We start from the raw sequence: 284,189 nt of genomic DNA on the forward strand, positions 1-284,189 counted from the left end.
CTCCCAGAGCAGCTGGTCCCCATTTCCACGGTGCCCTGGCCTGTGTTTACAAGGCAGCTTTCTTTCCTGCAGTACCAACTGTGTGCAGAGCAGCCGGAAACTCCCCTAACACTGCTGGGCAGGCGGGGGCTGGCACTTGGGGAGGTTGAGCCAGGAAAGGATTAGTAACCAGGCAGCGGGTGGCTCAGAGCTGTGTGCCTGGGCGAGCGGGTGGTGTTAAGTGGAAGGCGCTTGGCAGCATGGCCTGCCACTCCCCACTGAGCAGCAAGCAAGAGGTTGGGGCGGGGCGACTGCCCCAGTAGCGGGTGGAGTGGGTGGGTGGGGGTGGAAGGATGTGAGCAGCGTCTGTACCCCTGGGACAGTCACAGTGACATCTGTTTGTTACCCTGAAGTGGAGACACAGAGGTCTGGTAGCACCTGTGCTCTGGGAAGCAGGCATGCAGGGGGCCATGGCCACTGAGGACCTCGGCCCTGGAGGGTGGAGGTGCAGACATGCTGGCTAGTGGTCACCAGCCCAGCGGCTTAGGACAGGAAGCCATCTGACGGGAAGCACCGACTGCCAGCCCCATGTGGAGCCCCAGAGCCGTTGGGGGGTGGGCTGGGGAGACAGAACTAATCTAAAGAGCATCAGGACAGCTCCCGCCAGAAGGTGACCTTGTGTGCTGAGACAGCTGCCACCCGCGCGGGGCACCTTTGGGGCACAAAGTGAAGGCCAGTGGGCCACTGCCGGCCAGTTTGTGGGAAACCTGCCAATGCTATCCCTGTGGCTCGCCCTGCTGTCCCCACGGGGGGCCCACTCTTCTCTCTAATCCCTTCCTTCCCTTTGCAGCTCAGGCTCCCAGAACAGGTGAGTGACAGACGACGGGCTGGGTTGTGCTGGATGTTCACTCTGACCGTGGCGCTTCTAGCTGGCCGCCTGTGGCCCAAATCTTTCTCACTGGCCATCTCCTCGGATCTGGGAAAGGTCCTGAGAGGTAGTCCCCCTGGCTCCCCTTTCTCAGCCAGACCTGATATCCATGGCACCTCATCTCCCTGCCTCCTCCTGCCACGTGGAGAATTCTGATTTTAATGTGAGCAGGAGCTCATCTGCACAGAGAAAACCAGAGTTGGCCTGGATAAGGTGATCATACCCGTGGCTCTGCCTGGGGGTCCATGAGCACTCTAAGACCCTCACATTCCCACTGTCACAGTTCACCTGACACCCGGACCCTCTTCCAAGTGCACCCTCGTCAATTCTTTGCTCCTTATGTACCTGCAGGGGCTCACCCTGATACCCAGGGCAGCGAAGAGTTCTGAGCCACTTCCAACTCACTTCCTTTGTTGCCTGTGCTTTTGACGAGCCAGGGCCAGAGAGGCCACGTGGAGCTGTCGTTCTCCATATGTTTTCTCTGCTCTGGGCTTTCTGGAAGCCTGAGGGAGGAAGGGCTTAGAAGAGCAACCTGGGCCACACATTTCCCAAGGGTGCCAGGGTCTCCCTCAGAACTTACAGAGAACAGGGGTCATGTTATAACTAAAGTGTTTATTTCCATTCAATGCACTAACTGATTGCTCTGCTCGGGTGTCTGCGTTGGCTCACAGGAGGGAGTCTGTGGCCAGATCCCTGGCTGAGGGCTTCCCCATGGCCAAGACCTTTAGGCCCAGCAAAGGTCTGGTGGGGGGAAGGAGGTGGGAGAGAAATCACACACTTTCTCTCCAGGGAAGGGAAGGAGCATGCTTGCCCGCGTCTCTGAGCGCACCCTCTGGAGGGCAGGGTATCACAGTGAATGATCCGGGTCCTGGCCTCCGATGCAGCCTGGTTTAGGCTCCCAGAGGCAAAACTGGGTTTTGGCCGTCTGAGGGCACTCAGGAGCCTCAAAGGGGCCTGTTTGCCTGGGAAGTACTAGATCAATTGGGGCAGGAGAGTGGGAAGTGGGCAAGGACTTCCAGTCCTGTAGCCTCAGAGCCCACTTCCTCCTCAATCTGTCACTTCCGTCAACAGTCCTGGAGTGGAAGGCTCCTCCACCTTGGCGCCTCCCCCTCCACACCCAAATCTCACTCCAGTCTCTGAATGGCCCAGATGGCCCTGTGGCAGTTGGCTTTGGTGAGGCCTGGTGGCAGGTAGGAGGAGGGAAGAGTGTCAATGAAAACAGTATAAAAAATCCAGAAATGTGCATATAAAATCTTGCCCTTGGTGTATTGCCTAAGTCAGTAAGCAGAAAGCACCTTCTTCCTGGAGAAGGATCAAGTCCTCAAAAGGTAGGAAATGTCAAAGTGTCACTTCATTGTCATTAAAAAAAAAAAAAACAAAACAACCCAACAAACAAATCCCCTAAACCAAAACCACCCTGACCAAAATACCCCCGAGTCCACAAATTGCTGTAAACAAACCCAGATGCAGGATCAACCCTTCTCAGCGGCAGTTGGAGCTGACGGCAGTCACTGCAGTATCAGTCCTTGAGGCGGGGGCTGGCGGGAGCGGGCACCAGGCCGGTCGGGCCGCCGGGCTGTGCGCGTGATAGTACCTGGAGCTGCAGACCCGGGGGCGGCATCCTCAGGAAGGCTGACCTTTCTGACGTCCCCGCGTTCTCCCTGACCCAGAAGGACAAAAGCCCCTTTCAGCCCCATGAGCCGACAGGAGAAACGGTGTCTTTCATTGGAGTTTCTAAAATATTCGCCAAAGACAGAAAAATTCTTCTGTTTGCTCAGTGGTGGCGGGAATAGATTTTCCCAGAGGGGTTCCTGGGGTGGCTGCCTGTCCATCTGTCCTGTCCTCCAGGCACTTGGTTGTTGACTGAGGCCTAGAGGAGCATCAGGGACAGGAGCCAAGGGTGGCCCCTGTCTCTCCCCTTCACATTTGTTTTTCTGAAAGTGTTTCTTGGCTCTGGCCAGGTCACCTTCCCAGAGGGAGTTGGAGAGAAACTGCTTTTGGTGTCCGATTGGACACATCGCATGAATCTCCCAAGCCCTTTTTTATCCCCCCGCAAGAACAGTCATTGCTTTCCTTATGAGAATCCTCTTTAAAAAATATTCCTTGTATTTCCCGCCCCCTCCCAGGATCTGTTTTCTTTTTTCCCATTCCCTTTTTATTTCCGTCGCTTGAGTTGCATGTTTTCATGGTGATGTCTCGTGGCTGGTGCCGCTTGGTTCTTCCCGTGGCCCGTGGCCCGTGGCCTTCTGGCGGGTGGCTGGCCCTGCAGTGGATGAAGCACCAGGAGGGCCGGCGCACGTGGGGCAGAGGGGGCGGGGCTTGGAGGAAGAGGTGAGCCGAGGCAGGTGAATGTCAAACCTCCACAGACTGAATCTGGTTCATCTGCGCCCGCATCACCTGGATACTGTTCAGGATTTTTTTCTGGTGGCCAGCCAAAGTGACCCCAACCCGGAGAATGTCCCTTTGGGAGAGAAGCACGTGTGTTAGGGAAATGTGCAGGTGAAGGAGCCCTGTGCCTGGTAGAGAGCTGCCTGGGCTTCCCCGGGAGGAAGACGGCAAAGCAAGGAGTACTGGGGAGTGTGGAGTGCAGAGTGGGCAGGCAGCCACAGCTGGAGGGAGTGACTATGGTGTGAGGTGGAAGAGCACGTGAGTAGGAATCAGGGTCCCTAGGGGGCCTTCTCTCCCCTGCTATGGTGAAGGGGAAGCCAGCTTACATTTTCTTTTGTTTTCTTTTTTGAAACAGAGTCTCGCTCTGTCGCCTAGGCTGCAGTGCAGTGGCATGATCTCAGCTCACTGCAACCTCCACCTCCCCGGTTCAAGCAATTTCCCTGCTTCAGCCTCCTGAGTAGCTGGCATTACAGGCACATGCCACCACGCCCGGCTAATTTTTTGCATTTTAGTAGAGATGGGGTTTCACCATGTTGGTCAGGCTGGTCTTGAACTCCTGACCTTGTGATCTGCCCGCCTTGGACTCCCAAAGTGCTAGGATTACAGGTGTGAGCAACTGTGCCCGGCTGCCAGCTTGCATTTTATAAGCACCCACTTCCTTTATATCTCCCTCAACCTTCCTACCAACCCCCAGTTCGTAGGTGAGAAAACGGAGGCTAAGGGAGGTGCTATGATTTGACCAAGGTCACAGAGCTTGTAGGTGGCAGGTAGACCTGGGTATCAGTCCACAGGTGACTCCGAAGTTGGCTATCTTGCCCCTTGGTCCCTGCTTCCCTATTGGGACATGATCTATTCCTCACCCTCCAGATCACCCCACTTGGCTGGTGGGGCCGGTGGAGAGGGGGTGCTAAGGTGATGAGCAGAGGTGGCTGGGCACTTACTCCATCATCATCTGAGACACGACGTCAAAGGAGGTGAAGCCAGCATTGGCGAAGCTCTCCTTGTACTGCCCCATCTTGATGGCCTCCAGCCACTCGTCCACCGTGTTAAAGCTGGTGTAGTCGGGGATCGTGCGGTCCAGCAGCGGCAGGTTGATGCTGGGGTTGGGGGTGGGTGACAGAGATGGTCAGGGCACCTGTTTGCAGGGAGCGTGCAGGGACATGCCTGTAGGCTGCGTATGCATGAATGTGCACGTGTGCATCCATTTACGTGAACATGAACACAGGCGAAGGGGTATGTACGTGAGTATTTCTGCATGAGTGCGGGCATGGGTTTGAACCTGTGGAAACATGCATGCATATATATGTGAGCATGTGAGAGCGAGTGTGCAGAACTCAAAGCTGGGGCCAACTGGGAAGTCTAGGGAAGGCACTGCAGGGATGGCCGAGAGGCTGGACCTCGGGAGTGAGGAGGGGAAGATGCAGCTCCATGCTTATTTTCAGGAGGAGGGATTTCAGCTAGACTAACTATGCTGGTTATTCAGTTTCCTCTCCCAGTGCCATTCTCCATCCTTCCCCACTCTGGTTTGTGCTATAGGAAGCTCACCTTCTGGACTGTCCAGAGACTGTATTTCCAAAGCCCAGCTAAGGCTGGTGGCGCTAATGGGAATGACTTCTTGGCTGGCAAGGAGTGAAATGGCTCTCATGAGGTTTAAAGCTCAGAGGGATTTGATCTGGAGAGTTAGGGGTGGCTGACATAGGGTCATGGTGAGGAGAGACAGGCAGAGGGAAGCACGATGGTCTCCCGCTCATAAGAACGTGCTCTCTGGCTACAGCCAGCCCTAGATCCTAAGGATACCTGACCAGACGCCCCTCTGAAACCCTGTGGGGTTGTGGGTCCTGAGGAGTAAGTGTGTGCAGGGGCAGCAGTGTGACCTGTGACAGCCACCCAAGGAAGGCAGAGGAGAGCTGCTGCCCCACAGAGCCTGCCCTGGGAGGCTTGAGCCTTGAGGAGAAGTGAGGTACCAGGTCCCTGGGCGAACACCCCTCAGGCTGAGCCTGTCTCTCAGGCATGGGGATGCTGACTCAGTGTACAGGCACAGATGGGTGTATGGTGAGTACAAACTTCTGAATGGGTGTGTGTGCAGGTGCCTATGGATGTGTGTAGATGTGAGAGCCTGAGACTGTGTGTGAACAGTCATGAGTGTTTGTGCCTAATTGTGTGTTCATCTGCACATGTAGGACTGGACCTGTGTGAGCATGTGTGTGATGAGGATATAAATGGAAGTTAGAGGGTCCAGGTTTGAGTATGAGGGTAGCTAGGAAGGAAACTTAGTGACAGGCATATCTATTCACCAACTAAGATTCTGGATCCTTTGGTAATTTTTTTTTTTTTTTTTTTAAGATGGAGTTTCGCTCTTGCTGCTCAGGCTGGAGTGCAATGGCATGATCTCAGCTCACGGCAACCTCTGCCTCCTGGGTTCAAGCGATTCTCCTGCCTTAGCCTCCTGAGTAGCTGGGATTACAGATGCACACCACTAGGGGCCGGCTAATTTTTTTTTTTTTTTTTGAGATGGAGTCTTGCTCTGTCACCCAGGTTGAAGTGCAGTGGTGCAATCTCGGCTCACTGCAAGCTCGGCCTCCTGGGTTCACGCCATTCTCCTGCCTCAGCCTCCCGAGTAGCCGGGACTACAGGTGCGTGCCACCACGACTGGCTAATTTTTTTGTATTTTTAGTAGAGATGAGGTTTCACAGTGTTAGCCGGGATGGTCTTGATCTCCTGACCTCGTGATCCACCCGCCTCGGCCTCCCAAAGTGCTGGGATTACAGGCGTGAGCCACTGCGCCCGGCCAATTTTTGTATTTTTTAGTAGAGAAGGGGTTTCACCATGTTGGCCAGGCTGGTCTCGAACTTCTGTCCTCAGGTGATCCACCCACTTCAGCCTCCCAAAGTGCTGGGATTGCAGGCGTGAGCCACCTCGCCCGGCCTTCCTTTGGTAATTTTTCTTCCTGGTCTCTCTGACCACACTTTAAAAGATGCCTCCTCTGCCACCCACAGGGTATGTGTCCTTTTCTTCCTCTGGGCAGTCTGTGTCCTCTGCTCTCCTGCACCCCTAAGGCAGGGCAGGTACCCAACAAACACTAGTCCTGTTCTTTCCCATCCCAAGCTGCAGTAAGGAAGAGCATCGCCTGAAGCGGGGGGGGGGGGGGGCCGAAGCGATGGGAGAGGGGAAGAAGGGCAGGGCCTGGCTGGGGCGGGGCCAGGGCAGGGTCTTACCCAGAGGAGAGGGGCGCCATGGCTTTGAGGCTGTTGGGATTGCGGATCATCTTGTCTAGCGTGTTGACAATTTGGCCGAATTTGGGCCGGTGGTTGCGGTCCTTCTGCCAACAATCCAGCATGAGTTGGTGCAGGGCGCTTGGGCAGTCCATGGGCGGCGGCAGCCGATAGTCCTGCTCAATGGCATTGATTACCTGGGACAATGCAGGAGTGGAGAGGGGTTGGGTGGATGGGCTGAGGGCATCTACCCTCTGCCAGGCCCATCTTGCCCCCAGTACATTGCATGTCTGACCTACTCAGTTGCTGTGGCAACCAACCAGTTTCACCTCCTGGAGGCAGCCCCAGGGATGGGATGACCTGGGTTTCTACCATCTAGACCTTTAATCTGACATGGCAGCTGGGTTCTTGCCCCACCCTCTGCCAATCTTGGGAAATCCAGAGCCCCGAGATAGCTTCTCCCCAGGGTCCACCAAGATGACCCTCCTATGCCTGGTTCCACCAGCTCCTCCCTCTTTCCCGTCTGTGAGCCCCTCTTGGCTTGGATGGCCCCAAGGCCTCCCCTCTCTGCCTCCTTGCTTGACCCCATGTGGCCACATGCTTGATTTTAGTGCCATTTACAGCTCTAGGTATGAGATACCTCCCCCTCATCAGGCCCACACCATGGCCTCAAGCCTGGCTGGGGCCCCCTCCCACCATCTCCACCTGCTTCTCTGTCAAGGAAATGCTCCTAAACACCCCTCTCAGCCTGTCCTGCCGCCACAGCCAGATTCACCTTCCACAGCTCGACTGTGGGTCACCCTTCTCGTGTAAGAAGTTTCTTCGAGTCCTTCCTGTCTGCATTTTTGCTAATGGAAACCCTCTGGTTTGGGTTCAACCCCGCACTGGCCCACCTCAGCCTTTGCACATGCTATTCTTTCCCACTGGAAGCTCTCAAGTCTCCACGTCCTGCGACTGTTCGAACCCCACTTATCCTGCGATCACCTCCTGTCTGATCTTGCCCATGCTGCCGGTGCCTCAGTGCCTCCAGGGCTACTCCGATTTAGCACCTGATCTTAAAAGCTCCTGATCACAACATCCGGTTCCCTGAATAATCGTCTTGTCCCCCAGTTAGGTGGTAAACACCTGAAGGGCAGATGTGGTCTCATTTGGGGCTGGCCACAGGTGCATGCGTTCTGAAGACACACTGATGTGTGGATGAGTGGCCTTTCCTACTCCCTACCGCCTGGAGAGTCCAGGGTCCTGTGCGGACATTCGAATCAGCCACCATCGGGCTGGCAGCTACCCTGGGAGCCAGGCCCATGATCTCAGAAGCCTATGTCACACACTCTGGGAGACTGGCACAAGGCCAGGAGCCCCGATCTTCCCTCTCCCATCTGGTGGGCCGGAGAGGTCTTGCCCATCCCCTTGGAGACTTACATCCTGGTTGGTCATGTCCCAGTAGGGCCGCTCCCCGTAGGACATCACCTCCCACATGACGATGCCATAGCTCCACACATCACTGGCCGAGGTGAACTTCCGGTACTGGATGGCTTCCGGGGCTGTCCAGCGAATGGGGATCTTTCCGCCCTGGGAGACAGAATGAGGAGGGTTCGTGGGTGGGAGGCTGGCCTGTCTGACCTCTTCTCTTAATCCTCCCACTCTGTGCCCTGTGATACCCCAATCTCATGAGGCACCTCATTGTGCCCCAAACTCACCATGCAGCTTCAGACCACTGGGCATTTGCACCAGCTGCACCCTCTGCATGAAGTGCCTTTTACCATTCTGCCATCTGGAAACCTCCTTCTCATCCTCAAGTCCCTCCAAAAGCTTTTCTGAGCTCCCAAAGGATTGTCAGCTGCCCTCAATCCCACAGCTGTGACTTACGCCTCCCCATCAAGGAGGCACGTCTCACACAGCACAGTACTGAAGTGACTTGCCTACTTGCACCCGTCTCTGGGCTCTTTGTCCTTCCAGTTTAAAACCTTCAACAACCCCTGCTGCTTTCAGGAGAGAGGCCTGAACCTGGGCATTCCAGGAGCTCCAAGGTCCAACCCTGCCTACCTCTCCAGCACTACTGCTCACTACCACTGCCCCTACAGCCTGTATTCCAGTCGCAGGACTTTGCCATGAGAACATGGCATTTGACAAACATTTCTGGGCCCTTCCGCTCTCAGCTCAGATATCAACCTCTCCAGCAAGCCTTCCTTTGCCTCCAAGGCTGCCTGTCCTGGCTTACAGCCCTGTCACTCCACATGGCTCTGCACATGTGTTCCCCATCAGTGTAGGAGTTGCAAGAGGGCAGGAGCTGTGGTTCCTGTCTCCCTGTCTCCAGGGCCCAGGACAGTGCTTGGCCCAGTTGGGCGTTAGTGAAATTGTCTTGCAGGGAGAGAGATGGCCACTCAGGCCTCTCTTCTCTGGCTCTGGGACTCCGGTGTTCCCTGCCTCCATCTTACCAGGGCGCTGGTGTAGGTGGGGTCTGAGGTATCGTCCTCTAGAAAGCGTGAGAGCCCAAAGTCCGACACCTTGCAGACCAGGTTGCTGTTGACGAGGATGTTGCGGGCAGCCAGGTCACGGTGCACATAGTTCATGTCTGCCAGGTACTTCATGCCGGCTGCGATGCCCCGAAGCATGCCCACCAGCTGGATGACTGTGAACTGCCCATCATTTTGCTGTGGGAGAAGTGGAGAAAACATAGAGTGAACAGAACAGGCATCAGGGCTCTGCATCATCCTCACAATGGGAAACCAGAGCAGGGCCCTGCCAGCCTGGCTCTAGGTTCCTTGGGGAATGACTCAGATGCTTCGGGACCCCGGAGAGGCCCATCAGAGGCCAACTTCAGGGTGGTGGTGAGAACACAGGCTTTGAAGCAGATACACTTGGTTTGACTCTGGCTTTGTTCCTTCTTGGCTGTGTGACCTTGGGCATGTAACCTAACATCTTTGAGTCTCAGTTTCCTCTTCTGTGTGTTAAATGGGCCTAAATCACACCCATCTCCCAGGGCTATTCTGGCTTAAACAAGAAGGTACATGGAAGGTGCCTGGCACATGTTAGGTGCTTCACAAATATTTACTGAATAGCAGCTGATCCAATGGCCTGCTTCTGATGCCCAGTCTGGTGCTATGTCTGGTTGGTTGACTGTGGTCTCCTGGGAGACCTTGACATTTTCCTCTGTTGGCCTTGAACTCCTCCCACCAGCCTATAGAGCTTTGGAGAACTCCAAAATCTGGTGAAAACCCTGGATGAGAGGTCAAGACACTTGATTCCAGTCCAGGCCTCATCTTGACCCTCTGGGTGACTCTGGGCAAATCCAACCTCTCTTTGAGCCCGTTTTCTTCGGTGCACAATGAGAAGGCTGGCTAAGAGCAGGAATGGAAACAGATTTAAGATGTGTGCCAACTCTGATCAACTGATTGTGGCTTCCTGGGGAACCATACTGAGAAGAATTCTGGGACTGCTTCTGGGCTTAGTGGATGAGAGTGCTGGGATTGATTAGCAGTGCCTGCCACGGGTAAGGGAATGGAAAGTGACAGCCTACAAGCCATTCCTGACCTAGAGCTTTTCCAAGACCGCTTCAGGCTCTGAGAGTCTGAAGCTGTGTCCATCATTCCTTTCCTGCCCCATTCATGGGCCCCTGGCCCTCTTGGCTTCCCCTACCCGGAGAAAGGAATCCAGGGAGCCATTCTCCATGAACTCAGTGATGATCATCACAGGCGTGCTCTTGGTCACGACACCCTCCAGGTGGATGACGTTGGGATGGTCGAACTGGCCCATGATGGAGGCTTCGCTCAGGAAGTCCCGGCGCTGCTTCTCCGTGTAGCCTGACTTGAGCGTCTTGATGGCCACAAAGATCTCTCTCTTGCCTGGCAGCTTCAGGTGGCCACTGCAGACCTCTCCAAACTCCCCTGAGACAGAAACACCAAGACAGGCAGGATGTCACTTGCCAGGTGGAAGGGCCACCTCCCTGTTCCCTGTCACATCCACTCACAGGGCCTGCATGTACATTTTCTTCTCAATGGCCCACTCATCCTTGCAGACACCAAACCCCTTCAAGAATTCAGGGGTCCAGAAAAATCCCAGCCACCTCCCAGCCCTGTGCCTCAGTTTCCTCTTTTGTCAGTGAGGTGATTTTACTGGATGACCTTTGAGGGCCCTTCTTTCATGGTCATTCTGAACCTTCAGGCCTTGGGCGGGGGGGTCCTTTGAGGCCCCTGTCTCACATCCTACCTTCTGCCCCAAGGGTACACATTGGGGTGGTCTCGCTGCCCATGGCTAAGGCCATAGTACATGTGAAGGTACCAGCCACCTACCTGCTCCGATCACCTGCTCAATTTTGACACAGGAGATGTCAATTTCCTTGGCAAATTCCCGGACTGCCTCGTTGGGGTCCTCATAGGTGAAAGGGTCGATGTAGATCTTCATGCCTGGGGTCACTGGGGGACAAGACCAGGCTCTGTCATATGGACTGACTCAAGATGCACACAAAAGGAAAAGCAGGAGCCAGTCCCTCTGTGGAGGGAAATCCACTCCCATGTGGCCCCCATAAGAACTGGGCAACTCCCTGCAGGTCATTTGACCCCTCTGGGTCTTACTGAGCAGATAGGCGTGAACTGAGTAGGAGGTGAGGAGAACAGAGACCAGCAGGGGTGGCAGATAGGTCTTAGCTCTTGTTCCAACTCTCATTGATCAGCAGTGGTTTTCTGGAGCAGCTGAGGCTGGCAGAACTGATAAGCAATGTCTGTTACGGGCATGGGCACACAAGGATAAATGGAAAGATAGGTGATAGAGAATCAAGGGGTGCAAAGTAAAGGAAGAGGGGGGCAAAAAGGAAGGGAGCAAATTGGAACTAAAATACAGAAAGATCAGGCAATAGACCATGTTGTCCTTGGAGTTCTGCTACGGAGAGCTCCTCCTTGTCTCTCCAGGCCTAACTCCAGGCCTAATTCAAGCCTCCTCTTCCCCTAGGGTCCCTTCTAGCTGCCCCAACTTCCCAAACGGGCCCCCAGAGCCTGGGGCTGCCCCACTCACCAGGGACTGAGTATCCACAGCTGCTGGGCCACCTCCCCGGTCCCCCACTAGCCAAGTCTTAACCCCTTCTGGATCCCTGATTTTCTGGTAATCAACATGAGGCTAGACATCGGGCATTTGATTCCTGATCTGATGCATATTTTAATTTTATTATTATTGTTATTATTTGCTCTCCCTCTCTTCTGTCCCACACTTATTTTTTTATGCACTAAGAGAAGAAGGTAACCTGGATGTCAAAGACCCAATTCTGAATAGCCAGCACTGAGTCAGCAAAATGCTTGGAAAGAAGGGAAAGATGACCCATCCATCTTCCCCCTCCCAGACAGACAGCTGGTCTTCCAACACCCAGACCTCCCGGTCCAGAGCCCAAACTTTCCTCTGGCTTCTCCAGAATCCTGCTCACATTCTCCTGCCACTCCAGGAGCTGCAACTTTGGAGGTAGGAGCTCTAGGAGTTGGGAGTTGAAATCCTTGGGTCACCATAAGGCTTGGCTGGTTGGTGCGTGAGGCCATCAACCCTGCTCAGCTGTGTGACCTTGGACATATGAGTTGATACTCTCAGCCTCTATTTTAGGCATTCCAGGAATCTAGGCGTTAAGAGTGTGTAACACAGGCGTTGGCGAATTGGCTTACAGCCTATTTTGTAAATAAAGTTTTATTGGAACACAATCATGCTCATTCCTTTGCCTATGGCTGTTATTAAGCTATGACAGCAGAGTTGGGTAGTTACAAGGGAGACCCATAAGGTCTAAAATATTTACTATCTGTCTCCTTACGAAAAATTTGCCAACCGCTGCTATAACACGTGAGCTTTATTTGGGATTATTTGTGTGGGTATTTGTTTAGCTCTTGAGGTCAGGGTTTCTTAATTTGGGTCTGTGAGCTACTTAGCAGTCCTAACTATGGGCAGTAGGAGGTCTGATAACCTCCTGAGATGGGATTCATTTATTATGATTGTCCTTTTCTATTCAAAAAGTAATTCATGCTGCTTCGAAAGTCCAAAAGTTATGGAAATAAATATTGTCAAAAACAAAAGTTCTCAAAAAATCCATCCTCAAGTATAGACCTCTGAATTTTTTTTAATTAAAAATTTTTTTTCTCTGTCACCCAGGCTGGAGTGCAGTGGCATGATCTCAGCTCACTGCAACCTCCGCCTCCCGGATTCAAGTGATCCTCATCCTCCCACCTTAACCTCCCAAGTAGTTGGGATTACAGCCATGTGCCACAACACCTAGCTTATTTTTTGTATTTTTAATAGAGTTTTAATAGGTTTTGCCATGTTGGCCAGGCTGGTCTCCAACTCCTGACCTCAAGTGATCCACCAGCCTTGGCCTCCCAAAGTGCTGGGATTATAGGCGTGAGCCACTGTGCCTGGCCTGACCTCTGGACTTTTAATAATTTTATACGTGTATCTGTTTTTCTGGCCATAGGCTCCAAAACTTTCAGCAGAGTCTCCCAGGAGTCTGAGGCCCCCAAAGAGGTTAAGAACCACCATCCAAGACTGTTGAGTGCTTGGGAGGAGGAAATGGACACTTTTTTTTTTTCCCCTGATTTCTCCCTCCCCTGGCAAACTGCATAAAGCTCTGCACACAGCAGACACTCAGTGTCTGTAGGGCCGAGCAGAATCCAAATGACACAGATAGAATCATAATAGCAGCTGTCACGTACTGAGCCCTTTGTGCTCAACACCATGCCAGGCTCTTTATATGCCTTATCTCCTCCACTCAAAAACTCTTAGAAGAAAGGACAATTATTCCCATTTCACACATAAGGAAACTGTGGCTCAGAGAGGCTAAGTCATCTGGCCAAGGCCACACAGCTAGCAAATGGCACAGCCAGGATTTGAACCCAGGTCTGTCAGACTTGAGCCTGGGGCCAGTACTCTTAATCACCATGTTCACTGCCTCCTGGATGACATACAACCAGAATCTGGTCCATGCCTCCTTCTGGAGTATTCTGCCATGACCACCTCCTTCCCCATCAGCCTTCTCAGAGCCAGGGCGTCGGCTCCCTGGGGATGCTCTCTTGCTTGCTCAGACTCAATGCACGCCCTGTGGTTCTTGACAACTGGTTTTCAGCCTCCCTCCCAATAGGACTGGGGGAGGCCCTTTCTGATGGGGATGGAGGACAGGAATGGGTTGACTCTGGGAGGTAAGGGGAAGCACAGTAGCTCAAATCCTCCTTGGTCGCCTCCACTGCCAAGCAACTGGATACCATCGCCATGCTGTGGCCAGCAGCACTGGTCAGGAGGGCCTCTGCTGCTTGCAGGACAAAGGTGCATGCCCCTGCCTGGCATTCCCAGCTCTCCATGGATTGGCCTCACTTCCAGCTCCCTGCTCCCTAGATGCCAGCTCACAGGACTTACTGACCCAGGGGTTTCAGACTCACTTCATTATTTCCTGCCTCCATGCTTTTGTTCGTGGTGTGCTCTCTACCTGGAGTACCCTCTCCTCTTTCTTTTTGTGACCAGATCAAATGCCATTGCCTCTGTGAAGACCGCCTGGATCGCTCCAGGGGAGACCTGTACCCTCTCCTCAGGCTCCCACAGTCCTGAGTCCACACCCACTCTTATGACCTTGATGTCTGTTCTGGCTTTTCTACCTTGTACCAGGGTTCCCAGATACGCATGCCCACAGCCCCCTGCCTGTGGAACACTCTGCTGCCTGTGAGGGCTTAGTTTACCCTCTTCCCCAGGAAGACCGAGTCTGTGTCTGTCTTGTTCATGCTGAATCCCAGGGCCTGGCACACAGTGGGTGCCCAATAAGTGCTTACTGAACACATAATGGCATTACTACGTGTCTTGAATGTCTTTGAGAATTTGATGAAAATAATGAATCTGCTCCTTGGAAAAGTATCCCTGTGTGTGCATACTCCCATATTTCACGCATAATTTTGGCGTATTCACAGGCCCTTGGAAGCTCTAGGGGTCTTTAGACCCCAAGCTACAAGCCCTTGCTTTAGAATGTTGCCTCTGGAGTACTTATGCGAAGGTGATATACAGTAGATGCTTAATAAACACTTATTGAATATACATTCAGTGTAGATTTACTGGGTGCCAGGCCTTGTTCTGGGCACTTTATAGTTTTTGATCCCATGAATCCTCCTAACAACCCTACCAGGTAAGTGCCATTATTAGGCTGATACCTTATGAAACTGTCAATATTTAACTGTTTCTGACCTACAGAAATAGCAATTTCATTTGGTACAATCCCATATGATGCCTGTTTTTCAGATGAGGAAACTGGCATAAGAAAGGTTAAATGAGTGGGACACGGTGGCTCAAGCTCATAATCCCAGTCCTTTGGGAGGCTGAGGCAAGAGGATTGCCTGAGCCCAGAAGTTCGAGACTGGCCTGGGTAACATGGCAGGAACCCATGTCTATGAAAAATAAATAAGTTAGCCAGGCATGGTGGTGTAGGCTTGTGATCCCAGCTACTTAGGAGGCTGAGGCATGAGGATTGATTGAGCCCAGGAGGTAGAGGCTGCAGTGAGCCGTGTTTGTGCCACTGCATTCCAGTCTGGGTGACAAAGCGAGACCCTGTTATATACACACACACACAGAGGAGGTTAAATGACATCAACACAGCTAATAAATGGCAGAAGTGGGGTTTGAACCCGGGCCGGCTACAGAGTCTCCACTTGTAACCCTCAGGCTGCGTTTCTTCCAGGTACTTCCCCAGTCTGCCTCTTGGAATAGAAGGTGAGTGAGTGTCTGGTGGCCAGAGCCTCCAACAAGCTTGACTCTCAGGAGGGGCACTTGCTGAACCGAGGTCGGGTGAGGACCTCTGTAGGCAAAGGCTACAGAAAATCCTGGGCTGTTGTTTGGATGATTTACGGCTGTCAGCCACTGCCTGTTGCCCTGCCCTCAAATGCGAAATTCACGATGAGGGAAGAGGAACCAGTGTGCCGAGTTCTGGGTCTGAATTCTGGCACTGCTGCTAATTCTGGTCACAAATGAGCTGCTTTGTGAGTCTGAAGCCAGGATCAACCACTGTGTTGATCCAGCTGTGTGTCCTTGAACAAGTTACTTAATCTCTGCGTCTTACTTTTTTCACCTACCCAGTGGGTATAACAAACAATACCTACCTCCTAATGGGGTTGCAAGGATTAAACGAGAGCATCAAGGAAAGTGCTGAATAATTGTAAACTGTTGCAAAGAAGAGCTGGCTATTATTAAATATTACTCCAAAGCACTTTAACGTCCCTTAATTCATTGAATCCTCACAATTCCATGACAAAAGTATCGTTCTTGCTACTTCCCATATAAAGATGTCAAGGCTCAGAGAGGTTTGATGGCTTTCCCGAGGTCACCCAGCTGGCTAGTGGCAGAGTAGGGATGAGAAGCCAGATCAGTCCCTCCGGCTCCACATCCAGGCATCACAGACCTTGGTACTCACTCAGCACCTGCTGGATGATGGAAACCGTGTGGCCATGTGGGTGATTACAGGCCAGTCACATGGATCTCTGGGCCTCAGCTTCCTCCTCTGTCCTGACCACGCAGGGTGGCTGGATGTATATGGGATCACAGGGCTGGCAGTGCTTTGAACAGAACAAAGTTCTGCTCAGATCTAACGTTAGAGCTTAGGATGGAGGGAGGGGCATCTTAGGCCTTAAATGTGCTGATCTAGCAACAAACCCTGGGGTCTATTTTAAAAATAGACCTCACCTGTTTCCCTATTACTGACTCACACACCACATAGCAATGCTCCCCAGTGGCTCCAGGAGACAGAGCATGGGAGCCTATCCCATTCCAGCTCAGTAGAATGGAGCCAGCACAGGATGCCAGCTCTGCAGCCAGACAGCTGGAGTTCATACCCCTGCTCCTTCCCTGGCAGCTATACAACCTCTGTGCCTCAGTTTCCCCATATTCAAAGTGAGACACTATAAGGATCAAATGAATAAGTACATGTAAAGCCTTGAAACAATTCTTGGCACACAGAATGCACGCAGTACGTCTAGCCACATCTATGATCATGGTTTCATTACTTGGGGCAATAAGAGGTGATGACATAATTTATAATCTTTTTCTTTTTTTTTTTTTGTTTGAGAAGGAGTCTTGCTCTGTTCCCCAGGCTCACTGCAATCTTCACCTCCCAGGTTCAAGTAATTGTCCTGCTTCAGCCTCCTGAGTAGCTGGGACTATAGGCACCCGCCACCATGCCCCACTAATTTTTGTATTTTTATTTTTTTTGAGACGGAGTCTTGCTCTGTTGCCCAGGCTGGAGTGCAGTGGCCGGATCTCAGCTCACTGCAAGCTCCACCTCCCGGGTTTACGCCATTCTCCTGCCTCAGCCTCCCGCGTAGCTGGGACTACAGGCGCCTGCTACCTCGCCTGGCTAGTTTTTTGTATTTTTTTAGTAGAGACGGGGTTTCACCAGGTTAGCCAGGATGGTCTCGATCTCCTGACCTCGTGATCCGCCTGTCTCGGCCTCCCAAAGTGCTGGGATTACAGGCTTGAGCCACTGCGCCCGGCCTAATTTTTGTATTTTTAATAGAGATGGGTTTCAGCATGTTGGCCAGGCTGGTCTTGAACTTTTGACTTCAGGTGATTCACCCAGCTTGGCCTCCCAAAGTGCTGGGATTACAGGCGTGAGCCACTGCACCCAGCCAAAGATACCTTAGAGTCCTAGCCCCGGTACTTCTGTGTAATCTTATTTGGAAATCGAATCTTTTTTTTTTTTTTGAAACAGGGTCTTGTTCTGTCACCCAGGCTGGGGTGCAGTGGTGCGATCTCGGCTCACTGCAACTTCCGCCTCCTGTGTTCAAACGATTCTCCTGCCTCAGCCTCCTGAGTAGTTGGGATTATAGGTGTGCACCACCACACCCAGCTAATTTTTGTATTTTTAGTAGAGACGGGGTTTCACCATGTTGGCCAGGCTGGTCTTGAATTCCTGACCTCAGGTGATCCACCCGCCTTGGCCTCCCAAAGTGCTGGGATTATAGGCGTGAGCTACTGCACCCAGCCTTATTTTTCATTTTTAAATTTTTTCTTGAGACAGGGTCTCACTCTGTCACCCAGGCTGGAGTGCAGTGGTAAGATCACGGTTCACTGCAGCCTTGACCTCCTTGTACAATCCTCTCACCTCAGCCTCCTGAGTAGCTTGGGACTACAAGCGTGAGCCACCATGCCTGGCCAGCCCCAAACTATTTTTAAGCCCGGGAACTTTTACTTCAAATTATGTCTTACCCAGAGGCTTTGTACCTGGAACTCCTAGACTCTGCTCATGCTTACATACCCACATCCAATCCTGCAGCAAATCTAGTGGCTCTGCTTTTGAAATATGTCGGAATCCAACCACTTCCCACTACCTTCTCCCTGCCACTTGGTCTGGCCACCATCATATCTTCCCTGGATTCTTCCAACAGCCACCACACTGGTCTCCCTGCATCAGCGCCTTCGGTCCATTCTCCAGAGAGCAGCCAGAGAAGTCCCACCAAGGCCGTAACTTGGAGAATGTCAGCCCTCTGCTCAGAACCTTCCAGCAGCTCCCCATTTCACTCAAGGAAAAGCCAAGGCTTTGCTGAGCCTGATGAGAATCTGCATGTTGGACTCCCTCAAAGCTTCCATTCCTCTCTTTGCTCTGCTCCAGTCACACCGGCCTCTGCTGTTTCTGAAACCTGCCAGGAAGCTCCAGCCTCAGGACCTCTGCATTGGCTGTTCTCTCTTCCTGGAATGCTTTTCCCTCAGATACCTCTGAGTAGCTCACTCCCCCAGCTCCTTTGTATCTTTGTGCAAATAAAACCCTGTCAGTGAGGCCAACCCAAGCTGTCCTATTTAAAAATGCCACCCTGATCCCCACAACTTTTGGTCCATTACCTGTTCCACTTTGTCTTTTTCCTATAGCACCTGCATCTTCAAATATACCATACGCTTTGCATTCATGACATGTATTTTTCTTTTCTTCTTTCTTTCTTTCTTTTCTTTTTTTTTTTTGAGACAGTGTCTCATTCTGTCACCCAGGCTGGACTGTAGTGGTCAGACCTCAGCTCACTGCAACCTCGGCTCACTGCAACCTCCGCCTCCTGGGCTTATGCTATTCTCCCACCTCAACCTCCCAAGTAGCTGGGACTACAGGCACACACAACCACACCCAACTAATTTTTGTACATTTTTGGTAGAGACAGGCTTTCATCATGTTTCCCAGGCTGGTCTTGAACTCCTGTGTTCAAGCGATCCACCTGCCTTGGCATCCCAAAGTGGTGGGATTACAGGTGTGAGCCACTGTGCCTAGCCTTATAACATGTTTTTATTTATTTATTTATTTTGAGACAGAGTTTTGCTTTGTCACTCAGGCTGGAGTGCAGTGGCACAATCTCTGCTCACTGCAGTCTCTGCCTCCCGGGTTCAATCAATTTACCTGCCTCAGCCTCCTGAGTAGCTGGGATTACAGGCACACACCACCATGCCTGGCTAAATTTAGCATTTTTAGTAGAGACAGGGTTTCTCCATGTTGGCCAGGCTGGTCTCAAACTCCCGGCCTCAAGTCATCTGCCTGCCTCAGCCCCCCAAAGTGCTGGGATTACAGGAGTGAGCTACTGTGCCTGACCTTATGACATGTATTTTTTTATTCCCCATCCTTCCCACTAGAATATAAGTTTTTCAAAGGCCAGGATATTCGGTTTGGTTACTCGGGGATCCCCAGCACCTAGAACAGTGCCTGGCATATGTAGTAGGCCCACGACAGATGTGTGACAAGGGCAGGGATATGATGATGGGCCTCTGTACCCAGAGGCAGCCACCTGAGGAACCCCAGGGCATCCCACTGAGTACAGTTTGAGAATGAATGTTGGACCCATTTAGAACTCCTTTTTGCTGAATGATCTGAAGTAAGGACTAAGCTTCTCACACCCCCCAACTCTCTGATAACTGGTTTTGCCCAGGTCAAGCGGAGAGAGGAATCTTTGATCTACTTTTCTCTCTGGCCCTTCAGAAGGGGACACCTGTGTGTGTGTGGCACATACATCCCCAGCCCTGGCCCAATGGAGGATGGGATGGTGGGAGAAATGAGGGCACTGGGTAAGGGGAAGAGGCCACCGGAGGAGCCACTGGGGAAGAACAGGGGTCTAGAGCCACAGAGTGAGAGGAAGAGAAGAAGGAAGGGGCTCCTGCTGCTTTTCTCACCTCCTGGGTCAGAGCCCGGAGTCCTCATCAACTCATTCATTCAATTTGATTCATTTATTTATTCTGCAAATATGTCTAGTGTCTACTATGTGCTGGGCACCGCACTGGTGCTGGGGAGACATGGTAAATGTCAGACACAATTCCAGGTCTCCAGCGGCCCCCACTATCATGGTCGTGAGATAAGAAACAGCCAGCTCAATGCAGCCTGCAAGCACAGATGCGGCTCCTGAACCCAGGATGGAGTGGGGTCAGGGAAGGCTGCTCGGAGGAGTCTGTGTATGGTGAGGCCTGAGGGATGAGTAAGAGCTACATGGGTAAAGGGAGATGGGGAGAGCGCTTGAGGCAGAGGGAACAGCGTTTGAGGCAGAGGGAACCGCACTTGCAAAGGCCTAGAGGTGAGAGTGAGCTTAGTGCAACCATGCAGCATGGCAGTAGGAGGTCCAAGATGGCTTAAGAGGTCACTGGGGAACCGACAGTAAAGGGCCCAAGGGTTCCAGCCTGCTGGGGTGTGTACATACTGTGGCCACTGGTGTAGTGCTGCAGCTTGTCCGTGTACTCCGAGTCGGCACGCTCAAACCCCCGTCTTCTGGAACAAGAGCAAAGGGCTGGAGCCACCTGGAGGCGCCCAGGGAGCTGGGAGCCACAGTAGGTGATAGGGAGAGGGTGGGCAGACCCTAGAAGCCACACCCCTGCCAGAGGGCTCCCTGCCTGTCCCTTCTGGCCCCACTTGTCCCTTCCCACTCCTCCCACCTCAAGTCCAGGTTCACGTTTTCCCCAGCTCCCCCTCCAGCCAAGCCCCCTTCAGAAAGAAGTCATCTTCCAGCCACGGCATCTGGCCCCAGAAACCCCAGGGGCTTCTGTCCACCTGAACTTATGGTCCAGTCTATTCTGAAATGGGGAACTCTTTAAAGAGACTCTTTCTTTGCATTATACCCAGCAGAAGTCAAGGAACTGGCCCCACCCTCTTGCCTTTGCTTGTGCCGTCCTAGCCACTTGGGAGGTCCCTCCCCGCTCCTCCTCCTAAGTCCTCCCCATCTTTCCAGCACCTCAGCCAGAGGGCCTGAACTCATGCAGAAAGCAGGACAATCTGTACACCCCTTCCACCAACCACTAAACTCCTAGCAGCCTGCAGTCTTTCTTGCCCATTGCATTAGTGTCTCAATGTGCCACCCCCTTCAATAGTGGGCTTGTCAGGGACGATGCCTATCCCAAAGGGATGGATTGCACATGGTGGCTGCTTAGGTAGCAGGAGGCCACTTGAAGACTTCCACTTCCTACCCACGTCTCTCCCTGCAATTGTAAGAAGGCCTCCTCAGTTCACCAGCACTGTAGAGGAATGACTGAATAGAGGGAGAGAAGCCATCTGGGACAGCCAGGCCCAGCCAAGCCTGGAGACCCCACCCACCTGTTACACACGATGGCGATGACAACCACAGCGATGAGGAAGACCAGGCCAGCGGCTGAGGAGCCGATGATGAGGGGTAACTTCTCCTGGATGCTTGTCTGGTACTCGGCTGGGGAGAAAGCATGGTAGGGCATTCTCAGCCTGGCTGTGGGAGTCTTAATACCCCTGTCCCCTAACCCCTGCCATGCTGTTGGGTCTCCTGGGATCCCTAGGCTCTGTTCCTGCCCCTGACAGAGCACCTGTCACATGCCCATGCAGAAAAGGGGCTGTCACTGACTCACAGGTAACCCTGGACAAGTCCATGAACTGCTCCAATCCTCAACTTCTCATCCATAAAATGGGCATAATTCCTACATCTCAATGTTGATGTGAAAATCAACAATAATAACAGCTGACACACACACACACAGAGGCAGTTAAAAGCACAGACTCTGGAGCCAGACTCCCTGGGTTTGAATCCCAATGGTGCCACTTACTAACTATGTGATAGTAAGGCAAAGTGACTGTGTGATAAGGCAAAGTGACTGTGTGATAAGGCAAAGTGACTTACCTCTTTGTGCCTCAGTTGCCTTATCTGTAAAATGGGGAGAATAATAGTTCCCATCTCAGGATTGTTGGGTAAAGCACTTAGAACAACACTTGGCACACAAGCAAGCATTCAATCAATATTAACTATTCTTATCCCTGAGTGTTTTATGTGTCACTCACTGTGCTAAGTATGTTACGTATCTCGGAACAGTCTTATGATTACCCCATTTTACAGAGGAGGAAACTGGGCTTAGTGAGGTCATGATGTGCCTGAGGTCACAAAGAAAGTAGCACTCCGGCCAGGCATTTGAACCCAGGTCTGCTTGACCCAAGGCTGGGAGTTGAAATGGGAGAACGCAGAAGATACACTTGGCATTAGCCTGGCTCTTGGAAACCATTCAATGCCATTAACACTATCATTGATTTACATTTTATTATTTTTACTTCTCTTTTTTTTTTTGGAGTGTGAGTTTCACTCTTGTCACTAGGCTGGAGTGTAATGGCACGATCTCGGCTCACTGCAACCTCTGCTTCCCAGGTTCAAGCCATTCTCCTGTCTCAGTCTCCCGAGTAGCTGGGACTACAGGTGCCTGCCATCACTCATGGCTGATTTTGTAGTTGTAGTAGAGATAACGTTTCACCATATTGGCCAGGCTGGTCTCGAACCTCCTGACCTCAGGTGATCCGCCTGCCTCGGCCTCCCATAATGCTGAGATTACAGATGTGAGCCATCACACCTAGCTATTTTTACTTCTCATCTGTCTCACTGACCAGAACAGGAACTTGTTGAGATCAGGGACACGCTCTGGGACCTTAGTGCCCACACTTGGCCTGGTAAGTGGCAGGGCCCCAGCCACATTTGTTGAATTAATAAAAGAATCTTGGGACAGTCTCTCAGTTCCCAGTCAGTGACACTTACCCAACATGGAAAAGGGCTTAAAGAAGTGAAAAAAGCTGCCACGAGGAACAGAAAGATTACAGAGGAGGTGAGTGCTGGAAGAGATGGTAGAGCCATAGGGAGGATTTTTGTGATAAGGCAAGAATTTAAGAGTCCAGGAGCCTCTGAAATGTTCAACCAGGCAAAGGCCAAGGCACGCCTAGTGGTTAGAGCAGATACTAAGAAAGGATGGTGGAATCTGGTCAGATAGAGCCACCCTGGAGTTTAGCTGACTGGTGAAACGGATCCCAGACTCACAGCAATGACAAACTATGACTTACCTACCATCTGGTGAGTGATGATATGCCTGGGACCTAGTGCCAATCCTGTGCTAGGTCTCTCATTCTTACACTAGTTTGATAATGATGGTGATAATGAGATCATTGTTATCACCCCCACTTATGAATGAGAAAGCTGAGGGTTGGAGAGGTAAGGTGACTTGTTTAGGCACATACAGTTAGGGCTAAATCAGAAATGGAATCCTCATTTCTTTGGTTTCAGAGGCGACAGTCTTTAAACTGTGCTGCTTCTAAAGATTATTAGAGCAGGAATGGTGCTTAGAAACCATGTAGTTCCAGAGTGGGAAACGTAGCACACAGGCTAGATCTCTCACTCCCTTGCCTGGGGCAGACAGTACTAATCTATCCCAGAACTTCTTCCTGCTGAACTCAGATGCAGCTTCCGAATCCTTCTCAGTCCAATTGCAAGTCACTGGAGTTGTGTATGGATAAAATATGCTTACTCTCTCAGATCGAATGTGATGCTTTCATTTTATAGATGAGAAAAAATTGGACCAAGGAATGCGTGACTTGCTCAGAGTGGCTCTGGAAGTTAGGGCTGAGCTCCTCAGAGTCCTGGGAAAGAAAGTGGCCTGGCTGACACAATGGGAACACAAACAGGGCTTTTATATATGGTTGTGCACAAAGGTTTGAAATCAGGAAGGAGGGAGGAGGGCTGACATCTGGAAGGGAGTGCCTTTTCTAATTTGCACAAAGGTGCTTCATGGGAATGGTGACCCTTGAGTTTGTTCTGTTTGTGGAGTCTGTGCCCTCCTCTTGCCCACTGGACTCTGCTCACCTTCTGTCATGGTCTGGAAGTACATCTTGCCGCTGTAGCGCCCGTAGCCTGCCACGGTGCGTGCCCGCACCTGGAAGACATAGATGGCGCCGGCTTTGAGGCCCTGCACGGTGACCGTGTTGGTGGGGCTTTTTATGGCTGTGGCGTTGTACTCACTGAGCTCCTGCCGAGGAACAGAGAAGAAAATTAGTGAGGTTGTGGCTCACAGTGGGCCCAGAGCCCACTGCCTGCTCCTGCCACACTGGGGGCAGTTCTGGCCATTGGATAAACATCTATGGTTTCCAATTCTTCATCCCCTCCCTGTAATAGAATTATGCCTTTTGCCATGTTACTTTTCAACACTGCTCACAAAAGTAGGCAGAGTACATGTCTCTGTCTTATGGATGTCGAATTTGTCCACATGACTTGTGTTGGCCACTGGAACATTCTAGTGCACATGATACAAACAGAGGCTTTACAGATCCCTGCTGATTTGTCTTGGTCTCTTGTGTTTCTGCCATGAGAGGAGCTTGCACTGGGCAACCACTGGCTGCAGAATGAGAAACAGGAGAAGACCATGACCCAGCTCTTAGGATGAAACAGGGTCACCCCTATTGACCCACAGACATAAACCCATGGCCAAGAAAAATAGCCACTTGGTGTAAGGTGTTAGATTTTTGGGATTGTTTGTTTTGCAGTGTTATCTCAGGAAAAGCTGACTAATACACACGTATTGAGTGGTTCCTATGTGCAGACCCTGAGGACTATACTGTGAGTTATTGGAGATCGAAGGGAGAGGGCCCACCTCATTCACTTCTGCATCCCCTTCCCTGTCCTATGCCTTGATGAGTTAAGTGTAAGGGCCCTTGTTCAGCCTCAGCACACTTGGGTGAGTCAAGAACTAAGGTCCAGAAGGGAAAATGATGTTCAGGGTCACTATCAGTTCATAGTTGCTTTGAGATTCAAAACCAGGCTGGATCGGTGGCTCACACCTGTAATCCAGAACTCTGGAGACCGTTGTGGGAGGATCACTTGAGCCCAGTGGTTTGAGACCAGTCTGGGCAATATACCAAGACCCTTTCTCTAAAAAAAAAAATTAAGCTGGGCGTGGAGATACATGCTTGTGGACCCAGCTACTTGGGAGGCTGAGGTTAAAGGATCACTTGAGCTTGGGAGGTCAAGGCCACAGTGAGCCATGATTGTGCCACTGCACTCCAGCCTGGGCAACAGAGCAAAATCCTATCTAAAAAAAAAATACAACAACAACAACAACAACAACAACAAATGAAACCAGAGTCTTGCATGGAGCCACCTCTAATGTCCATGCCTTTGGATACCCCAAACCTAGTGTCTTCTCCTTTGAGAGATGAAAAACATCAATTCTGGCTTCCTGAGTGCTACCCAGGGTGATCCAAGGAGTCTAGCACAGGACAAAGATCCAGCTACTGCAGTGGGAGTGGAGATGTGGTTGGGTCGGATACAGATGATGCTCGTTTAGGCATCTGCCAGCCACCTGGCAAAACTTCCCCAAATATCCCCTTTGCACTAGGCTGGTACTGGGTTTCTAAAGGGGGCTAAGGCACAGGTCCTGGCCTTGGAGAGCTCAGTCTGGAAAAGCGAGCAGTGTGAGAATCCCAACCCTTTGAAGATCATGAAGCTCTCTGAGAAATTTTTTTTGCGATGAAAATCTGTGAACCCTTATCCAGAAGAAGGCACACCTAGTTGTACATGCCAGTCACATACACATCATGGAGTGCATGGAGCCCTTGAAAACCTTCCCAAAACAATGGAGATTCAGTGTGTGCAACGTTATTACAGGCTTTATAGCATGGAGGTTAAGATCACAAGCTGGAGCCAGACTTCTTGGGTTCAAATCCTGGCTCCACTCTATATTACCTCTGTGACCTTGGGCAAGTTCCTTAACTTCTCTGTATCTTCATCTGTAAAAGGGGGATAGTAACAGTAGCTACCTCAGAGTTTGTTCAGAGGACAAAATGAATCAATAGGGCATAACAGGCTCACACTGATAGGGTAAGCACATGCTGTGGGGCATGTGACCTGGTCTAGGATGGGGGCTGCGTTAGTCCCTTCTCATGCTGCTATAAGGACATACCCAAAACTAGGTAATTTATAAAGGAAAGAGGTTTAATTGACCCACAGTTCCTTATGTCTGGGGAGGCCTCAGGAAACTTACAACCATGGCAGAAGAAGAAGCAAACATGTACTTCTTCACATGGTGGCAGGAGAGAGGAGTGCCAAGCAAAGGGGGAAACCCCCCTTATAAAACCATCCAATTTTGTGAGAACTCACTCACTATCATGAGAACAGCATGGGGGTAACTGCCCCCATGATTCAATTACCTCCTACCAGGTCCCTCCCACAACAGGTGGGGATTATGGGAACTACAATTCAAGATGAGATGTGGGTGGGGATACAGCCAAACCATATCAGGGGCTACCAGGTGAAGTCAGGAAAGCTCCTTCATGAGTGGGGGGCACTGGAATGGGATCTCAAAGAACAAACAGGAACCACCCAGGCGAAGATGTGCATGCCTGGCAGAAGGGGCAGCAGGTTCAGAGGAAAGGAGGTGAGAAAAAGCTTGGGATATAGGGGATATGAAGGGGGCGGACCTGAAGATGTGTCTCTACCACCCCCATAACAGGGGATGGCAGGGATAGCTTGGTGGGGCAGAAGCAGAGAGGGTTTCTTTTGCTGAGCCAGATCATCTGCCTCCTCCTCCAGGAAGCCTCCTTGACGTCGCAGCCACATGTACCTCTTCCTTCTCTGAGTCCCAGAGCACTTTCTGTGGGTGCCACAGGAGGGGGTTTCTGCTACGCCCCCTCAACTTTGGGCTGAGGCTCCTCTCGCCCCCTTGACTATGAGCCCACGAGGGAGGGCTTGTTTTTGTTCCCCTGTACCAAGCCCAGGGTCCCTCACACAAAGTCCTTCTCCAGTGCCCACAGGGTGAAGGCTGACTCCTTAGCCTGGCATTCCAGACCCTTCATGACCCGCCATTTTCCAGTCCCTCCTGTGACATCCCTAATGTTTCCTAGGTTCCTGCTACCCCTAACTCTTTCCCCCTTCCTTGGTAGAGCTGCCAGATTTAGCAAACACAAATATAGGATGCTGCTCAGTCAAATTTAAATTTCAGATGAACAACAAATACGTTTTCGTGTAAGTATGCCCCATGCAATATTTGGGACACATTTGTACTAAAACATTTATTTTTAAAAAATTCAAATGTAATCATGTGTCTTGTATTTTATCTAGCAAGTCTATCTTCCACGGACACGCTGAGTTTTTGCAAGCACTGTTGCTCCTGTCTGAAATACCCTTTCCTCACTTGTCTTGCAGTGCCCTACTCATTGGTCTAGACTCAACGCAAGTGCCACCTCTGCTGGGGAGACTTCCCAGATGTCCCAGCCAGGGGTTGCAGGTCTCAATTGTCTCCTCTCCCACCTATTGTCCTAATATACTTCTCCATCTTCTTTAAGGATGTGGATTTCCTGAGGCCAGGGACCATGTCTTGCTCATCTCTGGACTCCCCAGGCTTGCCACACAGCAAGTGTTCACTAATTATTGACATAATGAATGAACATTAAATTGGTATTCAAAAATCTACAAAACCTGGGATGCAGTACCAGACATGAACACTAAGTGCCACTGTATGACATGGGCGTTGCTCAGACTTGAAAACGGGTTAGATTCTGTAAACTGGGTGGGTGCCCACTTAGAGACGCTGGAGGTTTTAAGTCCTGATTATGTGAGGGAGATGGGAGATGGCTGTGGGTTCCATAGGTGCCTCAGGAGAGCGAGGAACCATCCTGAGCAGCTCCCTTCTTTAAAGCTGGGCAAGGGATTAGAAGCTGTTCCTTTTTAAATTTCTCTCTCTCTCTCTCTCTCTCTATATATATATATATATATATATATATTTTTTTTTTTTTTTTTGAGACAGGGTCTTGCTCTGTGACTCAGGCTGGAGTGCAGTGGCGCGATTATGGCTCATTGCAGCCTGGACTTCCCATACACAAGCGATCCTCCCACCTCAGCCTCCCTAGTAGCTAGGACTACAGGCACACACCATCATATCCGGCTAAGTTTTGTAATTTTGGTAGAGACAGGGTTTCATCATGTTACCCAGGCTGGTCTGGAGCTCCTGGACTCAAGTGACCCACCCGTCTCAGCCTCCCAAAGTGCTGGGATTACAGGCATCAGTCACTGTACCCAGCTGGAAGCTGCTTCATATCCTTGTTTTTTCACTTAATTGCACCGTGACCTTAGGAAAGACCCTTCACTTCCCTGAGTCCCTGTTTTCTATTCCAAATAAAAGGAACAATAAATGCCAACCTTTCAGGGCTGTTGTGAAGATAAAATTTGATCAGGTAGTGCCTGGCACATTGGAGATGCCCTAGAGATGCTAATTCCCTTCAGTCTCTCCTCTCCCTGGGGTACCTTTATCTGAACAGTGATTAAGCACCAAGGGGTGATGGGAAGAAATTCAGTATGAAATCCGCTACTCCTTAGTCTGAGCACTTACCTGGAAGCTTAGGGCCACTGAGGCATTGAGTGCATGTCTTAAGCCTTCCAGGCCTCGATTTTCTAATTTCTAAAGTGGGTTAATGCCAGTAGTTACCACAAGAGGTGGTTGTGGAGATTTAAAAGGAAAATATAGGTAAAGCTTCTTAGCACAGTCTCTAGCACATAAAAAGACTTAATAAATGTTGGCTCCCATCATCACTGTTATCATCAAAACCATTACAGAGGCCGGGCGCAGTGGTTCACACCTGTAATCCCAGCACTTTGGGAGGCTGAGGCGGCTGGATCACCTGAGGTCAAGAGTTTGAGACCAGCCTGACCAACATGGTGAAACACCGTCTCTACTAAAAATACAAAAAATTAGCTGAGCGTGGTGACACATGCCTGTAACCCCAGCTACTTGGGAGACTGAGGCAGGAGTATCACTTGAACCCAGGAGGCGGAGGTTGCAGTGAGCTGAGATCGCGTCATGGCATTCCAGCCTGGGCAACAAGAATGAAACTCTGTTGTCTCAAAAAAACAAAAACAAACAAGCAAAACAAACAAACAAACACAAACCAAAAAACAAGCAAACAAAAAAAACCCATTATAGAGTAAGCCCTTACCCATGTTTGTTAAATGGATGGATGAAGGCAAAAGTGAATGAATGAGTGGACGAACCTCTCCAGGTAGATCCTACTCCAGGTACTGGGCAACAACCTGAATATGGCCTGAACTTTCATAGTTCGCCCCCCATCCCCCAACCTTTGCTCCTTCTGCCTGGAATGTCCTTCCTCTTCACTTTCTGTTAAATAAATCCTAAAATCGATGTGGGCTACAAGGTCCATTGACCACAGGTGGCCTCATGAACGGCTCTTCTCCTTGAGTTCTTGAGGGACTAGGGGGATCCTGAACCTGTGTGTTTTGGCGTAGCTGCCAAATGAGGCCACCTCCCCTGGGGCGCTGGAACTGATGGAAGCAGCCAGGCCTGGGTCTGCAGAAGGCCACCGCCATTCATCAGTGGCCTCCACAAGCCATCTAGCAACGCAGTTGTCAGCTCTGGGCTCCGGGCAGGCTGGGAAATTCCAGTGGGGCTGGGGAAAGGCCAAATGGAGAATCCGCTCTAAGAAAGCCATTTCTGAAGAAGGAAAAGAGTGGGGAAGAGGTGGAGGTGGGGGCGGCACGGGCCTGCAGGGCTTAGTATCTGACTTCCCTTCCTAGGAAGATTGGAGTATTCAGGAAAGAATCTAATAGCAGACACAAGGAGGATTCCCGTGTTAGGTAAGCCGGCTGCGGACTTGCTGGAATAAATCTCACCACCTGCAGCCTAGCTGTCCCTCCCTGGTGGTGATGGCTGGCATATCACAGCCTTGTCTGAGAGGTCAGGGATAGATATGGCTCCTGGTTCTGCTCCTACCCCTCTGCCAGCACCTCCTCTAATATTTTCATCAACTCTGCTTTCTTCCCCTCCCTAAACCCTGGCATTCTCCCAGATCCTATCTTCTGGTTCTTCCTCTGCACACTCTACTGGCTGCTGTTCTCTACCCTCCCTAAACTCCAACCCCTTTGCCCCAGTAAGCACCACACCTACAAATCACAAACCCGCATCTGCCCCAGGAAAAGGCACCTCCATCTCTTAGGAGCCACCCTTCACATTTCCCGGGTCCTCCAGGCTTTAAAATACAGACTTTGCTGGTTGGGTGCAGTGGCTCACGCCTGTAATCTGAGCACTTTGGGTGGCCAAGGCGGGCGGATCACTTGAGGTTGGGAGTTTGAGACCAGCCTGACCAACATGGAGAAACCTCGTCTCTACTTAAAATACAAAATAAGCCGGGCATGGTGGCTTATGCCTATAATCGCAGCTACTTGGGAAGCTGAGGCAGGAGAATCGCTTGAACCTGGGAGGCGGAGGTTGTGGTGAGCTGAGATCGCACCATTGCACTCCAGCCTGGGTGACAAGTATAAAACTCCATCTAAAAAACAAAACAAAACAAAACAAAAAATATATATATATGTATATATATGTGTGTGTGTGTATATATGTGTGTGTGTGTGTGTGTGTGTGTGTGTGTATAGACTTTGCTGGCATTTGCCATCTCTGCTGCCAACTCCCCCAGCTACCTACCATCATTTCTCACTTGGCGTCCCCTGGGAGCCCTGTACAGGTGCTCCCTGGGTCTCTCTGTCTCCCTGGAATCCATTCTCCACACAGTAAGCTACAGGGATCTTTAAAGGAATCTGAGTCAGACTGCATCATTCCAGAGCCATCCCATCATACTTTAAATTGAATCCAGACTCCCAAGGCTGGAAGGCCCATGACATTTAGCCTAGCCTCCCTCCCAACCTCCTCGCCTGATGCTCCCGCTTCTGCCACACTTGCCTTGTCTGTTTCCTGAACACAGCCCTCACATCCCTGCCCCAGGGCCTTTGCACCTGCGATTCCCAATGCCTAGAATGACTGTGTTCCCACCTGCGAGTTTGTCTGGTGAACTCCTAGCATCTTTCAAGACTCAGCCCAAGTGTCACTGAATGAAGGCTTTCCCTCACTCATGCCAGGACTGTGGGCCCCTATTGGTGCCCCCCTGGGACCTTTGCTGACCCTTCTGTGGCTAGTGTCACACCTTGTCTCATGGCTCTCAGTGTCTGACTCTTTTTCCCTGGACTGTGAAGTCCCTGAGGCCTCCGAGTCACCTGGTCACCCTCAGAATTCCTGGTACCCAGCTTAGTGCCTGACCCAAAACTGGTGAGACTGAAAGTTGAGTGAACCAGTGTCCATCTCCTCACTGGCAGATGCCAAGCTGTCCCTCTCTGTACCCCAGGCCCTGGGGGAGGGACTGAAAGAAGTAGGGCCACGTCTCATCACAGGTGTACTTCAGGCTGTTGTGCCTTCAGCCTCTCACTGCTTGGCCCGCCTCACCATTTATGCCTAACAGTCTCCGTGGCAGGGGCTGGTCCTGTCTACCTCTTAAAGGTCATCCCAGAAGCATCCCTGGGGAAAAAAATCTGGGAGGCAGGACAGCCAAGTAAAGAGTGAGACCATAAGTCAAAATCCTTGCTGGATCCTCTTGGGTAAGTTATGGAACTCCATGCCTCAGTTTCCCCTTCCATCCAATGGGGTGAAGAGCCCTGTGGTGAGGATAAATGAGACGCTAGAGGTGACGCGCTTAGCACATAGCAAGTGCTCATGAAATGTGAGCAGGTGGTAACCTTGGCTGCTGCAGAGCCTGCAGGTCCTGCCACCCTCAGCAGGGACCTGGGGATGCTCGGGCAGCGGCAGAAAGTAGGGCAGAGCTGCCTCCCGGTTCACACCTCCAGCAGCCTCCCCAGGCCTGCCCGCTGTGGTAGGAAATGGGTCGTAGGCAGGACCCGCGCTGGGATTCCTCATTTCCGTTGCTGTCTTTGGGGGCAAACACTTTCAGTTTCATTTAATCACAAAGCTTCTTAATTAGGTTTTTTTTTTTTTGGCCTTTTTGGGTTCTGAGTTGCTAAGCTATTCCTGCTGCGGGGAGCAGAGACGCTGGCTCCTGCCTAGAGGCCCTCCAGGGCCCAGCGAGGGGTGGGGCTGCTTCCTCACACCACCCACAGCTCAGGCCCTCGTGTGGCCACTTCCTGAATCATCCAAAAAACAGCTCTTGAGTACCTACTGTGTGCCAGGCGCTGGGGACACAGCAGAGATCATGGCAAGATCTCCACCCTCAAGGAACTTACTATCTAACTCAATGTAGAAGTAGTAAATACCTAATTACTCAATAACACTTAAAAATGGTAATTGTGATAAACGCTATGCAGAAGGGCAAGGTACAAGGAGAAGATGAAATGGGGCATTGGATGGCATCTGGGCAGTGATGGAGGGCTTCTCTGTGGAGGTGATGTTAGGCTAAGATCTAGAAGGTTGAGTCAGAGCTGGCCAGGTGGAAAATGTAGGGATAGGAGCAGTTTAGACAAAAAAAATTCATCCATATATCTACTCATCCATATCCAGCCACCCACTGGGTCCCTCTTTTTTTTTTTTTTTTTTTTTTTTGAGACAGTATCTCACTGTGTCACCCAGGCTGGAGTGCAGTGGCATGATCTCAGCTCACTGCAACCTCCATCTCCTGGGTTCAAGTGATTCTCCTGCCTCAGCCTCCTGAGTAGCTGGGATTACAGGCATGCGCCACCATGCCCAGCTAATTTTTGTATTTTCAGTAGAGACGGGGTTTCACCATGTTGGTCAGGCTGGTCTCGAACTCCTGACCCCGTGATCCAGCCACCTCAGCCTCCCAAAGTGCTGGGATTACAGGCGTGCGACACCACGCCCAGATAATTTTTGTATTTTTAGTAGAGATGGGCTTTTACTATGTTGGCCAGGCTGGTCTCGAACTCCTGACCTCAGGTGATCCGTCCGCCTCGGCCTCCCAAAGTGCTGGGATTACAGGCATGAGCCACGGTGCCCAGCCAGTTCCCTCTTTGATTCACAGGCTCCATCACTCACGTCTCTCATTCATTCACACGATTCATTCCTTCAGTGTCCACAGCCCCCTGCGGGAGACAGGAGCACCCTCCACCCACATGCGGTGCTGTAAGAGAGGGGCAGAGTCCATGTTCGCTTGTGGCAGAGGTGACATTTGGGAGGGACCCTGAAGATTCCAACAGGCAGAGATGAAGGGAGGATGAGGGAAAAGGGTGGGCAGCGAGGTAGGTGGGTGAGGGGATGGCAGGCATGAAGTCCCAGGAGGTGTTTGGGGGCCAGGGCACAAGGGAAGGGATTCATTCACTTGTTCATTCAACTGATATTGATCAAGTGTCTCCCTGGTGCCAGGCCTGGGGCCTGGGTGCTGGGGAGAAGGTGGTGAATGGAGATGTAACCCCTGACCTCTTGGAATGCACTGCCTAGGGGACAGGATGAACACACGCTCAAGCAATGGTAAGGCGGCCGGTGAAGGCAGGGTAAGTGTTTGAAAGGCCCCGGAGACCACCCTGGTTAGCTGATCCAGCAGTTAAGACAGTGCAAAGGCCAGGCTGGGCCCTAGAAAGCCGGGCTCCAGCAGAACTGGCTGCAACTGTCTGTACTCTTCCTCTCAGCCTTCAGGGAGAGCCCTTCTATCCATTTGCAGTTACCCTTGGACTTGCCCTCAATGAGAGGCCTCCCTATCAGTCATTGATGTCTTAGTCTGAATGGAAGCCCTGCGATGCCTTTCCCAGGGGCCCTTGCAGCCTCTGTGGCTGTTTGTTGCCTCCTGGAGCAGGTAAGAGAAATCATCATTCATAGGAGAGGCTTCTGGGGGCCTCTGATATCCAGCCATGTGGGCGGGCAATTGTGCTGTCTACTTCCCGGCCCCCATACTGTGCAGGCCCCACATCCGCCTGGCCTCCTATCCTGTCACCATCATCCACTGTGCAGCAGGCAGGGCAGAGGAGGAAGGCCAGGGACATGCGTGGCCTGTGCTGAGGGCCAGGTACCATGCTGCCCTTTCTCCATAACCTGCATAGCTCCCCACAAGGGGTCTCACCCACACTCGACACAGGTGGAAACTGAGGTTCAGAGGGAGAAAGACGCCTGCCCAAGGTCACACAGCTGGTGAAGGATGGAGCTGGGATTTGAACCTATGGCTTCTCACTCCTAGTCCAGTGCTCCTTCTACCATCCCAGGAGCTTCCACCTTGGGTCCCCGAAGGGAGTAATTAAGGTCTGATTGAAAAGCTCGAAGTGAAATCATCTCTCCCCATGCAAAGGGCATACAGGCGAGTGAAAGTGGGTGTTTTAGCAGGAATCAGAGCAGGGCAGGCCGAAGCGCCCTCGAGCAGTTTCAAATCTCTGTCGAAGAAGAGGTGAGTGACTAATTGTCACTTCATAAGTGCAGCTTTTTGGAAACCCAGTTTTTCACAACATCAAGCCACTGAGGTCAAGATGAAAGGGTCGTGGTGGGGAAAGGGATATGACTGTGGCATTTTATTGAGATTGCTGGGCGGATCCTCCAGACTAGAAAAGTGAGACCCAGAGAGGTCAAGGCACCTGCCCGAGGTCTCAGTGGGGAGGAGTGCAGCCGGGTTGGGAGCCAGGCAGCCTGTCTCCAAGGCCAGTGCTCTTTCTCCTGCACCAACGCATCTCATCTTGCGGAGGGGCAGAACCCCCAGGCCTCAGCCTGGGACAGGGGCCCTCAGGGAGGTGGGTGATGGGGAGAGCACCAAGCCCGCCCATAGGTACCTTCTCATAGTACTGCAGCTCATAGTCCAGAATCACGCCATTGGGCTGGTCTGGCTGGGACCACGACAGGGTAATGCTGTCCACGGTGCGGCTCACCTGATGCATGATGGACACGGCCGACGGAGCTGGAAGAGAGGCCAGAGGTCAGGGGTCAGGGAGGCATGAGAAGGTGCAGCTTCTGGCCCACCCTCAGAGGTGCTCAGACATGGGGGGAACTGTGGGATCAGAGAGGGAAGGGCATCTGGCTGAGGCCACACAGCCAGTCTGGGGGAGCCGACAGGGTGCAGAGCGGCTCATGCAGGGCTATGGGTGCCGCTGCTGAGCTCTCATCGGGCACCTTCAGGTCATAGACACTGAAGACTTCACCAGCCCTGGGGAAGCTCCGGCCACATCAAGTCGAGAGACAGTAGAGATAGAAACAGTTAATTGTATGTCATGTGAATTTCATCTCAACAAATCTATCAGTCACTTCCCCCCCTCCCCATTCCTCCCATCAGTGCTGCAAGTGCACTCACAGAGGTGGTTAGATGAAGAGACAAGTAGTCAGGGAGGCTGTGTGCAGTGCTAGAAGGATGCTTAGAAATACATGTACTTAGAAATGCTTAGTACACGGCCGGGTGCAGTGGCTCACGCCTGTAATCCCAGCACTTTGGGAGGCTGAGGCAGGCAGATCACCTGAGGTCAGGAGTTCAAGACCAGCCTTGCCAACATGGTGAAACCCTGTTTCTACTAAAAATACAAAATTAGGCAGGCATGGTGGTGCATGCTTGTAATCCCAGCTACTTCGGAGGCTGAGGCAGGAGAATCGCTTGAGCCTCAGAGGTTGCTGAGCTGAGATTGCACCATTGCACTCTAGCCTGGGCGACAAGAGCGAAACTCTGTCTCAAAGAGTGGCAAGAAGAAATACCTTAGTACAATTCCCTCATTTGATTTTATGATCGTTATTTTTTGAGACTCTGTTACCCAGGCTGGAGTGCAGTGGCATGAACACAGCTCATTGTAGCCTCAACTTCCTGGGCTCAAGTGATCCTCCTACCTCAGCTTCCCAGGTAGCTGGGACCACAGGTGTGTGCCACCATACCCGGCTAATTTTTTTTTTTTTGAGATGGAGTCTTGCTCTGTCACCCTGGCTAGAGTGCAGTTTCGTGATCTTGGCTCACTGCAACCTCTGCCTCCTGGGTTCAAGCGATTCTCCTACCTCAGCCTCCTGAGTAGCTGGAATTACAGGTGTGCACCACCACACCTGGTTAATTTTTGTATTTTTAGTAGAGACATAGTTTCACCATGTTGGCCTGGCTGGTCTCAAACTCCTGACCTCAGGTGATCTGCCTGTCTTGGTCTCCCAGAGTGCTGGGGTTGCAGGCGTGAGACACAGAGCCTGGCGTAATTTTTGTATTTTTTGTAGAGACAGGGTTTTGCCACGTTGCCCAGGTTGGTCTCGAACTCCTGGGCTCAAGTGATCCCCTCCTGCATCAGCCTCTCAAAGTGCTGGGATTATAGGCGTGAGCCATCATGCCTGGCCCAATTCCCTTATTTTGCAGTTGTGGAAACTGAGGTCAAGAGAGGAGGTGTGAGCTGCCGAGGTAGGTCTATGGCACACAGCCCATACTTGAGTCCTTATTTCATAATGCATCCGGCCTGCTGTCTTTTGCCTCCTTCTCACACGAAGCAAACCTCCAGGAAGCATCAACTCTGTGTAGACATGGCCCTGGGCCCTTTACACTCGCTTCCTGAGTTGACTGTTGATAAGAGAGTGTATCACTCCTGCTGACAGGTGAAGACATTGAAGTTCCGAGCTGCATGTGGCTTCCTGAGATCGCACAGTCAGTGGGGAAGCCGGGATTTGGACCCAGGTCTGCATCTTGCCAGAACAGTGTTTGTTCCAGAGTGGGACTGGCCAGAGAGGGACTCTCAACGTGGTCCCCACACCCGTGGTGTGACTCTGGCAAGCCTCCTTGCTTCTCTGGGCCCGAGATGTTTGTGGTCCCAGGAGGGGCTGAGGACTCACCAGGGTGAAGGGAGCACCTCCTGCATTCTTTCCTCGTTCCTGGGCAGGTCTTTCACAAGTAGATGTCCTGAATCAGCTGATAAAAGGACACTGGAAAGTGGAGGCTGACGCTTCTCCCAGCCCCAAGTCCTGCTCTGTAGGGGCTCTGACCATATGGGATGTGAGTGTGGAGCAGGCCTGGTAGGAGCTCAGGGGGACCTGAACATCGGCTGTGGGGTTTGAAGGCTGGAGCTGATGCACCCATTTCCTGCTCTGTGTCTGCCCCTAGACTGCCTCTCTGCCTTGCTGCTAACTGGCTGTGTGACCTAGGCGAGCTGCCTCTCCTCTGGACCTGGCTTCCTCCTGGGCACCCTAGGCCAGGCTAGAAGATCTCTGAGGCCTTGAGGCTCCGATGTTCCCTGCCAGTCCTCCCCCTGCAGCCCTTGACGCCGAGGATGAGCCTGGGGGCCAGCGTGGGTCTGGGCAGGTCCAGACTCCCCCCAGCACCCCAAGGAGCCGTGGAAAATTGTCCCGAGACACTCCAGATGAGGTGGCAGCACACGCACGAAGGACTTAGACCCTGGTCCACATGGCCCTGATGAGCCTCTGTTCGTTTTACACCCAGGGGAGGCTGCCTGACTCTCAGCTTGGCTCCTTGCCCTGCCAGGGGCATTGGCCTCTCCCAAGAGGGATCAGGGGTCTGGTTGTGTGCTCAGTGTAGTGCCTGGCATGTGGTCAGCGCCGCCGGTGTTCGTGGGTGTCACCTGTCACAGTGCACTGAGCATGGACCTGTGGCATCTCATTTAACCCCCTCAACAATCATGTAGGATGGGGGTCAATATCTGCACTTTGCAGAAGAGGAATCAGCGGCTCAGAGAGGCACAGTGACTTCCCCAAGATCACACAGCTGGCGAGGAGCTGAGGTGGGCTTGGAGCTGAGTCATCCTGCCCTAGCTATTACCCCCTCTGGGTCTCAAAGCAGTTCCTACTTCCCACCTGCCTCCAGCCCCAGCGCCACCCCTCCCCGCGGAGCTGCCTTTGTGAGGAGTTGAGTGTTCTGCTGTCCGGAGTGCCGAGGGTCCAGCTTCTTTATGAAGTCCAGCTGTCTGCCCCTGTCACGGGCTTGTCAGCGGTCGGTGTCCCAGTGAAACAACAAAATCAGGCCCTTCTGGAGTGTCACAGAGCAGGGCCAATCTGAGGGCTCATCCCCTGTGCTGGCCCGGGAAGCACCCCAATCCCCATGCTTCCCCCCAGCTTCTCAGCCCCTCTCATCCAACCCACAGGGGCTGACCACTGGGTCTGTGTGTGGTGGAGGTGGGGGTGTGACAGGGGGTGCCCTGAGAAGCTAAGGAGGATGCTTGAAACTCAGCTGCCAGAGATTCTGGGAGTGATGCCCCCACCCCTGCCTCCAGGGGCCTGAGGACAGTTCTGGGGTGAGGGGCTGGGTGAGGCAGCCTCCAGGGCTCCTTGAAATACTGGGTCTGTCTCCCAGAGGGCCGGCCAAGCAGGTGGGGAGGGATGTGTGAAGGGTGGAGTCGGAGGTGTGCTGCTGTCTCACAGCACGTCGATGTGTGTTGCATCAACAGAGCATCAGACTCAGAGCCGCAAGGGCAAGGATGGGTGAGGAGTATTTGGATTGCGCTGCTTCCAGGTGTGCTCACTCACCTACTGCTTCATGCCTAGACCCGCACAGTGCCCAGGTCAGGACGCTCCCATCTAGTCCCTGGCAAGGCCATCTAGCCTAGCGGTGGGGAGCCCTGAGGGTGGAGTCCGACAGACCTGTATGCAGCTCCCTGCTCCTCCACTCACTCACTTGTGGCCTTGAGCAGGTACTTTTAGTCTTCCTGAGCCTCAGTTTTCATACCTATCAAGTAGGAACCCTCACCTGGCCAGGACGCTGTGAGAAGGCAGTGGAAATGCATGTGAAGGTCTGAGTGGGGTGCTGGGCACCCCTCAGGAGGGAGATATTGTGAAGAATTTTTCAGTTCATGGAGTTGCTATGATGCTAACATGATGCTGGGTGCCGGGACTCTGGAGAGGAACCTCACAGCATCCCAGCCTTCCAGGGACTCACGGCTTAATGGGAGGAAGCACACTGTGTTTCAACTAAATGAGTGCCTGTCCCAGGATGGGCACCATGCTAGGCACTGGGGAAGCTGTAAGACTCAGAAGCGGCATGGAGCTGTGGGATCCAAGCTCCCATTTCAGGACTTGATCAAAGTGATTCAGCCTTGAACAAGAGCAGGGGCTGCTCCATTCACACTTCTCCTTGGGAGTTCAGCAGAGGCTGCTCCATTCACATCACCTTCAGGAATTTCAGCAGAGGCTGCTCCATTCACACCACCTTCAGGAATTTCAGCAGAGGCTGCTCCATTCACACCACCTTCAGGGATTTCAGCAGAGGCTGCTCCATTCACACCACCTTCGGGATTTCAGCAGGGGATGCTCTGTTCACACCACCTTCAGGGATTTCAGCAGGGGATGCTCTGTTCACACCACCTTCAGGGATTTCAGCAGGGGATGCTCTGTTCACACCACCTTCAGGGATTTCAGCAGGAACTGATCTGTTCACACCTGTCCCTGGGATTTCAGCAGAGGCTGCTCCATTCACATCTCTCCCTGGGATTTCAGCAGGAGCTGCTCTGTTCACAAAACCTTCAGGGATTTCAGCAGAGGCTGCTCCATTCACACCACCTTCAGGGATTTCAGCAGGGGCTGCTTCAATCACACCACTGTCTGGGATTTCAGCAGAGGCTGCTCCGTTCACACTACTGTCTGGGATTTTAGCAGGAGCTGCTCTGTTCACACCTCTCCCTGGGATTTCAGCAGGAGCTGCTCTGTTCACACTTCTCCCTGGGATTTCAGCAGGAGCTGCTCTGTTCACACCTCTCCCTGGGAATTCAGCAGGGGCTGCTCTGTTCACACCACCTTCAGGAATTTCAGCAGAGGCTGCTCCGTTCACACCACCTTCAGGGATTTCATCAGGGGCTGCTCCATTCACACCACCTTTGGGGATTTCAGCAGGGGCTGCTCTGTTCACACCACCTTCAGGGATTTCAGCAGGGGCTGCTCCATTCACACCACCTTTGGGGATTTCAGCAGGGGCTGCTCTGTTCACACCACTGTCAGGGATTTCAGCAGAGGGTGCTCTGTTCACACCACCTTCAGAGATTTCAGCAGGGGCTGCTCCGTTCACACCACCTTTGGGGATTTCAGCAGGGGCTGCTCCATTCACACCACTGTGTGGGATTTCAGCAGAAGCTGCTCCATTCACACCTCTTCCTGGGAATTCATCAGGATCTGCTCCACTCACACCACCTTCAGGGAATTCAGCAGAGCTGCTCTGTTCACATCACCTTCTGGGATTTCAGCAGGGGCTGCTCTGTTCGCACCTCTCTCTGGAGTTTCACCTCCCAACAAAGGACAATTGTAGAATGTATCCTAGATTACAGCACTTTTAAAACTTGAATGGGCATAATGATAACCAGGAGACTTTATTAAAATTCGCACTGCTGGCCTCCCCACAACACCCCCCACCGAGATGCTACTTCAGCAGGTCTGGGGTGGGGCCTGATAATGTGCATTTCTAGCAAACTCCCAGGTGATGTTGATACTGCTGGTCTGTGGACCACACTTTGAGGACTAGTGGATTCAGGGCCAGAGAAAGAAAGTGACTTTTCCAAGGATACGCAGCTGGTAGTGGTAGACCTGGACTAGAGCCAGGAGCAGCTGAGTCCTGGTCTAGTATATGATCCACCTGCCACGTGGCTGCTTGTAGCTTGGCTTCTGCTGAGCCTGCCCCCCTCACCTGCCTGGGCTACACTCTTCATATAGGGCCCTGGAGCTCAGAGGGTCTTGGGGCAGCCAAACAAAGAGCTCCATGAGAGGGGAAGAGGCGAGGCTGCTGAGGAAAGTGTGGGTCAAACTTTCAGTCCTGAGGCACTGGGGAGCCACAGAAGGACTAGTAGGGGTGGTAACCTGCTCCTCAACTAAAAAAAGCTTGTCATTCAGCTTGCCATTCTGACAGCCCCTGTATGCCCCATGGTGCCCAGAAAAAGGGAAAGGCCGTGCAGCTAACAGCAAACCACATGGTTCACATCCGTTAACTTACTTCATGCTCCTGTCAACCCTACAAGGCTGGCATTACTGTTATACCCATTTTACAGATGAGGACATGGAGGCATGGAAGTGTGAAGTAACTTGCCCAAGGCCACACAGCAAGCAGTGGAGCTGGGATTTGAACCCAGGCTCACCCAGGTCCCACACATCCTTTCCCCTCCACTGGCTGTGGCTGATGCCGGCTGACCAGGGAGATCTGGAAACCAGTGGACCTCCGAGGGCCCCTGAGGACACCCTGGTCCAGCCCCCTTCCGACTGCTGCAGAGCTAACCCTGCCTGCTTCCCGCTGACTCACCTCCCACCCACCCAGCCCGCCCCAGGTCTGGGAGCTCAGCTGCTGGTGGAGGCCGGTCCCACACGGCCTTGGGGGTCTGGGCCTGGCGGGTGTAGCTGGCAGGCTTGGGTTACAGGCAGCTCACCCGGGCTCTGATCCCATAAGCCTGTAACCCCGGGCGTGGCAAGGAGGCGGCATTTGCCGGGAAGATGATCAAGGCAGGCCATGGGGGCCAGCAGGGCTGGCCTTTCTCCTGGAATCCAGGGGGATTAACAGTGGAGAAAAGGGAACAGCTGGATGCTCTCCCACCCCTCCTGCTGCCCACCGCCCACCCTGGGGTGTCAGGTTTCCCTGTAAGTTGGTCATCAGGGAATTCTGGTATTTTCAATTACCAGCCGGGCACGCCGACAGGGGAATGGGGTCAGCGGTGCCCTGTGACCCCTGCAAGGAGATGGAGCCCCAGGGAGTAAGCACAAAAGAGGCTTGTGGCGGAGAGGGGCAGGGGGAGGCCGGCCAGGCGGGGCCTGCTTGTCTGGAGCAGGTGGTCAGGGGCCCTGTTGCCCTCAGCGAACCCCAGTGGGGAGTTTAGCCCCTTCCTTGGCTGAGACTTGGGGAAGGAGCCTTCCCTCTGTGTGCCTCCGTTTCCTTCTCAGGGCATGAAGGGGTTGTATGGGGTGGTCTCTCAGGGTCTTCTGGGACTAGGATCCCAGGACAGGACAGGAAGCCAGCAGCCTGTGCCCCTGGTTGCTGCAAGAGGTGGGGGGGCTTGGGGATTGGCTCAGCTTCCCCTCACAGCCTGACCTACGACCCTTTCACTGGTCCGAAGATCCCTGAGCTCCAAGGGAGTGGGGGAGAGGTCGCTGGGCACAGGACAGAGACCCCATCCCAAGCCCCAGACTTGCAGATCCCAGTGTCTCCCTGATGTCTTCACTCCCCATTGACGACCCTTAGCGGCTTCCCACTGCACCCAGAATAAGACACAGATACACTATGGTGGCCCACAAGGCCCAGCTGCCTGGCGTCTGTCACCTCCCTCTGCCTGCTCCCTCTCTCCCAAGCCGTCCATACTGGCTGCCTTTCTGTTCTGCCTCAGGGCCTTGGCCCCATGGTGTTTCTGCTTGGAAACCTCTTCCCCCATATCTTCCATGGCCAAATCCTCCACTTCACTGAAGTCTGAGCTCAAATGTCACTTCCTCCAAGATGCCCTCCTGGACTACCTCTCCCCTCCAGTAGCCTTCTCATACCCATTTTATTTTTGTCATAGCACCAACACTATCTGAGATAAGGGACTTTGTCTCTCATTCAATCCTTTATCCCCAGAGCCTGAAACAGTGTGTGGCTTAGAGTGGGTGCATGACCAATATTTACTGGAGAAAGAAAGGAAGACAGGAAGGAGGAAGGAAGGGAGAAGGTGAGGAAGGAAGGAGGAAGGAAGGGAGGGAGAAAGGGAAAAGCGAGGACTAGGCAGATTCTCCCCTTTTCTGGCCCCCTCAGGAACCTGAGTCTACCGACCTTGTGGGCTGGACACTAAAACAAAGGCCCCAGGCAATATTTCCCAAGCAGCCAGTGGAAGGCAGGTTCCCTCTCCCCCAGGCCCTGTGCCCACCCACAGTTGGGAACTGCTGCAGTGACGTGGGGCCTCTTGCCACCAGCCAGCCAACAGTTCCATGACAATTGCTTGTCACTGTGCTCGTCCTCTCCAGGGTCTGTAGCAGGGACAGTTTACTTGGGACAGGACTCTTAGAATTCCCAGCTAATCATGGGACAGCTGCTTTTCGAGTGTTTGTCCCTTAAACCCGTAGCAACGCAGTTAACCCCCGGTGATCTGTCTGTAGTTCTGGATGACCTGACGATAATTCTCACAACCGAATTTCTGCGAATAAAACTTCCAGAAAGTGGGCCTCTGATTCTTTCCGATGGGCCTCTTAGAGAGTGGTGTGGGACAGAAAAAAGGAGAGCTGACAGCTGGTACTAGAGTGGCATATTGGTTGGTGCTCTGCGTATTCTGTGGCTGAGGAAGTTTGAGGAACACAGAGTCGTAGCCCCTCTGCTTGTGGAGATTCACACTGCACATGTGTTTAATTCAAGGCTCTGAGAAGTCCCGCAGGGGAGAAACCCAGTTAACTCGGTTTAATCCTGTGGTCCCAGGTTCATTTGGCCTCAGAAACCTTTTCTCACGTAATAGTTATTAATGTTCTTTGGAACTAGCAATCTGTGGAACACATGAAAAAAATAAAACAAAAAACTGGGTCCAGGAGACATTATTAGTACTTTTTCCTTGAATTTGAGAAGAGCCCCTCTCTAGGGTGGCAGCTGGCTGTTCATGTACTCATTCGCTCTCCCCTGGATCTAGCATATATGCAGCAGAGCCCGCCCGGCGCCAGCCCCCTTCCTCACAATCAGATGGAGTAGGGGTTAATCCCTCCCTTTTCACCAATGAGGAAAGGAAGAGACCGACAGGATGGCCCCACACTCCAGGCAGCAGGGCTGGGCTGGGGACCCAGGTCTGTCTGACTCTAAAGCCCAGGTTGGTTTCTTCTACTCATGGTTACCTGGCCCTGCCCATAAGTAGCCTATGAGTGGGCTGAGGCGAGGTCCTGGGCTTTGTGCTGGAGAAACATCAAATCACCCACCTCCTAGTGTGTTGTGGAATCGTCTTGACCTCACGTTTGGACTCCTGGTGGGACAGTCCTACCCCAGCACCTGGACTAGCAAGATGCTAAGAGCCTGGGCTCTTAGCCCAGGTGGTCTGGGCAGCCTACCTCCACCTCCTGTGCCTCAGTTTCTCCTCTGTAGAATGGGCAAGGAAGGTTAAATGAAGACCTGTTTGCAAAGTGATTAGCACAGGACTTGGCCCAGATTACGGGGTCAGGGGATGATGTGAGCCACACGCAGCTGTCTGGGTTGCTCAGATTCTCAAGCAGCACCATGAGTAGCCGAGTGCTCTGGAATAGCGGTGGCGGTGAAGGTGAGAAAAGGTGGCGTTCAGGGTTCAGATGCCCGCTGTTCTACTCCTAGGCCAATGTGTGACCACAGGCAAGTTACCGCTCTCTGAACCTAGGTTCCTTACCTGTAAAATGGGATGTGGCAGACGCTACTCATTGCCTATCAACTATCCATTCTCTCTTTCTCAACTTAACAAAATCCTGGTTCTTAGCTAGGTACATTGTGCCCAAATAGAAGACAACATTTTCTGAACCTCTCTGGCAGCTAGAAGTGGCCATGAGATGTGGCCATGAGATATAAACTGAAGCATGTGTGGGACTTCCAGGAAGTTTCCTTAAAAGGGAGGGCCCTACCCTTCTCGCTCTCCTTCCACTGCAACCTGAGACATGGATGTGATAGCCAGAGATCTTGCAGCCATTTTGGTCCACGAGGACATGAAGCTGTGTGCTGAGGAGTGTGGATCTCTGATGGCTCCATGGAGATGCTGTACTCCTATCTTCTAACATGCTTCACACATGAGAAAAAGAAGCTTCCCTTTGGTCTAAGCCACTCTGTTAGACTGGCTGTATTAATCACCCCCCTGTATCTATGCCCTTTGCCCTGTAACTTATGTAGTCCTCTCTCTCTGACTCTCGCTTGGCCATGTGACTTGTGGTGGCCAATGGGATATAAGCCAACACAATATAAGCAGAGGCTTGCAAAAGCCCTTGCAAGTGTCTGCCTGCTGCCTTGGTTCCCCGTGATTGCCATGAGAAAACACGCACAGGCGGACTTGCTGGAGGCTGAGACATGTCGGAGCAGAGTCGTTGCTCCAGTTGTCCCCTCCAGGGCCACTCCAGACCAGTGGACAGCAGTCAACCCCCAAACATGCAATAAAGCCATGACAAAACCCAAAGAGCTGCCGAGTAACCCGGAGCAGATGAACGACAAACCTGAGAATGCACCAAGCCAAGACCAGCGTCACTGTCCAGTCAGCCCCGAGACTCCCGAGCTAGCTAAGTGCTTCTTGTTCCATGCGGTCGGCTTTGTGGTTAATGGTTGATTTTTAACCAGCACTACTGTGGCAGTGGCTGTCTGTTATTTTTCTTCTTGGAATATGCAGCCAAAACCAATCTTAAATGATACTCTAGGTCAGCAATGCCTTCCCTGCAGAATGCTTGGGAGGATCAGAGAGAGAGATGCGCGCAGAGGGCTCAGTCCAGGGAGGGAAGTGCCCTCTCCCTCTATCTCCCTCTTGAACCTCGTGGTCCCAGGCATGAGTGCACAGGGGGCTCTCTTGGCCCATTTCTCTCTGATCCCCTTGGTCCCCCAGGGAGAGAAGTAGGTGAGTACATGTTCATGCCAGTTCCAGAGGCTGAGCCATTGTGTGCCCGCCCCACAGCAGGACGGGAGGATCAGAGAACACAAGTGGCAGAAAAGGCTTTGGAGAGTTGAAAGTCTTTCCACAAGAAAGCCATGTGGAATGATGTCACGGAGACCCAGTCAGGGTGTTGGGGACCTGCTGTGGGATCTGGGGTAGCCACTAAGGAACCTCTGTGGGCCTCAGTTTTCTTCTAAAAGGAGGTGTTTGCCCTAGGTGAACTCCAAGGCCTCTGCCAATGCTGCTGAGTTTTAATTTGATGTAGGTTTAACTTCTGTGATAGGCAGAATAATGACCCCCCAAAGATGTTCACGTCTTAATCCCCTGGATCTGTGAGTATGTTACCTTACATGACAAAAGGGACTTTGCAGGTGTGATGAAGGTTATGACCCTGGAGATGGAGAGATTTTCCTAGATTATCCAGGTAGCTTGAACTGCATCTCTTGAGTGCTTACATGAAGAGAACCTTTCCCAGCAGAGAGTTAAAGAACCAATGAGTTGGAGAGTGAGAAGAGCTCAACGTCCTGCTGCTGCCTCTGAGATGTCGGCGTTCTGTGGAAGGACCCAAGAGAGGCCTTGAGGAGCTCAGGCAGCCCCCGGCTGATGGTCAGCAAGGGGAGAGAGGCCTCACTCCTACAGCCACATGGAACTGAATTCTGTTAACAACCCCTCTAAGTAAGAAAACAGATTGTCCCTTAGCACCATCAGAAAGGACACATCCCTGCCAACACTGCTTTTAGCCTGATGAGATCCATGCTAGAGCTAGACTTCTTTTTTTTTTTTTTTTTGAGATGGAGTCTTGCTCTGTCACCCAGGCTGGAGTGCAATGGCACGATCTCTGTTCACTGCAACCTCCGCCTCCTGGGTTCAAGCAACTCTCCTGCCCCAGCCTCCTGAGTAGCTGGGATTACAGGCATGCGCCATCATGCCCGGCTAATTTTTGCAATTTTAGTAGAGACAGGTTTTCACCATGTTGGTCAGGCTGGTCTCAAACTCCTGACCTTGTGACCCACCCACCTCGGCCTCCCAAAGTGCTGGGATTACAGGCGTGAGCCACTGCGCCCGGCCCACGCTAGGCTTCTGAACCTGCAGAACGATAAGATAATAAATGTGTGTTGTGTTAAGTTGCTAGGTTTGAGGTATTTTGTTCTGGCAGCAATAGAGAACTAAGCCAAGCTGCCATGTACTGTCCCTCTATGTGCCAGGCGCTGTCCACATTCTTGTTAATGTCCACAACCATCTAGCAAAGCTGCAGTGATAGATAAATGACCATTTTGTAGGTGATGGAACTGAGGCTCAGAGAAATGAGGTCTTCTTACATCCTGGCTACACAGCTTGGAATGGGCCATGTGGGATGGGGGCTGAGTTTGTCAGGCCCAGCTCCGATGTCCTTTCTCCAACACGAGCTCCTAGGATATGCGGATGGTAGAGCTTCCTAAGTGGTTGACCGTGTTCATTACAGGGGGCCTCAAAGGCTGGGGATACCCAGCCAGGCTGTGGTATGGATGGGGCATATGGACTGCCTGCCCCATCTCTGTAGAAGGCATGGGTCTGCTCAACATTGGGCCCTGAGGATGCAGAGACACAATTATTCAGGCTCTGTTACTTCCTGGCCTGGGAGAGCGGAGTAAGTTACTTACCTCTCAATGCCTTGCTTTCCTTTCATCTATAAAACAGGATGACAACGGGACCTACCTCGTATCGTTGTGAGGATTCAGTGTGAAGGGCTTAGCACTGTGCCTGGCACACAGTTAGCACTTGACAAATGTGAGCTGTTTGGGGGATTAGAGTGAATAGAGAATGATCTCTGTGTTTTAGGTGCCTACCTGTGCCAGCAACCTGGGAGGCACCTGGCATAGCTTAGCTGAAATCCTCACAGCTAAATCCTCCTGTAAGGAGGGGGCGAAGGTGTCCATGAGGAAGATGCAATCAGACATAAGCTGAGTGACTTGTCCAAGGTTGCATGCTGGTGAGCAGCCAGGCTTGACTCAAAGCCAGGTTCGGCTGCCTGATTCCAAAGCACAGACCCTTCCCACTACCTCCGGAACCTGGCAGAGGTGGGGTGTTCTGGGCTTGCTCAGGGTGAGATCCTTAAAGGGCGAAGGCTGTGTCCAGGGCAGCCCTGGAGAACGGCCAAGGGTACGGGATAGAAGCCCTGTATCAGTGAAATGCTACATCTCCCAGCCCCCAGGTCTGCAGGGCTGTCTGCTTGTCATTCGGACCTCAGCTTAAATGCCACCTCCTGAGAGAAGCTCTCCTCTGACTGCCCACTCTAAGGCTCAGCCTCCGTCCCTCCCTCCTGCCCCTCTCTGCCGTGGTCTTGTTTGTGGGTGTGGACAGGCAGGAGGGTAGTGTGGCTCACTCTGAATAGCTGGACTGACTCTTGGGTCTGCCACTGTCCAGCAGAGTGCACCTGGGTACATGGCATGACCTCTCCCAACCCCTGTTTCCTTACCCCTCAAGACCAGCCCAGCCTCTTTCCTTGGCGGCCATGAGCACGACTCATGAATATGAGGCAGAAAGGTGTTCTGGAAAGGCAGAGCGTGGTTTGAAGGCGGCATGATGCCTATACGAAGTCAGAAGACAGTTCTGGCCCCGGTGAATGCCAAGGGATTGTGAGCAAGGCCCAGTCACCTGCCCAAAAGAAACACTTTTTTGGCCGGGCGCAGTGGCTCACATCTGTAATCCCAGCATTTTGGGAGGCCAAGGCGGGCGGATCACAAGGTCAGGAGATGGAGACCACGGTGAAACCCTGTCTCTACTAAAAATGCAAAAAATTAGCCGGGCGTGGTGGCAGGTGCCTATAGTCCCAGCTACTCAGGAGGCTGAGGCAGGAGAATGGCTTGAACCCGGGAGGCGGAGCTTGCAGTGAGCCGAAATACCACCCCTGCACTCCAGCCTGGGCGACAGAGCGAGACTTCATCTCAAAAAAAAAAAAAAAAAGAAATACTTTTCCCTTTTAAGGCAATGAGCTAGATATTTATATATTGAATTTTAGGGTCTGTTTAAAACCAACCACTGAATGCATTTGTCTGGAAATCGAGTCCCCAGCCTCATTTCCCAGCCCGACTGCACTTCTCCACACCCCACCTCACCCCACGCTTCTGCGAACCCTTCTGAAAATGTTCGCTGAATGTTCACTGTGGTGCAGCCCCCTCTAGGTGCTGGCAAAACCATGGTGAGGAAAAGCAGACCCATCGTGTGCGCCGAGTGCTGATGATGGGGGAGACGAACAAGAACTCAATGATCAATGACACAAGGTAATATTTCTACCACGGGAACTAGAAGGCCCTGGCGCTGGGGCTGGGGAGGGAGGTGTCCCACCAAGTCAGGAAGGTCAGCGAAATGAGCTGAGGCCTGAAGGAAGAATGGGATAAGAAAGCCTTTCCAGGCAGAGGGAACAGCATGTGCCAAGACTCTGTGTCAGGGAAACCTGATACTTAGGAGGAACAGAAAGAAGAATCCTCCCTCCAGTTGCCTCCTGCACTTCCCTCCCCCAGGCCATCTTCCTTCCTGTATGATTCCATCTCTGCTTGCTAGAAGCCTCTCCATTCTTCAAAGTCAAGTTCAAATGCCTCCTCTTCCAGGAAGCCTTCCAGGACATACCCTGTGCTCATTCCCTAGGAGGATGATTTTCCTGCCTGTGATCTCCCTCATCTCCCCCAGCACCTCTTGGGCCCTCATCCATGCCATCTTGTATGTAGGCTCTGTGTCTGTGTCTTATTTTTCCAACTAGGACATACATCCTCAAGGGCAGATACTGTGTCTACACTACACTGGAGAACAGTGTAGACATGAAGTCACGTGGTCCTGGGTTTAAATGTTAGTAGAGGTCACTTAAGTAGTAGGACCTTGCATAAATGACTCTATACCTCTTTGGACCTCAGTTTCCTCATCTGGCAAAGGGGGATAATGGGGTGGGGGTGTGGTGTGGTTATACAGCCCCCAGCTGGGTTCTGAGCAGCTGTAAGAGAAGGGGCTTGCCAAGGGGCTTGGAATAAAGAAGAGGGGGAAAGACTTGTTATAATTCCCAAAGCCTCAGGGCTTTGAGGGCTTCAAGGGGGTTAGACCTGAGTTTCCCAAATTTGTCCGATGGTAAGAAACACGTGAGTCACTTGTTAACAATGTGTATTCCCAGGGTCTACGCCTGGGGTTCTGATTCAGCAGGACTGGGGTAGACTGATATCTGTGTTCTGGAACTTGTGCTCATATATAGTTCTTATGTAAAATTTGGTGGGGAAACTGAGGCCTCAGAGGAAGGAAGTGATTTTCATGTGCATGGTAGATTAGATCAATGACCCCAGTCATTGATCTTTTCTGTGATAGGATTAGGTACCCACATCCTTTGCCAAGTAACTCTGCAGGGCTCACTCACTGCGCATAGAGTATACTTCCCCATCCCACTGATGCTGGGCTTGGCCGTGGGACTTGTTTTGGCCAATGAGGTATGGTTGGCTCCCTCCATGCTCCTACCCTTTACCTTGAGAGAAACAAGTCTGGGGTGGCTGCCAGTCCAAGGAGAATGAGGAGAAACATGAAACAGGCTGAACCCAACTCACATTCTGGACTCCTGCCCAGCACAGAGAGCACGGCCAAGATTAGTCAAACCCCAGCTGACCCACACACTGGTGAGTGAGGAAATAAATGTTTATTGTTTAAACTACTGAGTTGTGGGGTGATTTTGTTATGCAGCATTATTGCAGGAGTAACTGACTCATACACTGACTAAATGAATGCTGTTCATTTGCTAATGTCATGCAGCAAATGAATGGCAAAGCCAAGCCTAGGTCTCTGCTCCTAATCTACTGCTTGTTTCTCATTGCTTCTCTGTCTTCAAATCCTGAGGGCTCTCCCTGTATGTCTATTCCCTGGAAACCCCTCACTTCCATAGTCTGCCCCATCTCTACTCCTGGGTACATCCAGCTCCAGACAGCAGGGTCCTTCCCAGCAGCCCAGAACCACTTCTAGCTGCTAATAAGCTGAGGCGTCTTGAGTAGGCAGTTCCACCTGCAGAGCTCCCAAATGGATGTAGGAGAGTTCCCTGCAACCAGGGAAAGGGCTCCAGGAGCTTCCTTCTGGCTTCTACCAGTTAGAAAGAGTTCTCTCTCCACCACCCCCATGGGGTCCTGGGTTTCTCCAGTTCAGAGCTTTGTCAAGCCAGAGAGACGCACAGCTGAGGCTTTCTAAACTGTTAGAGGTCTTTTCTATCACTTGCTGGCTTTTTTTCTTCTTTGAGATGGAATCTCGCTTTGTTGCTCAGGCTGGAGTGCAGTAGCACAATCTTGGCTCATTGAAAGCCCTGCCTCCCGGGTTCAAGTGATTCTCTGGCCTTAGCCTCCCGAATAGCTGGGATTACAGGCACTCACCACCACGCCTGTCTAAATTTTGTATTTTTAGTAGAGACAGGATTTCACCATGTTGGCCAGACTGGTCTCGAACTCCTGACCTCATGTGATCCATTCACCTTGGCCTCTCAAAGTGCTGGGATTACAGGCAAGCACCACTATGCCCCGCTGGTTTTTGAGGGTCTTCTCAGATTGCCTCCTTTGAGTCAGCTCCCTCTGGACCCCAATCTGAGTGCGGCTTAAAGGCACCCAGGACCTCAAAAGAACTACAGTTCAGTCAGTCACAAACATGCCCTCTCAGCCACAGCAACACCACCAACATTCCCAAATAAAACCACACTCCTCAGACCCAAACACACAGACAGGCAGAGGCACAGTTAGATGTACAAACTCATGCTCAGATACACAATACCCCCTACGCCTGTCCCCAAGGCCCCACAGGTTGACACATCCATGCTCACAAATGCATGTATACAGAACCCACATGGCCACAGTCATATGCGTTGTAAACACATGGTCACCAAACACATATGACAGTACACTCACACATACACAGACTCAAATGCACAATCAGACCCACAAGCTCAAGGTGCTGTGGATACATCAAGGACTTCGCCCAAGGACTGGAGTCTGTCAGAGCTAGTCAATTCTTGCCTCTCACTCTTCCTGGCTTTGCGACTCAACTTGTCTGAGCATCATCTGTGAAATGGGGACACGGATGCCTCCTTCTCAGAGAGGCCACAACAATGCAGTGAGGTCATGCACGGAAAACACCCCTCAACCAGGTGGAGTCAGTTGCCCTCTCTCTCTCTTTTTTTCTTAGAGTTTCGCTCTTGTCGCCCAGGCTGGAGTGCAATGGCGTGATCTCGGCCCACTGCAACCTTCGCCTCCTGGGTTCAAGTGATTCTCCTGCCTCAGCCTCCTGAGTAGCCGGGATTACAGGCATGTGCCACCATACCTGGCTAATTTTTGTATTTTTAGTAGAGATGGGGCTTCACCATGTTGGCCAGGTTGGTCTCGAACTCCTGACCTCAGGTGATCCTCCTGCCTTGGCCTCCCAAAGTTCTGGGATTACAGACGTGAGCCACTGTGCCCAGCCAGTTGCCCTCTTTCTTTCTATGTCCTTGGCATGCCCTTCCTCCCTTCAATGCCATTTTTTTCTATTGTTCCTTTCAACATTCTACTGGCTGGGTGCAATGGCTCTTGTTTGTAATCCCAGCACTTTGGGAGGCTGAGGCAAGAGGATCATTTGAGGTCAGGAGTTCAAGAGGAGCCTGGGCAACATATAAGACTCCATCTCTAAAAAAAAAATTTTTGACTGGTCCTTCAAACTGCAAGTCAAATTCCACCTCCTCCAGGAAGACTTCCTGGGTCTGGACTTCCACATCTGGATCCCTGCATGCTTACCGTGTGGGCCCTACCCTACATCAGAAAGATCAGCTTGGAGGCCCACTCACTTTCCCTCCTGCGGCCTGGCCTCCCTCAGCTCTTCCATGGACACGGCCCTGACCATGCTCACTGCAGGGGTTTGGCAAAGGTTGCTGAGTGAATAACTGAGGGGCACGCTCACAGTGCCAACCGTGAGATCTTCTACCCACAGGTAGCATAATGTCCTCGATAATCACATGTGGCCCTCAGGTGGGGATGAGGCTGGGAAGCATCTCTGGGACTCAGCCTCACGTGACACTGAGGACAGCGGTCCTGGTGGAGAGGGGAGGCTAGGAGCCCAAGTGAGTGGGGACTAGAGAGAGAACAGGGTGGAGGGGAGACTGCGGTGTTCGGCAACTTCCTTTTTCGCTGTGAGGGAAAGAAGGGTGGTGGGTGGAGGATGACGCGAGGCCACAGAAAGGGTTAGTAAAGGTGAGCTTCAGGAGAGTTTCGCTGGAGTTAGACTGGAGTGGGCTGAGCTTCACAGAAAGCACTTGTGATCGAGGTTCAAGTTAGGCTGCAAGAGATGACACCTCCGGGCTCTCCTGGGTCTCAGTGAGGCCATGTGACTGAGGCCCCTCCCGTGGAATGCATGCAGAAGAGAAAGATGCTGCCTCTACCTACCTTGCTTCAAACATCATGCTGCCCTGTCTTCCCTCTCTTCCCACAGACATGCCTGAGACTCAGTTTGGATCATACAGATAAGGAGCAGGGGGCATGGGGAAACGAGGAAATCACCTGGGTCCCTGAGTCTCTGAGTGGATCAGAGCCACCCCGCTAACGTGGACTGCTCACCTCTGGATTCTCCCATGAAATACGTCCACGTTCTTTAAGGCACCTAATGTTGGATCTTTTCGTTACAGCAGCTTAACTTTTACCTTCAATAATATGCACTCAACAAGTGGGAGCAATTATTACCAATACCACCACAATGAAGAGGTAGCGCTTACTCTCCCAGGTGGACGGATCACATGAAAAACCTTTGAAAAGAAGAAATCACTCCACAGATGTGAAGGAGTCTTTTGTGAGTCTTGTGTGTGCCCTCCCTGGCACAGCACGATGGGGCACTACCCTGGCCCACGTCGGAAGCGCTTACCTGCCTGGTTGGTGGTGATGTTCACAGAGGCGAACTGAGGCGAGAAGGGGCTCTGGTCAGTAACGCCATTCACGGCCTGGATCTCGAAGGTGTACTGGGTGTGGGCCAGCAGGTCACTGATGTAAATGCGTGGCTCGGTCAGGCCCAGCTGGCGCGGTGCGTACTGCACGTTGTCCCCGCAGCGGGTGCAGGCGCCCCGGCCCGAGCCACAGCTCTTGCAGATGATGTTGTAGACGAGGTCCTCTCGGCCTCCAGAGTCGCGGGGAGGGGTCCACTCCAGCATGAGGGAGGTCTCATTGACACTGGAAATCACAGCCTGGGGTGCAGAGGGGATGGCTGGGGCAGGGGAGAGGTGTTGGTCAGTGGGGGGCTCAGGGGGTACTATCCCCCACTGATCACTCTGTACCCACTGCTCTGGCTCCAGCCCAGGCCTCCGAAAGGACCTCCTTAAATTCTTTCTCCTGTCTCCCCACCAGAGAGGTGTTTCTGGAGTATAACTTAGCCTGCCGTACACCTGCTCAAACCTTTCCCTCCAGGTTCCAACCTGCTCAGTGTTTGTGACTGAGGATAGTATTTTCACATTTGGAATTATACCTGCCCAGTATGTATTTTCGCCTTCTTCCTTAGAACAGCTCAGCTTTATTCACGGTGGCAACATGTCCAGCTAAAAGATGGCATTTCCCAGCCTCCTGTGTTTAAGTGCTTGCCACTGATATAGAGCAGAAGCTGTTGACTAGGACTGTTTCTTTAAAAAGAGACAGACAACTATGGCATGTCCCTTTGTCCTTCCCCCCTTCTGCCGCCTAAAATGTGTGTGATGGCTGGGACTTCAGCAGCTATGTTGGACTATGAAGTGACCTTAAGAACAGAAACAACAGTGGCTCACACTGTAATCCCAGCACTTTGGGAGGCCGAGGCAGGCGGATCACCTGAGGTCAGGAGTTCAAGACCAGCCTGGCCAACACAGGAAACCCTGTCTCTACTAAAAGTACAAAAAATTAGCCGGGTATGATAGCGGGTGCCTGTAATCCCAGCTACTCGGGAGGCTGAGGTGGGAGAATTACTTGAACCCGGGAGGTGGAGGTTGTCATGAGCTGAGATCACGCCATTGCATTCCAGAGCCTGGGTGACAAAGCGAGACTCCATCTCAAAAAAAAAAAGAAAAAAAAAAAAGAACCAAAACTAGGTTGGGTGTGGTGGCTCATGCCTGTAATCCAGCACCAGCACTTTGGGAGGATGTGGGAAGATTCCTTGAGCCCAGGAGTTCAAATCTAGCCTTGGCTAGATAGAACATAGTGATACCCTGTCTGTATGAAAAATTAGCTGGGTGTGGTGGTGCACGCCTGTAATCCCAGGTATTCAGGAGGCTGAGGGCAGAAGGCTGAGGGCACTTGAGCCCAGGAGGTTGAGGCTACAGTGAGCTAAGATTATGCCACCCTGAATGGCAGAAAGTCAGGCCCCAAAGGCCATCGTGGATTGACCATACTGTTCCAGGACTGTCTGCCTTGGGCTCCTTTTGGGTGAGAGAATAAATCTGTACAGTTTCAGCCACCAGGGTCAGCTCTGTTACTTACAGCTGAATGTCATCCCTGACAGATACAGGGGTTGTGATGCCGTGCTCTTAGTCAGCCCCTTCCTAGAGGACCTTGGGCTGTGATTCAGGCAGCCGCTGCCAGGTTAGAACACTGGGCAGCCTCTTCTGCCACAGACACTACCTGTGTTGCTTCATCTCCTGCCAAGCCTCCCTTCCCTTGTCCCTTTGTGAATCCAGACCTTGACTTGATCTTTCATGTGACTCAGCAGCAGGGGGTAAGGAGCCAGACGCCAGCACCATGGTGTCTGCATGGTGGGAGCACGGCCACCCCAGGATGCCCCTTTCTTGATGCCCCTTACTTTTCCATTTCTCTTCCCACCAGGGAAAGACTGGCTGTAACCGGATGGCACCCAGCCCTCGCTCTGAGCCTTTCTGCAGGTAGACCTGGGACTCGGTCAGGCATCGCCCTTGAGGGGCCCCGGGACTTACTTGTGCAGGGCATGTCCAGGGGATCCAGGTCTGCTCTGTAGTAGCCATTGCGGCAGACACAGTTGGTGGCCCCTTCAGAAGTGGTCCGGCTGTTGATGGGACAGTGGGTACAGGCCTTGTCTCCTTGGTTGGCCTTGAAAGTTCCAGATGGACAACCTGAGAGAGAAGACAAGGAGAGTCACCAGGAAACCAGATGAAGACTCAGGGAGGTCACGAGCCACGCAGTCTCACGCAGGGGCCACGGAGCCTCGTAGAGGGGCCCTGCAGCACCATTGCTGGAAAATCTCATCTCTTGAAGCGTTTGAAGTCTCCAGACCCCAACATGGGCGTTCTTATTCTGCCAGGGCTCCCTAGTTTCTTGTCCCTGAGCTGTCTAGGGCTCCCAGCAATCTTCCCTCACCTATCCCAGCCTGGCTGTGTCACGGTCTCTAGAATCAATCCTGACCTAGTTATGAGGCACATCTGAAGACATCTGGGGCAGTGTGCATGGGTTCCGGTCTTGCTTACTAATGTCTGGCTGGGCGCTGATTCTTAGAACTAGATTCCTGGGTTGCAGACAATTGAGATGACTACACGGCAGAAGAAAAGTCCTAGGGCAGCATAGAGAGGCGATGTGGCAGAACAGAAGAGAACACTACTTTTGGAATCAGACCGACCTGGCTTTGAGTACTGGCTAGGCCTTTTACTAGCTGTGCAGCCCCAGACAATCTGCTTAACTACTCAGACTCAGTTTTCTTATTTGTAAAATTAGGATTCTAAGGCCCATCCCTGTAGGGTCATTGTGAGTATTCTGCTTAAGCGTAAGGCACATGGCACAAGGCCTTGCACAGTATAGGTGCCCAATGAATAGTAGCTGTTATAGTTGGTATGTGATCAATTTATTAAAATATTAATAAAAGGGGCCTGCAGTACCAGGGCCAGCCTAAGGAGGGCACTGCTTGCACTCGGCCCACATTTGCACTCGGCCTGCATTTGGCTTCTCCCATGGGCTGTGGCCATCATCCTTGATACGGAGTCCACCCCCCATGCAGCTCTGAGTATGAGGTTAGGGCCTATAAGAGGCAGCAGCCTTGTGTGCACACATATTCAGATCCACCTTCCTCTTCTTGCTGGCCCTGGGCTGAGAATTAGGAGGCTGAGGGTCTAGACCCTGCCCCTCTCCCAGCTTCAGCCTGCTGGGTTCATGAACCCAGCTCTGCTATCATACCTTGAAGGGATTGTGCAATGGGTAAGTGGGTGGACACGAAAGAGCTTTGCAACAAACATTTCGTCTCCTTGGGATGAAATGCAGCTAAACCATCCACAGGCCCCCAGGCCCTCACCGGGAGTACATTTCATGCCTGGGTGCTGTGGGTTCTTCAGCAAGTGACTCAGCCTCTCTGAACATTAGTTTCTGTGTATATAAACAATTAACATAAATTTCCCTAGTTCATTTTTTTCCACCTCTAGTCTTCAAGGCTTATCTTCCCAGTCCAAGTATTAGCAAACCACTCTCCCTCAACCCTCAACCAGCTCTGGCCTCAGAGACTCTGCCTTTCTTGGTGCCCAGAACATTGCTTGGGTTCAGAGTGCTCTACTTACCCACCATAATTATTTTTCTGGGGGTCTCCTGGCCATGCTCTCAACTCCCCCAGGATCAGAGCCATGTCTGACTCACAGCTGCTTGTCCTGTGCCTAGCTTGGAATCTGCACTCAGCAAGTGCTCTATAAATACTTCTTTTGTTGTTGTTATTAAATTTTTTTGGTTTTGTTTTGTAGAGATGGGGGTGTCACTATGTTGCTCAGGTTAGTCTTGAACTCCTGGGCTCAAGCAGTCCTTCTGCCTCGGCCTCCCAGAGTGCTGGGATTACAAGCATAAGCCACCACACCTGGCCCATAAATACTTCTTGGAGTTGCCTGCTTAAGTGGAATGAGCATGGGCTTTGGAGGCCATGCAAGCCGGAGGGCAGTGAACACAGTGGTTAGTGTGCAGGCTGCTGGCAAACCCAGAGCCCCCCGTGTGAGCAGTGTGGCCTCGGGGAAGTCACTTAAACTGTTTCCTTATCTGTAAAATGGGACAATGGTATCTATCTCCTAGGGTTGTTGTCAGTTTATATTGCTTAACTTATGTAAAAACACTTGTAACAATTCCTGGCAGTATTAAGCCATCTGGTTCAAAAGCAATTTGCTGAGTGACCTTTGACAAGCTGTTTGACCTCCCTGAGCTACACTATTCTCACTGGTAAGAGCATCTACCACACAAAGGGGCCATGAGGTTTACTGCACTGGCTCTGGGTCCCCTGAGTCCTCCTGCCCTCCTTCTCTTCTTCCTCTTGGGCACCGACCTTTCCCTGATGGCTGGATGAAGGGGCAGTCTCACCATCTTGGCACTGCCCAGAGCTTCTGGGCAGTCAGGACACGCAGGCTGCAGCCCCAGCTCTGGTCAAGCAGTCGGCCTCTCTGAACGGCTTTCCTCCTCCACAGAATGGGGGCACAAGGTTCCCAGGAAGGTCTAGAACCATCCTTAGAGATGCCAAAGGGTTTTGGCCCCAAGATCAGGCTGCTCCTGCTCCCTCTCTGCAGACAGCCTACCCGATTCAGCATCCCTCGTCCATCTGTGGGGCATTCCCGGGGGGCTGCCAGTGGGTAGCTGCTCCCTCTCCCCTCTGTGTGGTGCCAGCCCTTCCATCTGGACTGCCTTCCTGGCTACCCTCTCCCCCTGGCAGTGTCCTGGCTCCCTCTCAGATTCCCAGACCACCCCTGCCCTAAGCTGCCCTTCATTTGCTGTGTTGCCTGGCCAGGTTCGACCCCCACCACCAGGCACTGTATCATTTCTGTACCTATGGCACTGTGCTTCATGAAACTCACTCTTCTCTGTCCTGGGAAGTGGCGTCACTCTCTACCCTGTCCCCCTGTAGCCGATCAATTACTAGGTCTTCCCTCCTCAGCAGTCTCTGGTCTTGTCTTGGCCGCTCCCCCCGCTGCCAGCATCTAGAAAGCTCTTTCCACCCATGCCTCAGCCTCTCATGCCATCTGGCCTCCTCCCGCCCACCCACTCTCCAAACTAGCTCTCTGGAGTGCAGACCTTTCCAAGTCACTTAAAAATCCACAAAGGCACATACACTGGAATACTATTCGGCCATAAAAAGGAACAAAGCATTGACACATGCTACGGCCCAGGCGACCCCCGGACACATCGTGCTCAGTGAAAGAAGCCAGCCATGAAAGCAGGATTCCATTTATATGAAACAGGCCCAGCACAGGCACATCGAAAGAGACAGAAAGTCGATGCATGGCTGCCAACGGCTGGGCATAGAGGAGCAGGGGGAGGAGCTGCTAATGGGGAACAGGGCTTCTTTTTGGGGTGATGAATATGTTCTAAAATTGATGGTGGTGATGGTTGCACAATTCTTTGAATACACTAAAAACCATTGATTTGTACAATTTATTTTATTTTTTTTGAGATGGAGTCTCACTCTGTCACCCAGGCTGGAGTGCAGTGGCGCAATCTCGGCTCACTGCAGCCTCTGCCTCCTGGGTTCAAGCGATTCTCCTGCCTCAGCTTCCCGAGTAGCTGGGACTACAGGCGCCCACCACCACGCCTGGCTAATTTTGTATTTTTAGTAGAGACAGGGTTTCACCATGTTGGCCAGGCTGGTCACGAACTCCTGACCTCAAGTGATCCACCCACCTCGGCTCCCAAAGTGCTGGGATTACAGGCGTGAGCCACCACACCTGGCCTGATTTGTACAATTTAAATAGGCAAATTGTATGGTATGTGAATTTTATTTCAATGAAGCCACTATTTGAAAACGTCCACACCAACTCCCCAGCAGACATGGGAAGCCCAAACTCTGCAGGGCCCCTGGGCCCCAGGGGGCTGGTACTTGCCCACCACTCCTACCTCAGTGTCTGGTGCTCTCCCACACTCAACTAGGTACAATGTCCACCCCAGGCCCACCTCACGCCCCTGGCTTTTGTCCATCTGCTGTTGTTGCTTAGAATGCCTCCCCTTCGCCATCAGGCAAACTCCTAGACTCTTTTAAGACATCATTTCTTCTAGGAAGTCTTCTCTGAGCCCCCTGGCAGCGTCTATTTTATTTATTTATTGAGATGGAGTCTCACTCTGTCGACCAGGCTGGAGTGCATCGGCATGATCTTGGCTCATTGCAACCTTTGCCTTCCAGGTTCAAGTGATTCTCCTGCCTCAACCTCCCAAGTAGCTGGGATTACAGGCATGCACTACCACGCCGGGCTAATTTTTTTGTATACGGTATCTATTTTAATTACTTATGAATGTGTCTACCTGGCTGGACTGTAAACTCCCAGTATAATGTTGGGTTCCTAGCGGGTGATGGGTGGATGAATGAGGAGCTGGAAGGCGATCGAGCCCTACCCCCTTAGTTGACATTTGAGAAAACTGAGGCCCAGAGAGGAACAGACAGGCATAGCTCTTCAGTAGCACAGGCCAATTCTGATCCCAAGTCTACTGTGTGACCGTGGGGTGCGCTGGGGCCTCAGCTCCCATCAGCTACCTCTGAGAGGTCTGGGTGGCCACTGTCCACAGCACCCAGGGGGCCACACTGCTCCCAACTTCTGGGTGGGAAGGGAACCTGTCCTGCTGGCATCTGCATGTCATGTGCAGTAGTGGAAAGAAGATAATGAGACCTGAAACACAGGAAGGCAGCTGTACCTCTGACAGGTGTGTGGGCTTGGGAAGGCCTTCTCCCCTCTGAAACTCAGTCTCCTCATCTGGAAAGGGGGCTAATGATGCCTGCATGGAATAATGACAGAGACAGCCACTGAATGGGTCTCTGCTCCACTGTGGCCTCTCTGCCAATCCTCCACAGTCTCTGGAGTGATCTGTTTAAAATGAATCAGACCTGCGGCACCTTGTCTAAAAACTCCCTCATGTGCAATTTATCCCCACTGCACTCAGAATAGATCCACACGCCTAGCCTGGCTACAAGGCCTGTGACGTTGGTCCTGATGGTCTCCTGGCTGCTTCCCCCTCCTCCCCTCACTCACTGTGCTCCCGCCTGTGGTCATCAAACCCGTTCTCACCTCCAGGCCTTTGGCCAAGCTGTTCCCTCTGCCTGGAATGCTTTCCCTGCTCTTCCCATGGCTAGCTCTTTTTCTCCTTCAGGCCCCAGCTTAAATGTCACCTCCTCTGAGAGGCCCACCCTGACCACCCTGGCTAAAGCAACTGTCTCTTGCTATGTTCCGTCTCAATCTCAGTTTCCTTACTGACCCTCATCACAATTCGTAATTATATTAGAAAATGGTTTGTCAACTTATGTGTTGTCTTTTTCCCTGCACTGAAAGTACCTGGAGAAAGGGAGGAGGAGCCGGGGTTGTCTGGCTCTTGTGGTTACCCCAGGCCCTAGCAGAGCAGCGGGCCCGTAGTAGGCACTTGATGTATACAGGTTGATGGAATCAATGTGCCTCTTACAGGCTGCCATCAGAATCAGAGGAGAAAGTGGGTGAGAAAATGCTTAGCTGAGTCCGTGCCTGTCTGGGTACCACCAGAGTCATCTCGATCTTACCAGCCCATCATCAGGCTCACGGTCCTCTCTGCCTCCCATTTGTTCTCCCCATGGTCTTCCCAGGGATCTGTTGACCAGGGCGTTGACCAAAGCATCTCAGTTTTCAAACTGCAAGTCCTGTATCCCAGAAACTCCCTGGGATTGACCGGGAGGATTGACCATTTTACTGTAACCTCTCTGGCCCCATCTGTCACCTCTCTCATCTGCTTGCAGTTCCCTGGACGTCGGGCCACATATGCTGGTCCCTTTGCCCGAATGCCCTTCTCCCCCATCTCCCTGGCCCCTTGGATTGGTGAGTCTGATGTGTATGCCCACTTCTAGGCGGCCTGCCCTCCATTTTCCTACAGTGCCAGCTCACACCTCCACTGTAGCACACAAGACATGCTCCGTGTGCAGTGGTGTGCTGTTAAACTGGCAGGGGAGGGGAAAAGAAGCCCTGATTGGTTGGGTTTGCCAATTTGTGTGGTATAAATACTCCCACCAGAGCAAATGCCGAGCTACCAACTTGAGATCACTGAACGCTGACTTGGGAAAACATGTGCACAGTCGGCTCTTGCAAGTCAAGCTCCAGACCACCACTGGACTTACATGGCACATGACTTTGTTCTGCCCACTGGTTGGTGAACCTTGGTTGGGGCAGGGGCTGGGTCTTTCACTTCTGCATCCCCAGTGCCTATCCCAGGATCTGGCACATGGTAGGTGTTCAGCCAATTTAGTTTTGCTGAATGAAGGCAGGTCTGTCTCCCTGGTTGGACAGTGAGGAGGAGGGGCTGTGGATTTGAATGGATTGATATACACAAGGCACTCAGAACACACAGTAAGTGCCATGTAAATGGCTATTATTACTCATCCAGCATGGAATGACAAAAATAATTCCCATTTATTATGTACTTTCCAGGTGGCAGGCCCAGTGCTGTGTCTTACATGGATTCTCTAACTTATTCCATAAACCGCCCACCCAACTAGGTACCATTATCATTCCCATTTTACAGATAAGGAAACTGAGGCTCAGGGAGAATGAAGTGACCGCCCTAAGGTCACATAACAAGTCAATGGCACAGCTGGGGTTGACCTTAGATCTTCGTGATCCAGAACAGCTTGTGTCTAAATGCTACTGGTCCCAGAAATTAGTGAGTGGTGAGTGTCACGGCTGAACACCATCTTGTCAGGTCTGCCGAGGGGACGGGATTTGCTGGAGCCTCTCAGAACGGCAGAAGTAGCGCCTGGACCTCAAACCCAGGACTCAGGGCTCAAAGCAGCCAGCCAGCGCCAGCCTTCTGCAATCACCCAGAGCCCTTGGCCAGGCAACCCAGGGCAGGATGGCAGCGGGCCGGGGAAAGGAGGGAGGGTTACAGGGAAACAGATTTTCTCCCCGCCTGCCCCCTGGGCTCTGGGGATAGGTGATAATTGACCGAGTGAGCCCTGAGTCAGGCCGAGGCAGGACTCCATCTGGGCCTGGCACGGTGGGGCTGTTAATTGGCATCGGGTGATCCTCAAAGCCTCAATGGCTGGCCTGCTGCCTCTGCTCCCCCCTCTCCTCCCAGGGACTCCGGCTGAATCCCAAAGACAACTGATGCCACCTCGGAGTCAATCGCTGGGTCAGGCCCAGTGTGTCAGGCTGCCAAGGCTTGGAAGGAGCATCTCTGTCTTCCTTGGGGTCCTGTAGACCAGAGGGCGCTGTCTGTGGTTCTGGGTAGAGGTGGCATCTGAAAAGGTCTGCACCCTGGGGTCAAGTTCCTATTCCCCAGACCTGAGCAGGATGTCTGATGAAACTGAACCTGGGCATGGACTGTGGAGCTACGGCCAGGGCTTAATCCCAGTTCTACCTCTCATTAACTCTGTGACCACAAACAAGTTACCTAACCTCTCTGTGCCTAAGTTTCTTGTCTGTACAATGGGAATAATAATATTGATTATATTTGCTGGGAAGATCAAACAAGTTAACGAAAGTAAAGCACCCTAGCAGTGTCTGCCTGGCTCATGTTAAGTGCTACGTAAGTATTGGCTATTATTATATTCATTCATTCTTGGCCTCCATTTGCTATGTGCTAAGCACTGGAGATAATAGAGATAAAGAAGACATAGTCCCTGTCCTCAGAAGTTCAGGCCCAGTTGGGGAGATAGTGAGTTGTAAATTTATTCTACAGGCATTTACTGAGTCCCCTAGTAGGTGCCAGGTACTGGGACTTTGAGACAAAAGGCCTCGGCCCTGGAACATAAGAGACCATGACTAAGCAGGGGGCTGAGATGCCTTCCTTGAACCAGGCTTGCCTGCTGGCTGCTGTGGGCAGAGGGGCCAGGGAGCGGGTTCTGGGGTCAGCGGTGGCAGGTTTGAAGTGCAGCCAGCTCGCTTTCCCACCTTGGACTCTCTAGGAAGTCAGTTCTGGGTTTCAGTTGGGGAGAGGAGTTTGACTGGATGGAGAAAAGAGTCTTGGCCCCAGGGTAGGGGGGCTGGCGGCCCCAGCAAACTGCCGTTTGCTCCGTGAGCCTAGGTGACTTCCTGCCCACTCTGGGCCTCAGCTCTACTAGATTTGAATGGATTGATATACACAATTCAATCCAATCATTCAATCCACAGTCCAAGGGAGGTGCTGCCTGGCACCCCCTCCAGGGCTTCTTCCAGCTTGGGACTCCAGCTGTGGGTGGCTCAGACACCCAGTGCTGGGCCTTGCATTCTCTTTGAACTGTGGAAAGACTGATTTGCATATTTTCAGGGGTTTGTGCTGTGTGTAGGGCAGGGCTGGGCTTGCTGGGTTGAGTGGGTGGGGTTTTGGGGTCTGCCTCATGCAAAGTTGGCTTTTACATTTTGCACGCTTCCTGCTTTGGCTGCAAGGTTAAGCCAGCAGAGTCAGTCCCTCTGGGCTGGGCTGGGCTGGGCATGATGCCTGATCCTCCTCCGTACTGTGGGCAAAGCTGCGCTGAAAGCAGGCAGCTACCTCCTGAGATGGAGAGGAGGTGCTTCTAAGCACTGCGTGCCTAGGATGTGCCCAGTGCTGGGCCAGGAGCCTCCCTGGTCCATGCCCTCCTTGGACCACCCTGTGCAATGGGAGGTGTTATTCCCATTTTAGAGATGAGGAAACTGAGGCTAACAGAAAGGAAGCGCCCTGTCCAAATCACATAGAGACTTAGGCTCAGAGCATGTGCCTCCACAGTCCAGGTTCTTAATTTTTTTTCTTTCTTTTGAGACAGGGTCTCACTCTATCACCCAGGCTGCAGTGTAGTGGCACAATCACAGCTCACTGCAGCCTTGACTTCCTGGGCTCATGTGATCCTCTCACTTCAGCCTTCTGAGTAGCTGGAGCTACAGGTGCACACCACCATGCCTGGCTAATTTTTGTTATATTTTGTAGAGATGGGGTTTCATCATGTCATCCAGGCTGGTCTTGAACTCTTGGGCTCAAGTGATCCTCCTACCCTGACCTCCCTAAGTGCTGGGATTACAGGTGTGAGCCACTGTGCCCAGCTTTAGTCCATGTTCTTTCTAAAACCCCCGTCCTCAAGGTCCCTGGAGCTCCTTCCCACTTGATGAAGGGTTTCCCTTCTTGCCTGTTTACTCCTTCCTTTCCTCCCTCTTCCCCCTTCCTAGACAAGACAGCTTAAGTCCAGCGAGTGCCTCAGGGCCATGCCCTTGCTGGGGTGGTTCCCACGAGGACCACCCAGGGGCTGTCAGTCATCCTGCCCCAATGCCCAGGTTCCCCCTGTCTGCCCCTGCTGGGACCTGGCTTCGTGGAACCCAGCCAGCAGCTGACAGGACAAAGTTGAGGCAGGGAGCTGCACGAACATGCCTCCCCTTTGCCTGAGGGGGCACCCGGGCCTTGCCAGCCAGGCCGCCACCCCTGCCATCTGTCGAGTCACTCCTCTGCTCAAGACCCTTTGGTGGCTCCCTCATGCCCAGGGATAGTCCAGCCTGCTTTGGCCTCCCGTTCCACAGTCCACCTGGCCAGCTTCAGCTCCCTCATGCTCCCAATCACACCTTGGGCTCCAGCCACTGCAGGCACTGCCAGTTCCCAGAACAAGCTGTGCTTGGTCTCACCTCTGGGCCTTTGCTCAGGCAGCTCTCTCTGCCTCACATGCTATCCCAGCTCCCACTCAGCTCTTTCTTGTCCTTCATCCAATCTCACTCCAGCCCAAATCAGCTGTTGGTCCTTTTCTAAGATGTCCCCTGCCAGGGCTGGGTCTGGGGGCACTCTCCTGTGCTCCAGGAGTGCCTGGCACTGCACCTCTGCCACTGCATGAGTATATAGGATGGTGACTGTCTACCTCTCCTACCAGTCTGTGAGCACAGTGATAGTGATGGTGGGTAACCCCAAGGTCTGGCACCAGCCCCAGTGTCTGCCTGAGAGGTGATCGATAGAGGCTTTAGGAATTGTTTGTCGCCCAGGCTGGAGTGCAGTGGCACGATCTTGGCTCACTGCAAGCTCCACCTCCCAAGTTCAGGCCATTCTCCTGGCTCAGCCTCCTAAATAGCTGGGACTACAGGCGCCCGCCACCATGCCTGGCTAATTTTTTTGTATTTTTAGTAGAGACGGGGTTTCACCATGTTAGCCAAGATGGTTTCAATCTCCTGACTTCATGATCCGCCTGCCTCAGCCTCCCAAAGTGCTGGGATAACATGCGTGAGCCACCAGGCCCGGTCAAAAGATGGAATCTTGTGCTTAAGCTCACTCAACTTGTGTGTGGACTGCAGATTTTGCTCGAGGCCTCTGGAGTCCTCTGAGCTCCTCCTGGAGCCCCTGGTGACAGGCTCTCAAGGCCTCCTACCTTTGTCCTTGGCATTTGATTAACATCTGTCTCTCCACCTCCATCTCCCCTCCTCCCGCCAGCTGTGAGCTCCATGAGGGCAACCACCGCACCTGCCCTGCTGACTGCCTGGCACAGAGCTGGCACAGAGCAGACGCTCCGTAACAGCTCTCTGAGTGACAGGCTGCAAGGCCTGTAGGTCCCCTGGCCCCAAGGCCGGAGCAACCAGGACTTTTATGACTGCTGTGTGTTCCCCAGTAGTAGGGGGAGCTCACAGTCTCCCAGGGGAGCCAGACACTGAACCCCACAGTCTGTAAAGGCTGGTGAGCCAGTGAGGGTGTTTCATGGCCTGGTCTTCCCAGCCTCTGGACCCCCGCGTTGCCCCCAGCCCCAGGTCTGGCCTGCCTCCCTTCGCGATATCCCAGCTCCCCCACAGTGGGGGCTGAGAGCTCCCGCCCTCCCAGCAGGCAGCCCCATTCCTCCAATTTCCTCCCAATTAATCAAGCTCTGAACTTTTTAATTATCTGCCTGCAGGGTGACTCCCCACTCTGGTGAAGCAATTAAGGAAGGACATTTCCAAGTGTTGTGTGGCTGCCAGCAGGCAGCGTTGACCAAGCCCTGATGGAGGAGCTGGTGACAGGAGGGGTGGGCAGGAACCCCCTCCCCAAAATGGGCTGCTGGGAGGTTGTCCTGGGGTCCGCGCTGGAACCCTTCTGGGAATCTGGGGCCACACTGTACAGGGTAACCCCCTCCCATTCATTCAATGGCTCTTTCTCTGCAGCTAGAATCTGACTTCAAAAATCCTAGCTACCACGTGCTAGGCACTGGGTAGGTGCTTAACAATGTTGCTGCATCTTCACCTTGACTCTGGGAGTAAGAATATGATGATCTCTGTTTTACAGATGAGGACACAGAGGCTCAAAAACATGAACGACTCCAGATATGTAGCTGGAATCTGAGGCCAGCTCTGACTCCACGGCTTCCTCATTCTATTGTCTTCTGAAAATCAGTGTGTGGTCTGTCAAAGTGCTCAGGGCACTGAGAAAGGGGAGTGGGTCAGCCTCTGGAGGAGATGCCCCCAAGCTGGAGACCTGCTGAAGAACACAGGCCGTCTGTGTGCAGGGCTGCTGCTGGGAGAGGGTATTGCAGGGAGAGGCAGTGTGCAAAGGCACAGAGGCGTGAAACGGCGTGGTGTGTGTGCGGAGAGCTACAAATAGTTCAGGGTTGCTAGCACGTGAGGTTCAAGGCCAGGAGAGGAAGGAGATGAGGGTGGAGAGTAAGGCAGGGTCTCAGGCCTTGGAAGTCAGCAGAACCTTCACGATCTTCTGGGTTAAGCTCCTTACTTTATGACTACAAAATACATGACCCAGACAGGGACAGGGACAGGGACAGGGACTTGCCTAGGGTCACACAGCAAGTGAGTGGCCGGCAGAGCTGGGGTTGCAGCCCAGCTGTGCTGATGCCCACATTGGAGGGAAGAGAGGGGGGCAGTGGAGTGGAAGCATCATCACATCAGGCAGAAGCCTAACTGGCTGCCTGGCTTTCTCCCTTGCTCCCATGTCCTTGCTCTCCTCCAGCTGCATTCAGCCTTCCACAGCAGCCAGGATTCTGCAGAACAGCGATCAGCTCATGTTGCCCAAAGGCCTCCAACAGTTTCCCTCTCACTTGGAGTAAAGGCCAATAGCCTGGGCACAGTGGCTCACACCTGTAATCCTAGTCCTTTGGGAGGCCAAGGGGGAGGATCGCTTGAGCTGAGGAGTTTGAGACCAGTCTGAGCAACATAGTGAGACCATGACTCTACAAAAAATTTTTTTAAAAATGAGCCGGGCATGGTGGCGTGACCCTGTGGTCCCAGTTACTTGGGAGGCTGAAGTGGGAGGATCTCTTGAGCCTGGGAGGTTGAAGTTGCAGTGAGCTGAGAGCCCACCACTGCACTCCAACCTGGGCAACAGAGCAAGACCCTATATCTAAACAAAGCCGAATTTCCAAAAAGAAACAAAAACCCCCAAAACAAGAGCCTACAAAGCTTCCTTTTCCTCTCTGAACTCCCCTCCACCCGCCTGGCCTCTTGCCCACTCCACCTGAGCCACACTGACCTCCTGGCTGCCCGCAGAACACCAGGCTTCTGCTAGCCTCAGGGCCTGTGCTCCTGCCTGGTTCAAGTCCTGGTTCGGTCACTTCTTCCCTGAGCCCCTCTCTGGGCCTCACCTCCTCATCTATATTTGGGGTTCATGCCACATCCCTCCCCGTCCTGAGAAAATGGGGACCGATCGAGTATCCCCTTCCTCCCAGCTGGAGACTATCACTGCCACAGGGCTCATAAGGCTGCAGCCTCCCAGCCTGTAATCCCTGGGACTCACAGATGCAGGAATAGCAAGTGTTAAACAATAATCACGATGTGCCCGAGGGGAAGCCGGATGTGTTTGCAAAGCTTGACACATCTGGCAGGGCCAGGCCCAGGCCCCTCCCACACATCTGGCTGCTGTATTGACAGGTGGTGTAGTGGGCCACTGAGGTAAGGCTTGGTAGGCCCAGTCCTGGTACCGTGAGGGTGAGATGGACCTGGCGAAGCTGGGGAGCATCTCCCAAGCTGCCCTACATGCGGGGCCCCTGTTCAGGCCATCCACTGTACCTTGCTGGCTGTGTTCTGAGAGAAGAACTTAGGACCCAGAACCCTGCCCTCAGATTCCTAAATCCCTGCATCATTCTGTCGGTGTCTGGTACTGGCCACCCCTGCTGGGATTTGGGGAGCCTGGGAAAGCCCCCTCCCCCTCCAGAAGAGGGGGGCGCTTTTTCAGGGTCACCTCACGTAGCACTTCCCCTTCTGCGGGATCCAGAAATGTGGTCATCAGCTGCACCTGGGGGAGCCGCTCCGGGCTGAGACTGGCCTCCTCCCTCCTCCCACCTGCCCCAAGAAAGCCATGGTCATTAATAAAGGACACAATTAGCTGTCAGCAGAGAACATGTCTGGAATTTTTTACCTGCTTGGTGAGCTCGGTTAAGGCAACAAACCCCCGGAGCCCCCGGGGACACAGCTGCCACACACCTTTCAGGGCCCCTTTACCCGGACCCAGGGCAGCAGGGCACCTGTGAGCTTTTTCAGTGTGGGTTCTGCAGGCCTGGGCCTGCGCAGGGCAGTTTTTTTCCAGGCCAGTGGAGAAAGTGACAGAGCAAGAGAGATTCCTAGCAGAAGTTTTTTTTTTTTTTTTTTTTTTCAATCCAAGAGGCGATACCATTCAATACAATTTTCTCCCGCTTCCTGGGCCGACTTAGAGTCTTTTAGGGCTCAAAGGACTTTAGAGAAAAAGTTAGTCTCTTTATCATTTCATTTTACAGCTAAGGAAACTGAGGCCTTGCTCAGGGCAGAGAGGACTAAGTATGCTTCTGTCTTTGGTTCTATAGATCCCCTGGTCCCCTGGATCCCACAGTTAGAATTTGTTGCCAAAGTCTGAGAGAACATTCTGAAATCTGCAATGGTTGTTCCACATATGCTGCTGGGTTCTGGTTATGTGCTGGGGCTGGGGAACAGCGGGGACTGAGGAGACACAGTTCCTGACCTCATGGAGCTGACAGTCTAGTGGGTGAGAGAAGGAGGGAAAGAAGCAATAGACAGACGGAAATGACGTGCACACCTCGTGATGGGCCACGAAGGAGACAGACAAGAGCTGAGATCAGACCTCAGAGGGATCGCTTCATGGACCATGGGCAGAAAAGGCCTTTCTGAAAAGGTGACCTGGAAGAGGCGACACCTGAGGAGAAGAGCATTCAGCTCAGCAGGAGTGATATTTACAAAGGTGGGAAAATCTCAGCGCCGCAGATCCTCATCAGTGCAGTAGCAATGGGAGCGGGGTATTCACAGAGACTTAATACCCATTTGCTCTTAGCCCCAGCTGCCCATGATCCCAGACAGAAAGAGGTACCAAGCCCTGGGAGGGACTTCCTGCCTGGGTAGCTTTGTCCTAACAGTGCCATGATGTTGGAGACTTGTCACCCCCATTGTACAGATGAGAAACGGAGGCTCCAAGCAATGAAGTACCATCCCCAGCGCACATGGACATCAAGCTCAGAAGACTGGGCCTCCACCACCTGTCTCTCTCTCCCTGCCTCGTCTAGGTGCCTTCCAGGATCACTGCATGCCCCGGAAACCCAGAAGGTTGGTCTGCTTGAGCCCCGCTGGCCTGTGACTTGAATGCTAATGAAAATCCCACTCAAGAGGTCCCAGCGTTTGGCACCTCTGGGAGAAGGGATTAGGAAATACAAACAACAAGGATCTTGATTGGGAGGCCTGGAATCGCTCTCCCTCCTAGGGGTACAGAACCCGTCGCCTTCCTCCTGTTGGCTTCTGGGGAGCAGGAGAAGGCCTCAGCTAACCCAAGTCATAAATCAAATGCACAAGATGTGGCTTGGCAGCCATCCCAGTGAAAAAGATCTGGGGGTTTGAGTTGACCACAAGCCAAAAGCTGCTGAAAAAGCCAATGTGATTGTAGACTGTAAGAGTAGAAGTAGAGTGACAGCCAGCATCCTCCTGGTAGCTCAGGCAGGGCTAGTTTTGGGCTCCACATTTTAAGGAGTTCCACTGAGTGATAGTGGACAGGCTATCTCAGGCCTCTAGCTCATTTTCCGCTATCTCTGAGTGGTGCTGGAGTGGATCGGGGTTGAGGTCCCAGGTATGAATTCTCTCCGCAGCAGTTGCGGGCACACAGCAGAGTTCTGGAGCCCTCCTTGTGCGGGAACATTCCCTAGTCTGGATCCCTGAGAAGTATGAGTTCTCTTCTTAATCTCACTTGGTTCTACCTCCAAATCTAAGCCCTCCTGGACACCGGGGATTTGAGATCGTGTGTGTGGTTCCATGAGGGCCTGCCCTTGATTTGAGGATAGATTTACTCCATAAAAAACTCAACAAGCTGTTTCTCAACGATCACTTTGTGCCCAGCTCTGTGTCAGACACTGGGCACAGAGTTGAGTAAGACACAGTCCCTGGCCTTGAGACTCACTGTCTAGCAGGGGAGAGAGAGTATGATTAGCTAGGGGTACCAAGGAAGGCTCTCTAGAGGAGAAGACATTTGAATAGGGTATTAAAGGATGAGTAGGAGTCTGTCAGGGTCAGAAGAGATCAAGGACATTTCAGACAGGCAGAACAGCGTGTGCTGGAGGCATGGAGGGACGAAGCACAGGGTGTATGGGGGCAGGGTTCAGACACGAGGTGAGACAGTTGATCTGGGATTATGTCACAAAGGGTTTTGTGTGCTTGGCAATGGAGTTTGGAGTTTTATTTCCCAAGAGCAGGGAAGCCAGGGGTGATCCTATTCCAGTGCCAAATGGCCACATAGCCCTGGTGCCCTCAGCCCTTTCCTCCAGTAGCCTGCCTGGGCCCCGGCCCCCTCACACTCCAGCCCACCTGCTCTGGCCCTGGAGGGCCCTCTCCCCAGTTTCAAAGCTTTCCTGTTTCCTTTTTGTTTCCTCCTGTTCTCTCCCTCCCATAGGTCTTGAGCCTTCCTCCCCTGTTGTGCCCAGTCCCACCTCTTTATCATTAAAAATGAACCGAGCACCTATTAACAGCAGCAGCCACCATTTATTGAGCACTTGCTCTGTTCCAGGCTTTATATAAGTTATCAGGGGGCTGTGCTTCCCAGTGGTTAGGGGCACAGGCTCTGCAGCAGGGTCCTTCTGGCCTTGAACTCTGACTCTGCCACTGACTTTGGGCGAGCTCCTCAAACTCTCTTTGCATCTCAGTTTCCTCATCTGGAAAATCGATTCATGCATAGGACTTACCCCGCAGTGAAGACTTGGAGTTAATAAGCATAGAGTGTGTGCTTGCATCATCAATTCCTACAGCAACCCCATGAGTACTATTGATATTCCCACATCTAGAGGAGGTGATGGAGGTTCTTTGGGGCTGAGGAACCCACCCCCAGCTAGTGTTGGAACTGGGAGGGGAGTGCGGGAGCATTACCTCTGAGGCCAAAGGCAGGGTCTTAACTACTGTATCACATGGCCTCACCTCCTCAAGGCTGGGGCCTGGGCTAGGCTTAGGGATCCACAGCTCAAGGGGCTCCCAGCCTGGTGGGGAAGATGCCCAGGTCAGTAAGCAATTTCCAAACAATGTCTGCGGAAGCGGGTGGGGAGGAGGCGATGGGCCTGGGAGCCCAGAGGAGGGGTCTTTACCACTGTGGCTCCCTGGAGGTGCAAACACTTGAGCTGTGTTGAAAGACTAAGAATGACAAGACAAAAGCAAAAACGGAGAAGCATGCGAGGCCGAGGGAGCAGCCTGGGCGGAGGGGTGGAGATGGGAAACTGCATGGCAAGGCTGAGGACCTGCTGCTTGTTTGTGGCAGTTGGAACCCAGGGTCTGTGAGTGCAGGGATGCAGGACAGGAGGCTGGGCAGGCCTACCCAGCAACAGGTGTGTGCCGACCCGTCTGTGCCCCGTGCCTGCAGATCGGGCAGTTCTGTCTTTGGCAGGGCGGTCTGTGAGCCTCTGGAGAAATCAGGAGGAAGTCTGCCCAGTCCCTGACCTGGGACTTTCTTTTTTTTTTTTTGAGACAGAGAAGTTGCCCAGGCTGGAGTGCAGTGGCATGATCTTGGCTCACCGCAACCTCCTCCTCCTGGGTTCAAGTGATTCTCCTGCCTCACTCTCCTGAGTAGCTGGGATTACAGGCACGTGTCACCACGCCCGGCTATTTTGTATTTTTAGTAGAGATGGGGTTTCACCATGTTGGCCAGGCTGGTCTCGAACTCCTGACCCAAGAGACCTGCCTGCCTCAGCCTCCCAAAGTGCTAGGATTACAGGCGTGAGCCACCGCACCTGGCCACGCCCTGGGACATTCTTGAATCATTAAGTACTTTGCAGCAGAGCAGGTACCAGGGAAATCTAGGCTCCTCTGCAGGGATCCTTAGGGTCTAACTGATCCCAAACGTTCCCAGGACCAAATGGCTTCTTAACAAGTTACTTTAAAATACTCCCATCCCCAAAACTTACCAAGATCCCACAGCTTCTCAGTTTTAAAGGGTCAAAAGTTGAAAATTATAAGCCAACAGCGAGATTTGTAGCACAAGTGATCTCTGGCCAACAGCCGGGAGACTTCATGACAAATTGCCTAGACATGGCCATTTAGAGCAATCACCTTTAAATGGTGCTTCAGACTTCCCCTAAACGTCTCCTTTATTTGAACAATGTGTTTACAGGGCCTGGGGCTGCCGTGCTGTCTGTGTATGTGTGTGTGTGGGTGTGTGTGTGTATAAAGAGAGAGAGAATCAAAGCAGAGGAAAATGACAAACCTCGAATGGTACAGACCATTCTCATCTCAGCCCTTATAGAAATGAGGAGGCCTGGCTGTTTCTAAAAATGGCTCTGAAAGTTCATAAACTTGACAAGCACTTAGCTCTAGCACCCACAGAGAAGGACTAATCCTTGAGAAAACTGGAGATGAGGAGTCGGGAGGCAACTTGCGGTGAAGGGCAGCCTGCAAAGATAGCCCACCCTGTCACCAAGTGAGGGCTTGAGACCACAATTTCCTAGCTTATTTTCTCTGACCTCATGGCAACCCTGCTTAGAAGGGTCTCTTCAGTCACAAAAGAGGCCAGAACTAATGTTTTAACATTTATCTTCTATTAAATGACGGTTCACACTTAGTGCTTACTGTGGAGCAGAAGCTGTTTTAAGTGCATTATATGGATTAATCATGTAATCTCAAATTATACTATAATTATCCCCACTTACAAGGGATACAGGCAGCGAGGGGTAAGTCGCTTGTCCAATGTCACTGATGCAGTGAGTGGTAGAGGAGGGATTTAAATTGAGCTGGACACCACGTGCTTTCAGCCCCTGCTCGCTCACCACTCAAGGAGTGGGACTCCACGCTGGATGGAGCCTAACTCAGCATCGTCACCTCCCCTGCTGTCATCCCAACATCCTGATGAACTCCTGGTCCTGTTTTATGGCCGACGAAACTGAGGCTCTGAGTATTCAAGCAGCCTGGCCAGGAACACACAAATCTGGGTGTGGGCTGGGCCAGGGTCTACCCCTGCTGCCTGGTTCCAGGGCCCGAGTACCTTGCAGGGTACTGAGCTGCCAAAGGCCTTTAGCTGCAGGCAGGACCTAGTGCCCTCTTGATGACCAAGGACCCCAAAGGACTGGCTGGGATCAGTGAAGGTCCCAAGGATGCTGGCCCTGGGCTATAGGCTTCCTTCTTGGGGGCTTCCTGGAGGCTTGGTGCCTGGCCCAGCTTCATCTCCTCAGAGAAACAGTGCTGTGCTGTGGTTAGCAGTGTGTGCTCTGGAGCCAGCATCACCACTTCCCAGCTGAGTGACCTTGGGTAAATCATATAACTTTTCTGTGCCTCAGTTTTTCCACCTGCAAAATGGAGATAATAACACTCTCCCTCCTAAGGTTGTCGAGAAGACGGCTAATCCTCGTGAAGCACTTAGACCCTGCTGTCAAACTGGGCAGCCTCCTGCCTAACCCTAAGGCCCCTCTCGCTATAGACAGCTGCCTGGCTGGGCCAGCCTCTCAGCTGCCTGGGTCTCCTGCCAGCCCCTGCCTCTGCAGAGACAGCAGCACTCTGGGTTCCAATCCCAGCCCTGCTCCTCCCGGCTGAGGCTTTGGGCACATAAGCATATACCTCTCTGAGTCTCTGTCCTCTTACGTGTTAAACAAGGGCAATAAGCCTGTTTTAATAACAGTGTGGCAATGTATGTTAGCCCAGTCATTGTGGAAAGCAGTGTGACGATTTCTCAAAGAGCTTAACACAGAAGTACCATTTGACCCAACAATCCAACAATCCTAATATTAGGTAGATGCTCAAAGGAATAGAAATTGTTCTACCATAAAAATACATGCACATGTATGTTCACTGCAGTACTAGTCACAATAGCAAAGCCAAGGGATCAACCTAAATGCCCATGAACAGTAGAATGAATAAAGAAAAGGTGGTACATATACACCATGGAATACTACACAGCCATCACAAAGCCTTTGCAGCAGCATGGATGGAGCTGGAGGCCATTATCCTAAGTGAACTAACGTAGGAACACAAAACCAAATACCACGTGTTCTCACTTATAAGTGGAAGCTAAACACTGAACACACATGGACACAAAGAAGAGAACAAGAGGCCGAGTATGGTGACTCACGCTTGTATTCTCAGCACTTTGGGAAGCTGAGGCAGGCAGATCACTTGAGGCCAGGAGTTCGAGACCAGCCTGTCCAACATGGCAAAACCCCATCTCTACTAAAAATACAAAAATTAGCCAGGCATAGTGGCAGGTGCCTGTAATCCCAGCTACTCGGGAGGCTGAGGCAGGAGAGTCACTTGAATCTGCGAGGCAGAGATTACAGTGAGCTGAGATCGCATCCCTGCACTCCGGCCTGGGCAACTGAGTGAGACTAAAAAGAAAAAAAAAAAAGAAGAAAGGAACAAGAGACACTGGGGCCTACTTGAGGGTGGAGGATGGGAGGAGGGAGAGGATCAAAAAACTACCTATTGGGTACTACACTTATCACTGGGGTGACAAAATAATCTGTACATCAAATCCCTATGACATGCAATTTATCTATATAACAAACCTTCATGTTACCCCTGAACCTAAAATAAAAGTTAGGAAAAAAAAAAAAAAAAAAAAAAACCACAGTGACAAGAGCAAGGACTCAGAATTAGACAGACCTGGGTCTCTGCTTCTTGCTCTCTGCATGGTCTTGGGAAAGTTGCTGGAACCCCCAGAGCCTCAGTTTCCTCAGGTGTAAAATGGGGACACTCCCTTGCAGGGCTTTATACTGTGAGGACAAAATGAGGTTACAGATGGACGGTGCCATGTACTCGCAGGGGCTCGGTAAGTGGCCACTAGTATTACCTATTTCTCCTTGTAGGGATCCTTCATTCAACAGATACGATGCCCAACCATGTGTTCTAATCGCTCAGATACAGCCACAAGCAAAAGAGCTAGGTTCTTACTTGAGAGTTTATAATCAAATGGGGAAGACGGCAAATAAACAGGTATTAGATAAACACAGGGGGATGTGCTAGAGAGTGCTGGGGGGCTGTTTGGCTCGTGGTCAGAGGAGGCTTCTCTGAGGATGTGGCATCTGAGCTGAGACCTGAAGGACAAGAAGGTGCCAGTTAGGAGGAGTTAGGGGGAGTGCGCAGGGAAGGGTATTCCAGACAGAGGGAACAGAATGTGCAAAGTCCCTTCCCCAGAGGGAATAAATAAGCCTGGGGCTCAGTTTCAGGCTGTACAGAGGTCTGGCCGCTGAAGCAGGTGAATAAGGGGGAACTCAGTGGGAGATGGGGCAGAGCAGGAGGAGGAGCCAAAACCGTGGGCCCCATGGCCACAGAAAGGAGGCTGAGGGTGGCTCTAGGTGTGATGGCAAACCATGGGAGGGTTTTGGAGGGGCTGGGAAGTGGCTTGTGATGTGAACAGTTTCCTCTGTCTGCTGAGCGAAGAATGGGCTACGGGGGCACAAGGAGGCCAGGGAGGAGGCTGCACCGAGGTCCAGGCACGGATGGCTATGGATGGATAGGGTGGTGACAGCGAGGGTGGAGGGGCGGTCAGATCTACCAAGGACCCGTGACCAAGTTCTCCAGCCTTCGAGAACACCCTACGCGAATGCGAGGTAGTGACGAGTGAGATGCTGTGTTATCCTTCTGCGAAGGAATAAACGTATTTCCTTTGGAATATTTCACAATTTCAGCACTGCCTCTCCCCAAGGACTTGCAATCAGTAAGCTGGCTGCCCATCGAGAGCCAGTAATTAGGCTTCTGGGACAGGTGCCCGGGGCGCTGGCAGAGCCTCCTCTCCAGGCTATGCAGAGCCTGTAGCCACGCTGCTCCTTGGCAAAAAGTTGAAAGAGAAGAAAGTTACTCCTGGCAGCTCTTTGCTCCATTTTTAGGGTTCTCCTGTTGCCCCTCACCCAACCCCAGGCATGTGGCTCCTCCAGCTGTCCCGAGGCCCCATGGGACCCCTGCTGGAAGCCTCAGATCTTGCCCAGCTCCTGGCATCGGCCCTCTGTTTCCAGCCCTGCCTCATTCTCTCTGATGTCAGCTCATGCTGAGAGGGGCCAGGGATGTGTCTTTGCCAGGGAATCAAAATGTTACACTGTCTGTACCCTGCATGCATGAAAACAGGATCCCTCCTGGAAATACCAGGCCTTCATCCCAGATGTTCATCAAATGATGGACACTTCCGGCATTGTGACACATAGAGCAGGAGTGACCGTGGGGCCGACAGGGCATGGGGCTGCCATTCACATCTCACCATGGCCTCCCCCTACTCCCACCTTCAAGACTGAGTCACCCCTGAAGCCAGCCTGCCAATCACCTCTTTCTAGAACAACCCTACCTTCTACCTCTGTGTTTCCTAAATGTGGCCACGTGTGTGCCTTCCACCCCCACAGCCTTGAGGGGGATGCCATCTCTATTTCCCTGTCCTGATGAGGAGAGTGAGGCTCAGAGAGGGAAGTCGCTGTCCAGGGATATACGGGGTGTTGGTGGCAGAAGTGGGCCAAGGTCCCCACTGGCTTGGAGTTGAGCATGGCCTCCTTTGCGCCAAGCCCTCCCTGCAGTCCAGACTCCCTCCTGCTCTACAAGGACTTAAATGACAGCAAGACGCTCTGGTTAAGATCCAAGGAAAAACAAGAGGCCATTCATGGGTAGTGACAGCAGGAATGGACAGCAAAGCTTGTGTCCTCCACAAGCTTTATAACTGACCATGACAACTACTTAGATAAGACAGTCATCTTGGATCATTCAGGCACTAACCCACTGCCCTTTGTCTACTAATACCATGATTAGAGCCCATCACACTGCTCTAGGGTTGGTGGTACGCAGATTCATTTGTTTATTCATCCATTCATTCCACAGACACTGATTGAGAACCTGTTACGTGGTGGGCACCTTGCCGGGGTCAGAGATGCAATCTCTGCTCCTAGTAATTGCTACTTAGTGTCCTCCGTCAGAGAGTGAGCTCCTCAGGAGGCTAAAAGAGTGGCCTTGGGAGTCAGACCACTTCCTGGCTGTGTGACTTTGGGTATCTTTCTGTGCCTCAGTTTCCCTATATGATAAATGAGGGTAATAACAGTACTTAACACAGGGGGTTGTTGTGGGGATTAAATAAATTAACATGTGTAAAGTGCTAGGATAATGTGTCTGCACAGAATAGGTGGTTAGCTCCATTATTTCATGTTCTAAAATGACTTGGGGGGTCGGGCATGGTGGCTCATGTGTGTAATCCCAGCACTTTGGGAGGCGAAGGTGGGTGGATTGCTTGAGGCCAGGAGTTCCAGACCAGCCTGGGCAACATGGCAAGACCCCATCTCTGCTAAAAATACAAAAATTAGCCGGGTGTGGTGGTGTGTGCCTGTAATCACAGCTACTTGGGAGGCTGAGGCACAAGAATTGCTTGAGCCCAGGAGGCAGAGGTTGCAGTGAGCCAAGGTCGTGTCATTGTACTCCAGCCTGGGCGACAGAGCAGACTCTGTCAAATAAATAAATAAAATAAAATAAAATAAAATAAAATAAAATGACTTGGGGCATTTTCCATCCAAGGTTTTACCACCCTGATGGTCACCACTAGGCTTGATTTCTAACAATCGTGTCCCAGGCTTCCTCCTCTTTTAATCATCCTGTTAGAATATATGCAAAATTTATTCATCAGGAGTTTATCTATCAAGAGTATCTTTACACTTGCGCTCAAGTAGCCATCGTTATTCCTTCAATAAATATTCTTTTTTGAATGCCATACAGCATGCTAGAGGCTTTCGTGACATCATCTCCTTTAATCCTTAAAACATCCCTATGAGTTTGGCACTATTTCTCCCATTTTGCAAAGGAGAAAACAGGCTCAGAGAGAGGCTGCATGACATCTATCTGTCCATCCACCCATCCATCCATCCATCCATCCATCCATCCATCCACCCACCCACCCACCCACCCATCCATCCAAGATTTACTGAGTACTTATGATGAAGCAGCCAGGCACTGTGCCACGGCTACATTCAAGTCCCAGCTAGTAACAAATGCGATTAAGTCCCTGCCCCATCAGGGCTCCCAGCCTAGATCTATGTTAAATAATTAGCAGTATGATGAGGGCTACAAGTGAAGGAGTGTAGGGTACGATAGGTGAGTTCAGTAGGGGCTTGATGGTATAGTTCACTGGGCTTCAGCTCAAAACAGCCTAGAAACTTCCCTTCCTACCTCCTGAGTTGCTCCTCCCAAGTCCCGACTTTGCCCATTCACCAGGGTTGGTGGCCCTGCTATGATGCCTTCTAATGTCAGTTCGTAGATGTCCTTCATCCTCAGAGACACCTGAGGCATCTGGACCCTATCCAGGATCCCAAGTTTGCCATATATTTGCTGGCTGAGTGCTGATTTCAATGTCCTTTCCTTTGGGAAGCCTTCCTTAACCACCACTCTGCTCCCTAACCCTGTCCTTGAATATACAGGTTGTTCTCTTCTCCAAATTCCCACAGGGATTTGTGTATATCCCCGACTTCCTCCCCATATCACAATTACTTCCTCTTTGACTTTCTTCTCCCCCAGATTTTGAGCCTCTTGCTGATGGTCACCAGGCTTTATTCATCTTTGGTGGATACTCCATGAGAATTGGTTTCAGGAATAAATGGAGATGCAGAGTGGGTGAAAGACCCTAGGTCTGAGTGTCAGAACAGATCGTTCTGGCCAAATGGCCTTGGGCAAGTCCAGGGTTAGGATTTAGGGTTGGTATGCATAGTTCCATCTTGCCCTCCAGCTCTGACCAATTGACGGGTGGATGCCCAGAGTGTGGTGTTGAGAAGATCCTGAAGCAGCATGTGGGTTGGCAGGAAGAGCATCGTGATTGATTGGCACTGTCTGCCTTGGATTCAGCAGAGAAGTGGCAACAGGTATTCCTCATTTCTGATATCCTGGGAAAGCTGTTTTGCTTTTTTGGGCTTTGTTTTTCCCATCTGCAAAATGAGCAGACTGGACTCAATTATATCTGACCCTCTAGGATTCTGAACCCCATACTCTTCTCTAGTATGATTTTTCTTTTTTTTGTTTTGTTTTGTTTTGTTTTTTGAGACAGTCTCACTCTGTCGCCCAGGCTGGAGAGCAGTGGCATGATCTCGGCTCACTGCAAGCTCTGCCTCCCGGGTTCATGCCCTTCTCCTGCCTCAGCCTCCCAGGTAGCTGGGACTACAATCATCCGCCACCAAGCCCGGCTAATTTTTTTTGTATTTTTTCTAGTAGAGATGGGGTTTCACCGTGTTAGCCAGGATGGTCTCGATCTCCTGACCTCGTGATCTTCCCGCCTCGGCCTCCCAAAGTGCTGGGATTACAGGTGTGAGCCACCACGCCCGGCCTCTAGTATGATTTTTCTACTAGAAAATCATACTAGATTTTCGGGGACAGGAGCTACATGCTAGCCTATCCCAGGGCCTGGTGCATGGAAGGTCCTGGGTAAATGCTGGTTGGATGAATAAACTTACTTGGTCACCATAAGACCCTGTAGAGAGAACAGGGCTTACGATTCCATTTTAACGTAAGTGGAGCTAAAAGGGATAATGAAGCAAAAGCGCATGCCCAGAGCCACACGGTAACGCCTATACTATCCCCTGGGTCTTCTGACTCCTGGCCTATGCCCCTTCTCCTGATTAGTTTAATGTGCCTTTCTGAACAGATATGTTCCCTTATGCCAATCTAATAATGACTGTAATCACCAACCATATTGCATTTTGACTCTACAAAGCATTTTTACATTGGTTATTGCACTTGAGCTTCACTGGGATGGGGGTGACCATTGCCCTGAGATGGCAGAGTGGAACATGATGTCCAGAGAGAGCATGGGATCTGCGAGGGTCACACAGATCTGGGACTCAAACCCAGGTGTTCCAGCCAAACCCCAGGCTCTGTTTATCTGCCCCTTACTAACCAGCGCTTATGTTTGACTCCACTTCTTTCCTCGTGGCCACCTCTGCTTTTTCAGGAAAGATGAAAGAACAGAGACATAAAGGGATGAAATAGGAGCCAAGCTCCCCTCTTCCTTGAGGCCAAGCCCCACCTTGGGTCACCTCTTTGGGGGAGGCCTAGAAAGGGAGAGAAGGGGTCATTAGACCCAAGCAGTGGGGCACCAGCTGGACGACAGGCCTCCTCAGTCTTCCTGGCGACCCCAGTCTGGGTTCACACCAGCTGGGTAAACAAGAGCCAGTCCTTCCAAGGGCTGGGGGTGGGCTGGGGGATTCCAGCCCCTCTCAGGCTGTCAGTCTGTTGCTAAGGATTCTGGGAAGGAGTAGGGAAGGCCAAGGTGAGAAGCTGAACAGGAAGGATGGGTCTGGGACTGTCCTGAGGAAGACAGGGATGATCTGGAAACAGATGGGAAAATGGCTGAAACTTGGTGTTCGCCTTCTCCCTCTCCTTGCTCCATACACGCCTAGTTTAACCTGCTAAACAATGTGCAACTCTGGGTATGTGACTTGGTCTCCTGTGACTCAACTTTCTCATCTGTAAAATGGGCCCAAATTCTTCGTGACTTGAGAAACTCTTATTTCTCCCCCCTCCTCTCATGTTAGAGAACCACCATTCCTCTCATCAACTTGTGACTCTGTGAACATCACATCCTCCCCACCCCACACAGCAGCTGGCCAGAATAAGGAAAGCAGGCATCTATGTGTGTGCAGGGAGTCATACTAGTAAGTCTCTCTCCTCGACTGTGGAAATGGCCCTAGAAAGGGGACTGGGGGTCCCAGGGGCCCTCGTGACAGTGGGAGAATGGCTTCCCCTCTTCAGGCCTGGGCTGCTTTCTTTATAACACTGAGAGCTGAAATAATTAGGACCCTCTGGTTGGGACGTCTTTTGAAAGACTGATGGCTCTCCCATCCCTGACTTTGCTGATCCAGTGCCTACGGCCGTCTGCAGACTTCTCCATCTCTGCACACTCAAATCCAGTTCAAGTCCCCCTCCCCCGCCGTGTAAGGCCTCTCCTGATCTTGCTCCAGCCACTTGGAACCACAAGGGCCCTCTTCCCACCTCTTGTACCTCACAGGACTTTATCTGCATCTTTGAGGAAACAAAAAGCTTTCTACCAGGGCCCTGGGCCGTTTACCTCCTGGGCCTGTGGGCTCTTAAAAGAAGGCTCTGTCTTCTCCTCAGTTTCCCCAGTGCCCAGCACAGGGCCCAGAGCACAGCAGGTGCCCATCACAGCTTTGTCCATTGGACAGAAGAAATGAACAAGAGGGCTGGCCTCATTTCTGCCCCTTCCTGGCCCTGGCGCATGCTATAAAAGGCCAGGGGTCACCGCGGCTCTGAAATCTACTCCTTTTCTTGAAACACACAGAAAAGGTGAGACAAATGGTGGGAGAGGGCTGAGGTTTTCAGCCATCTGGCGGGATCTGAAGCTGCAGGTCACGCACAGGTCCCCGGAAGGTCAAGTTCAATTACCGGCTGGCTGTAAGGGCTTACCTGGTCGATCCCTGGCCTAGCAGCAGCCATTATGCACTCCCTCCCGCATGCAGGATAAAAATGTCCAACGTACGACAACATTCTACGGATTCTACGGATCAATGTACCAAAGTACATGCCCATTGAAGCAACTGCTCACAAAACCACAATAGCTGTCTTCCTCCAGTGTTTTCAAACAATGGGAAAATGGGGACAAGCGAAGGGGCCTCGCCGCACTCCTTGTCTGGTTCATCTTTGTGCCTCCGAGAGCCTGCTGTAGAGTTGGACTCGGCAGAGTCTGAGGAATGAGTGGCTCTCCCCCACACCCTGGTGCAAGCCGAGCTCTCTCTTGGACACACACACTCCGTGGAGTGGAGACAATCAGAAGGCTTCGGGGAAATCAAAAGCGGCTACGCTGGAAAGGCCGGGGCCCTGCTGGTGAGGCTGCTCTGTGGGGCCACTGGGCCCCCAGGCCAGTGATTCATGTCTCGCTTGCTCGGGGTGGGAGCACAGGCCGAGTACGAGCTGAATTCATAAGACCTTCTCTGTTTCATCTCACAGATGTTTCTGGGATGGATGTGTCAAGGAAAAAAAAAAAAAAAAGGCTGAAGTTGAAAATTCCAACCCAGCACATGTCCTCCAGCCCTCAGAGACGTGATGAGGGATTAAAACGCCTTTTCTCCTCATTTGCCCAACATCTCAGGAGAAAGCCAAGTGAAGTCCCCGTCAGGGCTGTCCTGGGCACCCGCTGGCTACGAAGACAACCTCCTCATTAGCCTGGCTTTCCTCTGAAAACGAGCTCACACAGACTGCATTGTGGGTGCCTGTGTGAACGTGTGGGGTATCAGGTACCCCTTACCATGCTCCAGACCCATTTCCATATGGAATAAAGTCGACTTCTGAGTACTTACAATGTGCTAGGCGTCGCACGGATCACCATGGACTCGTTTGCTCACAACCCCATGAGGTCCATGTTCTTATCCCACTTCCTAGACGATTTGCCTACATGTATGAAAGCATGCCCACATGCGTGCATATCTACTCATGTGCACAAAATGTGCTTACGTGTGCAACCCAGTCTTTACATATCCACATGCAAACATATGTACATATTCTGTGTGTCTCTGTACACATATGTGTGTATGTGTGTACACATTTTCCTGTTATGTCCTCTTTCAAAATGGGTACCCTCCTTTTTTTGTGAGATGGGGTCTTGCTTTGTCACCCAGGCTGGAGTGTAGTGGCGTGATCATGGCTCACTGCAGCACTGATCTCCCAGGATCAAACAATCCTCTGGCCTAAGCCTCCTGAGTAGCTGGCACTACAGGCACATGCCAACATGCCCAGCTAATTTTTGTATGTTTTGTAGAGATGAGGTTTCACCATGTCACCCAGGCTGGTCTCAGACTCCTGGACTCAAGCGATCTGCCCGCCTTGGCCTCCCAAAGTGCTGGGACTACAGGTGTGAGCCACTGTGTCTGGCCCATAGATACCCTTTATTGAACTCCTGTGCCGCATACAATGTTTTACTTTACTTACCATTCTTTATATCATCATCAATCTGGGCAAGGCAAATAGTATTATCTACATCACAGGTTGGCAAACTATGCCCCCACAGGCCAAATTGGGCTTGCCTTCTTTTTTTTTTTTGAGTCAGAGTCTCTGTCGTCCAGGCTGGAGCGCAGTGGTGTGATCTCAGCTCACTGCAACCTCCGCCTCCCAGGTTCAAACGATTCTCCCACCTCAGCCTCCCAAGTAGCTAGATTACAGGTGCGTGCCACTACACCCAGCCACTTTTAATATTTTTTGGTAGAGACAGGCTTTCACCATGTTGGCCAGGCTGGTCTCAAACTCTTGACCTCAAGTAATCCGCCCGCCTCAGCCTTCCAAAGTGCTGGGATTACAGGCATGAGCCACCGTGCCTGGCATTGCCATCTGTTTTTGAAAATAAAGTTTTATTGGCACACAGCCAGGCTCATTTGTTTATGTGTTGTCTGTGGCCGATTTCAGGTCACAATGGCAGAGTTGAGTGGTTGCGACAGAGACCGTAAAACCCACAAAGGCTAAAATATAAACTTTCTGACCCTTTATAATTTGCTGTCCCCAAATTGACATGTTTTACATAAGGAAACTAAGATTCAGACAAGGTATTTTAATCGCCCAAGGTCATGGAATTGTTTAGTTAGCCAAACACCTTGGCCACCATGCAAGACCCCCTCTCACATCTGGATGTCTTTGGGAGAGTTAATTGTTCCTACACTCTTGTCTCTCTGTCCCCATGTACTTACACACCTGGGGAAGGTTTGTGGGCCTGTATGAGACTTTCTGTGTGGTAAATCTGGGGGGAAAAAAGTGTAATTTTTCTTTGTTGGGAGCAGGGCTCTTATTAGTCAGCTCATTTGAGTCTAATAGTTTGTGTCTGCTTACTCCCTTGATTTTTGAGAAAGCTATGCTAAAATATCCCACCAAGTGGATCTGATTTGACACTTTCTTCTTGCACGTGTATCTGCTTTTTTTTTTTTTTAAGTGTTTTGAGACTAAGTTCAGGATTATTATATCTTGTCATTACAAGATATAATGACCTCCTTTGTCCCTAATAATGTTGTTTTGTCTTAAAGTCTCTTTATCCTCTGAAATGTATCTTGCTACCTGTTTTATTCTAGAGAATATTTGCTGATACATAATTTTCTCTTCTTTTACTTTTACCCTTTGTGCCTCACTATCTCTTTTTTTACCCTCACTATCTTAGGCCTGTCTGCAGTAAACAGATAGAGCTGTACTGTTTTTCCTCCTCCAAACTATGAATTTCTGTTTTTTAACAGTTTTGAACCCATTTTCATTTATTGTGAACACTAACATGTATTTGACTTTATACTCTTATGCTGTATGTTTTATTTGTAATCCATTTAAAACTTTTTTCTCCTTTCTTAATTCTGTGGAATTCATTGTATTTGCTGTATGCCTTTTTATTCCCTCTGCTGGTTCAGAAGTTATACACTCCGTCTTTCATGGGTACCCTGACATTTTTAACACTCACATTGGCCTCAACCAAGCCAAAAGTTAATTGCTGTCCCTATCTACCTCCCAAACAATTTTAGTATGTTGTAATTCCAATCCTATTCCTCCCAGCTTCTATTTTATGGCTGTATTTTTGTTCCATCTACTATTTTAAAAATCCCTTAAATGAGGCTGGGCGTGGTGGCTCATGCCTTTAATCCCAGCACTTTGGGAGGCCGAGGAGGGTAGATCATGAGGTCAGGAGTTTGAGACGAGCCTGGCCAATATGGTGAAACTCCGTCTCTACTAAAAAATACAAAAATTAGGCAGGCATGGTGGCATGCACCTGTAGTCCTAGTTACTCAGGAGGCTGAAGGCAGGAGAATTGCTGGAACCCGGGAGGCAGAGGTTGCAGCGAGCTGAGATTGTGCCACTGAACTCCAGCCTGGGCAAAAGAGCGAGACTTTGTCTCAAAAAAACAAAAAGAAAAAAAAAATCCCTTAAATGAAAAAAACAAGTCACCCAAGGATTTTCTTTTTTTTCTTACAAGGTTGTATCAATATCATCTCTAGTATTTGTATGTGTTTATATGGGGGTGGGGGGATGGGGCATCCACATCAGCACAATTCATGCTCCAGAAAATTCTCCCTGTCTGTAAACATGTGTACTCACTAAGCCACATGTGCATGGCTGTGCATGCATGACTCTGTTACTTATACATGTGAGTCCGTGGATACCTATCTGTCCCTTTGTGCAGGTGCTATAGTCATTAACAAAATATTTATTATGCCCCCTCTTCTTCTATTATACAGAAAGTACTGGCTGAACCCTCAGAGTCTTAGGTGGGAGCACCTAACGGTTGTGACGACTGCTGATAAATGCTCTGATAAATGTCTCAAAGGCTGTGGGAGAGCAGAAGAGTTGTACTAACGAGGCTCTTGTGTGGTCAGGGAGGGCTTCCTGGAGGAAGAGGCATCTGACCTGAATCATGGCAGAGGAATAGCAACCACCCAGACTGCAGAAGAGTGGTATAGCCTGGCTGGGGTGGCCCACTCCATGACAATCACTAGGGGTGCATCCCAGCCCAAGGGTTAGAAGCTGTGTGATTCTGAACAAGTCCCTTAACCTCTCTGGTAAGAATCCTGGACACCTTGCAGAAGTGTTGTGAGGCTCCAAGGAGAAAAAGGACAAATGTGGCTGGCAAGCTGAGAAGGGATACATGGGGTCAAGATTGTAAAATTATAGCACTGGCAACAGCCACCATTTCTTGAGGCCCAGTATTGCAAATCTGCCCAGCAACACTGAGAGGTGGCATTGCTTTGCCCTTACTATTGAGAAAGAACCCACAGCTCAGAGAGGTGACACGACTCACCCAAGGCCATGCAGGGCCGGGCAGGCGCAGGGGGCCCCAGGGCCCATTGTTCTGATGACGTGCACCCTGTTCCTGCTATTCCTGCTGCTGCACCCCAGCCTGGAGTGTCTTGTCCCTACTTTCTGGCTCTCCATCGCTCTCCCTATTCCCTATTCAAAGAGCCAGGGGCCTCGAAGGTCCTCCTGGACTGCAAGAGAGGAAACTAGTACCACTGGCTGCTCCATTTGGTGCCTGGGGAAGCCCAATTCTCCCCCTCCCCAGTACCCCTCCCTCCAGGGGCTCCCTTTGCAGGTTTATGTGGGGCAGAGAATCAGGTTAATGGAATCCTGGCTGCCTCTGGCTAGGTAGGGGGGTGGATAGCCCCCTCTGGAACCCACACAAGGGTCAACCCTCTGTTTCCAGCCCAGCCTAACACAGCCCCTCTTGAGCCCTTGAAGAGCCTGAGGGGAGGGTGTCAACATTTCACACCTTTCTGAGGAAGCCCAGGTCAGCATCTCCCATCTACTGCCATGGGGACTGGATTCCCACGATCATTTTGGCCCTCCCCTTATAATCATCTCCAACAACTCTTGCTGTCTCTGCCAGCACAGTGTGGCATGGTGTTAAGGCTCTGAATTTGGAAAGCCCTGGATTCTTGCCCTGCTCTGCCTGACCTTAGGCAAACCGTTCAGGCTCCTTGAGCCTCAGTTTCTTCATCCATAAAATGGTAATACTAGTAGACTCACTTGGTAAGGGTTGCTGGGTTGAAATGAGAGGATTCACGCAAAAGGCTTCACAGGCTGCCTGGCACACAGTAGGCACTCAATATTTTTGGATAGATGAACGCTATTACACAATGCCTACAGCTGAGCTTTTGTGCAAAATGCTTTCACTTTTTACTAAGCGGGGAGGTAGCAAGGGGCAGCCACTCGCCATCCCAGTTCTGGGTTTGTATCTGATGCTCACTTACCTCCCAGGACCTGAACACCTTCTATGTGCAAGACACTCTGTAAGTTGTTCTATATAAATTGCCCCACGCAATGCCCATCACCGTCCCTGCAGCCGCCCTTCATCCCCAGTGGACCTGCTGGTCTTCAAAGTGCACAGGCTGCCAGCGTGGACCTGCAAAGATGCAGTTAGCACTGCTGGGTTGATCTGGAGAGCCCCTGGGTTTACTGCCTGCCTGGCATCCCAGGTTCAGACTTTCAGACTCTGGTAGTCAACACGGAGCATTACCCCTCTTCCTTCATCTAGCTTCCTCTTCCTGACACCCACACACTTGGCCATTCTACCTTTGAAATGTCTGCTGTCGTTCTTGGAGCCTCTGTTTTCCTACCCGTAAAATGGGGTGATTGGACTAAATGCTTCTTGTTGATCTAAGACTGCTGGCATAAAGAAATGAATATGAGGCCGGGCGTAGTGGCTCATGCCTGTAATTCTAGCACTTTGGGAGGCCGAGGCGGGTGGATCACGACATCAGGAGTTCAAGACCGGCCTGGCCAAGAAGGCGAAACCCCATCTCTACTAAAAATACAAAATGAGCCAGGCGTGGTGGCGGGCACCTGTAATCCCAGCTACTCGAGAGGCTGAGGCAAGAGAATCACTTGCACCTGGGAAGTGGAGGTTGCAGTGAGCTGAGACTGCACCACTGCAATCTAGTCTGGGCAAGACTCCATCTCAGAAAAAACAAACATAACACCAAAACAAACAAACAAACAAAAAATAAATGAATATGAATTTTGAACATATTAAGGGCCAGGTATCCCTTGCCTCCTGGTGGCCCTGTGAGGGAGGTTCTGCTGTTAGTTCTCACATTACAGATGGAGAAACCAAGGCCTGGGGAGGTAACGTCACTTGGCCAGTGAACTCAGCAATATGAGGACAGTCAGGGATTCAAGCACAGGCCTGTCTGGCTCTTTCCTTGGTCCGCATGGCCTCCTCCTCTGAGCAGGCTTCTACAGAGGCTGCAAAGAACCTGAAGGAATCACACGGGTCCCCTTCAGTGTCTGCGAACCGCCCCTCCCCTCAGAGCATGGCGCCTCATGCCAGCCTCTGGGGACAAAGGCTAGGCAGCCAGCACCCCTCAGTGCAGCCCTGGAATTCCCGCCGAAGCCCTTTCTCTGTGTTTTTGGAGCCCAGCCCAGGGTTGGCCCACCAGTCCTGGGAAGGAATTTGCAGTTTCTTGTTTCTAAAGGAAGGAAAAGCAAATTGTCAGCCCTAGTCCCCCCTTCCCACCAGTCAAACTTGAGCATGATCATGAACTTGCACAGCCATTTATTGTTTACAAATCCCGACCTCCTTAGCCTGGCACTCAAAAGCCTCTACTTGGTGCCTCGACTTACCTCTCCTGCCCCATCGCAATCACTCGGAGCCTTCATTGCTGCCCAAACAGAAGTTCCTAATGATTCCTCAACACATCACACGCAGCTGTCTCCTGGGCCTTTCCTCCTGTCACTGCCTCTGCCTGGAATGCCCCTGCCATCCGTCATCCCTATGGAGCCAAATTCTGCCTAGTCTGAGACCCAGCCTCACCTCCAGGAAGCCCTCCGTGATGCCCTGGCCATCCCCACCAACCCCAACCCTCACAGCACTTCCTCTGTGTCCCCAGATGGCCCTACCATTCTATTCTTTAGAGCAGGGGGCTGTCTTGATTCACGTCCACCTCCCCAGTGACCTCAGAAGGTGATCTGAAAATGACAACTGACAGAATGGATGAATGATGGATGGGGGAAGGGTGTTTGATGAAAATCAGTGTGGTTATTTGCGCACTAGACAGGCAGGTGAGGGTCAAGGCCAGTTGTGGGGAGGCCTCTGGGGACCACGCGCCCATGGTCTCACACCCTGGCTTGGAATCCGGGTGGGGCCTGTAGAGCCCAGCCCATCAGGCTGCAGCGTCCTGCCCATACGCTGGAAGCTGATCTGGTGGGCCCCTAAGAAACACATTAACAAAGGGAGAGCCGCTGACCTGAGCCTCCCCGCTGGGTGTGTGCTGGGGGTGGGGAGGGGCTGACTGCAGGCCCAGGCAACTGCTCCCACCTTCCCTGCCAAGGCTCCAGGGCCTGGGGGCTGCATGTGGCTCCCGCCTCCCAGCCCCGTAGTGGATCCGCCCACTTCACCAGCGCTCTGAGGAGTAATGAGTCAGTCAGTGTCACGTGCTTTGCACAGGATCTGGCACAAGACACGTAAAATGTTCTTGCAGCAGTCACAATCTCTAATTCTTGATGTGACACTACGGCACCTGAATACTGACTATTCTACAGTTCTTGACTATGACATTCTATGACTGTAGCATTCTGTAATTCCTGCCTGTAAGTCTACAACTGAATATTCTACGTGTGTGTGTTTACTGTAACAGTCTACAGTTCTGTGACTGCACCCTTCTAAAATTCCTGCTTGTAAGCCTACAATTTTAATATTCTATGGTGGTACAATTCTATAATTCTACGATTCTGACCCTTTTATGCCTGTAACATTCTAAAGCTCCTGCCTCCGTGCCTTGTCGTCTTAGTGCTTCAATGATTAAATGATTGTAACATTCTATAATTCCATGATTACAACCTTTCTAGGCCTGTAACATTCTAAAATTCTTGCTTGACTGTGATTTTAACACTGTGCAATTCTGTGGCCGTTAACAGGTGGTGACTGTGATGTCACGTGAGCCTGTGACCTTGGGTTGCCTGACCTTGTCACCTTCCCCTACTGCTAGCCCCTGGCTGCTTGGCAGTTCTATCAGTGTTCACAGTTCTCTCCGAAAGGTCTCCAGCTTTCTTCTACAGTCTGGACCCTCTGGCCTCTTCCCGCCAGAACAAGGATTGGGTTAACTCAATGTTCATCCATGCAGATGTTTACAAGAGGCTCCAGGAGCTGCTAGGTGGGGTGGGCAGGGCTGGGCTGGGGAGCTGGAGGGGCCCAGATGCCTCGACTGCATCCTGAGCCACAGTGTTGGGTGAGTCGTGGAGCAGTGTAGGCCCTGCTGCTGACACTTCTGCCAGGGTCCATGGAGAGGCATAAGCACCCACTCATGAACCCCACACTGCAGTCCCTGAGGAGCTCAGCCCCTGGTGGTGTCCCTGCTCTAGTCACTGACACAAGATCTAAAACAGCCATCAGCCCGGGCAGCTGGCTCAACCCAGAGAGAACTCAGTGGGGATGGCTATAGCCCATCAGTGGCCCAGGGCTGGGAAGGCAGAACAGAGATCCCCCCGGCCACCTCTGCTTTGAAATGTTTGTCTTTGCCTGGGCATCAAAAGTGGCCTCTTTCTCCTTATTCTGAGCGTGCGGCTGTGTGGACACACACATGACTGTGAGTGCTCATGTTTACAGCCCTGGCTGTGTCTCTGTGAGTATCACTGTGCATGTCCCCCGCGTGTAGGTATCTAAATGCACGTGGATGGTAAGGCCCCCCGGAGCAAGGCCAAGGGTCTGTCACCTTTTGGCTTGTTATCTCTGCAGTCACCTGAGCCCTGGCGGAGCCATTTCCAGGCGTGAGTGAGACAGGGAACAGGAGGGTTAGCAGGTCTCACTCAGAATTAGGCTTCTTTTAACTCTGCTGGCTCTGTGGAAAGCACTCTGCCCCCAGGGCTGTGGCTTGGGGGCTCTAGCGCTTCATCACCATCATCACTGGCATGGTTTTATTGAGGACTTACTATGTCCCAGGTGCTTTACATGAGTCCCCTAAATTAAGTCTTCACAGTGACCTCACGAGATAAGTGCCATCATTACCCATTTTCTAGATGAGAAAATTGAGATTTCAAGAGATGCAGCCCAAAATCACCAGCTGGTTAGTGGTCAGGCTGCATCCAGGCTTGATGGACAGCAAAGCCACTACTATGTATAACACCACCATGCTAAAGGCCAGGCTGGCGGCCACTGGACCCTTGTGGAGAATACCCTGGGGACGAGGGGTACCTCTCTTCCACCTGTTCCTGCGGGCCTCTGCTGTGAGCCAGGTTGGGAGCAGAGGACACAGAGATGGGAGCAATCCAGTTCCTGCCATGAATATGGTCAACGCAAGGCAAGAGAGGACCTGGGCCTGGGGGTGGCACATGTTCCAGGGGCTCCAAGGACGGACTGACACATTCATCTGGGGAAGCCAGGGAGGGCTCTCGGCAGGTGGCCTGGTCTGAGCTGGATCTGAAGAAATGTGTGGAGCTTCCATGAGCAAGGGAGGGGAATCAAGAAAGGTGAGGGTTTCTTCTCCTTTCATAGAAATCTTGCGCTCTGGTGGGGAGGAAGCGGGGCAGGAGCTCTGGATTCCATACTCATGTACTAAGAATTTCAGGAAAAACTGGTTTGGCTCAGACTGGACTGAAAGCAAAGATCAACTGGAGGTCAAAGGCAGGGGGGAGGGGGCTGTGGGACATCCAGAAAGAACCTGGCTCAATTCATAAACCCTCTCTAGGTTCGGACCTCTGTCAGGCCATGGGGACACGGTGAGCCAGACCGGCTCCAGCATTGCTGAAAGAGCTTGCCGTCCTGGGGGAGGCAGGCGTGACAGCATTTCTCAGGGCCAGACAAGGAGAGGGCTGTGGGACATCCAGAAAGAACCTGCCTCAATTCATAAACCCTCCCTGGGTTCGGACCTGTGTCAGGCCGCGGAGACACAGTGAACCAGACCGGCTCCAGCATGGCTGGAAGAGCTCACCGTCCTGGGGGAGGCAGGCATGACAGCATTTCTCAGGGCTGGACAAGAACAGGCTCTTTAGAAACGGAAATGGTCTTTTGTGGCCCTTGGAGACTACCTCTCCAGTCCTCCGATGCCAGAAGCAAGGACGCCTTCCCCCTTGAGAGATCACTGGGAGAGAAGTGTTGCTTTAGAACCGGTCAAAACCAAATTGTCTGTTTGAATCAGCATCCAAATCTAAACATCAAAAGTTTAAATTCTCCTAGAATTCCTGGGCCCCTGAGAATATATTTGGGACCCTCTCCCCATTCTGGGGTTTGCAGACCCCAGTTGCAGAAAGTGTGAGCTATATTCCGGGAGCTGGTACCATAAGGAAACTCCAAACATACGCCGTAAGCCCAAGGCTGTGGGGAGAGAGGCAGGTGCGCTCACCTTTTCCTCAAGAGTGCACTATCTATACTTCTGGAAGTCATGCTGAACGCGCTTAACAGACTCACTGCCTGCAGCAAGGCATCCTTCCTGCCTCCTGCTTCCTCACTCCAGTTCACTCCCCTGCTCCTCTCCTGCTCAAAATCTGGCCATGGCTCCCCAGTGCCCTCAGGGGTACAGCTTAAATCCCTGAGCTGGCATCCAGGCCTCAGCAGGGGCCTCCTCACTCCTCGGGCCTCAGCCTTCAACCCACCCTGCAGTCTTAGCTCCCAGCGACTCTGGGACAAGAGTCTGACTCAGATCCTGGACTCTCCCCTCCCCACCTCAGCCAGCAGCCAGCATTCCCCCAGACGATCCTCATTTGTCTAACTCTCTTGGCAGATGCTTCTCTGGCTCCTGCCAGGGGCAGACACGTTGATTTGGTTTCCCACCTGCAGCAGGGTCCTGGTAACCAGGGCGGCCACTGCCTCCTCGGCTAGTTCCTGCTTTGCCTTGCAAAAGGCAGAGGCCGCACCTGGCCCCCAGGGGGGCCCTAGCCCCCGGCTCCGACTTGGTCCTCCTGCTCCAGATGTCAGGTTTTCTGAGCCAGTTGTACATCTATTCTCTAACCTTGGCCAATGCATGAGAGGGTTCAGAGAGCATCTTGTTCTCCCTCTTCCTGCCCCTTCCAACTTATGGATGGGAGTGAGGTGTAAGTAAGCCCAGAGAGGGCAAGAGACTTGAAGGTAGCAACAAAGCTAGGCCTGAGACCTGAGTATCCTGAGTCCTGGACCAGTGCTCGGCTCGCCCCTGATCTAGGCTCCTTCCCAGCCCTCTCCACTCTTGACCCAAGGGTGGCTGTCATAGTGTGTGTTCTGCCTGGATCATCCAAGGAGTTAGGTGTGCATGCAAATCACCCCTGAAAAACTGCATCTTTGGTGAAAGCGGGATGCCAGCATCCAGGTTACCAGCCCCACCTCATTGGCCCCATCCATTGATTAGATCTTCTTTCCTTCGGACCATCTATCCAACTGTGTAACTAACGAATGGGGCTGATAACCTAGAACGGCTCAAAGAGGTCAAGTGGTTTTCCTAACCTGAGGTCGCACAGAAATCCAGGTTTACCTGAATTAGAGCTTGTGTCCAGAAAGTGTGGTCAGTTTATGAGGTCTGCTTGAGATCAGGGTGCAGTCACAGACTATGCTCCTGACCTACGAATGTTCTGGGAGCTCCTGGTGACCTGAGAACACTTCCTTGAGAAGAGAGGAAAGTGTCCCATTCCCAAGTTCCCTTCCCCCAAAGGCTGCAGAGGAGCCAGGCTCTGTTGCCAGCTCTGCCCATCTCTGGGCTGTCTGGCAATGCCCCTGGGAACCTGGCACTGGACAACCCACCCTGCCCTGGCCACAGGTGCCCTGGGACAGAATGCTCACGGGGCTGCCATCCCAGGCTGGAGCTGAAAATTAAATTAAAACCACGACAGGGACAGTTAATTAAAGCAGATTAGCGCGAGACTAATTAGGGACACTGACACTGGAACCATCGCACTCTAAGATGTTAATTAGCTGTTCATTAATGTCAGCTCCCTGTTCAAGGGAGAAATATGAACAGCCCTTCTCCGGGGCTTCATTCCGGAGCTGAGTAAACAGGGGCGGCTGTCCAATGGCAGACCCAGCCTCCACTTGTCTTCCCTCCCTCTTTCTGGCCCTGGTATCTGCCTACTCCCTTTGTCTCCCTCCTACACCAGTTTCTGAACATTGGCACCGCCAGAGAGACCTTGGACCCATGGAAAGGAAGAGCTCAGCTGGGGCCCAACACACAGCAGCTCTGGAAGGTGGCGTACCTGCTCTGTAAGCCAGCCTTGTACCCAGAAAACCCTCTGTCTCTGCCTTCCTACTCGTGGCCTGAGTCGGATGGAGGCCTTTCTTCTTCTTTTCTTCTTTCTTTCCTTCTTTCTTTCTTTCCTTCCTTCCTTCTTCCCTCCCTCCCTCTCTCCCTTCCCCCATCCATCGATTAGACCAGCCTTCCTTCTTTCCTTCCATCCATCCATCCAATCATGTATCTACACATCCATTCACAAATCCATCTATGATCCACGTATTCATCATTTTCTCCCATCCACTGACGATTTTATAAAAAATCTACCTACCTATCCAGCCCCTCCCAAATATTGAAGTTTCCCTTTGCTGAGCCATTCATATAGCCATTCATTTAGCATGAATATGTCCACTCACTCTCTCCACCCATCCATCAACCTATCTTCCTAGGCACTGTTTTACCTGTCCAGCCAGTGAACCTACCAATACATCTGCTGGGTCTTCTACCCACATACAGCAGCCACTCACTTGCTCACTGTCGTTCATTCGTCTAAACACTGATTCTTCCACCTGCCTACCAATCGCTCATCTTTCCATTCCTCTCATACACATCTATGAACACCTACTACGTGCCAGGCACTATGCTAGGTGCTGGGGTAGAGGAGGAAAACAGAGATGAGGAAAAGCTTAGACAGTGGAATCCTCACTTTTGTTCCTATTTTGTAGATGAGAAAATCAAGATTGAAAGAGGTGAAGTTACTTGCCTAAGGTCACCGAGCAAATTGACGAATATTCATCCAATGTTCACTTAATTAATATTTATTATATCACCTACTTGTATTGTTATATATCACTTGAGGATACAGTGACAGACACAGTTCCTAACTGTATGAGCATCACAGTCTAGAGTGGTAATTCTCAAGACACTCTGATGAAAGTTATTACTGCTGCCCACTCAAATGCACATATAGCCACACAGGAAGCATTTTGTGAACAATTTCAGTAAGTTCACAAACCTCCTTAAAGGCCATCCACACAGGTTAGGTCAAGACCCATGGGGCTAGCTGGAGAGATATACAAGTAAAGAGAAAGCCAAACCCAGTGTTCTATACATTATAATACAGACGTGAAGAGGAGTCAGTGAAGGCTTCCTGGAGGAGGTGATACCCCAGTTGAGTTATGAAGAATGGGCAAGGTTAGCTAAATAGGCTAGCTAACCGCCATTTGCACATTGTGTTTTGTGTGTAAAACTTAGAGGAGCGAGGCATTCGAGGATGCTTTCTGGGAGCCCTGGTAGGCCCACCTGGGATGACTGGAGCCTGATGTGTGCAGGTGATGTGGCAGAGCTAACTTGGACCCAGGTCTCCTGTCTGGCTCTTCCTAAGAAACAATAAGGACCTGCCGATGGCCCCACTGTTGCCCTCACTCTGGGAATGGATAGGGTAAATGTAGGTCTCAGTGGCTCCTAGCTTAGGGCTCGGCCGAACCATGGCCAGACTGTCTCCCGGAGGCCTCAGGCCTGCTGTTCTCTGCCAGGCAGAGGGAACTACATTCCAGGCACGAACCTTAGCCATGTGGCTCTGTGGGACGGGTCCTCTATCATCCCAGCCTCTGCCTGAGACTAGGGATTGGAAGGTGGGGAGCGGAGACCCCTGTGGGCACTGGGCCTGAAGCTGGATGGCAGGCCACAGTAGCACATGGCTGGCTCTCTGGGAGTCGGTCCAGGCTCTGGTCCAGATGCCAGTGCGTGCCCTGACCCAGGACTGGTCCCTTTGGCCAACAGGGACTTCCTTTCACTTTTGCCTGCTCCAGTCTGGTCTGTGATGGTGGGCACCTGGATCCAGATCAGTATCCCATCAGGGCAAGGTCACAATGCTGGCCGACTTCATTGGAGGCAACCAGACGTTCCCAAGGAAGCAGGAATTTAAGAGACAGAAAGACCTGGCTTCAAATCACACCTCTGCCAGTGAGGGGCTAGATGACCTCAGGGGAATTACTTTATCATTCTGAGCCTCAACTGTGAAATAGGCATGATATTAACATTGCTGCTCTTGCTTTCTTTTCTCATCTTCATTTTAAATTTAATTTTAGCATTGTTTGGTAGGTCTTTTCCATCATTTTCTTTCTTTTTTTTTTTTTAAATTAAAAAATAGAGATGGGGTTTCACCATGTTGCCCAGGCTGGTCTCAAACTCCTGGCCTCAAGTGATCCTCCTGCCTTGGCCTTCCAAAGTGTTGGGATTACAGATATAAGCCACTGAGCCCGGCTCATCCCTTTACCTTTGGTCCTTCTCCATTTTGCTTTAGATGCATCCGTTCAAAAGATCATGTAGCTGGACTTATTCTATTTTTTAACCCTATCTAAGAGTCACTGTCTAGCAATAAGGAGATACTTACTTACATTTATTGTAGCACTGTAATTACTACACAGGAGATGTCTAACAAAGATCATTCTTTCCTCCTGGCATCATCCAACGACCTTAGTTTTTTTTCTCCCTTATCCATTGCTCCTTCCACAAGTACCACCTCTGAAGCCTGATATGCTGAGGAATATATGGATCTGCTGGTACCAGTAACCACATTCACTAAGCAAAAGCCACCCTTAGCTTCAGAGTATGTCGTAAACTGACTGTCAGAGCAGGAAAGATTTTTAAGATCCTCAGACCAGAATGCTAAAGGCCAAGGTCAGACATCTTTTGTGTCCATGTTGGGAACAGAATCAGATGCTCTGTTACTCAATCCAAAGGTTAGTAGAAGCCCCAAAGGGCAAATACCCTAAGGCCCAGGCAAGGGAGAGAGGAAAATGGGAAAGTGAGAGAAACAATCCAAGAACCAGAAGAAATGTCCCAGCATATAGGAGGGACAAAGGGTATTTCTTGTGCCAATAATTCAGGTTTTGTGATTACTAAGACAGGCTTCTGAACACGATTCTGCTCCCATTTTTTGTTCAATCCTGGGTGAGTGCCCTCCCCTCTCTGGGCTTCAGGTTCCTTTTCTGGGATACCAGAAAGCTGGATTTGATGACTTATCAGACTGCACTGTAAATTTCCATCTAAACATCAGCATTAGAATAACGCTGATGGAAGTCACTGATGATTGTCCCAGTATCTGACCTCTCCTTATTCCTTAACAATAGGCTCTACTTTTTAGCTGGGTACATGGCATTCCAGAATCAAGCTTATGCTTCCCATCTGTCTTGCATCTGGGTAGCATAGTGATGTGATTTGGTTCTGGCTGATAAGGTGTTAGCAGAAATGGTAGCTGCAATTTCTCGGAAGTGTCCTCAAAAGAAGCATGTGTGTCTATCGTTACCGCTTCCTCTTTCCTCCTGGCTGGAATGTGGATGTGATGGTTGGAGGGTTGGCAGCCAGCTTAGATCTTGGGACCAAGACAGGAACCTGAGTCCTTCACGATTATGGAGCCGTACCAGCTGCCTACTTCTGGATTTCATTTACTTGAGGGAAGAATAAACTCCAATCTTGTTTAAGCCACAGTTATTTTTATTTTCCGTTACTCACAATCCAAACTGATGCAAATGGTTAAAAGTGCGTGCCGTGGATTCAAACATAAAGTCCTAGTTCTACTAGCGCCAATAATCTGAGCAACCTTATGCAAGTCACTTAACCTCTAAGTCTTGGTTTCTCTATCTGTGAAATGGTTATAATAACAAATACTTCTTGGTGTAGTTCCAAGGAGAAAATAAAACACGCATGTAAACCCACTGGCATAGTCTGTGTTTCAAAATTAAGGGCTCAGTAAATAATAGTTGCTAATTTTTTTTTTTTTTTTTTTTTTTTGAGACAAGCTCTCACTCTGTCACCCAGGCTGGAGTGCATGGAGTGCAGTGGTGCAATCATGACTCACTGCAGCCTCAACTTCCTGGGCTCAAGTGATCTTCCCACCTCAGCCTCCTGAGTAGTTGGAACCATAGGCACACACCACCTCACCCAGCTAATTTTTTTTGTATTTTATGTAGAGATGGGGTCTCACTATGTTGCCCAGGCTGGTCTCAAACTCCTGGGCTCAAGTAATCCTGCTGCCTCAGCCTCCCAAAGTACTGGGATTACAGGCGTGAGCCACCGCGCTCAGCAATAGCTGCTATCGTTGTAGCTATCATGATTATTCTCATCAGCTAATCTCTGCCCTAGGAGCTCCATGAAAGCTGTAACTCCTGTCACTCTCTGGCTTTCAGGGGAACCATCTTCACTCTGTGTTATACTTGGGATGACACATATTAGAATGGGAACACCGAGGCTTAATGCCAGAAAGACCTGGGTTCAAATCTCAACTTCACCATTTATTAACTGTGTGATCTTAGCTAGGTCTCACCGCCTTTCTGAGCCTGCCTCCCCTTTTCCTGGGGATGGTGAGATATATCTCAACAGGGTTGTTTTGTGGGTTTCAACCTGATAGCCTTGGGGAGGGCCTGGGGCGGGGTTACTGCTGGAGAAATGGGAGCTGTGGCTATGGCTTCAGGAAGTGCCTGTCTTCAGCATGGAGGATACATGAGTGGTGTGGGTATGACCAGGCTGGTCTCGGCTCTTCCAGAGAAGAAAGTCACGCCATCACTCATCTTTTGGTCTAACTGGCCCTAAGGGGGTGGTTAAGACACGGGGAGGAAAACCAAAGCTCCATTAAAAAAAAAAACAAAACAAAACAATCAATTTGTAGCAATCCAAATAAAAGCCATTAGATGTGGCTTCCTCACTGGAGGTACCCAGGAGCCTCTTCCTCACCAGGCTCCCAGGAAATTGATTGGCAATTACTGACACTAATGGGAGCTGGGGAGGCCTGGTGATTTCCCCATCACTCTCCGGGGACAGTGATGACATGTCAAGATCTGTCAGGCTGGGTCTGTCCCGGGGTGGTCGGGACCCCAGATCTGGGCAGAGATGGGGCAGCCAGCTGGGGTTGAGTCCCCTTGGGGACCCTCACCCCTTTACTTATTTATAAGTTGGTTTGACTCATGGTGACTTAATGGCCCTACTGGGGCTATGCAGATGGCAGGTCCCAAGACAGGAGGATGGGTGGGGGTACCAAGAGGCTTCCAGGCCTGCCCTTCGACCTGGATCTGGAACTCCATAAAGAAGGCCTCAGGCTTCATGAGAAGTCTTAGGGCAGAAAGGGAAAGGAGTGGCTGCCAGAGAGGTTGGAACAGAGGTTGTGAGAGGCGGTGGCCGGAGACGGAGTTTTGAGGCAGAATGAAAAGGCACAAAGACCAGCAGAGAGAGAGAGAGAGAGATACAGACATCTGCTGGGCGACCAGGCTGTGGAACTGCAGAGCTGGCAAGGCCCCGAGAAGTCATCTAATTCAGGCTTGTCTTTTTATAGCTCCTCGGCAGTGAAGGCACAGAGAGGGGAAGACACTATCCTGAAGTTTCACAGCATGACTCCAGGGGAGCTGGGACTAGAACTTCATTAGCTGCCCCCAGTGAGCCAGGAAGTAAGAATTCCCCTGGGATAGGGGAGCCTAGGTTGGGGGTGGGGGGCATTCACTCTAACCTATGGGGGCCATCTTTGAGCCTGGGGGTGGGGACTCTGTGTAGTGGAGAGAAAGACACATAAACAGATGGTGACAACTCAGAGTGACAGGGGAGGCATGAAGCGTGGGAGCTCAGGGGATGGCCAACTACCCCAGTCTTGGGGGAGGGAGTGGTTAAGGGAGGATTCTCGGAGGTGACGTCACAACTGAGACCTGACGGTGCTAAGATGAATGGTGCAGAGGAGGGAAGAGAAATAAGGGAATTCTATGCCTAGAGCACAGCACGTGCCAAGGCTCAGAGGTAGGACTCAGCACATCCCAGCTGCACAGCATGGCTGAAGGCAGAGTGGCAGTGCCCAGGGCAGGGGTGAGTGGGAAGGCTGGGCCGGAGGGTGTGAGGTTTTCCTTGTGGGAAGGGAAGGAGTTTGATCTTTATACTGTGTGTAATCAGGACATGTTTTAGGTAGATACACACCATGACCAGATTTCCATTTTAGAAAGATGATTCTGGAGCTGCCAGAGGGAAATGGCTGGATGGGGAAGAGGGCAGGCAGGGGCCGCAGGGAGACCGCTGCCCAAATCCAGAATTACGACAAGGTCTGCTGAGCCAGGGCAGGGGTTCATGGGGCCTAGAGGGAAGGTGACTACTCAGGGATATTCAGGAGAGAAAATGGGCAGGACTTGGTGTCTGTCCCCATAGCCAGCCTGAGGTGAGGGAGGGCTGGAGGATGACTCCGGGTGGGACTGGAGGAAGAGGTCGTGGGGGGCTGGCCAGGTACACTGAGCTTGAGACAGATGGATCGAGCACAAGGACCTGAAGGCAGGTGGATCACGTGGTCTGACGGAGGGCGAAAGGGCCACCTGTAGTAAGGGAGGTAACAGACTAAGGATCAGAGAGGTTAAGTGTCTAAGCCCAGATGACACAGAAGGCAGGGGCTTCGCTGGCTTGAATCCCAAAGCCCAGACATTTCCTATCACTCGGGCTGCCCTTCAGGGAAAAGACAAATGGGCTGGGCCCTTCTTATTCGGCAGTTCCACAGCTTATGCGCTGACCTCTGTCTCACCTCCCAGTCTAACCCCAGGAAGCTCGGCGATGGAGTCCTCTTCCCGTCCTGCCCGTCAGGTAGGCCCATCCTTGGCTACGGGTATGCAGGCCCCTAGCTGACGGGCAGTGAGGCTGAGACCACTGCAGTCCCAGGGCTCGGATCCCTGAGAGTTCATGCCAGGCAGGGGGTCCCTCATGCCCAGAGTGTCTACAGGGGCCAGGCTCGCCTTAACCTGCCTGCTCTGAGCTCTGGAAGAATGAGGTTGAGCATGGGCATCTGCTAGGTAGGTGTCTGTACCTGTCAAGGAGCTCTTGGCTAAAGCAGAGTCCAAGCTCTGAAAACTCCAAGAAGCTCAGGCACGGAAGACCCCTGTGCCCAAAGCACACCGGGGGCTGGAGACAAGGCCCCTGATTTGCCATTTCTGAACAGGAAGGAGCCTGTGGGCAGGTGTGGCCACAGGATGGTCCAGATGACTAAAAAGGCAGCAGACTATCCCAGCAGCAAACATGGGCTTTGAGCCAGGCAACTGCGGGTTCTAAGCTAACTGTGTGACCTTCGGTGAGTCATAAGCCACATTTCATCTGTAAAATGGGAATAATGTCAGGACCTGCTTCAGAGCGTGGTTATGAGGATTCGGTGAGTTAACACGTTAGGAACAAACAAGTTGACGAGAGTTTATGTCTAATCAGGCTGCTCGGGATGATGATGGGATAATGCCACAGGTGGTCCCATCAAAGCTGCAGCATTCTCGTTTGGCCTGCTCTGACCCTGTGGAGGGAGCAGGCCTGGTTATATTTATTCTTGGCCCGTTCTCACCCTTGGGGGCTGGCTGTGGCATCGAGCGAGGCTGCCCATCCACCTTGGTATTGATCTTCCTGTCTACCGGAAGGCACGATGCATTTCACACATCAGCCAGCGGCCAGTGATTACCCAGCTGGGAGCTGGCCTGCCTGCTTGCGGCTCTGCAAGTGGGTCAGGGAGTTGGAGAAAAGTAAAACTTCTCAGAGGGGCACCCATGATGGTCTGGGGCTCTAGTGGTCAACGTCCTGGCCAGCAGACCTGGACTGAGGTCCTGGCTTGGCCCCCATCCCCCCCAAGGTGACCTTAGGCAAATCACTCAGCCATCATTAGCCTCATCACTTCAGACTTCATACATCTCCTGCCTATCCATCATCTCATCTGACCTTCATGACCACTCCGGGAGTTGGCAGAGCTTGAGTTACCATTCCCACTCTACAGAGGAGGAAACTGAGGCTCAGGAGGACCCAGCCACCAGCCTGCCTGAGGTCACACTACAGGTAACAGGCCTAGCCAGTCTAACTCCACACCCCAGGCTTACAACCTACAGTTGCTATGAGGGGCTACCTGGTGGCAAGGAGGCAACGCAGACCTGGAGGGTAGACTGTGCCACTCTAATCAGCAACGTGAGACAGGGTGGAGGTTGGAGGAGAGGGAACCGCAGGGGTCTAGGTGGGAGGGTTGCAGGGGGAACGGCAGAGATGGGACAGGCATTCCAGGCAGAGGGCACAGTGCGAGCCAAGGCCCAGAGGACGGCAAGAGCAAGTTTGAGACTTAAGGTACTGGCGGGTGGGGATGGGGGAGTTGGGTCAACAGGCTTGGAGGGAAGAGTGCTGGAGAAGGCAATGGGGTATGAAGAAGCCAGGAGGCAGGACTGGGATTGTGACCAGCCAGAAACTTCCATGGGGCATAGATAGGAATGGACATCCTGGTCAACCAGGGCCTTTGGCACAGTGCATGGCTTCTCCCCAGTGACAGACACAACAAGGCTGGGGCTCAGAGAGGTCTGGTTTTAGGAGGGCCGGCAGAGCTATGATAGAAAGCCAGGCTTCCACCCTGGATAGAGACCCCAAGTCCACACCCAGGAACAGTGTTAACTAGTTCTGGATGGGGGTGTTCTCTGACTAATCCCACAGATGCCTGAGATGAGATGGGTGGTGGACAGTCAGGCCTGCAGCACAGGTGGACTAAGTCCCACTGTATAGATGGGGGAAAAGAAGGCCCAGAGAGGTTAAGTAATTGGCCCCAGGTGACACAGCATGTGAACGGTAAAGTTGGATTTTAAATCCTGTCCTGCTGCTGCCAACACCCACACACCTTCTGCCTCTCAGAAGAGCAGATGCCCGATGGACATGGCAGCTTCACAGACTGAGCCCTTGGAGAGAAAACTGGGAGCTTAGACAGCCATCAGTTCCACTTCCAGCACTGCCCCGGGCTCCCAGCCATGCTTCCAGCCCCAGACCCCCACACTGCCTCCGGACCTTCGCCCAGGGCCTGCAAACCACTCTGGAAACTATGAACAACAGCCCTTACAAATATAACAGATTCTGGAATCTTGAAACAGTCTTTGGAGCCTCCTAGCAGCTTCCAGGACTGACAAATTGCTTCCAAAATGTTCACATGCCTTCGGAATCTTTGAACAGCCCCTGAGACTTGGACCAAAATTGAGAGCCAAGAAGGGCCTGGGGCCAATGCGGGGCTCAGGCCAGCCTCCAGCGGGGGCTGGCTGCACCCGTCACGGCCAGATCCTGGACCCAGCCCCACCTCAGGTTTCACTGAGAAGCTTCATGGTGGCCTGGAAGGAGCACTGAACTCAGAGTCAGGGTCCAGCCAGGCTTCCTCTGGCCTCTACCTTGATGGGTGGCCTTGGGCAACTCATTTCTTTTTTATGGGCCTTGGTTTCCCTATTTGGAAAATGGAATCTCGGTGTGAGGGTGTTAGGCTTTGTGAGGCTGCACTTTGGGACTCAAACCCAGTCCCCTGTACCCACCCCCACAACCACCCCCCACCTTCCATCTCTAGCCTGTCCTGATTCCAAGGGTGGCGGACTAAGGGAAAGCCCAGCTTTACCCAGGAAGAGCGGGCATGTGGTGGGACAGAGAGGCGGCCCTGGCCCACACGGCTCTGCTGTCAATGAAGCAGACTTGACCTTTTCACTTTTCATGCGAACTGGAATTAAACCCTCACCCCTTGGCATCCACAAGCACCTCTCAGGAAAGGCCTCTATGGGTGCCCTACCCAGCATGGTGACGGCCCCAGCACCTGGCAGCCTTCACGCGTGGCCATAGAGGGCGACTGGTTCCAGCCACCCAGAGCTGTCTCCATGGTTACAGGCACAGAGCCGAGCTGGGCTTTTGAAGAACGCTCATAAAGGCGTAAATGTACCCCAGATGAGCCGGCGTGCATTTGTGAAGCAAAGCAGTCGGGCCAGCCCCGTGCCTTGTAAACCACGCTGCCAGTGGCCTCAGCTGGCCTGGTGAGAACATAGCTCCTGGGCCGCTGGGCTTGGAGCCCCTGCTTCTTCCCAGCCTCCCTGGGCCCTACCTCAGGCCCACTCACCCAACCTTGGTGGCTTTGAGGGTAGATGCACCTCAGCTGCGGTTGGCTTCTTGGCTGTGTGACCTTAAGCAAGCGCATTCAGTTTTCTGAGCCTCAGTGGCCTCATCTGTAAAGTGCACACGAGGAGGCTACCATGATGCAGTGCAAGAAGGCTTGACAGGGAAATGGATGGAAAAGGCAGAGCATGGTACAGAGCAGGTGCTTAGTGGTGTCTGTTTCCTTCCATTTGTGCCTCCCGCTCCTTTCCAGCATCACCCTGGATAGGTACATAAGCCCACCTCCTCCAGGCAGTGTAGGGGATGCCGCCTCCTGCTCCCGCTGCACCTTGAATGTCGACTTGCATTAGGGCAGTCATCACCCTGAGCTGCAATGGCCTCTCTGTTGTTTCTCAGATAAGCTTGAGCACCTGGCCCCAGTGCCCTACTAGCCTCACTGAGCAATGTTCACGTTCAGCACTCAGTGGGTCCTTGGTAAATACATAAAGATGAGCCAACAAATCCATGTGGTGAGTATCATTTCTTTCTCCTTTATTTATTTATTTATTTTTTGAGATGGAGTTTCACTCTTGTTGACCAGACTGGAGTGCAATGGCGCAATCTTGGCTCACTGCAACCTCTGCCTCCCAGGTTCAAGTGATTCTCCCACCTCAGCCTCCTGAGTAGCTGGGATTACAGGTGCCTGCCACCATGCCCTACTAATTTTTGTATTTTCAGTAGAGAGGGTTTCACCATGTTGGCCAGGCTGGTCTTGAACTCCTGACCTCAAGTGATCTGCTCACCTCAGCCTCCCAAAGCGCTGGGATTACAGGCGTGAGTCACCGCGCCCAGCCACGTGACCATCATTTCTGAGCCTCAGATACAGGGGTGTGGTCTTTGGAGGGCCAAAGGGCATATTTCAGGGGGGATGAAATAGAATACTGGGAACTGAGAGGAAGGCCAGCCGGGGTGCCCAGTGCTCTGGGCAAAGGACTGTGAAGTCTCCCTCACTTCTCTCATTGTAGCCCCCATTTTGCAGAGGAGGAAACCAGGGTTCAGAGAGTGAAGTCACTTGCTGTGGTCACACAGCTGGTGGACAGTGATGCTTCATTCGGGACACTTCATTCAGGAAAATCTGGGCATGCCCACCCATCTTCCAATGCCTCGTGGTGCCTACTGCTGACCCTACCTCCCAGATGGCCCCTCCACAGCCTCTGCCAGCACCCACCTCAGCTGCCCATCTCGAGGTCAACCTCCTGTGGCACAGGCCCTTTGTGCTCCCACAAGGAGCTGGACTGTACCCCAGATAAGGCCTTGAGCTTTCCCCACCCTCAGCCTCTGATCTCAGATGCCCAACTTCACCCTATTCTTCTTGATCCCACCCCTAGTGGCCCCCTCACCCTACTCTACACTTTCAAGTCAGGCTCCAGACCACCAGAAACGCCCCAGCCCTGCTGGCAGTGCCTCAGGAAGACAAAACACCCAGGGTGTGAATTCTGGTCCTGCCACTCAGGAGCTGTGTGATCTGTAACAAGTTACTGAACCTCTCTGAGCTTGGGTTTCCTCACCTGAAAACAAGAGAATCCGCCAGACTGGCAAGTTGAAGGGTCTAGATATGCGTTGTAAACAGAAAAGTACTAGGTAGGTGCTAGACTTTACAGAATGATAACAGAGTACGATATTGAAGTATAACACAAGTATATAATATGCCAAATTATAATAAATTACGGATCATCAATTAAAAGGGTACTAGATGTCAGCAGCCAGCTGGGGGCTTGTGGGTGAGAGAAGAAAAATACATGACACAGATTTAGGCTCCTGTGGCCAGTGAGGGTGGTTTCTAGTCATTCACTTGTCCCTTTACCTGTCCGTCAGTCCATCCACCAAGCTGTCAGTCTGGCCGTTCTACCAACACTCATCAAACTCCTGCCAGGTACCGGGTGCTTGCACAGCCTCAGATGGTTTGAAGACGGCAATGCTCAACTCCCACCCACGATGAAGAGCGATGCCAGCTGCTGTTTATGGAGGCCCGTCTAACCAGGCTTGCTCCAACTTCTTCCATCCCCATAGCTGTTACTACGCCCATTTTACAGATGAGGATGCTGAGGCTCAGACAGGCTGAGGCCAGGACCCAGTTCGACATGAATGGCCCTTCTGGCTGTGGGGCCATGTTCCTCTCCCTCTGGTTGCCCTGAAGTCCCCTCCCTCCTGCCTTCACAGGCAATGAACATCTCACTCTCCACAGCCCCCGCCCTCAATTTCCTTCCTTCTGAGGGTCCCCCCAACTCAACCGGGTGGTTCTGGCACCTCCGAGTACCACACCCCTCCTGCTGTGGCTTCCAAGGGCTCATAATTTCCATCTTCATCCGTTCCTTATTAATTTTCTTACAAAATGTGTTCCATGATTTCACTGACATCATTGCTGTCCACTCGGAGTGGAAGCCTTGTGGAAAATCCCCAGGTGGGCCCAAGGTGTGCCAGCCTCCAGCAGTTCAGGCCCTGTGGGCAGGGCCGCAGCTTCACTGCCCTCCTTGAAGCTCCCCTTCCCTCCCTGATCAGGCAGGACAAGTAGGGTATGACTGGTGGTACCTAAATTCACTACAGTTTCATCCTCCTAGTATCTGGAGAGAGAGGTGTGGCGCCTTCATTTCACAACAAATGTCTGGGGGCTCAGAGAAGTGAACTGACTTGCCCCGGGCCACACAGCTAAGCAGGGTTGTGGCTGGGGTTTTTATTTCATTTTTTTGAGACAAGGTCTTGCTCTGTTGCCTAGGGTGGAGTTTTGCAGTGTGATCATAGCTTACTGCAGCCTCGACCTCCTAGGCTCAAGTGATCCTCCTACCTCAGCCTCCTGAGTAGGTGGGATTATAGGTGCATGCCATCACGCCTGTCTAGTTTTTAAATTTTGTGTAGAGATGGGGTCTCACTATGTTGCCCAGGCTGGTCTGGAACTCTGGGACTCATGAAATCCTCCTGCCTTGGCCTCCCAAAGATTTGGGATTACAGGTGTGAGCCACTGTGCCCGGCCAAGGGGCTGGGATTTTAAGCCCAGGCCTGACTCTGCAGGCTCCCTCCCCTCTGCCTCCTGTACATGGTCCTTGTCCTCCATCCCCAGTGCCCAGGCAGTTATCTTTAGCCCTTTATCTCACCACCCACAAGGACAGACAAGCTTGGGGACAGCCATCCTGAGAGTGAAAGAGAAGGGAAAAGATGGCTTTCTGCCTAAACCTGGCCTGGACATCCTAAGTATGGTGGGGACTGATGGAGTGGACGCTGTCTTGCTCTGAGGTCCTGGTCATTAGGGTCCGAGGGGTTAAATGGAGAAGCACAGAGAATCTGAATCTAATGCAGAGTTCACAAATGTTGGACCTGAACTTGGCCCTCAGAGATCTAAACCAGTGGTACCCAAAGCACAGGATGGCTGGTCCCATTCTCAGACCAACAGCATCAGACATGGGATTAGGGGCCCCGGAGATTCTCATACACACATGGGCTATGAATCATTCATCTTTCCAACCCATATCTCATTTAACAGATGAAGAAAAAGAGGCTCAGAGAGGGCAAGGGACTTACCCAGGTCACACAGCACATAGCTTGTCAAGCTGAGCCAGGACCCTTCCTTCTGACTCCCTAGTTTAGGTCCTTGATACCTCACTCCAAGGGGCAGGGAACAGGGTGTTTTAATAAGAGCCTGTTTGGGAGCTGCCAGTGGGCTGGGTGGCATTGAGGAGGGGGACTTGGGGCTGCCAGGGCCTCTTGGGTGTGTTAGGGTGCCTGAAAGTCCCTCATTTGAACTGTATTTCTTTCCTGGCCTTGGGGTGGGATGACAGGGACCGGGTGACATTTCAGGGGAAATTAAGTGACAAGGAATCAGATGGGGCCTGGATGGGAGTAGGATGGGAAAGCAGAGACTGGAAGATAAACTTCCTGCCCTGGCAGCTCTGCTGGGGTCGGTTGTGTCTCTGAATGTGCCCCTTGTCATGGGAAGTCCCTGCACCCCTGCCCTGATCCCCACCCACTGGGAAACTCCCAAGAGGTGGAGATTTACCACTCATTCTCTCAGGGAACTCTAGGACGCAGAGGTATAAGGACGACCACTGGTTTAATGCCTTCTTTGACTTTTGGGGAACCCAGGCCCAGAGAGAAGTGACTTGCCTCGGGTCACAGAGTGAGTCAGTAATGGCCCAGTGTGGGGTGGTGCTGGACAGGTGGATGTGAAGTTCCTGGAGGGCAGCACGAAGAGGAGGCTCAATGGCCAAGCAATCCACCAGCTCCCTCCACCCCACCACCGTGGGGCACAGGAAACAGGAGAACAGTGGAGGGCTGGGGGATACCTGGCCAGGCTCAGCGCCCTGGCTGCGTGGTGTTGAGCAGGCCCTTCCTGCTGTAGGATCATGTTGGCAGTGGCAGGGTCCCGCTCCCATTTCCTGTGTCTCTTCTTGGCTGGTGCCCGGGTCTCCTGCACAAGAGCTGCCTAGTCCAACCCTCTAAGCCCCACAACCCCAACGATCTTATCAAACATCCCATCAGACTGAACTCCGGTCACTTCCCTAGCACGCAAAGCACTGTAATGTCCATGCTGAATTCTCCACCTGGAATGCCCTTTGACTCATCTCCACCAGGCAGACTCCTATTCAACCTTCAAAACCCAGCACAAAGTTTGTTTCCTAAGTGAAGCCCTACCCTACCTTCAGAACCAATCAAGCTGGCCAGACCTTGGGCTCACATATTGGGCAGCATATGTCTTTAAAATGATACTTCTCAGAGCAGGGAAGGGGTCTCGTGCTCTTATTCTTCTCTGTGCCTGCTGTGGAGCGCCACATAAGTCCACAGCACACACTGGGTCTTCTCTTGCCCCTGGCTCAGTCTTGGTGCCTCATACAGTACTACATACAATCAATCAGAGACCAAGAAGGAGGTCTGTTCTGTGCAAAAAGCAGAAGCTTAGAGTTAGACAGTCCTGGGTTCAAATCCTGACTCTCCTGTGTGACTTGGCAGATGTCTCCTAACCTTGCTGGGAGTCAGTTTCCTCATCTGTAAAATGGGGATAATTGTGTCTACCTTGCAGAGAGATGGTGAGGATTCAACAAGGATCCTGGCACACAGTGAGTGCTAAATAATTAAATGAGTATGTATATAACATATGTTATATATATTAATATATCATATACTAATAAGGATGAATAAAGACTATAGTTCCCTGGAAACTTGTTCGTAGGCACTGATCCCTTGGAAAAACATCTTAGGGAGGTTTCTGTCTGATCTGTGGACATCTCTGCACACCAACCTAAGCTCCACTTAATTGTCTTGCTCTGAGGGTGCCGAGTAAATACTCCAGGCCAGCTGGTGCCTGGAAACTGCCAATTGCTGGGGAGCAGCTCGTTAATTTTCCCTTCTCTGCACAGACCCTGCAGCTTCTGCAACTCATCTTGGGAAATGGAGTGGAGTGGGTCAGGTCAGGGCCAGGGGTCACAGGAAGTGGGACTGAGGGTGCCAGGGGACTTAAAAGGGCCTGCAGAGGCACCGCCGGGAAGCTGTCTGGGCCGGAGGAAATGGGCCCAGAGGCTGCTGAAAGGCAGATGGATCCCAGGCCTGGCCCGGCCCTGCCAGCTCTGACTCAGCTGTCTGTTCTCCACTGGAGTGGGAGAAGCCAAGGTCTTATAGCAAGGCAAGACACCCAGCAGCCCGCAGGGTAGCCAGCTCTGGGGGCCACGAGGTCCCACGCCGATGGAGGACAGGCCATATGGCCTAGTGGTTGACAGCATGACTCCGGAGTGAGGTTCCCTGGGTTTGAATCCTGGCCCTGCAATGTACTGATGTGTGGTGTTGGGTAAGTTACTTAACTGCTTTGTGCCTCAGCTTTTCTCATTGTAAAATGAGAAGATGAAGATTAATACCCGTGTCGTAAGGGTGTTATGGGAATTAAATATACATTAAGAGCTTAGAACTGTGCCTGGTATATAAATATCATTCAGTAAATGTTAAGCTATTAATCTTATTATCTCTTCCTCCTCATTCGGAAGCATACTATTTGGATGTTCTCATCTGCAAAATGTGAGCATTGGACTTGACTCTGCGGTGACACGTCAGTTTCACCACACTCACCAGCTCCCAGGAGCTGGCCTTGGGCCCCTTCTGGACTGGGTGGAAGAGGGCCATGGTTAATCTGGGATGTCTGCAGTGTGCCCAGGAAGGGAGACAGGTAGCCTGTGGGCCTCTCACTTGCCATCATTGGAACATTTTACTTACTCAGCAGATATATCCCCAGCCCTTGCTCTGTGCCAGGCACTGGCTGAGGTCCTGGATTCAAAGGTTAGCGAGCACAGTCATGGTTTCCCACAGGAGCTGAGAAATGGGGTGGGTGCAGCACTGCATTCAGGTTTGGGGAACCCCATCCACAATGGGCCCAGTGACATCCTTCCTGCCTGAACTGCTCACCTTTCCCGGAATTTGCTTTTCTTTTTCTTTTTTTTTTTTTGAGACAGAGTCTCGCTCTGCCGGCCAGGCTGGAGTACAGTGGTACCATCTCGGCTCACTGCAACCTCCGTCTCCTGGGCTCAAGCAATTCTCCTGCCTCAGCCTCCCAAGTGCCTGGCACTACAGGCACGCACCACCATGCCCGATTAATTTTTGTATTTTTAGTAGAGACGGAGTTTCACCATGTTGGCCAGGCTGGTCTCAAACTCCTGACCTCAGCTAATCTGCCTGCCTCGGCCTCCCAAAGTGCTGGGATTACAGGAGTATGCCACTGCGCCTGGCCGGAATTTGCTTTTCTTTTATGCCCCTGGCCTTTGGCTAGAATACTTTTGCCCCACTGTCCTCTTTGAGAACCAGCTCAAATGTTCCACCACTCCCTGCAAAGTCACTCCCTCCTCTGTGCTACCCGGGAATTCTGTAGAACCCTCCACCATTGCAGAGCACTGCCACTGTGTAAAGGTCTGTTGGTGGCATCTTCCCTTTACTGGGACCATCTGGAGGGCATGGTTGTGGCTGTGACTTCCCCAGTACCCACTACCTGGCACATGGAACAGGCTCAGACCATGGGGGTAGAGGCTGGCAGGGAGCTGGACCAGCTGACCTTTTGACTTCTAGGAGGCTGGGCTCCTCATATGCGTAGATCCAACCAGTATGCTCAGGTCAGAAGGCTTGACCTTAAATGCTAGTTCTGCTATGTCCTTGTCATGCCTGGCCAAGACACCAAGCCATTCTGAGCGCCTTGGCAGCTCCATCTATAAAATGGGGATATTTCAGAATGATGTTGTGCAGAGCCAGAGTCTAGCAAGGGCCCTAACATACAGCAGGTGTTCAATAAAAGCCATTCCTCCCTTTTCCTTCTTTCCTAAGGTAGTACTTAGGGTCAACATCTACACCACACAGTGCCCAGGTCAGAGACAAGATTCTGGGAGAAAACATGTGGACAGCCCAAATACCAGGAAGCAGGCCCAGAGGAGCAGAGGAGACAGAAGGGGAGAAGGGGAGGTGGCAGGTCCCTCAGAGGTGCCCCAGGTGGCTGTTCCTTGAAGCGTGGGACCCATGGCCCACATGTGCCAGGCCACCCCAGGGTCCTCAGCTCTTCCTGCTCTCCCGCCTAGCTGGGAAGCGTTCCCATCCTTCCTTTAAGCAGAGGCGCTTGCCTCTTGGTGCTGCAGCCGGAGCGCTGATAATAAAGGCACCTCTGTGTGTCTCTGGGGAAGTAGGGCTGGGGGGTGGTGACAAGGGGGGGCCCACAAAGCTCCCGCAGCTGTGTGTTTGCAAACAGGGGAGCTGAGCTGTGCAGAGGGGCTGAAAGCACTAATTGTCTTTAATTAAAGGAGGTTGGAGGCAGTGCAGGCTTTGACAAAAGAGATTTCCAGCCTGTTAGCAGCTTCAGCCTGTGCAGGGGCTGGGCCGCCCAGGCGCGCCCTCGGCTTTGTCCCTGTGGGGCCTGGCCCTGTGGAGGGCACAGCTAACACCTGCCTGGTGGGGGTGGGAATGGGGGCGGCAGGAGCCAAGCACACACAGTAGGACCTTACTGTGCTGCGAAGCTGGGCTCCTGGGGCCTGGGAAGCCATCCTCATGGTGAACTCCTTTCTCATCCATCCATCCATCCATCCATCCATCCATCCATCCATCCATCCATCCATCCATCCATCCATCCACTCATTGACTCAGCAAGCACTGTTAAGCATTTGCTATGTGCCTAGACAGTGCTCAGAGCTGGGGGCACAGAAATGTGACGATCCCTGCGGTTCAAGGACTTGCCATTCTAAGAGGTACACCAAGCACAGACTCTGGAACCTGCTGGCTTGAATCCCGGCTCTGCCACTTATTAGCTGTATAACCGTGGGCAAGTTACATGACTTCTGTGCATCTCAGTTTTTTCCACCTGTAAAAGGGGGATGATTACTGCATTTGCACTGTGCACTTTACAAACATCAAGGGCCATTATTCATTATTTCATTTATCTAACTTCATACCTGGCTGGAGTCTCTAGCACTCCATTGATGGGAAGAACCCTGGTCTAGGAGGCTGGCTGGGTTCCAGTCCCAGCTCTGCCAGTCACTTGCTATGTGGCTTCCCAGCCTCAGTTTTCCCACCTGTACAGTTAGGGCTGGACAGGATGGAGTGTGAGGGAGGGCTCTGCGGGCGTGGATGGTCTCAGCTCCCTCCAGATTCCTGGGAATGGAGGCTCCTAGGAAGAGCCAGCCTTGCTGGGCTCCTGCCCCCTGCTGCATACAAATGGGCTCGGTCTCCCACCCCAGGCGGCTGCTTTAGCTCATTCTATTCTTTTGTCTTCTCTTTCACCAGGCTCCCCCTCAGACACATCTGCAGCCCCCGGCAGGCACATATGCGCTAGTGAGCTCCCTCTCCCTCCCTCTCTCTCTCTCTCTCACACACACACACACATGCACACGCACCTGCCTGATTCTCACCCTCACCCCCATTCCCACCCAAAAGAATCATAGCCTTTGCATCCCCACCCCCTCCTTGTTGACCCTGGGTCCAGGGTGGGTGGGAGGAGGCTGCTCACAGTCTCTGATCCCCTCCAGCCCAGCTGTCTGGACTGGGTGGTCGCAGAGAGGTGGAGAGAGGGGCAGAGGGTGAGAGCATCCTGGGCCAGAGTCCTCAGGCAGTGGGAGGGAGGTCAGCTCCTGAAAGGGAGGGCCTGAGTCAGGCCACAGGGGAGGGGCAGGTCTGGAATGTTCACCTTGGGGAGCATCACGGGAGGTCAGGAGACATTTATCCCAGCCTACTCTGGGCCAGCAGCCCCTCGTTTAATTTATTCAAGGACCTAGTGGGGAAACTGAGGCTCAGAGAGACTGAGTATGACTCAGAGACACACAAATGGGGTCACACCAAACCAGGACACACTTCTATCCCTTTAGAACACATTTTCTGAAGTCCTTCAGAATCAACAGGCCAGGCCCCCTGGGGGGGCATGGATTTGACAGGTGTCTGGTGTGGACTCCAGGTGCATGGCTCATGCCATACCTGCAGGATGCCAGCCCTGGGAGGTGGTGGGGGCAAGGAGAGGGGGCAAGGTATGGCCCTGGTGTGTAGGTACCTGTGCCCCTTGCTAGGGGGGAAAGTTGGGGGGCGTGTTCTGACCCCAATGTGTCTGGGTTGAGGAGGGAGGCTTCTCTCTCTATCCCACAATTTGCCCAGGGTCCCTGGCATGTCCAGGCACAGGCAAGTGGCCTCTTAGAGAAGGAGATGGGGAGGGAGCTAGAGAGATGGGGAGAGAGAGAAGTGGGGAGGCAGGGGAGGGAGAGAGAGAAACAGAGAGCGGGGGAGATGGAGAGACTAAGACAAGGAGAAGGAAGACAAGAGGACGCTGAAGGAGGAGGGGATGGACGAGGGGGCAAGAGACAAGAGGAGGAAGGAGAGAAGAGGCAGGTGTGAGGGAGGAGTCAAGTACAGAGAGCTGAGAGGGGCAGGAAGGGTGTGGGATGGGAAAGAGCAGGGCCAGTGGTGGCCCAGAGAAGCCTGACCTGGAAGGGGCCCAACTGAGCAGGGCAGGGTGCGGCGGGGAGGTTCCTAGAAGGGCTAGGGAGGGTGGCTGAGGACTGTGAGTGGGTCTGTGTGACTGTGAGAATACACTTCCGAGTGTGAGTGGGTGTGAGCATGCACTTTCAGGCCCAGGCAGACTGGGGTGTTTTGTCTTGATCTCTTGGCTTCACACACCCTCTGCATTTTGTATTCATGAGAACTGAGCTGAAAGATTAATTCGTATTTAATACAGCCTTCGCTGGCAGGATGGGGAGTGGTGCAAATTTTTTTAAAGGTACTAGGTAAGGAAGAATTGATTGATTGGTTGATTGATTGATTTTCTCCATCCATCCATCCATCCATCCATCCCCCACCCACTAAGTACCTCCTATGTGGCAGGCACGGTACTGGGGCAGGAGGACCAAACCAACCAACTCAATAAGCTCATTCCCACACTGGCCGCGGCAGCCTAGGACGGTGGGAAAGGTCTAATGCGGTCCTGAGTGTAAAGGACAGTTCCATTAATGTGCTCTGTGAGGCTGCACAAGCCCTTCTGCTTCTTAGAACCTGTTTTCTCACTTGTAAGACAGGGTGGGCAACTCCTGCTCCCGGGCGTTGAAGATGTGTATAGAAGGTGCCTAGCACCACCACAGAAATTCCAGACCTCTAAGCCTGGCTTGTGGCACTGTAGCCTCCTAACCACTATCTCTAAATACTATTTTTTTCTCTCTTGAGACACGGTCTCACTCTGTTGCCCAGGCTGGAGTGCGCTGGTGCAATCACAGCTCACTGCAGCCTAGAAACTCCAGGCTCAAGCGATCCTCCCACCTCAGCCTCCCTAGTAGCTGGAACTACAAGCATGCATCACCACACCCAGCTAATTTTTAATTTTTATATATGTGTACACACACACACACACACATACACATATATATTATTATTATTATTTTTTGAGACAGGGTCTCACTCTGTTGCCCAGGCTGGAGTGTAGTGGTGAGATCACGGCTCATTGTAGCCTGAACCTCCTGGCCCAAGTGATCCTCCCACCTCAGCCTCCCTAGTAGCAGGGACTACAAGTGCATACCCCCACACCTGGCTAGTTTTTAATTTCTTTGTAAAGATGGGGTTTCACCATGTTGCCCAGGCTGGTCTTGAACCCCTGGGCTCGAGTGATCCTCCAGCTTCAGCCTCCCAAAATGCTGAGATTACAGGTGTGAGCCACTGTGCCCGGCCTAACCATGATTCTTACAGAAGATCCTGAGCATCTGGTGGCTGCCAACTCCACAGCAGCTGCAGCTGTGCAGCCTCACTAGGGTACCAGGTGGGAGGTGGGTCAGCCCTGCCCGGCCCAGGCAGCTGTGGAATGAGTGCAAAGATTTGAGGGACAGGAGATGCCCTCCCCTTAGAAGCCCCACAACTACCCTGCCTCTCAGGCCTAGAATAGCCAGAGTCTCTTCAGGCTATTTCTTGTTTGTCCTCTAGATCTCTGTTCTGATGGCCCTTCCTCTAGAAAGGCCTCTGGGCCTCCCAGGTTCAGGGTGGACCCATCCCCATATCCTAGTCCGAGTCTCCCCAGTGGGTCCCCATAGTCCTTATTGCTCCATGCACACACTCCATCCTCTCTGTGCACCAGGGGCTCCTTGTCTCTCTCCACTGTGGGCTCCCGGGGGCAGAGGCCATGGCAGATCCCACTGTGTTCTGGCCCAGCACAATGCCTGGCACATTTCTAGAGGGGCGGGGGCATTTGCTGGTCCACGGGCTGAGAGTCAGACCATATTCTACCTGGTGTTGCTTCCCCTGAGGGCCTGAAATCTACTTCCTTAGATGCCACATCCCTTTGTGGGGAAGGGCATCAGGGACTCTCCCTACTCAGGAGGTCCAGGGAATTCGGGGTGGGGCCTGGGTGATGAGGGTGGACAGGGGGATGAGACATCTCTGCTATGGACTACCTTTGTGTCCTTGAGCCAGACCTTTCTCCTCTCGGAGCCTCAGTTTCCGCAGCTGTAAACCAGGAGGGTAACTTTCATGGTGCTGGGTGGGGAAGGGCATCGTCTTCGGCCTTAGACTGGTGGCCCTGCCAAGGGGTGGCTGGTGGTGGGAGATTCTCTAGACACATCTCTCAAAGGCTGCCGCTTCCCCATTCCTAGGGTCCCCACCTCCATCATATATAAAATGTTTTGCAAATGAAACTTCAATACCCACTCCTGCAATCCAATCAATCCCCCAAAGCCCCTCCCAGGTGGAAATCCTTCTGGTGCCCACTCCACAGTAGACACAGCTGAGCTTGGCTGCCAGCTCTATCCTCCAAGCCTCAAATGGGGAACCAAATGACCCAAGTGGGCCATCATTTCCCCCATGCACCTCCTATAGGCCAGGGTAGTCTGCCCCCCCGCCCCTTCTCTTCTCTTCCCCAAGCTGGATTCAACATTGGGCGGGCCCCCTCCTCCACTCTCTGCCTGGACGTGACATTCACCAGCATCACTTCTGGTCCCATCTGCGAGCACCCCACCCCCCAGCAGCTAATCCCCACAAAGCCCTGCGCGGGGCCCAGCATGACAAGCAGGCCCTGCGCTGCTTGCAGCTTGGCTGAGCGTGCTCGGAGGGGCTGAGGCGGGATTCGGCGCGGCTGTCACTCTCCCCGTCCGCTCCTCTAATTGGATTCCCAACACGCAGAGGTCAGCAGAAACGCTGGGGAGAGGAGAATCAAAGGGAAGGGGCGTCTGGGAGATAAAGAGAGGCATTCTTCCTGGGCCACAAAGACCGCAGCACGAGGGGGTGGGAGGGGACCCCACGAGGGGCTGCCCATCTGGAGGGGGAAGGGGATGGGATGGGAGAGCCCAAGGCAGGCGACAGAGGCTGAGGGCCTATTTCCTCTAGGCCAGTATTTCCCTACGCTGCACCTCTGCCCACATGGTGCCTCGGGCCTGTAGGCCATCCCCTCGTGTGGGGTCTAGGCATCCTCCAAGGCCTGGCCTCTCACTCCTGCCTGCTGGAGGAAGCTTTCTTGGAATGCGGTGGGAAGGTTCCGGAATCCACTGGACCTGGGTCCCAATCCTGGCTTGCCACCTGCGTTCAGTGAAGTTTGGCAAAGCCCTTGCAGTTCTCTGGGGCTCAGTGCCTCTTCTGTGGAAGGTGGATAACACCAGCTGCCACCCAGGGCGGTGGCTGGAATAAAATGAAGGGATGTGAGCAAAATGTTTGGAGCAGAGGGCCCACAGTAAGAGGGGCATTCGTGGGTGTCCCTTCCCAAAGCTCCTCTGCTGGCCTGGCGAGGACAGACACAAGCCTCTCTCCTAGGCAAAAGTGATTCATAAACATAACAGCCAGGACAGACGAGAGGGGAATGGTGACCCTCAGCCTGGGCAGGGGCTTCACCACTCACATCTTCACCAACACCCTGTGCCTATCAGGCAGAGGAGGAACCCAAAGCTCAGGAAACGACGGGAAATGGCCAAGGCCATACAGCTAGAAAGCAGCAGAGTCTGGCCAGGGAGCCTGGCCCCTGTACCCCTGCAGGGCTGCTGTGCCCACCTGAGCACAACAAGCAGGTCCTGTGGGTACATGTGTGTGTGCAGGCACAACCAGTGGAGGAGGCAGGCAGGCCAGGGATGGAGCCTTGCTGCAGAACAGGCCCGTTTGCTTTAAGAACATTGGAACCACTGATTTTGCTTCATGAAAGAGGCATGAATAGGACCTCAAAGGGAATTTCTAAGAGACAGAAAATCAATGGCCCTGACATCTTGGCCCCCAGAAAGAGAGAGAGAGTGTGTGTGTGTGTGTGTGTGTGTGTGTGTGTGTGTGTGTGTGTCACACTCCACAAATTGATCCAGTCATATGCGTGCGCGCGCGCACACACACACACATATACACACACAGATAGGGCTCACATATGCTGACAAGTACCCATTTTCATGTACATCTGGCTTGATAAAATATACAGATGTACACATGAATCTGAATACTCTGGCTGATTTCCCTGCGGGTGGGTGGGCACCCATGCAAACACATACCTGCATGACCCAGTGAGCATACTCAACAGCAGTGGCGTGTACAGACGGGGACCTCCCTCCACGGCTGCACCCACACATTCTTAGGTGTGCACTTTGATCCACCACACTCATGAGTGTGCTCCTCCCTGCACACATATGCTGAGGCAGGTCAGGCAGACACAGGAACCCACCAATACAGGGAGAGGAATGGCTCCCAGCAGGCTCCAGCGTCACCTGCACAGGCAAGCGCTGCGCGCGGCCCGCCCATGAAATGTACGTACATGCCCATAGCTCCAGAGACGTCCCAACTGCACGGGCAGAGGCTGGCTCAGTGGGTACACTAGTGCACATATGGGTACACAAACGACTCCCAGCAGGCCCAGCACACACGCATGCGTACCAGGGACGCTCTGTGCTGACCCAGCACGTGCATGCACATCCCTCCCGGGTCTCCAGGGAGCTCCCACAGACAAGACAGCTCTGACAGCAGGGTGTGGGGGAGGGCAGCTCAGGACCAGGGTTGCCAGGGATACGGATGTGGGGCTCTCAAAGCTGCATGGCCTGCCCAGGCAGCACAGACAGGCCAGTGACCACTCTTAGGTCTTCAAATGTTGCTAATCAGATGGCAATGCCTTTCAGGGAGGGAACCGGGAACTTGAGGGTGGTTTCCTAGAATGAGCCAGTATAACCCTGACAGGTCCCAGGTCAAGCCTGCAAAGCCCCCAGGGCAGAATCTTTTCTCTCTAAGGCTGACATGAGGCTCTGGGCCCAGAATTTGCTGGGGACACAGCAACAGACAGCTCTGCATGGCCCCTAAGCCTCATCCAGGCCATATCTCCTGCTCCACCAAATGACCTGTGTTCAGTGACAACTATTTACTTGCTGTGTGGCCTGGAGCAAGTCACTTGGCTTCTCTGAACCCCAGTTCCCTCGTCTACAAAAGGGGATGGTCGCAACTTCGAGCATTTAGATCGCAGGGCCAGGCTGTGACAAACAGAGCTAACATTTTCTGACCATGTGCCTCGTGCCAGGTGCTGTGCAGACATTTTCTTTTCATTATCTCCTTGAGTCTTCACAACTTGCCCTGTAATACTCCATTTATTATTGAACCCATTTTAGAGATGAGGCAATCAAGGCTCGGGTAGGTGCGTCACCTGTCCAGGGCCACACAGGTAGCAGATGTCAGAGCCAGTATTTGAACCCAGGTGGCTGGCTCCCACCTACTTTGCTAAACCTTCCTGCTTGTGGGGGTCTGGAGTGGTGGGAGGCAACACAGGTCCTTATCCTCATGCCGCAGAAGGTCACGGCTGTCCTGATGGCTTCTCGAGGAGTGCCACAAGGACCAGGTAGAACAGAATCACGGACTGTTAGGTACATTCTACAGATGGTAACACTGAGCTCCAGGGTGGGAGGAGCAGGGGGAAGTGCTCTGCCGAGGTCCCAGAACCCACATTTGTACCCAGGGACCCTGACTTTGTGAGCTGCTCCTGCACTATGCAATTCACGCACCCTGGCTGGTTAAAACAGTGCCGTGACACACGCACATATTAGGTACCTGCTGTATGCTCGGACCTGCTTAAAACTGAGGGCTCGTCCATTACCATGCCCCCCCAACTTTAGACATGTAGGCACTGCCTTGCTTTCTAGAAACTCTGCCAGCACTGGGCTGGTGCCCACCCTGAGAAACCATCCTTCCTGTGGCCGGACAATGCCTCCCTTCTCATCCTGCTCCTGTCTCCTGAGCTCCTTTGACTCCTCGGAGCCTCCTTCAAAGCCTGGGTAACTGGGACTACTGCTCTCATTTAACAACAGGGAAACTGAGGCTCAGGAAAAGGATGTAACCAAGTCAGTCAGTCTCATGGGTGGCTAGTGGCAGAGCAGGGAGCTCTCTCTGTGCAGGGCTCCCCCGGCAACTTCCAATTCTGGGTCTGCACAGACCCAGACACACGGTGGGCTCCCACCAGCTCCTTATGAGAGAATTGGGTCCCACAGCAGCTTCTGGTCTAGGATCACACTGCAGAAATTCAGAACATGGTCAGGCCAGGGCAGGGAAGGGAAGGGAGCAGGAGCTGAAACTGCAGTGGTTTATGTTAAAAAAAAAAAAAAAAAAAGAAAAAGAAAAAGAAAAAAAAGGGTAAGACTGAAAAATGCTCTAGTTCCAAGATGGAGTTGAGATCTGAGGGAAATCTCAGTATCAAGAATAAGGAGTCTCCATCCATGCTTAGAAACATCTATTCCAACCACAGACAGACCTGTGGGGCGCCGTGGCCATGTCAGTCCCTCAGGAGCCCTCCAGAGGCGGCAGGAAGAACCCCATTCTCTCCATGGGCCTTGGTTAGTAGCGTCACTCCCAGCAGGGTTGAAAGGGTCCATGTCTGAGACTGGGGTGACTGAGACTCTGCAACAAGTATTTATTGAGCACCTTCTGCGAGCTCAGCACCATCCTAGAACCTGGAAATACAGCGGTGAACAAAACAGACGAAATGGCTGCTCTCGTGGAGCCCACACTCCACCCGGGAAAGACTGGCAGCTGGGGAACACAGTGGGGAATACGTGGTATGTCAGCTGGCGATTAGGACGACAGGGAGAACACAGTGGGGAAATACGTGGTATGTCAGCTGGCAATTAGGACGACAGGGAGAAATCAATCACGGAAGGGGACAGGCTGCGTGCCTGTATACAAATTGGGTGACGGGGGACCTCAGTGAGGTGACATTTGGGCAGAGACCTGAAGAAGATGATGGAGCAACCACTGTGGGTATCTAGGGAAAGAACATGCCTGGCAGAAGGAGGTCAGAGTGCCTGGAGAGCGGGAGGGAAGGAGGAAATGGGAGGAGACCAGTCAGAGAGGTGAGAGGAGGGAAAGATGATGGAGGGACTTGTGAGCCATTTCTAGGAGCTTGGCGTTTGCACTGTGCAAGATCGGGAGTCTTAAAGATTCTGGCTAGACCAAGCATCCTAGGGACCCCAGACTGGAGGAGGCAGGGTGGGAGCCGGGTAGAGGCGGTCAGGAGGCAGTGGAGTGAGTCTGGACTTCAGAATAGAGGTCTGGGCTGGAGTCAGCCCAGAGAAGGCATTTGAAGCTGTGGGACTGGGTGGAGTCACCCAGGGAGAGAGAATAGGAGGCCAAGGACACAGCACTGGGGCCTTCCAAGGTGGAGAGGTCGGGAGATGAACAGGAACTGGCCACAAAGTGCTCAGAGCGAGAGGTGGAGGCGGGTGGCACCCCGGGAGCCAGTGCGTTCCCAGAAGAGAGAGCAGTCACTTTGTCAGATGCTGCTGGCAGGTTGAAGAAGACCAGGTCTGGGACATTGTGTCCATGTCTCCCACTGGCCTGGCGACATGGACATCACTGGAGGCCTCGATGATGAGCTGTTTTAGTGGAATGAAGGGGACGAATGTCTGATATGAATGTGTTCATGAGCCCTAGGAACGGGAGTCAGCAGCGAGGTGGGCTTCAGAATCAAACCAACCCAGTGACCCCGTTCCAGTCCCAGCTCTGACCCTTTCTAGCAGTGAGCCTTGGGCAGGTCACTTCACCGTGCTAAGATTTCCTCATCTGAAGAATGGGGACAATAGCCCTTTTACTTTCCTAGAGTCCTTGAGAATCCAATGAGGTAACAGTCATGGAGAAAATTTACTAATGATGAAATACAGGAACTATTCCAGCAGGACAAGTACAGGCTTTGGATTTCACTTCTGGCTCCTCTGTCCATTAGCTGTGTGACCTTGGCTTGGTTATTTAACCTCTCTGAGCTTCTGCTTCCTTTTCTCTAATAGTTGTACCCAGCTTCTGGGGATTGTAAGGATTCAGCAGAGTGTTCACCAAGCCCAAGGTAGCAGCCTGGCACAGGGTGAGCACCCAATTGATAGTGCCTGAGCCTGCCTCCTCTGGGGATTCTTATTTCTGTTACTTACAAGAAGGTTCCAGCAAGAGGTACAGAGTCAGGAGTCGGACCCTGAGTTTGAGTGCCAGTCCCCAGACAAGTCATTTCATCTAACTTCTTGGGCCTCAGTTTTTACAGCTGTGAAATTGGCAAGCTGTGGCCTTGGCCCCCTTTGTTTGGGGGATGGGGGGACAGAGAGGACAGGAGACAAAGCTCACGAGTTGCAAGTGAAATGGAAATGGCTGTGCACGCATGGCCCTCTCCTTGGCCTGTCATCTCATTGGGCAGGCAGGTTACTGTGACCAGAAAACGCACTCCGGTTATGAAAACAGCAACTTAAACCAGCCTCCACCAGGTCCCATGGGAAGAGACTGGGAAGGCCGGAGGAAGGAGCAGAAAGCCCAGCATACCAGCAAGAGCAGGAGTCCCAGGCCAGCCCACCCCACAGGGTGACCCCTGGCCCCCCAGCCATGGGGGCTACGCAGCCCATCCTCTTCCCCGATTGATTTCTCCCTGTCGTCCTAATCGCTGTCTGACATACTGTGCATTTCCCACTGTGTTCTCCAGCAGCCTGTCTTTCCCAGGTGAAGGGTGGACTCCACAAGAGCAGCTATTTCGTCTGTTTTGTTTGCCGCTGTATTTCCAGGTTCTAGGATGGTACTGAGCTCACAGAAGGTGCTCAATAAATACTTGTTGCACCCACTTCCACCTCAGCATTGGTGAGACCCCCGGGCTCCCGTGAAACTCCAGAGAAGACCTTGGTCTCTGCCCCGGGTGGGAAGAGGCAGGCCAGCCTCAGTGGGAGCTCCTCACGGACCTGAGAACATACAGCTCCTGTGAAGAGGAGTGTGGGGTGGGGGGGTTTGGCGGGATGGTAACAGGTCCTGGAAGACCTCCCCTGGTCGCGGGAGCTGTGTGATTGGACATCTTAGAGATGACAAGGGGCTCCAGAAAGAGCCAGGCCTAGGAGCCTGCCGCGCTGGGTTCTAGTCCCGGCTTCTGCCTGACAAGTACCTGGGACCCTGAGAAAATCATGCCTCCTCGTGGCCTCAGTTTTCCTTGTCTCTAAAACGGTGCTAACAACCTTTGCCGTGCTTCTCGCATGTGGGTATCATTTAGATCAAAATATCTCATGGAGTGAGTCCGAATGTTACACAAAAGCAGCCTCCAATCTTTTCTGGAACAAAGCAGGGTGTAAGTAAAGAAATACTGTACATATGTAAGACATTATCATTACAAATGGCATTTTTCCCACCAAGCTATGGGGAAAAAAAAAGGAAAACAAAACAGAAACCAGTTCAGTATGGCGCGAAGGATTCTCATTAGGATTTCAGGAGGCCTGAGTTCTGATTCCAGCTCCGTAGGCACCTGATAAGGTGAGTGAGCCTGAGCGAGCCACCTCCAACTCCCTGCCTTGCAGCCCTGGTAGGGAATCAAACAGATGTTGGTTTTAGAGAGGCTTTGCAAGTTCTGCCAATGAAGAATTAACAATAGAATGTTCCCTCCTCTCCAAGGCAGGGGGTCTGGGATGGGAGAAGGGACTCAGGCAGGTGTTGGTTTAAGAGTCTCACCTGCCATGCAGCCTTGGGTAACTCTCTTCCCCTCTCTGGGCCTCAGTTCCTCTTGTGAGGTGTGAGGTGTAGAGGCTTACGGTGGGGGGAGTGAGGATAACGGGCCCCAGGGAGGGGGGTGCCCAAACAGGGTGGGTGAGGCCAGAGCAGACCAGTGGGGCCTGAGCCAGCTGCCGCAGAGCAATGAAAAGCTCTTAACCACACAGAATTGTTAACAGCTCCCAAATCCTGTTGTACCACAGGCTTAGAAAGGCTTAAACTGTTAAATGCATAAACTTCCTCAATAAACGGGCCTCTCTTGCCAGATTCTGAAGCCCAGCCAGATGAAAAGGCAGTGGTCGGAGGGCGGGGAACTTCCCCAGCTGTTTATGGTCCTGCTGGAGTGATCTGGAGGCAGCCCGTGTGCTTTCAGGGTCCAGATGAACCAGTCTGGGGCCAAGAGTGGACAGTGCAGGGCTCTGGGGTCAGATGGCCTGGGTTCTAACCCTACTTCTTCCTAGCTGGGTCATCTGGGACTTTTCCCCTCAATTTCCTCTTCTGTGAAATAGGGATGACCTTACCTAACCCTGTAGGGTGACCAAGGGCCAGTGGATACTGCTTGTATCGGAAGAAATCAGGAGTGGAAGGCACAAAAGCATAGACCTGTCTCTGCCACCTAAGAGGGCTGTGATATTGACCAAGTCTCAGTTTCCTAGTCTGATGAGAGGACACAAGGAGGTGACTGGGCAGGAGCGGCCCACCCAAGGTGAGCATTTGGTATGTGCGGTGTGGGACAGACTGGGGGCTCTTCTCTCTGGCCAGAGGTTAGCCAGGGTTGGGGAGCCTCCTTCCCTGAGGCTTCCTTACTCCCGAGCCTTCGTCCTGGGACGGTGTTCCATCCTGCCTCGCATCTCTTGATAGGAAAGCACCTCGTCATTCAAGGCCCAGCTCCGGGTCTCCTCCTCTCCTGAGAAGCCCTCCTCGTTGCCCCAGTAGGGTCAGCCCCCTCCTTCCTTTGAGGTCCCACAGTCCTAACCATGAGCCCCTTAGCCGGTTATCTGCCAAGCTCTTCACTTCCACCATCTTGGGGGGTCCTCCGTCATCTGGAGGTAGGCAGGCCGGGGCGTAGTGTTTCTATTTCCCAGGTAAGCAAACTGAGGTTCTTTCTATCACACCCTGCTGGCCGCTCTGCATAGGGTCTACAGGATCGGGACTCAATGACCAGGTGGACAAGACATGGGCCTCAGGTATAAAAGGTGAGTACATTCTGGCATCCGTCCTCTTCAGGTTAATAAGTTGTCCCAGCAAGCTACAGAAAGCCAGGTGCAAATTCTAGCTTGGCTACTTAGTGGCTGTGCGGCCTTGGGCAGCTTGATGACCCTCTCTGGGCCTCAGTCTCATCATTGGTAAAATAGAGCTAATAATACCAACAGAAGTTTCAATAAGATAATGGAAGCATAGCATATACCACAGTGCGGGACACACAGGTGGCACTTTTCACCTCCCTGTCTCGGGCCTCCTCCAGGCCTCTTAGGACTCCCCTCAGTCTCTGAGGGCAGTAGAACTGAAACCCTGGCAGCCCTTCCACCATCCTCCCTTGGCCAAGAACACTTTTCTTCTGCTCTTCCCTGGATGGCTGAACCTTGTCTGGGGATAAGCAAGAGGCCAGGGTTTAAAAAGAAAAAAAATCACCATCATTTCCAATCATTTTTTTTTCCTGGACTAATTGCCCTTTTAACCCTTGGTTCTTCTCATCCTCCCAAGCCCTGGGAAAATGGCTCCTCCTCCAGGAAACCTTCTTGGCTCTCTCCCCATTCCCTCCGAAGCACCCCGAGTCTGTAGTCATGGATGGAGCTCTCTCCTGCGCCCTAGACTGGCAGCCCCAGGGAGGGTACGGAGGGCCTTCAGCATCTGGGCAGCTCCCACACCTGGCCTAGGAACTGGTACACAGCAGGTGTCCTGGAAGTGGTATTTGAGTGAAAAATGAATGAGCTGTTCTGAAGCCCAAATTGTCCCATACTTCCTACCCAGACCACTGGGAACTTGAAGACCAGAGAGAAAGAATCATCTCATGTCCTGAGATCCAGAACCTTCCATTTAGCTGAATCAGAGAGGAGAGAGGATTGAGGTGACTGACCCCCGCCCTTCCCAGAAGCACGTACTCTGGCTGCCTCCGGGCCTTTCCACGTCCTCCTCGCCTGCCTAACTCTTGCTCCTCACTCAGCTTCCACCAGAGTGGCCCATCTTCCTGGAGGCCGTTCTCTGATCGCCTGTTCCTGGCTAACGTTCCCCTGGATGGGCTGGGTGCCTCTGTCTGCTTCCACAGACCCTCCCCGCCTGCTGTGCTTTCTTCAGCATGACCCCAGTCCCCCTGCACCTTCACTGTCTGTAGAGGTATCTGTCACCATCTCTAGGCTGGGTGGGCCTTGGGGACAGGGGTCATCATGGCCATTTCCAAGGCCCCCTAATGCCTGGCACATGACACTCAACAAGTGTTAGCTTCCTCGTCCTCTATGAAGACATCATTGAGCCCTCCAAGAAGCAGAAAAATCAAGAGCTGAATGATTTCAGTGGATGTCTGATGGATGGATGTATCATAGACAGACAGATGGATGGATGGATGGATGGATGGACCAATGGATGGATAGGAAAGGGGAAGCTGGGGAGGGTGTAGAATTTTTCCCATTTTTAAGAGCAAAGGCTTGAATTGCTTGAGTACACTGGCCATGGTCCCTATCCAATTCCCTTCACAAAAGGCTGGCCTGTGTGGTCTCAGCCCTGGCCTGAGCCTGGGGGTCTGCCCGAGTTTTCTGTACCCCCTCCTTTTCCCTCAACTGGGTGTCTCCACCCTGTCCTTGAAGAAAAGCAGCAGAATTTTCTGTGTGGGGGTCTAGGCCTCCCCTCCCACCCAGCACTCCAACCCTCACACCCTTCCCCAGTCAGCACAGCACAGGCTGCCAGCTGGCAGCCTCCCTCCCGGAGCCCACCCCATTGACCGCACCCCACCCCTGCAGACTCCCCCAAACACATCTGAGCCACTGGTCCAGCCTCTGTAAGAAGGGCTCGAGCTGAAAGCAGGGTGGGAAGGAGGATCCAACTCTGAAGGCCCAGAAAGGACCCCTGGCCCCTCCCTCCCTTGGCTGGGAAGCACAAGATTCTGGAGTAAAAGAGAAAATAAAGCCACAGGCATAACATCTCATGCTGGAGAGCATGCCAGCAAACAGGCACTCTCAAAGGCAGCTGCTAGGAGGGTAACTCGGTCCAGCCTTTCTGGAGGGTAATTTGGCAATGTTAGTCAAAAGCTGTAAAAAAAAAGTGCATGCCCTTTGACCCTACAATTCCACGCCTAGAAATGTATCCTACGCAAATAGCAGCAGCCATGCAAAAAGACAGAGAAACAATGAGGCTCACCCCAGCATTTGTTTAAGATAGTGAAATACTGCAAGCAATCTATCTGTCAATCAACAGAGCAGTAGTAAATAAGTTACGGTACATTTATTCTATGGGATCCCAAGAGCTTCCCCACAATGATGTTATAGCTCTAACATGATATGCAAAGATGTCCACAAAATATTATTGTCAAAAATTCTCCTCCTGGGCATGGTGGTTCATGCCTGTAATTCCAATACTTTGAGAGGCTGAGGTGGGAGGATCATTTGTGGCCAGGAGTTCAAGACCAGCCTGGACAATATAGTGAGATACTATCTCTCTGAAAGAAAAAAGAAAAAAAAGAAAAAAGAAAAAAAACTCATGTAGTTTAAGCAGGAGTCCATTTTTTCTTAAAACAAAAAATCAATATGTGTAAATACACATAAATCCACCTGGAAGAACCTATACCAGTTGGTTTCACGGTGCTTATTTCTAGATGATAGGATTATGGGTGATTTTAGTTTCTTCCTTTTTGCTTATCAGTAATTTCTAAAGATTCTACAAATAACCTGCATTGCTTTTGTGATAAAGAAAAGTTATTTTTTCCTCAAAATAAAAAGCTAACCAGGAAAAAAAAAAAAAGTCCACAGGCAAAGACAGTGTTCATACAAGTCCTTAATCTTATTTTTATAACACTCTTCTGGGTATTTTCTGATTTACTCTGTATAACAGGCCTCTGTTTATTCTGTTTTGCAGATGAGAAAACAAAGGTTGGGAGAGGGTCAGCTGCTCACCCAAGGTCACACAGCTAGCAAGAGGCAGGGCTGGGGTTTGAAAGCAGGTCCCTGAAGCCAAGGTCAAGGAGAGGCCATGAGCTGGGGAGAGAGCAGGAGCTGCACAGCAGGGCAGGGCAGAAAAGAGGGAGAGGCTGGGAGGAGAAACCCAGCAGCTGGGAACTGGGGAGTCTGAGCTGGAGCCAGCGAATCAACATGTGCGTGCAACCACCCTGGCTAGCAGCCCCTCTCCCCATCCAAGCTAAATATTAAAAATCCCATGACGCCCGATAGCATCGCAGCAATCATGCTCACTGCGGAACTGCCTCTAGATCCCTCACAGATGCGGGTTGGCCACTGCGAGAGAACACAGCAAGGTCCCCAAAGAAGGCTAGGTTGGGGGCTCCTGCTGGGCTAGCGGAAGTCGGGACTGAGGTGGGTAAGGAGAACCAAGGAGAACAGGGATCTGGAGACAGGCAGACTTGGAGAAACTGAGGCAGGGGCACATTCACAGTCACACCTATCATACTCTGGAAAGAGTCAGAGAAACAGACTTGGGTGCAGGCGGCTGCTGCAAAGAAGGCATTCCAGGGACACCTTCTGCCACTCCCAGCAGACCTGCTGGCGGGAAGCCCCAGTGGGGACTGGGGTTGGGGAGGGAACACGGCTCTTCTAAAGCCTTCCAAGATGCCCAGTCATACAAGATGCCTTCTTCTTCGTGTCCTCAAAGCACTTTGCCTGCATGGACCTCATTTGTGGCAGGACCATACTCTGCCTCGTTCCCTGGGTGTCTGAGTCCCCTGCTCACCCAGGAGCCACTTCAGACCAAACCCTGAGTGTCAGGGTTTCTCAGGGACCCTCTGCCTGGAATGCTTTCCCCCAAGCCTTCTCAGGCCCATCAGTTCAATGATGTCTCTTCCGGGAAGCCCTTCCTGAAGCACGGCCGCTTTCTCATCTCTATTGTTGCACAGTTCTTACCCCCTTCACTCATCACAGTCTGCAACTAGTTTGTTGATTTGCTCATTGACTTTTTCTTCTGTCTTCTCCTATCCACCCACTCAGACTTAAAAACTCTGGGAGGGCACTGAATGTGCCTGTCTTGTTCATTTCCGTATCCGACTGCACCCGGAACGTGTCTGGCTCATAGTGGGTACGCAATACATATTTGTTACAGGGCTAAATGGCCCACAGAGGTTACTCAAAACGTGTGTTGAATGGTTGGCTTCCCCAGGCCCCTCCCCTCTCCCACTGTGCCCTGTACACAGTAGGCACCAGAGGAAGTTGGTGAGATTGAATCAGTTTAGCCCCCATCACTGTATTGGGAACTAGTAAGCCTTTGAACGCCATCACCAGCCACACCAGGGATGGTGGTCACTCCCTATGAAGACTCCCCCATTCTCCATCTGCCAAGAAGACTTAATCCAGCCTTATTTTCTCTCATTTATATTAACAAAGCAATGGATGTTTTCCTATTAAATTATATCTCAATAATAAACGCATCTTTTCAAACCACATCCTCTTAGAGATTCTGCTAATGTTCCGCTGCCCCAGCGGGGACGATCCCTGAGGTGGTGTTGGGGCTGGGCTTGTGTCCTCTCTTTGGCCTTAGGTCCCAGCTTGGTCCAAACATGTGTTATCACATCGTGTGTCTGAGCTCATGGTCCTGGCACCAAATCATCAGGCAGGGCTGCTTGTTTAAAAATGCTGATTCCAGCTGGGCATGGTGGCTCATGCCTGTAATTCCAGCTTTTGGGAGGCTATGGCAGGTGGATCACTTGAGGCCAGGATTTTGAGACCAGCCTGGTCAACATGGTGAAACCCCAACTCTACTAAAAATACAAAAATTAGCTGGGCATGGTTGGTACACGCCTGTAATCCCAGCTACTCAGGAGGCTGAGGCAGAAGAATTGCTTGAACCCAGGAGGCGGAGCTTGTAGTGAGTTGAGACTGCGCCACTGCACTCCAGCCTGGGTGATAAAGCGAGACCCTTTCTCAAAACAAAAAACAAACCCTGCTGATTCTCAGCCCCCCATCTCAGAGCCACATTCCCAGACCTGGGGGAGAGGTTTGAGTCAGACCCAGAAACCTACACTTTAACCAACTAACCAGGTGACTCTGATCCACAATAAAGATTGAGAAGCCCTAAGCTAGAGGACGAGAAAGCACTTGACCAATGTTACTTGAATGTGAGCTGGAATCACCATTCCTACACGTCCTGCTCCAGTGGGGCCAGTGCCTATGGGGCTTGGCCTGCAGCAGCCTCACATCTGGGTGACAGCAGCACAGGCCACAGCAACAGCTGGTGTCCTTCTGGGTTCCCTGAGCTCATTAATCACACCCTGACTGGCCCCCACTCACACTCAGTGGATGGCTGAGCTGGCTGGGGCCTTGGGGAGGCTGTCAGGTACAGGGGAAGATGGGTGTGGAAGGGAACCTGGAAGGGAGCCAGGGCTGGGCACACCTTACCCCTGCCCCACCTTGCACCCTCACCATCTGCAAGGAGCAGCTCTGACTCTGAGTTGGGTGACTTGCTTTTAATGCAGAGAATATGGCAGAAGTGGTGAGATGTCACTTCTGGATTAGGTTATAAAAGATTGTGGCTTCTGTCTTGGGTGTTTGCTGGTATTCTCTCTTGGCTCTCTCACTCTGGGGAATGTCACTGCACATGCAAGAGGCCCATGTGGTGAGGGACAGAGTCCTGCAAAGAACCCCGTGAGTGACCTTAGAAGCAGACTTCTCCCTGGTCGGGCCTTCAGATGAAACCGCAGCCCCAGGCCACACCTTGAGTGCAACCTCACAGGAAAATCTGAAGTACCAGAAGTACCCAGCTAAGCCACACCTGGATTCCTGACCCTCAGAAGCTATGAGATAATGAACGTTTGTTGTTGTTTAGAGACAAGGTCTTGCTCTGTCACCCAGGCTAGAGTGCAGTGGCATGATCATAGCTCACTATAGCCTCAAGTGATCCTCTCACCTCAGCCTCCTGAGTAGCTGGAACTACAGATGCACACCACTACACCTGGCTAAATTTTTTCTTTTTCTTTCTTTGTAGAGATAGGGTCTCACTATGTTGCTCAGGCTGGTCTGAAACTCTTGGGCTCAAGCAATCTTCCTGCTTCAGCTTCCCAAAGTGCTAGGATTACAGGCATGAGCCACCACACCTGACCTGTTGGTTGTTTTAAACTGCTAAGTCTTGGAATAATTTTTATGCAGCAACAGGTAACGAACATACCTTCTCATCTGAACACCCTGCCTGTTGCAGTTCTTCCTACACCCCTCCACCAGCCCTTAGCTATGGCCATACCAAACCTGCCTCCCTAATGGGCCAAGTTGATTCACGTTCTCAGGCCTTTATTCATGCAGCTGCATCCTCCAGCATTCCTGGGCCACCCACCCAAGACTCAGCTCCAATGTCACCTCCTCTGTGAAGCCTTCTGTCATTTTCTGTGCCCACTGTAGCCTGAGCAGTTCCTATTAAAACAAGTCTAACACATCACCACCTTTGTACATTTATATGTCTGTCTCCCCTGCTAGACTCTGAGCTCCAGAAGGCAGAGCCACAGTCTGATTCTTCTCTGTACTGCCTGATGCTCAGCATAAGGTCTGACAGAGCAGGCTCAGTAAAAGTTTGATGAATGAATGGACCATCAAAAACGAGTGGCTGGTTTCCCATTCACTTGTTCTGCCACCCACACCCTGTCTCACCACTGCCGTCCCCCAAGGTTGTGCACTTTTACACCCAAGGACGTAAAACCAAATTTGTTATCTTCCCCAAGAAACCAGCCCTTTCTCCTAACTTGCCCATTTCTTTCCTAGAACCATCACCTTCCTGCAAGCTGTAATGCCCTGTTCTCTGTGATTCTTCCCTCTCCTCCCTTTCCATCCTGTCTTCCCATCCCATCCCTTTCATTGGCAAAACATCCTTTGATCTTACCTCTCCTCTTCCCCAGCACTGGTGCACGCCCCACTCCAGGATGCCACTGTCTCTTGAGATGACAACAATGGTTCCCCTATAGGCCCCCTCCTCCTGTCTCTGGCACCCCCATCTGTCCTTCTAGGTATCTTGAAAAGCTGCCTTGCTTATCTCAGAGGGCTAGAGGGAGGAACCACAGAGCTGGTAGATTTAACAAGCATTTTATCAGATTGAGGATCACTGCAACCACCCCCCGGCTAAACTTTCCCTGGCTCTCCAAGGACACTGGATTAGGGTCCAAACCTTTAGCCTGGCATCTGAGGCACCCCAGGATCTGGCCCCAACCTCTGAATCCAATGGGGAATGCAAGAGGACATGACACAGGCAGCTTCAAGTCCCCTACACCCCCAGCACCACCACTGCAGTTCACAGGCTGAGCACCTGGGCTTTGTACACATCCTGTCATTTAGTTAACATCTATTAAGCACTTCCTGTGTACTGGAAACCATCGCAAGTACTTTGCATGCATCAAGTACCTGACTCCTCACACCAACCTAGGAAGGAGGGTTTTACACTTGGCCAAGGTGATACTGCTAGTGACTGGCAGGGGTGATTTAACCCAGGTCCTTCAACCTTCACAGCCTTCTTAGCACCAGGCTGTACCTCTCACAAACTTCTCGTGTTTGCAGACCACCTTCATGGTTCTCTGCCGTACTCAAACATCACTTACACTTACTTAATAGTTCTCCTTAAGCTAACTGTGTGGCATGGTGGTTAAGAGGGTGGGTTTTGGAATCCCAGATCCTCTACTTAGTCTCTGCTTCAGCTCTCTGAACCTCAGTTTCTTCATATACAACAGTACTCTCTGTCACAGGGTCCTTGTGAGGATTAAACGAATTAAGTCACAGAAGTGCTCAGCATATAGTACAAGGGGGAGTCGTGGGCCTGGCTCACGGTAAAATCGCACTTCTCCATCTCTTTGAATAGGAAGTAACCTTGTGACTTGCTTTGGCCAGTGAAATGCACACAGAGGTTACGGCGGGGGTGCATCCCAGGTGGAAGCTTTAAAGCCAGTAATCCATCTGCCACACTCCTTCCATCCATCTGCCCTGCGGATGGCAACATCCCGAATGGTGGCACTCCATCCATTTGACTCTCAGAGGGAGGAGTCCCAAGCTGATCCACAATGGATATGGAGCATTAAGGGGAGAAATAAACTTGTATTGTTTCGTCACTTCAGCATTGTCCGGTCTATACTGACAGAGTAAAAGCTCAAAAAATGTTACCTTATTAATACATAAATGTTACTTACTATAACATACGTTTTCTTAAAAGGGGAACCATATCACCTTTGCAAATGAAGAAAAAGACACCACTTGACATACTCGTATGATGACGTAAACAAAAAACCTTTATCCTACGCCAACCCAGATCATCTGGAATACCACCTGCAGGATGTGCATGGATCGTTTTCAGGAAGTGCGATATTCAAGTGCCTCCCTCTAAGAAGCCGAGCGATGGTTGCCAGTTTGGAAAGCCTGGCCCTAGAGTGCCTCATGGTCAGCTCTGAGCTTTAGAGGCCAGGCCCAAGTCTGCAGCCCGAGTCTGCAGCCAAGACCAGTTCTATGCATTTGCAGGGGCACGTGCCCCGCCCTGGCCCTTACCTCGGCAGACGGTGCCATTCTCAACGGCCTCGAAGCCTGCTTTGCACATGCAGCGCCCGATGGGCACCAGCCACTCGCCGTCCCCGTTACAGTAGAGCTTGATGGGCACATCCACCTCTTCCGCATTGGCGATGCAGCTGCCCCGGGCAGCCACCAGCGATGTGCTCTCAGCTCCCGACAGGGTTTCCTGGAAGATGGCGCCATTCTGGATGATGCGGGGGCACTTGCGGTAGAAGACACGCACGGCGATGAGGGACATGCAGCCGCCATAGTCCTGGAAGGCCAGGTAGAAGCCGCTGCGGGACACAGGTCCAAAACTCCGCACCTCCGTGTTGATTTTCATGACGCGGCCACCCAGGTCCACCTGGGAGAAGCTCTCGTCGGCTGCAATGGTATCCACCTTCACCCATGGATTCTCCATCCAGTTGGGGAAGGTCTTGGTGGCCGAGTCAAAGTCAGCCTCATAGTAATAGAGGTTGAAGGTCTCCTTGCAGGAGCCAGGCACGCTGGGGATGCTGCTGCAGTCACGCACGGAAAACTTCATCTCCACGTGGATGCGGTGGGCGCCGCGGCGCCGGATAAACTTGGTCCGTAGCCAGTTGTTCTGGCTTGACTCAAACACGTTGCATACCTGGTACGTGCGGATCGTGTTCATGTTCTCATCGTAGCCACTCACCTCTTCCCACTGTGGGTAAAATGCTCGTCAGGTGGGGAGGTAAGGGCTCAGCCCCAGCACACACTCAGTCTAAGGTGGAAGACACAGACTCTGCCTTAGGGAATCCTCCAGTCTAATGGTGAAGACATCAGAGAATTCCCAATCTGATGGGGGAGACATGCCAATCAGGTGGGAAAGGCACACATCCTTCTCTTGGTATTCTGCTAGCTGACAGGGCAGACGTGGCCCTTATTGTCAGCGGTACACTAATCTGATAAAGGAGACAGGGACTCTGGCCAGGAAGTTCCCACCTGGAAGGGGAAAATAGGGAGAACCCTTCCCCGCTTACAGAATTCTTTCTGATGAAAGTAGACACAGCTTTGTGGTTGGGGGGGCTACCAGTCTGATGGAGGAGACAGAACCTCTGCCCTCGGAGAGCCCCCTGTCTGATCAGGGAGAGAGAGCCCTTGCTCTTGGGAACTCTCAGTCCGATGGAGGAAGACAGTCCTCATCCTCAGTGAACGCCTAGGATGATGGGGAAGACAGGGTCCTTCCCCATGAGAACAGCTCTGCTCTGGGGCTTTCGGCTGCTAGAATTTGCTCTCGGGTACCTGGAGGGAGGCCGCCCACCCTCCCTGCCTGGGGAAGGTACTCCCGTACCCTCTCTGGGGCAGCCTGGGATCTCACAAACCCAGCAGAGAGGTGCCAAGCCTCACTGCCGCAGGGGGCTGGGCCCAGTGGTGGAAAGTTGGGGCGGGAAGGGCCTAGGGCGGACCCGGGTTATCTCCTCACACTCATGGACCAGGCTCGTTCCCACTGCTGAGCCTTTTGCACACTTCTGTGCCCTCCTGGAGCACCGTCTCTGGTCTCCTCTGCACCAGGCTCTCTGGCTGCTGCTGTTTGCATTCACCAACTTTCCCAAGGGCCTTCGGGAACAATCTCCCTGCGTGAGGGCCCAGTACACTCAGCCCTCTTGGGCCAGTGTCAGTGGGACTGAGAGCTTGCTGAGGGCAGCCACCCCTCCTGTCCTTCTCCTGTGTCCCCCTTGGTGTTGGCTGGCTTCACCTGGGGTAGACCCAAAGGAGCCCCAACAGCAGAGTCCCCTCTCCCATCCACATCCGGGGCTGGGCACCCTAACAGAATCTCATTTCTTTGGCGTGATTATCACACATGGTCTATATGGTTAGACCCCTTTTACAGAGGGATAGGGCGTAGAGACCAGAAGTGAGGTCACTTGGCCCAGGCCACACAGACCCAGAGCTGTTCGTGTGCTTGCCTGTGCTGCCTGGAAACACAAGGACCCCACGTGTGCCCCAGGAGTCCCGGGTTCTAGTCCCAGCTCTACTAACTTGATGAGTGGCCTTGAGCAAGCCATTTCTCCCTCCTGGGCCTCCAATTGCCAAATGTGCCTGTAGGAGTGGCAGCTGATGGAAGAGGTGTCCCCCTCAAGTGGGTGTCCTTTATCCTGTGCTACTCAGATTCCCTGGGCCAAGTCTGTGCGTGTGGAGCAGGGGCTGGCAGCCTGGGGAGGGTCAGGTGCGATGAAGGGTGAGTGCACACAGGGAGGGCAGGTCTGGAGCTGACTGGCTCAGCCTCTTCTTCAATGGCGACTCTGAAGCTCCCTACATTGCATTAATTTTTTTTTTTTTTTTGGTGGCACCATGTGACAAAGTCAGCCCCTTGTTACAACCGCTGCTCTTCTTCAGAACTTAATTAGAACACTTAATTAGAGCACTCTGCCTTTCTCCCCTCTCTCTAATTAACATGCGGAGGCCCTGCAGCCTAAACACCCCAAATAATTGCGTCCGGGGGCCCTGCAGCCCAGCCTGGCCTCATTACTGGCAGGGTGGGGCTGTGGGCCCAGCCGCCTTCGCAGATGGAAAATTGGTGACAAGAAAGAGCCACAGAAAGCGGCCTGACCCTGGGGCCCTGCCTATTGAGAACACAGGCCTGGGGGGTGGGAGGAACGCAGTTCCCTGGGGCAGCAGCTGAGTCCCAGCGGAGCAACCGGGGTGGGGGGAAGGGAAGGGCTGGGTTGTAGAGTCCAGAGCCCTCCCCAGAGACCACGGGGATGAGGGATGAATATTCAACTTCATGACAATGACAATGATGATGATGATTAGAGCTCTCTTGACTGGGAGCCCAATCTATGCCAGGCATTGTATTAGACACTTTGTAGGAAAACCTCACAACAGTCTTGTGAGGTCTAAGACATCATCACCATTTTATAGAGGAAGAAACTAAAGCTCAGAGAGATTAAGGAACTGGCCCCAGATCACACAGCTGGTGAGTGGCAGAGCTAAGACAGATTTTCAGGACTGTTTGACCCCACAGCCTGTAATTTATGCCCGATTTTGCTCTTGGAGAGCTCACAGCATAGACCCTAGGATGATAAGAGCCAAAGGATGGGGAGCTTTGTGTTATGGGGACCCAGAAAGCGGGCAGAGAGGGCTCAGTCATAGTCCTGAATACAAACCTTAGCCCCTCACTTATTATCTATAGGGCCATGGGCAGGTGGCTACACCTTGTTGAGCCTCAGTTTTCTCATCTGTAAAATGGAGATAATTCCTCTGTATGGGATTAGAGATGATGTGTACAAAGGTGCTTAATACAGTATCTGACATAGAGTGGGTACTCAGGAAAAGACAGTTCACTTTCTTCATCTGTAAAACGGGGGTAGTACGAGCACCTACTTCTCAGCCTCGCCCTATGGATTCCACGGGATAAAGGCTGAAAGCATCCAGCCTGTTGTCATGGTAACTGGCTCCATCAATGGTAGGGGATCATGGCTCCATCAATGGTAGGAGATTGGGAGGGTGGGGCTGAGAGAGGCCTGGCTCTGGGCCCTGAAGAGGGAGAAAGGGGTTAGAATATGATGGGGCATTCAGGTCCTGCAGCAGGGTTTGAGGGATCCTGGGGACCAATGCAAGGTTTGGGGACCACTGACTCACCCCTGATGGAGGATGCACCATCCAGCCCAGCTCAGCCGTCGCTGTAGTGGAGTCCATTAGCGTTTCTGTGGGGAGAGCAAAGAGTCACCGCTCCGCCCCACCTACCAGGTGCTGTCAGTCTCTCTGTTGGGCCCTCATCCTTCTTTACAGAGAGCCCCGCCTACTTCCACTGCCCCAGTCATCTGGCTCTAATTCTCCAGACTGCTCTTGGTTTAGACTCCGCCTCTCTACTCCATTATCCCGCCTACCCCCACAGCCTAGCCAATCATCTAATGCCACTCCTCTAGGCCCCGCCCCTCCAGGCCAAGTCCACCCTTACATCGTGGTCAGGCTCTACCTCTCAGCCAATCTAATCCCACTAACCTAGGTACTGTCCTTCCCTTCCTTTTCTGGACGGGGAGGGTCTTACATCCACTAAACCTGGGGTCTACTGGATGGGTTTCAGAGGGTCTGCCACTAAACTCTTGGGTCTTGCCACTAAACATCAAACTCTGGGGATCTGTTTGCTTTTCAGCATGCATGAAACTCTCAAAAACGGGAACTTGGGCCTTAGACGGGCTGTTCTTGTGTCCCAGCTGAGACCCCCCAGTTTCCCCTCCTTGCCCCTCTGGCGCACATATCTTGTCAAGACACTCTCCCTTTCTCTAGAAACCTGGAGTCTTCCATCATGTTCCTGTGGCTGAGGTCCCTCCCCCGGGGCTCAGGTAACTCTGCCCCCAGGACAGGGTCCCAGGAGTGGAGAAGTGTTGAGAGCAAGCACTGCACCCAGTAGGGGCCAACTGTCACATGGCCTGTGGGGGTTCAGGAGATACATCAGCGTCTGGGACCATCCTGAGCCCCACTTGCCTCCCCCAATTCCAGCAGCTGCAGGGAGCCACATGGCCTAGGGGGAAGAAGAGCCACATGGCCCTGGAGACCCCCATTCTCCCCAGGTCAGGTTCAGGACCCCTCTCTTCTACCCCTTCCTGGCCTCTTTGGCTTCCAAACACTTTCTGAATGGAATTGCAATACACCGAATGAATTTAAATGAACCCCTTTCAAGCATTCATTCGACAAAATATCCTGATGCCCATTATGTACCAGGCACTGCACTGGGCACCCTGAGAGAGAAAACCGTGGCTAGCGAGACCCTACCATGGAGCAGTTCCTGGTCTGGCAATGGAGATGAGGTATGAATATAAATAGCTATGAGACAGTAGGGGGAGAGACCTAGAAGGTCACAGTGACACCACCTCGCTCGGTGAGAGTGGGTAAGAGGTATGCTTGCTGCCATGCTCCAATTCTGTGCCCAGGGCAGGCATCACTCATCAATTCCTATACTATGGCCACATGATACTTCTTGCCACAGTATTCCAGGAAACAAATATAAACCAGAGATGCTGTCCCTGGCCCAGCCCAACTGCCTCCTTTCGGAGACAGGGCAACTGAAGCACAGGGGTGAGAAGGGGCTTCCAAAGATTGCACAGGAGTTGGCGGCACAGTGGGAAGTGCAGGTGTCTTGCCTCCTAGCCTATAAACCTTTAGGCACTTCAAACAATTAGTTTAATGGTCTGGGCTAAATGACAAGGACCAGGAGATTGGGGCTGTGTGCCCAGTGTCCAGGCAGCTCAGAAGTTCCAAATGGCAGATAATTAGGGCTTGAACTATGGCAGGAGTGGAGGGGATAAAGGGTGGGGACAGGAGGAAGCATTTGGCCAGAGGTGACCCCAGTCAGACCCCTGAGCTGACAAGAGAGGATGCAGAAGTGTCCCCACGACCGCCTGTGGCTTGTGTCCCTGTGCACTGGCATCCCCGTGACCGCCTGTGGTCACTGTGTCCCTTTCCACTGGGGGCTGGCACAGGGAGGGGGTGTGGGGTAAGGGTGCCAGGGACGGTGGAGCCAGTGCCAAGGGCATCTTTTTGATGGCAAATTGGAGGGAAGTTCTATTATGCAGCTTTGGAGCTGAAAAAAGGGTTCCTTTTCACACTCCGAATGCTACAGATTTTTCTTCCTGGAGAGAACAAGGGCTGAACTTTTAACCTGTTTTCTCTCATCGGCCTCAGCCAGAGACACGCCAAGTCGGGCTCTCTGCCTGGGCCCAGGGAACAGCTGCTGGGAGCTGTGTCGAACAAGGCAGAGGAGAGACTCTGCTTGGGACAAGAAGAGGGTCGGGCGGGGGAGGCAACCCCACCAAGCAGGTGGCCCCATCCCTTGGCTAGATTCCTGGGCTGACCCAGAGGCCAAACACTAGAGGATTCCATGGCCCAGAGAAGGAGGGGCCGGGAACTGACATCTTCATCGTACGGGTGGAAACTTGGGCTCAAGGAGGGCAAATGGCTTGCCAAAGTCACACACTAAAAGTTGGTGCTCAAACTCTGGGCTCCCAAGAAGCTTAGGGTGGGGGGACCCACTGTCTGCCTGTGCCTTCTACCTCTCCTGGCCCAAAGCAGTGGCCCAAAGCATTGGGAGGATCTCAGAAGGACTGGAAGTAAATGGACTGGCTGGTTTGCAGACACAAAGGAAATACGAAGGAACATGAAGTTTGCAGATCCCCTTGGGAGGAGGTAGAGGGCCGGCATCTCCTCTGCTCCCTTCTCCAGTGCCACTCCTGGCTTTGCCTGGAAGCCTGGCTCTGGGAAATCTGTCACCCCTCTGGGTTGTGGCAGGAGGCAGCACAAGCATGCTCTCTCCCCAACCTGGTCTTTTGCTTTTCAATTTTAACACCTCCCTCTACCTCTGCACGAAAGGCAAATGAGCAGAGCACACAGACCTGGGCTCTGGAGATCACAGAGATCTGGATTCTAACAGCAGTTCTGTCCCTTCCTTGCTTGGTAACCAATATCACTTGCCATAAAAGGAAGGAAAATAAACACAGACTCTTACAAATGAACCTTTTGAGGCAGGCAGATCACTTGAGGTCAGGAGTTTGAGACCAGCCTGGCCAACATGGTCAAACCCCGTCTCTACTAAAAATGCAAAAATTAGTCAGGCATGGTGACGCATGCCTGTAATCCCAGCTACCTGGGAGGCTAAAGCACAAAAATTGCTTGAACCTGGGAGGCAGAGGTTGCAGTGAACTGAGATTGCACTATTGCACGCCAGCCTGGGTGATACAGCAAGACTCTGTCTCAAAAAACAAAACAAACAAACAAACAAACAAAAAACAAATGGACCTTTATTTGTTCTATCTCTTGTTAAGTCTCAGTTTCCTCACCTGGAAAACGGCCAAAATACCTTCCGAGTCTGGAAGTATAGCAGCTTGGATCCCAGCACAAAGTAGATCCTCACTTAGTAACAGCTGCTGTCTTTAGATGGTGTGCAATGCTTTTTGGCACACCCAGTGCCTGCACACACTGCTTCCTCCTTTGGGCTTATTAGGTGGCCCCTGAAAGTGAAGGCAGTCCCAAGAGGCTCCAGCTTAGTCTGCCTGCCTTCCCCCACCTCCCAGATACGCCTGCCAACATCTGACAAGCATCAGTCTCTTGCTCCACGGCCAAAGCCTCCATGGAGCCCATCCCAGTCCATCTGATGCTGCTTTCCCTGGGGTGCCCTGAGTTTTCTCTTTGTTCCTCTCAAACCAAGCACAAAAGTCAAACTCTGTTCTCTGGGGAATCTGGAGTTAATAGTTATTGCCTCAAGAACTTAGTGGGTTCAGGAAACCAAGCTCTGTTTCCACCACCATCATGTCCTTTTTCCACCCTGTAACACACCAGATGCCTCCCCTCCAATCCCAAAAACCTACAGAGGGAGAGAACTCATGTCTGCTGAGATCCTATTAGGAGCCAGAATCTCTCACCAACATTCTCACAATAATGCCAAGAGGTACTTGATACTGTCCCATTTCACAGATGACCCATTTCACAGATGAGAAAGCTGAGGCTTCCAAAGCCTCGGGAACTTGCCCAAGATCACACATCTATTCCACCCACAAGCTGCCTTCCAGTCAGCAATGAGTAGGTGAAGAGACTGGCCGTCTCACTCTGCACAGACAATGTGGTCTTTTCTCACCCTTGGACCTCACACATACTGTTCCTTCTGACCTTCTCACCTCTACATCTTCTCTGCCTGCCCTACTGTTCGTCTGTGAAGTCTCAACTCAGGTCACCTCCTCTAGCAAGTTCTCTTAAATCCATTCTGCCCCAATGCTCTGCAGCCAAGGGTGTTTCAAGGTATCCCGGCACTTGAAGATATTCTGGGTGGTAACTACCCCTGTTTGCTATCTTCTCCCAAAGCTCTGTGGTCCCCTGAGAGGTGGGTGCTGGGTCCCGGTCCTGGGATCCCTAAGACCTAGCACAGGGCTTGGCACACAGGCCTCCTCTCCCCATCTGCAAGGCTTGAGCATATGCCAGTGTTCTGCTCCACTACGGTTGCCCAGGCTTGAGCCTTTCACATAGACAACGTTAATGACTTTAGCCATTTCCACCTACAACCTGTACAATTATTTAGTTACTACTTTTTCTTCCACTTGACTCCTTTTCTTTCTTAAACGCATCTTAAAGAGGAAAAAAACGTAATCATGATTATAAATGGAAAACCAATATCTCTTGCCATAACAGGAAGGAAAATAAACACAGACTACTACAATTAAAAATGTTTGTCTGCAAAGTACCGAACATCATTTCACTTCCCATACTTTGGGAGCTGCTGGGCTCCCTTGAGCTGCCTCTGAAGCTCTGGAAATGTTTCTATCTCTATCCCCACTGTGACGGTGACAATCTCTCATGCAGGGGAAGCTGTTGTCACTGTACACAGATAATTAATCACCACACTATGTGGCTGAGACCACAATGAGGACGTGCGTGGTGTACTGCAGGTTATAGGAAATGAATATGGAAGCAGGGGAAGAAAATGCCAAATTTAGGGATGGCTTCCAGGAGAATGTGACGCCTGCATGGAGGCTTAAAGACTGGGTGAATGGGGAGTGACTGATGTGGAGCGGGAAGGGCACGCTAGGCAGAGGGGAAGCGGAGGCAAAGGCCAGGAGGTGAGCTGAGCCACAGTGGGGTTTGTGGGAATCAAGCGCTGGCTGAAGGATGGGGCTGGAAGCAGTGGGAGCTGACAGCTGAGCCTGGAGAGGTTAAGCAGGGGCTGCCCAGGTAGCACAGGACAGGGCCATGAAGGGTCAGCAGCTCTCCGAGGCCCCTCTGCTGGATCATTCCTGTCTCTCCACATCCTTGCCAGCCTCGCTGTTATTACCTGCTTCCCACTCTGCCCACTGTGCTGTTTCACCTGCTCTTAGGCCCTCCCACCCTATTGAAATGTCTGGTTCCCAGACCTGGGCTGCTCTTAATGCCCATTTTAAAAAATCCCAATGGATAGATGAAGAAAGAGACTCACAGATTCTTAGCATCCAGGCAAAAGCTGGACCTGGGGCCACCAGCCCAGAGCGTCTTCCTCAGTGTGAAAACAGGGGCCCGGCCATGGGAGTGACTTTGGCGCTACCCCTACTGTCCCCACACCCCCTCTCCTTCCTGGAGGCTGCACAGAAGAAAGCAATCAGGAGGCCCTGACTGCCGGGCTGGGGAGGCCCGATGGCCCCTCTGGCTATGTGTGAACGAGCAGTGTACATTTCAGAAATATTTGAACTTAAAGGGGAGACACACTGAAGTCGTTAGCGTTGGGCTGAAAGGAGGTGGCTGCAGGGGGGCCCCTTGCTCTCAGGCTGGAGCGGGTGGTTGCCCCCTAGTCTCCAATCCACTCCTAGTCAGCTCTGTCTGATCCCCTCGTAGGCTATAATTCTCTAGGACCACAGATGCCGCTTGTCTGCACTAATGACAGTATGTGAATGTTCCAAAGTCATGAAGAAAGAACTTTCATTAAGCACCTATTGCATGCCAAGCACTGTCCAGGGCCCTCTAAATGCCATTGCAGGCTCAACCTCCAGAAGTATATACTAGTATTAACCCCATTTCACAGATGAGGAAACTGAGGTCAGAGAGGAGAAGCAACCTGCACAAGTGCACACAGGAAGGGCTAGGACTGGAACCCACATCCATCTATTTTCACAACTGTGTTATTTTTAAGATGCCATGGCCATAGCCTTAAAAAACAGACAACACAAAGCAACAAAGTCTTCAGGGCTTGTGTGTGTTTATCTTCTCTCTCTGCATGGGCCTGTGTGAGAATAGCAGGGGGCGGGAGAAGGGCAGCAGGGGAGTGGGGCATAGACTGCCCAGGCCAGAATCTTGGCTGTGGCACTCTCCAGTGTGTGATTGCAAGCACGCCAGTTCTTCTCTCTGGGCCTCAGTTTCCACATCTGAAAAATGGGTCATGGTGAGAATTAAATGACACCATGTAGGTGAGTCCTGTTCATCTGATGTCTCCCAGGGCCCACATATAGGGGAGGTCTGCATCCACCTTGTTCACCACTGTACCCTCAACACTAAGAACGAGGCCTGGCACTAGCACACGCATCCATCCTCCACATGGCAGCTGGGTGATGTTCCTAAAGTCCACGTGTGATCACCCTTCAGAGCTCCTGCTGCCTGAAAGATCAAGTCCTAGCTCTCAACAAGCTACTCGAGGCCCCTGCCAAGCAGGCCAGCTAATTACCTTCCAGCCAGTCTTCCTCATCTCTCATATCCAGCCATCCAAAATTTCCTCCTGCTTGCAGAAAGCACTTTACCTCCCCGAACACTGGTGACTTGACCCTTCTAGATTTTTCTGCCTGGAACGCCTGGCCCTTCTTGCTTTGTTGGCCTGGCTAACTTCTCTTCCAAAACTGAGCTCAAAGCCTCCTTCTTCCTTCTTCCTGGCAGCTGTCCTGACTCCTCCTGCTCTGGCTGGGTTAAGTAACAAAGTCATGGTCATTCAATGAACATCTCCTCCACCCGATGTGTGCCAGGCCCTGAGCCAGGCACTGGAGACACAGAGGCAGATCAGCAGGCCCTTCCCTCAAAAAGCTCCCAGACTAGTGCCCGACGTGTGAACTTACTGCAGGGAGAGGCGGAGTGAGACGGCTGGTCCCGGCCAGGAGCCAGGAAACCCAGAGGAAGAAGGGAGTAGCTTTGAGCAGGAAATTTGGAAAGGCATCTCAGAGGAGGTGGCGTGTGAGCTGGAAGGAGAGGGAAGGGCACACCACATACAGGGCCCAGCAGAATCAAAGGCACAGAAATGTAAGACATCGGGGAAGGCTGGGCAATCATAAAACTGATGACTGGCTCTCAGTGGTGGGCTCCAGGCCAAGCGCTTAGCACTCATTATCCCATTTCATCGTTAACTATTTGTGAAGTAAGAACTTTAGGATCTCCCTTTACAGTTGGAGAAATCAAAGTTTGGAGAGGTTGTTCAAGGTTTCCATGGCCAGGAAGCAGTGGAACTGGGTCTGCCTCGCACCAAAGCCCATGTCCTTAGCCACTGCGCCACGCTGGAGTATCCGTCCCATGTAGTGGGAGCAAAATGCTTCATGGAAGGAGATGGTAGCACAGGACAGGGCATCAGAATGTGGAGGGCCTCTCAAACGTGGGGCTGAGGAACTTGGGTCTTATCCCACAAGCAGCGGGGAGCTATGGAAGATTCTTGAAGAGGGTAGTGATGTGATCTGCCCTGAGAACCGCTGAGTTACAGAGTGGCCTTGGCAGAGGAAATTAGGCTAGATTTGGGGGACAGCTGGGGGAAGGGTTGAAGCTGAAGATGAACAGACACCTGGTAACCGCACCCACGGGTCTTCACCTACAAATTGACTAGCAGCCTGCAGCCCAGGCAGCAAACCAGCCTGGCGTGAGACCCATGCAGCAGTTGCAAGCCCGGGCTCTTCCCAGTGGCTCCTGCTGCACCCTGTCTGGGGCTGGCGGGGCTGAAGTGGCCTGAAGCTAGGCCTGGCTGGGATCTCATGGCCTGGTAAGGCCAGCCTGGAGGCCTGACCCAGACTGTCCATGGTCACAGCACTCTTTCCATGGTCCAAGTTAGAAATTCCAGGAGGAGGCAAGGACACTGACAAGCTTGGAAGAGTCACTTCACCTCTCCGAGCCTTAGTTTCCTCATCTGTAAAATGGCGATGACAAAATCCTTGCTCTGTATACTTCACTGCATTGTTCTAAAGATCAAAGGAGGCATTGGCAGCCAAAGGTTTTCACAGCATGCGAAGGCTGGACCATACAGAGCCATAGGGAAAGTCACTGACATTGATGGCGGCCTCCTAGGGGCAGGCACTTCATTGATATTGTCTCATTTACATCCCAGAGCAAACTTAGGGGGAAACCAAGGCTCAGAGGGATCAAGGACTTCCAAAAGGCCACATGGCCAGTAAGGGGCAGTGTAAAATTTGATCGCTTTGGTCCGATCCCAGAAGCCACTAGATCATGCTGCCTCAGGAAACGGAAGGAAGAATCACTGCTTTCATCTCCCTGTGCCCTCGTTGCCAGGCCCTGAGCTAAACCCTCTACATGCCCTGTAAGGCCAATACCTTTATCCCATTGTACAGATGAGGAAACTGAGCCTGCAGAGGCTCAGAGATCTGCCCCAAGTCCTACAGCCAGAAAGAAGCAAAGCTGAGATTTGAACCCAGGCCAGCCTGACTGAGTTTCCTGAGCCCTCTCCTCTATAAACATCATGAGAATGGGAGCCCAAGATGGCCTTGGGTTCCCTGGCCCAAAGCAAGGCAAGAGGTGGAGACGCCAGAGAAGACCCAGACTAGCTCCTAGAAGAATGCAGATTTTCTAAAGTGAAATCTACCAACAAGCAGCACGTTGTTTTTCTACCTCGGCCCCCTGCTCAGCCCTCAGTCTCAAGGAAAGAGAACCTGGCTAATGTAAAATCCTTCTGCCCAAGGACTCTCGTAGCACACACCCCTTCTTGTCCTCCCACCGCTCAGAGGCCCTTCTCTGCCTCGGTTGCCTGCTTGGAGCCTGCTCTTGTTTTCTCAGGCCCAGGCGGAGGAATCCCTGTGACGCCAGCTCCTCTGCTCTGTCCCCTGCCTGCCTGCCGCTGGCCTGGGCATCCGCCAGCGCCGGCCGCCCCGGCTGAAACCCAATCCTCTGGGCCAGCCCGGCTGCTCACTAACAGCGGGCCACATTGTGCAGCCGGGGCTTCGGGAGAGTTTGGATTCGCTGCTTGGGGACCCACTTAACCTCGGCAAAGGACAGGATGATGGATGGGGGTCTGGGACGGGGTTGCTGGGGGTGGGGTGGGTGGTAAATGAACACCAGGGCTTGCTGGGGAAGGAAAAGAAGGGAGGCAGGGACGGGAACAGCCCTGGACACATTAAGCGCTCCTTTAGTTCCCACAACAACCCTGAGGGATGCCTGCGACTGGTCCCATTTTAGGTGACTTGACCAAGGCCACATAGTGAATCAGAAACTGAACCCAGGCCAATTGCCCTCAAGTCTTCCTGATACACCAGGCTGCATCTCACAGCCAGCATTTGCCGAGTGATTTTTTAATTTTTAAAGCCTTTTACTTAAATGAACCCACACAGTTTTCACATCTATTCAGTAGGTAAAGAAGTATCATCATGGCAGCTGGCATTACTGGGCAGCTACCGTGTGCACGGAACAATGCCTACCACATTAATACTCATCTCCTGAGATCCTAACGGGACATATTGAGGGAGGACCAATCGTCAGGGCCATTTTACAGAAGAGGGGAGGAAAGCTCAGAGAGGCAGTCACTTGCAAGACACGGCAGAGCTGAGATACGCTCAGGCTAGCTAATGAAGGCAGGGGCCCTGGGCACCCCAGTTGCTTATAGCTACATCCCTTCTGAGTGGTTCTAAATTGTGTGCATCTCCCCTCTGCCCACTGGACACAGCCTCACTCCACTGTTGGCACTCGAGGTGCTGTTCCTTCTCCCTGCCATGTCCCTCGCCCTCCTGGCCTGCCTAGGACACTCAGACATGTTCATTAAGACCCATCTCAAATGTCTTCTCTGAGAAGCCTTCCCTGATGACCCTGGCGCTGGGGCTCCCGGAGTCCTATATGTGTCTCCCATCATTGTACTTGTCACCTTGTCCTGCAACTTTCTTTTACTCATCTGCCCCTCAACTGGACTGTAAGTGCCTTGTAGGCAAGACCAAGGCTGGTTCACTGTGGTAGCCACCAGCCTCTAAAACCACCTTACTCCTGATCACCCAGGCCCACCCAGACCTTAAATGCTCTTTCTTGCTGACATCATCAGTCTGGGTGTCTGAGTTTTTCCTCCAGGAAACGCGGTCACTGGTATCAAGATGACTCCATATAGTAGATAATCCAAAGTACTTACTGTGCTGAGCTGTCACATATATTATCTGTTTTGATGCTCACAATGCCCCACGTGATAATGATTATTGTCCCCATTTACCCACCCACCCATCTATTCATCCAGCCACCCACCCTGTCACCCCATCCATCTGTCCCACTCCACTCACCTAGTATTCTACCACCTGTTCATCCACTAGCATCTCGCATATGTATCCATTCATCTTCCTACTGAACCAACCTCCCTTCATCCCTTCCTTCCTGCAGATGGGGGAAAATAACCTTCAGAGAGGTTAAGTAATCTGCCCAACATCACACAGCGAGTACATGGCAGATCCAGGAGCAGAACCAGGTACTCTTTTAATCACTCTGCTATGTGGCCTCTTAGCTGTCTCACTTTATTTCTAACTGTCCTGTTGCATGCAGGTTTAATCTTACAAGTCACCTCAAATCCTTCTGCATGTGAATGGAGTGTAAATTACAAATCAATAAGACACAGGCCACTGTAAGTCCAAGATGGGGTCTGTCGGGTTGGAGTCAATTAGCAAGCCTGCTGCAGGACCTGCTGGGACTTGATGGATTTGCCTAATTGGCACTGGTTTCCCCCAGTGAAGGACAATTAACTCAAATCCCAGAACCCAGACCACCCCTCTGCTTCTGGGCAGGGTGTCAGGCATTGAGCTACATGAAATTTACTGTTTATTCATTCACCCATTGACCCATACGCCCACTCATCCATCTATCTTTCCAACCATCCAATCCTTGCAATCATCCATAAACCATCTTGACATCTGCTCACTCACCCACCTACCTATTTACCCACCCGCACACATCTATACGCTGATCCATCTGCCCGCCCATGTAGCCACCCATTCACTGATCCAGCAGTCCACCCACCCACACGCTCACCTATCCATCCATCCATCTAATCACCCAATTCAAGCAGCTATTTAGGAAGTCATTCTGCCATCTTGTCTTCCACTCACCCATCTATTTATTCATCTACTCATTCTCTCATTTACCGCATTCATCTGTCTATCCTTACACCACCAATTCATCCACTCACCCCATGCCCAGCATCCCACTTAGGTTTTCTCCCTTCCCCTGAAGTAATCTCCCTCCCTACCTCTCCTCTTTCCATTCATCTATCCACTCGACCATTCATTTACCTGTCCATCCATTCGCATCATTTATTTATACATCTATACATCTGCTACCCACTCCTCCCATCCAGCCAGCCTGCATTTGTTGAACAGCTACTATGTGCCAAGCCCATGCTGAGTACTAGAGAATCAGGCTGTATGTGGTGGCTCACGCCTGTAATCCCAGCACTTTGGGAGGCTGAGGCGGGTGAATCACTGTAGCTCAGGAGTTCCAGACTACCCTGGGTAACATGGCAAAACCCTGTCTCTACTAAAAATACAAAAATTAGCTGGGTGTGGTGGTGCATGCCTGTAATCCCAGCTACTTGGGAGACTGAGGCACGAGAATCAACTTGAACCCAGGAGGCAGAGGTTGCAGTGAGCTGAGATCTCACCACTGCACTCCAACCTGGGTGACAGAGTGAGTGAGACTCTTGTCTCAAAAAAGAAAAAGTAGTAGTATTGGAGAATCAAAAATAGATACTATCACTGACTTAGAGAAATTTACTGATTTGAAGCAAACCCTGTATGGCTCCTGCCACTAGTTCCCAAGTACTTTCCAAGCTCCACATTCTACCTGCGGATTGGGCCCTTGCTGAGTCTGGCATCCTGGGCTCTGTTCTGTGGCCTTGGAACTTGGCTTCCCTTTGCCTTCAGATAGCCTGCTTCACCAGGGCCCCATGTGGCCTGAGAATCTGTTGTCCACATCACATTATGAACATGCACATGGCTGGGGCCCGTCCCACCCCAAGAGGGGCCAGTGAATGGTAACTTAAACCAGGTTCAGCCCCACCCCTGCCACAGTCTCCTGTCCTACAGTCTGTAAGGGAGATCCCAGACATAAGGGGTCCCAGTCTATAAGGGGGATCCCACAGCAAAGGAAGAATCCTAACCCTGCCTGGAGGTTAAAGGAGACTTCCCAAGTGAGTGGCAACTGGCTTGAACCCCAAATTGAGTAGAAGACAGCAAGGCAAAAGGAAGGAGGGAAAGAGAAAGCACCAGCAGAAGGGGAAAGGGTGTCTCGGGCAGAGAGAACAGCTTGTACAAAGGCCAGGAGGAGAGAATGATCAGGGCCCCTTCAAGAACCTGCAGGAGGGAGAAGGAAGGCCTAGGAGAAAGAGAACTCCAGACACCAGTCTTTTTTTTTTTTTTTTTTTAAATGGAGACAGGGTCTCTCTCTGTCACCCAGGCCAGAGTGCAGTGGCAGCATGACTCACTGCAGCCTCAACCTCCAGGGCTCAAGTGATCCTCCCACCTCGGCCTCCTGAGTAGCTGGGACTACATGCGCGATCACCACACCCTGCTGGCTTGTTTGCTTGCTTGCTTATTTATTTATTTATTTGTTTATTTATCTATTTAGTAGAGACTGGGGTCTAGCTATGTTGCCCGTGCTGGTCTTGAACTCTTGGTCTCATGTGATCCTCCCACCTCGGCCTCCCAAAGTGCTGGGATTACAGGTGTGAGTCACTGTACCTGGCCTCACAAAGAGTCTTGAATGCCAGGTTGAAGGACTAAGACTTCACCCCTAAGATAGCAGGGGACCATAGAAGAAGTGGCCTGACAGCTGTTGCTGTGTTCTCTTGTGTAATGGATCCATGTTATAGATGAGGAAATTGTAGGATTAGAGAGGTACGGAGGGCTTCTCCAGGCCACACAGCTGGTCAGGAGCAGAGAAGAGATTCCACTTTAGGTCTGGTGGCTCCAAAGCCCTCGATCTTTCTGAGAGAGGCTGCTGCCTTGGAGGAGACGTTTCCAGAATGCCTGCATCCCTCCCACATCAACGCTTGGCTCCAGGACCACCTCCGCAGCCCTCGGGAGTGTGGGTGCAGTGACAGAACACCCCAGGGTGCCATCTCTGCTCAGCATGACTCCCTGGGCTCTCTTGCCAACCGCACTTGGCATCTCAGGCAGTTAAGCAGTCACGGCTCTGCTGGGGCATTTTCTCGCATGTCGATGTTTCTCAGGAGAGCTGCTCAGCAATTTCCCATCACCATCTTCACCAGAGCCTCTGTGTTTTCAGCATTAGTGACCATTTCTTTCCCACCATTTCCCACTGACACCCTGAGAGGCAATGCCAGCCAAAGAGCCAGCTTCTGGCAGGGGCTGGTGGGGCCCTTGACGTGGAGCAGGGCTTGAAATTAAGAGAGCTTTTGGGGTGCAGAAGACACAGGGGGATGAGGGGCACCCTGAGCCAGTGGTGGGAAGGAGGACATGGGCCAGGAGGTGAAGGAATACTGCTTCCACCACTAGGATCTCTATCATCATAGCTACTGTCTACTGAGCACCTACTACCTGCCAGGCACTATCCCATGCAATGGACATCCAGCACAGCACCTGAGCTCCTCTAAGCTTTCCAAAACCCTTCAAGGGATGGGTCATTGCCCCCATTTTGCAGATAAGTAAACCAAGGGGCAGGGGGAACAAGTAAGCCGGCAAGATCCCTGCAAGTTGGCTGCCAGTTGGTGAGGGAGGCAGGCTTTGATTTCCGGGCTGTGTGACCCAAACTCCTTTCCTGATCCCAAGGAGCCTTTTGGGAGTTGAAAGTCTCCGGTGACAGCTGATGCAGGCAGCGGGGTCGCGAAGGGTGCGCTTCCAGGCCTCAGGTGGCAGCATGGGATCAGACCACCTCCACTTCCCCAGCTTGAGCTAGACGCCCCTTCTCTGGGCTCCAATTCGCCCTCCAGAGTGTGTCTGAGGCCCTTTCCTAGTCTGGTTTTGGACTGGGCCCGGGGCCCTGCAAGCTGGGCTGCTAAGTGGAGGATGAAGGCCATTGGTGCCCAGCGTGACCTGGAGACAGCTTCCCCTGAGACACAAGGAGAGGCTATGTCAGATGGCCTTGTGCTAAGCCCACAAACATGGCAGACCCGGCCTTGTCTCTGAGCCAAACAGAAGCCTCCCAAGCTGCTGGCTGTGCCACTCCGCTGGTCCACATGAGAGCCGGAGGCCACAGGACCACAGACCACAGCTGGGCCCAGTGCCCTGCCCGGTCAGCCCATCAGCAACCCAGCCCCACACTGGGGTTCCTTCTCACCAGGAATTCTGTATTGGTGGTGGTGGCGGCAGCCTGGGGCAGCACAGTCAGACCTACTGATGCTGGGAGCAGGCTCAGAAATGTTTTCCTATAAAGGGCAAATTGGACCCGGAACCTCAAGCATCTCACCACGCTGGCTCGCATCCCACTGGGACAGGATACTTCTCTGATGGGGTGGGTGATGGGTGGTCCCCTCAGGCTGATGGGCTCCCAACCCCTTCCCTGCTAGCCCTCTCCTTCCCCCACCCACCACAGGATGCGGCCTCAGTGACCTCATCTGGGAAATGGGAATAGTAAACAGCACCTACTCATAGGTATGGACACAACACCCTTTGCACAAGGCCTGGCACAGTCAGCCTAGCTCAGAGGAGGCTAGTACCACAATCATCGTCGCCCCTCCTTCACCTAGAGGCTGACATGGCTGAGAACAGCTCCCAAAGAAACCTCTGGGGTGGGGTGGGATGAGTGGGACAGGTGAATCTGAACAGGGATAATAATCATAATCCTTATTTCCAGCAATTGAGTACCTACTAGGTGCTCAATGTACCAGGCACTGTGCTAGCGACTTTCCATAGATGATGCCATGTGGTCCCCATTTCAAAGATGAGGAAACTGAGGCTCAGAGAGGGGCTGTGACTTGCCTGGGGTCACCAAGGAGGCAGTGGTAGTGCTGGGACTCTGAGTGCCATTTGAGGCTTCCTCCCGGCTGCCTCCCTTCAAAGCTCAGAGAGTCCCCTGTGCTGTGCCTGGGAGGGAGCGTTCACTTGGCCTTATTTAAAGTTGCAATTATCTGTCCCATTTCCCACTGGCTACAGCTGAGCTCTCCAGGGAGGCAGGAAGACCCTGATGGAGGAGGATGCTGCGAACAGGGAATGTCTAAGGAATCTTCCCTGAGCCTCCAACTGAAGGAGCAGGGAAGACATGTACTCCTGCGGGAGGCCCTCTTCCTGTACCTGGCCTCTGTCCCCTCTGCCCCCGCCCCAGGGAGCAGACCAGGCCAGCAGTGGGTTCCCAGGGTGGGGAGGTTCCTTGTCAGTCCCGCAAAGGTTGTGAAGGGGTCACATCATGAGCTGAGGCCTTAGGGATTGCTGGCATGCAGCATGAAGGCAGCACCCAATGCAGACACGGAAAGACTGAAGTAGCCTGGGGGTTGGTCCAAGATCCCATGGTGAGGTAGCAATGTGTGGGGCCTAAGACGCAGAGTGACAGAAAGCCCGTGGAGAGGTGGAAAGACAGAACTGGGGAAGGTCCCCAGGGCTCCAGCAAAGGAGAATGCTGGTGCTCAAGGGATGGACTCAGGGTTTCCTTTTTTTTTTTTTTTTTTTGAGACAGGGTCTCTCTCTGTCACCCAGGCTGGAGTGCAGTGGCGCCATCTCGGCTCCCTGCAACCTCTGCCTCCAGGGTTCAAGCGATTCCCTGCCTCAGCCTCCTGAGTAGCTGGGATTACAGGGGCCTGCCACCACGCCTGGCTAATTTTTGTATTTTTAGTACAGATGGGGTTTTGCCATGTTGGCCAGGCTGGTCTCGAACTCCTGACCTCAAGTGATCCTTCCGTCTCGGTCCCCTAAAGTGTTGGGATTACAGGCGTCAACCACTGTACCTGGCTAGACTCAGGGTTTTCAACACACTGGTGCTTCCTAAAGGCTTTGCAAGGAGCAGAGTGCAGTGGGGATCCTATGCTACAGACAGCCTCAGAGGTTCTGGGCCAAGGCTCCCTATGAAACACTCAGTGGTGTGGCCAGAATTGGTTCCCAGAATGTCCGGCTCCTCACCCTCACCCAGATACAGAATTAGACTCAGACAGACACCCACTCCGCTCTCCCACAAGCAGCCCTCAGCACCCCTGCCTATCCTCCCAGGCTCCGCCCTCCTCCCGTTTTAACATCCCCTCTGAGCGCCTCCTGTGCATCTACCCCAACCGCAGTCCCTGCTTGGAGGAACCCAAACTGGCGAGGGTGACACCCCATCAAGCAGTTCTTGTATCTGCCACTGGAGCGAGGGGCAGGGGAGCGGGAACCTGGCAGTGGAACCCAGGTGTTAGGTCCAAACAGCACGGAAATGGCCTATCCAGCGGCACATCCCAGGGTCTGAGGCAGTGGCCTCAGCAGTCATTTAGACTTTTTTTTTTTTTTGAGAGTCGCCCAGGCTGGAGTGCAGTGGCACAATCTTGGCTTACTGTAACCTCCGCCTCCCTCCCTGGTTCAAGAGATTCTCCTGCCTCAGCCTCCTGAACAGCTGGGATTACAGGTGTGTGCCACCACACCCGTGTAACTTTTGTATTTTTAGTACAGATGGGGTTTCACCATGTTGGCCAGGCTGGTTTCAAACTCCTGGCCTCAAATGATCCACCCGGCTCGGCCTCCCAAAGTGCTGGGATTACAAGAGTGAGCCACTAAGCCCGGCAGAGTCATTTACATTTGAACCCCACTTTCTAACCCACTACCCCAGGGTAAGTCTCGAGCTTCCCTTTCTGAGCTGTGGGATAGGAACAAGATTGGTACCTGCCTCGCAGGTGGCTGTGACAAGATCATGCATGTTAAGTTCTTAGCCCAGAACCTGGCTATAGTAAGTGCTCAGTAAAATGTTGACCGTGGTCATTATCACTCAAATTATAACACAAAGCAATCACTCAATAAGCAGATGTTATGATATTGTTATTATCAACATCAGCCAGCACCCTCTGGGCAAGGCTGAGCAGACTTGCTTTCTCTTTTATGAGAGACAGAATAATGTCCCTGAGGAGATGCCCATGTTCCTAATCCCCAGAATCTGGGAATGTTGCCTTATGTAGCAACAGTGACTTTGCAAATGAGATGAGATTAGGAATCATGAGATGGGGGGATTATCCTGGATTAGCCAAGTCGGTCTAATATAATCATAAGTGTCCTTGTAAGAGGGGGTGGGAGGGTTAGCATTAGAGAGGAGATGTGATGTCAGAAGCCAGGTGGGAGTGACACACTTTGGGGATGAAGGAGCCACAAGCTCTGGGATGCAGGCAGCCTCTAGAACGCTCTAGAAAGGGCAAGGATCCTCCTCCTGAGCTTCTGGAGGTAGTGTGCCCTCCACCGCCCCCGGCCATTTCAGCCCAGTGAAATCCTTTTCAGACGTCTAACCTCCAGGGCTGTAAAACAATAAATGCATCTTGTTTTAAACCATGAAGACTTTGGTAATTTGTCATAGCAGCAACAAGAAACTAACAGACCATCCTCAGTCAAGAAAGTGGTCATCTCTCACACCCCGTGATGGCGGGATCCGTGAACCCCACACACTCACTCCTTGCCGTTGAGAAACCACCCAGACCCTCCGCTGAAGGGCATTTGAAGTGGTGGGGGGAGCGGTCTGGCCACTTTAGTTGACATCTATGGTTGAGGGGAGCCACCCCACCTCCACTGTGTGCCCGTCCAGGAGAGGCTTGGAGCTGAGGCGGGGCAGGTGCTGGTCCTGTGTGATTGGTCCCTGGTGGGCCCAGCAACAGTTTCCGTCCTGGAGGGATGGGATTGCAGGTGGGGGTGTGCTGGTGCTCTCAGGGGTGCCATGGATGTAGTGTTTTCCACCTGCCAAACCCTGCCCAGGACTCGTCTTCCCAAAGCCCTATGAGGCAGGAACTATTATCAACCCCATTTTAGAGATGAAGAAATTGAGGCCCAGAGAAGTGAAGCAACCTGCCCAAGGCCATCCTGCAGGATGTAGCCTGGGTTCTGCTTGCACAGGCCCAGACTCAGGCAGCTCAGGTCCTCCATGGATGCCCTGTCCACTCCCAGATCACTCAGATCCTGGCAGCTAACCCCTGCGTGGGCCTAGCTATGTGGGTCCAGGGCTGCTCTCTGCCCAGCACTCTCTAGGCCTCGAGGTAGGAATCGTGCCCTCTTGTCTGCCTCACTGAGGGTCTGCACAGTGGCTGGCCATAGGCACCGGATGCTGCTGCAGAGAGCAGGACCCACGGGGGAGGAAGAGATGCTGGGAATCACTGGGCACCAGCACTCCTGGGTGAATGCCAGCCTTCCTCGTGATAAGCCACTGCAGCCAGCGCAGAGCTCACCCAGGCTTTCTATGGTGTGGGGCCACCACGCTCCCATTTCACAGAAAATCAAGATAATGAGAAGGATTACAATAGTGGCCATTGGTCAAGTCCCTGTCCATGCCAGGCACCAAGCTAAGTGCTTACTGATGTCTCCTTTTGTCCTCTGACACATCCCCTACAGGAAACTCCTAAATCATCCTCATTTCCAACTAGGTCACTGGGATTCAGTGAGGGGAAGGGGCTTCCCCAGCTCATGAAGCCAGGAAGGAGCCTTGCTGGAGACAGGAGCCTCAGAAGCCCACTCACACACCACCCCTTGGCCCCTACCAAGACCCTCATTGGACAGAGGAGGAAGTAGGCCCCCAGGGGTTCCTGGCTTGCTCAAAGCACAGGGGTTCAGTGAAAAGGTGGCCTGGGAACCTGGTTTCCAGGCCCCCAGAAGAGGCTGCCTTCCTTTCTGCCACAGGGTGTCCCTGAGCCACTCTTGGGGGGTAGAGGTTCCAGCTGAGGGTCCTGCAGCCCTGGGAGGAGTGGAGGGTGTCTGAAGTCTGCCCAGCATATGGCCCCGATTCCATTTTCTCCTGTCTCTGGTGGGACACCAGCTGCTGGGAGCTGGGAAACTGGAATCAGGGGTCCCCAGTGGCCCCTGGTGCCATCAGGGACACTGCTTGCACCCTGGTCCCTTCCCATACGCCACCAGGAGACGTTCGCCTCAGATGACTCCGGGTGATGTCGGTGCCAGGCTGGGAGGAGGGGGAGGCAGGCTGGGCGTCTGCCACAGCAGGCCTCAGAGCCCCGCTCGGAATCCCAATTGAGCTATTTTTAATGTGCTTCAATTTTCATTTTCTTTTATTGGAAAACACAGATGGTGACTTGCTGCCCCCTCACACACACTGAGCAAGGCAACGACAGGCAGAGATGCGCAGCAGACACGTGTACGCCCCCCTCCCTCTGCTGGGGAGCCAGAGCTGGCAACCAAGTCCCTCAGCTGCCCGGGGCCTTGGTTTCCCCATCTGCAAAATGGGCTTTGCTGAGGCAGCCCTGAAAGCCCCTGGCAGACTGCACACTCCATGAGGGTCTGGGTGAGCTGGGGAGGAGGCTTCAACTGCTTCAACTGGGCATTGGCAGGGAAGGGCGTCCAGGGAAGGGTTGCCAGGGAGAGAGAGGTCCAGGAGAGGGAAGAAAGAAGGAGAATTGTTAGCTCTAGGGAATTATTTCCTAGCTGTACTTTGAGAATTTCCATCCCCATTTTACAGAGGAGGGAATGGAGGCTCAGTGCTCAGTGTCAAGTGCCCTGCCCAAGAGCGGGTGGCTGACCTGGGTCTGTGTGGACATGGCTCCAATGTTCATTCTCACCCCTCTCCAAATGGTTCCCAGCCAGATGCTCTGTTACTTATTTTTTCATTATAAAAGCAATACATGCTCATTAGAGACAATTTGGAAAACACAGAAAAGTCAGATGGAAGTATAAAGTACAAAATAATAATTATCTCCCCCCACTATCCCTCCCCCTCTCCATGACCACTGCCAACATTTTGGTGTGTTCGTGCTACTCTTTGTTTTTTTGCTTCTCATAATCTGTTACACTTTGAACATCATTTGGTGGTGGCACAGGGTAGTGGCTGGCTGTGCATCACAACGGACTTGGGCAAGTTTTAAAAACATCAGTCCTGGCATTCCCTGATGCCCATAAAACCAGAAAGAGAATCATGGGGGCAGGCTCGTAATTGGTAGCTGGGAATCTGTATTTTCCACAAGCTTTCCAGGTGATGCTGATGCTGCTAGCCTAGGAAGCCTACAGACGTGCACTTGGCAAGACTACTGGCTCTGGAGACAGCTGGCATCACCTGGGTCAACCTGGGGCTGGGCTGTGTGGCCTTGGTCGCATGCATTCACCTCTCTGAGCTACAGTTTCCTTATCTGGACTCATGGGACCTTCCTTTGCAGGCTTGTGGGGAGGATGAGAGAAAAAGGCCAAACAGGCTCTTATATCCACCCGAGACTCTGAGGGGCTCAGCTTTGCGAAGGCTGGAGAGCTGCTCCTTGAGGACAGAAGCAACAACACCTGAAGCTGGGGAAGAGGGCACAGGTGGGGCAGGAGGTGCTTTTAGAAGCAAAACCAAAATAGATGTCGTCAAGACTGCCTCTGCAGACAGGGGACAGAATTGTCCCTGTCTTAAAAAACCCAGGCCCCCACTACCAAGCATGGAATTGACCTGAGCCCACAGTCTTCCCCAGTCCACCCTGTTTGCCAAAATTCTGCTCAGCTTTCAGGACCTGGCTACAAGGTCATTTTTGGGTTCCCTCGACCCCACTTTCTGTGAGCCTCCACTCCGTCCTCCACGCTGGGAGATCATTGTTTCTGAGTGCTCCACCTCCACCCAACTGTGGGGTCTTGGAGGGCAAGAATGAGTCAGGTTATGCTCTGTCTGAATAAGTCAAGCATGAACTTCTTTAAGTCTAAGTTTTCTCAGCTGTAAAACGGGTGACTTGTGTTATCCATCTGCCATGCCTCAGAGGTTTGGCATCTATAGCAAATTAGAGGATGCAGGTGCCTCTTGAACCCATAGCGTGCACAAGCCTCAGGTTGATAGGCAGTGAGAATGTTGCATTGGTGGGATCTGGGGCAGGTTCTTGAGCCTCTCTACCCCTCCCCTGACACACACGCAGGCCTGCTGTTAGGCCCAAAATTTGGCTTTGAAGCAGTGGGTGTGGCTGTGGTGAGAGAATCCCTCCAGAGGGTGCTACAGTCATCAAGGAAGGTGAGCTGCTAATTGTCCCCCTTGTGAGGATGACACCTCCTCTAAAGTGTGTCACAGAACTCAAGGGGATGGGGGTGGGGTGGTAGAAAGGGCTTTGAATTCTCTGCCCAAAGGCTCGGAGCCACCTGGTGAGGGAGGTGACTGGGCAGAGGTGTTGGTATAGACCGAGGCACAGCTGAGCTTCCTGAAAGGCAACAGCACAGTGCTAAACAGTTTGCAAGGCCCCTTCCCATCACTGTCAGGGAAACTCAGACACTCAGACACTCATCAGAGCCTCCCTGAGGGCATACTGCAGGGTTGTGCTGAGCTCAGCCGACTCCAAAAGGAATGAGATCCCACCATCCCTCAGGGCAAGGCAGATAATGGGGGCCAGGTGGCAGGAATGGCCTGGGGCAAATGGACCACCATTAAGTGCAATAAAGGGTAACAGGTACTGCAATTGAGAAGTACACAGGGAGCACCCGAGCAGTATAAAGGAAACAGGTAAGCCTCCGTGTCCCCATTTTACAGATGAGATAACTAGGGTTCGGTGAGGCCAAGGGTTTTGCTCAAAGCCTATGGTGATTAAGTTTCCTTTCAGGATGCTTCATGGCAGGTGAGGAAGCTAGACAGGAAAATAGCTGGGAATAATGTTCCGAGAGGAAGGACCAAGTGCAAAGGCCTGAGGAGGGAGCATTCATTATCCAATTCTGTCATTTTCTGGTGTGTTCATGAGTTAACTAGATAACCATCCATCCACCCACCCATCACCCATCATCCATCCATCCATCATTCATCTACCCACCCATCCATCCATCCATCCATCCATCCACCATCCATTCACCATTCATCTACCCATCCATCCATCCATTCATCCATCATCCATCCATCCATTCATCCACCCACCCACCCATCACCCATCATCCATCCACACATCTATCCATTCATCCATCCATGCTCCATGCTCCATCCATCCATCCATCCATCCATCCATCCACCATCCATTCATCATTCATCTACCCATCCATCCATCCATCCATCCATTCATCCATCATCCATCCATCCATTCATCCACCCACCCACCCATCACCCATCATCCATCCACACATCTATCCATTCATCCGTCCACGCTCCATGCTCCATTCATCCATCCATCCATCCATCCATCCATCCATCCATCCATTGTCCATCCACCAGGACCTGGCTGGGCCCCCAATAGGTACCAGGCTCTGTGCTAGGAGATGAGGATATGAACTGGTTCTGACAACTAGCTGCAACCTCACAGACTATAAAATCTTGAGTGGCCCTCAGAAAGAGGTCCAGCTTGCCCCCTTATACCACTATCTCGCAGAGAGGGAAACTGAGGCTTAGAAAGGTGACCTGATCATGCAGGGAAAGACCATGAGTGAGAGGTGGCACTGGGACTTGAGTCTCAGTCTCTGGAGGGCAGCCAGAATCCCGCCCTGGCTTTGGATCACAGCTCAGGTGTGGCACAAGGACAGCATGGTGTTCTGCTTTGAGGCTGCCCTGGGAGCCCCAGGGAGGCAGTGCTCATGCAAATGAATGCCAGCTGCCACTGGATACCCGGACCAGGATGGACCTTGACCTAAGCATTGCCTGGTGCCCTTATGACGTGCTGCTAGTATCATCCAACTGCCTAGGAAGCCCTCTCCTAGGAGAAGCTGTTCTTTCCTAGGAGGGTCCCTCTCCCTCTATATGACCCTTCCTGACCCTAGGCCTTTTCAGGCTGGGGTCCTGGACATCTGGCAGGGTACCTTCAAATTATCAGGGGCTATCCCCCAGCTTTTGGGATCCCTACACCTAAAAACATAGCTTACACATAGTGAGCATGGTGTGGTTTTTTTTGGGGGGGAAAGGGTCTCACCGTGTCACCCAGGCTGGAGTGCAGTGGCACAATCATGGTTTGCTGCAGCGTCAACCCCCCAGGCATAAGTGATCCTCCCACTTCAGCTCCCAAGTAGCTGGGACTACAGGTGTGCACCAACATGCCTGGCTAATTTATTTTTATTTTTTGTAGAGACAGGGTCTTGCCATGTTGCCCAGGCTGGTCTTAAACTCCCGGCTTCCAAAATTGACAAATGGGATCTAATTAAACTAAAGAGCTTCTGCACAGCAAAAGAAACTACCATCAGAGTGAACAGGCAACCTACAGAATGGGAGACAAATTGTGCAATCTACTCATCTGACAAAGGGCTAATATCCAGAATCTACAAAGAACTCAAACAAATTTACAAGAAACAAACAAACAACCCCATCAAAAAGTGGGCGAAGGATATGAACAGACACTTCTCAAAAGAAGACATTCATGCAGCCAACAGACACATGAAAAAATGCTCATCATCACTGGCCATCAGAGAAATGCAAATCGAAACCACAATGAGATACCATCTCACACCAGTTAGAATGGCAATCATTAAAAAGTCAGGAAACGACAGGTGCCGGAGAGGATGTGAAGAAATAGGAACACTTTTACACTGTTGGTGGGACTGTAAACTAGTTCAACCATTGTGGAAGACAGTGTGGCAATTCCTCAAGGATCTAGAACTAGAAGTATCATATGACCCAGCCATCCCATTACTGGGTATATACCCAAAGGATTATAAATCATGCTGCTATAAAGACACATGCACACGTATGTTTATTGCGGCACTATTCACAATAGCAAAGACTTGGAACCAACCCAAATGTCCATCAATGATAGACTGGATTAAGAAAATGTGGCACATACATACCATGGAATACTATGCAGCCATAAAAAAGGATGAGTTCATGTCCTTTGTAGGGACATGGATGAAGCTGGAAACCATCATTCTCAGCAAACTATTGCAAGGATAAAAAACCAAACACCGCATGTTCTCACTCATAGGTGGGAATTGAACAACGAGAACACTTGGACACGGGAAGGGGAACATCACACACCGGGGCTTGTCATAGAGTGGGGGGAGGGGGGAGGGATAGCATTAGGAGATATACCTAATGTAAATGACGAGTTAATGGGTGCAGCAAAGCAACATGGCACATGTATACATATGTAACAAACCTGCACGTTGTGCACATGTACCCTAGAACATAAAGTATAATAATAAAATAAAACAAACTCCCAGCTTCAAGCGATCCATCTGTCTCAGCCTCCCAAAGTGTTGGGATTACAGGCATGAGGCACCACGCCAGGTCAATTTTTAACATCATTAGGGTAAACGTTACACAGATGAGAAAACTGAGGTTCAGGGATGACAAAATTTGCTCAGAGTCCCATGACTGGTAAGGAAAAGAGCAAGGGCGTGGATTCACACCTCTCTGACTCCAGAGTCTGCTCTTAGCTTCCCTTCCAGAATGCCCGAGGCTGTCCTTCCCATCTAATCTAATTGTCTTACCTTTCAATGGCCACCACCTTTTCGAAACCTCCCTCACTGTCTCTAGCCCCCTCCCTGGAACCGGTCTGGGCCTGCCTTATCCTGGGAGCTCATCCATGTGGGGTCTACCCAGTGAGGCTGGGGTCTCTCAGAGGGTGGGACTCTCAGCAGAGAATGACCCAAGTATTCCAGAACCACCCAACCCTGAGCACCCTCAGGCCCCCACGACAGCGACCCCCTATCACCCATAAACACAAAGGCCCTCCACCACCCAACATCACCTCCTACCATTACTCTGTTTTTAAAAAAGTTTGTAAGTGAAAAAAGTATATGCTTACAAGATATTGAAACAATATAGATGGGTATAAACTGAAAGTCGAAGCTCTTTCCCTAGAAGTCACAATTAAACACCATTTAGGCATTTTACTGCACATAAAATGTATTTATAGAGGCACAGATGCATATTTATTCCTTTCAAAGTTGCAAATGGAATTGTACCCAGCATACTGTTAGTAACCTGCTTTCGTATCATAGACATCTTCCGACCCGGGTACAGAAGCTTCTAGCACGTTCTGTCTACAGCCCCCTCATGTCTAAGGTTCTTGCATGTAGCCTCTCTCTACTCACCCCTCGAGGTGTCTGTGAGGAGAAACTGAGGCAGCAGGTGCCGCCTTGTTCTGGGGCTGGCCCAGTGAGATGGGGCGGGGTTAGTTCGGGGTGGAAGTGGGGTCAGCACAGGTCCGTGGGCTGGAGAGCGTCCTCCAGCTCTCCCCTCTCCCACCAGGGCTGCCTCACACGCCCGCTGCCCCCGCCACTTCCCCTACACCTCATAAATCTGCAGGCGGCCAGGCGGGCTCAACCCAGACGGGACGCCCTCCGGAGACTCCCAGATAAAGCCGCCCACGGGCGAAGGGAAGGACTGGGGCCCAGTCCGCACCTCAGGCGGGACTCAGGGTCAGGGCCGGGTCAGGGCCCAGGACCATGAGGTCCTGGCGGTCAGTCTGATTGAAGGCTCCCTGTGCCTCTCCCAGGGGACTGTCCCAGGCCAGCCGCCCAGCGGAGCTTCCTGCCTCCCCTCCGGACCCTTCCGCCGCCCCCATCCATCCTGAAACCACAGCCACACAGACCTTTCCCGAACACCCCCTTTATCATGTCACTCCCTACTCGTGGCCTGCCCGTGGCTCCCCAGGGCCTGTGGGAGAAAGTGCAAGCTTCTTCCCACGGAATTCCTGAGCTAGCCCCAGCCATCCCTTCCAGCCTGATGGACCCCCAGCCCACCCCCGCCTCAGAAGCCCTCAGCTCAGCTGTCGGCCCCTCTCCCTGCGTTTCCACCTCCCCACTTGTTCTGAGTCCATGTAGTGAACATCTGTGTGCCCAGAGTCAGAATGTGGCTGCATCCCCACAATGACGGGACCCTGGGTTCGTCAATGACGGTCTCAGACAAAGAAATACCTTTCTAGAGTTGTGAAATTATATAAGATGAGCTGCTTAAATTGCAGGCACAGTGCTTGGCCATTCATAAAGACTAAATACAGGTTAGTTTCCTTCCTTTCTTCCCTGTGCCTAATAATAATAATAATAGTACCACTGGCAAACACAGTGTTTACGCCAGGCACAGTTGGAAGCATTTACATGTAGTAATTTATGAATATTTAATATCCTAAATGTTCCTTTGACATAGGTACTGTATTATTCCCATTTTACAGATGAGGAAACCGAGGCACTTTGCAGTGAAGTAATTGCCCAAGGTCACGTGGCCATTTTAGGGCAAAGCAAGGATTCAAACCCAGTGCATCTAGCTCCCCCAGAAGCCCCTCCTAGTGAGATGGCTCCCCTCTCTGTCCTTACCATTCGTCTACTATCAAGAGTTCTGAGCTCACCCTGGGTGCATGGGCCAGAAGGGCAGGGAGGAGGTGGGTAGGCCAGTGGGATGGATGGGCCTCTCTGAGGCTTCTTTCTCTAGACCTTAGCGTGGCTGAAGTTGGCCTCCTGCCCATTTGATTTGGGGCATCCCCTCCCCTGCATCCATCTAAAAATGTTTTTTTTGTTTGTTTGTTTTTTTTTGGTCTTTGTTTTTAAAAATAGTAACAGTGAGCATAAACAGATTCAGGGACAACAAGTCGGTGCATTGACAGGAGAGGCCATCTTTCTGGCGTGTCCATGCCCTGGCCAAGTCCCTTCCTGGCTCTGGACCTCAGTTTTCTCACCGGGGCCATCTGCAAGAGGATTTAGTGGCACCTGACACTGCATTCTAGGATGCCATAAACTGGGAACATTTTCCCTTTTTCAATTCTCTTCAATCCCCTGATCCCTCAAAGAGAAAGTCTCCACTGGGGCTGCTGAGACGTTAACACCTCTCCACCTCTCTGAAACACACTGGCCTTTTGCAACAAAGAGCAGGAGGGGGGGCCTTGGGCTCAGGGTCTCGTACGGAGCTGTCTCTAGTGCACAGGCCCCTCGGTTCACCTCTCCTGCCCCTCACCTCACCTCCCCTGCCCCTCATCTCACCTCACCTGCTCCTCACCTCACTTCCCCTGCTCCTCACCTCACCTCCCCTGCCCCTCATCTCACCTCCCCTGCCCCTCACCTCCCCTGCCCATCTCACCTCACCTGCTCCTCACCTCACCTCCCCTGCCCCTCACCTCACCTGCCCCTCACCTCACTTCCCCTGCCCCTCACCTCACCTCACCTGCCCCTCACCTCACTTTCCCTGCCCCTCATCTCACCTCCCCTGCCCCTCACCTTACCTCCCCTGCCCCTCATCTCACCTCCCCTGCCCCTCACCTCCCCTGCCCATCTCACCTCACCTGCTCCTCACCTCACCTCCCCTGCCCCTCACCTCACCTGCCCCTCACCTCACTTCCCCTGCCCCTCACCTCACCTCCCCTGCCCCTCACCTCCCCTGCCCCTCACCTCCCCTCCCCTGCCCCTCATCTCACCTAACCTCTCCTGCCCCTCACCTCCCCTGCCCCGCACCTCACCTCCCCTGCCCCTCACCTCACCTCCCCTGCCCCTCATTCACCTCCCCTGCCCCTCACCTCCCCTCCCCTCCCCTCCCCTGCCCCTCACCTCCCCTATCGACCTCTCTTTTCTGCTCTGGGGCCACAAAGATGCCCAGTGTCTTCAAGAGCCTCTGCCTCCTGACACATGGCACACAGGAACATGTAGGGGAGGCAACTCCCCATGAACAGCCTTGACAAGAGAGGGCAGGCGGCAGTTCTGAGGTATGCTCTCCATGGCCTCGTGCCAGGCCTGGGGGATCGAGCCCCAGCTGCCCACAGCAGTGGTCAGCTCCACTACACACCTTGCGCCACCTTTGCTTGCCTCCCTGGGTCCCTCTCTGGCCCCCTGAGCCCTGGTCTCAGGCGCCCTCCCTTCTGCAGAAGCCCAGCCAAGGAGTGAGCACAAGGCTGGAGCCGGACATGGTCACCCTGTCCTGCCTCTGTTGTATTTATGGTTACAGTTAACTTCTGTGTGTGTCAAGAGATGCTGGTGTTTTATTTATGGCAGGATATGGACTTTCCATCTTCATACATTAAATAGAAAAGTGAGTCATTTGTAGAACAACAGTGAGAACATGGCTTGAGATGGTAGAAGTTGAGACTGACCGCTGGGAGCCACAGGACGGGAGGTTTCTGAGCACCTTCGAGCCACCATTTTGGTTTGCTCTGGGGACATTTCTGCTATCTCCATGGGTTGAAAGCTTACTGGCTGCCTGTCTCACTCCTGGGGTGGCCACAGGGGGTCCAACGTCTCTGGGGTGCCCCTTAAGGAGCCCACAGAGCACTCAGGCCCAGGATTTGGGGTCCCTACAGCGGCCTGGAACCCCAGGGGATCACGAATCGGAGTCTCTTGGGCCCATGTAAGGGTGGAGCCAAGGCTGAGTTGCAGGCTCTAAGGCCTTCCTATCTCTTGGTGAACGAGGACTCATCCCCGCAATCCCAGCACCCTCCCGGCTTGAGGTAGAGATTTGGGGAAGGCCCCTTCACCACATCTGGAGCTCATTATGCCGAGAAGCTGGAGAGGCGGAGGATATAAATGGGTCCAGCAAGGGTTTAGATAAATACTGGGATGATAGATCCGCACCAGGTTATTGAGGGAAAGTGAAAGGATGTCCAAGGAAGATCTTTAACCTTGTCAAGCTCCCCGACAAACTGTCCCCAGGAGGCCCGTCCACTCAGCAGCCTCATCTCCTGCCTCTCCCCCACACGAAGCCTGGGCGCAGCCAAAGGAGAGGGCCCCTCCCACTCCGGCCTCCACGCTTGGGCCTGTGCTGGTCTCTGCACCTAGCCAGCCCTTGCCTTCCCCTCCGACTTGGCTCACGGGAGCCTTCCCTGACCACTCAGACTGGGCTTGGTGCCTGCATTTCCTCCGTCAGGGCAGGGAACTGACTGACTTTGGATGTCCACCAAAGCCACCTGACTGGACCATGACAGCCCAGTGCAGGACCCAGTGCCTCGTGATCATGTGACAACAAGAGGAGCCATCATTTAAGTGTCCACCACAGGCCAGGATGTGTGCCGAGTATTTTATGTGCAGTGACTCATTTAATCCACACGACAATCTGGCGAGGGACCCCCATTTTACAGATGAAGAACCTGAAGGTCAGAGAGTAAAGCAACTTGCCCAAGGTCACACAGCCAGGATTTGGGAGACTGGGCTATAGATCCAGGGTTGCCCAACTCGAGGGCTCACGCTCTTTCTTCCATACCACGATGTCTAACCCGGCAGTGGGTGAAAAAGACTGTTGACTGGAAGAACAGATGGGAAACAAAATATCAGCCTGGGGCCAGGTGTAGTGGCTCATGCCTGTAGTCCCAGCACTTTGGGAGGCCAAGACAGGAGGATCGCTTGAGCCCAGAAGTTCAAGAGCAGCCTGGGCAACATAGTGAGATCCTGTCTCAAAAAAAAAAAAAAAAAATATATATATATAGCCCAGCATGATGGCATGCACCTGTAGTCCTAGCTAATCAGGAGGCTGAGGCAGGAGGATTGCTTGGGCCCAGTAATCTGATGCAGAAGTGAGTCATGACTACAATGACTACACCATTGCACTCCAGCCTGGGCGACAGAGCAAGACCCCAACTCAAAATACATGTGTGTGTGTGTGTGCGTGTGTGTGTGTGTACATGTGTGTAAGTATACATATATATTTACTTTATAAATATTAAGCTACATGAAAATATTAAAAATGTATTTACGTGCATATAAATATATTTTTATATGCAAATATATAGATCAGCCTGGATCCAACTCTGCTCAGGCCTTCTTCAGAGGCTCTTACTAAAAAGTGGGTTTTAATTCCCTTGTATGTCCTGACTACATGGTAATTTTATTATTATTCTTTCTTTGAGACAGGGTCTCACTCTGTAACCCAGGCTGGAGTGTAGTGGCGCAATCAGGGTTCACTGCAACCTCGACCTCCTGGGCTTAAGCCATCCTCCCACCTCAGCTTCCCAAGTAGCTGGGATAACAGGTGCACACCACTACGCCCAGCTAATTTTTGTGTCTTTGCAGAGACAGGTTTTCGCGGTGTTTCCCAGATTGGTCTTGAACTCCTGGGCTCAAGAGATCTGCTTGCCTTGGCCCCCAAAGTGCTGGGATTAGGGGTGTGAGCTACCACACCCCACCTAGTAATTTTAGAGTGTTGCACACTTATTCTTCTGCCTATACAAGGAATAAAAACCATCATAAATAACACCTGTGAAGTACATCAGACATTTCCAAGAACATTCATCATGTTTAAGTTTCACAATAACCCTGCATGGTTTCACTGGACAGATGAAGAAACTGAGGCTGGGAGTGGAGAAATGACCCACCCAAGGCCACAGGGAACCAGTGAACGCCCAAATCCAAAGCCTGTGACTGGTGTCACTGTGCACAGGGTGGAACTCCAGACCAAAGCCCGATTTTTAAAGAAGCCAGACCCCAACTTGGGGTATTCTCATCTCTATGATGGGAACAATGGCCCTAATTCATTCTCCACTTCCCAGGACCCTCATGGAGAAAGCCGGTGGCCTTCATGACAAAGGAGGTGGCCCTGCAGCAAGGTGACTCCAGAAGGAGCTGACATCATTCCTGCCTTTCTGTGTGGCAGTGATCCTCCCGGCCCACTGTCTTTGATCTTGTGCATCCCCACTTCCTACATGAGGACGGCACAGCTTACAGGGGCTAAGCATCTGAAAGAAAGCCACATGGTGGGTATGTGGCAGAACCAGGATTTGAATCCAGGGTCAGCTCACATCTCCCAAGGCGGAGGCTATGGAAGCTTCTGGAAAGGCGTAAAGGTAGAGAAAGTGAGCCCTGACCAGCAGGCTGAGGACAGAGCTCCCCACTCAGGTTCTGTTGAGACTTGGAAGACAAGGTAAAGACATACAACAAAAGTCAGCTCAGCAGTGGCCAAAATGCTGACTTGGGCTTGGGCCTCGAGGCTCAGATCTGCCTGTTCCCGGAACAGCAGAGATAACAGGGATCCTGTTACAGCACCGGGACACTTCTGGGCAGGTGAGCACACCTCTGCGCTCCTGCCACCTGGCGCCCCATCAGTCCTGCGTGCAGGAAGCAGATGGGTGTGGGTGGCAGGTGAGAGCTCCCATCTGTCCTGGCAGCCTCCAGGCTCACTCACTGTGTGACCTCTGTTAGGTCCCATACCCCCTCTGTTCTTCAGAGCATCCTCCCCAGCAAATGAAGGGCTTGGACTGACGAGTGTTCTTCAAACTTCAGTAGCCCTTCAACTACTGTTAGGGCTTTGGCTATTTCCACACAACCACTTGAACTCCACTTTACTTTTAATATTTTCACGGAAATGAATTCATCAGTAAAGGAAAAATCAGGCTACTGCTGGAACTAGAAGAAAGGCAGCACCAATTCTGAGAATCAGAGGCAGTTTGGGGAGATGCTTAAGAGCATGGGTTCTGGGGCCCGCTGCCTGGATTCCTAGTCCTTGCTCTGACATTCTGGAGGTGTACCTGGGCAGGTTACTCAATCTCTCTGTGTATCAGCTTACTCATCTGGAAGGTGGATAATAGCACCTATCTCATAAAGTCATAATGGGATGAAATATTTGTAATATGTGCAAAGTACTTAGAAAGTGCCATGTATGTATAAGTTAAACTATTCACGATGAAAACAAGAATGATGTCCTGGCGTTCCGGCTCCCTAGCAGGGTCTGAGCTTGAAGTCTGCTTTTCCCAATTGAAAACGGAGATTAGGGGCTGTCAGAGAGGTGTTAGAGACGTGCTGGCAGGAAACAGAGACTTTCTCCGTGAGTAATCAGCAGGCACAGAGGAGAAGGGAAGGGGAACTTTCTTACCGTGTGATTCAGCGTTATTTAATGCCATTTCCGTGTTCCCCTGGAGCCTGCTCCGTCTGACTGTCATGTAAACACAGGACTACAGCACATCAGAAGTCTGGCTCTGGTGACCCACAACTCCAGAAAGAGAAGAGAGCAAAGCTCTGATGCCACAGAAAGGTCCGGGCCTCAGCACCCAGCCCAGCCCATCTCCCCTGCTTCCCTGCCCCTTGCCTGCTGAAAATCCTTCTACTGCCCTGGCTACTACCTTCCCTGGATTCTCGGGTTGCCCCAATGTAAACTACCCCACTGCCTTTCTTTTCCTGGAGAGGTGGGACATGGGAGAAGTTGAGATAAGGATTCTGAACTTTAAATTCCACATCTGACACTTGCTTGCCATGTGACCTTGGGCAAGTCACATCCCTGCTCTGGTCTGTTTCCTTATCTGCCAAATAAGAATATAACAGCCTTCTTCAGGGGGCCTTGGGGGCTTATTAATAAGATAATGCAGGTTAAGGTCTTTGCACAGCTCTGAGTGCACAGTTGGCACTCAATGAATGTCAGTTGTTGTTATAAATAAATTCAAAATTTGAGAAGAAAGTCCTTTGTCAAACCATGTGTCTTGATTGGGGTATCTTCATGCATCCCTTCCTCATCTCCATCCTTTTGTCCGTATGTCTTTCTAGGTGTTCCATGAGGGCAGGGGCCAGCTGACTCATCTCAGTATCCTCAGCCCCCAGTATAGGGTCTGGTACCCAGTGGAGGTCCAGCTGAGTAAATGAATGAATGAATGAATGAATGAATGAATGAATGAATGAGTGGCTCCGGTAGACCCAAGCCACCCTGTGGATGGGGAGGAGATAGCACCCTTCCCCTCTCCATCCTGGGCCCGATACCTTCACCTTCCTTTCCCCTTCCCTCAAAGAGGAGCCAGGAGGGACCGCTCCCTTGGCAATGGGAGCTGATGTCACATAGGATCTGTGACACAAGACAACCAAGAAACACCTGTTGTCACTCACAGAACCAAACACCTTAGTCTGAATCCTTCAATTCACCTCCAGGTTTCTGTTTGATCTTTATCATGTGCCTGGACCTGGGCGAGGCAGTGTGGGGGGTAGAGAGTTCTAGAAGAAATGTACATCCCAGTCCCTGCCCTGCATTCCTCTTTTTTCCAGGGCACCAACATGCTGGCAACAAGCAAAGCCACAAAGTAAAAATGAGGCTGGGCGTGGTGGCTCACACCCTAATCCCAGTACTTCAGGAGGCCAAGGTGGGCAGATCGCTCGAGGTCAGGAGTTTGAGACCAGCCTGGCCAACATGGCGAAACGCTGCCTCTACTAAAAATATAAAAATTAGCTGGGCGTGGTGGCACCTGCCTGTAGTCCCAGCTACTAGGGAGGGTGAGGCATGAGAATCACTCGAACCCAGGAGGCGGAGGTTGCAGTGAGGCGAGATCCCACCACTGCACTCCAGCCTGGGCAACAGAGTGAAACTCCATCTCAAAAGGAAAAAAAAAAAAAGCCACAAAGTAAAAAGGAAAGAATGGGACAGGCCCTGATGACCAGCAGCTCACAGACAAGAAGCCCCATGACATGTGTCGCCTACCTTGTTGGTTTTCATAAAACGCGATACATTCTACTAGATTGGTGCAAAAGTAATTCTGGTTTTTGCCATTACTTTCAAAGGCAAAAACCACAATTACTTTTGCACCAACCTAATACTATTTCTAGAAAGAACTGGAGGAAAACTTTAAAATAAATTATGTAATTTATTTTACTTTAATACTATATATATGTGTGTGTGTGTTTATGTATGTATATGTATCTCAGGACATTAGAATCAAATTTATGTAAAAAGAGGACCCAGAGCCGGGCACAGTGGCTCATGCCTGTAATCTCAGCACTTTGGGAGGCCGAGGTGGGCAGATCACAAGGTCAGGAGTTTGAGACCAGCCTGACCAACATGGTGAAACCCTGTCTCTACTAAAAATAAAAAAATTTGCTGGGCATGGTGGTGCGCACCTGTAATCCCAGCTACTCAGGAGGCTGAGGCAGGAAAATGGCGTGAACCCGGGAGGCGGAGCTTGCAGTGAGCTGAGATCACGCCACTGCACTTCAGCCTGGGTGACAGAGCAAGACTCCATCTCAAAAACAAAACAAAACAAAACAAAACAAAACCAAACAAAACAAACAAAAAAGAGGACCCAGAAAGCCCCTTGAGGTAAGGGAAAGATAATTCTTCCATGAACCTAATTAGGAAACAATGTTTGCTCTGAGCTTCCCAGCAGCCAAAGTGAGAAAGGAAGCAAGCTGGGAGGGTACAATGAAGGAATATTAAGAACAACAGCCAAACTTACTGAGTGCTTACTCTGTGCCAGGCATTAAGAGCTTCACTTGTGGAAACACATTGAATGTTCACAGTAACCCAGTAAAATCGGGAAGATTATTTGCTCCATTTTACAGATGGGGAAACTAAGGCCAGAGAGGATTAAATAACTTGCACAAGTGGCTAGCAAGTAGTTGAGCCAGGAAGTGAACTAGGAAATTCGGTTCTAGAGTCATACTCGTTCTCAGCTACCATGCTATTCTGCCAGGCCCTTACATGCGATTTTTTACTGGCTTCATACAGCTCTACCAGGTGGGTGTTATTATCTTCCAGTGCTGAATGAAGTTACTGAGGCACAGAGAGGTGAAGTAACTTGCCCAAAGTCACACAGCTCATCAGTGGCTGAGTGGGGCCGCCCAACTTCCTTGTCCTTTTCCCCAAGCAGACCGGCTCCACTCCACAGCACGATGGGTTCTAGAGTTCAAGCCACCAACCAAAGGAAGCAAATAGGTTCATTCCAGGTGAAGAGACAGGTCACACCTGAGTCCCCGAACGGCAGAGGAATCCCGACGGCTAGCTTGCCTGCTCTCCTGCAGGCCGCCCCTGCTGGCAGAGGTCCCTGATGACTGGGGGTCTGGCAATGCCAGCTCACAGACCACATGCCACCCCAAGGTGTTTGCTTTGCTCAGCTGGGTGGGTGAGTCATCTCAGAGCCCCCTCCCTTGCCTGTGACTGTGCAAGGGCTTTGGCAGCTGGGATTTGAAGAATCTCAAGCCCCTCTCGATTTGCTCTACTAGGATGACAAAGAATCTCTGGAACAGCCTGGTCGGTCTGGCATCCACAGACCTTGATTTTGAGTCGGACCTTGGGCAAGCTACTTCACCACCTGGGGGCAATGTCAAGGATTAAGTAATATAATTAGAAAAATATAATTCAGTAAAAGCGCTTATCAGTGCTTTGGCACAGAGAAAGTGCTTAATAAATTTCAGCCATTATTAATACAAGTAACCTTGCCTGGGCTATCTGTGGCCCACAGCGGCTCTGACCACAGTGAACAGAGGACATGAGTCTGCCTCGCTCAGGCCCTCAGCCCGGTGACTGAAGCCTGAGCAGAAGGCAGTTCTCCCTGTTTGCCTGGGTTTCTGGTAAGCAGCAGCTGATGCAGAACCCGAGTTTGGCTGTGTGATCTGGGGCCAGCCAATCTCCCTCTCTGGGCCTTAGTTTCTCCCTCTGTAAAAGAAAAGGCTTGGACTGAGGGACTCTCCTGCTCTGACCACCTGTCACTTCTTCCTTTATTTCATCTGACTTTAAAACACTCCCTAGGAGGGAGGCAGGGCTGCTCCTAACCCCCTTCCAGGAATGAGGAAAGCAAGGTTAACCTAAGAGATTTGCACCCTGAGGGGGTCACAGGTCAGGAGGGTGCAGAGGGAAGGGTGTGGATGTGGCTTCAGACAGAGCGGGGTCTGAATCCCAGCTCTCCCACACCCTCGTGGGAAGGTCATGAAGAAAACACACTTCATACCCTCGTGACCTGACTTCTGCACCCTGAAAGGTGGGGGTGAGGCCTCCCATGCAGGAGGAGGTCAGTATTTAGAGGTGTGTACTGGAGGGCCTAACACGGTCCATGGTCCACGGTCCACAGTAGGTGGTCGATCATGGAAGTTTAGTTATTCTTTGTAAAAGGCTAATTTCACCATCTCCTCTCCCCCGTGCAGGAAACACTGCAATGACTTCCTGTTGCTCCAAGTGTGAAGACACACAGGGTGTGGCTCGAGGAGCCCAGAGGCCTCCCTGGCCTCACCCTGCCCCTCTCCCCATCGAGCTCTCAGTTCCAGCCACTCTGGATCCTTCTGGCCACCAATAACTCACACTCCTGCTGGGCCTTTGCCCAAGATGTTTCCCCAGCTTGGTGCACCCTCCCTTCCCTTTGAGCCAGGTCAACTCCCGCTCATCTTTCAGGCCATACTTGTGTGTCACTTCCTCCAGGAAGCCTTCCCTGGCCTCCCTACCAGACCCAATCATTACAGCCTTTTTTGGCAGTTGTGAAAGATGCAGTTGCCCCATGTCTGTGGGCTCATTCTTCGAAAACTGTCTGATCTGTTGCCAGAGGTTGTAAGGTCCACAGGGCAGGTGTCTGGTGCGATCTTTCCACGGCTGCACTCACCTCCTTCCCTGGCAAAATGCCTGGCCCAGGGCACGGACTCAGTCATTACTGGATTTCGATCAGAGCAGAGTTGATCACTATGTGTTTGGACGTCTTTCTCACCAAACCTTGCTGGCATATAGAGAAGCTAAACATCCTGATCCTGCTGCATCCCCACTGTGCAGGCTGACTGCTGAGGTATGGATTATTTGGGTGGGGTGATAGGCTTTGGAAGGTAAGCTGCAGATTGTCACAGAATCCAGAGCAGTGTCAGCTAGACACACCAGCCACATCTGTGGGCAGACGTCAGGCCCCCCCTGCACTCACAGCTGCCAATCATCTGAGGCCCAGCCTGAGCCTTGCTGAATGACATCAACAAAGCCCCCCATTGCCAAGCACCCACCGTGAGCTAGGCTGCTGCATGGATTATAATTATCTCAGTATGTCCTCTCAACCCCTGTGACCACCCCCTTTCAGAGATAAAGGAAACTGAGGCTCAGACAGGTCACTTGCCCAAAGCCAAGCCATTAGAAAGTGGGGAAGGATGTTTGCAGTTTTTTTTAATCGAGGTATAGCTCATATACAGTAAAGCACGCAGATCTTAAGTGTACAGCTTGATGAATGTCTCAAATGCATATACCCATGTAACTACCACTCAAAAAGTTCCTCGTGTCCCTTCCTCATCAATATCCTTCCCTCACCATAGGCAATTGCGATCCTGATTTAATTGCCATTGATTCGTTTTGCCGGTTTTGAAGTTCCTATGAGTGAAACCAGTCGGGTATGTATTGTTTGGTGTCTGGCTTCTTTTGTGAGGCGTAATGATCTTGAGATTTATCCATGATGCTGCGTGTTATCGGCAGTTTGTTGTTCTTTTTTATTCCTGCGTCATATTCCATCGTGTGAATGAATACCCCACAATGTATTTGCCCGTTCTTTGTTGATGGATATTTGGGTTGTTTCCAGTCTGGAACTGTGACAGGCAAAGCTGCTATGAACACTGTGCTCTAGTCCCTGTCTTTCAGCGAACATGTGCATTCATCTCATTTAGGTATATACAGCTGACCCTTGGATAACCCCAGTTTGAACGGAGCAGGTCCACTTATGCTTGGACTTTCTTCTGCCTCTGCCACCCTCGAGACAGCAAGACCAACCCCTCCTCCTCAGCCTGCTCAACGTGAAGACGATGAAGATGACCTTTATGACAATCTACTTCCACTGAATGAACAGTGAATATGTTTTCTCTTCCTTGTGATTTTCCTTTTTTTTTTTTTTTTTGAGACATGATCTCACTCTGTCACCCAGTCTGGAGGGCTGTGGCATGATCATAGCTCACTGCAGCCTTGAACTGGCCTCAAGCGATCCTCCTGTCTCTGCCTCCCAAATAGCTGAGACTATAGGTGTATGCCACCATGCCTGGCCTATGATTTTCTTTTTCTTTTTCTTTTTTTTTTTGAGACAAAGTCTCACTCTGTCGCCCAGGCTCACTGGGCGATCATAACTCACTGTAGCCTCAAACTCCTGGGCTCAAGTGATCCTCCTGCCTGAGCCTCTCAAGTATTTGGAGTATAGGCACACACCACCATGCCCAGCTTATAATTTTCTTAATATTTTTTCTCTAGTTTACTTTATTGTAAGAATACAGTATATTATACGTATTATATTATATATTATATATAACATACAAAATATATAACATATTTTATATACATAACATACAAAATATGTGTTAGTTGACTCTGTTATCAATAAGGCTACTGGTCAACAGTAGGCTATTAGTAGTTAAGTTTTTGGTGAGTCAAATGTTATATGTAGATTTTCAACAGTGTGGGGGGTCAGCACCCTACCCTACATTGTTCAAGGATCAAATGTACTAAATAAGGAGGGGAATTACCAGGCTATGAGGTGGGCGTGTGCTCAATTTTATTAGAAACAGCTCAACTGTTTTCCAAGTGGGTTATGTGCCTGATTTCATTCATATCCTTGCCCCAGTCTGTTTCTTAGGGAAATCATGATTTGGGGTGATTTTGTCATTTTGAGTAAGGTGATTCATTGTGTTAACAATGAAATGTGATCTGATTCTTTTTAGTGCTACTGAGTGAGTTCCATTAGAAACAAATCGGCACATCAATTATAAACTCTTTGTCAGAACTCCTATGTTGTAATTTGGGGGTTCAGACAAGAACATGCCCCGGATGCCATGTCAAGCTTCCTGACGCAGAGCTTGGGGGCCCAGTCTAGAAGCAGATGACATTACCATTTGTAGAGGTGGCCGAGGAGGCCTACTATGTGCCAGGCACCGTACTCAGAGCTTTGGGGCTATGATCTACTTTAATCCTCCCGGGCCGGGCACAGTGGTTCACGCCTATAATCCCAGCACTTAGGGAGGCCAAGGTGAGCAGATCACTTGAGGCCAGGAGTTTGAGACCAGCCTGGCCAACATGGCGAAACCCCATCTCTACAAAAGAATACAAAAATTAGCTGGGTGTGGTGGTGTGTGTCTATAATCCCAGCTACTTGGGGAGGCTGAGGCACGAGAATCACTTGAACCCGGGAGGTGGAGGTTGCAGTGAGCCAAGATCACCCCATTGCACTCCAGCCTAGGCAAGAGAGTGAGACCCTGTCTCAAAAAAATAATACTAAAAAATAAAATTAAATTTAAAGAAATCCTCCCAAATGTATTATGAAGCAGTGATGACCATCCCATTTTACAGAGGAGGAAACTGAAGCTCAGAGAGGTGAAGTGCCTCAGCCTGAGTCTCAAAGAAGTAAGCTGATCCTGGTAAGCGGGCGCTGGAGGTCAGCAGCCCTTCAGGTGTAGGGGTGGCATCACCAAGCCCTGGGTTGCTGTGACCATTAATAGCCAATACATTCCAGAGAGCATGATGCCTAGTACAGAGTTGGCGCTCAAAAAGGCTTGTTTAGGCCGGGTGTAGGAGCTTATGCTTGTAACTCCAGAAATTCAGGAGGCTGAGGTGGAAGGATGGTTTGAGCCCAGGAGTTCAAGACCAGCCTGGGCAACATAGTGAGACTCCATCTCTACTAAAAATTTAAAAATTAGCGGGGCGTGGTGGTGCAAGCCTGTAGTCCCAGCTACTCAGGAGGCTGAGGTGGGAGGATCGCTTGAGCCCAGGAGGTCAAGGCTGCAGCAGTGAACTATGATTGCTTCTGTGAATAGCCATTGCACTCCACTCCAGCCTAAGCAGCACAGTGAGACCCTCTCTCAGAAGAAAGAGAGAAAGGAAAAGGAAGGAAGGAAGGGAGGAAGGGAGGAAGGGAGGGAGGGAGGGAGGCTGGAAAGTCAGTTAGTCGATTCACCCCATTTTCCTTTTGATCTGAGTGAGGTCCAGGAGCTGGGAACCTGGACAGACCTCCGGCTCTCAGCTTTGCCCCTGTCCCCACCCTTTCTACCAATATTGCTCCATCATTCCTGACTGTTCCCAGGCCCACCCTGAATGCAGAAGAGAGGGTTATCTATCTCAAACCTGTCTCATTCTGGGCATCCTTCTACATTAGCCGGGGCGGGGCGGTCCTCATGTCAATAACCCTATGGCTTGTCCATACCACGAGCCCAGAGCTTTGCACAGCAGCACAGCCTATGGGCTCATATGGGCCAGGAGGGTGATGTGGATGGACCCTAAGAGCAGGGGCCTGGGTCGGACGCCGGCTTGGACCCTGCCCACCCACCCACCCACTCACCCAGGGGACCTCGGGCAAGCTGTTGTCTCTGAGCCTCAGATTTCCCATCTGTAGCAGGATGAGTTTGTGAGTAAAATAAAACGGTGCAGAGGAGGTGTGGGGTACCAATGAAGTACATGGGCATTGGAGACACAGAACTAGTTCAAGTCCCGACTCTACCACTTCCCCACTGGGGGCAGGTGCCTTAACTACACTGAACCCCAGCCTTCTCATCTCTGAAACAGCGAGGAAAATAAAGCCCATCCCCGAGACAGGCATGTAAGACAACAAGCCCAGTGTGTGGAGATTTGGGGCTTCCACGCAGGTGAACTATTATTGCCCTTGTTTTTGTTATTGCACAGAGCCAGAGCCAACATGAGAAACTGAGGTTTTTTTGTTTGTTTGTTTGTTTGTTTGTTTGTTTTTTTTTTGCTGGGAAGAAAACCAGGCTGTCAAAGCAAATATATCCTGCCTTCCCTGAGCGTTTAGACCTCATTCCAAACCTCCAAACAGGAAGAACAGATGGGCTACAAGGTCCTTTCACTCATTCAACAGATATTTAAGTGCCTACTATGCGCCAGGAGTGATTCTATGCATCAGGCAGTGAGCACCTAGGATGTAAGTACAGTAATCTGCAGGGAACCCCTTATCTCCCAAAGAGAGACAGAAGGGCTTGGGATTTAGATAAGAGGGAGACTAGGGGGCGCAGGCTGGAGGGAGGCAGCCAGGTGTTGTCAGAGGAGGGAAAACAGATGGCTCCAGGAACGCGGTTTGAAGGAGTTTTACTTAGGGGGAGGATAAAGTACAGGGAATAGACTTGTGAAGTGTCGGGTTGGGAAGACAGGTCCCAGCGGCCCCACAGCGAGACAGGAGATGTCTCCCAGGGCTGCTGCTGGGAGAGATTAGGCACTTAGATAGAATCAGAGGATGGGGTCGGAGGGGTGGTCTCCAAAGCCAGTGCCCCCTAGGAAAATGGGACCTGCATCCCCCACCACAGAGGAGACCTGGGGACAGGGAGAAGGGGAAGCAGAGGGGAGCAGGGCACATGAGCTGGGGCGCCAATCCCTGCCGTCAGCAAGGAAAGGCTTGGCCTCGCAGGGACGGCTCACGCTCACCACTGGACACCAAGTTAAGAACTTTACACGGACCACCCCTCAGCCAGGGGAGGAAGGTTCTATTCTGCTCCCTATTTTACCGGTAAGGAAAATGACACTCTGAAAGCTGAAGAAATGAGTACAAGGCCACCCACATCAGGAAGCAGGGAGGGGCCGGTATGATGGTGAGGGGTCTGGGGCCGAAGGAGGGCGGGGCTCTGGGAGAGATGAGAGGGGCGGGGCAGGGCCTGCCAGGCAGAGGGAACAGTGGGAGTAAAGGCAGCGAGGTTTGAAAGGGTCAGGTGAGTTCCAGGCATGGCAAGACACTCAGGGTGGTGGGACACGAGGCTCTGGTGAGACCAGTGGGTCTTGCTATGCATGGTGTCCCCCAGGTGGCACTCAGAAATGCAGCTGTGGTTGTTGTAGTGACGAGTGAGGCTTGAGGGCACGCTTGCTCAACGGTGATGCCACAGAGGTACCATCCCAAGCCCACCAGACCGCAGGACCTCAGGGCCACGAGTCCCACCTTTTAAGGATTGTGAGGGCACAATGACCATACTGGGTACCACTGGCATTTCATGGGCTGGAGCCAGGGGTGGAAAACACCTTGACTGGGTAGGACAGTCCCACAAAAGGAAGAACTGTCCTACCCAAAATGTGAATAGTAACCTTGTTTAGAAAAAAATAGTAGATTAGACTGATCATGACACACTTCCCAAAAGAACAATCTATCCCAGCGACCGCAGTTGAAGAGCGTTTCAGTGATGCCACGTGATGGGGACATCACCCAGGTGGAGAGGGCCTGGCTGCGTTGGTACCACTGAAAAAGGTCTCAGGGTCACTGGGGACCTTGGGTTGAGTACAAGGAAGCAACAAAGGGCTCAGGGAAATCGTTTGGACCCGAAGCTTCAAAACCGGTTTATTTGGATAATCCCTCACCAGGCCTCCCTGCCTCAGCGCCTGGTTTCTCTAAGGATTTATTTTGTGAAAATGTCTCTCTCAACAAGTAAGTTATCCTAGTCTGAGCCGACGAGGGAATTCTTCTCTGTGTTCAAAACCACAAACCCCGGGCAGCCCTTCTACGTCCCGGCACAACTTTCTGCAGCGTCAGGTTATGAATCACTCATCAAATCTGAGAACGATTCCAGGCCAGGCCGGGCACGTGGGGGAGGGCAGCTTCCTTCTACTCCCAGTTTCTGGGCTGCTGCGCAGGCTCGGACCAGCTTCTCCTGACCCTGACTCCCCAAGGGGCACCTGCCTGGGACCCCAGAAATGCCCAGACTGGGTTGGGTCTAATCATCCGTGCCAGATCCTTTACACAGATGAATTCCTTGAGGCTGTGGATTGCCCAGGTGAGCTAAGGTCTGGGTAGCTCACTTCAGAAATGTGCTCCGAGATGGGGTGATGTGGTGAAATGGAAAAGGCGGCAGAGCTAAGTCTAGAAGCCAAAACCCTAAACAGGCTGAGCACAATGGCTCATGCCTATAATCCCAACACTTTGGGAGGCCAAGGCGGGTGGATCACTTGAGGTCAGGAATTTGAGACAAGCCTGGCCCCATCTCTACTTTAGCCAGGCGTGCTAGCGTGCGCCTGCGGTCCCTATTACTTGGGAGGCTGAGGCACGAGAATCGCTTGAACCTGGGAGGCGGGGGTCGCAGTGAGCCGAGATCATGCCACTGCACTCCAGCCTAGGTGACAGAGTGAGACTTCGTCTCAAAAAAAAAAAAAAAAAAAAATTAGCTAGACATGGTGGCACATGCCTGTAATCCCATCTACTCGGGGAGGCCAAGGTAGGAGGATTGCTTGAGCCCAGGAGTTTGAGGCTGCAGTGAGCTATGATTGTGCCACTGTATTCCAGCCTGGGTGACAAAGCAAAACCCTGTAGCTAAAAAAAGTACACAATACAATTTTTAAAAAAAAATAGAATAAAAAATAGATTTAAAAAAGCAACCCTGAGCATGCTTTACTGTGCCAGGGGAGACTTGGGACTGAGAACACTTACTCACTACTGGTGTCCTCCCCAGCCTGCTACTCTACAGGACCCAGGGCCGCAGGTCCAAACCGTTCAAGGACTGTGGGGGCACCTTGGTCTAGAGGTTCCTGCATCACGGCTTGAGAATGCCTCTCTTCCTTCTCTCTGCCAATGCCAACCTCAAGGTCTCACCTCCCCTAGCAGTTTCTGCAGCAGAGTCCTGGCACATAGTTGGTCCTCAGTAAACAACTGCTGAATGCAAGGGAGGAGTAAATGGCTACAATGACTAATAACAGCACATGAGCTTCGCGTGAGTGGCTACTGAACGAATGGCTCGATAATGAATGATTGAATTGCAGTATGGCCCTAGAACAGGAAAGCACACGGAACTCCTGTGTAGATCTGAATCCTGGCTCTGCCGTTTACTACCTGGATGACTTCTGGGAAATTACTTTGCTTCTGTGAGGTTTGGTTTTCTCATCTGCAACGTGGGGTTTAATGGTAGTACCTACCACGGGGGGTCGTTAGGAAGCTCCTATGGTTACGGTACCAGCAGAGCTTGGCATAGGACCTGACACGCAGGTGTGCTCAGAAATAGCAACTGTTATTCTCATGACCATCATCACTACATGCTTAAGGGTTTGGGGAGCTAGAACATTTGGGCACTCCTGGCTTTGGAAAGATCATCAACACAGATAAGCACAGAGCCAGGAATACTAAGGAACAAGAAAATGCCAAAGGAAAAAGAGGAAGAGAAACTAAGACGAGGATCCCAAGCGAACAAAGGCATCTGTGCTTCTGTATAAATCATCCCCAAAGAGGGGGTTGGGACAGGTAGCCCCTAAGAATCCATCCAGCCCCTAAGTAGAGAATTCTCAACTCTGCGATGAGTTAGTATTTTTTTTTTTTTTTTTAATCTTTAAACGGTTTGACCAGGTCTTGCCTCAAGGTAGAGCATGAACTCCAAGACCTCTGCAAGGCTAGGTTGATATAAGAGCTACCTTGTTCTGGCCTGAGACCCAGATCCAGTCTCATTCCAGGTTCTACTAGTTTCAGAGGCATCTGAACAGCCTGTGCATCATGATTATTTCCTCCTACTTCCAAGGTCTTGTGGGAGTGGCATGCTGAGTTGTAAAAGCCTCTAGGATAGAGGAGGAAGTTATTTTCATGGGCAGACAATGTATTCATTCATTCCCTCATTCATAAAACATCAACCCAAGAGCCTGTTGGTAACAGACTCTGTGCTAGGCACTGGAGGCCCACCGATGAATAAGACAAGAAAGTCTCTACACTCGTTTAATGGGGGAGGGTGATGTAGACAAAATTAGCCATACCTTGGTGTTATAAGAATTGCTAATCAAGGGCTGAGGGTAAGTACAAAGAAGGATATACCAAGGAGGGGACATTTGAGTTGGGCCTTGAAGGATGAGTAGGAGTTCACTAGACAGAAGTGAGAAGGGCATTCCTTCTAGGCAGCAGCTGGGGCCTGAACAAAGATCTGGGGGCACGGGAGTTTATAACATGTATGTATGAAACCTAGAGTTTGTGGATGAGAATGACATCCAACTAGAGTTTGTGGGATGATAAGGACAGGCAGAGAAGGCCTCAGGGACCAGGTCAATGAGCAGCTGTTTGACCTTGATTTTTTAAGATAAGGAGCCCAAGGTCAGAGCAGGAGGGTAATGTGGTCTCAACTGCAGTTTCGAAGACTCAGTGGTGATGCTTTGGGGTTCAGACGTCAGATGGTCCAGGTGGGGCAGGGGGAAGACTTGAGGTCAGGTGGTAGCTGTAGGAACAGAGAAGCAGGCAGTAGCTGAAGGGCCAGGGTGAGAGCGAGGCACAGCTGAAAAGGGCCATGCTAGCTCTGGCCCTGGTGGTCTCTCCTGAGAACCACAAGGCAGCCAGATTAGGAAACGGAAGCAGTGGACGACTGGCCCTTCAAGATTCCTCGTCAGGCTGATGGCTGGATTCGCAGACACCTGGAGGCCTGGGGGAGTCCCAGGTTCTCCCCTGTGTCTTCCCTTCTGAATCCACCCAGAGTGCCATGGCCAAGGTAGCGGCTGATCCAAGCCAATCAGTCTCCCCGTCTCCCCTCCTCCCCAGCTCCGACAGGGAGGGGGCCAGCTGAGTCCTGCCTCTCCATTGGCCCAAAGCTCCATTATCCTCCTAGGCAGGGTGACCCCCTGCCGCCGCCCCACAGTGCGCTGGGAAGAAAGGCTCCTCTCTGACAAGAAAGCCCCATTGCAGGCTGTGCCCGGGGTCTGGGCAGTGCCTTTATCCACAGTGACCCTGCCAGAGTGTCAGCGGCGCAAACATGCCGCGCCGCGGAGACTGCCCCCACCCCCAAAGGGCCTCGTGCTGAAGCTGTGAAGGGGCCCCCTCCAGGGCCTCTGGGAACCAGACCGCGGCCTGCAGGCCCCACCGAGGCTCCCAGGCTCCTTCCCACCCCCCAGGAAACCACGCTTTGGCCAACACAGTGACTGAGGCAGGTCTGTGGGGTGGGGGCTGCTAAACAGAGCCTCGGCTCATGCATTGGGAAGGGGGGCCCCATGGAACTCTTTGTCCGGCCTCCAGAATTATTTGGGAGGAAAGTTGAAGGGGAGAGGCTTTTGTGCCTCTGGGCCCAGCACCAGGCCTCATTCCCTACACCAACCAGGCAAGAGGGGCCTCCTTGTCCCCCAACGTTCCCCCATGCCAGCCTGATCACTCCTCGCCCAATCCTCTTCCAGGTACAGTCTTGCCAAAGAGGAAAGGGAGGTCTCCTCCTGAGCATCCTCCTGTAGACCCCCGTGTGTGCGATGTGCTCTCTTCCACAGCCCCCCCACTCTGCTCACGACAGCAACAATGGTGACCACTATGATTATCTTTACCGAGCACTTCGTTTGGGCCAGGGCCAGGGCCAGGTCTCTTAGTGCTGTTTATTATCCTCATTTTACTAATGAGGAACTGAGGCTCAGAGAGGGAAAGCAGCCTATTGAAAGCCACAGAGTGTGTAGGTGTAAGCCAGGATTTGAACTCAGGTCCCTCAGAGCCCACACTCTTATCCACCATACAAGATACCTGAGGCTGCTCCAGTCCTGAGGGGTACATAGGCAGGGGCTCTGCCCTAAGTCTAGTGACCTCCCAGCCCTACCGACCTCCCAGCCCTCTCCCTCAGTCCTGCTCTCGGGCAGACTCATTGCCAAGGGAGTCCCGAGTGCCCTACAGGAATCATTAGGCTGTCCTGTGGTGGGAAGACGATTTCAAGGAAGGCAAATTCCCATGAGTTAAGCCAAATGAGTCCAGCTTGAATTGCAGACTTTCCCATCATATAGAGCTGAGAGACAGGCTCTACCCAGGGCCGTCAAATCAGACCCCTGGGAAGTGGGAGAAGGAGGCTCCCTGCTGGGAGTTCAGAGGTTGCTAGAAACCCTGTCCTCAGTAGCTCTTCCTGCTCTCAGGGCTGGGGTAAGCCAGCAGTCTTTTCCAAAGGCAGAAAATATGGACTCTAAACTTCCTTAAGAGGCCCTGGTCCTTTTTCTTCTTCTTCTTCTTCTTCTTCTTTTTCTTTTGATACAGGGTTTCACTCTGTTGCTTAGGCTGGAGTGCAGTGGCATGACCATGACTCACTATAGCCTTGACCTCCTGGGCTCAAGCGATCGTCACACCTCAGCCTCCCAAGTAGCTGGGACTATAGGCACACGCCATCATGGCTGGCTAATTTAAAACAACAACAACAACAACAACAACAACAACAAATTAGTAGAGATGGATTCTTCTATGTTGCCCAAGCTGGTCTCGAACTCCTGGCCTCAAGCAATCCTCCTGCCTCACCCTCCCAAAGTGTGCTGGGATTATAGGTGTGAGCCACCGTACTCAGCAAAGGTCCTGGTTCTTAACACAGCCTCAGGGAGATGCTCCCACACCATGCCCCGCAGGCCACAGGAGTCGGTAGAGCAGGTTCATATCCCTGCTGTGCCGCCTTAGTGTCACCCTCTCTTGAGCCTCAGTTTCCCTACCCTGCAGGGGTATTCTGAGATAATGTATGTAAAGCATCAAATACCCTGCCCAGCAGAAAGCAGAGGCTCAATAAAACAAAGTTGTATTCATTATCATCAGCAGCAGCACCGCAGAGCAACACAACAGAGGCTTATAATCTGTCAGTCCCCCGAATTTGTGCATAAAAGTATCTGTGTGTCTCTAACTTTCTAGGAGGGGGGCAGTTCATAGCCTGTGGCAGCTTCTCAAGGCTCTTCATGACCCCAAAGAAGTTAAGAATCACAGCAAAATAATATTGACGTTCAGGCCGGGAGCAGTAGCTCATGCCTGTGAATCCCAGCACTTTGGAAGGCCGAGGCAGGCAGATCCCCTGAGATCAGGAGTTAGAGACCAGTCAGCCTGGCCAATATGGTGAAACCCCATCTCTAATAAAAATACAAAAATTAGTCAGGCGTGGTGGTGCACACCTGTAATCCCAGCTATTCAGTAGGCTGAGGCACAAGAATCGCTTGAACCCAGGAGGCAGAGGTGGCAGTGAGCAGAGATTGCGCCACTGCACTTCAGCCTGGGCAATAGAGCGAAACTCAGTCTCAAAAAAAAAAAAAGAATATTGAAGTTCTGGTGGTACTTTATTGAGTGTATATACCTCTGGGCTTCGGTTTCTCCACTTGAAGACTGGGGAGCCCTACCCTAACTGTCTCACAAGGATGTTGCGAGGCTCAGGTGAGACTGTGGAGGGGAAAGGATGCTGTGAACTACAGTGGGCTATCCAGGGGGGCGGCAGATTTATCCTGCTCCTGCTAAAGAGGCAGCCAGGGCCAGCTGTCTGCAGGCTGGGCCACAGAGGCAGCTGCTCCAAAGCCCCCTCACAGAGAGGCCTGATAGAGACACGAGCCCCCTGCCCCAGCCCAGGCTGGCCCTGGGTGGGAGGCCCAGGGCAGAGCTCTGTCTTTCTTGACTGAAAAGCTCCTGACAGGGCCACCCCTGTGGCCTCTGGGCTGGGGTTTTGTTTTTGGGGATCAAGAGGCCAAGAATCCAGTCCCAGGTTCAACTTCTAGCTCTGTCCCCACCAAATCATACCAGCCTGATGTAGTAGCGTGTCATGAGCATGGGCTTTGGACTTAGAGAACTGTGGGTTCAAATCCCAGTTACGCCACTTACAGGCTATGTGGCCTTGGGCAATTTACTGAACCTCTCACAGATTCAGTTTTCTTCTCTCTAAAACAAAAATAATAATAGTCCTGCCTCACAGTGGTGGATTCAGCATGGCAACATGGCACATAATAAGGCCATGATATATGCTGATTTCCACCGTGCAAAACTGCTCTGTAAAACCAATCCTTTCAAATGACTGTTATCATGAATGTGAAAATTGTATAACGCTAATATTTTCATCATTCATATCATCACTCATCACTGTGACTTTGCACAGGTCCTTATCCTCTTTCGGTCTTGGTTTCCCCATCTGAAAATAAAGAGGCTGGTTAGAAAGGCAGCCTGGGCCAGGGGTGGTGGTTCACACCTACAATCCCAGCACTTTGGGAGGCTGAGGTGGGCGAATCACCTGAGGTCAGGAGTTTGAGACCAGCCTGGCCAACAGGATGAAACTCTGTCTCTACTAAAAATTCAAAAATCAGCCAAGCATGGTGGCTAGGCACCTATAATCCCAGCTACTCGGGAGGCTGAGGCAGGAGAATCGCTTGAACCTGGGAGGCAAAGGTTGTAGTGAGCCAAGATTACACCATTGCACTCCAGTCTGGGCAACAAGAATAAAACTCAAAAAAAAAAAAAAAAAAAAAAGGCAGCCTAGGAGGGGGAACATAACATACAGAGAGTCTGGACAGTCCTGGATTAAAACTCAGGAAAAATCCACTTGGGCAAATCCTTTAATCTCTTTGAGCCTCAGTTACTTCATCTGTGTTATGCGTCTCATTCTTCATCTGTATTCAAGACAATAGCTGATTTTTTGTGTGTGATGGGCCAGATCTGGACTAGATGCTGCTGGTAAAAAGATGGTCCTACCTCTAAGTGATGGGTCATGGGGACAGCCCCTCCCAGGAGCAATGGAGATAGCAATGTGAATGCACCTTGTAAGCTGCAGAGCCGCACAGTGTCACCTGCTGTTAATGGACCCTAGAGGGCCTCCAATTGCAAATCAGAAAATAAAGCGGGTTTGGGGGTGGTCCCTCAATATTTACCTGCTAGGCAAAAATAAGAACCCCTTCAGTAGAGGCACAAAAGGCAGCTTTAAAAATCTAGACATTTGTGTGCGTGTGTGTATCTGTGTGCACACGCGCACTGAGGGTGTGGAATGAAATGAGGTCATATGGAAATGGACTATTTTTATTTCAACAAGGCATTTTAAAAATACTCTTAATTATATGAAGATGGGGAAAAGATTTTCTCAAAAATTAGAGAGAAGAGTTGGAGCCGCCCTCCGGCCCCCCACGCGCTTCCCCAAACCCTGCTGCCTCCGCCTCCAGGCTTCCACCCCCGTCTTCTCTGGCCCCCTCACCTTTCCCAGGCCCCTGCAGCTCTCGGCTCCCACTCCTGGGAGCCAGTTGGCCCACACATCTGGGCAGAAGGGAGCCAGAATTCACAGAGCCCCACCCTCTAAGCCCTTTCCAAGTGGGTTCGTATGTCATCCTCACTCTGGGAGGCAGGCCCTCTACTTCCCATTGCACAGATAAGGGGAGCTCATCACCTCTGGAGCTCAGGAAGGTTGTGCTCCCAGGCTGAGGTCACACAGCCTGTAAATGGTCTGTACAGCCTGGAGCCGAATCTCCTCCGCTAGAGGGGGCCGCCTTCCAGGGCAGCTGCTGCTGAAGTTCTGCAAGTCCTGAGACCCAAGAGATCCTTAGGACTGCTCAAACCAAGGACCAAGCAAATTCCTCTCAGGTGGGACAAAGACTGGGGCACAGGCCGGACAAAAGCATTCCGGCCCTGGCTTTTCTGCTCTGGCTTCTACACAGTGATTTTTTTTGTTGTTCTGTTTTGTTTTTGTTTTTGAGATGGAATCTTGCTCTGCTGCCCAGGCTGGGGTGCAGTGGCGTGATCTTGGCTCACTGCAACCTCCACCTCCCGGGTTCAAGCGATTCTCCTGCCTCAGCCTCCAGAGTAGCTGGGATTACAGACGCACGCCACCACGCCTGGCTAATTTTTATATTTTTAGTAGAGATGGGGTTTGACCAAGTTGGCCAGGCTGGTCTTGAACTCCTGACCTCGTGATCTGCCCACCTCGGCCTCCCAAAGTGCTGGGATTACAGGCGTGAGCCACTGCACCTAGCCAACGATGGTTATTTATTGAGCACTTACTATGTCTCAGCCACCTACTAAGGTAAGGACTATTACCATCTCCATTTGACAGATAAGGAAACTGAGGTTCCAAGAAGTAAGGCAACTTGTCCATAGTCACACCTAATAAGAGCTGGCACCAGGACATGAACCCAGCTGGTGTGACTGCAGAGCCCCTTGGTGGTCCGCTAATCCCCCAGTGCAGCCCCCAGCTCAAAAGAGGGAAAGGGCCTTGTGCACAGTCGCTCAGCAAGTCCTGACAGGGGTGGATTTGGGCCCAGACCAGGCTCTTGTCTGCCCCTCTGCCCTCCATTCCCCCCAGAATGATCTAGCACATGCCAGAGTCACCAACCTGGCTGCCAGGAGATCACACTGTCAATACATTATCAATTTACATTAGAAAGAAAGTGACATATGCTTCCACGCCAAAAATGCCAACAGAGCCTCCTGGGGTGAGTGGGGGCAGGCCAGAGGGAGAAGACATTTAAGGTCCATTTTCTCTCTGCCCCCTGTGGATCCCCCAAACCATGTGAGGCAGCCTGGGGAGCAAAACAAGGGCCACTTACTGACAACTCCCCACCACTGCCCCCTTGGTCCAGCCATCACCGTCTCCCGCCTGGACTCTGTGATGGTTCTTCCTGTCCCCTGCTTTGCCCCTGTCCCCCACTCTCTGACCGCTTATGACAGTCAGAGTGGTGCTTTCTGAACCCAGGTTAGATCCTGTCTCCTCCTCAAAACCCTGCACCGCTCCCATCTCACTCCAGGTAGAAGCCAAAGTCCTGCCATGGCCGGTCCCTCTGTGTCACCCACTCCAATTCTCCCCTGGCCCTCCCGCTGCAGCCACACTGGCTGCCTTGCACATCCTTGTCACAGGGTCTTTGCCCAGCTCTCCCCACTGCCTGAAACACCCTCCTCCAGGTATCCCCGAGCCCCCTCTCTTGCTTCCGTCTGGCCTTTGCTCAAACATCACCTCCTCAGAAAGGCCTTCCTGATCCCTCCTCCTGCTGGCCCTCCCATCTCTGCTGCAGTTTTCTTCTTAGCACCATCCCTACTTAAGCTACTCACTAGACATCTGGCATCAGTCCTGTCCATTAGAATAAAACCTCCATAGGGCAGGACAATCCATGCTGCCCCCTGTAAATTGTCCACAGCCACATGGCTGGCAAGAGTTTGGGATGTCAAGACCCCCAAAGGCCAGGGAGCCCTGACACCTCCCACCCAAGTGCCCGCAAGAAGTGGGGGAAGGGCCACCTGGCTTGATATCCATCGGATCTGAGTGCATGTCTGTCCTGCTGACTAGCTGTGTGGCCTCATCAAGCCACCCCCACCTCCGTCCCTGGCTCTGAGTATTAGGAGCCTCATCTGTCCACACAGGAGAACAATACCAGTGGGACCTTCCTCCCACGGGGCTCTGCACAGCCAGCGTGTGAGCTCCCCAAGGCCAGGCCCACGATGCCTAATTCACCTCGGATCCCACACCCCCACCCTGGGGCCTGGCCCTGTGCCAAGCCCCTGCAGACTTCAATCCCACTCCGTTCAATTAAAGGGAGATGACGGATGTCACAGCACTCTGCCAACTGTCACCCAAAAGAACAAACAGAAGCATATCCTCCTTTCACTCATCTGAGGGCCGTGCATTCATTCATTCATTCTCCCCATCAATATATATCAGTTGAGCACTTACTAGGGGCCAGGCGCTATGCTAGGCCCAGGGAATCTAAGTGATGAAGCTATTGGATCATGGTCCCTGCCCTTGTAAAGTTGGCGGTCTGGTAGGAGAGGTAGAGATGTTCAAAGAAACACACTAATTATTTTAAAACTATGATGTTGATAAATGCAGCAAAAGATTGGCCCATGGAGCCATGCAGGGCTCTGGGAAGACTTCCTTGAAAACGTGGAGGATGGGTGAGAGTTATCCCGGTGATAAGGGAACAGCATTCCAGCTAGAGGGACCAAGCAGTGCAAAGGCCCTGTGGTGGGAAGTCTAGGAGTTGCAAGGAACTGAAAGGCCAGAGTGGGTAGAACCCCTAGACCGAGGTGGGTGATGGAAATTAGACAGAGTGGGCAGGAAGCAGACTGCACAGGGCCTATGGGCCAAGGAAGAGTGACCCAGAAGCAACAGGGAGTCGTGGAAATGCTCTAGAGCAACAACATGACTAGATTCACGATCCAATCCTGGGTCACGTTCTCCTAATATAGGTCTGTGGGTTTCTGTCTCCCAGTGTGGCTATGGGCCACGGTGTCAGGCCTGAAATCCTAATCTGGAGATTTCAAGACAAAAGGTCATCGCTTTGCAGCATCTCATGCCCAGGTGAGAATGTCCACCCCCCTCAGGACGGGGCATTCCAAAGCTGTCTGGGTACCCGCTGGCCGAGGTCTACTTGCTGCCCAAGGTCTGCCCAACAGCACAGATGTCGCAGAGAATTAAAACCCACCCAGAAGTTCAGGAACCTTGGTGCAGCTCCCCCTGTGATCCTAACTGGGAGGCATTACCCCGAGTGAGCAGATTATCAGGATGTGTAATTTCTGGAATAAACACAGCTGTGTTTGTTTCTCCACGCAGCGCTCCAGACAGAACGGCAGCCTGGCCCGCCGCGTGCAGCTGGAGCCTCGCACCTTGGGACGGATGCCATCAGGGAGCCGAGAAAACACTCCTCCCGCAGGCCACTGGGAGCTGTCATGCAGGCGGATCTGCATGGAGGCCAATTCAAGGCCCCTAAGGAAGCAAGTGACGAGACCACAGAGGTGCTGGGGTCCCAGAGGGGAAGTGAGCATTGAGACACCTCCAGACGCCTTTTCCCTTCGGGATTGAGGCTCATCATCAGGCAGTACAACTGGCCTTAGAGTTGTCAGGCGTGGGAAGATCATCCCTAGTGTGATCAGTCCATGTGGGAGGACAGTGAAAAGGTCAGAGTCCAGCCCTGGAGCTTTCCAGGGGGGAAAGCTGAAGTCCAGAAAAGGGGAATGCGGGGATTAGGACAAGAGACAGGGTCTATCCAGCACCTACTTTGTGCCAGGCCCCACAATTGTTCCCAGAAGCACTCTCCCGGCTCTGCGCCAGCCGTGCAGCCCTGCAGCCTGTGAGGCCCCACAGAACAGGGCTTCTATCCCAGTTCCATCACCCAGGAACGGTATGAGCACGAGTAAGTCACGTGTAATCTCTCTGAGGCTCAGTTTCCTCCTCTGCAAAGTGGAGATAATCAAACCAATTCCACACCTCAGGATTGTTTTGAGGATTAAACAGGATTCCACATGGAAAGCATTTCCTGCAGCACCAGGCACACTGTGAGGAACCCATAAATCGTATGGATTCCTTATTCATTCATTCATTCAGTAATTTTTTACCGAGCATCTGCTAAGTCCTAGGTGCCATGCTGAGCATTTGTAAACAAAAGAGATAAAAAAAAGTCCCTACCTTTGTGAAGTTCGCATTCTTACAGGGAGGTAATAGGAAAAATGATGACTAAATAATGTTTTATTATTATTATCCCCATTTTACAGCAGGGTAAACTGAAGTTCAGAGTGATTAAGACTTTTTTAAAAGGCTCACTATTTATTTTTATTCCACCTTACTCTCAAGAGGGCTAGAGGCAGATGTTAAATAATATGTCTGAGTCTCAGCCAGGCGCAGTGGCTCATACCTGTAATCCCAGCATTTTGGGAGGCTGGGGCAGGAGAATTGCTTGAGCCCAGGAGTTCGAGACCAGCCTGGGCAATATAGAGCAGACCTCGTCTCTGTTTTTTTTTTTTTTTTTTTTTTTTTAAGTTTTTTAAAAAAAGAAAAGAAAAAGTAGGCAAAGACAGGAGAGGAAAAAAGAAAAGAAAAGTATGTCCAAGCCTCCACCGCTAGAAAAGGGAGCCACCAACTTATCTCCCTTGGAACGAGTTTTAGGCTATAGATCTAGCCCCAAGTTCCAGCCCTGCCACTGTCTCTGTGTGTCCTCAGGCAACTAGCTGTCCCTTTCTGGGCCTCAGCTTCCCCATATGACCAGCTCTGACATTCTGCATTCTGGGATGGTTCTCAGGGTGCTGCCTGGATTGTCCAGGCTCGATGGAAGAGCTGAGGCCCAGCAAGGTGCTGGTAACCCTTCCCTGGCTCAAGGAGTGAAGTGGGCAGGGTGGGACAGGATGCAGAGGAGCTCCCTGGGAGCTGTGGGGCTTCAGTGAGGGGAGAAGGCAGGCTGGCAGCTGCTCTGCCCTAACTCATTCACTGTGCCCTCTTCCCTGCCATTGTGGCCCATCCCCCAAGGATGTGAGCTACATCCTGGCCTCTCCCACTGCTGGAGTAGCTGGCTGGGCAGCAGTAGCCACATCCGGGGTCTGGCTTAATGGAGTCTAGGCCCCTATAGCCCCTCCTGGCCTCCAGCTTGCCTCTCCCTGCTCTGGATCCTCCTCCCATGCCAGGCTTCATGACCATCTTCCTGAACCTTTCCCTCCTTTTGATTTCTTTCAGTGGCTCCCTACTGCTTCCAGTGTCAGCCAGAGCTCATCACTCAAGGCTTCTCTTAACAGACTCAAACCTCTCCTGCCATTTCTTTCTCACACTTTGCTTCACCATGACTCCTACAAACCTGCCCCTTTCCAGCCTCCAGGCCTTTGCCTAGGCTGTTCCCCCTGCTAAGAATGCCCTTCTTTCCATCCACTATGTATCAAAATCCTACCTATCAAATAATGCCATCCTGACAGCAAAGGTTGAAGGACTTTCCCCTCTGCACTCAACATATGCCATCTCATACACAAGTATGTACTAAAAAGAGTGACCTTGGGTATATCACTGAACATCTCAGAGCCTGCTTTTTTACCTGCAAAATGAGTGTTATTAACTATTATGGGCCAGGTGCGGTGGCTCACGCCTGTAATCCCAGCACTTTGGGAGGCCAAGGCAGGCAGATCACTTGAGATCAGGAGTTCGAGACCAGCCTGCCCAACGTGGTGAAACCCCGTCTCTACTAAAAATACAAAAAATTAGCTAGGTGTGGTGGTGCGTGCCTATAATCCCAGCTATTCGGGAGGCTGAGGCAGGAGAATCGCTTGAACCCGGGAGGCAGAGGTTGCAGTGAGCCAAGATCATGCCACTGCACTCCAGCCTGGGCAACAGAGTAAGACTCCATTTCAAAAAAAAAAAAAAAAAGAAAAAAAAACTATTATGCAGGATTGTTGGGGGAATACATTAGAGCATGTCAGAACCTCACCTATGATGGTGCCTGGCACTTAGTGGGGACTCAACGGTAGAGGCTGCTGTGATCATCAACGAGGGAAAAAGAAAAGAAGAAGAAAAAGAGGAGAAAAGAAAGAAGAGGTAGAGGAAGAGGAAGAGGAAAAAGCGATGGAGTAGGAGAAGGAGAAAGAGGAGGAAGGAGGCCTTGCCTATCACCTCTACTGGGATATAATTCTTTGCCATCGGAACGTTGATTCTCTTTAATTTCCCTCTATGTCCCCTAGCATCCTAGAGTCTTTCAAAAATGATTGTTGAATGGATGGACAGATGGATGGATGAAGGAGGCAGGGTGGGATTGTGAGAAGGAAGGATATACGGACAGATGAGCAGAAACAGATCAGTCTGGAGGAGATGGAGTGTGCTATCCCAGAAGCCTAGCAGCAGAGCATCCCACTGGCAGCAGAGGCTTCTGGGACCAGATGCCAAATCTGCTCCCCTGCTGTTGCATCTCCTCCTGGCTCTAAGCTCCTGTGCTCCTGGCCAGCATCGGTCTGCTCTCAAGGTGGAGTGAGTAGAAGCTCAGGGCAGCTGACACCCAGGGGAGTTCCAGCTCTTCCCCCACCTGTCACCAGCCTCTGACAGCAGGAACATATCTCCAAAAGTGTGGGCCAAGTCAATGGGAAAATAGGATTTACTTTACAGAAATTCACTTTGGGGGCCAACTTCTCCAGAACTCTGCAGTGCAAAAACCTTGGCAAATCCATAGTCAATGGCTCAGAAGGTTTCTCCAAACCTGGGGAGTGTGCTGTTTGCTAGCTCTTTCCAGGGCCAGAAACTGGAAAATGAGGAAATGTCACAGTCCAGATACAAAAGGGAGTCTCGGGGAGAAATGCACTCTGGTTTTTGGTGTTTGTTTATTTATCCATCAATGTCATTGATTTATCCATCCGACTATCCAAAACAGGCAACCTTATCCTGCCATTGTCCCTTCACTCATGAAACCATCCTGTTATCTATCTATCTACCTCTCCATCTATCCAGCCAACTAGCCAACCATCAACCACCCAACAATCTACCTCACCATCAACCCAACCATCCAATCAATGCACTTATCTTCTATCTATCCAGCCACTTATCCATCTAACCATCAATCACTCATCTACTCATCCAACTGCTGAGCTGCTCACCCAACTAACTGTACACTACCCAACCAGCATGGATGAGAATCTCCCAGTACGATTGGGGAGAAACCTATATACATGGTATGGCATAACCTAGGCAATATAAAAGGGGTGCATATAAGGTGCCACCAAGGACACAGAGGCCACAAAGAGCAGAAGGGGGAGGGGCCAGTGAGAGAGATCAGAGCAGGCTTCACACAGGAAGAGATGCTCAAGCTTCATCTTAACAGACAGCAAGAATTGACCAGGGAGAGAGAGTGAAAAGGGTACCCAGGTGAGGAGGAGAGGGAAGAGCAACATAAAACAGCATGGTAGATTCTAGGAGCCCAAAGCCTTGAGTCCTCAAAACTACTTGGTTAGCTGTGGGCCCTGGGCCGGTCCCCAGTTTTTCCAAGTCCACCAGACTCTATAATTCCCTCTTGATTCCTAGAGAGAAAGGGCCACGTCCTGTGGCAGCTGGGTGGGAAGCTGCCATCTGCTGCCCTGGGCTGTGCTCTGATGGCTACAACAGGGTTAAACCCAGGAGGGAGGGAAAAGTGGGTGCCCTAAGATTTTGTGAAACAGGCTTTGCTACCAAGCGAACCCAGGTATAAATCCCAACTTCTTATTTTGTGACAAGTTATTTAACTTCTGAGTCTTTCTTCGCCCTCTTCTGAAAATGAAGAGAACACCAAGAGCTCTATGCTAGGCCATTGTGAGGACGGAACCAGCTAATACAGAGGGAGTACCTGGTAAGTTGTGGGAAATACTAGTTACTTTTCCTGGTTGCTGCCAATACTCAAGTCCTACTGTGTGCCAGGCAAAGTGATCTAAAACAGGGGTTAGACAGCCGGCCTTAGACAACAGGAGTCAATTCTCAGTAAATATTAGTTCTCTGTCCATGTATGCAAATTATGTACAAATGGTTCAGGAAAAAATACATCTACATTATACACACACACACCCACACACATGTGCAAGGGGGAAAGGGGGCCAGAGAGAGTGAGAACATACAGGAGAACAAATGTGGCAAACATGTTGATAATTGTTGAATCTAGGTGAAGGCTAGACAGGTGTTTTACTCTGCTTTCAACCTCTCTGTATGTTTGAAATGTGAAAAAGATAAGAAATCAGCTCTTTCTCCATCTACCTTGGAGCAAGACTGCCTAAGCTTGGATCCTAGCTCCACCATTACTGGCAGAATGGCCATGGGTACATGAATGCCTTCTCTAAGCCTTAATTTTTTCATCTGTAGGATTCAGCTAACAATAATACCTAAGCCCAGTGCCTGGTCCTTAGCAAGTCCTTAATACATGCTAGTTGCTGTTGTTATTATTACTACTATTATTATTGTCTTTGAGTGGCTGAGACACTGAGGATGAGAGAGGCTTGGTAAAACACCTGTTTTTTTTTTTTTTTTTTTAAATACATGAGCTCTTTTAATTCCTCAAACAACACCATGGGGTAGGTGACAGTATCCTCACTTTACAGATGAGAAACTAAGACTGCCGGTGAGTGGAAAGACTAGGATTTGAACACAGCTCTGTCTGTCTCCAAAGTTCAGGCTCTTTCCCCCAATATGTCCTCCCTCTCCTGGACTCAGGCCAAGAGGCCCAGCCTCATCACCCTTTCAACTCCAAAAGGGGCTGGTCAGAGGGAGTCTTGAGCTTTGCTGGCATGGCTGTGCTTCCGGGCCAGCCAGGGGCACCCAGTGTCAGGGGCTCCTTGGCAGCTCAGGAGCCCTTTTCCACTGTTCTCCCGAGAGCTGCGGGAGCTGCCATCCAAGGCCGTGGGGAGTGACAGCTGACGCTGATGGAGACAGGCAAGAGGATGTACCGGCCAGGGCCCTGACTCGAACAGACTCCCTGGGCCATGGCCTTTCGTGGGTTCCAAAAAGGCCCTGCGGGCTCTGGATGAGGCTGTTCCCAGGCTCTGCCTCCCCGTGAGAGGCGGAGAAGCCCCATTCAGGCGGGACGCATCCCACTGTGCGCTAAGCCGCTTTCTCCCCACTTACACGTTTCAGATGCTTTTTGTCCTTCCGGCTTCCCATGGACTCAGGCCAAGTGACAAGTTGGTGCCGTGGACATATGTCGTCGCCATAATGGGAATGTTGACCCCACGCTCTCTCCCTGCTGGGGCCAGGCAGCTTGCACCCCGCCCCAGTGCTTGGCATGCCCCGTTCTCAGTCATACAGGACTCCTTCCAGCTCCCCAAATACATCACACACTCACGGGCCTCCTATCCGGATCTTTGCAGATGCTGTTCCTGTTGCCTGGAATGGCTGCCTCGCTGCTTCTTCACCTGGCTCTTCCTTAAGAATCATCTTAGAAGTTGCCTCTTCTAGGACGCCTTGTCTAACCTCATTGTATAGTTCAAGAAGCTGAGGCTCAAAGACCGAAGAGGGCCAAGGTCACACTGTTAACTGTCAGAGCCAGAGGTCCAATCTAGCATGGTTCTATTCTAAGACCAGCTGCTTTTCATTCATTCTGCCAACTCTACCTCCCTAAAGAAGAAACCTAGGGAAGACATGCTTTCTGCCTTCGAACACAGCAGATGCCTGCAAGATGGATCTTATGTTCCCGGATTGTTCTGGAGGGTGGAAAACAGGGGCCATGCAGGGAAGTTACAGGGAAAGAGACTCCCCATTTCAAGGTGAGGAGGCATGTTTGAACACCTCCCAGTGCCTACCAGCTATGTGACCTTGAGTAAGTCCTTGAACCTCAACTTCCCCATTTGTACAACGGTGCCAACAATACCCTTGCTATTTCTTTACCCCAAATACCTAAACCAGAGGTTGTAAACTGCCAGACAGGGAGTCAAATCCAGCCAGCAAACATGGCTTGGTTTGGCCAGAACTGTATTTTAGAATAAAATGAGTAAACATTCAAAAACCAGTTTTCAGACCAGGCATGGTGGCTCATGTCTGTAATCCCAACAATTTGGGAGGCTGAGGCGGGTGGATCACTTGAGGCCAGGAGTTTGAGACCAACCTGGCCAACATGGCAAGACTCCATCTCTACCAAAAAGAAAAAAAAAAATGCTGGGAATGGTGGCAGGTGCCTGTCTTTACTAAAAATACAAAAATTAGCCAGGCATGGTGGCACTGTAGTCCTAGCTACTCAGGAGGCAAAGGCCCAAGAATTGCTTGAACCTGGGAGGCAGAGGTTGCAGTGAGCCAAGATAGCATCACTGCACTCCAGCTTAGGCAACAGAGCGAGACTCAAAACAAAACAAAACAAAAACCAGTTTTCCCATAAGCATCAGAACTTTGCAAATCAGGGTGGGTGCAATGGCTCATGTCTGTATTCCCAGACATGGGATTTTTTGGGAGGCTGAAGAAGGAGAATCGCTTGAGTTCACAAGCTCGAGACCAGCCTGGGCAACATGGTGAAATACTCTGTCTCTACCAAAAAAAAAAAAAAAATGCTGGATGCAGTGGCAGGTGCCTATGGATCCAGCTACTTGGGAGGCTGAGGTGGGAGAACTGCTTGAGCCCGGGAGGTCAAGGCTGCAAGTGAGCTGCGATTGCATCATTGCACTCCAGCCTATGAGACAGAGTGAGACCCTGTCTAAGAAAAAAGAGAGAGGAAAAAAAAAGAACTTTGCAAATCGGAAGATCTGGCAAAACCGAACACAGATTCCTGTGTGACAACATGGTCAGGAGTGGGTAGCACCTGCCTCCTTTAGACTGGACGTGTGCTCTTCCTGGGGCACTATTATACTTTCAACAGTCAAGTCACAACGCGGGCCAGCTCACAAGTCTGGGGTCTCTGAGCAAGACTCTTGTGATTTATTCCCTGTATTACGTTAGGCCAGATTTCCCGGTCAGTCAGCAAACAGAAGCCCAATTTCTTGCTCCATGGTTTAATGTATCAACTTTGACTATGTGTTGCTCAGGTCCCCCTCAACTATCTTTGGAAGTGACGCTCAGAGCTCAGTGATCTGACCCACTCACTTCACTGTCTGTCCACATTTTCATGTGCTCTGGGCCAACCTGTGGTCCAAACTTAATTTGACAACTGGCCCATGCCTTTAGAAATTTTTCTTTTCCTCTAATGCTTCCCCACTCCTGCGATGACCTCTAGCCAAGGTGGGAGTGACAACCACAGTCACCCCTTTACCGGGTCTTTCATAGTAGAATGAAGAACACAGTTGCTCCTCGGCACAGCCTTCTGTGGTGCCTGAAATTACGATGCCCCTTTCACTGACAAGGAAAATGAGGCCTAGAGGGGTGAAGTGACTTGCCCCAGGCCACAGGAGCACCTGGGACCCATCCTTTCAGTTAAATCCCACCAGCCCAAGGCCCCTTTCTCTGGCCTTACACCTCACACTAGGTCTTGAATATCTACAACTCCAGGCTACCATTTTTCATGAATTTTAGGTGCATGCATTGTGCAAACATCTATCTAATATCTGTCAGGAGCCAAGCTTTGTGCTGTACATGGTGAAGTGGAAAGTCCCTGCCTTCTCAGAAGAGGCAGATAACACTGAAGACAATTCAGGGGGTAAGTGCTGGGGGTAGGGTGGGAGGGAATGAGGTTTCTGGCTTCCTGTTACCTCCCCACCCCCATCCCTGGACTGGACAATAAACTACCTGTGAGAGGCTGTCTACAAATATGGCTGCCAACAATTCCTCCCACTCCTAAACACGAAGCCACTCCTCCCAGTAAGGGGGGTCTAGATTCAAGTTTGGACCACGGGTTGGCCCAAGAAACATGGAAAAGAACAGGGTGGAGTGGATCAGGACATGTTGAGTGGGATGCTGGACAACAACCCACCATTAAATTTTCTGTGCTAAACAGTTGAGCAAGAAATGGGACTTCTCTTCAAGGATAAAACAAAAAAATCAAGCCCAGTATAATTTCCTTTTCCTTGAACCTGATGAGGAAGCCTAGGATGAATCTGAGCTGGTGCTGTGACTGGCTTTGACCAACAGAAGGCTGCAGGGGGGGACACTTTGTGACATTAGAGCCCAGTCCTTAAGAAGTCTTGCAGTTTCCATTTCACCATCTTGCGAGCTACTTAGCATGGATAGAGGCGCAGTCTAGACTAGCAAAGGATGCGAGATAGAGAGGAGCATGAGTGGACCAGTCTTCCAGCCTTCTCTATGAGGGCCTCAAAGATGTATGTGAAGCCATGATGGAACTTCCAGCCCAACCTAGCTGAGTGCAGCCTCCTGAGTGATCCCGGCTGACAACCTGGTGAACAGAATAAGCGCCCAGCTGAGCCCAGCCAATCCACTGAATCAGGACAACTAAGAAATCATTATTATTTTAAGCCAGTAGGTTTTGTGGTGGCTTGCTAAAGATTAGTGATATGCTTTTCAGGAGTGGAGTCTTGTACTTTTTGTAGCTCTCCCTTCCCTTGCCTGAACCCTGGCACTGGCCACTGAATCCTGGAGCTGGAAGAGGCCTCCAAAACCACGGAGTCTCACCCCTGTCATTTTATAGAAGAGATAGCTGAGGCTCAGGAGGTCACACAATTAACTCCAGGTCACACAGGGTAACAGAGGTAGATCCAGGAGGCAAACTCAAGTCTTACAGGACTGAACACCAAGGGTACCTCTCCACTGACTTGCAACACACCAATACAAATGTATGTTGCAAGTCAGTAGAGAGGTACCCCTGGTGCTCATACATTCTGTCTTAAGAGGCAGTCACTATTCAGCTGCAGCCAACTGTGGCCATGTGGGAATGTGGGCCCAGCAAAATCACATTGTCTGACTTTTCAGAGATGCCAGAAACAGGACTTTTCTGTAAAATCTCTTGATTTTCGAACGTTGGCTAAGAATTCGAACTGGATGGATGAGCTATTAAGATTGGCCCTGGGCTTCAAGCTTGGTCCAGCTGCTGGCTTTGGGCAAGTCACATTGTCTCCCAGACCTCAGTTCTCTCATCTCTAAAGTGGGCCCCGTGGCTCCTGCCCCTTTCAGGATGGCTGTGAAGTCCTGATGAGCTATTGTATTTGGAAGTACAAGCTGCAAATGGCCCTGTGACGGTTCCATAGTCTCCGTTCTCTGTGGAAGCGCCCCTTACAACATAATGAGTTAACACCCGATTTGTCTAAGTTAGAACAACATTATTCTGACCATTATGACAGAGATTGCATTTTTATGGCAGGTTTGTGAGTTCCAGGACCCTCCCACTTGCATTATCTCAGGATGTTGATGGAGTTGGAGGCTGGACAGCTGCCTTAGAGACCCTCATCAGAGCCAAGCCTTTCCTCTGAGCAGGGAGGCACATTCCAGAAGTGGAAAAGAGCATGAGCTCTGGAGTCACCAGACTTGGGTTTGAATCCCTGCCTCACCACTCCCTAGGTGTCCTTGGGCCAGTCACTCCTCTCAGAGCTTTGGTTTTCTCATCCGTAAAATGAGCATAATAATACAAATGACCTGTGGGGCTCTTGGGGCAACTGCACAAGGCAACACACATAATGCTGTTAGTACAATGACTGACACAAGAATTGACAGCTGCTGGACGTGGTGGCTCACACCTGTAATTCCAGCACTTTGGGAGGCCAAGGCAGGTGGATTGCCTGAGGTCAGAGTTCAAGACCAGCCTGGCCAACATAGTGAAACCCCATCTGTACTAAAATATACAAAAAATTAGCTGGGCGTGGTGGTAGGCACCTGTAACCCCAGCTACTCAGGGAGACTGAGGCAGAAGAATCTCTTGAACATGGGAGGCGGAGGTTGCAGTGAGCCGAGATTGCGTCATTGCACTCCAGCCTGGGCAACAAGAGCGAAACTCTGTCTCAAAAAAAAAAAAAAAAAAAAAAAAAGAATTGACAGCCATTCCCATGATCATGGCAGGGAAGGTGGTGCCTGGCAGGCACTGAGCCAAGAAGGAGGGCACGGCCATGAAGGAGTCTACGCCTTTCCCAGATTAGGGAGGCTGAACTGGAGTGAGGAGGGGGCCTTTGAGAAAACCTGGATGGAACTCTGAGTGGGCAGGCTAGAGGGGCCTCTCAGCCACTTAGCAAGCCAGTCAGACCCTTGCCCTCTAAGGCTCAGAACAGAGTGGGTGGGGGAGAGCTGGAGATGGAAAACCTGGTACACTGGCCCCTTATTCCCCTAATGTGAATTGAGCTTCCCATTGGTAGAAAGCAAGGATGGCAACCATTAACATTTATTGCAAGCTTAGCACATCTGAGGCACACACTCAGCTTAGTCTTCCTCAGATTAACACATCCATCGCTCACAACCATCTCAAGAGCTAAGAACAACGATTACCCCCATTTTAAAGATGAGGAAACCAAGGCTCAGAGATGTGAAGACACAAGCCAGAGGACACACAGTACGGAGCAGTCTGACTCCACACACTCTTCCTGTAACCCCCCAGGCTCTGCTGTTTATAGAACAAGAGAGAAAGTGATCACGGCTAAGCAAAGGCTCTGTGGGACTTCAGAGAAAGGGGCAAGTCATTCTGGCCGGGGGCACAAGGGTGCTGCTGACATTTAATGGTTATGGAAACTAATAAAGAATGGGCACAGCTGAGTGCCAGGCGGTTCTGCCAGTCACAGTACACAGCATCTCATTTAATCCTTGCCATGAGCCTCTGACACATGCGCGGTACCTCCAGTTTCCAGATGAGGAAGCTGAGGCTCAGAGAGTGGATCACTTGGTCAAGGCCACACAGCAGGCAAGGTCCCCTCTTCTGAGGACACTCCCCCCCTCCCCGCAGGGGCTACGGCAGGGCAGCAGATGGCTCCAGGAAGCTCACCTAGTGAGGGTGTCCTAGGAAAGCCCCCAAATGACACGGGGGTAGTGGGGAGACAGGTGTCCCCCTCCTGCACCCTCCGGAAGGCAGCTGCTTTAAAAGGCCCTAAAATGCTTTCAAGGCAGCCTTATCAGAGGGCCTGAGCTGATCCCAATCAGGGAGCCTCCAGGTGCTGCCACAATCAACAACTGCCCGCCCGCTGCCCCACCCCTGGGAGCTGTGCAAACATTCTTTCCTTCCCTGCCTTCCCCCAGCTAACCCTCTTTTTATGCACAAGCCAGTGGCAGCCAGGGCTGGTGGGTGCTAACTCTGACTGATTTCACTTCATTTCAGTCTTTTCCAGTTTCCTGCTGAGGTTTCTCTTCCTCTTTCCCAGGAGTCCTGTGCTTTATCATAGGCCGCTGGGGGGCAAATTTACCTGCCTAATGGAAAGACCTGGAGAGTGTGTTAAAAATACAGACTTCCCAACCTTGTTCCCCATCTCCCAAATCTCCAGCTAAGTCAGGCATGCAGGTGCCAGGTCAGGAGACGGGTCCTTGTCAGAGGTGTGGCAGATCCTCCTCTGCCAGGAGGCCCACCCTGCTCTGCATCTCCTCCACCCTCAGTGGGAGCATGGGTCCCCTGCCTTGCCCAGCCCAGGCATCCTGTCACCCAGCGGGCTCCATCTGCCCCTTCCTGTTAGGGGCCTTTCTGTGTGCAGAGATCCAGTCTCCAGTCTAAACTCACAGGTGAGCTCTGGGCAGCCAGAGTTGACCAGAGGCTACCACAGGCTGAATGCCCAGCAAACTGGCCCATAGAATCTGTCCCAGGCAGGGTGCAGTGGCTCATGCCTGTAATCCCAGCACTTTGGGAGGTCGAGGTGGGTGGGTCACTTGAGGTCAGAAGTTTGAGACCAGCCTGGCCAACATGGTGAATTCCCGTCTCTACTAAAAATGTAAAAAAATTAGCCGGGTGTAGTGGCACATGCCTGTAGTACCAGCTACTTGGGAGGCTGAGGTGGGAAGATGACTTGAACCCAGGAGGCGGAGGTTGCAGTGAACCGAGATCGCACCACTGCACTCCAGCCTGGGTGACAAAGTGAGACTATCTAAAAAAACCCCGAAAAACCAAAAAACCTGTCTCCACTTTGGCACTGATGCAGAACCTTGAGGAAGTAGGGCCAAGGGTGCCTAGGATAATCCCACAGGAGGGAGGGGGCCCATCCAATGTTCTATGACAATTTCAGGGTGATTACAGATCCCCAGGACTTAGGAGGCTTAGGGACCCCAGACGAGAGCCCCCCTGGACTAGGAATATGAGTATTTTCCCCTGACGGGGCTCTGGAGAAAGAGGCAGGGATGGAGTCTGAGTCTATCCACACTTGGGGGGTTGCCATCCCAAGTCTGGGGGAAGTTGGGAGCTTGTGGGGTGGGTTAGGGGGAGACACTGAAGGTTGATCTGGTGCCTGGACAAACTAAATGCCAAAAAGGGGGCCACATCGCCATCACTGAGGGAAGAACTTCAGAGGGGTTGAGACCAGCATTTAATGTCCACAGCACTCAATGAGTGTCTGACACAGGAACCCAGGAGGCAACTGAAGTGCAGGGAGTCTGCGCTCCTCGCCCCAGAGCACACAGCTGGGATTTGAACTCACGTCGGTTTGCCCCTGAAGGCTATGCCTTTTCTCTACCACACACTGCCTGTGAAGTCAGCTGGCCCTGTTCCCCACCGCAGGCAGAATCCCTTCTCCAGACCAGCCCCTGACATGAACTAGGTGCCTGGTGACTCTTTAAAAATATATGGATGGATGGAGAAATGAATGAGTGAATAAGTTAACTGGCTTTCAAATTCTACAACATTTAGGTTTTAAATCTAAGCCCTGATTTCCTGGCTAAGACAAATACATGAAAGCAGCCTCCTTTAAAAATGAGAAGCAAAAGAAACAGACGTAAAAGGAAAACCAATTCCAAATTAATCCCATGGAAGGTCGCTGGGTCTTAGACAGGTAATGCCCCAGAGGTGGGCCCAGTAGGGTGGAGGTGGGGATGGGGGTGGGAGAGTCGAGTTAGGGGAGGGAAGGAGGCACGTTTCCCCCACCCCCCATCAGAAGTAGACTTGTCTACCTAGCACACAGTGGCTGCTGGCCCATCTGAATGCTCTGCTCCAGCTGAACTGGTCTATTCATTATACCCAAGCCCCTTCTTGCATCTCTACTCAAGCCATTCCCTTGGTATCTCCCTCCAGGAAGACCTCCTTGATTTCCTCTGCCAGATGGACCTTCCTCCATCTCCACATCATTCTCCCAATACTTATCACATAACACAGTATCATATATTCATCTGTCTGTTCACTCAACATTCAATTCATTCCACGTTCCTCAGCTGACAATGTCATTCCATTACTGAGCACCTGCATGGCTGGGCACAGTTCTAGGCACCGGAGATGTCATAGCCAACATGGCACATGAAGTCCTGGAGTTTATAGTGTAGTGGGCAAGGCAGATGCCAAACAAGTCTTTGATGCTTCTTCAGGTGGCGATGGGTTTTATGGAGCAAAACAAAGCAGGTGGGATGGAAAGCAGCAGAACTGGGTCTGTTTTAGAAGAGAGAATCAGGGAAGGCCTCTGGGGAGGTGGAATTTGAACACAGCTCTTCAGACCAGAACTGTGGACACAAAAATGAGGCAGATGGGTCTCTGCCTTCAGGGAGCTCACAGTCTAGCGGGGAATCGACAAGCTGGCTTTACCGGGACTGTCCAGGACCAGATCTGGCTCATCTGAACGTCATCACACATTGCAAGTCAGTGATCTTTCCAAGCATGAATCTGGCCAGGTCCCTTGATAGCTCAAGAACCTTCAAGGACTCCTTGCTGCCCTCAGCATCTGATCCAAACTCCCCAGCCTTCCATTCTAGCCCTTCAGGACCTGACCGCCCCACTCCCATTCTCAGTCTCAACCCGCACTGCTGCCCTCAACACCCCACCCTCTTCAGACACATCAAAGCAAGCACCTGATCATCCTGCCTCCATGTCTTTCTATGGACATAGAGACATGCTATTTCCTTTTTTAGGTAAAATTCTCCACATCCTCTAAGTTCCAAAGTCAACCTCTTTAACTCTTGAGAACACAGTTCGTTAGCATGACAGGTGGCTAAGAAAGTTTCATAGCAGGGAAAATGGGTGGTGAGAAAATGAGGCAAAGCATAACGGCATAAAAGATGAAATAACCCTGTTCTGTCCTCAACTGCCCCTGCCGCCCCGGGGAGTTCACAGCCTCCTCTGGGAAGCACGTTGGACCCCATATCACACTCTGTCTCACCCACTCTTTTCCCTGTCAGCTTGTCCTATCTCCTTGCCTGTCCTGGAGTCCACCACCCTGCCAGTCAGAGAAGAAAGTCCATCGATATTTGGAGAGCAAATGAGCAGATGTAAGGAGGCTGATTTTCTCGAGACCTCGACCTTTGGATTCCATCTAGTGGCGGGTCTGCCACTGGCCTCCTGTCCTGTTGGATGTTTCCCCAGTGCTCTTCCATCCTGCTCTAAGCCCCCACTTCACATGCTCCATGCTTTCTTTCCCTTGGTGGCAGGGGCGGTCTCACGGTTTAGGGGAGATGCTAAGCTTACCATCCTAACCTAGAAGCCCCCCGTATACACACACACTCTCTCCTCTCTCCCATTCCGAAGGTTGGAGATGGGGATTTCCTGGGGCCTTAACCGGCAGGACAGCCCTTTACGGGCTGAGGAGACAAGGAAGGAGGAAGGGAAGGAAGTGGTGACCATGTGGCTCTGGGTTCTGGGAGCCAGAGGGGTCCCCCTCCTACTGCTCCATGGCCCAGTCCTGTCTCTACAGACTGTGTTACTCTCAGGAGGACCCTGGTGTCTCCCAAATGTGCACAGGCAGCACCGTCCATCCCTGGCTTCGAAGGGGGGACTTCTCCCATCCGTCATCTGTTCTGATTCTCACAAACACCCCAGGAGACAGGCAGGACAGGTGCTGTCATCACCCTCATTGGACGGAGAAGGAAAATGAGGCTCAAAGAGCGGAAGTAGGGTGTAGACGATGGACTCTACAAGAGATTTAGCCAGGCCATTTTACACCCAAAGAAACTGAGGCCCCTATAGGGAAAGGACCTGATCCAGGGTCCCATAGTAAATGAGAAGCAGGCCCTCTGACCTCCACCTCGCACCATCTCCCCATCCATTCGGCCAGCTCCTTATTAACCGCTGATGGACTAACTTCCTAGCGTCCAGGGGGCAAAGGGAAGAAGAGCCTGAGGCAAGCATTGGGGTGCCTGCTGCAGCCCTCCTCCCACCCTGCTGTGGCTTCCTTTCCCCACCCTGCCCCCAAGTGGCAGTCCAAGTAGCCATACCCTTCTGTGACATCAGCGCCCACCAGCCCTGTGTCCAGGGCCAGGGTCCAGACTGGCCACAGCTCACCAGATTCCAACCAGTCCCTGCCAGGGCAATGGCTGGACAGACGTGGCCCTTCCATCTACCCCGGAGTAATTAAAAACACACCCAGGCCTCTTCCAACGAAAGAGGGGCCAATTTTCTTCCCCTCCAGCACTGCTGACTGCAACCTAAATAGCAATATTTATGCCAAGCTCCCCATAATACTGTAAACATCCCAATGTATAGCGGGCCAACACATGAGTCATTTCCCCAAAGCCAGAGTTAATAAGTGGTACCTCAGTCATATTCCACAGAGCTCCCGCCAGCAGCCGGGCCCCAGGGCTGCCCTCCACACCCAGGGCCTGTGGCACCCTCGGTGCCCCAGTGGCCCCACTCCGGGAAACCGCAGGCAGCCGCCAAATCCCCCAGGAGCCGGAGGACAGCTGCCTCAGTGCCAGAAACTGTGGCTGCCATCCAGGGACACCACCCCCCCAACTCCCTGACTGCGGTCACTAAAGTGCTCATTACCGAAAGAGAAACTGAAGTTGTAGCACAGGGTCCCCCACAACGCCTTTCCCAGAGGCTGCAGCCCCCACGCCTGGTCTGATATGTTTTCTTAGGCTACAAGAAGGGAAGGGGCTTCCCACAACCCCAAAGTGGCCTGAGAAGTGCACACAGACATCATCCCTCAGCCCACGGGAGCAGAACCCTGGAAGGGCTCACGCAGTGTAGGGGCAACAAAACTCAGCTAAGTGAGTGCTGGTTTCAAAGAAAGACCACAGACCTGGGTTCTATTTTTGTCACCCAACGGCCCTGGGTGAGACATTGGACTTTCCAGGGCCTCAGTTTCCGTATCTGTTAAAGAGAAGTAGGAATCATACCTACCTGGCTTCCCTAGAAGGTGTATTTTGAGGTATCCAACACAATTGTGGGCGGGAAAGCACTTCGTAAAGCTTAAAGTACCTTGTCAACTGTGCAGCACGTTGTAAACCACAGAGAGCTGCGTATAGTGCGAAGTACTTCATAAACTGTAAAGTGGTTTGAAAACTGTAAAGTGCAGTACACGTGAGAACCATTATTCATGTTCGCTTCTTACCCTGCAAGCTCGGCCATTCCTGGTGGACACACCCAGACCGCACTAACTTTCCCTCCAGAGCAAGCTGGCTCGGGAGACCTAGCAGCTACCCCTGCCCCCCTGGGGGTCGGGTGGTACCAATACACGAAGCCACGGGGAGAGGGCCCGGCGACCCTGGCCAAGGCCAACACATGGCAAGAGCATCTGGTCCGGCCCTGGCGGCAGCTGGAGAGTTCCCGGGGCTCCAGCCGCCACGCTGAGCGCTGCGGCCGCGGGGCGGTGGCCGGCGGGGGTGCCCAGAGACCCCGAGCGGCGGAGAGATGCCCACAGACCCATCCCCCGCGCAGTCCTCTCGGGGAGGGGACCCCATTGTACGCCGCAGGCGATGGGCAGGCACCGACGCGGGGGCTGGCGCGCTCCCTTCCACTCTGCCAGTCCCCGCTCTCCGGGGCGCCGGGCCCCATCTCGGGGGCGCGGGCCGGGAGCCCCCCACCCCGGCCAACCGCGGTGCCTCCCACCCTCTGCTCCCTGCCAAACTTTCCAGCCCCGACCGCGCGCCGGCCTCCCCCCCGCCCCCGCCACCCTAAGGCCGGACCTGCGCCCCTCCACCCCGTGCCGAGCAAGACCAGGCCGGCGCGAGGCGGCTGCCCGGGCCGGGGGCGGCGAGCGCGCGTGGGCAGCCCCCAGCCCTGGGCGGCGCTCGCTGGGCTGGCTACAAAGCCTCGGCAAGATGGTCCCTTCGCCTCCTCCTGGCACAGTCAATCAGCACCCGCCGCTCCCCGGGCGCCCGCGGGGCCCGCTCCTCCCGGCGCGGCCGGACACACCTCCCCGCGGCCACCTGCGCCCGGCGCCGGCCCCCGGGCAAACTTTGCGGGCCCCAGAGCGGAGGTGGGCGCCGGCGGCCGCCCGTGCCCGGCCGCTCCCCGCCCCCATCGCCCGCCCGCCCGCTCACCTTCCACGGCGGCGAGCAGCGGCAGCAGCAGCAGCGCGGCCCCCAGCCTCCGCAGGGCCATGGCTGCGCTTCCCGGGGCCTCGGGCCGCGGCGCCGCGGGGCCCGTACGGCCCGGGCGGGAGCGCGCGCCCCAGGCTCGGGGGGCCGGGGGGGGGCGGCAAGGCGCGGCGCACACACAACCGCCGCCACCGCGCAGCCAGCAGAATGAGCCATCCAGCCCGGGCAGAACGGGGACCCGGGCTCCGCCAGCGCTGGGCACGGCCCACCTGAGCCGCTGGCGCGGGGGGAGCCTGGCCGGGCCGCCGTCCCCCGCGCGCGCCCCAGCCCCCGGCGGCCGCGCGCCGCCGCGAGCCCCGGTCCCCACACCACGATCTCAGGGTCACCCGGGGGCAGCGCGGGCGCTGGAGCGCGGCGACCCCTCTCGCCCGAGCCACTGAGACCCCGGGCTCCCCCCGCGCAGCAGTGGTCTCTCCCGGCGCTGTGGCTCCTCCAGATAAAGCAGCGATTTCAGCCCAAATGTTTCTCAATTTTTATTGAATGCTGCAAAGCCGGAGAGCGTCTGGCGCGGCTGACAGGGGCAGGGAGAGCGGACGGGGGGGCGGGGGAGGGCGGGGGAAGGGGCTTCCCAAAGCGGGGCCGGCACTACCTGTCAGGGCAGGGAGTCCCACCCCCTCGCCTCAGCCCTGCCACCAGGGTCCCTGCGGCTTCGAAAGGGACCGAACTGCTATGAATGGAAAAAAAAAAAGGGGGGGTGGGGGGGCATCTGGGAACAAAACAGGCGGCTTTCCCAGGCACTGGGGCTGGGCTGGGGCCTCCGAGTGGGAGATTGGGCCTTGGTGCTACCCGAGGGCCCGGGGTAGGGTTGCGCGGGGGGGCGGGGGGTCACTCGGCACTGGTGGGCTGGGTCCTGGCAGGCAGACCCCAGGCCACCCCTCCCTGCCCCGTTGTTCTGAGCGGGCCCGCGAGCCCCTCCCTGCATACTCGTCTATACATTAGATTTCTCCTTCTCTGTTGATCTTGCTTCCAATGCAGTTTGGGGATGGGGAGAAGGAAGTCCATGGGTGAAGCTGGGGAAAGCCCCAGCCACCCCCACGCTGTGGAATGGACCTGTCTGTGCAGCCGTGGTTTTGTGCATGGCCGTCCCTTCAGGGAGAACACAACCCGAGTCCCAACCCTGTGGGCCCTGCCCTGCTCTGACAGCCTTCATCACCATCATCATTAACAGACTTTACTGAGGTCTGGATGGTGGGCGGCTGCAGGGGGCCTGCAGCAATCACCCAGGCTGAACCCCTGGCGGTTGGGAGCCCACTCCTGACTAAGGAGACTTCATCAGGAGCTTGGAACTCTGTGGAGTGAGTGGAGGAGCAGGTGGTTTAAGTCGAAGGCAGTTTAAGTCTATGCTACCCACATCTCCTGTGTCTCTTTGTCCCACATACTATCAAAATGTCCCAGCAATCCCTTTCCTTCAGTCCATACCAAGAAAATGAGGTATCACAGGCTTTGGGAATCCATCTAAGGTTTGGAAAATTGGGTCGTCTCTTGAAGCTTCAAGAGTTCGGTTGAAATGGGTCTCATCCTGGAAGGCCACCAGGAGGAGGCAGCCTGGGAGGGAGACAGAATAGGAGTGAGCAGGGAGAGAGGAGAAACAGATTTCCCCCTATTAATCCTACAGACCCCTCACCAGGGTCAAGAGCCAGTGGGATGGGGCTGGCAGAGCCACTACTGTTCCTATTTGAGTGAGCAGGGGGAGAGGAGAAACAAAAGATTTCCCCTTTTAAGCCTACAGACCACTCACCAGGGTCAAGATTCACTGGCGTGGGGCAGGCCTTTATTTTCAGTTCCTGCCTGTCAGGCCTTCCAGGAGACCCAGGGTTTGAGGGACCCCAAGCTTGGCCCATCTTGAGGCAATCCTCCCTTTTCTGGACAGAGCAGCTTTAAGCTCTGCCCCCCTCCAGTGCATCCAGGTGCTAGACACTTCCAAATTCAAGAAGTCATTATTGAGCACCTATTATGTACTGCACAGGTTCAGATTTTTTTGCTGTTTCTATTTCCTGGGACCCTTGACTCCACCTACCCACGGCCAGTGGTTACTTCCCTTTTTGCTTCAAAATAGGAATACCAGTGACTCTGCTTTATTGAGGACCTGGTACCAGGCGCTAGGCTGAGCTTAATTTCTTGTCCCCCTTAATCTTTCCTACTCTGTGCAGCAGGTGCTGATCTTTTCATATGATGAAACTGAGGACCAGATAAGTAATTCGTTCAAAGTTAGACGGCAAATCAGAGCTAGGATTCAACCCCAGGTCTGTCCAACCCCAGTGCTGATCTCCTTGTACCTTTCACAGAAGCACAGAGCTCAGGGCTCTTCCCACAACCTATTTCACAGATAAGGAAACTGAGGCCTAAAGAGGAAAGTGACTCACCCAATGTTATCTGATGAAATAGACATCTATCCAGGACCTTTACCTGGCAAAAATAGAAAATTAGTGATCATAATTAAGTTCCCCTTCTCTCCCATCCTTTTCTCTCTAAACAGTATTTTATTCCCCATTTGGGATCCTATGGGGTGGCTGGGTTCTGCAGTCCGGCCAGGCTCTTCCTCCCTGATTTCTTGGCAACCGCCTTCAGCTGTGCTTTTGTCCTAGCTGTGCACTCCACCTGGTTGCCTTCTTGGCTTTAAAGACTTGGATTTAGCCTCACCCCGGCCCCCATCAAGAGCTTAACTGACATTGCCTTGCCCCTCTCTGACCAACCTATTTGCCTATTATCTGTTCCCCGAAAGATAATCAGCTCCACATGGTCCATTGCTGGTTTCTCTGATGGATTGTTTCTGATTTGCATGTTATCTCTACAACTCCAGCCGACTGTGAGCTCCATGAGGGCAGTGCCTGGATGCAAAACTATACTGTACACTGCCAGGACAGGAGGCCCCCAGGGAGCATCTGACCCAATCCCCTCCTCAGCAGAGGAGGAGGCGGTTTAAGCTTCATTTGTCTAATGACAACAGCTACTCGAATTTGCAATCACGCTTTAACAGTTTACAAAGCAGCGTTCACACCCATCAACTCGACTCATGCTAATTCAACCAGCCTATCCTGCGAGCCAGCCTGGCAGCCAGGGAACGCCATTTTTCAGAAGGGGAAATTGGGACCCAAAGAGGGGCCACTTGCCCAAAGACACGTGGAAGGTTTGGGGTTTTTTGTTTGTTTGTTTTTGGTGCAGCTGGAGTGAGGCTTCAGTGACCCATCTTGTCTATGTCTCTTTCCATCAGAGTTGATTGACAAACATTAGTTGGGCACCTCCTGAATACCAGGCACTGGGGAGGCAGGGACGCAGCTGTGCATCTGCCAGACAAGGCCCTGCTCTCTGGGAGCCTCCATTCTGCTGCAGAGAGACCCACATATGGACAAGCTCATAACGATAACAGTAAGTGCAAGAAAGATAATGATCAGGGTAATGGGGCAGCACTGACGGAGGGCAGGGGAATCAGGGAAGGCCTCTTAGGCAACATGACAGCTGAAAGCTGGACAGCGAGGAGTCCACCATGCCAACATGTGGGAAGAGAGCTACAGGTGGAAGAAACTGCGGAGGCAAAGGCCCTGAGGTGGGAACACACTGGGTACCCTCTGGGAATAGGAGCTGAAGTACGGCAATCAACTGGGGCGTGGAGGAGGTTATGTCGGGAAGGGAAAATATGGATTGTAGCTTAAGTGCAATGGGGGGTCATGGAGGATTGTAAGTTGAGACTGGATAGATTGGAGGTGGAGGAAATATCATGAACTCGGCCGAGCAGGGCCTGGGGGACCCCATGTGTTAACCCATGCCACCATCCTCCTGGTCTATGGGGCTGGGCTGGCCTCTAGAGCTCCTAGATGGAGACACCAGGGGTTCTCTTGACTTGCTTCCCTTAACTTGACTCCCTTAACTCCACTCCCCAGCCCTCCCTTCACTTACTGTGTGACCTTGGGCAGGGCACTCATCGTCTCTGGGCCCCACTTGCCACAAATGCCAAATGAGGGCATTGGGCAAGGTGGTTTCTCTGAGGCCACTTTCAGCCCTCTCGTTGTCGTGGATTCAGTGGGGGCAACAGGACCTTGGTGAGGATCTCAGCCATACCAGAGGATGCCAACGAGCTCTATAGGCTCCCTTTGCTTTCCCTGAGACTCCTTCTTCCTGAAGGGAAAGGTAGTGGGGCTCCTGAAGGGGGGCAACGTGTTACACTGAGTGGCAGAGCCCAGAGAAAACATAGAATAGACATCCCCTCTCGGTGTAACCAAGTCTCTGACTCCCATCCCAGTGGCTTTGCTGACTGATGCGGGATTGATGGGGTCGCATGGCCATTTGTGGGTCAAACTATCCCTATAGCCAGTGCCAGGCCACGGGAAATTTCTTTTTTTTAAAAATATATATATATTTTACTATACTTTTAAGTTCTAGGGTACATGTGCACAACCTGCAGGTTTGTTACATATGTATACATGTGCCATGCTGGTGTGCTGCACCTATTAACTCGTCATTTACGTTAGGTATATCTCCTAATGCTATCCCTCCCCACTCCCCCCACCCCACAACAGTCCCCGGTGTGGAATGTTCCCCACCCTGTGTCCAAGTGTTCTCATTGTTCAATTCCCACCTGTGAGTGAGAACATGCGGTGTTTGGTTTTCTGTCCTTGCAATAGTTTGCTCAGAATGATGGTTTCCAGCTGCATCCATGTCCCTACAAAGGACATGAACTCATCCTTTTTTTTTTTTTTTTTTGAGACGGGGTCTCACTCTGTCCCCCAGGCTGGAGTGCAGTGGCTGGATCTCAGCTCACTGCAAGCTCCGCCTCCCGGGTTCACGCCATTCTCCTGCCTCAGCCTCCCGAGTAGCTGGGACTACAGGCGTCCGCCACCTCACCCGGCTAGTTTTTTGCATTTTTTAGGAGAGACGGGGTTTCACTAGCCAGGATGGTCTCGATCTCCTGACCTTGTGATCCGCCTGTCTCGGCCTCCCAAAGTGCTGGGATTACAGGCTTGAGCCACCGCACCCGGCCGAACTCATCCTTTTTTAAGGCTGCATAGTATTCCATGGTGTTTATGTGCCACATTTTCTTAATCCACTCTATCATTGATGGATATTTGGGTTGGTTCCAAGTCTTTGCTATTGTGAATAGTGCTTCAGTAAACATACGTATGCATGTGTCTTTATAGCAGCATGATTTATAATCCTTTGGGTATATACCTAGTAATGGGATTGCTGGGTCAAATGGTATTTCTAGTTCTAGATCCTTGAGGAATCGTCACACTGTCTTCCACAATGGTTGAAGTAGTTTACAATCCCACCAACAGTGTAAAAGTGTTCCTATTTCTCCATGTCCTCTCCAGCACCTGTTGTTTCCTGACTTTTTAATGATCACCATTCTAACTGGTGTGAGATGGTATCTCACTGTAGTTTTGATTTGCATTTCTCTGATGGCCAGTGATGATGAGCATTCTTTCATGTGTCCGTTGGCTGCATAAATGTATAGAGACATGGCTCAAGTTCTAGTTCTGCCACCAGTTGGCTGTGTGACCTCAGACAGGGCTCTTCCCCTTTCTGGGCCTGAGCTGAGAGCCCCAGATCTACCCTCATGAAGCTCATGAACCAGTACTGTCCAATAAATTTATGATTTAAGCCCCATATATAATTAAAACATTTCTAGTAGCCATATTAAAAAAAAGAAATAAGTGGAGTTAATTTTAATATATTTATTAACCCAATATATCCAAAATATTATCATTTCAGCACGTAATGAATAAACCATTTTACATGCTTTTTTCATATGAAGCCTTTACCATGTAGCATGCATTTTGTATTTCAGCATAGCTCAATTTGCACTAGCCACATTTCAAGTATTCAATAGACACGTGTGGCTGGTGGCTAGTGACTACCGTATTTGATAGCATAGATACAGACACTGACAGCAATAGTTATCCTAAGGAACTCAAAGTGCTCTTTAATAGAGGTTGTCCAAGCCTTCTGTGGGCACAGAGGAGGGAGTCACTACTTCTGCTTAGAGAAGGGGAGAAGGCTTCCTGGAGGAGGTTACATTTAAAAGATAAAAAATTACCTTGATAGCTAATCCTCTTCCCACTTTCAAGAAAACTTTTCTTTCTACCTTATGATAAAAGAAATACACACTTAGTGTTAAAAATGAAGAAGATATAGAAGAGATAAGAAAGAAAACAAAAACCACCTCTAATCTCCCCAGCCTGAGAGCCACTACTACTATTTTGATCTGTTTCCATCCAGGTATTTTTTTTTTAAGGCACAAGTATTTTGCATGTAACTATAAGCTTGCTCTTTGTACAGTGCTGTGTCCTGTTTTTTCCCACCTAGCACTGTGGAGTGAGCATTCCCTTGGGTTGTTTAAAAAAAACCCTCTGGAAACGTCATTGCTAACCACTGCGTACTATTCCAGGGAGGTGATGGGCCATGAAGCCAGAAACTCTCCTGCTTTCCCACTTCTCCTGGAGGTACCTGAGAACCTAGCTCCACTTTGGAGCCCCTCTGAGGCTGCAGGGAGAGTGGAGAGAAGCAACCAGGAGGGGAGAGTTCCCTGAAAGCCACGCTCTGCCTGACTCCTCACTGTCAGTCCTGAGTCTTTGTGACTTAGGGCTGGAGGAGGCTGGGCTGGGCTGCAGCGCCAATTAGCCAGTCTCTTGACTGCCACCTGGTGGCCCTGGAAGTGAATGCATCCTCTAGGAGAACCATCAGGGAGGTGGCCAGAGGCAGAAGGTGCTGGGATCCTGGGTTTCCACTTTTGACCCCTGGCCCCGCACCCCACTTCATGACCAGCCTTCTGTGGAAGGGGTCATCTGAGTTTTCATTCTGGAGAAGGGGTTCCCTCCTGCTGTCATTTTAAAGGGTCATAGCCTGGGGAGAGGGCTGCCTGGGTGCAAATCCAGCACCACCTCTTACGAGCGCGGTGTCCTCAGGCCAGTCTACGTTTCTGTCTCAGTCTCCTGATCTGTAACATGGACTAATAATAGTGCCTATCCCCTAGAGCTGTGAGGCTGAAGTGAGATAATCCATGTGGACAAGCACAGGGCCTTGTCCACGGTACATGTTCAGTGTTTTAAATTATTTAATGTCAGAGGGAAATTAAATGCAAAGTACAAGGATGAATCTTATTAAATCTCATCCTCTTTCTCTGGTTCTCTGCTCTTAACCCTTAAACCCCTTTGATGGAGCCACTTTCCTGCTCACAAGTCTTGAATGCCCCTTATTCCCCCCTGCAATAAATATAAACTCCCTAGCCTGGCATTCAAGGACCCTCAAGGACGGGACCCAGCCACCTTCCCAGTCTTGTCTCACTGTTCACCTCCAGGTACCCTCTGCCCCAGCCAAACTGTTGTCCTCAGCTCTCCAGGAACTCCTCCACTATCTCACCTCCATGCTCTCCTCATGCTCAGCTTCACGCTAGACCATATTTCTCCCCATCCTGTCTTCTAGAATTCTGCTTATCCTCCAAAGACCTCATCACAGACCAGCTCCTCAGGAATCCTTCCACAGACCCACACCTCTTCTGGAAACTTCCCCAGCCTGCTGATGACACACACCTCAATTTCCTTCATCCTATATTCTTGCAAAGTAGCCTTGTGGAGCAGAAAGAGTGTGGCCTTTGGAGTTAGGGGAGGGAATGTGTTGGAATCATGTGTGATCTTGAGCAGGGAGAATACTCAACCTCGTCTAAGCCTCAGTATTTTTCTTTCTTTTTTTATTTTAGAGATAGGTCTCACTCTGTTGCACAGGCTGGAGTACAGAGGCGTGACCATAGCTCATTGCAGCCTCAAACTTCAGGGCTCAAACGATCCTCCCACCTCAGCCTTCCAAAATGCTGGAATTACAGGCATGAGCCACTGCACCCAGCCCTTAGATTTCTTTATTTGTCAAATGGACCAGATCCTTATAGGTTCATGATAAGCGTAGCATGGGACGACACACAGAAAACACCTGGCATTAGAGAATACCTGTGAAATGTCAGTTTCCTTTCCCTGCGAGTTCATGCCTCATCCATACAGGAAGCTGCCCTGGGGAAGTCTACATTCTGTTCACCCCTGAATCCAAGTCCAACAAAGGGCCTGACACATGCGCACTGACTCATTGCTTGAGAGAATGAATGGAAACTTCTCTCCCACCAGTAGAAAGAACTGTGTTGGTGTAGGAAACAAGTGGTAAAATGCTACCCAGTAGCTATGAGCCATGTAGCTCCCAGTCGCTCCATTACCATGTGCAGCCAAAGACTCACTTCCTCCTGGGAGCTGGGAGGGCCTGGCTTGTCCAGCTTGTAGGTGAGGCTCCTGGTGGGTGGGTGGGCGTCTAGCTTGTAGTGGGTAGCCTGTCTCCACAGTCTGTTCCCACCCATCGTCTGCTTTGATCCTTGCAACCACCTTGTGAGCCTGACAGCCCTGTCACCTTACAGTGGAGGAAACTGCAGTCAGGAGAGGAAGTGACTTAGCCAAGGTTGCCCAACAGACTCCTGAATGCTGGGCTGGGAGCCAGGTCTCCCGATTCCCCAGATTAAGGCCCTTTCGAAGTTTGTGGCTGTGATGTGGTTGCAAAGGCACTGGATTTAATGTCAGGAGAAACGAGTTGCAATCCCAACTCAGCCCTTTAATTTCTGCGTGGCTTTGGGTGGTTGTGTAACTTCTTGAACCTCGGTTTCCTTGTAGCCAGGGGCCCTGTTGGAAGCTGAAAGAAGACAGGAGGTGGGGAACACCTCTGTCAACTGTGGAGTGCCGTATCCAGGTTAAAGGTTGTTACGGTTATATACTGAGCCTGATATGGGATACTTTGATCTTTGCGCCCCACAGGAGTACACAGAATTTTATGGCTATGCCCCTGGCCGACCGTTTCCCAATCTGCCTCTCTCCCGGAGTTTGATAATGCTGTTTTGATGGGTTCCTGGTAACAGAGGTGCAGCAGGGTAGGGGAGTGAGCTGGGTGTGGAGGCTCTGAAGGCCAGGACAGCTGTCCCCTATCCAGGTATAATCACAGAAAAGATCCAGACTAGGCTGGGCATTGGGGTTGGGGACACATACAGAAGGGTAAGGCACAGGTCCCATTTTTTAAGGACCCTGGACGTGAAAAAGAAGAGTCATAGAACTGGGTATGGGTGTAGCTAAGCTCTCCAGGAAAGTTTTGGCTGATTCACATTTCAACAGGACCAGGCAAAGAAGATGTTCTGGAAGTGTTTGCCAAATGGACTAGTGGATGGATGGATGGATGGTTGGTTGGCTGAATGGATGGAGAGCAGAGGACATGACGATAAGCAGGCAGGCTTCTAGGAGGTAGTGACATGTGAGCCATGATGATTCTCTGGATTGCAAGAAATTGACTAAGGAGTTTTTGAAAGGACACATATGGCAATCAAAAACCAGGAATGTCTACTTTGTGATCAGGACTTATTGGAACCCAGCAAAAGCCTTAGGGGGCCTGAACAGGACTTGTAGTTATTGAGAACCAAAGGCATCTGTAACCACTGAGATAATGATAATAACAATGACTGGCTGGGTGTGGTAGCTCACACCTGTAATCCCAACACTTTGGGAGGCCAAGGTGGGAGGATCACTTGAGCTCAGGAGTTCAAAATGAGTCTGGGCAACATAGCAAGATCCTGTCTCTACAAAAATAAAAATAAAAAAATTAGTGGGGCATGGTGGTGCACACCTGTAGTTCTAGCTACTTGGGAGGCTGAGGTGAGAGAATCCCTTGAGCCCAGGAGGTTGAGGCTGCAGTGAGTTATGTTTGCACCACTACACTCCAGCCTGGGCAACAGAGCAAGACCCTGTCTTGAAACAAAAACAAAAAACAAAACAAAACAAACAAACAAAAAGTTGGTGCCAGGGGCAGTGCTGAGCATTTTACAAACATCATCTTATTCACTGTCCCAAATTCTCTTAGGATGCTTGACAAAGACTCTGTACCTTCCTTCTCTTGGCAGGTTGCTCCCTCTTAGTACCCACCTTGTCTGCCTGACTCTTTCTGTGCCATTCAGGAGAGACTGGGATTGGCCCAGTCAGCACGTCAGCCCAGTGTGGGTGGAGTACCACCTGGGCCCCTGGCCAGTCCAAAGCCCTATTGACTTTCGGTCTCCTAAGAGAGAGAACAGTCCTGCCCAGGGTCTCATGGTGGGTTGGAGCAGTGTCAGGAGTAGAACTCAATGTCCCAGGGCTTTTATATCTCTGCATTCAGATGGGAACAGGCACTTGGGGTCCAGGAGAGGAGCTGAGATAAAAGAAGGAGGAGCTTTGAGGGTAGTGAGCCTAAACTTCTTAGCCTTCACAGGTGTTCCTTGGATAGACTCTGTTCCCAGGAAATAGGCCTCAAGATGTTGAGGTGAACTGTGCCTATAGCCAGTTTTCAACCCATGTCCTTGATATTGATGATGACAGAATGCTATCATCTATTTTTTTTTTTAAAGGAGTTTTAGTCTTGTCATCCAGGCTGTAGTGCAGTGGCACGATCTTGGCTCACTGCGACCTCTGCCTCCCGGGTTTAAGCAATTCTCCTGCCTCAGCCTCCCAAGTAGCTGAGATTACAGGTGCCTGCCACCATGCCCAGCTAACTTTGGTATTTTTAGTAGAGACAGGGTTTGACCATGTTGGCCAGGCTGGTCTTGAACTCCTGACCCCAGATGATCCACCCACCTCGTCCTCCCAAAGTGCTGGGATTACAGGCGTGAGCCACTGTGCATGGCCAGAACCCTAGAATCTTTCAATTTGGAAGAGCCAATCTGGAATCAGCTTCTCCATCCCTCTCATTTTATGAATGAAGAAACTGGTTCTCATAGAAGGAAAGTAACTAACTCAAGGTCACACAGCAAGTTAGTAGGCAACGGTGGTGAGATGTTCTCCAGCTCATGGAGTGGAATTGGCAGTTGGCTTAAGATTTCCAACTGGAAGTCTGGGACAAGGAGCCCAAGCAGAGTCCAAGGAGATAAGGTGGGTGGTTTCTGTTTTTCTAGGACCATCTCAACGGCTGGGGCCAAGCTCAGCACTGCAACTGTCTGAGATGGAATTGGAATGCAGCCAGCTTGTCAATTCCATCTATTAACTAATAGTCTATTATTTTCCTCTAGGATTAATATTTAAATGCAAATGGCCTGTTTTATCACACATTTGAGCATTCAGCACCCATCGGTCCATGGCCTCTGAGCAGGGGCAGGCCTTCTTCCATTGGCTTCAGGGGCCCAGGCAGCCCCTGGGGAACACAGGAATGGGGGGGCACATGGGTAGAGGGTCAAACCTTTTGTTCCTGAATTCCGATTCTGCACCATGCCCATGACACATTTGGGAGGGATGAAGCAGTGGGGGGTGGCATGAAGGGACAATGGTTGAAAAACGGGAGCCAGTTCTTGTCCAGGACATTTTCCTCCACTTAATTAATATCACAAAGGGAAGCTGGGTCTGCATTGGATTGTGGGGATTATGCAAATGAGGCTGTGGACGGTGGCGGGGGGCCGGGAGCGGGGCGGAGGGGAGCGGGGAGATTTCTGAGCTCCTGGCTGTTCTAGTCGTTTTAAAAACCTGTCCTTTTCCAGAAAACCTCGACCAAGGCCACAGCTGGGACTGTGTCCTTTCTTGAGTCTAGGGCCAGGGTGTGGCAGTTGGAAGAATCCTGACTTAACAGGGTGCAGCCTGGGACTAGAACTTCTTATTTATTAATTTATTATTTTATTTTAAGGTCTGGGATACATGTGCTGAACGTGCAGGTTTGCTTCATAGGTATACATGGGCTGTGGTGGTTTCCTGCACCTATCAAAACGTCATCTAGGTTTTAAGCTCCTCATGCATTATGTATTTGTCCTAATGCTCTCCCTCCCCTTTCCCCACACCCCCCGACAGGCCCTGGTGTGTGATGTTCCCCTCCCTGTGTCCATGTGTTCTCATTGTTCAGCTCCCATTTATGAGCGAGAAGATGTGGTGTTTGGTTTTCTCTTCCTGTGTTAGTTTGCTGAGAATGATGGTTTCCAGCTTCATCCACATCCCTGCAAAGGACATGAACTCATTCTTTTTTATGGCTGCATAGTATTCCATGGTGTATATGTGCCACATTTTCTTTATCCAGTCTATCATTGATGGGCATTTGGGTTGGTTCCAAGTCTTTGCTATTGTAAATAGTGCTGCAGTAAACATACGTGTGCATGTGTCCTTATAGTAGAATGATTTATAATCCTTTGGGTATATACCCAGTAATGGGATTGCTAGGTCAAATGATATTTCTGGTTTTATGTCCTTGAGGAATTGCCACACTGTCTTCCACAATGGTTGAACTAATCTACACTCCCACCAACAGTGTAAAAGCGTTCCTATTTCTCCACATCCTCCCCAGCATCTGTTGTGTGCCTGGGACTAGAACTTCTAGAGGGAGTCTAGGGGTAGGTTTTACCAACAGAGGGGAGATTAGACTGGTCACCCTGAAGAGAATCCAGCACGGGAGGCAGAGCTTAATTCTTCTCCAAGAAGACAGTGAGGCATAGGAGAAAGGGCGAGGGTTTTGGAGTCAGAACTGGGTTCAAATCCCTGCTCTGCCACTTGGTGGCTGTGTGACCTTGGGTGAGTCATTTTACCCCTCTAAGCCTCAATCTCCTCATCTGTGGCTTGGGGGACAATGATTGTACCCTCATAGTGTTGATGAGAGGATTGAATGACGTAAAGTCTGTTAAGGGCCTGGGACTCAGCTCAGTCGTACCAATGCTTGCCTCTTCATCTACTTGCTCCATATGGAATAAATACAACAATAATTCATGTAATGTAATAATATTTTTTGTATGCACAATATAGCAGCAAATTATATATATACACACACGATAACAGCAAAAAGTAATATGACAGCGAATTCTTGGAGAGGACCTACAGCAGCAGCTGGGAACTGTTCCGAGCCTTTTATTAGCTCACTGAGGGCTTACAACAACCCCACGATAGAGGCAAATACGAATGCACCCATTTCATGCCTGAGTGTGTGTGTACAGGAGGGGTGTGTCTGTTGTCCTCCCACCTCTGAGCAGATCCTGGCTGGTCAGGGGCCCTCATCTCCCCAGCGGTATAGACACTATAGAAGGGCCCTGATGTTTATCAGGTTTGACCTGCCTATTTTACAGTTGGGATACTGAGGCCTAGAGAGGGAAAGTAACCCAGTCACCATAGCAGATGGAGTTACCAGCAGGTCTCCTGTCTCCCAGCCCAGAACTTGGTTCTCTTCCCACTCCCACCCACCCTGGGGCGATTGATTGCTGAACCACCAACTGCCTCATGGGCTGAAAATGTTTGCTAAGCCTGAGTTGGCCTAGCCTGAGTTAGGCCCTGGGGGTGGGCGGCACCAAAGCTGAACAACTTTGCACCCGTCTGACCTCAGACGGAAGCCAAAGAGCGGAGCTCTTGATGAGGTGCTGCGGAACGGGAGTGGGGAAAGGGTATGGACAGGAAGGGGCAGAGATGATGAAGAGACCCTGGTCCCTGCCCTTTGAGAACTCACAGTCTGGTGGGTAGTCAGACCTCTAATTGGTAGCATAAGTAGACCACCACAAGTAGCATTTATCAAGAGTGGTCTTGTGGCCGGGCACGGTGGTTCACACCTGAAATCCCAACACTTTGGGAGGCTGAGGCAGATGGATCACTTGAACCCAGGAGTTTGAGACCAGCCTGGGCAACACAGTGGGACCCCGTCTCTTTAAAAAAAAAAAAAAGAGAGAGAGAGAGAGAGAGAGAAACAAACAAGAATTAGGCTAGGTGCAGTGATTCACTCCTATAATCCCAGCACTTTGGGAGGCTGAGGTGGGCGGATCACTTGAGGTCAGGAGTTCAAGGCCAGCCTGGTCAACATGGTGAAACCCTGTCTCTACTAAAAATACAAAAATTAGCTTGGAGCGGTGATGCATGCCTGTAATTCCAGCTACCCAGGAGGCGGAGGCAGGAGAATCACTTGAGCCCGGGAGGCGAGGTTGCAGTGAGCTGAGATCATACCACTGCACTCCAGCCTGGGTGACAGAATGAGACTCCGTCTCAAAAGTAAAAAAATAGGCCAGGCGCGGTGGTGGAGGCCAAGGCGGGTGGGTCACCTGAGGTCAGGAGTTTGAGACCAGACTGACCAACATGGTGAAATTCTGTCTCTACTAAAAATACAACATTAGCCGGGCGTGGTGGCGCATGCTTGTAATTCCAGCTACTCAGGAGGATGAGGCAGGAGAATCGCTTGAACCCGGGAGGCAGAGGCTGCAGTGATCTGAGATCGTGCCATTGTACTCCAGCCTGGGCAACAAGAGCAAAATTCCGTCTCAAAAAAATAGATAAATAAAGACTAAACTAAACTAAAATAAAACAAAACACAAGAAGTAGCCAGGAGTGGTGGTGTACCTCTGTACTCCCAGCTACTCAGGAGGCTGAAGTAGGAGGATCACTTGAGCCCAGGAAGCCAAGGCTGCAGTGAGCTGTGATGGAGGCACTGCACAACAGCCTGGACAACAGAGCAAGATCCTGTCTCAAAAGAAGGGTGACCTTGTAGCATACATTGTGCAACAGGCTTTATACTCATACTCTTCATTGATCTTCATAATAATCACTGGCTGGAGATATTATAATAATGTATCAGTTAGTTGGTGATATAATAAATAATAATATAATATCACATATAGAATTTAACAGTATCACATATATAATAATGTCACATGTAGAATATCACTGCCCTTTTACAGATAAGGACATTGAGACTGAGAGAGACTAAATAACTTGTCCAGGATCACACAGCACTGCAGCACATGAGGGAGGCAGAATTCACACCCAGTTCTGCAGGTACCTACCTGGGCCTGTGCTCAGGGACCTGAGCACTCCTCTGTCTCAAGCACCTGAAATGTGGCTAGTCTAAATTGAGATATGCAATAAATGTAAAATATACATGGGATTTCAAAGGCTAAGGAAAAAAAAAGAATATAAAATATCTCATTAAGAGAGTTTTGTTTTTGTTTTTGTTTTCAGAAACTAGAGATGGGGATCTTGTAGGTTGCCCAGGCTGGTCTCAGATTCCTGGCCTCAAACAGTCCTCCTGCCTCAGCCTCCCAAAGTGCTGGGATTACAAGCATGAGCCACTATGCCTGGCTGAAGTGTTTTTTTCTTAATATTGGTGAAATGTTGAAATAATATTTGGAAGATACTGGATTACATAAAATGTATTAAAATTAATTTCACCTGTTTTGTTTTACTTTTTTTTTTTTGAGACAGAGTCTTGCTGTGTTACCCAGGCTGGAGTGCAGTGGCACCATCTTGGCTCAATAAAACCTCCGCCTCCCAGGTCCAAGTGACTCTCCTGCCTCAGCCTCCCAAGTAGCTGGTAGTACAGGCGCCCGCCACCACACCCGGCTAATTTTTGCATTTTTCGTAGAGATGGGGTTTCACCATGTTGGCCAGGCTGGTTTTGAAATCTTGACCTCAGTCAATCCACCCGCCTTGGCCTCCCAAAGTGCTGGGATTACAGGTGTGAGCCACCGCGTCTGGCCTCGTTTTACTTTTATTAACATCGCTAAATTTCCTAATTTGAAATTCCACATGCGGCTGCCTTATATTTTGGTTGCACAGTGTGGCTCTGGACCAGCGCTGTCTGAGAACTTTCTGTGATGATGAAACTGTTCCATTCTGCAGGGTCCAGCAGGGTAGTCAGTGAGTCACATGTGGCTATTAAGAACTTGAAATATGACTAGGGCCACTGAGCAAGTGCAGTTTTAATTCTAATTCACCGTAATTAATTTAAATTGGAGTTGAAGTGACCAAACATGCCTCGTGGCTACTGTATCATACAGCACAGCTCCAGAGGGGCGGGCTTTTCTGCCTTGTGAAGACAAACAAGTGCCACAGTGTGTTCTGGGTGTCCTGATAGATGTGTTTGTACAGGGTGTGGGGGACACAAAGAGGAGGTCAGTGAACAGGACTCAGAGAGGTTAAGGATTACTCAAGGGCACACAGCTGGGAGGTGGCAGAGTCAGGGGTTGGCCCCAGGTGAGCCTCCCTCCAAGCCCTGGGCTTGTTCTCAAGGTTTGCTGCCTCCTCTGTGGGGTGGGAGGGCGTCTCCAAAGAACCCCTCCAAGTCTACCACTGGCCTGTACCACTCCACCCCAGAGCACCCCGCCTCCTGGGCACCCTGCTGGAACCCCCTTCCAGGCTGAGGTGACCTGCTGACTTGCCTCAGTCTGTGCTCAGATACTGCCACCCTCCCCGCCCTCATCCCTCAGCACTTCATGCCTGAATGGGCCTCTCTGCACTGGCTACACCCTGTCTCAACCCACCCCTCCTACGTGCTCTCCAGGCCCCTCGCATCCTGTCCCATCCTCTGCTCTGGGAGGAGTGACGGCTCCTGCCTGTGGTCTGCTACTTTTCCATGGCTTCCGGGCTTCCCAGGTACTTTATTATTAATAATATTTTTATTTTTCTGAGATGAAGTCTTACTCTGTTGCCCAGGCTGGAGTGTGGTGGCACGATCTCGGCTCACTGCAACCTCCACCTCCCAGGTTCAAGAATTCTCCTGCCTCAGCCTCCCAAGTAGCTGGGATTACAGGAATGCACTACCATGCTCGGCTAAATTTTGTATTTTTAGGAGAGACAGGGTTTCGTCATGTTGGTTAGGCTGGTCTCGAACTTCTGACCTCGTGATCCACCCACCTCAGCCTCCCAATATGCTAGGATTACAGGCGTGAGCCACCGCGCCTGGCCCCAGGTACTTTAAAATGCAGAACTTGAACTCCCATCTCGTGTGGAAGCAATACTAGGAGCAGCCTGGCTCACTGCTCCCCTACCAGTCTGAGGATGGGCAGGGCTCCAACCCCAGGGCTGCCAACAACTGTTTGTGTGACTATGGGCAAGTCACTTCTCTCCAACTCTCAGTTTCCTCATCTGTAAAATGGACATAATGATAGCGTAGGGCTCTGATGAACATTAAATGCAGCTAAGGATGCAAAGTACCCTGTTAACTGTCAAATGAAATGCAAGCATGGGAAATCATTATGATCCTTACTGTGGGCCGGACACCCTCCTTGGTGTTACCCTCATGCTAACCTCGTACTGTAGTGACTTTGAATTGTGTCCCCAAATTCTTAAATCCTCCTCCTTTCGGAAGGTGGAGTCTAATTCCCTCCCCTTGAGGGTGGCCTGGACTTCGTGGCTTGCTTGTAACTAATGGAACAAAGTAGAAGGGATGATGACATGTGACTTTGGAGACTAAGTCATAAAAAGGCTTGCTCCTCTTGCTGTCTCGTGTTGGGGGATGTTAGCTGCCACATCTTGTGGACCCTTGGACACATATTGTGAGGCCCAGGTGGTGAGAAACAAGGCCTCCTGCAAGTGTCTAGCAAGAAATTGAGGCCTCTTGCCAAGAGCCCTGGGAGTGAGCCACCGGCTATGCGGGCCCTTCAGCCTCAGGCAGAACTTCAGATGACCACAGGCCCTGCTGACATTCTGACTGTAACCTCATGAAAGACCTTCACCCAGGGCCAAAGCCACTCCTGAATTCCTGACCCACAGAAACTGTGGTTTAATAAATGTTTGTTGTTTTTAAACCACTACATTTTGGGGATAATTTGTTATATAGTAATAGTAAAAACACATGCATGATCTCATTGAATTCTCATAATCTAATGTAGATACTGTTGTTACCCCCATTTTACAGAGGAAAAAACCAAGGCTCAAAGAGAAGACACTTGCGTAAGTCCACTCAGTAAAGATGAGATGGACTCAAGACCTCAGTCCAGGCCCATCTGAATGAAAACCTGATGATATGTATGTAAGTGCTCTGACATATCACCTCCTAGCGGGATTCTTTTTTTTTTTTTCCTGTTTTGTTTTGTTTTTGAGACAGAGTCTCTCTCTGTCACCCAGGACCCAGGCTGGAGGGCAGTGCCATGATTTTGGCTCACTGCAACCTCTGCGTCCCAAGTTCATGTGATTCTCATGCCTCAGCCTCCTGAGTAGCTGGGACTACAGGTGTGCACCACCATGCCTGGCTAATTTTTTTGTATTTTTAGTAGAGACAGGGTTTGGTCATGTTGGCCAGACTCAGCCCATCAACAGATACTGTTGAAATAATATATGGAAGATACTGGATTAAGTAAAATATGTTATTAAAATTAATTCCACCTGTTTCGTTTTACTTTTATGAACATCGCTAAATTTTCTAATTTAAAATTCCACATGTGGCTGCCTTCTATTTTGGTTGCACAGTGCGGCTGTGGACCAGCAATGTCTGATAGAACTTTCCACAATGATGGAACTGTTCCATTCTGCATAGTCAGTAGGATAGCCACTAAGTCACATGTCTTGAACTCCTGGCCTCAACTGATCCGCTCGCCTTTGCCTCCCAAAGTGCTAGGATTATAGGCATGAGCCTCCTAGAGGGGTCCTGATGGCTGAATCTAGATTTGTCTGGGCTCCACTATGAGCTGGTGCCCTCCCAAGAACAGGGGCTGTAAACCACACATCTTGACCCAATTCCCAATGCCTAGCAACTAGTAGGGGCTCATTAAATGCAGGTTTCAATGAGAGATGTTTGAATCCTGTGTGGTCCTAGGCTGGTTCCTGGGCCAAGTCCATCCAAACATTTGTGGGGTTTAGGACAAGATACAAATGGAGTTTGTATCTAATATTTAAAAGTTATAAATCAGGCCGGGTGCAGTGGCTCATGCCTGTAATCTCAGCACCTTGGGAAGCTGAGGCAGGTAGATCACTTGAGGCCAGGAGTTAAACATATGTAACTTATATGTGTGTGTATGTACATATATATGTGTGTGTGTGTATATATACACACATATATACATATATACACACATATATACATATATACACACACACACACACATACATATAGCTGGGCATGGTGGCACATACTCATAGTCCCAGCAATTTAGGAGGCTGAAGTGGGAGGATCACCTGAGCTCAGGAAGTCAAGGCTGCAGTGAGCCCTGATCATGTCACTGCATTCCAGCCTGGGTGAAGAGACTAAGACCTTGTCTCAAAAAATGAAATAAAATAAAAGTTATAAATCAAATTTAATAAACAGTTAAATAAAATATGGCAACTATACCTTTATTATAACAAAATAGAAAATATGCGTAAAGCTGCAGTTTTTATATGGCTAAAAGTCAGCAAGGTATCAAAGGTGACTGAATATAATATTGCATATGTCTGGGTAGTCTCTTGATAGGCTGATCATATTTGAATAAGCAATAAAACAAAAACCTGCATGATTCATAAATTATTATTTGTTCCATCAGTTTTGTCTTTCTTGCCTTTCTTTCAACAAAATAGTAATTGTGTGGTCATAATCAAGATTCTCATGTAATTTCTGTTCTGTTGATGGCAATGTGAAATTAGACAACCTTTCGCAAGTCATTGTATTTCTTAGCTAGTTTTTAATTAATTTCAAGTTGGAAACACTTGCTCTGTTGAGGATGTAGCAACAAATTGTCAATAAAATTCTTAAAGCAATATTTAGATTAGGAAATGAGCCATGAATTTTATGTAGTAAGCTCAAACATTATAATGGGGTTGCATATGATAAATTATGATTATTATGGAAAATGTTACAAGCTGTAAGTTCTTCGTGTAAATCATATCATATATATCATGATTTTTTACTGTCTCTCAAGGCAATATCGAGATCTAACAGCCACGTAAGTAATTGACGTCACATTTTAAGCATGTTACAGCTGGACCTACGTATACACAAATTTAAGAGTAATATCAAAGATTTAATATTGCAAAGTGTTCTTCAGCTTCCCTGTGCAGGTCTTGCAGATGCCATGCTCTTTTTTGAGCACCTCCAGAACCAGGACCTGGAACATAACAAGAAGTAAGGAAAATAGATGTTTGGTTCTAGTGGGAATTTACTGCATTTGTGCTCTCTTAGAGGAAGGATTTAGCAAGTTAATTAATTTGTCTTTTTTCTTACCTAAGAGCGAAAGCTTTTCTTACACTGCTCAGAGCCTCCCTGTGCCCCAAAGCAGCGTCCATCTGCACTGTCAGCAGCCGCACAACACACAGCCTTTGTGGCATTTGGATGCAGTCATCCTTTGTGTCAAGGACATAGAGCAAGAAAAGAGAAGTGAATCCCTTCTGCCTCCTGGGGCCTGAGCAGTGTCAGTCACGAAAGTGGATGTTGAGGGTTACATGGGGTGTGCTGGGCCAAGTGACCAAGACTCCATGTATCCTTTAATAAATTGTGTGTGTTTGTGATCTGGGGGTCCCTGTGCTACTCATGTGTGGTCTAGGCCTGAGGACTGTGGCTGGTGCATGAACTACTCAGAAACCAAGAATAAGTATTTTAAAACACTCGTAGCATTATTGCTACATCCAAGCTCATGTTCACTTTTCTAGTAGTTCATTTTTAAGTAATTATTTTATAAAATGTTCAAAGACAGTGAGAACATGTTTCTCTCATTTCCTGAAATTTTATTACCATTGCTTTAGGATGTATTGACTGTCGTTTCAAAATAGCACACATTGTATATTGGCATCTCTATCGTTGCAAGTTATAAAGCTATTTTTTTTTCGTTGTGGTGAAAAAAAACACATCACATAAAATTTACCATCTTAGCAATGTTTAAGTGTACAGTTCCGTGGTGCTAAGTCTATTCGCGATATTGTGAAATAGATCTCTAAGACTTTGTCATCTTTACAAAAAGATGAAAACTCAGTACCCTTTAAACAACTCCTCTCTCCCCCTCCTCCCCGCCCCTGGTAACCATCATTCTACTATCTGTTTCTATAAATTGGACTGACTTCAGATACCTCATTATGGATTCTTTTTTTTTTTTTTTTGAGATGGAGTTTCACTCTTGTTGCCCAGGCTAGAGTGCAGTGGTGCAATCTCAGCTCACCGCAACCTCTGCCTCCCGGGTTCAAGCGATTCTCCTGCCTCAGCCTCCCGAGTAGCTGGCATTACAGGCATGCGCCACCACACCCAGCTAATTTTGTATTTTTAGTAGAGATGGGGTTTCTCTATGTTGATCAGGCTGGTCTCGAGCTCCCGACTTCAGGTGATCCGCCCACATCAGCCTCCCAAAGTGTTGGGATTACAGGCGTGAGCCACCGTGCCGAGCAGATTCATTTTTATTGTCTCTTGTTAAAGTATCAGTCTGAGACAGATTAGAGGTTTAAAAACCAAAATGGTCCTTTGCCTTAGGTAGTTTGAGAAGCACTGCTCCCAAAATGCAGGGCCTAGGACAGGACCCCTCTTGCCCAGGTCTAAAGGCATTTCTGCTTTACTTCCCTGAGCCTCAGTTTTCCCCAGTGTAAAAAGGGGTGACCAAATGGTGGCCCTCTGAAGGCCTCACAGCCATGTCACCCGGGGATACTCTGGTTACTGAATTCACCGAGTTAGGACTGTCTGGCTGGGCAGCCACCCTCTGTCCCCTCCCGGTGGGCCCTGCTCCAAGTCCCATTTCACGCGCCGAGGACTCCTTTGTCTCCACTGACACCTGGTTTCCTGCCTCTGCAGTCACAGCGGGGCCTTCTCATGGATGACACACGCAGGCTGCTTCCACTGCTTACGTCCTGGCCAAAGGTTTATGGCATTACCCACTAGGTTCACATTCCTCTCTGCTTGACCGTCACTCCTGTTTTCCATGAGTCACACGGGGCTGAAAGAGATGAGTTGATGTTGACGAGGATGCAACCAAGCGAGGATCCCACATTCCAGAATTTCAGAGCTGAGGGCTTGATTCTATTTTTTCTCTTATTTCACAGTGATGCACATTTACTGCCAAACAACCCCAAAAGATCTCTCTGTCTCCTACAATCCAAGCATCTAATGATAACTACCTTTATTTATTTATTTGCGGTTTGTTTTTTGAGACAGAGTCTCATTCTGTTGCCCAGGCTGGAGTGCAGTGGTTCTATCTCAGCTGACTGCCACCTCTGCCTCCTGGGTTCAAGTGATTCTCTACTCAGTCTCCTGAGTAGCTCAGACTGCAGGTGCCTGCTGCCATGCCCAGCTGATTTTTGTGTTTTTAGTAGAGACTGGGTTTTACCACGTTGTCCAGCTGGTCTCCAACTCCTGACCTCAAGCAACCTGCTGGCCTTGGCCTCCCAAAGTGCTGGGATTACAGGCGTGAGCCATAACTACCTTTAATATTTTAGTAAATACTGGTTGAGCATCCCAGATCTCAAAGCTGAAAATCCAAAATCCAAAATACTTCTGGTCCTAAGTATTTCAGACAAGGGATGTTCAACCTGTATCTTGCTTGTTTTCTTCCATATACTTTTAAGACAATGTTAACAAGAATGTGTTGCTTCTACTGTTTCTAACCTGCTTTTTCCATCCAACCATGAATATTTTTCTACATCTATAAATGTGCTGCTACATCATCAGTATGAGTGGCTGCAGAGTATTCCCTTGTGTATATGTTTGGCAGGACCAGTGTCCTCTCTCTCTCTCTTTCTCTTTCTCACTATTTTGAATAATAAATAACATTCCTGTATTCAATTTCTTCATTATTTCCATAGGATAAAATCCTAGAGGTGAAGTCTCTAAGCCAAGGGATATGCATACCATATTTAAAAGACTTTGGCTACAGGATTTGACAGTATTGATTAACACTGCTGATCAAAAACATCAGGAGTGTCCATTTCAGCTCATGCCTGCCAACATTGGGTATTATCACTTTTTATTTAATTGTTGTTTTAATTTGTATTTCCTTTGGAGATGTCACGGACGTGTTTTCCTTATGCTTATTGGTCAATTATACTGAAACAGATTTTGGAACTTATCATCCAGCTTTTAATTTTGATGTGAAATGTGAAAACAGGCACAGAGGTGAGGAGCTGCTTCTTCAAGCAGGTTAGGGATAGATCAGAATGGAAACCAGGTTTTCTGATGTCCAGGTGAGGGGGATGTTTCTCCATGATTCTGGGGCCCCCCAGGTTGATAGAGGGAGATAAGATTATAAACTGAGAATGGAAAACACCCCTTCAGTGTTCCCTGTCATTGTGTGACATTAGACAAGTGACTTCAGACTCCTTCTCTCTGAGCCTCAGACTTCTCACCTGTAAAATGAGAAGGCTGGATGAAATCGATTGCTCAGGTCTGTTTTTTTTTTTTTTTTTTTTTTTTTTTTTTAAAGACAGAGTCTTGCTCTGTTACCCAGGCTGGAGTGCAGTGGCACCATCTCAGCTCACTGCAACCTGTGCCTCCCAGATTCGAGCAATTCTCCTGCCTCAGCCTCCCGAGTAGCTGGGACTACAGGCGCATGCCACCACGCATGGCTAATTTTTTGTATTTTTAGTAGAGACAGGGTTTCACCATGTTGGCCAGGCTGGTCTTGAACTCCTGACCTCGTGATCCACCTGCCTTGGCCTCCCAAAATGGCAGGATTACAGGCATGAGCCACCGCACCCGGCTGATTGTTCAGGTCTTATTCAGCGCTGAGATTAAGGCTATGATGCCATCTCCAGGTCCCTTCCGAGCTCTAATAGTTACAATGAACATCTTGCATGTGTACAGTACTTTACAGTTTGCAAAACATTTCTGTGAAGCAGGGAGGAGAGGTATTGTCGTTAACCCCATCTCACAAGTAAGCAAACTGAGGCTCAGAGAGTTCAAATGGCTTAACCTATGTGAGTCACTACGACTTCAGTGAATTCCTCAGCCATCCCGCAACAGGCCTTCTAGCAAGATAGCTGCCTTGAAGCTCCTCTATATAGAAATTCTGGACCCACCACTATTTGTCCACCTGTCACAGGCTACTCATTCAGCTCCAGGATTCACTGAGCAACTACTCTATGCTAGGCTCTATGCCAGGGATGGGGATGCAGAGACCAGCATGGGGCTTCAGTCTTCTGGGGAAGACACACCAAAACAGACCATTTCAACAGAGGGTGATGGGTGCTCTGAAATGCTTTGACAGAGGGCAGTGTGAGAATGATAGGAGCAGAGAGGGGCATCCAGCTCAGATGAGAGGCATCTGGGCAGGCTTCCTGGAAGAGGTGATGCCTGACTCTCATCTTGAAGAGGGAATTAGGCAATAGTCAGGTGAAGAAGGACAAGGAAGGTATTTGGGGCAGAGGGACAGAGTGGGCAGAGAATTGGAGACAAAGAGGGAACAGCACCTTCGGGCAACTTTAAAAAAGCCATGGGGCTTGGACTAAATCCAGTGGGCAGTGAGGAGTCAAGGAAGGGTCTGGGTGGGGAGGGGGACATCTTCATTTATTTGTTCAGTAAGCATATGTTGAGTGCCAGAGCCTACTACGCTGAATGCCAGGCACAGCGCCAGGCCCTGATTGAGAGTAAGACAGATAAGACCCTTGTCCTCACAACCTACGCCTCTGACAATCAATTCTAGAACCGTGATTCTCAAACTTTTTGCTGTCAGTATCCTTCTATACTCTTCAAAACTTTTTGAGGAAGAGCCGTCACTTATATGGTTTATTGATACAATCCATGGACATGATATTTACGTGTATTGAAAATTAAGACGGGCCATGTACTGTGGCTCACGCCTGTAATCCCAGCACTTTGGGAGGCCAAGGCAGGCGGATCACAAGGTCAGGAGTTCGAGACCATCTTGGCCAACATGGTGAAACCTTGTCTCTACTAAAAATACAAAAATTAGCCAGGCATTGTGGTGGGCGCCTGTAGTCCCAGCCACTCGGGAGACCGAGACAGTAGAATCGCTTGAACCCAGGAGATGGAGATTGTAGTGAGCCAAGATTGCGCCACTGCACTCCAGCCTGGACAACAGAGCAAGACTCCATCTCAAAAAAAAAAAAAAAAAAAAGGAAAAGAAAAAAGAAAATTAAGACTGAGGAAATGTGAACATTTTTATCTATAAATTCATTTCCAAATAATAATAACAAACCCATTCCATGTTTAAGTGAATAATATATTTTATGAAAAATAACTATTTTCCCAAATAAAAGTATTTAGTGGACAGAATACCACTGTTTCACATTTTTCCACATCTCTTTTATGTCTGGCTTATGATTTTGAAAAAAGTTTGACCTTGAAAATTCCCCGTAAAGGTCTTGGGGATCCCGGGTCACACTCTGAGGAAGATGAATTGGATGAGGGGAAATCTGGGAGACGGTGAGACTGGTGAAGGGGCAGCTTTTAGGGATGGGATGGGAGCTAGGGCACAGGAGAGCAGGGGCAGGTTTGAGAGAAGGCAGTGGGCTGGGAGGCAGGGCCTGGGTGCCTGTTGCTGGCTGCCAAGACAGGGCCGCAGTCGCAGTCGGGGAGCAGGTCTGGGGAGGAGATGATAAACGGGAATGCACTGGGTTTGAAGTGTCTGTGGACTCCCACATACAGTGCCCAGAGACAGGCCTGGCCGAGGAGGGAATGAGTTTGTGTAGGAGGGAGAGTGTCGCTGAGGACAGAGCTGTCAGGACCAGGAATGAAAGGGCTTCAAGGGGGATGGGAAGGAGAGTGTGGCCTGGGGGCTGTGCGCCAGCCAGACAGGGGCTGCTGTGGGAGGATGGGAGGGTCTGTCTCCTCCCAGCCTTGCTGAGCAAAAATGCTGCATAATCCAAGCCAGTTTCCAGGAGGAGCAGCCAAGGAGGGGCCCTGCCAGGGCTCAGCCTGAAGGGGAACTGGGGACAGGGAAGGAGGAACGGGCTGGAGGCCCCGGGGCTAGGAGATGATGCTGGAGGTGTGCGACGGACCCAGACGGGGTGGGAAATACTCATGGGAGAAGCATCCAGGGTCTCAGCGAGAAAGCAACCGGAGGGGTTCTCTCCATCTTTGAGTCGCTGGTGTGTTTTGAGAATTCAGACGCCTTGCCAGCGCCTCCCCAGAGGCAGGTGCTAGGTCAGACAATCGCAATGTGTGTCCTCCCAGCATCAAGACATGGGCCTGGCCCTCTGTGCCGATACTGTTCTATGCAGTCTCTTTTGTTGGATTTGAGTGGAAGAAAGCCAATCCCAGAATGCCCTGATCCTTCCCCAGGCAATTGGGCGGGTTCTGCCCGTGTGCTAGCCCCACGCTGTTTGCTGGGGAAGAACTGGCCCACAAGGACCCCCAAGACACTTGGGTGAGATAAGCAGGGACCCATGACAGTAGCTAATAGTGAATACTTACTATGCACCTTACTGTTCCTTAAGAGGACTAATTCAATTAGTTCTCACAGCAAATCCTGAGTGGTAAGAACTATTGTTATCCCCATTCTAAGGGTAAGGAACTGAGAGACAGAGAGGTCAACTGGCTTTCTCAGGGTTTGAACGCAGACAGCCTGTCCCCAGAGCATGACACTTACCCACTGTCCACTGCCAGTGTGACTCAGGAGTGCCATACCGCACTAGGAAGCCCTATGGTGGCAGCCACAGAAAGGGCTGGGGGAGATCTGAGGAGTGCATTCTCCCAACTGGGGGACGTCAGGAAGGCTTCCTGGAGGAGATGCCATATAACAAATAATTAGCCAGGCAAAGGGGGTCGAAGCAGGAAGCATAGAGGAAACAGCATATGCAAAGGCCATGAGAAGGTTGGGGAGAACGTGGCTTCTTCAAAGAGCTGCAGAGGGGTGCCCTGTGGCATGGAAAGGCGAGGGGCCAAGGGAGAGCAAGGACGCTGCTGAGTGTGTGGGGCTGTACCAGCACGAAGGGTCAGGCATCCAGGCTTGGAAAGGTATGAACACAGAGATGGATCCACATCTGCATCTGGAGGTGCTGCAGGCTCCTCAAACCCCACATCCCCAAACCGAAGCCATCCCCTTCCCTGGCCCCTGCCCTGCTTATACCCCGTGTCCTCCCTCTCAGGGATGTCCCACCAACCTCCTGCTTGCAAAAGATGGAAACCCAGATATCACCCTGGCGCCTTCCCCTTCCCTACGCTACTCTTTTCAACCAGTTGCCAGCTCCTGCCACTCCACTCTTTCCACCCTCTGCCACCCCGAAGTCCAAGCTGCCTGGGCCCTGCTGCGGCTCCAGCTGGATTTTGCTCAGGTTTGGGCTGCCCATCTCCATATGGGGACTAACGTGGTCTCCACCACATCTCTCTGCTATTCACAACCTTCAGCGGCTGTCCAAGGCTCGCAGGATGAATCTGAGCTCCTTGGCCCGGTCTGGCCCTTCCTGCCTCACCCACCCTCTCTAATCCAGGCCATCTGAATTTTTTTTTGGTTTCATGGACGTGCTGTGCACTTGTTGGCTCTCAGCCTTTGCACACTCTGCCTGGAAGTCCCCTGGCCCCTCTCCCCAGCAGCCCGTGCACAGCCCCACCCTTTGGCTCCTGCGTTTCAATAGTCCCTCTACTGACTTCCCCATCATCATGTCACACATGATGTTAACTATTTTCTCATCAGTTTCTCTAGATCAATGGAAAGCTGCATGAAAGGAAAGTCTGTCTCTCCCCCAGCACGCAGCACTGAGCCGTGTGCTTAGCAGAGACTCAGAGCTGAGTAATACTTGTTGAATGAATGAATGAGTGAATGAGTGAATGAGTGAATGAATGAATGAGTGAATGAGTGAATGAATGAATGAGGCATGATGCCTGATCCAAAGGAGCTCAGAAGCTCCAAGACAGACCTTACAATACAGACTGCTATGAGGTTCCCCCACTCCCTGCCACCAGGGAGAACAGCATGGCAGGGGGAGCTAGAAGAAGGCAGAGGAGGGAGCAGCAAACTTTCAGGGAATTTCTTTACAATACAGGTGACATTCTCTGCTGTATCTTGAAGGATGAATAGGAGTTTACTAGGCAGAGAATCAGGGAAAGAAGAGCGTTTTTTCTTTTTCTTTTTTTTTTTTTTTTGAGATGGAGCCTCACTTTGTCGCCCAGGCTGGAGTGCAGTGGCGTGATCTCGGCTCACTGCCACCTCTGTCTCCTACCTCAGCCTTCCGAGTAGCTGGGATTACAGGCGCATGCCACTATGCCCAACTAATTTTTGCACTTTTAGTAAAGACAGGGTTTCACCACGCTGGCCAGGCTGGTCTCAAACTCCTGACCTCAGGTGATCTGCCCACCTTGGTCTCCCAGAATGCTGGGATTACAGGCGTGAGCCACCGTGCCCGGCCTGAAGAGCACAGTCTTCCTTACCATTATTATTGGCTAATGATGCCTGGGATGGGCATGAAGGTTATTGGTCCAGCAGGGAAGGTGGGGAGGGCAAGAAGTTGTGTACTTGTCATCTGAGGGTGGCTCACACTGCCTTCCTTGGAGTTTTCCAGATAAGAAAATAGTGTAAGTCAGGACACCAAGTTGGCTAGAGTGAATAAATGGAGTTTATGGATGCACATCATTGAAATGACCAGAAGTGAACTTCAGGTGTGGCTGGATCCAGGTTCTCAAGTGATGTCATCAGACACAGGGAAGAGGCCATGTGAAGACAGAGGCAGAGATATGAACGATTCCACCACCAGCCAAGGAACGCCAGGGCCACCGGAAGCTGGAAAAGACAAGGAAGGATTCTTCCCCAAGTCTTCAGAGGAAGCAGGCCTCCCCATGCCTCGATTCCAGACGTTCAGCCTCCGCAACTGCGAGACAATCCATGCGTGTTGTTTTGAGCACCTGGTTTGTGTTATCTTATTGCGGCAGCTCTGGAAGACTGATAACCATCTGAAATGAGACATGATCGTATTTATTTATGGATTTATTCTTCATCCTTCTCAAGGGATCTGCTCCGTAAGGCCAGATGCCATCTGGTTTTGTCTCTGCTGTGTCCCTCATGTCTGGAACAGTACCTGTTGCATAGGAGATGCTCATGAAGGATTCCGTCGAATCAAAGAACCCTGGACTCTGCATGCTGGAAGGATCTGTCTAGTCCAGCCCCAACCTGCTTTCCAGCCAGGCCCTCCTCGGGCCCCTCCATCCCACTTCCCACACATTTTGCTTTTGACAAATGACTCTGGTGACAGACCATGTTCCCACCACCCAGATACACACAGTGGCTCATGTTATCCTTGAAGAGGCAGCGCAGCCCAGTAGCGACAAGCTTGGAGGTACGGGGACCCCAGAGCCAGGTTCAGTGGTGTCTGGCTTGCCCTGTGGCGATCCCCCAGCAGGTCCCTGTGCCTCTCTTTCCTCCCCTGGAAAACAGGGACAGAATCCCAGCCTCTCAGAGTTACTGTCAGTGCCTGCCAGTAGGTGCTCAATCATGGTAGCTGTGGGCCCAGTGTAGTGGCTCACTCCTGGAATCCCAGCACTTTGGGAGCCCGAGGCAGGTAGATCACTTGAGGCCAGGAGTTCAAGACCAGCCTGGCCTACATGGAGAAAACCCGTCTCTACTAAAAATACAAAAATTAGCCGGGCATAGTGGTACATGCTGTACTCCAAGTTACTCAAGAGGCTGAGGCTGGAGAATCGCTTGAACCTGGGACGCAGAGGTTGCAGTGAGCCGGGATAGCACTACTGCACTGCAGCTTGGGCAACACAGCAAGACTCCAACTTAAAAAAACAACAACAAAAAAGGTAGCTGTGGTCAACTCTCCTTGGATGTCCCATCTTCCCTGTGAGGCTGACCCGAACCCAGTCCTCCTGCAGGAAGCCCTCCCTGACTAACCCCACCCTCGGGCCGGCTCTCCCTAGCACAGACTCACTGAACAGCTCCCCTGCTGCTCAGCACAGTCTGGGACGGTGAATTCTCTGTTGGCGCACACGTGGCCTATCTCCATAGCCGCCTCAGCCGTTGGCCATGTTTTAATGAGGACTTCTCTTTGTAAATAAGGAAGCAGGCCTTTGATCTCCCTTCTGGAATCGGCTGTCTTTGATAGCCTGCACTGAGGAACTTAAACGTCGGGCTGGAATTCAAGTCTGGGCATTGCTGCCACTCGCCACCAACCCTGGGCAGGTTGCCTCCCTTCTCCCAGCCTCAGTTTCCCCCTAAGTAGAAAGGGCCTGGGTGGGGCAGACAGTCTGTGGTCCATAAATTAGCCGATCCATGAATTCAGCAAAATACCACCTTAGCGCCAGTTTCTGTGGTAACCTCCCTTTCTTTAATTTCAAGCACAAATCAGCAATTAGCTCCAGTTCCCTGATGAGGGATAATGAGGCCAGGAGAGGTAAAGGGACTTCTCCAACACCCTCAGTCAGGCGTGAAGCAGAGCGGGGATTAGGACCTAGGTTGTCTGACTCCTGGTCTCGCTTATTTCTGTGACCTCTCACCCTCCAAGGCCAAGGTTAACTGGGAATGCTTTGGTCCACTGGTGACATTTTGGAGTCAGTCCAAGTCAGGACATCCCTAGGCCTGCTCTGCTCTGCTCTATTCTGGGAGGGGGACAGTCTGAGAGCTTTGGGCAGGAGGTCAGGCAGTAGGATTTGGAGGGGGGACCATTTTCAAAGGTGAATACAGTTCTTATGCATCCCTCAAAGGGTTCCGTGGCTCTGGTTCTGGGCGGCAGGGCATTTGTGGAGGCCATGTTCTTCATGGGTGCCCACTCCACACACAGAGGAAGAGACGAGACTTGGAGGAGAAAAGGAGTTGCATAAGGTTGGTGACAGGGCTGGAACTGACCCCAAACCATGGCCTGTCTTGCACTAACTGCACCCCCATACCCCAGAGGGGGCCTGTCAGTGGGGGACGCTCCCAGCAACCCCCTGGTACATAGAAGGGAGCAGAAACAGGCTCAAAGCCACACAGTCAGGTTCCCTGGGAACAGGGTCATGGGCAAGAGTTGGGGGAGGGAGGAGCAGCTGGAAGCGGAAAGACGGTGATGTGAGAGAGATTAAAAGAGACATGAAGAGAAAAAAAGAGACAAAGAGAGGGCAAGCAGGGGGAAAAGATGGAAGGAAGGAGGGAGGAGGGGTGGAGAGGGAGGAAGGGAAGAGAAAAGAGAGAGAGAATGAATAATGGATTCATTTCCATTTTCTGAGCAGAACCCATTTCCAGATCTAGGGGAATGCCAAGGGCAGAGTGGCTAACTCAGCCGGCTCGATGGGAGCATAGGGACCATCGCCTCCTTGTCCCCTTGTCCCCTGCATGGCTCCTTGGTGGACAAGGCATGGAGCAAGGCTGGTGGGATTCAGGGCCAGATCCCACTGAGGGATGGGAGAGGGTGACTGGGGGGCCTGGGCCATGCTCAAGAGCTGAGTGATCTTCAGTGAGCCACAGCCCCTCTCCCGAGCCTCAGGTTCCAAATCTGCAAAACAGCCAGAGCTGGGGTTGCGTGTGTGTGTGTATGGGTGTGCGCATGTGTGTATGTGTGTGTCTCTGTGGGGGCGTGTGTGTGTGGATATATGTGTGTATATGTAAGTGCATGTGTGCATGTGTGTATTTATGTGTGGTGTGTGTGGTTATGTGAGAGAGAGTGTATGTGTGCATGTGTGTATATATGTGCATGTGTGTGTGCATGTGTGTATGTATTTGTGTGGTGTGTGTGAGTGTGTTGTGGTTATGTGTGTGTTTGAGGGTGTGTATATCTGTGTGTATATATGTGTGTGTGCATGTGTGTATGTGTGTGTCTCTGGGGAGATATGTGTGTATGTGGTTATGTGTATCTGTGTGTGAGTATATGTCTGTGTGTGTGTGAGTGTGTATATGTATGTGTGTATGTATTTGTGTGTGGTGTGTGTGGTTTGTGTGTGTGTATGTGTGTGCATGTGTATATGTGTCTCTGGAGGGATGTGTATGTGGTTATGTGTGTATGTGTGTGAGCATGTATGTGTGTATGTGTGTGTGTGTATATGTATGTGCATGTGTGTGTGCATGTGTGTTTGTATTTGTGGTGTGTCTATGTGTATGTGAGAGTGTGTATGTCTGTATGTGTGTGTGCATGTGTGTATGTGTGTCTGTGGGGGGATATGTGTGTGTGCATGTGGTTGTGTGTGTGAGAGTGTATGTGTGTATGAGTGTGCGTGTGAGTGTATGTGTGCATATGTATGTCCGTGTGTGTATGTGTATGTGTGCATGTGTGTATTTGTGGTAAGTGAGATGTGTGTGAATGTGTGTGACAGTGACATCTGTGTATGTGTGTGCATGTGTGTCTGGGTGGGGTGTGTGTCTGGGTGGGGTGTGTGTGTGCATGTGTGGTTATGTGCACGTGTGTGTATGTGGGGAGTATATGTGTGCGTGCATGTGTGTGGTTATGTGTGTATGTGTGCATATGTATGTGTATATTTGTGTGTGCACACGTGTGTGTGTACGCATGTGCAAATATATGTGTGTGTGTACGTGTGTGTGTGTGTGTGTGTGTAGGAGGCAGCATTTGGGCTCTGATGTTCTGGATGCCACCACGCCTGGGCAGTGGGCCGCTCGTGGGTGGGAGGTGGGGCAGCTGGTCGATAGCTCCCTCCCTGGGTGGATTCAGCCTGGGCCCCAGCTGCGGCCTCCCACGCATCCATTGCCTCCCTCCCCCTTTCTCCAGCTCCTTCCTTACTCTGCCAAACCAATCCCAACCATGGAAAAAAGAAGTGTTTGGGGCCAGCCATTAGTGGGCGGAAATTCTTTGTTTCCTTCTCTTCCTGGTCTGGGATCCATCCTGCTCTGGGCCAAGTAATACCAATAGTAGCAGCCATTATTGGGTGCCTACTGTGTGCCGGGCCTGAGCTAAAGTCTTTAGCAGATCATCTCATCAAACCCTCAGAACTACGCCCTTCACAGATCCCCACTTTCCATAGGAGGAAATCGAGGCTCCGGGGGGTGAAGTGACTGGCCTGAGGGCCCATGCTAGGGGCTGGCAGGGCCCAAGGTTGCACATGAGTGATAGGGGTTGGGACCAGAATGCAGGGGAGTGGTAGAGCCAGGACTTGATCTGGTCTGTGCTCTTGGGCAGTCACCACCAGCCTATAGACTTCAGTTTCCCCATCTGTTAAAAGAGTTGCTGTAAGAAATGGAGATGGTTGTAGAGCCCCTGGCACGGAGTGGCTCAGCAAACTTCAGCTACGTGGATGAAAGAATTCAGATTCAGCCTCCAGCTGAGATCCCAGCTCTGCCACATCGCAGCTGGGTGACCCTGGGCAACTGACTTAGCCTTACTGAGTCCCTTTATAAAATAGGGTGCTTCAAGGAAAGGACAGGGGTGTGTAGAAAGGACCCCACTGAGCGCCTGGCACAGGAGGAAGGACCTTTGATCCCAGCCCCTCCCTGCCTCTCCCCTTCTCCTTGTAGGGGTGTGGGAAGGGAAGGCGTGGGGCAGGAGGGGATTAGCCCTGGGTCCCCCTCCTGGGGCGGCGCTTTTAACCATGGTCTCCCCCGGGGATCAGCCCTGCCCCCTCCCAGGCCCCTGGCCAGGCCTGTGTTTGCCGTGGGGATCTGGGCTGGCCCGGGCCCCTGCCTTTCATTCCCGAGCAGCTTTTGCTTGCTTTGCGCGCCGTGGGGCCGGGCGGCGGTTATGCCCGCTCCCCAGGAGCAGATGGGCCACAGTGGGAAAGCCGGCGGCTGGCCCTAAGAGGATTGGCGGCCTTTCTTCCCTCCCTTTGTGACGCTCCCCGAGGGCCGCCGACGCACAGACCACAAAGGCCGCTTGTTTGGTCGCCTCTGGGGGCGCAGGGGTCACAGCTGACAGCGGCGCCCTTGGAGAGGGTGGCACCCCAGTGAGTGGCAGAGCCCGGAGCACCTGGAGCACCCAGGCTGGGGAAAGACGGAGGAATCCTTGTCTCCTCCGCACCTCCCAGGATTTCCCAGGGAGCACTCTTGCATGCAGGGGAGAGGTGCTGGGAATGGTGGGGGACTCCCCTGTCCTTTAGAGGGGGCAGGCCCAGAGAGGGTCTGTCTACACGCCCCCATCACCTCACTGAGAGCTCCAGGCCCAGACAGGTCTGTGACTCAGCCAAGTCACACAGCAAGTTAGTCACCAACCAGGACTCACTCCTAGGGTCCCCAGCACCCAGCAAAGCTCCCCGCCATCTTGGAAATATGGTCTCCCTTTCCTGCCTGTTTACTCCACCTGGCTGTGGGGACCAGGCAAATCTGAGAAAGGGAAGGCTGGGGGCAGCAGAAACTGGAGGGACTTAGCAAGCTGAAGCCTGAGGACCCAAGAATAGCCCCCGAAGGGGCATCTGACAGTAGTTTGAGGCCAAGCTCCTAGCGAGAGATGGAAGCGGGGGAGAGGAAAAGGGCAAGAAATATGTCACCCATGAGCTTATTTTAAAAAACTGTTGGCTGGGCGCGGTGGTTCATGCCTGTAATTCTAGCACTTTGGGAGACTGAGGCAGGTGGATCGCCTGAGGTCAAGAGTTTGTGACCAGTCTGGCCAACATGGTGAAACCCCGTCTCTACTAAAAATGCAGACATTTTATGCGGAGATCACGCCACTGCACTCCAACCTGGGTGACAGAGCGAGACTCCGTGTAAAAAAAAAATTGTTGCGTGCCTGCTCTGTGGTGGGAACTGAGAAAATCAGAGAAATCAGATCCGGCTCAGTGCTTGGGGCCCTCTGTGCACTAGGAAGACAGATTTGTAGGCAACAGGCTCTAGCCCAGTTTCTCAGCCTTGAGAAAGTGACATTTGGGGCAGATAACTCCTGGTTGGGGACTGTCCTGTGCATTGCAGGAGGTGTTACAGCATCCTTGGCCCCCACCACCAGATCTCAGCAGCACCCCTGTGACCCCCAAAAGGTCTCCAGACATTGTCAAATGTCCCCTGAGGGAGGCCAACCCCGGTTGAGAAACATTGGTCTAGACCATAATCCTGGTCATTTGTTCATTCATTCAGCACATGTCAAGTTCATGCCTGTTGCATTTGCCTCTTTGAGGAGAAAGTGAAATAATTAATGCAGGGATGACATAGGGGTGAGGGTTACCGGGAGGCTCCTGAAGAGGTGACATTTGAGCCAGGCCTAGAAGGAGATGCTGGGACAGAGAAGATGGGAAAGAGGACATTGTAGGCCGAATGAGCAAAATGGACATTCTGAATTCATTCCCTGGAGATACTCTGAGGGCCTGCTGTGTGCCGGGCATCTCTGGTGATACCAATGAACCGAGATAGCCCTTTTCCAGCATGCAGAGGCTCAGGGCATGCCGAGAAAGGTCTGCACCCAGTCTGGAGGCCGTGGAGGGATCATGAAGTGCTTCCCAGGGAAGGGGAGACGGGGGCTACATCTTGAGCCTGAGCAGGCAGGAGATGGGCAGGCAGGAGAAGGAAGGAAGAGATGCAGGCAGAGGAGGCAGCCCCTGCCCAGGCGGCAGAGCCTGGGAGCCCAAGGCTTTGGGGGAACTGCAAGGAGGCAGCTGGAACCGGGGCATAGCATTCTGACAGTGGAGATGGGGACATGAGGCTGGAGTGGGAGATGGGAAGAGGGACCTAGCTGAAGAGCCTGGACTGGATACTGAGTCACTGGGGAGCTATGGAGAGCATTTGAGTGGAAGCATATTTTTGTTTTAGAAAAATCACTGTGGCTGCGGTGAGAAGATGGTTGGAGGGGAGCAGGCAAGAGGCAGGGGGACATTTGCAGTGGTTCAAGAATGAGATCAGGGTGGCCGTGCACAGGGCGTGCAGGCGACGATCCCACAGACACCCGGGAGATGAAGGCGTTAGGATATGGGCTTGAATGTGGGGTTGAGGGAGCTGGAGGAGGCATCTGGGCAGATGATGGGTGTCTAGCAGGGGATCCCTGAAGTGAATCACCAGATTAGAAACACCAGATAAAAGACCGAGCAGAGAAAGATGTCTGTGGGTCTCAATACGAATTGTTTTTGAAACTTTGCCCTTATGCTCATCTTTAAATATTGATAACCAACATTTCTAAAGAGCTTAATGCTCTGTGCCAGGCACTGTTCCTAATGCTTCATGTACATTCACTCATTGAGTCTTTAAAACGATGCCTTGAGGGAGGTGCTTTCCATTATCTCCATTTTGCAGATAAAGAAGCTGAAGCACAGAGAAGCAACTTGTCCAAGGTTAAACAGCTAGCAAGTGGCTGAGCCAGGATTTGAACTCAGGCAGTTTGGCTTAGAGTTTGTGCTGTCTGCTGTGCTGTACTACCAAAACGCAGAGTTTGTTTAAAGTCTGCTTAATTTTGGCTATTTATAAAGTCCTGTAATCTTAATATAAAAGTAAAAAAGCAATGGCATTTTGTAGGTTGTGGTGGTGGAATGTAAAAGTGGAATATCATCTTCTGGAATCTCAGGGAATAGTTGGAAAGTGACTACTGCCACCTGGTGGCAGTGTACCCCAAGTAGCGCCACGACAAAGGCTAAACCCAGTTTCTTTCAGTATTACATTTATGAAACTCCAGGCCAGGGTGATAAGAACTTACTAGTAATATATACACTACTATTATGAAAAAGGTGTCCTCTACGAGGGGGCAGGAAGAAAGAGAGGAGGCTGCGGGGTATATACTCTGAGGGACTGTGATTGTGGGGACTCAGGATGAGGTTGCCATGTCCTGTCCAGACCCTCTCACTAGTTCCCTAGACGACCAGCACTAGGCATTTCTGAAACAGCTGGTGGGAGCTAGGGGTGGGGTGGGGTGTTACTCTGCAAACATGGGCTGTACCCATGACCCCGACCTTCTAATCCCAGGGCTTAACTGACTTCATTAACTCCAGGGGGCTTGAGAGAGACCCCTCCCCAAAATCATTCTCTGATAAACCATACTCAGAAAAGTCCCATTCCTGGGAGCCATGCTGGAAAACCTCCTGCCTGAAGACAGGGGACCATAGGTGACGCTCGTTGGCTGCAAACCCTCTGCTGAGTGGTGAAAGGGCTGGGTCTGCCCCACCCCCTGCCTGCCAAGGGGCAGTGAGGGAGAAAACTGGGTGAAAGCAGAGCATGCTGGGTAGCCCGGCCAGGAGCTGAGCGGTCCAGCCTCCCACCCCCCACTGTGGTTGCCATGGCAACTGAGGAAGGGAGGGAGGAGGAGAGGAGAGACCACTCATCCCTCAGACAATGGGAACCTATTCCAGGTCACCCTTGGCCTTATCCTGAGGGACTCAGGGCAGTCAGCAGTTCTGGGCCCTTTGTACCCTGCAGCATGGAGATTTGGGGGCATAGTCCTCTGCTCAGGCCAGGCCGGGGGGCCCCAGAATGGGGGACAGAATCCTCGCCCTTGGAACATCCCAGCCTCACCAGAGCCTACCCCTTCCTGGGCTTCTAGATCCCCCAAAATGAAGTTGGGTTCATTTTCCAAGGGCCCCTCCCCCATGGAAGAGTGTGACCTTCTGTTGTGAAGTGAGCAGTGGGCACAGGGAGGAGGTAGCAGCCACTTTGGGGACAGGCCAAATATTTTATGAGTAATTTAATATCTGGAGCGCGAACCACTGAGCAGAGAACTGGTCAGCTGCCCAGAGCGAGAGCTGATCTGGTCCTCATAACGCAGGGGCAGGGGTGGTGGGCTGACAGGGACGGACCTGGGGCCACAGGGGAGTTAACCCTTTCAGGGTCCTGGGATGGAGCTAGGAAGGGGCGAGGCCATGGACCTGCCGTGCGCCAGATTCTGAGCCATGCGGTTTGGATGGCTTGAGCACTTTGAACCCGGGAAGGAAGGAGTGGCCCTGTTGGAAAGGCACTGGCTTTGAAATGGGGGGACCTGAGTTCGGCTCTTGCTAGCTATGTGACCCTGGACTAGGGACTCCACCTGTGTGAGCCTCAGTTCCTTATGCATGAGGTGGGGATGATAATAATGATATCTATGCCGTTCCTACCACGGTAAGAATTGAGCAATAATGAATACAAAGCACTTAATACAGTGTCCAGGACACAGCAGGCCCTCGATCAGAGGACCTGCCTCTTGACTCTGATGCTGTGTGAAGCTTGCCAGAACCCCTTGAAGCCCCCCAGAGCCCCTCAAAGCCCCCAGACATCCTTCATAGGGATCTCCCCACCACCCAGCTATGTTTCCTGGATGCCTTTTCCTGTCCCTGGACCACCTGATGGACTTTCATGCCATTCTACACAAGCCATAGCTATGTCGCGTCTCCTTACATTTGCTTTAGCCTCTACTCAGAGTTTCTGCAGTGGGGGTCCTCTCCAGCCTGGTGGCATGGAAGGAGCCTGGGCCCCGGGTCGGAATCCCAGCTCAGCCACATTCCGGCTCTGTGACCAATGCCGGTTGCTTCACTTCTCTGGGCCTTCATTTCTTCCTCTGTGAAATGTGAGTAACAAAGTGCCGTCCTTGTAAGAATGCAGTCCCAGTTAATGAAGATAATTCTGTAAGGAAGCCAGCACAGTGCCTGTTACATAGTAGGTGCTCATGAAATGGTGCTCTTCATCATTGATACTTCAAGAGAGTGGCTTCAGTGCCAGACTGTCTTAGTCTATGCCCCAGCTCTGCTGTGGACTAGCTGTGAGGACTTGGCCAAATTGCCTCCCTGTACCTCAGTTTCCATATCTGTGAAATGGGCATAACAATCACGCCTGCCTCATGGGGATTAAATGAGTGAAGATGTATATAAAGGGTTTGGAACAAAACCTGGAACAAAGAGGAGCACAGTTGGTGCCAGGCTATTCTCTTCTTCTGAGGTTCAGAAGCAATTTGTGAAAAGGCATCTCCAGTCCCCTCCCATGCCCTCATCTTTGTCTGGGGCTAGGGTTGCAGCATGGTGAGCTCTCTCCCTGCCCTGGGTTTGTCTTTCTGCCTCCCTGAGGGACTCCAACAGCATCAAGGGCTTCTCCTGCCATAGGAATGGCAAGAGCAGTGGTCTCAGAGTCATCTATGCACTGTGTGACCTCAGGTACAAAACCCCAGTCTCCAGAATGGCTTCTCCTACTATGGGATTCTGCCCCTTCATTAATCATGAAACCTCCCTTTTGCACACAGCCTAGTCCTGACCATTGTTTCACTTCCTGGGAGAAATTCCATGTGCCTGAGCTGAGATGAGCCAGAGATCATCTGGTCCAGTCCCCTCATTTTACAGACTGCGAAACTGAGGGCAGGGGTTGGCCTCATCACAGTGCTCCAAAAGGAAGAGCCCGGCCAGGCCAGGGATTTTACGGATGAGGAAAGCCAGTCCCAGAGACTGGATTCAGTTATCTGAGGTCACACAGTGAGTCAGTGGCTCTGGGAGCAGTGCTCCTGCACCTCACTTTGCCCCCAAATACCTACTTTCAATGTCATTTCACTGAGAATGTCAAAATCTCTCCCCACTTGGGTCCAAGGAAAGGGCCATTCATTGAGCACCTGTGTCTGCAAAGTGGGCAACTCCATTCCCTAGTGTGCTCTTTTTGTGTTTTCCTGGTTGCAGTGAGGGCCTTCTCTGGGAGAGGGACTACCCTGGGCAGCTTACAAAGGTGATCTTTATTTCTTAAGAACCCATGGGCACATCTATTATTCTCCCCATTTTATAGATGAGGGAACCGAGGCTCTGAAGGGGAGAGTGACTGCAGGTCACACGATAATCAGGCCTGGCCTGGCTAGGGGCTCACTGGGAAACTGTTCTCCCACTCCCCATGCCTGGCAGGACCTGTGCGGGCTTCCACCATGGTGAACTCACTCTGTACAAAGCCATCATGGCCTAAGCTGTAAAACAGAAGGAATGAAGACATATTTTTCAGGTCTCCTTCCCCGGAAACCAGCTGGGGCTGGAGCCCGGCAAGGCTGACATTTATGTACTGTCTTTAATCACAGTAGCTGACGTATTCCAAACAAGGTCTGGAGACACCTTGTTAACGAGGGCCCAGCTGTCTCTCCTGCGGATACCTGTGCTGGCATGGGGAGCCCGCCCCGAGATGTGCTAACTCAGGCCTGGAGCCTGCAGACAGGCCCACCCTGTGGCGTGGCTCACGTGCTGCTTCCGCAAGCCCTGCAGAGGTGGGGGCTTGTTGGAGTGGCTGAAATCCGGGCTGGAGGGAGAAGGAAAAATGTGTCCTGAGGTGGGCACAGGATTTTTGCCTCTTGTGGCTCACCTGAACCTCACAACAACCGATAGTCACATTTCACAGGTGCGGATGCTAACAGTTGTTGAGGGTCTAGTATGTATCTGGGGTGGGGGGGGTGTGTGGTGCTTTTGTTTTGTTTTAAGACAGGGTCTTGGTCTGTTGCCCAGGCTGGAGTGCAGTGGTGTGATCATGGCTCACTGTAGCCTCTACTTCCTGGGCTCAGCAGAGTTTCTCAACTCAGCCTCCCGAGTAGCTGGGACTACAGGTGTGCGCCATCACACCCAGCTAATTTTCTTACGTTTTGTAAATACAGAGTCCCATTATGTTGCCCAGGCCGGTCTCAAATTGCTGGGCTCAAGTGATGCACTTGCCTCAGCCTCCCGAAGTGCTGGAATTACAGGCGTGAGCCACCGTGCCCAGCCTTGTGTTTCTTTATAACAGCCAGATTTTATTTTGTGCCTACTATGTGCCAGGCAGGTGCTTTACATGCACTAGCTCATGGAATGCTCATAACAATAGTAGCCAATAGGGTTCCATTTTGCAGCCAAGGATATAAAAGCTCAGAGTCGAGGCGACTTGCTTGTCAAGGTCATCCAGCTACAAAGTGGCAAAGCAGGAATGAACCTGGTGGGGCACAAGCAAGAAGCCAATGAGGGAACCTGCACAATGCATCTGGCACAGCGCCTGTCACGTCGGAGTTGCTTGGTGCATCATGCTTTGCTTCCTTTGCCTTCTTTTTGCTGGTTGGCTTGTTTACGTCCTCTCTTGCTCCACAGATGCTGTAAGGCAGATTATAGGGAGAAATATGTGATGAGGCGGGGTGCCGTGCCTCACACCTGTAGTCTCAGCACTTTGGGAAGCCGAGGAGGGCAGATTGCTTGAGCCCAGGAGTTTGAGACCAGCCTGGGCAACATGGCCAAATCTCGTCTCTACGAAAAATGCAAAAATTAGCCGAGCATGGTAGTGTGCACCTGTGGTCCTAGCTACTTGGGAGGCTGAGGTGGGAAGATCACTTGAGCCTGGGAGGTTGAGGCTGCAGTGAGTCATGATCACATCACTGCACCCCATCCTGGGCAAAAGAGCAAGACCCTGTCTCAAAAAAAAAAAAAGACATAAATGAGAAGAATCTGCAAAAGCAATAGGAAAATGTGGTGCGTAAGGCAGGAAGACATAGGCAGAAATGAGGGTGGAGGCTACAAAGAAATTATGGGCCAGGCATGGTGCCTCATGCCTGTAATCCCAGCACTTTGGGAGAATGCCGTGGGCAGATCACTTGAGCTCAGGAGTTCGAGACCAGCCTGGCCAACATGGTGAAACCCTGTCTCTACTAAAAATACAAAAATTAGCCAGGTGTGATGGTGCGTGCCTGTAATCCCAGCGACTTGGAAGGCTGAGGCAGGTGAATTGCTTGAGCCTGGGAGGTGGAGGTTGCAGTGAGCCAAGATCGCACCACTGCACTCCAGCCTGGGAGTCACAGCAAGACTCTGTTTCAAAAAAGAGAGAGAGATAGAGAGAGAGGGAGAGAGAGAGAGAGAGAGAAAGAGAGAGAGAGAGAGAGAGAGAGAGAGAGAGAGAGAACATATGGTCCCTAAAGCCCTGCATACTCTCTGAGCCCTGGTGGGTCTCTCTGGAGGTTCTCGGGCCTCAGTCGTCCATTGGGTCCTTGCCTCTGAACAGTGGTAGTGACGCCCACCTCAGGGGCTGCTGTGAGGGTGACATGGGCTAATGTTTGTACAACGGGCACACATGAGGCTCAGTTTGGCTTCTCCCTGCCTGCTTTCCTTTCCTTCCAGATGCCAACCCTTCCCCTGAAAATTATCCCAAGGGCTTAGGAAACATTATTATTATAGGCCCTATCTTTCCAGGCAGGACATAATTTTGACAGTCCTTCCATCTTGCCTTTCTTCATTCTGTTTGGCAGCTATTCACTGAGCATATATTATGTATATCTGTCTCCAGGCCCTACACTCTCTGGAGTCGATCTGTCAATTAATTAATTAACTAATATAGCCATGCTTTCATGCATTCATTTGATAAACATGAATCTTCCAGGCTCTGTGGGCTGCGAGATGTCAGTTTCGGCCTCCTTTGTTCTGCGTAGCTGAGGATTCTGGGTAAGTGGGGTGTAATCGAGAGACTGGGTTACTGCTTTCTCACTGGTCGGTGACCTTGTCATCATTCACTGCCCTTTTCTTGAGGGCATCACCAAGTTTCCCCAGTTCCTAATCAATAGGCTTGGGGTGGGCTCGAGATTATCACAAGCTCCCCTGGTGAGTCTGATGCAAACCCTTCTTTCTGTGGGATAGTCCGAGGCTTAGAGAGGGGTGGCAACTTGTCTGAAGTTGAACAGTAAGTCAGGTCCCGAGACCAGCCTAAAGCTGGGAGCTCTTTACTTCCCATCCAGGGTGCCTCCTGCTCTGCCAGGTCCCCTTGCTGCGGGTGTCCCTCCCTGGGTGGGCTGCCGGTTTTCTCGAACAAACACCCCTTTTCTCCTGCATCTGGTCAACAGGGTTGTCTATGAGAATGCCTCCTGGCTATGCACAAAAATCAATGCAGCTTGCAGCTTGCTCTGAAAGGATGGCATGTTTTTGTGTGTGTGTGTTGGGTAGGGGGGTGGTTTAAGGCAGGGCACCTGGTGCCCCATTGTCAGCAGGAGACTAGAAAGTCGAGGGCATGGAGGAGAAACAGGAGGGAGACCACAATGCTCAGCGTTGGGGAAATGGATGATCCACCCTTTGTCCTTTCCTCTGCCTGACCTTGAACTCCCGCATCCTCACCGTCAGAACATCATCACAATGAGCACAATAGCAACAATACTGGTAACATGTTAATTACAGAGCACTTGCTGTCTGCCAGCCCCTAGGCTAACCAGTGCCTGTGGATGACAGAATTCACCTTCATAGCAAATCAAAATGCTGAACCACCAGTCCTAACCCTGGCTACCTAAACTGCGGTTCCAGCTCAGCAGCATCAATGTCTCCCAGCAACTTATTAGAAAAGCAAATTCTCAGGCCTCTATCCCAGATCTACTGAATTCGAATCTGCATTTTGACAAGACCCCAGGTGATTTCTGTGTACATGAAAATTTGGGGAACCCTTGCACCACCATAGCACCCATCACCATAACGAGAGCTACTACTTGTGGGGAACTTGCTGTGTGCCAGGGGCTTTGCACACAGGATCCCATTTAATCCTCGTCAGCTTTCTGGAGTAGGTCTGATTATTGCTCCCATGTGAAGAAACTGTGACCCAGAGAGGTTAAGTAATTAGCTTGAGAACACACAGCTTGTAAGTGGTAGAGGTGAGATTTGAACCCAGCCTCTCAGAGCCCCCTGGGCTTTTCTTCTTCACTGCATTTCTCATCTTGTGTAGGTGTTGACAGACAAAAAGTCTTCTTCCCATTTTCTCTCCCCATATAGCCACCAGATTCCTGGGGGAAGAAGCTGCATCTACTGCTATTCAAGCTTTCATGTTCATTAGCCCAGCCCCTGGCTGGAGGTGGAGGGCCACCTTGAAATCAATGCAGCGTATTTGAGAGAAGTGCAGATTTCCAGGCCCCTCCAGATCTTGTCTAATCTGATGGAATCAGAACCATCAGCACCTCTGGGATGGTGACTGCATGCTAGCAAGTTTCCAGGGGATCTCATTGCCCAGTAAAATTGGAGACCCAGTGCCTCCGATTGCACAGAATTGCAATGCTCATTTTACTGTAAAAGGCAGTGAGACCCAGAGAGTTTTTCTGCCAATGTCCCAAGGTTGGGATCTGGCAGACGAACTTACAGGAAGGAGCACTGGCTTGGGAGTCAGGCAGTGCTGGGCTCAACTTCCTGCTCCTCTTTTCCAAGGTTAGAGCCATATTTGGGTCTAGAGCAGGTTGGCAAACTATAACCCACAGGCTAAATCCGGCCCACAGCCTGTTGTGTGCAGCCTGCTAGCTAAGAACGGTTTTTACATTTTTAAATGGTTGAAAAAAAACAAAAGGAAAATATTTTGTGACACGTGAATATTATGTAAAATTCAAATTTTACTGTTCATAAAGATTTATTGGAACGTAGCCATGCTCACTTATTTATATATTGCTCATGGCTGTTTTCATGTTACAAAAAGAGGGCTGAGTACTTGCAATAGACGCCATATGGCCTGCAAGGCCTAAAATATTTCCTGGTTGCTTACAGAAAAAGGAGGCAACCCCTAGTCTAGAGCAGTGATTCTCAAGCTTGGCTGCATCAAAATTACCTGGGCAGGTGACTGCTGGGCTCCTCCCTCCAATTTTCTGATTCAGCCAGACTGAGATGGGGCCAGAGAATTTGCATTTCTGACAAGTTTCCAGACAATGCTGATGCTGGACCACTTTGAGGACACCAGTTTAGAAGGAACCTGCGTCTTCAAAGCTGACCTCAGCACCACCCTGGAAGTTCATAGCCCACCCGGAGAGTGGGAAGGCCTGGGGGAGAAAAGAGCAGGGAGGGAGGAGTTTCCACGGTCCTGCGTAACCACCCATTCCTTTTCCAGGCAGTCCTTGTCTTGGTGTCTGCTCCCCTCTGGTGGCAGCAAGCCTGGAACAGGCCTGGCATGTTCAGCCTTGACAGCCCATCCCTCCATTTGGAAACACATTTCAAAGCCTTCAATGGTGCATATCCTTTCACCCGGGGAGTCCACTTCTAGGGGTTTAATCCAAGAAAAGAATCAAGGATCCATGCCAGGACATCACAGGTGCATTGTTTATTTGTATGGGGGTTAAACAGGAGACCAGGGCAGTCACTTGACGGAAGCCACACAGCTAGTAAGAAACCCAGGCAGGGTTTGAACTCAGGTCTAAGTCAAGAGCCAGTGCCCTCAACTGCCACCTGCACCACCCTTTGGGGATCCTCCTGTCTGCAGTGATAGAGCAGCAGCTCCAGAACTTGCTGGGCGTTGAACCTGATTCTGTTACTTAACTGATTGCAGAATTCTGGGAAAGTCATTGAACCGCTCTGCCTCCGTGTTCTCATCTGTAAAAGGGAAACATGATTGTAAAGGTTACACAGGTTAACCTGAAGTACATAGAGCCGTGCATGGTGTGAGCTGTGGTTACCACTGCTTATTAAGCCCCCACCTTCCTGCTTCTTTGCCCTTTCCACTCCTTTCCTCTCTTAACTGACTCAAAGCATTGTGTGTCACTGGGAGGGGCGTGTTTGTCACGATCAACAGCAGGTGAAGAAGCCAAGACTCAGCACTATAGTCAGAAGGTGACATATTTAACAGGGCCTGCCGACGCTGTTCTGAGACCTGCCTCCACCCATTGGGCTCCCTGTACCTCAGTTTCCATATCTGTGAAATGGGCATAGCAATAGTACCTGCCCACGGCGGATTAAACGAGGTAAGACTTATAAAGAACAAAGCCTGAAACAAAGGAGGGGTTGCCTATAGTCTGGCCACAGTGCACAGGCCTTCAACACATGAATTAAATAGACCTGGATCGAAATCCCAGATCCTCTGCGTGACATGGGCAAATAACATCTCTCCCTGAGTCTCAATATTCTTATCTACAGAATGGGAGCAATATAATGAGGGCAGTGGTTCTCAACAGGTTGTCTCCAAAACAGAAGCAACAAGCCGGGCGAGGTGGTTCATGCCTGTAATCTCAGCACTCTGGGAGACCGAGGCAGGAGGAATACTTGAGCCCAGGAGTTTGAGACCAGCTTGGGCAATATGGCAAGACCCCATCTCTATTAAAAACAAACAAACAAACAAATCCAGAAGCAACAGCGCCCTATGGGAACTGTTAGAAAATGCAAATTCTAGTAAGCCCTTCTTGTGACTGTGATGCTTGCTGAAGTTTGAGAAGTACCGGATTAGAATTATCTACTCCTCAGCTGATTGGGCTAGGAGTATCCTGATTCTAAACAGGGGCAATTGCATCTCCTCTCCTGGGAACTGGGGAGTGGAGATGTTAGACTGTGTGTCACTTCCATGAAAGACGGGCTAACTTGGGGGTCCAGAAGTCATTTGGGGGCATCCACTTGCCTTCACAGTTGAGAGGGCAGTTCTGTAGTAAGAGATGCAGAGAATAGAGATCTCAGAGCAAGATTACAGTCCGGGTCTGGGGGCACCCAGGTCTCAACCCTGTGTCCACTGATACTGAGCAACCGCCTGCTCCTGGGTTCTGCTGATTACTCCCTTTTTTCTCCTAAGTTGGTTTGAAGGGATTTCTGTCACTCGCAAGTAAAAGGGCTCTGGCGTGTTGAGGGATGGGGGTCAGGATCAAGGGGGTGCATGAGGGTCAAGGGTCATAAGCTTGAGGAGAACCACTTCCCTTCCTTTCCGCGCCCAACTGCTAGTCCAGGCAGAAGATTTGAGTCCCACTCCCTCTGAGAAGGGGACCAAGGGGAAAAGGAAGGTGTCTGGGCAGTGATAAAATGGATGAGCTACCAGGACTCATCTCAGATCACCTCTGGGTTCCCACACTGTTCTTGGTCCAGGTTCTTGTAATGAAACCTCACCCATCTCTCCAGAGAGCTGTAGGGGCAACCCTATCCCGACCGGTTGGAAAAGAGCCACGATAAAGGTGAACGCTGAGCGCAGTGGCTCACATCCATAATCCCAGCACCTTGGGAGGCTGAGGCGGGTAGATTGCTCGAGCCCAGGAGTTCGAGGCCAACCTGGGCAAGATGGCGAAACCCCATCTCTACAAAAAAAAAATGCAAAAATTAGCTGGGTGTGGTGGTGCACACCTGTAGTCCTAGCTACTTGAGAGGCTGAAGTGGGAGGATTGCTTGGGCTGTGGAGATCGAGGCTGCAGTGAGCCATGATCACGCCACTGCACTGCATCCTGGGCAATAGAGCAAGACCCTGTCTCAAAAATAAATATAAATAAATAAATGTGAAGAGTCGAGATGCATGCACGTCTGTGTAGAGCAAGGGCTCTTGGATTGTGATGGCCATGGCTAGACACACAGTCAGAGCCTGGATTTCTGGCAGGTTTGGAAGCTCCTGGGAGGGCCCAACAAGGGCACTGTTGTGAGTGTCCTGACTGGGGGGTCTGGTGGAGGACAGGGGGCAGGGTCAGCATTTACAGGTCAGGGGTCAGAGGAGGGTTGGTCCTGCAAAAGAGCCAGGCAGCCTGACGGCAGCTCCTGAGACAAGCAGGCAGGAGCATGGAGCTCTGACTTCTCAGACAAGCCTGGCTCTGCCTGGGTCTGTGCAGCAAGATGGGGTGCTCTGCGCATGCTCAACACCAGCAGCCAGCTCTGCCTCTGGGTGCGGTGTAGTCTAGCATGGATGGACCCAACTGCAGAGGTTGGAGAATGTGAACTCCTGAGGTCAGATGGGTTCAGGTGAGAGGTCATGGGGCTGCAGAGGGGAGTTGCTGCAGAAGGGGTTTCAACAGATGTGGGTGGCAAGGAGGTGATGAGCTTTGAGGCAAACAGAAGGAGGCTCCAAAACTGGCTGTGTAGCTGTCAGCTGTGTGACCCTGGGCAAATTGCTTGTCCTCTCTGAGTTTTATATTTTTTGTCATGTAGCCACATGAGGATGATACTGTGTTCCTCCTAGGGGTTGTGGTTGGGGATTAAATGAGCTGATGTGCACAAAACACTAGATACACAGTAATTCAATTGTGGTGTGACCATTACTATCGTAACTATTAGTATTAGAGTCAAAGGCCAGGCAGTTTGCACTGAAAGGGTTGAGCAGTAGAAAGAAGGGCCGGCTCCCGGAGAAAAGATTCTAGGTCTCGGTTGGACAGCCTGGGGTTAGGGCAGGTCATCAAGGCCAGGCCCCAGGTCCAGGAGATAGAGCAGAAGCTGCACCCAATGAATGGAGTCCTGAGAGACGGGCCAGCCAAATAGGAGGCTGGATTGGTGACACAGGTGGGAATATCTTAAATCCCTCCCATCTCAGGTCAGGATTGGTTGAGGGTCTTGATGGTGGGGCTAGTAGGAGAGGCTGAGGAGAGCAGGTGCAGAGCTGGGCGGGACTCTGGAGTCCTAGTCCTGTGGTCTCAGTCAATCAGGCAGTGAATCTTTACTGAGTGGCTGCTGTCTATCATGGGCTCTGTGCTGGCTCAGAGATGAGCAGGGTGTGGAGCTACAGCCTAGCTGGGGAGACAGGGTGAGGAGCCAGATGCTGGCTGTGCATGCTCCTGGGTTAGAGGAGGCCATAAGAGTGAGCGTGCGAGAGCTAGCGTGCGAGGTGTTCCTGCTTCAGGGAGGAGGTGTGGCTTGAATGAGGATGGGTAGATGGGCAGATTGGAAGGCTTCTAGGCAGGGGAACAGGGTGAGGAAAAGCACTGAGGGGGGCTTGTTTAGAAGACAGAAAGGCCCAGTAGAGTGAGGCTGGAAGGCCAGGTTCATGGGCTGGGACTGTATCTGGTGGGCAGTGGGGAGCCACTGAAGGTTTTTGAGCAGGGGAGTGACATTTGCTCTAACTGGATGACTGAGCTTGTGCTAGGCTGGGAAGACACTGGGAGGAAGGGCATGTGGGGAGAATAAAAAGGGAAAGGTTCCTACTCCAAGGTCAGTTAAAGCCTTGGAGGAGGACCTCTTGATCGTTGGTGGGGGTAAGGGGAAGGGACAAGCACAGAGCCCCTCTAGGGGCTGGCCTAGACATGTTGCCTTTAAAAAAGGTCTCAGGCCATCAGTGGGCAGGCCTGCCCTTGAATCCCAGACCTGCTGTGAGATTGTGGACAATCCCTTCATCCCTTCTGATCCTCAGTTTGCTCTTCTGTAAGCTGGGCATGATGCGCCGTCTCCCCCAGGAGGAGTGTGAGGATTAATGAGAGAATCAGGAAAAGGTATAGGCTACTGCTGGGAGCATAGTTGGTGTTGGATCCCCGCCTCCCACTGTGTGGCTGGCACAGAGCAGCACACGGACAGAGACTTCATTCATTCATGGTTCATTCATTCATGTAACCAACACTTCTGAGCATGGCATTTCTGGTGTGCCAGGTGCTTGGACACAGAGTTGAATTACACCACTGTCCCTTGGCCTTGAAGAGTTTATTTACTCATTCACTCAGCAACATTCACCAAGCCCCACTGTGTGCATTGGCTGGGCAAGGGGTAGTGTTGGGGGTAGAGTGAGCGTTGCTGGAAGGGGGAGCCAGGGTGGGTGTGAAGCAGCCCACAGGTCAGGCCTCCACATCTGGAAAGAGCAGGAACCCGGAGAAGATGCTGTTGGCACCCTCCATGCCCAGTAGTGAGTTCTTGTCAGTGGCCTGCAGGAAGACGTTCTCCCCCTGCTCCAGCTTGAGGACCATGCCGCCGGTGGTGACCTGGAAGGTGTTGTAGGCGTAGTCGCAGAAGGTGACCACCTTCTGTGGGCGCTCCCGGCCACGCATGAGCTTCACACACAGGTTCCCTCGAGAGCTGGCGTGGTAGGTGAAGTAGTAGAGGCCGGGCACCCTGCAGGTGAACTTGCCACTGCGGGGCTCGTAGTTGTTGTTCATGTTGGTGATCACGTGGTCGAAGCGGATGGTCTGGTCCCGGCGCAGGGGGGTGTTGATGGTTCTTGTGGCAGAGAAGGCGATTTTCTGGGTGGCCTTGTAGTCTCCCGATTCACCTTTGGGGCCTGGGGCTCCAGGGGCTCCTGGGCCGCCTTTAGGGCCCATGGGGCCCTTGGGGCCGACTTTTCCTGGATTCCCAGGAATCCCTGGGTCTCCCTTCTCTCCGAACTCACCATGGTCTCCAGCCAGCCCTGGAAGCCCTGGAAAAGCAGAGACCAAAGAAATGAGATCATTGAGACCAAAAGGAGGCCTGTGCTGGGACGTTGGGCAGGACCCTGCCTCTCTCTCAGCCTCAGCCTCCCATCTGTAAAACAAAGGAGGCAGTGTCAGACAGGGGCTCTGGGTCTCCCTCCAGCCCAGCTTCCTGAGCCTATGATATGCTTGACTTTCATGGGAGCTGCTGCCCGTGGGGAAGAGAACGGCTCCTTGCTAAGGAAGGTGCTAGGCCGGCCCTCCTCCTCAGCTTGTGTGGGGGTCCTTGTTCAGGCTAGAGCAGGGATAATGAGTGCTGTCCCCCTCTATCCCTCACCCCTGGCAGACATCCCTAACCAACCATGACTTTCACTCTTGCTGCTCCTGGAAATGGACTTTAGACTCCTTCTCACTCCACCCCCAAGCAACCACTACCCCTTGGTTTGGCACAACACAAGATAAAACCGATTTTCCTGTAGGGTGGCAGAGAATAGGGCCTGAGAAGATGGGATCTGGGGACAGAGAGATGTGCTTCGTGTGTCACATCTGCCATTAGTAGTGGTGTCACCTTGACTGAGTCACATTTCCTGAGGCTCAGCCTCCTCACCTGTCAAATGGGGATGAAGGTATTTTGTGGGATTGTGAGGATTACATGAGATTAAGTGAGGAGAGTGACTGGCACAGAGGGTTGCTCTATAACCATAAGTTAAATGAATGAATAAGCCAAATTTTACAGAGGGGTTTTCACAGTGGGGAGTCTCATCTGAACCCCATGACAACCCCACAAAAGCATCATTGCCCCCATCTTACAGGTGAGGAAGTAGCAATTCAGAGAGGAGAAGTCACTTGCCCAGGAGGTAAGTTTAAACACAGAACTCTGTGGCCACAGCGGCACTCTCTCTCCACCTGAATTTAATGCAAGAGACCTGTGGTCTGGTCTTAGCCTCAACATTTACTGGGCTACCTTGAGTAAGTCAGTAGCCTTTCTAAATGCTTGCTTTCCTGTCTGTAAAATGGGAATCAGAATTCCCTCCTTACAAAGTTACTGCAAGGGTTAAGCAAGCTGTTGGATTTGCCAGTGCTTCTGCAGTCTCAAAGGCAGGCAACTGTGACTTGGGAGGCGGAAGACGGGAAACTTGGTCAGTATTACCAATGTGCCTCTAAATCCCATGGTACCTTTCTCTCCTTTTATCCCTGGGGTCCCAGGTTGGCCATCGGAGCCAGGTGTCCCAGGGATACCCGGAGTGCCAGGGATGGCTGGGGGCCCGGTGCAGCTGCCCTGGGCCCAGGAGACATCAAGCAGACCCAGGAGCAGGAGCAACATCAGTACTGGGATGCTGCCCCACAGGATCTTCATCATCATACTATGTCAGATGTCTCCTGTGGAGGAGAACACAATGTGAGAGGCTACCACCACGGTGATCCTATCATCCATCCTTCTATCCATCCATCCATCCATCCATCCATCCATCCATCCATCCATCCATCTCTCTATCCCTCCATCCCTGCATCCATTCATCCATCCATCTATCCCTCTGCCCATCCCTGCATCCACCCACCCATCATCCATCCATCCATCCATCTCTCTATCCCTCCATCCCTGCATCCATCTGTCCATTCATCCATCCAACCACCCATCCGTCCCTCCCTCCATCCCGCTGTCCATCCATCCATCCCTCCATCCTTCCATCCCTGCATCCCTCTGTCCATCCATCCATCCATCCTTCTGCCCCTGCATCCCTCCATCCCTCTGTCCATCTATCCATCTATTCATTCATCCATCCATCCCTCTATTCCTCCATCTGTCCCTCCATCCATCCATTCCTCCATCCACATGTTCACTGATTGTCCCCTATCTACCAGACCCTGTGAAGGTGGTGGGGATTCAGTGAAGAACAAGACAGATACGGTCCCTGCCCTCATGGTCTTGTGCCCCTAGTGGGGACAGATACAAACAGGTAGATATAAACAGGTCAGCATACAAGTAAATAGAAATAGCGATAGACTGTGATTGGTGCTCTGAAAGAAAGGGAAGGATGCTGGGAGGCGGAGTAACTGGGCTGGAGGTGGGAGGTGATGGATTTTGTGAGGAAAGTCCTCCCACCAGGAAAGTCTTCTCCAAGGGGAAGCCACTCTTGGAACTGATGGTTAGGCTGAGACCTGAAGGTCCAGAAAAGTGGGGGCAAGAATGTTCCAGGAGGACAGAAAAGTATGGAGATGGCCCAGAAGTAGGACAGAGGTTGGGATGTTGAGGATCATCAGGAGGCCAGTATGGCAGAGGGGAGCGAGGGTTCAAGTGACAGGAAGCAAGACTGGAGAGGCAACTAGGCTACTGTGAGTTTGAGGGTTTTATTCCCCCAAAGCTCTTATTCAGTAGAGCTTCTGAATTCAGGGTATGATGCTGCTTATGGAGAGGCCACCTGGCATGCTTAGAGCATCCCTGCATCTACTGTGATTCCTACACCAAACAGGACACTGAGGCTCAGGGAGGCCAAGTCACTTGCTCAAAGTCATACAGGAAGGAATGAAGCCGATGTCCCTGCCAGCATACCAGGCTGTTTCTGCTGGTGGAATATTCTCAGAGCTGTGACTCTGGCAAGAGGGCAGTGATGGCTCCTTTTTAATCCCAAAGAACTAGGAAGAAGCTGGTGGGCTGTCTCAAACAGGTCAGCATGGCCTGTGTTCCATGCCATTAAATCTCAGGACAGAGTGGCCTTAAAGTTCATCTAGTTTAACCCTTAGCCTATATATTTTTAATTGAGGCAACATTCCTACAACATAAAATTAACCAGTTTAAAGCAAGCATTTTAGTAGTGTTGAATATATTCACAGTCTTTTGTAATCCTCACTTCCACCTAGTTCCAAGACTTTTCATCACCCCAAAATAAAACTCTATGCCCGTTAAGCAGTTTCTTCTCAATCCTCTTTCCCCCAGCCCCTGACAACCACGAATCTGCTTTCTGTCCCTATGGATTTACCTATTCCTATTATTTCATATAAATGGAATTATACAACATGTGACCTTTTGTGTCTGACTTATTTCATTTAGTGTAATGTTTTCAAGGTTCATCCATGTTGTGGCATGTATCAGTACTTCATTCCTTTTTATAGCTGAATAATTCTCCATTGTGTGGATACATGTGATATTGCAAAGTATATATTTGGTCTTCTACCTCTTTCCTGGCAGAGAACTCCTAAAATCCGTAAAATTTCCAAAGTGATGTCTTTCTGTATGCTAATGATTGATTGATGGCTGGCAGGCCCTAGGTAGCTTCAGGATGGGGCTGGTCACCAGGAAGACCAAGGCAGGCTTAGAGGGTCTGCTCTCAGCCCCACCCCCCAACCTCTGGGGAGGGGAGTGGGGCTGAAGGTTAAGTTGATTACCAATGGTCAGTGGTTTGATCAATCATGCCTACATAATAAAGCCTCCATAAAAATCCCAAAGAACTAGGTTTAGAGAACTTCCAAATAGCTGAACATGAGGAGGTTCCTTGGGGGCGGCGTGCCCAGGGACCTGGGCATGACAGTGGCACGCCCCTTCCCTCATACCTCACCCTGGGCATCTCCTCATCTGCATCCTTTATAGCATTCTTTATGATAAACTGCTAACCGTGTTTCCCTGAGTTCTGTGGGGCACTCTAGCAAAGAAACCAAACCCAAGGAGGGGGTTGTGAGAACCCCAACTTGAAGCTGATTGGTCAGAAGTTCTGGGAGCCTGGACTTGCAACTGGTGTCTGAGGGGGAGCAGTCTTGTGGGACCGAGCTCTCAGCCTGTGGGGACTGATGCTATTTCTAGACAGTATCAGAACCGAGCGGAAAGACAGCCAGCAGATTTGATTGCTTGCTGGTGTATGGGGAGAAACCCCCCACACTTGGTCTCAGAAGTCTTCTGGGTTGACTGTCGTGGTGTGAGAGCAGAGGAAAATACAGTCTGTGTCTTTCCACTTACCGACTAGACTACAATTTGGTTTTTTGGATTTTTGGTTTTTTTTGAGTTGGGGTCTCACTGTGTTGACCAGGCTGGTCTCGAACTCTGGAACTCAAGCGATCCTCCTGCCTCAGCCTCCTGAGTAGCTGGGATTACAGGCATGCACCATCTCGCTTGACTATTTGTTTATCCACTCATCATTGGTGGACATTTGGGAAGTGTCCACCTTTTGGCTACTGTGAAGAGTGCTGCTATGAACATTTGTGAACCAGGACTTGAGTATCTGTTTGTAATTCTTTGGAGTTTATAACTAGAAGAGGAATTACCGCTTATGGCAATTCCATGTTTACGTTCCTGAGGACCCGTCAGCCTATTCTTAAGTTTCCTCAATGACACCTCTGCCAAGGTCCCCGTGTGGTGCCTCATCACACTCCCCTGCTGCACACACGTTGTGTTCACTCAGTCCTAAGAATTAATCACAACTGTAGCTGCACATCACATTATTTCCTTGGAAGAGTCAAGCTGAACTTTCTCAGCAGAGTGTGAGGAAATGACCTCTCTGCCAAGGGCTCTTCCATCCATGGTTTGCACCATTTCAGTGATGGGCAGCTCGTTACCTCTTGAGGCAGCCCATTCCACCTTTGCCCAGATCCAAATATTTTTCATCATTCAAGGCTTGGGTCAAAGCCTTCTTCCTCTGGGAAACCTTTCCTCAGAGGCTGAACTGTATCCTTTCTTAAAATGGGGGAGCAAAGTGGTCTCTGCCCACCTCCCAGAGCGGCCAAAGGGACCCAGGCGAGACCCCGGATGGGAAAGAGTCACAAAGCCCTGAGCCCCAAGCTCTCATTGGGACTTGTGGCTGCTACTGCTGCTGCTGTTCTCTGATCCTCACAACACCCTGGGGAAGTGGGTTGTGGTGAATTTCCCATCTTGCAGATGAAGAAACTGAGGATCAGAACTCAGAAAACAACCTACCCCAAATCACCCAGCAAATTATTTAGCAGTAGGGTTGTGGCCAAACCCCTGCCCTCTCTGCCTCATGCTGGCTGTACCAACCTCAGAGTCTGGCATGTGGAGGGCCCCCTGGGACCAGAAAAAGCCAGCTGATATTTGGCTCCTAAGCTTGGCAAATCAGCCTCAGCCCCTCAGCCAGGTCCTGATCAATTTCTTGCTCAAAGCCCTGAGTTATGGCGGACTCTGTGCACCAAGGAAAGGAAGCTGTAAAGATGAGCATGGCCAGGGTCTGCTGGTGACAGCTTTAGGTTCTGTCAGGCTCTATGCTCTGAAGAGAGGGTGGCTCAGGGGCATGGTCCTGCTTGTCCCCGAACAAGCATCAGCTCTCACTCTTGCTCTTCTAAAGGTTTTACAATTTGATAACTTTAATAAGTTGGGTACTTATGGGCCAGGCTGTGAGCCAGCTGGTTTACATGCCATTATCTCATGTAATTTGATGCTCAGCCCCTGAGAATGCACTCTTGCTTTCTCATTTTACAGATAAGGAAACGGGATCAGAGAGGGCAAGCACCTTGATAAAAGTCACACAGCTCCTGTGTGGCTGGGAGTCAAACCCACATCCACTGGATCTTAAAACTCAATGTTATGTTAAGAGGTCACTGTACCTGGTGGTTAAAACATAAACTTTGAGGCCAGACAGCCTGATAAAAGGACTAACGCATGGGGCACGCTAAGAGTAGTGGTAGGCACACGGTCAGTATTCGGTGAAAGTGGCTTTTTACCACCACGATGCTTGCGGCTCTTGTTAGGCAGCACACATTCACCTGGTGGTGGGAGCCTAGAGTGTCATAAGGAAAGCAACACTCAGCATTCACGTAAGGTCTCTACTGCTTCTTAGCTAAGGGACTTGGGAAATCACTCCTCTCTGGTCACAGTTTACCCTCCTATAAAGTGGGGATAATGTTACTCTATCCCTCATCGGGTATGTGAGAGGACATGAGTTACAGCTTCCGACAGATCCTGGCATGTTGGAAATGCTTAATGAATATTAGCTATTTTATTATTATCACTGTCATCCAAGAATTCCTGAGTGGTTGAACAAAAGGGAAGATGGTTGGAGAAGTAAAAAAAGACAATCCCTTTGAGAGACTGGGCTTAGAGGGAGGGGCTCTGTCAGTTGGAGGCAGCCAGGGGTGGAGAGCTGTGACCAGCTGGTGGGGGGAAGGGTGGAGAGCAGGGTACTGACGGGACTTGGGCTTCTTGGGGAAGCCAGGGGCAGGGGAAGTGGGAAAGTGCTGGTTCTAGTCCATTTCAAATGCCACCGAGTTTCAGGCTTGGGTTAGGGCTTACAACTCACCTGGTTTAACTGCCTCCTGCCTGTGCCAGCCCATGATCATTACCAGCCTGGTTTCTCCTGTCTTCCCCCCAGGCTCTGACCTTTCCATCTCCTTCGGTCCCCGCAGTCCCTTTCCCCAACGTGGAGTCAGGCCCACTTGACTTTAAAGCCCCATCTGCTACCGGTTGCATAACCTCAGGCAAGTGCCTTAACCTCTCTGAGTCTCTTGGCAACGCTGATTTCAACCTGACAGGGCTGCCGGAAGGATGACAGGAGAAGGCGCTTAGAAGAAATAAGGTCCCCCCGCCCCGTGCAGTGCCACATCCCACTCTCCCACTGCACAAACATTGCGCTCACTCAGTACTAGCTGAGAACTCATCGTAACTCTACGTGCACGTCCCCTTATTTATTTGTAAGAGTCAAGCTGAGTTTTCTCGGCAGAGTATAAGGAGATAAGCAAGGTGTTGGGGAAATGTTGGGCTGGGCAGGAGCGACTGGGTTCTAATCCCACTCCTGCCTCCGGTTTACTGATACATTTTGAGCCAGGGCATGCACTAAGCTTTTGCAAGCTTGATCTCCTATAGGGCACAGCAGCCCTGAGAGGTTCTGTTCTCCACAGAGGGGCGGGCTGACAGAGGTTAGGTGACTTGCCCAAGATGACCAACGCATAAGATGCAGAGCCAGTCTCTGTGATGCCAAAGCCCTTATGTGCCAGGCTCCCACTTTAGACGGCCTGCCCATCCGCTGGGCCCTGGGTAGCAGCAGACTCCCCAGCTCACCCCAGAGAGCTGGATCCCATAGGTCTGGGATTGGGCCCAGTGACCTGCACTGTTAAACAGCCCAGCTGGCTCCAAGGCAGGCAACGCAAAGCTCACACTTACAGAATCACCACTTTCCGCCATATTGGCCCTGCCAGCCTCCCCCAGGTGCCAAGCCCCGTCCTCACCTGGGAAGCCGGCGTCCTGTGATGCCGCTGGGCTGAGCAGCAGTGGGACCAGGAGCCGGGAGCCTGCTGCCCTCGGTCCGAAGCGGAAGTTCCCTTCCCCAGACGAGGGAAGGGCTTTCCCCTGACGGTCCCCTCCCACGGCCCAGCAGGCTGGCCCCTTTCCCATCCCCCCACTGTCCCCCCACCCTGCTGCCCTCAGGCAGTTTCAGGTCCCATTTCTGCAACCCACCGGATTTACTGTAAATGAGATGGGTGGGTGGCAAGTTTGGCTTTGCCGACTCAGCATCTGTGGGGAGAACACGCCGTCCTGGGGGAACGTCCGAAGCTCACCCTCCCAGGCTCTCTGACCTCGTGATCTTCTTCTTCACTGGGCAGGGGTGTTCCTCAGTGACCATCATGTGGCTGGCCCGGTGCCTGAGCGCTGGCTTAGAATCAGAGACTTTGATTCCCATCTCGGCTCTGCCACTTGCCAGCTTACGTGTTCTCAGTCAAGGGAGCCCCAAGGGAGCCCCAATTTTCTCTGCTATAGGATGGGACCATAATCATACCTGCTCTACAGATACAGATCTCACAGGCTGCTGGGAGGATAATGGAGGAAATGATGGGGAAGGAACTGTCCGGGGGTAAACTGTAAAGGGCTGTGCACATGTTCATTGTTAATATCACTTCATGTCCCAGGCTTCCCCTTTCTGGGCTCATCTCTTCTGCTTCCTTCCCATTCTGTGCCCCTGCTCTTTCCCTGTTCTCAGAAAATAATCTCATGATGAATTTTAAATGTGTTCATTATTTATTGATACCCCTCCCTCTGCTTCCAGCAGGGCTTGAAGCTGATGACAATAATAGGCCCAGGCAGGAGCCTGTCGCTTCTTCTCAATCCTGGAGTCACACCAAGTTAGGGCCGGAGAGGGGCTGAGGTCACTCGGCTCGTCCTCCTCATTTTATATACGGGGAAACTGAGGCTCAGAAGGGAGAGCCATCATTTAATGAATATTTAGTGTTCGCCTCCGTGTGCTAGGCACTGAAGAGAGAGCGCTTAGCAAATCAGCCATGGTCCCTGTCCCCATGGGGCTTCCCTTCTACGGGGGGGAGACCGGTATTAAACGTGGAATGACATGAGGCTTCATTGCTTCTGTGATAAATGTCACAGAAAGAGTGACTGCTGGGGCCGACACCTCATGGAAGTGGCAGATACAGGCCTGGAAGCCGCATCCCTGGCACTAGGTTATCAGTCTCTCCCTGTGGCTGCCTCTCAGACGCCATGATGACCAGCAAGCACCAGGAGCTGGAGGGCCCTCTTGACAACTGTGCTTGGAGACGGAAATTCACTGGGCTTGTGGGTGTGGCTTGGTGGAAATTAAGTGTTAACTGCGGTGGGTGAACAGGAGGGAAAGGTAAGTTTGACAAAACCAAAAGGTCTCTGAGCTCAGTCAACTATAGTCCCGAAAGGACCCAGGCTAGGGTGAAGAGAAGCAGCAGCTTCTCCACAAAGGGAGAAACGAGTTAGTAGGTTGCAAGTTGAGGAGTTCTGAGCATTCCCAAAGCCGAGTGGCCCTGGGCCTCTAATTCTCTCTCTCTCTCTTTTTTTTTTTTTCCTTGAGATGGAGTCTCAGTCTGTTGCTCAGACTGGAGTGCAGTGGTGTGATCTCGGCTCACTGGAGCCCCTGCCTCCCGAATTCAAGCGATTCTCCTGCCTCAGCCTCCCAAGTAGCTGGGACTACAGGTGCATGCCACCACGCGCAGCTAATTTTTGTATTTTTTAAAGTAGAGACAGGGTTTCACCATGTTGGTCAGGCTGGTCTCAAACTCCTGACCTCAAGTGATCTGCCTGCCTCGGCCTCCCAAAGTGTTGAGATTATAGGCCTGAGCCACTGTGCCCGGCCTCTGGGCGTCTAATTCTTAGGTGGCTAATGGCAATGGGAAAAGATGGATGTGAATTTCGGGTAGAAGCAGTGAGGCTAAGAACAGGAAGCAGCAGAGGTGGGTTAGGAGCATGGACTTGGGCAGTTTGAATCCCAGCTCTGTGTCTTGCTAACTATGTGGCCTCAGGAATGTTTGCTGGCCTCGGTTTCCTCGTGTAGAAATGGGAGGCATGAACGCCTATCTCCTGGGGCTGTTTTGGGGGCCAGCGAGGTCACCCTGCCATGTCCAGGGCCAGCTGAGTGCCCAGCCCTTGGTGGGCACCCACTGCAAACGTGGGAACGGTCTTACTTATATGAAGAGAAGATGGAATTCTTGGAACCCAGGAGCAAAGAAGCCAGGCCTGGATTAAGAGGAGGCCTGGACTTGGGGATCAGGAGCTGAGGGGCCCACTGATGGGAGTCGGCTGGTCTCTGTACCCACAAAATTTTGGACTTGCCTCTCTGATTGAGAGTGGAAAATCCCTGATCTCTGCAAAGACTAGAAAAAGAAACCTATACCCCTCACCTGCCTGTGGTTGGAAAGGGGTTCCTTGCAGCTTGGGGTGTCTTGTCCTGGCTCCTGCCCCATGTCCACCCCTCCTTGCCTGCCCCACTGAAAACTCTCCCCCGCCTCCTCTTGGCAAAGCAGACAAGCTGGCATTTTCAAAGGCTTGCCTCCCCTGACGAAGAGAGAACAACAAGGAAACAATTATGGAAAATAAAAATGGCACAAAAATTGTCATTTCCAAAGTACAGGTTTCTGATCTGACACTGTGACCTACATAAACCGTGTATTGATTTTTTAAACAAAAGAGAAATGAGAAGAAAGATGTATCACTTACGGCTTCGCCCGGCTGATGGCTCAGAGGTTGGTGGAGGAGAACAGTGGATGCCGTGGCCGTGGCCTTTACGCCATCCCCACCAGGGGCACTGGACTCAGTGAACCGTCCGGGTTCCTCCGTGCCTGCCTGCTGCTCTCCCTCTGTGTATTTCTGTATGTGTATGTGTGTGTATATGTGTGCATGTATATGTGTGTATGTATGTGTGTATGCATCTGTGTGTATATCTGTGTGTACATGTGCATGAGTGTCTATGTGTGTATGTGTGTCTCTGTGTGTGTCTGTGAATGTGTGTGGATGTGTGGATGTCTATGTGTGGATGTCTATGTGTGTGTGTCAGTGTGTGTGCATGTATATGCATGTGTGTATGTATGTGCATGTATATGCGTATATGTGTATGTGTGTTTCTGTGTGTATGCATATATCTATGTGTTGCGTGGATAGTGTATGCATGTATATGTGTGTGTATGTGTATATATGTGTATGTGTGTGTATGTGTATACATGTATGTATGTGTATATCTGTGTATATAGGTGTATTTTTATATGTGTATATGTGTGGATGTCTGTGCATGTGTCTGTGTATATATGTGTATAAATATGTGTATGTGTATGCATATATGTGTGTATGTCTGTGCATGTGCCTATATATGTGTGTATGTATGTACATATGTGTGTATGTTTGCATATGTATGTAATTTGTATGTGTATATATGTGTCTGTGTGTATGTGTTTGTATGCATATATGTGTATGTATGTATGTGTTTGTATGGTTTGTGTGTATGCATATGTGTGTATGTCTGTACATGTGTCTTTATATGCATGTGTATATATGCATATATGTGTGTGTGCATGTGTGTGTGTGTCTTTCTCTCCCTCCTTCCCATCTTACACACTTTTCATGCTCCTGTCATGTGCCAGGTGTGTATGGAAGGGGCCATCCCCCATGATTCTTACAGTCTAGAGGGGAGGCAGACCTGTAAGTGACTAAGTGCACAAAAGCCAGTTGGTTGGCTGTGTGCATCAGATTCCCCTGCAAACCGCCAACTCATTTACAGCCTGGTCTTCCCCAGACCTTTATAACACAGCCCGGAGTTGAGAAATCTGGTTTTGCTTGTTTTATTTTGTTTTAAGTAAGTCTTTAGGTTAATTTTATTCACCACCTGATTTGGGAACCTGGGCTCTAAGGAGTCATGAATTTGTGCCCAAATTTGTGGAGGGCACTGTGGGGACCCAAGGGGTAAATCGGAGAAGGCTTCGTGGAGGAGGTGATGTTTGTGTTGACTCCTGACAGTTGAGTGAATATTATCCAGGTGGATGGATGATTTGCAGGAGTGGGAGGGACTTCATGGGCAAAGGCAGGGAGTTGTGACACAGCCCCTTTCCCAAACAGAGGAGCCAAAGTGAATGGAGGTGGTTGTAGAACTCAGCTTGAGCCACTGCTCTTCACAGCCCATGCCTCAGTTGGCTGGTGCTTCCATGACTCCGTGGGGCTTTGTGGAACCAAGCTGTGATCACAGCCAGGACAGGCCAGGTTCTCCCAGGCTAGAGTGAGCCTCGAGTCTGACTGGGTGCTGAGAATTGGACCAGGAGTCTGCATAGGAAAGTTAGACTTTTGATCTTTTTGTACCTGAAACATCAAATTGTGGGCTTCCATCATCCTCCAAGAAGGACCATGGTGGCTGGGTCCAACCACCAACAACCTCACAGTCCAAACTTGATGGCTGGTGGGCAGCAGTGGCTTGAGATCTCCCGGGAGTCCCAGAGTCTGTGAGTTATTTGGGGTAATTCAAACATCTGGGGGGCCAATTCTCTCTCTCTCTCTCTCTCCCCCCCTCATGCCCATCTCAGAGCATGATTATGAATATTAAATGAGTTAATATGTGTAAAGTGCTTAGAGTAATGACTGGCATATACTAGGTGCTCAGTAAATGTTAGTTATTATGATTTTATTCATTCATTCATTTACTCTGCTTTTAGTTGTTCACTTACCCACTTATGCATTCATTCATTCACACCAATTTCTTATTCATTCAGCACAAATTCATTGCACACATCTTGTCTTTGTCTGTACTGGGCTTACCCAAGCCCAGTTCCCTCCCATGGTAAATGCTCTTGAAGTTCAGCACAGGCCCGGGAAGTCAAACTGATCCCCATTTACCTGTGACCTTGGATACCTTTAATAATGGCAGTGCCTCTCCCACCAAAAAAAAAGTGAGAGTGGATGACCCCTTGGGGACCTCTGGCAGCGTGTAACCACACTTAGAACATCTCTCTCCCACCAGGCTAAATGGCGCTGAGTCCCAACACTGGCAGCCAAGCTTTCCTGAGCACCAACCAGATACCTTGAGCCCAGAGCCCATGGACCGCTATGGCTGATGCAAAGTCGAAGATCTGAAGTTCAAAGAATCAGCAATGAGGAATCTGGGCCAGGCATATGTATTGATTTCATGATTTATTTATATATCTCCCCACCCCTTCCAATACTTGAAAACAAAACAAAACAAAAAAAAGAATGGCAGTACCAGAAGGCATTGGTTACGTGTCACAGGAACCACACAAGCAGTGACTCCTGAAGAAGTTCAGAGGAAGGAGAGAACCCATGTGGTGGGGTGGAGTGGGTTGGGGGTGGGTGAGCCAGGGTGGGCTCCCTGGAGGAGGAGTCCATCCGGCGGGGAGAATGGTCTAGGCAAGGATGCAGACTGGCCGGTAAGGTGGGTCCATGCAGGAAGCTGAGGGAGGTGGATGGCTCGAGCCCCTCTGCCCGCCCTAGTCGGGGAAGAGCAGGAAGCCGGAGAAGACGCTGTCGGAGCCCTGGATGCCCACCATGTCATAGTAGTCATTGACACCCAGCCACACCTCCTCGCCCACCTGCAACCTCAGCAGCACACCGCCCGAGTTGACCTGATTGGCTTGGGACGTGTGGCCACAGAAAGTGACCACCTTGACGCCGCCGCGGTACAGCAGCACGCACAGGTTGGCTGTATGCGACGCGTGGTAGACAAAGTAGTAGAGGCCGGGGACTTTGCAGGTGAACTTGCCAGTGCTAGTGTCATAATCTCCCTGCGGGTTGGTGAGGACCGCATTGAATCTGATCAGGCTGTTGGGTGCAGGGGGCTGGTGGGTCTGCCGAGCGACCGTGAACACTGACTGGTACTTCTGCTTGTATCTGCCCTCCTCGCCTGGCTCTCCAGGGATGCCCATGGGGCCGGGCACCCCTGGCATCCCAGGGGGTCCCATGGGGCCATTTTTCCCAGGATGGCCAGGTGTGCCGGGTTCTCCCTTCTGCCCTTTGGGTCCTCGGGTCCCGGGAATGGCTGGGATTCCTGGAGATGGAGAAGGCAGAGAGAAAGGGTAGGGTGGGGGACAGGGAGGAGGGACCCTGAGGGTGTCTTCCAGGGAACACAGCGCTGGCGTTTGGTCTCTAGAATCTCATTCCCATAGATGGGCTGTCTCCCTAGGAGCCGGGTGCAGGGAGTCAGGCTTTGGCTGGAGGGAGAGAGAGAGTCTGGTTCAAGTCCTGCTTCTCCACCAACCCGCCCTCTGACCTTGTCTAAGGCACTTCCCTGTCTCTTGGCCTCAGTTTCCACATTTGTGATGGAGCAAGTAGGGAGCTCAGAGCTGGGCGGGATCTCAGATGCCATGAACGTCAGCCCACGGACAGATGGCATGTGGCCACACGTATCTTGCTGGGCCTGCACAATGTTTTTTAAAATTTTTAATTGGAGCCCAACATGTACAAATTCAGAACTCATTTGAAATTGAAATTCTCAGAGCTCCTTGACAAAAAATCAGAAGGTTGGTCAGAGGCAGCTTAAGTTTCAGCTTCTGTCCACTCGCATCAGCCCCTTCAAGACCTTTTGCCTGATTTTGTATTTCTAATTTTTTTTCAACTTTTTTATTTTGAAATAATTATAGAGACAAAGAAAGTTGAAAAAAAAAAAAAAAAAAAAAGAACAGGGACTCTTCACCCAGTTTTCCCCAATGCCACAACTTGCATAACTAAAGTATAATGTCAAAACCAGGAAGTTGACAGAGCTTATCTAGACCTCACCAGTTTTATATACACTTTGTGTGTGTGTGTGGTTCCAATATAATTTTGTCACGTGTAAATTTTTGTGACCACTCTCACCTCTGCAATCAAGCGTATCTGTCAGTTTGTATTATTTTTCACAAAGAGGACTCTCAACATTTTATAAGCTTCAGAGTCCCACAAAACCTATATCCACTCCTGAGATGGACTCCCCAGGTTAGCACATGGGAACCCCTGGATGGAGCCAAATTGAAGCCGCCCCACTACAGGGCCTGCTCTCTCCAGCTCACCCCAGCCCCATTCAGCCCACGTCAGCCCCCATGACAGCTGGCCTGGTTCAATTTCCCTCATGTTACCGATGAGGAAGCCGAGTCAGAGACTTGCCCAAGGCCATGCAGCCAGTTTGAGGTGCAGTCAGGTCTCTAACTCAAGTGTAGAGAATCCCAGGGTCTCACTCTGTTCCAGCCCCGATGATCTGAGCCTCTGTGAGATTCTTCTCCCCTTATCTAAATCATACCCATCTTTAAAGGTCTGACTCCAGTTTCCTCTTCCAGGAAGCCCTCCTTGACCACCCCCATCAGCCCTCATGTTTCCTTCCCTCCTCTGACTTCCATCGGGCTGGGAGTCTGTGCAGACCCATTTATGACAGATCCTCTATGACTTATGAACTTGTTAGGCCTCAGCATTGGGGTCAGGACCCAGCCGACCTGGCCTTCCCACCTGTGACCCCGGGAGGGTGACCTCCCTCCCTGAGCCTGTGTTTGCTCAGTTGAGATACAGGCCTAATAGAAGAGGGAGTCCCCGAAAGGGTGGAGTGGGAGAAGGCACAGTGCCAGGCACACCGCAGGAGGCGTGCCCTGGAGTGTCTGGTCCTCATGATGGCTCCGGGGATGCTGAGCAGAGCAGCGTCTCATCCTTCGTGATGTCTTCAAACCACCAATTGAGAGGAGGCCAGGAAACAGCAATAGAGAGGGGGCTTGAGAGGCAGCCGAGGGCAGTGGTGGAGAACGTGGACTTGGGAGCTGGACAGGATCCCACTGTGTGACTTTGGACAAGTTGCTCAATCTCTCTGAACCCCAGCTTTGACATTTGCAAAATGAGGGTCAATCACTTCTTCAAGGGATTGTGGCCTCGGTTTTATCATTCCTAAAACTGAGACCACACCTGGGACTTGGGGGCTCAATCATTGGTGGCCATCAGCTACCCTGGGCAGGGAGATGGCCAGAGGCAGCTGTGAAGTGCAAGCTCCTGGAAGATGGCAGACCTGGAGACCTCATTGAGCTCACCCTAAGCTCACCCTAAATTGGAGAATTCCTTCTGGAAAGTTGGTGTCATTCCATCTATCCAGGAGGGAAGATGATGGTGGGACCACTCCGAAGGACATTCCTCTCAGCTGGCCTCCCTCCCTTCCACCGTGTCTGTCACCCCATCACCTCTGCTCGGTGTCACTCCAGGCCAGCTCCAGGCATGCCCAGCATCCCAGACGTGCCCAGCTCACTCACAGACAAGGCACTCACACTCCCCAGGGCTCCAGCCCCAGCCCCAGCCCCAGCCCCAGTCACCCATTCATAGCCTCAGCCCCCTTCTCTTATGCCAAGGATTGACTGTGGACCTCCAACAGAGGTTTCTCTGGCTGCAATTCCGACCTCTCGCTCCCCACCCCTCCAACTCTCCAGAATCCTAAGGAGGGAGGTGAGCACAGATCTCTGATAAAACCAATGATACAATAGCCTACACCTGTATAGACCTCCCCGGTGCTCAGGGCTGTTTTATATTTAAGTTAACTTAATCCTCACAGCAACCCTGTGAAGCAGGTGCTACCATCTCCTCGTTTTACAGATGAGGAAACTGAGGCACTGCGAGGTTAAGTAACTTGTGCGGGTTCACATAGACGGAATCAGTGAGGCTGGGATTTGAACCCTGGCATTGGATATGTTCACTGTGTGGGCCCCAGCTTCCCCAGGTGCCCATGTTGCAGGGCAAGAAAACTTTCCCTGCACCGTGTCCTGTGAGCCTCCTGGCCACCTTTGGGGCAGGCACTTAATCCCTCCCTATAATTGGGTGAGGAGGAGGAGGAGCACGGAGGTGCTCCGGGCCCAAGGTCACCTCTGGGGAGGCCTGAAGCCTGGGCTCTGAGGATAGAGGAGCCAGACCCACCGTGAGAGTCCGACTCTGCCCTGGGGCAGACGTAGCAGCAAGGGAATGCACTTCCTGCTGTCCCCTGCCCCCTGGTCAGCCCCAGACAGACACTCTGATCCCTGCCCCAGACCCAAACCCCTAAACCAGGCCAGCAGACTCACCTGGCTCCCCCTTAGGCCCTGGAAGTCCATCGTGCCCATCCTTCCCTGGTGCCCCGGGCAGGCCGGGCATCCCTGGGATCCCGTAGCAGCCTGTGTTGGCTTGGCCCCTGAGGGGCAGCAGCAGCAGGAGCAGCAGCAGCTTCAGCCCAAGGTGGGGCAGGGAGCTGGGCCCCACGTCCATCCCGGAGAAGGAACTGGGAGGGAGAGAGCTGAGCTGTCCCCGCCAGCCCCTCACCTGCCCCCAACCCTCTCATTCCCCAGGACCCGTCCTCCTCAACCCTCAGGAGCTCGCTTTCCTGCCTCCCCCAGGAGCCTCACCATGGATGGATGGTGGGGCCTCTTCTTCAGCCCAGGCCCTGGGGCCCAGGCTTCCTTCCCCTCACACACCAAGTTGCCCCTGGCACCACGTTTCAGGAAGGTGGCAGAAGGTGGGGGAAATGGCCATCTGCCCATACCTGGGCAGGGGTCCGGGCCTCACCTGTGGGTGAGCGGTTTCTGGCCTGGTCACAGAGATGTCCTCAGATCTGCTTCCCCTCTCCCAGACAAGAGGACACGGTGTCAGAGTGGTCAGAGCAAGGATTGCCCAAAGCAGGGCTGGGCCCCCTCCCCTTCTCGTGCCCTCCCCCAATCCCACATCCCCTTTCCCAGAATTTTCCCTGACTTGACACTTTCTTTTGGGTGCTGAGCCAGACTGACCACAGCAATACCCCTGCCCACATCCCCTACCGGCAGTCAGTGTCCGAAATGAGGAACTGTCCCCTGCCCCAGCATCTGGCTGAGGGCGTGTGTGTGTGTGTGTGTGTGTGTGTAAACACAAGCCCCCAGGGCACAGACGTCCCCTAGCGTCAGGTTCATCCCATCTAATGACCAATGTTAGCATTTGCTGTGCCTGAGACTCAGTTTTCCCAGAATCCCTAAGAGGAAGTTATTATCCCCCTTTACAGATGAGGAAACTGAGGCTCAGGAGGACATACATCATTGCCCAAAGTCACACACTCAGTGGTCTCTTGGGGCCCAAAGCCTTGCTCTGACCCCTCTGCTCAGCTGCCTCCAGAAACAAGCCTCACATGCACTTGTCAAGTTGCAAGCCTTGTTCTAGAAACTTCCATGTGCCCCATCCCAGTGGCCACACTTGGAGGTGGACCCCCAGGATGGATGCTTTGGCGGCAGGCAGCTGTTATGGTGCACGGGCTGCCCCAGCGACAGAGTCAGGGCCCTGGCTTCTCCTTCCAGCCCTGTCACTCCATGGACCAGATGCCTTCAGCAGATCACAGGTCCCTCTGGCCTCCCTTCTGTCTACTGGGGGGGCCTTGGCTTTCAGTATTGGTGCCTCTTCCATTGCTGGGGGCTCCTGGTCTTCCCTGATGGTTCCATCTTCCCTGCTAGCACCACCCTCCTCGCCTGCCTCCTGGGCATGCCCTGCCTCTGGGCTTGGAGCCCACCATGGCTGGTGAGGGGCTCCCCATCAGGACCAGGCCAGCAGAGCTGAGAGGCCCTCTCCCCTCTCCCTCTTCTCCTCACGTGAGATTCTAGGGATGAAGGGGCTGTCAGGCAGTAGCAGGGCTTCAGCCTCTACCCCGTACCTGCCACCTGTGTCCATTGGTTCCCCCTCTGTAACATGGGGGCTTCTGACAGCTCCAGGCCAGTGGCTGGGATTCGGTGCACAACACACGTGCGACGCCTTGTCCCGTGCCAGGCATGGGCAGGTGTTCAGAGCTCTGCCCCTGCCTCGCTGAGGAACCCTCAGGGTCTCAGTCTCCCTTTCTGTGTCTCCACCCTGTGCTGTGGGGCTGCAGAGACTGTGGGGTGAGTTAAGGGACACGAACGCACTTGGCCTTAGGAGTCCCTGGCGGGTGGAAGCCTGGGATGAGAATAAATGATGGACACATGCATTAAGGGGCTGGGGGCCACCCAGCCTGACGGCACTGGGCGCCTGTCTTCCCTCTTCACCTCCTCTGCGCCTGGGTCTGGCTTGTCCAGCAGGTGGCAGCCTCGGCCCACACTCAGCCCTCCCATGCCCCGCCCACTTGGCCCTGCTCTGGGCTGCTCCAGTTCATTCCCCTCCTGGAGGGGCCAGAGATTTTGCATTGGTGTAGTGGGTGGATGGTGGGGTATGGGTAGGATTTAGGATAAGGGGGTGGTCGGGCACTCCCTGCACGTCCCGTTTATCTAGTTTGGCCTATACTGCCGCTGATGGGGCCTCCACCCCTGGCATTTTCTTTGCATGCCCTAACCCTGTGGGGTCAGGCAGCCGTGGTTCAGCCCCAGGGCCCTTCCCCTTTCTGGCTGTGTGTCCTTGGGTAGATGTCCGCTGTCTCTGAGCCTCAGTGTCCACATCGATTTTGCTGGGATTAAATACATCAGTGGCCGTGGAATGCCCAGCACATAGGTGCCTGAAGACCCGTCTCTTTTCCTGGCGCTGGTTAAACAGTGTGTGTTCTGAGTGGGCGAGGCGGGGGGAGAGCAGGGCCGAGCTGACTCCGGACGGGAGCTGAGGGGCTACCCTGAGGCTGTGGATGGAGGGTTCGCCCTCTCCCTGGGCCCTCCTCACTTCTTCCCGACCCCCAAAGGCTGTTGGCAGAGCAGGGACAGTCCGAGGAGAAGGTCTTGTATTTTAGAGGTGGATACTCAGGTTGTGCACTCGAGGACCGCGAGGCCATTTGTGTGTCAAGTGGTGGATGGGAGGGACAGCCCTGTATTTCTGAGGCTGGCCCTGTGAGTGTTTGAGCGTGTGTGTAGGGAGGTCCGTGTGGGAAAGAACGCAGGCATTCTGAGGCTCATGCACGCTGGAGTGAGGAGGATGTGTGTGCCTGGGTGTCAGGAGTGTGTCTGGGACACCTGCGGAAGACAGACAGAACATGCGATAGTTCATGGATGTTACTTGTATGTCTGAGGCAGGGGCTGTGTGCTATGATGGCTCGTGCCTCCCTGAGTGTGTCTGTGGGTGTGAAGGCATAACTGGTGTGTGTGTGTGTGTGTGTGTGCGTGCAGCACAAAGATAAACCCAGCTTCCTTTGAGAAACTGCGTAGGGCATTGGACATTTTCAGATCTGAACTCCTGGCCTCCTTATTTCTCCCGCATTCGAGGGACAGGATGGGATTTGCTGCTTTGTAGTAGCTTCCAGAGAGACAAGTAGGGGCCTGGAATGCACTGTGAGCATTCAAGACTCTCCCAGCCCCCAGCCCGGGCGGAATGTCCAGCAGGCAGCAGAGGCAGCAGCCCCAGTCTCCACACCTGCTGGGTGGAAGCCCAGGGCTGGACTTCTGAAACCTAGCTTCAGGAAGCACTGCTGAGCGCCCTTGGGCCAATTGCTTCCCCTCTCTGATTCCTGCCCCTGCCTTCCCAATACAGGGTTGGAAAAGCACCTGTGTGATGCATCAAGTGCTTCATAGAAGCCGGGGAGGCTGGTGAGGGTAGTGGTTAAACACAGGCTTGGGCATCAGTAAGACTTGGGTTCAAATCTCAGCTCCTTCCCACCCCCCAACTTTTTTTTTTTTTTTTTTTTTTTTTTTTTTTTTTTTTGAGAGATGGAGTCTTGCTCTGTCACCTAGGCTGGAGTGCAGCGGCACGATCTCAGATCACTATAACTTCTGCCTCCCTGATTCAAGCAATTCTCCTGCCTCAGCTTCCCAAGTAGCTGCGCCACTACAGGTGTGTGCCACCACGCCCAGCTAATCTTTGTATTTTTAGTAGAGACGGGGTTTCACTATATGTTGGCCAGCCTGGTCTTGAACTCCTGACCTCGAGTGATCTGCCTGCCTTGGCCTCCCAAAGTGTTGGGATTACAGGCGTGAGCCACCGTGACTGGCCCCCAGATCCTCCCCTTAGATGCTGATTTGCTGATTGATGCCTACTCCTTGCAGCCTCAGTTTCATCATCTGTAATGTAAGGCCATCATACCATACCCAGAGCTTGATCATAAAGATTAAATAAAATATAATAATAGCAAAACTTCCATAGTCCTTATTATAAACCGAGCACTGCTCTACAATTTTCATGTATTAAGTTATTTAATCCTCCCAATGACCCTTTGAGGTAGGCGCTATCATCAGTCCCACTTTCCTCAGATAAGGAAACTGAGATTTCAGAGCTTGTTAACATGCACATGATTAGACATCTAATAAGTGGTGGCATCAGGATTCAAACCTGGGTAGATGAGGCTGCTAGGACCTGCTAAACACATTGTGTGAAATACTAAGAATGGGCTGGGCGTGGTGGCACACACCTCTAATCCTAGCACTTTGGGAGGCCGAGGCTGGCAGATCACTTGAGGTCAGGAGTTCGAGACCAGCCTGGCCAACATGGTGAAACCCCTTCTCTACTAAAAATACAGAAAATTCACCGGGCATGGTGGCAGCTGCCTGTAATCCCACTTACTTGGGAGGCTGGGGCAGGAGAGTCGCTTGAACCAGGGAGGCGGAGGTTGCAGTGACCAAAGATCATGCCATTGTACTCCAGCCTGGGTAACAAGAGCGAAACTCCATCTCAAATAATAATAATAATAATAATAATAATAATAATGACAGGCCTGCTTCTTAAGCACTGGATCGTTATCATTCTTAGGCCTCCCTCTCAATGCCCCGAGTAGCAACTGAAGCTCAAGTTCGGCAGACACAGACACAGATGTTTATTCCAGGAAGAGTTCTAAGAAACGAGCTGTCTTAGAGCATGTGTCACGGGGGCAGCCAGTCCTGGGGCTCTCGGAGCCAGCCCCCTCCCTTCAGCAGCTGAAACAACAGCGCCCCCATTTTACAAAGCGGAGCATGGAAGCCAGAGAGGTGGGTGGGGGAGGGGTCCTTCCCGGGCTCAGGTGGACGGGAAGATGAGGAAGCCGCTGAAGACGCTGTCAGCCTCAAGACCTTGGTAAATGTTACCCTTTCTGGGGTCTTTTTCGACCCAGACCTGGTCACCCCGCTGCAGCTGAAGCACCATGCCCCCTGACACCACCTGGAAGAGCCCCTTGTTGGTGGTGTCACAGAAGCCCAGGGAGCGTCTGACCTGGCCCCTTGAGGAGGAGACAATGAACAGGCAGATCTCCCGCTCGGACACCACCTGGAAGGTGAAGTAGTAGTAGCCGGGTACAGTACAGACGAATCGGCCTGAGTGGTTCTGGTACGGCTCTTCCTGGTTGGTGATGACCGTGTCGAAGATGACCACGTTGCCCCCCATCGGTGGGTTCCGCCGAATGGCCGAGAAGGCCGGCCGCGGCTGGTCCTTGATGTTTCCTGGGTTGCCCTTGATACCTTTAATTCCTGGGATGCCACGGTCCCCGAGGGGGCCACTGGGCCCTGGGTAGCCCACCTTGCCGGGGTTTCCAGAGGGCCCGGGTTCCCCCTGGTCTCCTTTAAGGCCTTGGATACCTGTCCTGATGCCAGGGGCCCCTGTGGGGAGAAATACCAGATTGGGAGTCAGAATCCAATGCCTACCAGTCCTCAGGGAGAGAGCTGGACCCCCTGAGTCTATGGGATAAAGGGCAAGGAAGCACCTGGGCCTTCAGGACATCGATTCTGACTAGCTGTGTGACTTTGGGCAAGCATCTCAACCTCTCTGAGCCTCCGCTTCATCTGTAAAGTGGAGAGAAGTGTGAACAGGCACTTGGGAAAATGTCAGGTTCTGGGAAATGCATGGCACTCTGGCTGCTCTGCTGTGCTCCTGCCCAAGGCTGAGGACTCCATACCCCTCTGGAGGGCACTGACCTTGACTTCTTCAGGTTCGAGGACCACATGTAGGATGCCCGGATGCAAATTATTGCAAATGTCTATGTGATCCTTCTAGTCTACTCTGGACTAGGAGGCCTAGGGGGATTCCATGAGACTCCCTTTCCACTTTGGTCAGGACCTCCTCCCTTTTCCATCACCCCCGGCCTTTCTTCTAGAATGTGAGAGTTTCTGAAGCCTAGAGGTGCTGGGGAGGGGGAAGCAGGGACCATGTTGGGGGTGCTGGAAGGAAGCGAAGGGTCAGTTGCAGTTATTTGATCCCTCTCTCTGTGCCAGGCAGCGTTATTTCTCCATTTTACAGATGAGGCCACATAGGCTCAAAGAGGGCCGATAATTTGCTTGAGGTCACACAGCAAGGCAGTGGCTCCTGAGTCTAAACTCTGGGTCCTCGTTTTTCTGTTAAGAGAACCGTGAGCAAGCACTCAGCATTGCTGCCAGAACTTTCACATTCACTGCTCAAAGGGAGCAGAGGGAGTCATTCTCCAGAGGGTGAAGGTGAAGCTGAAGAAAGAGGACCCAGGCAGTAAAGGGGGAGTGGAGAGGCCTGAGGACATGGCCTAGGGAGAAGGCTAGGCCTCCCTTAGCCCCTGGGGCCAAGTGCAAACTGGAGAGGATTCATGGGGCATTGGGGGCAGACGGGCTCTTGATTCTCAGTGCCACCCCAAGCCTTCGCTCTGGAGGCCAGGCCAGGCCAATGTCCAAGGGGCTAGGTCCTGAGGGAGAGTGCTTACCAGGCTCCCCTCGCTCCCCCTTGAGGCCTGGCCGCCCCGGTCTGCCGGGTCTTCCTGCCACCCCGTTCTTCCCGTCTGGTGCTCGGCACACATTCTGGGTCACAATAGAGGCCAGCGATATGGCCAGCACACAGACCACCAGCCATCCCTGGGGGCCTTCCATGTTGTCCCTGTGGAGACACGGGAGGGCCTGGACAGGCTGGACATCACACTCACACCCAGCTCACACCCTTGAGTCCCATGCACACAATATATATGCACAGCCCTCCCCCAGTGCACATGCACCCTCCGGGGCTCTCAATGTCCACTCTCAATCCAGCGCCAGGGACCCCACACATATACACAGAACCACAAACTCACACACATCCACACATGTAACCAAGCACACCCACATCATCACACATTCACACAAACACAGTCTCTCATACATGTACCTACAAAACACAGTAGGCAAACTCGGAAATCCACTAAACCCCCCTAGACACACAACTGATACCCAAATAGACTCTGTCCCTCACTCACACGGACACACCATTCATACACTCCCACAGGTGATCGATTTCATTGAACAAATGTGTATTGAGCGCCTGCTCCTTGTTTAATTAACACTGGCTCACCCAGATGGTGGAGCTGTGCATACGCACAGGAATTCACAAACGCTCAACACCGCACCTGCTCACTCTTCTGCATGCTCCACGCCTTTCAGTATCCACCTGAGCACGGGAGGCTGGCTGCCCCCACAGTCCCCTCTGCTGGGTCCCACTGCCAGCTCTGGCACCCCAGGCTTTTCCTTCTTTGTGTTGGGGGGCCAGGACCCAGGAACCCTGGTCTTACATTCAGTTGCTGGGTCTAACTCATCGCCTTTCACCCTCCCTCAAGCCCCGGCTCAAGGAGTTAAGTTCCCTCCACTCACCCATTCTGGGTTCCTGATCAGCACTGCACTCCCATCCCTATCCTAGAATCAGCCACAGTTATTTCCCTCCCTCCCTGCCTCAGTTGCCCAGCCTACTGGGCCAGCTCCCCTGGGTCCCGGAACTCCGCAGCCCCCTCCCTCTGGGACTCTGGCCTCACCTGCCTCCCGTTGTCGACTCCAACTGGATGCTTCTGCCCTCTGCCCGGGGACCCTGTGGGCTGCCCAGCAGGAGTGGCGCCAGGCTGTGGCCAAGTTTCACATCCCTTCCCACTTCCCCTTCTCCAGACCTGCCCCCCTGAACTTCCCCAGGGGCCAGAAGCTCACCAGGGACATTTTGAGCAGACTTCAGCAAGACATTGGATGTCCTGCCCCAGCAACAGCTGGTGTGGGGGTGGGGGCAGTGAGGCCAGTGCCTGTGAGGACATGGGGTGGAGGCCGTGCAGGATGAGGCTCTGAGAACCAGATAAGCACAGAACACCAGAACGGAAGGAATCTTTTAAAAAATCTGTCCCTTGTAGGACTTTTCATGATTATGAAAGTGACACGCAATTCATTGCCAAAAGCTTGGAAAATACAAAGAAGAAAGAACAGTGCATTGGTGAGAAGGAAGCACAGCAATCTGTTTCTAGACTTGCTGCTTCCTAGTTGCACGTCTTTGGGAAATTACTTGACGTCCTGGGCTCTCAGTGTTGTCTGTACATTGGGAACGAGGTTCTATGTCATCTGATTACTGTAACATTTTAATGACCTACACATACAAAACACTTGGCACATGGTGAACACTTAACCACTAACTTTTGCCAACATTAAAAAAAACAACAAGTCTGGATGCTTTGGCTTGCGCCTGTAATCCCAGCATTTTGGGAGTCCAAGGCAAGCAGATCACTTGAGGTCAGTAGATCGAGACCAGCTGGCCAACATGGTGAAACTCTATCTCTACTAAAAATTAAAAAAATAGCCAGGTGTGGTAGCATGCACCTGTGTAATCCCAGCTATTAGGGAGGCTGAGCTGGGAGGATTGCTTGAGCCCAGGAGGTTGAGGCTGCAGTGAGCTTTGATCTTACCACTGCATTCCTGCCTGAGAGACAGAGCAAGACCCCATCTCAAAAAAAAAAAAAAAAAAAAAAAAAAGAGATGGCAATGGCAGGCCATCTGGAATGGCTGCTGTCATCACACTGGCTGTGGTAGGGAGGCACGGCCAGGGCTGCATGCTCCGTATAGCCAGTGGGAGCTGGGGACAGTGGGAACCCCACCCTCCTGGGCACCACTGCAGCTGCCAAACCACTGCTGAAGACCCAGGCCTCCTGCTCCATGGAGCAGGCGGGGGCCCCCGCCACCCCCCATGCAGCTGCAGCTGCCTAAACTGTAGCTGTGGACCCAGGCATCCCTGCACTCTTGGGGGCCCAGGAAGGCCCCCCACCAACCCTTGCAGGCTCAGAAGTGTCTGCTCCCACTGCCTGGCTTCTCCCTGCTCTTGGCGCCCACTCTGATCTTGGAGCAAAGCTGGTGCTGAGCCTGGGCGCTGTTGCAGCCTGGCTGGGTGTGTGCATGCTCCGGGAAGTGCTAACACACTAGCCCCCTGCTGCCTTGGCCCCCTCCGGACTTTGGGCACTGACTAGCATGGAAGGAAAGCCAAGGAGAAACTGAGGGCAGCTCAGTGCTGACCTGCAGGTGCCCTTTGGCATGAACAGCCTGGGCACCATGAACAGTAGCAGGAGACAGACAGGCTCCTGGGGGAAGGGGATGGGTCCCTGGTGAGGCCAGGGAAGGCCTGAAGGCTGGGTGCCAGGCTGCCAGTCCCACAGTACAGAGTGGGAACTTGTGGTATCTTTTCTGGGCTTGCCTATGGCCACCCATGGACCAATCAGTATGCACTTCCTCCCCTCTGAAGCCCGTGAAAGCTTCAGGCTCAGCCAGAGCTGAGCAGACATTGGGATGACCAGCTGCTGAGAGGAGCTACCCGCTCCAGGGCCTCCTCTCTGCTGACAGCTGCAGAGACGGCAGAACAACGTGTCTGCAGAAAGGAGCTTCCCACTCCAGGGTCTTCCCTCTTCTGAGAGCTGGGAAGTCGACAGGTTGACCTGCCTGCAGAGAGGAGCTTCCCATTCCAGGTCTCCTCTCTGCTGGGAGCTGAACACTCGTCAGGACACCCTGGCTGTGGAAAGGAGCTGTTCCCTGAGGGAGGCCTGCAGGAGGCTGCGCTGTTCTATCACTCAATAAAGCTCCTCTTCGTCCTGCTCACTCTCCACTTGTCTGCATACCTCATTCTTCCCGTTTGCAGGATAAGAACTTGGGACCCATCAAATGGTGGGGCTGAAAGAGCTGTGACACAAACAGGGCTGCAACATGCCCCTTGCTTAACACGGTGAGAGTGAAGAGAAGGAGAGAAGAGCTGCAGCCCTTCGGGGAACCCAGACCTGGGAGCTCCCCAAGCCAGGGCTGTGACTCCCTTTTTGGGGCCCCGTGGTTCCTGGCATCTCCAAGCTTCCGGGTGCCACCGTGTTCCCTGGTGCCAGCCTTGGAAGCTGCTTGTGGTGTACCTGGTTTAGCCACAACCTCTCAGAGAGCTGGTGCCCATACTGGCACCTGGAGCTGTTCACCCCACTGCAGCAGCCGGCATGTCTGACTGTGTGCAGTGGCCAGACCCCACGTTCACTCACACACCCCTCACTGTTCCATCCCTGACTTGCCCTGGGCAGATGTGCAACCCAGGCTGGTAACGTGAGCTGGGTGCAGCCTGCCAGGTGGAGTGAGTGAAATGAGCCCAGTGGGCCTGAGCAAAACTTGGGCAAAGGTGCCACCAGTCACAGAGGTTTCCAGGCAGAAAAATGACACCCCAAAGATCCCGTAACACCATCTCAAAAAAAAAAACAAAAAACAAAATCCAGCAGTGAAAACCTGTGAATTCTACGATATAGAGATAATTGCTGCTAATGTTTGAATGGATCATCTAGCCTCACTCATATTAACTGACAGGGTGCTCATTACCTGTCTGCACAGCACACTGCTTCATTGTTGGCTTGGACCTTGAGAATGCTTTTTTTTAGATAGAGAGGCTCTGTCTCTCCCAGACTGGAGACAAATGTGTTCAGGCCTGGGCTGACCACATCTGTCTGCTTCTTCTCATGAGTATGTTTTTGTTTGTTGGTTTGTTTGTTTATTTATTTGTTTTCTGAGAATTTTGGCAGAGGCAGGAGGAGGAAAAGAGGAGGAGAGAGGAGATAAGGGAAAGCTGTTGTAAGTGGGCAGATGAAGGGTTTTCCAGCTTTGGGGACTTCTTTTTCATTTGCAATCTTATGTGGCATCTGATGTATGTTAAACAAATAAAAATGGGGATACTGGGCCAGGTGCCGTGGCTCAAGCCTGTAATCCCAGCACTTTGTGAGGCCGAGGCGGGCAGATCACGAAGTCAGGAGATCGAGACCATCCTGGTGAACACGGTGAAACCCCGTCTCCACTAAAACTACAAAAAAATTACCCGGGCATGGTGGTGGGCGCCTGTAGTCCCAGCTACTCGGGAGGTTGGGGAAGGAGAATGGCGTGAACCTGAGAGGCGGAGCTCGCAGTGAGCCGAGATTGTGCCACTGCACTCTAGCCTGGGTGATAGAGCAAGACTCTGTCTCAAAACAAAACAAAACAAAAACTGGGGATACTGGGTTGAAGGGTGGGGGCCCAGAGCTCCTCCTGACAGCCCCTCCCATGCTCCCTGGATTCAGAAAGTTCATAGAGCTGGAATCTCACCTGCTCGGCCCATACCTAACTCACAGTGTGACCCTGGGCAAGTTATCTCATCTTTCTGAACCCCACTTTCTCCATCTACCAAGATGAGGGAGTGGGTGGGAGGTGGGAAGACTGCCCAAATGATCTCTAGTATCCCTTGCAGTATCCATCTTCCTCTTCTTTTTTTTTTTTTTTTTTTTGAGACAGAGTCTCACAGGCTGGAGTGCAGTGGCTCCATCTCGGCTCACTGCAACCTCTGCCTCCTGGGTTCAAGAGATTCTCCTGCCTCAGTCTTCTGAGTAGCTGGGATCACAGGTGTGCATGCACCACCATGCCTGGCTAATTTTTGTATTTTTAGTAGAGACGGGGTTTTGCCATGTTGCCCAGGCTGGTCTCGAACTCCTGACCTCAGGTGATCCTCCCATCTTGGCCTCCCAAAGTGCTGGGATTACAGATGTGAGCCACCACACCTGGCCCAGTATCCATCTTCTTTGATTCCATTGCGTCAGCCTCGCTTGTCTGCCAGAGGAGTTAGAAACGTGACACGCCCGAGCCAGAAACACCAGCCTCATG

The 284,189-nt window shown here is 51.7% G+C and overlaps 4 protein-coding genes and 2 long non-coding RNA genes across 12 annotated transcripts; all 6 read right to left on the reverse strand.

Moving 5' to 3' along the window:
- Positions 1–3,118: 3,118 nt before the first annotated feature.
- Positions 3,119–208,530, reverse strand: LOC105494409 (EPH receptor B2). 4 transcript variants are annotated; one of them, XM_071098836.1, is made up of 16 exons: positions 208,426–208,530; positions 136,283–136,347; positions 132,677–133,361; positions 54,841–54,996; positions 52,818–53,153; positions 34,263–34,387; positions 23,583–23,745; positions 21,041–21,149; positions 20,154–20,221; positions 10,797–10,919; positions 10,144–10,391; positions 8,943–9,158; positions 7,927–8,076; positions 6,511–6,704; positions 4,237–4,392; positions 3,119–3,368 (listed from the first exon to the last, which is right to left on the reverse strand). In XM_071098836.1, the coding sequence occupies exons 2-16, from the start codon at positions 136,337–136,339 to the stop codon at positions 3,260–3,262; spliced, it is 2,895 nt and encodes a 964-aa protein (XP_070954937.1). In that variant the 5' UTR covers positions 136,340–136,347; positions 208,426–208,530; the 3' UTR covers positions 3,119–3,259. The 4 variants fall into 4 exon arrangements, with proteins under 4 accessions (XP_070954937.1, XP_070954930.1, XP_070954929.1 ...); XM_071098829.1 differs by lacking the exon at positions 208,426–208,530 and adding an exon at positions 206,950–207,092 and having other exon boundaries at positions 23,583–23,652; XM_071098828.1 differs by lacking the exon at positions 208,426–208,530 and adding an exon at positions 206,950–207,092 and having other exon boundaries at positions 20,154–20,218.
- Positions 208,531–226,337: 17,807 nt separating this feature from the next.
- LOC139356903 (uncharacterized) lies at positions 226,338–228,604 on the reverse strand. The gene is made up of 2 exons (XR_011609430.1): positions 228,425–228,604; positions 226,338–226,780 (listed from the first exon to the last, which is right to left on the reverse strand). It is a non-coding gene; the product is annotated as an uncharacterized lncRNA (long non-coding RNA).
- A 6,515-nt stretch (positions 228,605–235,119) lies between these two features.
- Positions 235,120–240,258, reverse strand: LOC105494408 (uncharacterized). 2 transcript variants are annotated; one of them, XR_011624946.1, is made up of 4 exons: positions 240,144–240,253; positions 236,472–236,646; positions 235,444–235,616; positions 235,120–235,321 (listed from the first exon to the last, which is right to left on the reverse strand). It is a non-coding gene; the product is annotated as an uncharacterized lncRNA (long non-coding RNA). The 2 variants fall into 2 exon arrangements; XR_011624949.1 differs by lacking the exon at positions 236,472–236,646 and having other exon boundaries at positions 235,122–235,321; positions 240,144–240,258.
- Positions 240,259–255,588: 15,330 nt separating this feature from the next.
- On the reverse strand, positions 255,589–263,604 carry LOC105494407 (complement C1q B chain). The gene is made up of 3 exons (XM_011762783.2): positions 263,466–263,604; positions 257,478–257,681; positions 255,589–256,309 (listed from the first exon to the last, which is right to left on the reverse strand). Exons 2-3 carry the CDS (start codon positions 257,662–257,664, stop codon positions 255,735–255,737), a joined length of 762 nt encoding a protein of 253 aa, XP_011761085.2. The 5' UTR covers positions 257,665–257,681; positions 263,466–263,604; the 3' UTR covers positions 255,589–255,734.
- Positions 263,605–268,639: 5,035 nt separating this feature from the next.
- On the reverse strand, positions 268,640–273,122 carry LOC105494406 (complement C1q C chain). 2 transcript variants are annotated; one of them, XM_011762781.3, is made up of 3 exons: positions 273,013–273,122; positions 272,535–272,728; positions 268,640–269,527 (listed from the first exon to the last, which is right to left on the reverse strand). In XM_011762781.3, the coding sequence occupies exons 2-3, from the start codon at positions 272,713–272,715 to the stop codon at positions 268,971–268,973; spliced, it is 738 nt and encodes a 245-aa protein (XP_011761083.1). In that variant the 5' UTR covers positions 272,716–272,728; positions 273,013–273,122; the 3' UTR covers positions 268,640–268,970. The 2 variants fall into 2 exon arrangements, with proteins under 2 accessions (XP_011761083.1, XP_011761084.1); XM_011762782.3 differs by having other exon boundaries at positions 272,990–273,115.
- Positions 273,123–277,138: 4,016 nt separating this feature from the next.
- On the reverse strand, positions 277,139–280,290 carry LOC105494405 (complement C1q A chain). 2 transcript variants are annotated; one of them, XM_011762780.3, is made up of 3 exons: positions 279,897–280,290; positions 278,984–279,153; positions 277,139–277,916 (listed from the first exon to the last, which is right to left on the reverse strand). In XM_011762780.3, exons 2-3 carry the CDS (start codon positions 279,144–279,146, stop codon positions 277,342–277,344), a joined length of 738 nt encoding a protein of 245 aa, XP_011761082.1. In that variant the 5' UTR covers positions 279,147–279,153; positions 279,897–280,290; the 3' UTR covers positions 277,139–277,341. The 2 variants fall into 2 exon arrangements, with proteins under 2 accessions (XP_011761082.1, XP_011761081.1); XM_011762779.2 differs by having other exon boundaries at positions 280,055–280,138.
- Between the last annotated feature and the right edge of the window lie 3,899 nt (positions 280,291–284,189).

This window comes from Macaca nemestrina, chromosome 1 (assembly GCF_043159975.1).
Source record: "Macaca nemestrina isolate mMacNem1 chromosome 1, mMacNem.hap1, whole genome shotgun sequence".
NCBI lineage: Eukaryota > Metazoa > Chordata > Mammalia > Primates > Cercopithecidae > Macaca > Macaca nemestrina.

Coding starts and splice junctions, on each gene's coding strand:
- LOC105494409 (XM_071098825.1), bottom strand. CDS start 207,010: ATGGCCCTGCGGAGGCTGGGGGCCGCGCTGCTGCTGCTGCCGCTGCTC. Junction 133,362..136,282: donor TGGTGCATCCTCCATCAGGG/GTGAGTCAGTGG, acceptor TTTTACCCACAG/TGGGAAGAGGTGAGTGGCTA. Junction 34,388..52,817: donor CATCACCACCAACCAGGCAG/GTAAGCGCTTCC, acceptor CCTCTCTTCCAG/CTCCGTCGGCCGTGTCCATC.
- LOC105494407 (XM_011762783.2), bottom strand. CDS start 257,664: ATGATGATGAAGATCCTGTGGGGCAGCATCCCAGTACTGATGTTGCTC. Junction 256,310..257,477: donor AGGGATAAAAGGAGAGAAAG/GTACCATGGGAT, acceptor CTGCTTTTCCAG/GGCTTCCAGGGCTGGCTGGA.
- LOC105494406 (XM_011762781.3), bottom strand. CDS start 272,715: ATGGACGTGGGGCCCAGCTCCCTGCCCCACCTTGGGCTGAAGCTGCTG. Junction 269,528..272,534: donor AGGGCCTAAGGGGGAGCCAG/GTGAGTCTGCTG, acceptor CTCCATCTCCAG/GAATCCCAGCCATTCCCGGG.
- LOC105494405 (XM_011762780.3), bottom strand. CDS start 279,146: ATGGAAGGCCCCCAGGGATGGCTGGTGGTCTGTGTGCTGGCCATATCG. Junction 277,917..278,983: donor GGGGGAGCGAGGGGAGCCTG/GTAAGCACTCTC, acceptor TTCTCCCCACAG/GGGCCCCTGGCATCAGGACA.